We start from the raw sequence: 282,266 nt of genomic DNA on the forward strand, positions 1-282,266 counted from the left end.
ATGGTGCTGTTTGAATGCTGGAGCGTGCTTTTTTTTCTTGTTCTTCCTACCACTGTCTAAAATGTGCTTGGGACCACTTTGCAAATCTGCTTTTCCACCTGCGCACATGCAGTGTACTATGAAGCAATACTTGCTATGAGTTTCTTATGGTTTCTTCTGCAACCTGGAAAACCTAACAAGTCATCATATAAACCCAACAGATCAGTAATTCCAAAGTTCAAAACAAACTCTTGGGAGCTGTTGATGTAGATGATGCATGTTTACATGCACAATAAAATTCCACTATACATCCTGAAGGTTAAGCCAATCCTTGTAAAGCCTTAAGATAGTATGTAATCTCATATACAGGATTATTCCATTTGTTTTTATACCAGAGCATCACATCTGACTCATGTAACATTTTCCATTTTTGTACAATAGATAAATGCACAGCAACTAGTAAAAATTTACAAGTTATTTACATGCATGTGTATATGTGTAATTAGATTTATATATTGTATCTAATAGATCACACAAGATAAAGGCACAAATAAATAGTTAAAACCGAAACAACAAAGCAATAACCGCCTCCCACGAACACATTTAAAGGCTGTAGAATACTAATCAGTCAGCAGTGTAGAACAAGATTTCATATTATTGAGATCTGAACTGGGGGTCCTATATCATCTATGTTAAATATTTAAGTTTTCCTAATATTTGCCAATATAGATACTACTGGCTGCTCCAACCTGATTCCCCCCCCCTCTAATCTAGCTTTCAAATTTGTCTTTGAAATAGTTTCCAATCCTGTCCTTGGGCCCAAAATAACATTAAATAATTCTGCATAAAGTTCAGCAACCAATCCTTTCCCAGAATAAACCCTATTCAATATAATACCCTCTGAACTTGTGTAAGAAGCCAGGGAGTCTGGGCACGGATCTGAGAGTCTGACAACAAATGAGATACTTGACGTAAATGCAACCCACCCATGCCCAGGTCTCCAGTCTTCACAAGGAGTTGTTCCTGAGTAACAGGCTTGGGGTTTTTTTATATAAAAATCCCTCATTGTAAAAGACCATTTAACCTCCCATTTCAATACCACTTCCATTACATTTATGACTCATTCCTAAAACATCTTGAAGTGATTTAACAATAAAAACAATTGTGTGTGCGTGTTTGTGTGTGTGAAGAGGCTGGAGCCAGATAGCAGTTGGGAATGAGGGCTTTAGGGATTAAAGTATATTCTGAAGGGAAATATCCCTTTCCCAGCTGGCTTCTGTGCCAGGGCTGGGGGTGGGGAAGGGCTGAGATGCCTGCCTCTCAGAGGCTGGCCGGCTTGCTCAGATCTGAGAGCAAGTGGGGTGCGGGCTAGCAAAGAAGGGCAATTCTCTCATGCATCCGTCTTCCTTATTGAGGCAAGCCCCATCAATCGCAAGCTGTCCTCTTCCAGCCCACACCTGCCTGCTTGCCTGCTCACTTGCATCCTCCGGTCCATGGGGCGGCACTCACGGTCAGCTTCCTCTCCCTCAATCTCAGTGTTGCCATTGGATAGGACAGTAGGGAAACAGGTGTAGACAAAACTAGGATGAGTTGGCTCTGCCTAAGAACAAGGAAGAGTCTGCTAGATAAGGCCAATGGCCCATCTAGTCCAGCATCCTGTTCACACAGTGGTTGAATAGTTGCCTCTGGGAACCAAGCAAGCATAATTTGAACCCAAGAGCACTCTACCCGCCTGTGGTTTCAAGCAACTGGTATTCAGAAGCATTGCTACAGCTGCAGCTAGTAGCCACGGACAGCTCTCTCCTCTGTTAATTTCCATTCCCGCTGGCTGCCATCACTGCCTCCTGTGGAAACCAGTTCCATATGTGCTGCCTGAGGGAGTGCTTTCTTTTATCTGTCCAGAACATCTTCCAACATTCAGCTTTGCTGCATGTCTACAAGTTCTAATTTTGTGAGAGGGAGAAAAGCTTTTCTCTATCCGCTTTCTCCATGCCAGGCATCATTTTATCCATTTCTATCATGTCACCTCTTACCTTTTCTTCAAACTAAACACGGCAACCGTTCTTCACAGGAGAGTCACACCATTTGATCATTTTGGTTGCCCTGTTTGGAAACTTTGCCAACTCTTTTGAGGTGAGGTGACCAGCACTGTATACTGTATTCCAAATGTTGTTGCACCATAGATTTGTATAATGGCATCAGTTTTATTTTCAGTTCCTTTCCTAAGGATGCCTAGCATGGAATTTGCATTTTCCATGGCTGCCACAAGCTGGGGCGACATCTTCATCGAGCTATTTACTATGACCTCAAGGTCTCACTTGTGGTCTATGGACTAGGAGTGGGCACACTTTTGCACAGATCATGTGGCTCTGGTTGTCATTGGCTCTGGTTTCACATACTGTTTAGGCCAAGTTCAAGTAACTTATTGCACTAGCGGGAGCCAGCACAGTGATTCCTGATAGAGCAATGGGAATTCCCTCTCTCCTCCCCCAAGTTCCCTCCTGACTATACCCTGCTCTGGAGGGTTGGGAGGATACCCAAAAATAGATTTGGGGGGCACGCTGGGGGTGGCGGTGGGGAAAGAGGTTCCAAGGGAAATCCTTGTGTTGATGGAACTCCATGGCCTTAGCGCTACATTGAAGGCAACCTATTGTCTCCCTGCCTTCCTCTGCACTTGTCGGTCCCCCTGCCTAAATCTACCTAAATCATCCTACTGTGATTTAGCCTACTGCCTAAATCACCCTACTGTGTAGGGTGGCTGCCTAGGCAACTAATTGTTAGCTATTTTATTTGTTATTAATGGTTGTAACCAACTAAGTTCTACTCACTCAGAGGAATACATTGAAGTTAATAGACACGACTAATTCAGACCGATTAATTTCAACAGGTCTACTCAGAGTAGAACCTAAAACCGGTTTTTATGGCCAAGAAGGGGAGAGGTGCTTGCAGGGTTTTCTGCTCCAAGTGTTAAAATAGGTTGGCTGGATGTGGCCGTTATTTTGGTGGTGCTAGGTCGTCGGGCTATTTGCTGCTTCCTGATCTAAGCACCGCCAGCGCCCTAGTTGTTGCTGCCGCCGCCGCCGCCGCCGCCGCCTTCTCCTCCATCTGCGGCCAGCCGCTTCGCGGGTTGAGGGAAGAGCAACTTTTTACAAGCTTGCCGCCCGGGCAGCCACCGCACTGCGGATCCGGCGGGGCTACAGACGCTAAGATGAGACAAGAGAGAGCGAAAACTTCAGTTCCTTACGAGCTGCAGTGCAGGACGGCGACGCCAGGAACTTACACGGATCCTGTGCCTTTTGAGAACAGTTTGCTCCAGGTCTCCGCGCGCGCGCTCGGAGTGGGCGCTCGGCAAAAGGCAGGTGCGCAGATCAGTGCCACCTCGGCCCGCTCCTAGAGGCCGCGAGGCGAAGCTCCGCGGGCCGGATCCGAGGGGCGGGGCGCGGGGGCGGGGCCGAGAGGGGAGGCGCTTGGCGCCGCTCGGCTTCTTGCTCTCCCGCCTGGCTCCGCACTGAGCCGCTGCTGCCGCTGGAACTGGGCGCCGGCACCACCATGGGTTGCGGGGCGCTGCTGGGGTCCTTGGCGCTGTTGCTCCCGCTGCACCTGGGTGAGTATCAGAGATGTGTGCTCGGGTCTAAGCAGGGCGGCGAGTGTGCAACGGGAGTGCAAGAGGCAAGGCGAGGGACTTGAGTGTGCAAGCTGCCAGCCGCGTAAGGGGTGGGGAGAGAGGGCAGCCCGGCGCTTGGAGGAGCGTGCAAAGGGGACAGACGAGAGGCGTGCAAAGTCTTTCGAGCAAAGGAAGACCGCGAGCATCGCTGCGCCTGCTTGGTAGCTCGGGAGCGGGGCTCGTGTCCCAGTGGGCGCGGATCGGCTTGGGCTGCACGTGTGTGTGTGATGCTCGCGATGAAAGAACGGGGCCAAAACGAGCAAAATTATTTTCCATAGGGACAAATGTCAGGTTCTACACTTAGGCAGGAAGAACCAGTTGCACAGTTATAAGGCGGCGGACACCTGGATTGGCAGTAGGACATGCGGAAAGGAACTAGGGGTCTTAGTAGACCACAAGCTGAGCATGAGTCCTCAGTGTGGTGCAGCAGCAGAAAAGGCTAATGCTATTCTAGGCTGTATCAACAGAAGTATAGTGTCCCGAACAAGGGAAGTCATAGGACCGCTCTATTCTGCCTTGGTCAGTCCACACCTGGAATACTGTGTTCAGTTCTGGGCACCACAATTTAAGAAGATTGACAAGCTGGAACATGTGCAAGGGAGGGTGACCAAGATGATAATGGGCCTGGAAACCAAGCCTTATGAGGAACGGTTGAGGGAGTTGGGTATGTTTAGCCTGGAGAAGAGGAGTTTGAAAGGAGATAAGATAGCCATTTTCAAATACTTAAAGGGCTGCCACAAGGAGGATGGAGCAAGCTTGTTTTCTGCTGCTCCGGAGGCTAGGACCCAAACTAATGGATTCAAGTTACAAGAAAGGGAATTCCAACTAAACATCAGGAAGAACTTCCTGACAGTATGAGCTGTTTGACAGTGGAGCAGACTCCCATGAGAGGCGGCAGACTCTCCTTCCTCGGGGGTTTCTAAGCAGAGATTGGATGGCCACCTGTCTTGTATGGTTTTGTTGAGATTCCTGCATTGCAGGGGGTTGGACTAGGTGGCCCTTGGAGTCCCTTCCAACTCTACAATTCTGTGACAAGTGTTCGTGAAGATGCCGCTGCTTGGTTCTGCAGCCTCGCGCCGGTGCATCTATTTTTGCTGTCTAATGGCAAAAGTGCATTACTTAAGGATGTAAGCCCCGCTGCGTTTGGGGGGGGGACCCTTAGCTCATCCTGATAAATAGGACCCAGAACATCGGCCTCCAAGTCCTGCCCTGCAAAGCTCGGAGCGCTTTAGACTGCCTCTCCCCGCCCCCCCCCCCGCCCGCCCAGGCTCCGCGCCAGGAGGATCTCCCCGCTTCCTGTCTGCGGTCTGCCTGCTATGAATGGAGGCGCCGTGCGCGCCTTCTCCTAAGTGTGTGAACACCGGAGACCAGCGTTCCGATCCTCCCCTCAAACCCCGGCTGCGTTGCCAGGCCAGCAGGGGAGACCTCTGGCTCGCCAGTTTGTTCTCCTGCACTTTAGCAACCCTGCGCGCTCGTATGGAAGGAAGCCCTCTCCCGGGGTGCCTTTTCTTCAGCACCACGATCTCCAACAACCGGTCCGTTTTCTGGTGGTATGGCTCAGCCTTCTCCAACCTAGTGCCTTTCAGATGTTGTTAGACTACCACTCCCATCATCTCTGACCATGCGGCATGTAGGGGCAGGTGGGAGTTGCAGTCCCATGAACATCTGGGGGAGCACCAGGTTGGAGAAGTTTGGCACAGCTGCATCCTCTGTCACGCTGGCAAACAAAGGATGTGGAATCCTACATTGTGGGTTCTATCCAGTGTTACCCCTACGCAGAGTAGACTTACTGGAATTAACTGACATGACTTAGGTCCATCAATCTCAATGTGTCTACTAGGAGTATAACTTGCTTGGGTACAATCCAATATTTCTAACAGATTGCTTCATATGTTGAAAGCACTCTTCTCCCCCCCTTTTTTTTTTTGCATGATCAAGGTGGAGAAAAAGGGGTTGAATTTATGGGTGGACTGCTATTTTGAATTTGTTCTGGGGTGGGGTGGGGGTGGTAGCTGTGCCAGTCTGCTACAGCAAGCATAACAGAAAGTCTAATGGCCCCTTAAAAGACTAACAGGTTTGTTGTGGCAGCTCTTTTAATGAGTGTGTGTGTGTGAGAGAAGCAGGGTGTCCTTGTTAATCTGGAATCTGGAGCAAGAGGGCACCACATTGCCATGCAGTTGCCCAGAATGGATCCCCTGGGGGTTTACTGGTGGAGTTGGAGCTGTCTTTAGCTCAGCTTGGCAAAGTCTTTTCAGACGGATGGAGTTTTCATTGTGGCTTGAATCGTGGCGTTTCAGTTGAGCTTGGCATAACTGGCATAGAGTTATTTCCTGACGCTGAAAAGACGGTCAGTGACCCCAATGTGCCCTCAGCTGCAGTGATGTATCTGTGGATGGGGGGGGGAGGCAACAATTCCAGCAATTGTTGCTTCTGATTGTATTGCAAAGTATGTTGCATTCCACCCGTCTAGACCTGTTAAAATTAATGAACATTACTGATGTAGGACTGTTTGTTTCAGTGCATCTACCCTGAGCAAAAGTTAGTTAATTACAATCCTTTGTTTGTTCCTCTAGCCTAGCATGAATTATTTATCATTAGGCTGTAGCTCAGTGGTTAGAGCATCTGCTTTGCATCTAGAAGGTCTCAGGCTGACTCCTTGGCATCACCAGGTGGGGCTGAGAGAGACCTCAGAGTGAAACCCTGAGTGTAGTTCAGGGGTTCCCAAGCTGGTCCATGGACTACCAGTTGTATTCAGACTTCAGCACAGCACATTATAGTTGCTACAATTGTCAGAAAAACCCTTAAGTGGTCTGCCAAGGTCCTCTGTAGTTTTCAGGTGGTCCATGTGGGGAAGAGATTGGGAATCCCTGGTGCACAAAATTCTGAGTTAGATGGACTGATGGACTTACTTGGAATACAGGAAGCTGCCATATTATAATGTGCTATTTTTGTTCCATCCTTTCTTCCCATTTTATCATCACAACAACCCTGTGAGGTGGGCTAAACTGAGAGTGTGGCTAGTTCAACATCACCCAGGAGACTTCATGACTGAGCAAGGGTTTGAACCTGGATCTCCTGGCTTCCAGTCTGTTAATCTAGCTGCTTTGTTGTGTATTCTGGTAGCTGATCTTCAGGATCCCAGGCTGGTGGTCTGTTCTACCTGACCCTTTTACCTGGAGATCTGCTAAGGTATTGAATGTCAGGCCTTCAGCATGCAAAGCGTGTGATATGCCCCTGAGCTGTGATCCCTCACATTCAAGCATAAATTGCAAGATCATCTCTAGAACATCTGTTGTAGTTGGTTATTTGTAATAATCAGAAATAGTTGGCACAAACTGGCATAACAATTCATGGAATATTTCACACCTTGTTTTGGTTATCCTCTTAGGCTGTGATCCTATAGACATTTACCTGAGTTCAACAGTACTTACTTCTGAGTATACATGCCTAGGGTTGTGCTGTCAATCTATCTTCTGGCCCTGCCATAGTGGCACGCTCTGGTTTTTGCCCAGCCTGGGGTGTGGCAGTGTCAGTTTGGAAAGGACAAGAATGAATGAGGATTTGCAGTGCAGCTGACATTTGAGACTGAGTACACTCTTGTTCTGCCCCCTCTCCAACGTCAGAGCAATGTTCCCAGTGACGGACAGGCAGTGAGGTAATTAGGAAGCTTTACAAATCTGTGATTTGTTGACTCACCTTGTTCCAGTTGGTTAATATGTGGGCATATAACACATAACACAGGTTCTGAAAGACCTACATTGGCTCCCAAGATGTTTCCGAGCACAACTCAAAGTGTTGGTGGTGCTGACCTTTAAAGCCCTAAACAGCCTCGGCCCAGTATACTTGAAGGAGCGTCTCCACCCGCATCGTTCTGTGCGGACACTGAGATCCAGCACCGAGGGCCTTCTGGCAGTTCCACACTGTGAGAAGTGAGGTTACAGGTAACCAGGAAGAGGGCCTTCTTGGTAGTGGCGCCCACCCTGTGGAATGCCCTCCCATCAGATATTAAGGAGATGAGTAATTATATAACATTTAGGAAACATCTGAAGGCAGCCCTGTGTAGGGAAGCTTTTTAAGGTTTAATGTTTTACTATGTGTAAGCCGCCCAGAGTGGCTGGGGCAACCCAGTCAGATGGGCAGGGTACAAATAATAAATTAGTAGTAGTAGCAGTACACATTGGAAGGCGGAGAAATTTGCTTGGCATTTTCACTTGAATCTACTTAATTCACACTTTCTGAAATAATACACAAACTGAAACGTAGTCATCCTTCTAAAATTGCACTTCTCCAAATCTTGTGATGCAGCTGTCCGGCCAAGTAGTGTCCACAGAAATCTATATTCTAGAGTAAAATGTGCATAAAATGTATAAACAAGTGAAAAACAAATACAAACGGGAAAATTGCTTGCAAAAATGTGTTTCTAGGGGAAATTGTATACACAAATGAGGATAATGTGCACTAAAATACTGGTGACTTTTAATGAGGGCTTAAACAAAATTCACAAACTGATGCCGAAGTACGGAGAGTTGAATTTAAGATTAGGAAAAAAGGAGAAATTAAGAAAAACAAAAAATTGACAGATCTGTCCACCTCTATCTGGATCTACACCTCAAGTATCTCTTTCTCTGTAAGTGTGTATGTGTATATGTGTACACATCAGATTTAAATGTGATGGTTCCCTTCAAAATCCTGGGAACTGTAGTTTTGGTGAGAGCACAGAAAATTCCCAGGTTGAGATACCTAGCCTCTCTCCTCCCAGAAGTTAAAAATTCAGTGTTCTCTCAGGAGAGGAAATGACAATTAAATCAGTGTCAAGTCTGTGCTGTAGCTATGCCATAATTGTGTGTGTGTGTGTGTGTGTGTGTGTGTGTGTGTGTGTGTGTGTGTTAGAGAAGGAGTATTCTGTAGTTCCATCCTCCCTTTTTAAAAAAGACATTTTAATATTACGCTCGTGAGCATGAAGTATCTATTCTATTATGGGGCCACTGGGTCATCTTTTCTTTCATTATTCCACCTAATAAGATCTGGACAAGCCATGAAGGAGCTCTCTCAGCCCTTTATAGAGTCAGCAGCCTCTGAGATATCTAATAAGGGACTTTTCTTCCAAGTGTTGCTCAGGAACTGGTTTTAATAAATCGGTGGCAACAAAGAAAGAAGGAGACATGAATGCAATCTCAGCAACAATTGTCTTCTTCCACCTTTGGCTATTTACGTTTTTTCTGCCCCCCTTTCTATGCCTGTCTCTTGCTTGGAAAGGGACCTATATTTTAAGGGGGGAATTTGTACAGCTTTGTCTTTTTCCTGTTGCCCACAGAGGGGTCCCATCTCTTTCTTCTATCCATACGCTTCAGACCACAAAGGTAACACACACTTCAAGCTCATCCTTCCTTTCCATATACAATTAATGTGGTACAATGCTAAGGAACCATCATGTTTGGGATTTGCTGTGCAGACAGACACCCTAGAAGTCAGTGCATGGTCCATAGAAGGTAAGCCCATATAGAAGAAGATGCTCATGCACTGCACTATACCAACAAGTTTTGAAACAGGGGATGGGGAGCCTGTGGCTCTCCAGATGTTGTTGGACTTCAACAGCGCCTGGAGGGCCACAGACTCCCATCCTACAAGCTGACATTGTTTGTGGTATGTGTGTTAGAGAGAGAGAGAGATGGAATATTTATTCACCAGTCTTGACTGTAGGGACCTTCTGACCCTGTGATTCTGAGACAGGGGTGGGCAACCTGACCAGAGGTCATGCTAGCTCGCTGGGTCTTGCAGGAGGTGCAGTCTCCATAATCTCTGGAAGGCCATGGATTTCCCAACCCTGGTGTCAGTTGAGAAGAGCCAGGTCCTCTCTAGAAGAATTCAGGGCATTTATTATGATTGAATGATTGCTGAAGCAGAAGTTCTCATTGCTGTGAAGCATATGAAAGTTGCAATTTGTTTAAAAAAGATTTCTTCAGAAAGTGTTTGGTAGAAATTTTTGTGGCTTCAGGAAGCTGCAGCCACTCATCCTGATTGAAATACACATTTGGGGAAATTATTGGATAAAACACAATGTTTTCGGAAGTTAAATGGCAGAATTCAGCCATTAAGCACCAGAACATTTGGGTATGGAAACATAGAGTATTCCTTCATGTAAAGTGCCTTCTTTGGCTGGATTTGGTATAGTTCTAAATTCCTGTTGTGTATTTGTATGCCCACAGAATGTTCTATGGATGGCATCTCCCGCCCCACAGCAAACTTTTCTTTGGATGCTAATGGTTGGGAGGGAGTTCATTTTCTTTAATCTCCAACCCCCTCCCCCCACTAGGGGTTGGAGCAGTGTGTTTACATTTGCAACCTATACTTGTAGCACCAAGTTCAGATCCATATATATATATATATATATATATATATATATATATATATATTACTTTTATTTTGCTTTAAACAAATACATATAAATATAGACAACCAAAATTACAAAAGAAAATTCCTTAATAATAATAATAATAATAATAATAATGAAAAAGACTACAAAAAATATCGAAGTACATGGCACAGAACATATTAGTTCTCATATTGAACCTCTTCCTGATTTAGAGTGAGAAGCATCAATTAGCTAGTTTTATTACTGAATTTCAGTCACTGAAATTTGGCTTCCAGATTTGGTGCAAAAGGTTTAAATTGTGTCAAATGAATCTCCTTCCCACCCCCAGATGCTTGCAGGATCAAGCATAATAATCCTGTACTAAATTTCAACCAGAATCCCAAGTTCTGTAACTGGAATTCCATTATGCATTTATGCCCATCTGTGTTATGTGTTTAAATATGCTTCTGTTGCTTTTTATTTTTATGTTTTATCCTGTTTACCATCCTTTTGGTTGATTCTAGACTTTGTTTGAAATTTTCCAGTACAGAATCCTGGTGCTAGAAATAGGTTTCAATAGGCTGTTAATTATAGCTAATGGATACAGCCTAGCTTCATTCATTTCAATGAGATATTGACAGTGGATTGCTGAGTAAATAACAGTGCAGGCCTATACTCAAAAGTTAATCCTATGGGGCTTATATCGAAGTATGTGGGTGTAGGATTTTAGCCTAAGTCCCAAAGTCAGTCGTCCTTTTCGTTGCTTGGAAAGCAGAAAACTCAGTCCACATGTTAGGTATCAAAATATCTGATGCTGGCTCTTTTGGGATCTCTTGTGAAACTCAAGTAACATGCCAACACTTATCTGTATCAAGTTGCTACTGAAACTGTTGGCATGTTACTTGAGTTTCACAAGAGATCCCAAAAGAGCCAGCATCAGATATTTTGATACCTAACATGAATAATCCCATGACAAGCCCCACTCTCTTTCTTTAATTCACATGGGCCACAACCTACTTAGATGTTCCCCTGTACAACCATCATTGGTTTAAATGGGACCTGTGCATTCATCCACAACTGTGCCCTTACTCAGCTCCTGTTTGTCTATATGTGGCTCAATTGAGAGAATATAACAGCAGACTCTGCCACAAATCAGATTTCCCTCCCCTCTACCCCCAAGCGGCATCCAAAATCTGCCACCTAAAGCAGCAGCCTCTACTTGCTTCAGGGCACTGCCCATCTGTGGGTTCCAAATAATTATTTTATTGCTTTGAATATTATGGGCACTGGAATATTTAGGCTTTCAGTTCTTCACAGAGAAGAACAGTAAAAGTAGCTTATGGCACTGCCTTCTACCATGAGGCCACTGAGTCTTCTAGCCAATGAGTCATAACTCAGTGGCAAACCACATGCTTTACAAGCAGAGGGTAGTTCTGTTACCTGAAAGGCTTTGAACTAAAGATGCTTAGATTGACCTTGGGACCTTCTGCATTCACAGTATATGCTCTGAACTCCCTCCCCCCCCCCCACTTTTTTTTAAAGTTACAAGCTTCATGCAAAGGTTGGGGATGGAGAGGGAGAGAAATCAGGATTAGAATTTAGATCTCTGCACTTCCTATCAACACAGCCACAAAACAGGCTAAAACTAGGTGTTACCATTTATAATCATCAGAATCATCATCTGCCGTATTATGAAGGCTCAAGGGGTGGTATAAAGAAGAATTCCTGGATGCCAAGATCCAAGTTTGGGGCAAGTACTTTTTATGAGAGAACACCAGCAGAGATTTAAAATCACAAAATATGCAGCAAAGTAAAGTATGGAAGTATAGGTTGTTAGACCTTTAAAATATGCCTTTCTGAGTTTCAGAATTTCCCTCTTCTCCCAGCATAGGAAAAGACCACACATTTGGTAAGTTTAAAATTGGTTTACTTACAGACTCTTCAAAAGTCAGGTTCATGTTCTTTTTCCATACATCAATCAGAAAAGTTGCACAGGCAGTAAGACTTAGTTTAGTTCCAAGATGGTAGAAGTTCATAAATTATTGGTATAGGAACCCAAGGTGGCTTGTGAGAGCCATGCAGCTAATCTGGAACAGCCATCTTGGCCTCTGCACATGCTGAGTTCATCCAGTAGACTGAAGAGGAACAAAGTCTTGATAGTCCCTCCCAAGATGAGTTAAGCCTGGCAGGACAGCTTACTCTATGGTCTTAACCCCTTCATGCATTAATTAGACTTAAAAATGTTAGTTATATGAGGCTGCTTATCCCACATTTGACTAATCCCTAGAGTAGAGATGGGCAGAGGTATACCTAGGCTCCCTTGAGCCCTTGTCAGGGAGCTATATCAGTGCGCATGTACCTGTTCCCTTGCACAGTTGGCAAGGAGATGTATCAGTGCCTCCGAATCTGGGTGAGACCATGGAACGGAAACTTTAAAAGATTGCTATTCGTCATCTTTCACGCTCCACCAGTGACTTCCTCTGCAACCATTGGGGTTTGGACTGTTCTGTTCCACCTTCTCTCCTCCTCCTTGCCTTGCCCTCTCTTTCTGGACAAGGGTATGGGCAGGCAAATGACAGAATTGACAGCAGCAAAGTGATGGGCTCACAGAGAGTATCTCGCCCAAGGGACCCTAAAAATCTGGAGTGACACTGGTAACTCTGTGCCAACCTCATGGACGTAGAGGTTAAAACATCTTTAAATAAATAATTAGAGTCCTTGAGTTGCAATGTGACTTTCATTTGATTAATGCTAATCTCATGGTGGGACTATGGGCTCAAGCTGACATATGGCTTGCCACCTGCGGGTGTGACAGACTTCCCATCCTGAATTGGCGGGTTGCCCTGGGTGACCAGCAAAGGTTGTTGCTCAGCCTCTTGCAAGGTTACTCTACAGTAAACGTGTGTGGCAAATGTGCTATCATCTGCATGCAGTGATAGCCACGATGGCAATGTTTCCCTTAGTGGGGAGAGTGCTATTGCACTCAGGTTCTGCTTTTGGGCTTTTCATAGGCATCTGGTTGGCCACTGGGAGATGAGCTGTTGTCCTGACCCAGCAGGCTCTTTTTATGTTCTAATGTGCAATCTGAGGAAGTTTGGATTCTTACAGCAGCATCTTTTAAGAATCATGACATGAGCATCTTGCATTTAAAACGATGACATGGGTTACTAGCCCTTGAGGTTTCTATCACTCTGTACAAGTGATATAACGTAGCATGTGAATTGCTTTTTGTCCCAAATATGCTCTTCACCTACATCCCTGTGCTTGGTCCCATCTCCTTGGGCAGCATGGGAAGATGCCTGGCTGCTGTTTGGCTGAGATGTGCCTGAAGTTGTTGCACTACTAGTGACATAGCGGTCATGGCAGGAGGGCAAGAATGTATGCAGGGCACTAGATCCCAGTTCTTTGTTATTGCAAATACAGGTTGGCTTGCTTTACTTTTTGGCTTTTCAGGTATTTTCCTGGGCATAACTCAACAACTTAAGGACTAGAAACTTCTTTTGTGGCTGTTGAAATGAAAGTGGAGATCCTTGGGGTGCTGAACCTTCTATTGATTTTCTGCACTTTGCCCCCAAACAACTGCCCTCTGTCCTTTAACCTACTGCCCTTCGATAGGCAGATAGCACACTCCTAGTACTTGCACACAAACAAAAAAATAAAGTTCTGAATAATTCTCAGGGTGGTTTAACAATCGGTCCCTCTTCCCAAGGAACTCTGGGAATTATAGCTCTGTAAGGGGAATATATGTCTCCTAACCACTCTCAGCACCCTTAACAAACTACAGTTCCCAGGATTCCTTTGGGGAAGCCACAACTGTTCAAAGTGGTATGATACTGCTTAAAAATGCATAGTGCAGATGGGGACTGGAGGCCTTTGTCATTCTGGACCTGATTCAGCCTGTTCCCATTATGTCTGCCTAGGCCATCAGAGATGAGAGCAGTTTCAGAGTTTGCTAATCATCTTCTTGGGGGCTCCCCTGCCGGTTCCGAAGGGAATCCCATCTTCGTCAGCTTTGCTGTTCAAATCTTCTGGCTGTTCCTTTTCCTGCTTGTGTGTTCAGAGGAGTGAGGCAGCCTACGGATGTGTTTTGATCAGACTGAAGTAGGCCAGCTCACTTAAAATATTAATCATTTTTCTACTTTGCAGACATCTTACTGTGTTTTCTCTGTAAGCCTTGAGTAGGTAAGTGTCTCCCAGCCAAGACTGGTCCAAGTCAGCTTTAATGGAAGGTGTCTGTGTGGGTGCAGTCAGACTAGCATCTTAACAAGAGGTCCCGACGGCAGCAAGGTCAGAATTACTGTGACTGCTGGTACTGGCACCTATATATATATTAAACCAGTATGGGTGCACTATGAGGGCTGTCTAGTGATTTAAAGAAGGTTTTTAAAGCTGATTGACTGTCATCTGGCTTTGAATCAATTTGATCAGACCAATTTAATTTGATTTGCCTGTTTTTCAGACTTTCCATATTTAGGAGGTTTTCTAAGATGAGCATTTGCTGACTAATTTGTAAAGTTAACCAATCCTTGTTATAACAGGTAGTCTTCAGCATTTTTTTTATTCTTATTACAAGAACTCCTCTCTGACTTTAGTGCTATATGTAAAATGCACAGAAATGCACACTTAACATGACTAAAGTCTGCAAATTTGTTTTCTCACAGTTTGGGGGGAAAACAATGAAACTGAGGGGCAGAATCCAAAACAAAATGCCTAATTATTTTGCACTAAGGAACATGGCACCCTTTCCACTTGTTCCAAAAGTACATAGAAATATAGGGAAATGTTTTTAAAAGCCAGAAAAAATAAGGAGGAAATGCATAGCAAGGAAGGGAGGAAGCCTAGTGAGATGGAACAAGGTGGCTTCAGGCTATGCTGAAGGCCACATGAACCGAAGTACGAGCCGTATGTGACCCTTGGGGACACAGGTTGCCCATCTGTGTTGGAGATGATACAAGCTGAGTGTTGCTTGTTTCCCTCTGCAGTTCTGTCCGAGGAGCCGGTGAGTGTGGCCGGCAGTAAGTGCAACACCATCTACAAAGGTTTTGCTGAGTGCCTCATCAGCCTTGGGGACAGCATGGCTCAAAGTGCACAGCAGGAGCAGCAGCCGGATGATGATAGCATCCAGGAGCAGCAGGAGCTGGACATCATCTGCAAGTGAGTACAGGATCCTTCTTCCAAATACCTGTAGATAAAAATGCCCATAGTGGGTCATGACAGACAGCTGCCTTATAGAACACAACACTATGGCCACATCTACACAATTCATTTAAAGCTGTATCATGCCGCCTTTAAGAGTCATGGTTCCCCCCCCCCCCCGCCGCAAAGAATCCTGGGAACGATAGTTTGCTAAGGGTGCTGAGAGTTGATAGGAGACCCTCTGTTCTCCTCTCAGAGCTACAATTCCCAGAGTTCCCAGGGAAGAAGGATGGATTGTTAAGCCATCTGGGAATTGTAGCTCTCTGAGGCTGGATGCCACACTGCAGCCACTTGATATCACAGCTAGGCTATGGTTGTGGGGATATAGAACCTCTGAGGAAGAACACCAGTTACTGGGAAACAACAGCAGGAGACAACTGTTGCCCTCTTGCCCTGCTTGTGGGCTTCTCATAGGCATCTGGTTGCCTGCTGGACCAGGTAGGCCTTTGCTTTGATCCATTATGGCTCTTCTTATGTTCTTACATCTTTGCCTTGCTCTTTCTCCAAAGAGTTCATAGCACTGGACAAAGTCCCCTTACGTTCCCTTCCCTGCCCACCCCATTTTATTCTCAGAACAACCCTCTGAGCTACATTGGGCTAAGAGAATGGGACTGATTTAGGATAAGAACATGAGAAGACCCCTGCTGGATCAGACCAAAGACCCATCTAGTTCAGCATCCTGTTCCTACAGTAGCCAGCTAGATGCCCATTGGAAATACGCAAGCAGGACCACCCAATCAACATCATGGCTCAGTGGAGTTTGAACCTGGCTCCTCTCAGTCTTAGCTCAGCAGTCTAATCACTACCCCACACAGACTCTCAGTGGTTCTTAAAGATTGCTGCAGAGCGACTGTAGTCATAGGGGCAGGTCTGTAGCCATCAGCTATGTGGTTAAGCCAACCAGGTGCCCAACAGCCAGGCTGGGCTGATGAGAGTTGTCATCCAGAACACCTGGAGTCCACCAGGTTGGCAAAGGCTGCCATTCACCATTCAGGCTGGGGCTGATTGGGGTTGGAGTCCCAGCCACATCCGGAGGCCTACCACTTCCCCACCTCAGGCCTAGCTGAAGCTCCCCTGCTGCTGCTGCTTCTGTGGGGCGCCTTGCTTGCTCCTCATACAGATTCCTCTTCTTGCAGGTCCTGGGATGACTTCCACACCTGTGCCACTCAGGTTCTGTCCAGGTGCCCGGAGGAGGCAGCGAAAATCTGGGAGTCTCTTCGGCAGGAGTCCCGGAAGATCCAGTTCCAAGGCAACCTTCACGACCTCTGCAGCTCACGGGCCCAGCTGGCCGGCAGCGGGAGGGCTTCGGATATGGATGAGACCAACAAGGAGACCTTGCGGGGGGAAGCCTGGCTGCCTCGGCCCAGCTTTGTGGGCAGCCTGACTCTTGTGGCTCTCTTGGCTTTGGTGCCCTTTGCCTAGCCAGGGAGCAGTGGGAGGCCTCCCTCCCTCCTGTCCACCACAGTGCAGACCAGTGGCCCAGCACCGCTGCCTGCCAGGGAAATTGGGATCAGGCCTGGCAGTCGGCAGCGGTGCTCAGCGTGTCCTGATGACGGTGGCACAAGGCCCACTGGGTGGAAGAGGCAGGATGCCATGGCTTGCCTGCCTTGTGTCTTGCCCTGCTCAAAGAGGCTGGGTTGGGCTAATGGTGCTCTTCCTGTCCCTGTGTGCCCTACTTTTACCAGCCGGCACTTTGCGGCAGCTCTAGTGCCCTGTCCTCCTGCCTACACTGCCCCTTGTGTCCGTCTCCATTGCTCCCCAGCCTCATGCTAGGAACATAGGAAGCTGCCTTGTACTATTGGTCCATCTAGCTCATTATTGCCCGCACTGACTGGCAGCAGCTCTCCGGGGTTTCTGCTAGGAAGTCTCCCTCAGCCCTCACTGGAGATGCTGAGGATGGAACCTGGGACCTTCTGCATGCAAAGCAGATGTTCGCCCTCTGATGGAATCTGGGTCCTTCCCCATCCTGTACCACCCAAGAAACTCTGCCTAGGGGTAATATCTCAAAGCCACTGCCTCCCAGCTTCCTTATTCCAGTAAGAAAGGCATCAGTACATCCAGCTGCTTACAGCATCCTTGCTGAGTGACTAGTGTCCCCAAGAGTGCCAAAGGTAGTGTGTGTGGATGTGACATGACATCAGCACTCTTGTCCTAGCCTTCCCCCGTCCTGCAGCATTCTGTGTACCTGATCGAGTGGGAGCACAGCTGTCGCCTGTGAGCTGGGACACCTTAGGGATCTATACTGGCTGCAGGTGGGTGCTGCAGTATATTTATCTGGCAATTATATAATTCTCTGCCCTAGAAGTTCAAGCCCTCCAGGTTACCCTTTGCATTGGATAACAGCAGTCACTTAAGTTTCATCTGCTGTCTACTTCTCTGCAGGGTTTTTGACATCTTAAGCCTCCAAAGTACAGCATTTCCCTATGGGTAGGTCATTTCCCAGCCCAGTGCCCTTCCAGACATGCTTTCCACCCACCAGGATCAGCTGGCAGGGGAGCTGGTTTGGACGTGATGATAAACGGAGCACCCTCCACCAACTATTTTGCCAGTGAGAGGGGGTTTGTGGCAGCCTTCCTCAACCTGGTGCTCTCCAGATGTTTAGGGGTGATGATGCCACCAGCCCTGATGGGAGTTGTGGTCCAAAACAGCCAGAGGACACCAGGATGGGGAAGGGGTGGTATATGCTCTTACCATTCACAAGGTCATATCCTGAATATACTTCTGCACTATTCTTTTCCTTGTGGATATGGGCTTTTTGGAGGTAGCACTTTCCTAAAGGGGGTGTCCAGGGCTGCCTTGCCTGTGCAGCCCAGTCTCAGTTCAGAGATCCCCTCTGTTCCCAGCACACAGGTATCTGTTGGCCAAGACGTGGAATGACAAATGTGTAAGCAATGGAAGTCCTGGGCCTCCCTTTTTGCTGGTGTCAGCTGTTCAAATGTATCTATATATTTATATTAAAAGGCACTTTTACATTTCTCTTGCCTTGTCCTGTGTGGTGGCTTTTGCCGTTCCTGCAGGGTGCTGCTGCTGGGAGCCTTTCTGCCAGTCGTGTCTTGTGATCCAGATCGCACTTAACCTGGAAGAAGTCAGCGTTTAGGGCTCAGAGAACTGCAACATAAGCGGATCCCATGCCTCCTGGAGTGAGAGCTGTCTTCCTTGGCATTTTTTTAAAAATACATTTTTGTTACAAGGATATCAAACCTCCAAAAGTTTTTATTGTTCAGGCACACCATCCTCTTTATACATGCTAGTAGCAATCTTGCTTCTGAGTGCCAGTCCTTTATAAAGTACGCGGCTTCTTCCCAAGAGTCCTGGGAACCGTAGTGTACCCTTCACAGTTTACCTGCAATTTCCAGCGCCCTTTAACAAACTCCAGTGCCCAGGGTTGTTGGAGCCAGGTGTGTGCTTTAACTCTGTGGTGTGTCTGCAGCTATAGGACACTGGATATATGCATTCTGGTGTTGGATGGGGAGAGTGGGAGAGGAGGAGAGAGGGTGTGCTAACTGGCACATGTTTCCCCCCATTAAGGGTATTAACGGCTTTGCTTGGATTTCAGCTCTGTGTTCCCAGCGCTGCTTGCCCATAATGTAATTAATCTGCCTTTTTGCTTAAAGCCTCTCCTGAGCCCTCGACACCCACCTCTGTTTCTAGCCCAATTAAGCCCTTCCATAGCGTGGCTGCAGTTCTGATACATCTCCTGGCACCCTCTACACATTTGCCACATGCCCAGGGCATGAAGATACAATGGCTGCTTCCAACCTTGGGGTAAACATCCGCCGCTATGGCACAGATCTTGCTCATTATTCAGTTTTCAAATGTCTCTTTCTTTTGGTATTTTTCTTGAATGGGCCAAATCCTAGCTGAATTGGACAGTCAGCTTCTGCTCAGGCCAGATCCTCTAAACTACTTTAATCACTTGAGGCACAGATTCTGTATGGGAAATTGTTGCTGTTTTACCCCCCTGGGCCTTTCTCCTGTTGATGATACCTAAAGATGGTTGGGCTATGTTGAGGAGGTGGGAAACAGAAGTTAAACATTATGGTTAGAATGATGGAGGAAACTGTTGAATCAAGCCTTGTCTTCAGAGGAATTTGGCCACTCTCCAGGTGCCCGGCTTGATTCCATGTTGACCCCCCCGTCAACGACTCCCGGCAAGACAAGGCGAGGTCTTTATCGGCCGATCCTTCTTCAAACATGAGAAGAACACAGCCACTCTCCTCCTCCCTCACTCCCTGCCATCCCCAGGGAGGGGAAAGAGACAGACAGAAATGTATTTACATTCCTTTATTTCTGCCTTTCCTCAGTGCAGAGAACAACATGTCTGCACTCTCTGATACCCAGCTGCAGAGAGAGAATAACTCCACCCATGTACTTCCAGTACAGGGTCATGTGACACTCTGAGCTAACATCCGGTGCTCAGAGCACATAATAGACTGTTCCTTGTTCCCACGGTACAGTCCCAAAACATAAACATCCTGTTTGGCTTTCCAGCCATCTGGAGCACTCAGCAACATTGCTCCTTTTTCGTAACAGAAACTTCAGTCCACGTCAGACGCTTCCACTACTTGGTTCCTGCATTTCAGATACAGGACTGTGCACTGAAATAAAGTCCAGTAGCCCATGACAGAAGAGGAGAAAGGTATGCATGGCAGTGAAGAGAGGCAAGTTTTTCTCCCTCTCCCCTAACGCTAGAACTTATGGACATCAAATGAAGCTGAAGATTAAGGCAGACAAAAGAAAGTAACAGCACATAGTTAAACTGGAAGTGGCTCCTACAGGAAGCAACGTTGGTCGCCAATGTAATTGCTGTGGGTGACTTTAAAAAAGGATTGGGCATATTAATGTCAATGGCTATTGGCTACTAGCCATGATGACTGTGTTTTACCTCCACTGTCGGAGGCAAGGTGCCTGTGATTGTCACAAGTGAGGAAAGTGCTGTTGCATTTTGTCCTGCTTTAAGGTTTCCCAAAGGCATCAGATTGGTCAGTGCAAGAACAGGATGCAGGACAAGATGGGCCTTTGGCCTGATCCAGCAGGGCTCTTATATTCTGCTAGATAAATGGGTTGCATAACGTCAAGCCTCCAAAGCTTCATCCCTGTGCTTTCCACAATGTTGGTTGAAGGTTTTTAAGAGCTGCAGTGGTTGCTGAGTTGTAGCAGGAGTGTGCCAATGCAGTGCTTGCCCCGACACTTGTCAAGGTGTTCCGTGTGCCAGAAGTGGTTTAGTCATGCTGGCCACATGACCTGGAAAAACTGCAGACAAATGCCAGCTCCTTCGGCCTGAAAGCAGAGATGAGCACCGTTCCTCATAGTCCAATTCAACTGGACTTAACTGTCCAGGGATCCTTTACCTTTACCTGGTACTCAGGGATAGGTGGGGAGTGACCTGGGGGTGGTTGTTGGCCTGTACAAAGCAGCCCTAAATCTTTGGCTTTCTTTAGCCTGTGCTTGTTGTACCTGAACATGACAGAAATCTGGGCTTGCGAGCTGCTGTCTCTGGGGCAATGAGCTCAGCATTTTCTGAAAGGCACAAACAAGAGTCTGGTGCCTCCAGGGAGCCTCTGCCCCCAAAGGCCCCCTGCTTATTTCCATTCCACGCTCTGTGCTGGCACGCTTCAGGGAGAAACGGTCTCTTCCCTGTTAAGGCCTAATATAGCAGCAGGTGTGCACTGGGACAAGCAGGGGAGGAAAGATACTCTGTTCACCAGGCTAATATCTCACTGAATGGAAAAATGGGTTAAGGCAGGCAAAGTGTCTTCTTCTAATCTCCTATGTCCCTTCACCAGGTATCCCACTTGAAATTCCACACTCCACTTAAATCCTGCAGCAATTTCTCCAGGTCCTTTGATGCAAACTAGATGCTGGAAGCTGCTTTATACCTGAGCAGCCTATTCATCCATCTAGTCTGTATTGTTTAGTCTGAATGACTGTAGCTGTCCAGGATCTCAGATAGCAGCTCTCCCCATCTCCTGCTAGGGATGTTTGAGTATTCCAGTGGAAATGGGAAGGCAAATTGCCAGTTTCCCTTACCCCAAATTGCCCTTATCTGTTCCATGTCCAGAGCAGGACTCCGGCAAATGGGAATCTAGAAGCATAAAACACCCTGGTTCAGTGCAGCAATCTAGGTAAAAAATTATCAGACAAACCAGCAACAATTTAAAACCCAGCACAACATCTTTAAGTGGATCTATATATCAGGTCTAACTTATTTAAATCTAAGTAAAAAGGCCTTTAAGGCTCATGGGCAGCTGGTTGGCCACTGAGAGAACAGAGTGTTGAACTAGATGGGACTGAGGCTTGATGCAGCAGCGTGCTCTTAAAATCAGAGAGAAAGAGGAGCCAAACAGGATGAAGTACCACAAATGTGGGGCTACCACTGAAAAGACCTTATCACTTGTGCCTCATCTGACTTTGGTTGTACGAGCAGGACCTCTGCAACCATCCTTAAGGCCCAGGCATAGGCTGCTTTGTTGCTATATGCCCAGACAAACAGGGACATTGTCTTGGTATCACAATCATGCTAGATCACATTAGAGGGGAAAAGCAACTTTTGATTGTGGTGCTTGATTCTTTTTCTTCTTCCGCATTCCACTGCCTTGCACCCATCTTTTCCCAAGCAGCATACAAGGCACTGAGATGTAAAGAAACCAAGTGCAGAGACCAGGAGATACATAGCAATAACAAGATGATCTGGTTATTTTAAGGGTCCTCCCTTTGCAACCAGGATCAAATGTATATCCTCAGTTTTTACTTTTACTTTTAAACTGTCTTTTTGGTCAGGAGAGGGAGCACACAAAGTCCTACTGATCCAAAATCCACAACTGGTGTGATGAAATCTGTTGAGAAGGGGAAAAGGCCAAAATCAAAATCAAGCAATTTGACCAACAAATTTTTAAACTGTGCGTAGCAAGGGGGTGGGACAGGAAGAGGGCTGCCCTTTGTAAATGTGCACATTCAGCAGTTCTCTGCAAGGTCCCTCAGCATTTAAAAGCAGCCAGCAGGGCAGATAATCTGCCTATTCTTCATTTAGAATTTCAACAAGCCTGTGTTTAAGGGTGAATTAGTGCTGGATATCTGCAGGATTCAGCTAAGAGGATAAGCCAGGCTGATAGTATGTGTGAACAACAGAGGATACCCAGCTCAGCCTGAGTAGTTACTAGATGAATCACTTATCCAGGGCACACTCTAGATCACTTAACATGAATTAACCACAAGTTTATTCATAGTCAAGCATGTAGTTTTGCTGTATTTTTTTTTAATCTTTCTATATGCCAGAGCCAGCCCTAACACTAGGCAGAATGGGGTGACTCCTTCAGGTGGCAGATGCTGGGGAGACAGCAGTAGCATCCCTCTGAGCCTCCCAGCCATTACCCTCTGACGGAGGACAGAGCTGTGCATGCCATACAGTCTGTCCTGGCCCTCCTAAATTAGCCTCCTGCCCTCAGGTGCAATGGAAGATATTATCCTGTCCTCAGTATTGAAGAAAGGTTCAGCTTATGCCTTAATAAATGTGTTACTTTTTGATGCAACAGCCTAACACGGCTCTGGAAGTTACAACTGTATACTGGCAGTTATGTTTATGATGCTGGGTGGAACTAAAGACTTGGTTATCAGAAAATTATACCTGTATCCAAAACTGACAGGTATGCATTATGTGTCAAAAACCCTTTTTTCTTTGATCAGAAAACAGAAAATATTATCTATCTTGATATAGCAGGTGTAGGTTTCTAATGCTACACAGGCCCTAGGAAACACTGGTGACTTTCTCGGGTGCCTGAATTTTGTTCTGATAAATTTCTGGACTATACTGGTAATGCTTTAAGCATGTAAACAGAAAAGTGTTTTACATTTATTATAGTTGTTGTTATTATTAGACTGGGATCCAAAATCCCAGGAGCTGAACTACTGCTACAAACCAATTAGCTGACCCTGTTTTTGCCTATAATAGACAAACCAAATTTTCTTTTGGAGCTGTGGCAACCTACACAAATTGCACTCTCTGCTGCTCATTCTTCGACCTGTTTGGCTGCACTCTCTGCATCCCCATCAGTCACTATTCATAGGTGAACCAAGAGCCCTCTCACATTAGCTCTTCTTGTTTTATTTCATTTGGGTTTGATTTTATATTGACATAGTGAGAATGCACTGCGTAGGAGGTAAGAGGGACTGTGCTGGAAAGAGGCTGCGGCTGGGTGTGGACAATGGATCCTGCCCCTAGATGGTGCTTGATTGAACAATACAAAGAAATACGAGCCTGGTGCACTGAATACCAACTACACTTCTGAAGGAAGAAGTTGGGAATTCATAAAGGCAGCAAGATGGAACAAATACAGTACAAGGTTCCCGCCAACATTCAGATAACAAGCAAGCAAGCAAGCAATGAAGCAGCTAACCAAACTATCAGTATTAGAAACTTGTTGTGAAAGGGAAGTTCAGGTACATGGAAGCGTGACTCTGATAACAGTCCAGAGCTATGTGTGTACTAATACTCTAAATTACATACTTCTGTGTTCAGTGGGGCTTGCTCCCAGCTAAGTGTGCATAGGATCGCAGCCTTAATTGTAGATTTGGGAAGCACCTCAACTGTCATCTAGTCAGTAGTGACTGGTGCCTATTGAGACTGGAGAGGCAGAAGGCAGGGCCCATCAGTCGGTGGCACCAGAGACAGTGACAGACAGAGCCAAGTACTTCCACCATCCTCTTCTCTGCTGAGGAATCTGACATCCAGTGTCACCCCTAGACAAGATGTAACTAAGAAAGCAGGCAAGTGGGAGGAAACTGAAGTTGGTGGGGCAATGCCCCATTTATCCTTATGGACCATCCATCACTGCATCTAGTCCAATCTGTTGTCGGTGTAGGAGATCCACTACTCTATCCCCAGTGTAGCAATTATACAATTTTAGACTTTGAACTACTGTATTTGATCTTACATGGGTTGATGGGAGGCTGTTGTTTAGATGGTAATGTATGTTATCACTTCAAAATGTAGTAAGCCGCCCCTGCTATGTTTGTGGTGGGGGCTCCTCCTGCTCATTCTACTGAATGGGGCCCTGGGCTTCTTGCCCCAAAGTCCAACCATGATGACAACACTGTATAACATCCCTGATAGGGTAGAAGGGCGTTTTGTAAAAGTCTCCTGAGATGTCAATAAAGTTCTTCCTAATGTTCAGTCAAAATATCCTTTCTTGTCATTTGAACCCCTTGGTTCAGGTTCAGCTCTCTGGAGCTACTGAAAACAACTCACTATTACCTCACTAACATGCAGAAGAACTGAAGAAGAGCCTGCTGGATCAGGCCAATGGTCCATTTAGTCCAACATCCTGTGGTCACAGGTGCCTAGGAGAAGCCCACAAGCAGAACCCAAGCACAAGAGCACTCTCCCTCCTGCGGTTTCCCACAAATGGTGATCAGAAGCATAGAACCTTGGAAACAGAGTGTGACCATCATGGCCAGCAGCCATTGATAACACTTGCCTCCAAATCCTCTTTTAAAGGCATCCAAGCTGGTGCCCATCACTGCCTCCTGTTGGAGTGAGTTCCACAGTGTAATTTTGCACTGTGGGAAGAAGCATTTTCTTTCAACTGCCCTGAGTACTTCAGCATTCAGCTTCATTGCATGTCCACAATTTCAAGGGTTGCGAGAGAGGAAGGAAAACTTTTCGCTGCCCACTTTCTCCATGCCACACATCATTTTATACACCTCTATTGTTTTGCCTCTTCCTCGCTTTTTCTCTAAATGGGTTCAGACACTGCAACCTTTCCTCACAGGGAAGTTACTCCACTCCCTTGATCATTCTTACTTGCCCCTTTCTAGCTGTGCAATATCTTTTCTGAGGTGAGGAGACCAGAACAACACAGAATATTCCAAGTGCAGTTGCATCATAGTTTTGTATAACAGCATTAGGCTATTGGCAGTTTTGTTTTCAATTCCTTTCCTTATGATCTCCAGCAAGAAAGTTGCCTCTTTTTTACAGTGGTTTCTCGGGTTAAGAACTTAATTCGTTCCGGAGGTCCGTTCTTAACCTGAAACTGTTCTTAACCTGAAGCACCACTTTAGCTAATGGGGCCTCCTGCTGCTGCCACACCGCCGGAGCATGATTTCTGTTCTCATCCTGAAGCAAAGTTCTTAACCCGAGGTAATATTTCTGGGTCAGCGGAGTCTGTAACCTGAAGCGTCTGTAATCTGAAGCATATGTAACCCGAGGTACCACTGTATATAGCTGGGTTAACGTCTTCATTGCGCTATCCACTACAAGCTCATTTCTGGTCAGCCACCATCAATTCAGACTCCATTTTTTTTTTGTCTGGATGAGCCTTCAGACACAGGATCCTCCTCTCTTCCGTGAGCCATGGTACAGTCCAGGCACAGGCTGACCAGCGAGAGAGAACTAAGCTTAAGAGGCTAGGCTGCAAACCAGGAGAGTCCTTGAGTTCTGCCAGAATTAAGATTCTGGGTCAATATGAAAAGTTGTAAACTCTGGGTTTCATTTAACACTTTATGTACAATTTAAAAATTGCATTATATTATTGTCTTGTGAACCACCCTGTAACTGGAAGAAGGGCAATCCATAAATTAAATTAATCAAATAAAAAAATAAATGCCGTTTATCTTGGTGGGCAGATGATCATTTTAAGGTTGACCCTCATTTTTATAATGTTCCTATCTGCTGAGTCTATTTCTATTTATATGCTCTTGTTTTATTGTGTTCATGGGATTGCTTCATTTTTAATTGCTATAAGCAATTTAGATGCATTGGGAAGGGTATATGATTTTTAAACAATAAATAAATAAATAAATAAATAAATAAAGTCAAAGACCTGGAAGGAGCAAGTTTCTGGCTTGGAGCTGACCAAGGTCCTGTGATTTGAGCCCTACCTGGGCTGACTATTCCAGAGGTGGACAGAAGGTACATCAGCTTTTGCTTGTAGATCTCTGGGTGATTTGCAACTAGACTATAGCAAGGGTTTCTGAGTTTCAGTTGCTGCTAACAAAATTGTTCTCAACAAAATGACTTTTCCCACTTAAATTAGGTGGTTGAAATTAAAAGGTGTGTGAGTAACCAGGAATAGACTGCTGTGTAAAAGGACTGTGGTTTGTAGCCAACTTTTAGTTAGAGTAGACACATTAACATTCATAAATGTAAGTTAGTTACATAATAAATGTAAGTTAGTGGGCACAATGACTACAATCTTGTGAGCTCAATTCAGTTATGATACTGGGGAAAAACTTTTAGGCTCAGAATACTCTGGCTGACAGACCTCTGGTCTTCTCCCGTGGAAGCATGTGCTCTGCCGCTGAGCTATGGCCTTTCTGCTTTCAGACACAAATTCAAGCTGCAAGTTCTCCATCCTTAACTAAAAGCATGAAAACCACCCATTTGCCCTTGATCTTAAAGTAGACCTGCCAAATCTGAAGTCTGCCCACCTCTGGACTATTGCCAGTCTTAGCCACCTCTCATGCCCTGTCCCACCTGTAGCCAGGACAGAATAGTTCACACGGACTAGCAGAATTAGCACAGGAGGAAACTTCAGGGCGAGGGTGTTGTGGGGCTCAAGCAGGGTTTTGTGCTCAAGCCTGTTTGCTTTGGCCTGTGCCACTCACAGTAATCCTCATATTGCCCAGTCAACTATGTGGACTAGCACAGGTTTGAACAGCCCCCTTGCGGCTTGTGGGAAATACTATTCTCCCACTCTCTCCTTTTCTTCTGACACTTAGGCTGTGTGCATGGTATATTTTTAAAGCACACTTTGAACACATTATTTCCCTCAAAGAATTCTGGGCACTGTGGCATGTTAAGGATTGCTGGGAACTGTAATTCTGTGAGGGTAAGCTTGAGCGCCCATAATTCTTTGAGGGAAAGAATGCATTTCAAATGTGCTTTAAAGGTATAGTGAGGACATCCTCCTCCATCTGAAATTACCCTTCTAGAGACACCATCAGGGGGGTGGAAGAGAATGTGGTGGAGGCAACTGGGCTAAGAGGGCAGCAAAAGCAATATAGACAGAGGCTCAAGCTTAGGAAATTCCCAGCCTGGATTTAGCTTCCATTCTCAGCCATCATTTGTTACCTGTGTCCGCACACAAATGAATCCACCCAATAGAGGCTCTTGAATGCATTCACTTGTCTCCCAGTTGCAGGTGAGACTCAGCCTGCAATTTGTACAGCTATTTGAAAGCTAGTTTGAATTGGTGGGTGATTGATTCCTCCGTCAAGGGAAATGGGCACAGAGCACCCCTCTTGTCCATTACAAAACTCTCCAGCGACCTACTTTACCCTCCCTGCCTTTGTTCTTAATTCCTAGAAATGGCTGCGCTCCAGATTTTGCCCATCAAGGCAAATTAATTGGAGTCAATCCTAATTTGCTCTCTGCTGTTCTTTGGCCAGAAGATTAAATGCTTTGCAGACATTATCCTCCTCCTCTTCCTCTCTCTCTCTCTCTCTCTCTCTCTCTCTCTCTCTCTCTCTCTCTTTGCTAAGGGACAAACCTCCCTGAATTGGGAGGGACAGGCGGGTGGGGGAAAAGGATAAAAGAAGGGAGAGTTAAAAGGAGATGATGTTTAAATTCACTCTTTGTAATTGTGAAGCGGGGGTGGGGGGAAGATGCTGCGCTGCAGCCATTGTTGAGAAGCCGGGCACCAGATGGTGAGACTATTCTGGGCAGCTGTGTGACAGCAGTGGGCACACGTGGAATAGAGCTGTGGGGGCCAAGACCATTCCTATGACAGTGCCCTCTTAAGATCATGCTGGAATATTGATGATCCTTACAGGGCCTGCACTGAGAGGATAGCTTGACTGAAAGTCAGTGTTGGCTTAGAGCGGTATGGCTCTATGTGAAACATTACATCCTCTCTCACTTTAGCATACTGGGGCCACATCCATACCATACATTTAAAGCACTATTATACCACTTTAAACAGTCATGACTTCCCCCAAAGAATCATGGGAACTGTAGTTTGTTAAGGGTGCTGAGAGCTGTTAGGAGACTTCCATTCTCACAGGGCTACAATACCTAGTGTGGTTTAACAACCAACTCAATGAACTCTGTGAAACTGTAGTACATACATCACAGTTTTTTTTTTCTTTTAAACAACAACAACACAGAGGTCTTGCACAAAGAGTCCAAGATCTGAGCAGGTGTTGTTACAAGGTGGAATCACTGCTTGGCCAACACCATCTTAAGCAATATTTGAATCTTTACAAATCCCTTGAGCCAAGGAGAGCCTTACTCTGTTTTGTCCTGCTAATGGTTACCAGGTAATTCATTCTCCAAGGGCTAGGACTTCCTGCAATTAGTTTCCTGCAATGTCCCTGGATGTGTTACCTCAATGAGAAAAAATAACCTTCTTTCTCAGGACACTGGGGAGAAAAAGGAATGGGATGTTATGGTTACACCGCCATAGGTCCCATCATCATCATCATAGTTTCTGGCATTTCAGTTTGGTAAATAACTAACTTTTTTCAAAACCAGATGTACTTCCCTCCATCATGTCATATGATTTAAGCAAGTCGTAATCCAGGAAAACCTCCAGGAAGCGGTAGTTTTCCATGTGATTCATATATCTCTTTATAGCAGTGGTAGTTCCTACTTTTGAATACTAAAGGTAAAGGTAAAGGGACCCCTGCCCATTAGGTCCAGTCGTGACCGACTCTGGGGTTGCGGCGCTCATCTCGCTTTATTGGCCGAGGGAGCCGGCGTACAGCTTCCGGGTCATGTGGCCAGCATGCCTAAGCCGCTTCTGGCGAACCAGAGCAGCACACGGAAACGCCGTTTACCTTCCCACCGGAGCGGTACCTATTTATCTACTTGCACTTTGATGTGCTTTCGAACTGCTAGGTTGGCAGGAGCAGGGACCAAGCAATGGGAGCTCACCCCATCACGGGGATTCGAACTGCCGACCTTCTGATCGGCAAGTCCTAGGCTCTGTGGTTTAACCCACAGCGCCACCCGCGTCCCTTACTTTTGAATACTAGTCCCTGGTAAAATAGGATTCCTATTTTGTTTTTAGGAGAGAAACTGTGTCAATGTACATTTGTGTACGTCCATGTGCATGTGAATCCTGGGAACTATAGTTTGTTAAGGCTGCTGGCAATAGTTCTATGAGGGGCAAACTGCAGTTCCCATGTATCGTGTGCATTGAGGTTTTATATAAAACATAACAGCAAGCAGTAGGGTGCAGATTGGTGAGGGGCCACAGCTGATCTAGAGTCATCTTTCCTCACACAGAAGTTCTGGTTGCAGGTCTGATCCTAACTCAATGTAGGCACACCACTCAAGCTTTTGATTTCAATGTGCTTCAGTGCACCTAACTCTGCAAGGGATCAAGCTGTTATTTCCTCAAGCTGTTACCAAAATAAGCTCAGTTCTAGAAGACCCCTGCCCCCATTCAGTGTGAAGCTGGATTTAAATAGAATTAACTGAACATGAATCCATTCCTTTTGGCCTCCATCCAGATTTGCAGATACTGATAGTGGCCTTTTTTGCACTCTGAGAAGGGCATCTTTTTTGCCACATGTTCTCCTTGCCCCAGGCATCTGGAAAAATCAGATGCCTCGTGTAGCCTGCCCTTATTACTGGCAGAGAACTAAGTTCTGGTGAGGGAAAGCAGCTCCATTTGTATTATGTCAGTAGTTAAAACACAGAATACTAGCAGCTTCATATGTGGTGTTACTCAGGAATTCTAAAAAACATGCTCACTGGGCAACAGTCATTCGTTCCCCTTACCTTGGGATTCCCTGGAATAATAGTATGTGACTAAGTAGTAGACTCTGAGCACTTCCAGAGTTTTGCTATTTTGGGGTGGGATTCATTCACATATTGGTAAATTCAGGTCACATAACTAAAACTGATTTGGAGCTCTTGCATAATGAATTCACTCCCATAATTTGACTTTTTGTGACAAGGAAAGTGATGGGGAAATGCCCTGGGAATCTTGGGGTAACATTTGCTTGACACAGCATCTTTTAACCTCCCTGCAAACTTTGTGCGAATAAATCAGGATGAATGCTCAATAAGCAGTTTGTCTTGAAGTGACCTGAGTCCCCATCCCAATACAGTAATAGATCTGAACAGGGGGAGGGAACTGATTTTCCAAATGAGAGTTTTCAAAAACTGAAAAATACCCAAACACTATTTGTTTGACATAAAGTTTTTTATAACTAACCATTTAATAAATGCAGACAACAAAATATCTCTGCAGCACACAGAAACATTATCACACAATATTTAGTATTGACCTAGTATCAATGGGATAATGAACTGGATTGTATTTGTTTTCAAAAGAATGGTGTTTGCAGACAGGATTATTTTTCTACTGATGTCACACAATAGACAATTTTTTCCACAAGAAAACAAGTGGTTTTGTTAAGAGAAGTATCCAAAGAATCGGGGAGTACAGATGAGAAAAGCTTGCTTTTGAGTCAAGTAGAGGCTTAATCCAGGAGTGGGGCCAACTCTTGCCTCCACATCACACAACATGATGTCAGTATCTGTTTACAATTTCCAAAGGACAAACAGGATGGTATTTCTGCAAAAGAATTAATGAATACTAATTGGGTCTTAGAAATGACAATTCATAGAAACCAGAGTGAACATTCCTGTCTCTGAGGTGGTCTTTTTCTGAATTTAAAGACTTTATACTAAACACACACAAAAACCCTGAATGTTTTCAAGGCTAGTAGAGCTGCTGACCTGGAGTTTGTTGATTGATTTGACACAATTTCTTTTGACCTGTATTGTGATTTTTAGGTTGGTTCAGTTGGCACAAACAGTGAGCAGCTCTCACATATGACAACAGACAAATTGAGCACAAACTTCCTAGGTAGTCCGGACCTATCTCCATCTTTGGGTTTATTGAATGCATGTGACTCAGTCTCATTTGCTGCAATTAATTTGATAAATGTAGTGCAGCCGGCTCCAGTTTTGCGGGTCAGTCAGGTGCTCTCAGCAGGCCTCAACCTTAGCACTCCTATTCTGCAATGCACATCTGCAAACTTGTTTGCTTTTCTCTTCTGGAACCAATCCATGCAACCATTCAGATAAAGAGAGAGAGAGAGAGAGAGAGAGAGAGAGAGAGAGAGAGAGAGAGAATAAAGCAGGCAGAGGATGTTGCTGTATCACCTCACTCTTCTGATTGTTTGCATGCTAGAAATGACAAGTGAACACAGGCATTGACAGCAGTGAGGATGAGGAGCAAGACCAGCAGTCTCCAGGGAATGGCAATGGGCCCTTTGCAGGGGTATTGGCCACAAGAGGTGCCCAACAATTTTTGTAAATAGCCCTGTGATCTTCAGATGAAGGACAGTATAATAATTTAATTAATAAAATAATATGTAAATAATACTGCTGCCGCTAGCCCTGACTGGCACTTTCAAGCATCTGTTGAAGTAGGCGCTTGCCTCCAAGGCCCAGCTGCTGCACATGGTTTCTCTCTCTTTGCCTTTGAACAATGAAGAATCCTGCATTCCTTGAAAGGAGAGAGGACATGCTACCCTTGTAGGATATCATGTGTCAGAAGGGAAATAAACAGATATTATTATTGCAAAAGGCAAATGCAGTTGGAGCAAACTTTATTGCTTGTGCATCCAGTTAACCTCATCTCTGATTTAAATATTGTCCCATGCCGTTCCACTTTCAGCTTTGTTAAATTGGAAGAGAATGTGTTAATCCAGACATAAAGCCACAATCCTCTTATACTAAAGTAGCCCCATTAAAATAAACTGTACCAATTTTGAGCAATAAGAGGATAGTAACTCTGGGAACAAACTTCAGTGAGTTAATAGTCCTAGAACTGGCCACTCAAGAAGCAGTCTAGTATGTTTCTTTCATATCCAATCTCATGTATTTATTAGTTGTCACAGAAGTCTCCATGGTGAACCCTGACTTCTTTGCCATGCTAGGATCTGGATTACGGCTATTTATTATTTATTGTTCTTTCTAATAGCAAACTCAGGTGGTAAGTGCCGACAGAGCCTGAGCTAAAACAAGGGCATTAGAAAATAAGATGGAGTGGTATGAGCATCCTCAGGGGAATCCGAAGTACAAAACATTAAAGGGGAACCCACAAAAACCAGCTGAGTGAGGATCGTACCAAAGAATGTTGAGTGTTAATGGAAGGAGGAAACCAGAAAACTGGGGGTTATGGGAAATTGATTACTCTGCTTGAACTCTTTATGCTCTCATACAGGAGGGCATAGCTTGCTGACAGAAACTCTAGAAAAGAAGAGCAATACTGCCAAAAGGTGAGATTACACTGTAACACCAAAATCCATATTAGGGAAATAATTTTATCATCAAATAGAATCATAGAATTGTAGTATTGGAAGGGACTAAGAGGGTCATCTAGTACAACTGGCTGTTTGCAACTCTTTGTCAGGCTAGATGGTAAATAAGAAATTTAGATGCGTGTGCAACTAAATTTACAAGCTAAAGCAAAAATGCAGCAGTAGGCAACACATGAAAAAATCCCTAAAGAGCCCGCTTAAATAAAACCAACTGCTGCATCCCATGTTGAGTTGTCAGGGAGCTTTCTGTCATTTTTCTGCACAATCCTATACACATCTATTCAGATATATAGCTTCAGTCAATAGGATCTACACTCAGGTAAACCTGTATAGGATTGCAGCCTTTAAGCTGTACTTATTTTGATGAGTGTGGATATGCTTTATTTAGTATTTTTTAGGCAGAGGCGGTTAGTTTTGGGTGGCATGGAAGGGCAGTAAATAGTTATTGGATTTATTATTACTGTATTTTTAGTGCCAGGGAAGGGCAGAAAAAGTGCTTAGAATTTCTGCTATAGGTGCCTTGATTTGGTGGGGGTGGGGAGCAAATTGTCTCGATTCGGCTGTGTTTTTGTACTCTTACTGCTATTCATTATTCCTTATTGCTCGGACCTCCAGATGTGGCAAGGGACGTCTCAGCTGCTGGTCTTTTTTGCTGGTTGGTAATTCTAACACACCCAGCTTGGAAAAAATGCAAGTATTTCCAAAAAGTCACGGAATATGGAGGGGTTTTGTGTTGTTCTTATAATTTACGTGCCCTGCGTTTGCTGTAAGCCTCGAATATAAACCTCAAAGAACTTAAACGGTGATGGTTTTTTTGGTTTTTTTAACTGTCACGGTTTGGTGAGACGAGATTTTAAAAACGCATTAAGCAAACAAACGCATATTAAAAGAGGCGCATGTGTACAATGTATTCGTATGAAGGCAAGCAAAAACAGAGAAGAAAACAACCGTGAGGGGAGAGAGACCAAGGGGCGCGCCAGTCGCCGCCTCCTGTTCTCAAAGGCAGCCCGCACGGGCCTGTAAAGGGCTCCAGCTCCGCTCTTGGCACCCGCTTCCTTCCTTCCTGGCCTCGCCTCGGTTTCTATGACAACCACGGCCACCTCTTTCCCCCCGCTCCCGCCCCTCTGCGTTAAGCGCGGCCCACGACTCGCCTCCGCCAATCACAGCCGGGGAAAGCGGCCGCGCGCCATGTGTGTTGTTATCCCGAGCGCTCACTGATGACGCAATGACGCGAGCGCCAGGCCATAACCCCCCATTTGGGCTTGGGCTGGACCCGGCGCCCACCCCGCCGCGGGCTGAGGTGAGTCGGTGTGGGGCGACTTGGCCGCAGAAGGCACTGAGCTCGACATGGTCTTCTTGCTATTCGGCGTGGTCTTGGCGGGGCCTTGACTGGGGGGGGGATGTCTTGGGCGCACCAGACCATAGAGGGGCCTGCATTTCTCCCTTGCTCGTGCTGTATCCGAGGCCTGCTTTGCAGGTCCGTCCCCCCCGCCCCGGCCTGGCGTGGAGCTTGAGGGCTTTCGCAGTGAGCCTCTGTAGTCCTTCTGTTTGCCCAAAGTAGCACTTCAGGCTGCTCCTCTTTGGCATTCGTAGCTCTTTCCCCCGTCAGCCTCAAAGCTCTAGTAGGGCAGCGCCTGTCCTTAGAATTCGAGTAAGCAAAGAAGGAAGATGCTTTGGTGCTGGCTGTGCTTAGTCCCGTTAAGTTGGTGTCACCATAAGGTCAAGGAAAGGGAATTGTTTATCTCTTAAATAAAGGACGCTGTGTTGTGCCAGGTAAGACCATTTGTCCGTTTAGTCCAGCATTGGCTACTCCAGCATTTCCCAACCTAGTGTCCTCTTAACTGTTTTGAGCTCCCAGTTCAACACCCACAACCAGCTTAGCCAATGGTCAGAGATGATGGGAGTTGCCCTACAGCATGCGTAAGCCACACATGTTCTCCATCGCTTGTAGCAGTTGTTCTTCAGGATGTGAGGCATAGGTCTTTCAAATCACCTGCTCCCTGATCCTTTTACCTGAAGATTTCAAGTACTCCGTCTTGGATCACCTTCCTGCAAAGCATGTGCTGGAGTTTTGGTTCCTCTCTGATTGGTCTGCCATTAAGTAATTTGGGAGTATTATTCACTTCTATAGCTTGATGCTGGTAGAATTTAGCTCTGGTTGACTGTTACCTGAAAACTCTTGAGTGCAGTGAGAGAGAATGAATGGGAGTAAATATGGCTTGCTACTGTTTCTTAACATATCTGGCCCTCACAGGAAATCAAGTGAGCTTCCATACATGCATCGTATACAGAATTGCTGCCCTGTTTATGCTTGTAGAAAAAAAGGTGGAGGAGGATTAAGTATAGGCTTCAGTGTTGTGTGGGTGCACATCGGTTTTCTTCAACATGCAAGAGGAAGAATAGGTTGTCAATGTATAAAACAGAAAAACAAGGGTGAAAAACAGCTTGTTACTTGTGACTGAAGTTTTCTTCCTACATGATCACTCCTTGTCTAATCTTGTCTTGAAAGCTTTAAAAATATGTGCCGTGGAATAAAACTCGTTAAGACTGTTTACAGAGAACAAGGGTTTTAATGGGCACTTCATTTTCTTGTGTTCTCATAGCAGTTTGAAACATGCTAAAATTTCATGGTACACATGGTCAACCCCTGACTCCTGTGGTACTCTTGTAAACTGCCCTTTCAAAAATAGTCTCTCTCAGAGGAGCAGGGCAGTGGCCATCTCTAAGACTGTCCTGTGGCAAGCAAGATTTGGGAGGCACATGTGCTGAATAAATATGAAGGGTGTTATCTGCATGGTTACGGTATAGTAAAGTTGCACTGGTAAAGTAATTGTACACCTGATCTTTAAACCTTAAAATTATGCATTATTGGCTTTTGTAATAAGTGCTGACGCACAAGAATTACCTGCACTTGAAGAAGTAAGAGAGGCCTGGACAAAGCCTGGTTTCCATGGAATTTGAGTGAAATTGATCCAGGGTCTGTGAGTGACGTTATACAGTTTTAAAACCACGGGACCTCTTTACAGAAAGAACCACTGCTTCAATCAGCTTACTAGGGAGACAACCTTTTTGCTTATATACGCACTAGTTTTCTCCTTGAAGTCAGTAGAATATCAGAAGCCTACTCCACAATAGCTTAAAGCTGGGCTTTCAGCATGGATGCTCCTCTTCTGTGGAACAGCATTCCTGTTGAGATATGAAAAGTGCCTATTATTTCATTTTTCCGTGATCGACTGCAGACCATTTTGTTTTGACAGGCATTTCCAACTGGGTGAAAAGGTATCTGCCTTAGTTTTAGTAACACTACAGAATAAACACCTATAGTTTTCATCGTTTGTACTATTTTAAAAGCTATTTTAAGTAGGGTGTTGTTGTTTTTGTAAATTACCTTGGGATACATATGGAAGGTGATTAATAAATTAACAAAATAAGTGTAGTATTGCTAGTTCCCCCCACCCCAAGATGGTGACTGCCCCTTTCAAAGCTCTGATTTACTAAGAGGATGCAGTTGTTACTCTACCAGTCTGTTACCTACCTTCATTCCTGCCTGCAGTAGCAAGGTTGACTTTAGATATGAGAGATGGTGGCTAATGGTGCAGCTACTGCAATATCTCTCAGTGCCTTGATAGTTTTAATAGGAGAGGCATCAACTCCAGATGAAGACCAGGCTATTCTGTTTGCATTCCAATCACTTCCTTATAACGGCCTTCTAGGCGAATATTGAGAAATATTTTACTTCCTTGGTAGGTTCTGGGACAATATCTGATTGCACTGACGAGCATTGTTTCCCCCCGCTTCCACCCTTGAGATTTGTGTAGGATCGGAAGGAAGTACATCTGAACTCTTCTGAAAGTACAGTTCTCAAAACATTTTCTTGTTGAAATTCTATGGCAGTCTGTGAAGGGTTTGCACAATAAATCTTTTTTTTATAATATCGTAGATTTTTTAAAAAGACATTTGAAGGAGGAATAAAAATTAAATATGATGACAGGTACCTTTAAGATGAAAACAGGAAAACTTGAGGTGCTAACTTTTCTCACAGCATTCATTAGGAAGAAAAGTGTGTGTGTGTGTGTGTGTGTGTGTGTTTGTATGTGTATGTACACCAGCCTTTCCCAAGCTGGTGGCCACCTGATAATTTGGATTGCAACTCCTGTCCTCCCAGACCATTGTCCACATTGACTGGAGTTGTTGGAGCTGGAGTCCAAAATGTCTGGAGGGCATTAAATTAGGGAAGGTTAGTCGCTTTGACATTGCAGTGTGAAGAAAATGTGCTCATCATTTTTTAAAGATTATTTTGAAAGGCATGTTTCTAACACACTGAGTAATGCCACACTTCGGATAATTTTCCTGATACTTTTGAATGCCAGTTGTGCATGATTGATGTTTGTTACAGGTGCTTTAAATTGACAAAGACACGTGGTAAGCCATCAGGAGAGGGTGGAATGTCCTCTACTCTGCTGTTGGCTTCCCCTTCTACTTCTTGAGCCTTAAGATCATTCCCGTCCTGTGAATGGAGGTTTAGGTTTAGCTTTAAAGAGATTTTTAGGATTAAATGTTAACCTTTGAACACTGACTTCCTTAAGCTTTTTGTTTTTTCAAAAGTGGAATGCTGCATTTCTTTCTGACATGCCTTTAAAATTCTGTTGTTTAGCTGCTCTTAGTAGATGGTATTCTCTTACGGTTGCTCAGGTTTCATGTACGTTTGAGGAAAGGTAAAATATACAATGGCAAAAGATGTTTGAGAAGATCCAGCAGCTTTCTAGTACTTTCCATTGAGTAGCTTGAGTTTAGACATCTTTTCCTCTCTCGTGGACCAGAATGGGAAAACTCAGACTGAGAAAGTGACATAATGTAGGCAACTTACCAAACTCCTGTCCAGCATTTTTTTTTTTTTAAATAATAATCTTCAAACACTGTAAAATCAAGCAACCTTCTGTGGTGTGTTGGGATATAGGGGTGCTTTTCTCTTTTGATAAAATGAATGGAAGGTCCTCATTTTCCAAAAAGCGAGTCAATTCAAAGATCTGTCTGAAAAAATGATGAGACTGGTAAAATGTAATTCTGGCACCTAAGAATTTATTATTCTATTTGAAACATTTGATGCTTAATTCCTAGGAATCTGAAATATTTTAAAACCCTGATAAGGAAGGTTATTTGGCAATTTAATATTAGCCCAGCAGCAGAAAATGCTAAAGCTTGTAATGGAATTGTGTACCTGTGTAATCTGTATGATAATGTTGATAGTATTGTTTGAGAGTCAACAGTTTCAGCATTCAGCATCTGCAACCCTAGCTCCAGCTGCTAGAAGGAACAATAGAGAAAAGAAGGTGCCAAACCGAACTGTAGGTCAATATGCTGATCAGCCAAACAAATAGACAAATACTGAGTTCACTTGGAAGTCTCTTGACTTCTGTGAAATTTACTTTTAGTAACTATGCTAAGCTAGAAGCCTTAATGCCTTCTAGTTATACAGCTGCTAGACTCCATTGCATTCCCATCTTCTTTTTGCAGAAAACATTCGCTGTTCCAGCATCAATTTCCTGTCTTCAGCTTCATAGGTAACCTATAATTTGGGTGCAGATGCTCATGAAATGTGAGCACTTCATACCTGTGAAGTGATTCTGGTGACTTTCTCCCTTTCTCCCAATATCTCTGCACATTTTTGGATGCAATTAATTAACTTACAGGTTTTCCTCTACTGGAGATTGTATTAAGGAAGCTCTAGCCAACTGGTTTTGGGAGGACTTGGGTTAATATATTGAAACAGTTTGAACTGTATATGTACTAAAAGCTATCTTGAGATGCTCAGAATTGTTGGATCATTTTATTTTTAACTTGATGGAGTTAGCACAGAACTAAGAATGTCCGAGTCTTGGCTTATCAGTGGAAGTACTGATGTTGTGGCATTTCTTCCTTTGGTTTCATGACAGAGCTGTGGTTTAAAGCACACTTACACTCCCCCTTCCTAATTATATTTTCTGGGAAGCCAAGTCTCCTGAGTCATAGTAGAGATAATTTCCAAGTGATTGAATAAGCAGGAGAAAGAATTGAGGTTATTAATATGGTTCAGCTCAGACATCACACAGAGGTATGGTTTGTGTCAGTCTTCCTCCAAGCTGGTGTCTTCCAGATGTTTTGGACTGCAATTCCCATCAACTCCAGGGATGGTGGAAGTTGTATTCTAATGGGTGCCAGGCTGTGCAAACCGTGGTTTGCAAATCTACTTCAAACTGTAGTTATTGATTCTGATTTGTTGGTGATCACAAACTGTGGTTTAAGAATTCAAATATTGCACTAAAACCTGAATTAAGCTTATGTGCAGAAAGGAAGGGGGCATTTATTGAATAAATATAGTATGCTCATCTCTCTCTCTCTCTCTTTCCGCTCCAGCTTCCTGGGATGTCGTGGAGATTGGAATTGTTCCAGACATGCTTGCTCTGGTGTTGCTCTGGGAGAACACCTTGATGGATGATTAGTACCATTCAGTGATGGGCTGTGGGACTAGCAAAGTACTTCCTGAGCCTCCCAAGGATGTTCATTTGGATCTCGTTAAAAAGGTGGAGCCATATACTGGTTATAAAACTGACATATATAAGCACTTCATCAAGGGTGATGGAGATGCCATCAAATCTGCTATCCCTTCTCCTCCTCGTCACACTAACCCACATGTGGAACAGGCAGAGCCTCGCAAGAACAGAGTGGCAAAGTACCGTGCAAAATTTGATCCCAGAGTGACAGCCAAGTATGATATCAAAGCCCTGATTGGCCGAGGCAGCTTTAGTCGTGTAGTACGGGTGGAGCACAAGGCTACCAAGCAGCCGTATGCAATCAAGTTAATAGAGACTAAGTACCGTGAAGGAAGGGAAGTGTGTGAGTCAGAGCTGTGTGTGTTGCGTCGTGTTCGGCACACCAATATCATCCAGCTCATTGAAGTGTTTGAGACTCAGGAGCGTGTCTACATGGTGATGGAATTGGCCACTGGAGGGGAGTTGTTTGACCGAATCATTGCCAAAGGTTCCTTCACGGAAAGGGATGCTACCCGAGTGCTGCAAATGGTGTTGGATGGAGTTAAATACTTACATACATTGGGCATAACTCACAGAGACTTAAAGCCAGAGAACTTGCTCTATTACCACCCAGGCATGGATTCTAAAATAATGATCACAGACTTTGGGCTGGCGAGTGCTCGAAAGAAGGGAGACGACTGCTTAATGAAGACTACCTGTGGGACACCAGAGTATATTGCCCCAGAGATCTTGGTCAGAAAGCCCTACACAAACTCAGTAGACATGTGGGCACTGGGCGTGATCTCATACATCCTACTAAGTGGGACGATGCCTTTTGAAGATGACAACCGCACCCGCTTGTATCGGCAAATTCTGAAAGGAAAGTACAGTTACTCAGGGGAGGTGAGTGTGTCAAGGTTCCAGCAAGGGAGTGCCTGTTGTGCCAGTGTATTCTGTGATGGTCTGAAATCTCTGGTCTCTACAGGAAACACCCTCATCCTTAAATCTTGAAGCCTACTGCAACCCTGGTCCTTTAAAAGCTACTGCTTTCAGAATATATAGTGTATGTTTTTTTGTTTCAGAAATTAGGCCCCCTTTTGCACAAAATGTCTTACAAGAAACAACAACAATGAGGTTGTCTGGGTGAAAGCAAAAGTAACAAGTGATTTCCAAGCAGTGGGAATCTCTGCCCCTGCTAATGGGAGGTGGTAAGGCCAGGCTTTTTCAGAAATGGAATTGAGAGTCATTTATCCATTTTTTGGAGATGTATTGCATTTCCTCTAAAGAAAAAAACCCCCTCTCAAAATGGTTTGCAAAGAAGAAAAATGTAAAAGAAGTATTAAACTAATACAAAAATTCTTATTTTTCTTACATAAATTAACATTATTTAACATTTTAGCATTGGAATGGTTGGCTTTTAAGCAGTTTGGGAGGCCTCACTCCTCTGGAAGATAGAAGAATGCATGGGAGCTCTGCCAAGTCTTTACAACAGCTTCAGATGGGATGAGTTGAAAAGCCAATCCCCTCTAGGAGTCTGCCTGCCCTCAGGAAAGATGGAGCTAAATTTAACTTCTGAGTCTTGTCTGGTGCTGTTCAAAAGACCAGTGGACCCTCCAGAAGTTGTTGGACACCAGCTTCCATCAGCTCTGGCTAGCATGGCCAATGGCCAGGGCGAATGGGAGCTGTTGTTTAGTAATATTTGGAGAGGCACACATTCTCTGGAGAGGCAATGCTTTAGAGGCTATTTCTAGGGGGTGCTGGCATGTATCAATTAAATCTGCCATTGTACTGCTTTGGTCTGCTTCATTGTGTGTCTTATGGTTATAGAAAGAAGAATATATGAATGTGGAGATAAGTTCTATACTTCCTTCAATAAGTTACACTCATAAATAGAAATAATTCAACTATTGCCCCTAGTGGCATCTCAGCAAGAACTGAGCCAAATGTTTTATATGTATAAGAGAGCAATTTTTCAGTCGGGGGTTGAGAAGTGACAGTAAAATAACTGACTGAAAAACAAACGAGGTACTTGCTAGTTCTCAGGCTGTGATGACATTTCAGTAATGGATGAAGAGTCCTTTTTATATTATTTGGGGTGTAATGTTCTAGATGCTAAATCAGGATATAAGTTGCTTTTGAAAACATGGAGGCAATTTTCATGGCTGTGCAGGTTTTGATAAGTCTTCCAAATAATGTGCAGTTGGTCACTCTTTGATTTGACTTGTAGCTTCTGTATGTTTGTGGCTGGGTTGTGTCAGGCAGTCAGATTTCACAAGCAAGTAGGTAACCTACAGTAAGTAGGCACCCCATTTATATTCTGTAGAGTAGTAGTAGTAGTTGTTGTTGTTGGTTATTTTGCCATGCCTGTTTTGCTTCCTGTAGACCACAGCCAGTGAATCCAGATGATCCAACTAGTTTCCCTATTTGTGAATTGTGAATGAATCTGGCAGCTGCTATGTCCTGGCACTGATTTAAGCAACATGTTTCACAGTGTTTAGGAATGAGTGATAATCAATGGAGAAGTAGGTCAAAGAGCTGATAGCGGGTGGTAGGCTCCCAAGCTCCCACAACACCCCCCCCCCCAATAATGGGTGTCTTGAAGAAACCATGCTTCTGCTAACCTGATAAATCTTGGAGAATCAGTTTTCTTCTTCTTATCTTTTCTGGTGTAATGGGAAGAAATCAGCCATAAGCTTGTTTTAACACTGGCCTTCCAAAAACAAATTAAGAGAACTTTTATTACACAGAAATCCTTTAAAACTGCACTGGATGCAGCTGTGGCAAACTGAGTGTAAGATTGAGAATGCGGGAGAAAAAGGCTGCTACAGAAAGGCCCCTACCCCCCTTTTTTAGCTTTAACTCTGTGAAATGAACACACTTTTATCTGACAGTGGCACTCCCAAGAGGCATGTCTGTGGAGATCCGATCATAGAGTTATAGATTCGCCTGCAGTGACCCTCTGGGCTAAAGCATAAGAAATGTGCTTTTGAACCAGGGAGGAGAGTGTCTGCTAACATAGGCTCTCATAGAATTTCACAGGCAGAGAACTTGCATCATAGAAGAATCCAAAAAAGGTTAGATGTTTTTCCTTCTCTTCCTATCCCCAAAAGAAAAGGTGTACTTTCCAAGACGAGGCTTGCCTCAAATGCTGAACTGAGATTGTGGAGTCCTATTGAGAGAGAGAGATGTGAAAGCTGATATTCAGGCTGACTTGTGAAGTATTTCCATTTTCTTGATGAGAAATGAAGAAAGCTTACAATTTGGGTTCCTTTCCTGGAGCAGTGTCTGTTTTCAAGAGGCTAGTAGGCAATTGATGGGAAAGCTATACCTTAATAGCTCATTTAGGTCCTGCTGACCTCAACTACTGTAATTATCATTCTCTGGCTCCTGATGGTATAGAGTTGATGGCAAAGGCATGGCGTTTAAGGCAGTCTGGGGATAAGTGACTTGGCAAGCCCTTTTGATGATGTTAGCTCCCTGGGTAAGGGTTACAATGCTTATCGAAGCTGGATCAGTACAGCCTATCCATCAGGAACTAATTGTGTTCTCCCCTGCCACCCTGCTCCCTGCTGCTCTTTCTTTGCTTTATCAGGGCTTTGCTAAATAAGCTGAAGGGGCTAGTTTTACTGTAAAAAATCCTACAGGTAACATAGCAGAAAACTTATTCTACTGTTCTAGTGTTTCCATTAGAGAGGAGAGTTCACATGCTTTTCAGAAATGTATCCTGTCACTCTTTTGCATTTCTGATTTGATGCTAACAAACTAGAAGGCTTCCAACTACTTAAAAGTTGGAATTCAAGGGAGAAGTAGCTATTTGCAACTTCGCATAATATGTGGAGTACAGGTACTGGAGGCTGTTGGCCTGTGGGGAAACTTAGTGCTTGGGAGCTGGTGTAGTGTAGAGGCTGATGTATAAATCAGGAAGTCCCAGCTTCAAATATCACCTCTACCTTGAACTCATTAAGCTGCTTTAGGCAAGTTACTTTCTCACGGCCCTGGTTCTCCCATCTACAGTATGGGGGATAAAAATGCAGACTTAGGATTGTTGTAAAAATTACTGGAAAATATACATGGAACCAAGGACCTTATACCAAGTCAGGTGGTTGTTTTACTCAGTATTGTTCACAATGATTGGCAGGCAGTCTCAGGCAGGATTTGTTCCCAGCTCGACCTGGAGATGCTGGGTATTGAACCTGGGACCCTTCTGTATGCAAAACAAATGATCTACCTCTGAGTTATGCCTACTTCTTCTTGAAAGCACTTTGCCAATGTTAAAGTACTAAGACTTGCAACAAAATGTTGCAGTGTATCATCACCTTTGTAGAGGAGTGCTCCTCTTCAAGGTTCCAATCAGCCATGTCTTCCACCTTGATTTTCCATCTTTTTGGGCAGGAGGTTATCTCCGCAGAATCTTTGCTGCTGTTATTGCCCCTGCTGAGTCAAGATCAATATGTCCTTTGGTCACAACAGTGGCAGTGCTCAGGCCAGAGTCTGTTTCTGTTTCTAGTTGAATGCTACCATGTCATGCATCACCACAGTTCCCCATACCACTGCCATCCTGTTCCCCAAGCTCAGGTCACTATTCATATCATCCGGAATTATTCCCTCTCTTCCTACCGTTTGTCTTGAAACAGACAGTGTAGTGCTGTAGAGAGTTACAGTCCTGGCAAGCTCTGAGTAATATTTGCAATAGTGCATGGAGCCTACGTTTGACAGAGTGGCAGGCAAACAGTTAGTTGTTTTACTATTATGTTCACCCATAATGGAAGCCACTAGCTGCATGTCATAAGAAGAGGAAAGAGTCCTGTTGGATAAGGCCAAAGGCTCATTTAGTCTAGCATCCTATTATCCCAGAAGCAGGATATGAGTGCAGCATCACTCTCCCTACTTGTGACCTAGCAAGCTGTATTTAGAGCCTTCAACAATGAAGACAGAACATACCTATCATGGCCAATAGTCACTTATTAATTTATCTAATCTTGTTTTAAAGCCATGAAAGTTGATGGCCACCAATACATAATTGTGGGAGTGAATTCCATAGTTGAACTATGCCCAGTGTGAAGAAGTACATTGCTTTTCCTGTGCTGAATCATACAACATTCAGCTTCCATTATGAGAGAGGGAGAAAAAGTTATCTCTATCCAATTTCTCCAACTATGCTGCCATGCATCTTAAATGCTGTCAGTCTGGCCTCAGTGGCTCAGCCTTTCAGCAGCCCCTCCTAGAAGGCATCATAAGAGTTGACTGGTACTCCGGCAAATAATTTTTGCATAGAACAACTTGGAAGTTCGTCGAAATAAATTGCATCATTTTTGTATCTTCATTTCTACTTGCCCCCACGTTCTTTGGTGCCTTTCGCTTGAACTGCTGCATTCTCAAATTCTTCCGTATATTGTTTGTGTTTCCTGGCTGCTCTGTCTCTGTGCTTGTTGTCTTAGATCCAGAACATTGTAGTGGTTAGAGTGTCAGGCTCGGAGTGGGGAGAATGGAGTTGAAATTCTCACTGAGCCATGAAGCTCACTGAGTGCCCTTGAGCCAGTCAGTTACTACCGCATTTTTTGCTCTATAAGACTCACTTTTTCCCTCCTAAAAAGTAAGGGGAAATGTGTGTGCGTCTTATGGAGCGAATGCAGGCTGCGCAGCTATCACAGAAGCCAGAACAGCAAGAGGGATTGCTGCCTTCACTGCGCAGCTATCCCTCTTGCTGTTCTGGCTTCTGAGATTCAGAATATTTTTTTTCTTGTTTTCCTCCCCCAAAAACTAGGTGCGTCTTGTGGTCTGGTGCATCTTATAGAGCGAAAAATACGGTATTTCTTTTGAACCTAGCTGACATCTGAAGAGCATTACAAAGATTATTATTAAATTTTTATACTGCCCTTCATCTGAATATCACAGGGCAGTTTACATTATAAAAACACAAAAACACATACCATAAAAAGAAAATAAAACAATGCCTGCCATCGATGGTTTAAAAGACCCTAGATTGTTTAGGAGAAGAGGGATGTTTTGCCTGACACCTAAAGATAGTAACAAAGGTGCCAGGCAAGGCTCCCTGGAGAGAGCATTCCACAAGAGGGAAGATAAAGGGTCGGGGAGAAAACCAGTGTGGTGCAGTGATTAAAAGTGTTGGACTATGACAGTGCAGTTCACTGAGTAAATGTGGGCCAGTCGGTCTGTCAGCCTAACCTACCTCACAGGGGAAGGGGAGAACCATACATGCCAAGCTGAGCAACATGGAGGAAGGCAGGATAAAAATTTAACAAATCCTCTTTGCCTTGGCTTTTACTTCAAGATCTACTTTTACTTACTAAAGAAGCCCAGTGGAATCTGCGGGGAATGTTTTAGAGGACATGTCTAGAGTTACTGGAAGCAAAGTAAGAATCCTGAAAACATACTTTGTAAACTTTCCTGATCATAATTTAAAAAGTGTAGGCTGCATTATCTGTCTTGAAAGAGTGGCTGAAATCTATTGTCATGGATATTTGTTGACTCGCTTGAGTAAATGGTCCACCAGCGTCACACACCCCCTTCCTTTTGCTTTGTGACTCACACCAGCTTTTATTCTCTGATGAATACCACCTTCAGATGGGATGAGGCTTAAACACCTTGACGCACAATGCACTTTGAAGGGTCGTGTTGCATATTTAGCCTGGAACACGATGTGGTGCATAACAGTTTCTGGTTGACATTAGCTTGGGTTAGTGTGAAATGGAGGCATACAGAATTATAAAAGGGAAAGGGAAAGGAACATAACATAAATATTCAAAGACTGCCTTTGTATTTAAGCTCCTCCTAACACCATAGCATCTGCCTTCTTCCCATTTGACACTCAAGCTTAGCTTTTTGTTATGACTTCACCAAGTCAGCTTCACGGGACACAGTCCAAATAAAATTGGGATATCGTAAATATGTGTGATTTTTCCTCCACTCCTCAATGCAAAAACATGTTTACTCATGGGAATTGGTATCCCAAACATGTAAGGGCTGTGTGCCATGTGGGGATGCAGGAGGAGCAGTGCAAATAAAGGGACAGTTTTTGCTGATGCCAGTGGGAGAGCATCTGCTTTGCATGCAGAAGGCCTCAGTTTCAGTTTCCAGTATCTCCATGTAGGACTAGGAGAAACCCCTTTCTGAAGCCCTGGAGATCTGGTCCATACATGCAATATTCAGCTGGATGGACCAATGGTATATCAGTGTATGGCAGCTTCCTGTGTTCTTGTGCACAGCCCTAAAAGAAAACTAAACATTCCCGAGTCTCATCTAAAAGCAAGCAGGAATTCAGTGCATGTGCATTGATCTCAATGGAAATTTGGCTTGCCTTTACTAGCAGGGATGTGTGTTTATGATGTTATGGTATTATTATTATTATTACCACTATTTTATATATATATATATATATATATATATATATATATATATATATATATATATATATTTACACTCTGTTTTTCCCCTGACAGGGATTCAAGGCAGCTTACAGATAAAATATCGTGCAGTCAGATATTTTGGTGCTAAAAATATTTATACTTTAAACATCAACTTTAGGCAGGCAGTTTGCCACTTTAACTTTTGTACCCACTTGTCAATCCATAACTCCCTGGATGGCTTACTACAACATATTCATAGCATATAACAAGAAAATATAGCCATAATAATAAAGTGCTGCAATCCTGCATTGACTTACCTGGCAATAAGCTCCACTGAACTCCACTGCGTTTTCTTTTGAGTAGGATTGAACTATCAATGCCAGTAAGAGCCCAGAAAATTGAAAGTGATTTTTCTTTGACCCCCTCCATCACATTTGGCACTGTTACAAAAACGGTCCTGACTTTGGTAGACTTCCACCACACTTTGATAGTAGGGGCATTCAAGAAGTGGCTGATTGTAACAGCGAGGGAGCAGGAGGTCTTTTGGTTAATGCTTTTTCTCCATACATCCCTATAAATGACTGCACAGTTCTTCTGAGGATGTGACTTTCCTGCAATAGTTACAGAAGAATGTTCCCAGCAGGAAACTAACCCAACTGAGAGTGTAAGGTTGTTTCTTTCTTTCCATTGACTGATATACAGTATTTGATTTTCTTTTTGAAATTTGAAAGGTCTGAATGCCTGTTTCAAAGGATTATTCATTCCAACCCCCTCCTTACCTGTAGAAAGGGTGCTCGGAAGGTAAAATTCAATCTGATGTTTTCCATGCTTGGCCACACTGGCCAACATAACATGATGAATGAAATACATTCAAAGACAGCACAAATTAGAGGGCGCTTTGAAAGAGGTGTTTCACTTTCCTTGGTCCACTTTGTGCTTTTTTGGCTGGATGTGAAGATTTGGCTGTCTCCTTGGATGGTGCTTTGGAAGCAACTTTTGGATTTTTAAGATTGTCTTCCTAGTGGTCTTATTAGAACCACCCCCACCCCCACCATGTGTGAGATGCATTAAATGTTGCACGTAGTTCCCACAGAGGCCTAAAATTGTGCGTATGTACAAGAATGAACAAACAAATCAATGAAAATTCTGACTGGAATAAATAGAGGCTAGAAAATTCAGCTTTTACTGAGAAGAGGAACTGTTTTTAAGTGCACCTGAGAGTTCTGTCTCCTGGAAGAGAAGAGAAATCCATTTACAGAGGAATGTGCTCTTGCGTCCCAGATGAAGAGAGCATTGAGCGAGTATGGGTGAAGGCTGCATGTGACCTGAGGGGCCTCTACTTAAGAGACAGAGTGTTCTGGTCTCTCTCTCTCCCCCCTTTCTTTCTTTCATTTTTTTTCTTTCAAGACGGAGGAACATTGAAAAGAGCCTGAAATAGGCTGTCTCCATGCCTGAGGTGGAACGTTGAGGTCAGCCTGACAAATGCACACTCTATGATGAGGCTCAGAAGCCTTTTTTGCTCTGCCTCTTTTTCTTATCTCCTACACCTGACCTTAATGCAACTGTTCATCTCAGGCAGAGGTAGCCAACGTGGTGCCCTTCAGTTGCTGTTGGGTTACAACTGCCGTTATCCCTGACCATTGGCCATGCTGGCTGGGGCTGATGGGAGTTGGGGATCCAGCAACATCTGAAGGGCATCCTATTGTCTATCTGCAGTGCTGATGTAGTTGACGTGGTTTTGTGCTGAGCTGTGTGGCTAACTAACTGGAACAGTGGTAGAAACGTTTGCAGAATTAGGAACTCATGTAGCAATGCCAACATCCTGCTTGGTTACCTAGGGTGAGTGCAAATCTGCTCGAAGTAACCAGATATCCTGTAGTAAAGATGTTTCTTTAGGGAAGGGGAGAATGGACCTATATTTGGACCTGTATTGCAAGCTGAATTTGACACTTCTCATTGTCAGTTTCTATGAATTACTAAGCATCTGTATTGTTTTCTGTAAAATGTCCACTTTCCATTATGGTGCATTAATTATAAACTTCTTTGAGTCTCCAGGAGAGTATTTTTCTCAAAAAACATTGGTACCTCGGGTTAAGCACTTAATTTGTTCTGGAGTTCCGTTCCTAACCTGAAACTGTTCTTAACCTGAAGCACCACTTTAGCTAATGGGGCCTCCTGCTGCTGCTGCGCCGCTAGTGCGATTTCTGTTCTCATCCTGAAACAAAGTTCTTAACCCAAGGTACTATTTCTGGGTTAGCGGAGTCTGTAACCTGAAGAATCTGTAGCCCGAGGTACCACTGTAAAGTGAAATAGTTTGAAAATCACACATCAAACACTTGTTTGAGATGGAAGTGAGTTCCTTGAATAATACTGGGACAAAACTAGTATTGCATTTGTTAAAATAAATGTGATTATTTAGAGAACGTGGAGAATATCAAATCAAGCATACAAATGCACACACTCACAAAGCTTCTAGCTCTGATTTAAATGTGACAGAATGCACAGTACGCATTGTAGTTTATTTGCCTTCTGAAGGTGCTCAGTCCATTTAATAAAATGAGAGGGATAGTCTTCTCCCATCAGAATAGAGTGAAGACTTCTTCTGCAGCATGAATCCCCTGAAGAGTAAAGAGGCTATCTCAGTTGTTGCATCCCTTTTAGACTTATTTGTTCACCGTCTTGACATCATAAATACATAGTTTCAACAGACCGTTAAAATATTTTGGGCTTGGGTCCCTTTTGACACAAGCCTGATTTGCCATGCTTAAAGAGAGAGCAAAATATGTTGGCCTTACGTCACAACTGACTGGCAAGTTGTATAAGTAGAGGACAGCAAAGTTGGGCTATAATGCAAATAATTCCACCCCCCCACCCCCCGTCACAGGGCGTTGCAAAACCTTGTGAATAACCCAAGTAAACATTCCTGGAAAACTAAAAAAAGAAAGAAACCAAACTAGTTTAACTAATAATGCATGTTTCTTTTGGTCACAATGGGAACCCACTGAACCACCAGGCAATATAGTGAATCTATTCCGCTGCATATGGAGCCAGCAGAAGAGCCTGTTCTTTCTGCCATACTAAGTCCACACATACAATGCAATTCTTTGGTGACCTAGAGGCTTTTTCTTGCCATTTACACCAGAAGGAAAATTTCTTCCTTTTCTAATACAATATTTTTATCTTATAAAATACACAAAATCTTATCATAAATAAGTAAATATACAATAGATTGTCTTGATACATTTGTCATGAATATAAACTGATGGAAGTATCCAAAAGACTCAACATCTGTAAATTATTACAAATATTCTGCTCCTCAGAAAATCATGTATAAAACTGTTGTTACATTAATATTAAAATTTCTAAAGATTTATACATTCTCAGAAAAATGTTGCAACTGTACCTTCTATTTCTGGGAGCCAACATGGTGTATTGGTTAAGAGCGGTGGACTCATAATCTGGTGAACCAGGTTTGCTTCCCCGCTCCTCCACATGCAGCTGCTGGGTGACCTTGGGCTAGTCACACTTCTCTGAAGTCTCTCAGCCTCACTCACCCCACAGAGTGTTTGTTGTGGGGCGAGGAAGGGAAAGGAGATTGTTAGCCACTTTGAGACTCCTTAAGGGGAGTGAAAGGCGAGATATCAAGTCCAAACTCTTCTTCTTCTCTCCTCAGCTTTTGATATCATCAATCATGGCATCCACCTGGGAGATGGGCTTCAGGGGCAGTGTTCCGCCATGCTTTCAATCTTATCTCCACGGCTGGTTCCAGAAGGTAGCATTGGATGAGTGCTCCTTAGCCCCTTGGATTTTGAGCTATAGGGTGCCACAGGACATAATAATGTCTCCGGTGCTATTTAACATCTACATTAAACCATTGGGAGCATTCATTAGGAGTTTTAGAGTAGGGGTAGGCAACCTAAGGCCCAGGGGCCGGATGCAGCCCAATTGCCTTCTAAATCTGGCCCGTGGACGGTCCAGGAATCAGTGTGTTTTTACATGAGTAGAATGTGGTGGGCTAGATGAAGGCTGCTCCTTTTCTGTGGAATAGCATTCCTTGTCAAGATATGGCAGGTGCCCATTATCTGCCCTTCCCAGAAACAACTGAAGACTTTTTTGTTCTGACAAGCTATCCCAGCTGGAGAAATCCAACTCTTCTGAAAGCTACTAAAAGCAAAGCCATTTTCAACAAATCTATTAGTCTTTGTATTGATATAGACATAACAAACCCAATTAGTTTATTTTTCAACTCTTTTATAGTTGAAACCTTATTTAATCTCCAGCATTCATCATAATTTATTGTAGCTGCCATAACTATATGCACTGTAAGTTGAGAACCTACATTTTACTACATTTAACACAAACTAAGAGCAACTGTTACTGTAAAGACAAGAAGGTTTATTGAACTCTTCCAAAAACCAAGCAGACCTTCCCATCCTGCTTGCTCAAATATGTCTCTTATCATTCTGTCCAAGCTCTGGTTTATGTTTACTTTATTCCCACCACCCCTTGTGTGGTCCAGTCTTTCTGAGAATTGGTAGCTTTGTCTGTCCCTCTCCTCCTTTCCCTCCTGCAGTTCTGGGAGAGTGCCAGTCTGGAGTCCCCAAACATGCTTCCCAATTAGTTATTTGTTTGGACCTAAATTCTTTTCTGGAAGAATTGTGTGGTTCTGCTAAAACCTGAGAATCAGCTCAAGCAACCAATCAAGCATTGATTGGTTAAATGGTAAGCTGTTCAGACAGTTGGTTATGGGGAGGAAGCTTCCCGCTGTCAGCTGTTTGTAGCACCTGCTGATACTGGATTTGCCGGCCCAGCTATATAGATTCATGCCCAGTGGCTTGTAGCTTGCAGAGTTCCCATACTGTGGCATGCTGCACATGAGGAACGTCTCTCCTGGGGGAGCCTTTATTTTGAGATATTTCAGGAGATTGATTTCCAGAGTGATTGGGAAACTAACTTACAGCTGTATTATCCTAGACCAAAGGGGGTTCAAATCTTGTAGAGATTGCATGATGAGTACAATTCAAGAGATTTGTCTAGTTACGTGTCTGTCATCTTGAACTTTCTGAGATATATGGGGTGACATTCCTAGTGACATCCAGATCTGATAATGGCTTAACTGCTTGCCAGTACCCACTTAAAACAAGGCAGCACAAAATTTCCTTTATATTGTTCATTTATCAAGGAACATCAGTGGATACATCTGGAGCCCTTCATGGTCTATTTTTGCATGATGTGTCAAGTCACCAGACTCTTCCTGTAGACCTGGATTTGCCAACCTCTTTGAGCCTGTGGGCACATTAGCAAACCAGAAAAATGCTTGAGGGCACCACACACATGCCACAACTCTTCCTCCCCGACTGTAGGGCCTCTAAAATTGTCCAAATGTCACAATTAGGTTTCAAAAAAGGAGTCTTATTAGCCAGATGTAATTTCAGTGGGAGGATGGGACCTTACCATGCACCAGGGAAACCCTCTGTGCCATCGAGCAGTAGTTGTTAGCAGTGATATGTTGCTCTCCTGGCTTCCCAACACTGCATGTCACTGCCAGTTACTGAGAGGGAGAGGGGCAAGGCATTGGGAGCTTTGATGCAGTGCAGGCACAGTGGTGGAACCAACCTGATGCTACTTCAGGGGAGCAATACTATTAATAGCAGAGCAAGTGACTATGTGTAGGCAGTCAGCTGAATAAACCCATTAGGGCTAGGGCCAACCTAGCCAAGGGCAGTGTTTCTCTTCCCCTTCTTCCCTTGTGGTTCTGTACTCCCCACCCCATCCCATTCCTTGCTATATTGCTGTTTTCACTATTTATGATATTGGTGTTGCTTAATAACCGCTTCAGAAACCAAACGTTTAGTTTGGCTGAGCCAGTCCAGTCTCTGGCAAATTTAGTTATCCTTGCCCTGATTTTAGAAATGGGCCACTCTGGTACTCTTGCAGCGGAGCATTTTAGGGAGGTGTACGTTTGTGTCTCCACAAATTTTGATTGCATGACTTAGAATCCTGAGAATCTCCCCTCCCTTTTTCTTTAAATGCCTGTTTCCAGCCCTCAAGGTAGCAAACAGAAGCTTGAAAGTGTGTTGGCAATGCCTGTATACTATCAAAAGAAATTGTGGGGAGCAAATGGAAGAGGATTTGCTGTCAGCAGGGTTTCTGTGGCCTACATAACTTCTTGCCTTTCCCCATGACTAGCTGAATAACTTCTTTAAATCTTCTAAATTTGCATAGTCTATGCATATTGCAGTATCCAGTATTTCTTGGTGCTGAATTTGATCTACCTTAGACAAGAATTATACCTGCTTTTGGGTTGGTATAACCATGGGTCCTTCTAGCTCAGTTTTGTCAATGCTGGCTGGCAGAGGCTCTCCAGGGCTTCACAGTTTCCCAGCCTTATCTGGAGACATCGGGTATTGAATCCTATGGCACTCAAAGCCAGTGCTCTGCCACTGATCTACAGCCCTTCAAGAGTACAGGGCTGCCATCTGTTTCTGTACTTCTGTGTTGTTAAGAAACGCAAGTAACCCAGACAGTACAAAATAAGGGTGGTGCCTGTTGAGGATGGTACCAACCGAAGATGCAGCAATTGTTTACGGCGGCTTTACTTTTTCATTTGAGCAGTGTTTTACAGGGTTTCTGACTGCTTGGCTTGCTCAGGCTTTTGCTGACTACCACCAACTGCCTGGCAATCTGTTTCTCAGGATTCATTAACTTCTTTTCTCTGGTGTGTAGGAAAAAAGTATTTCTTGCTTGAGTGGGTTGATGCATTTAAGCTTGCCTAGTGCTTGGTCTTAAATGTGGCTGCCTTTAGTTGTGCATAGTGTATGCCTGTGTCTTAAGACTCTGTTTCTTAGGATGATGTGTGTCTGTTGTATGTTATCCAATGACCTCTTTTTAACAAGGTGTTTGTGCAAGGGAGACCACGTTGGCTATTTTCATTTGAGAAAACTAGGTTATAGGAGATGATGGCACCAGATGGCCGCATATCCTTAGAGTGCTGTGGATTATTAAAGGGTTTGTCATGCTCTTATCCTTTTTTCCTCCCTCCCGATACTGTCAAGTGCCCATTGCTTAAGATCTGTCATGAGTTGTGTCATCTAAGAGCAGGGGTGGGCCTAATTTCAAAAGCTCTCTGGAAGTGATCAGATCTCTGGCAAGAGTGATCCTATAGGAGAAAAGAAGAAGGGGTGGCAGAAATTAAAAAGCCCAACTCTACCATGTGTGCCTGGACGGATTATCCCCAAGCGAATGCAACTTTAAACAGAAGACAGGTTCCCCATTCCTGTTTTAGAGGCTGTATAGTTCAGGGCCTCAACACACCCTGGTCTGATTTAGAACTCCTAGGTACCCATACTTTCCTGTTAGATGTTGGTAGGCCCCTCATCAGTGGCACAAGAATCTATTGGAAGGAGTGCTGGCAATTCTTCTCAATGTCTTATTCATCTTGCTATGTATACAGCTGATCCCACAGTTTTGGTGAGGAAGGCTTATAATTGTGGAAGGGAAAAACCTCTACATTGCTGTCCCTGTTGAAAGCCTGGAGCACACATCATCATAAGATGATAGAGTTGTGCTTCTTCTAGGCTGGGAAATGTCTGTTTGTTGCACAGGCAGTCCTGATTCATCTAGCCGATCAGCTCCTGATCCCAGTTTTATTCTTCTTGTTCAGGAATTAGAAGCATGTCCTTGGAAGCCTGCCCTAAGGTCACTGTTGTTGGGGGCTGACACTGTGAGGCCAGAAGTACTGTGATATAATTCTTTCCAGCCCAGATTACATCTGAAAGAATTTTTAAGCTGAACATTGAAATAAGCAATACTTCTGAGTATGGGGACGGGTCAGAGAGGGGCAGTGGTAGTTTCTACTTTTTTCTCTTAAGAGGCCCAGATAAAGGATAAAGTATTCAAGCTTCTCCTGCTATTAGTGCTGGCTACAGGGAAAATATTGTCCTAGTTCACACAGGAGCCTGTAAACAAGGCTCTGGGTGACTGTAGCAGCAACTAAGGATTCCAACAGCTACTACAGCCAGTTGCAGAGAGCCCCCCTCAGTCCTCTCTCATTGTGGCTGCTCACCCTTCCTATGGCAGTAATGCTTGTTTTCTTGCTTCTGCTGATCCAAGAGGGTGAAGGAAGTAATTGCTTGCTGCAATTCATTGGGAATCCAGTAGCTCTATTTTTATTTTTGCTTCTTTGAATTCTTTGCTTGGAAACCTTTAAGGTGCACCACAGACAGAAGTCACCTGGATCCCCAACTCTTTAATGGATCGCCTCATCTCAGATCAAAATAAACATACCCACTCCAAATGTCTGCCCTTGCCATGAGAAGAGTTTATGAGGAAGTGTGGCCATTTCTTTTGACTTGGGGTTTTGGACTAACACCCTAAACTGCACTAAAATGCAAATGTCAGCACAGTTTGCAGTGCCCATTTTGTCACCTACTTTGAAAAGGCCGACAGCAGTATGCCTAGCTCTGATTTGTGATTGAGATGAACATTCTAGATAATTTTCTTTTCGTGAGTAAAGTTCAGATTTTAATTTATCTTATATTAAGTTGCTGGTCAGCCCATTACGTGCACAGTAGCTATGTATTGAAATGGCCTCTATGATTTATTTATTTTTAAGCAAGGAGAGTAACTGCTTGCTTGGCGCTGAAAGCTCCTTATGGACCAAGAACCTTTGGTCATGTTTTTAAGCTAGATGAGTGGTTCAGATTTTATTTAATCTTTCTTAATGTAAGATTAAAAACAAGATTAGAAAGTTCTGGTGGCAAGACCAGCTCCTTGGAAGCTTATTGCAGGATTAGAAGTGTATTTCTTCTTGCTATCCAGAAAGCTCCCTTGTGCTACAACAGACATTAACTCATTTGTCTCACTGTGGAAGATTATAATCCACTTTCCAGTAAAGTAACCCTAGCATTTAGTTCACAGCAGGGCTTAGTGATGAATCGAACTGCCTCCTCAAGAAATCCGAGAGAGTGCGGCATTACAAAAGTTTCCTTCCTCACAAGCTTTCACTCTATACTAGGCTGTGGTTATGTCTGCACTACAGACTTGGTGTTGCACAATAAAGCCTTTAATACTGAGCCAAAGGAAATAGACATGTTTCACAACAGCATACAATTAAACTATGGGATTCACTCCAACGAAGGCAGTGATGGCCACCAACTTGGATGGCTTTAAAAGAGGATTAGACAAATACACAGCGGATAAGGCTATCAATGGCTGCTAACCACAGTGGCTTTGCTGGGGGACAGTATGCCTCTGAATTCCAGTTGCTGGAAACTGCAGGAGGGGAGAATGTTCTTGTGCTGAGGTTATTAATGCAGGCTTCCCATTGGCATCTGATAGGGTAACGAGACTGGTGCAGCCACACTGGGTACCATGCTGCAGGGGGCACCACAACAATCCTGTAGAGCAGAGCATGAGAGGCAGGGTGCCACTGAAATTGGAGAGCCCGAAGTTCACCACTGACCGTAAGAACAGAGTGCTACATTAGATGGCCTGTTGGTCTGATTCAGCAGGCTCTTCTTATGTTCTTACTTCAAAAGTTATCAGTAACTAGAGGACTTGTAGTTCAGTCTCGCTCCTGGGAGCTTGCTGTTGGCCCCAAATAACAATGTATTATAGGAGAAAGGAAATACAGGAGGAAGACACAGACTGGCTTTGTTCAATGAAATGCAGATACGCAGAATCCATGTGCTCATCTAAACATGTACTTGAGGGCAGCTTTGAGCTGTTATAGGAACATAGGATACAGTAATACCTCCACGAACGTCCACCTCGTCTAGCGTCCATTCCGGTGAACGTCCACGGCAAACCCGGAAGTGCCGGAACAAGTTACTTCTGGGCTTGCCGCATGCGCAGAAGTGTTAAATTGCTCTTTGCACATGCGCAGAAGCTCAAACCGCTCTGCTTGCGTGTGCAGACATGGCACTTTGCCCTGCATCCTTTTCAGCTAGCGGCCGGGGCTCCGGAACAGATCCCGGTCACAAAACAAGGTACAACTGTACATCTAGCTCAGTATCAGCTAGACCAGGAGTTGTCTTATGTAGATTTTTCAATTTCGTTGTTCTCTATGGGACAATGACAATAAAGATGTATTGTATTGTATCGTATCGTATCGTCAACCTGGTCCCTACCGCCCACTAGTGGGCGTTTCAGGATTCTAGGTGAGCGGTAGGGGGTTCTATGGCACAAGCTCCTTCCATTGAGCATTGGTGGGCGGTAGGAAAATTTTACCATCAAGAAAGATGTATTAGTGGGCAGTAGGTATAAAAAGGTTGGCTACCCTTGAGCTAGACTGACTAGTAACAAGTAGCTCTTTGTAGTTTCAGGCAAGAGTCTTTCCCCAGCTCTCCCTGGAGATGTTAGGGGATGAATCTCAGAATTTCAGTATGCCAAGCTTATGCTTTTCATTTGAGCTATAGTCCTTCCCTTAATACTGGTTTACCTATAAGAAGGACTCACGTGATTAGCTCTTAAGGTGAGCATAAGAAAGCATGTCATACAGCCTTGTTACTTAACTCCCAGAATTATCTTAACTTGCACAAAATAAATAAATACCAAGTGGCTAGTAGAATTTGCAGACTGGAAGAATTTCCCCACCACCACCCTCCAGCAGCATAGAAAATGGGTCCTTTTTGTCCCTTCTGTTAATATTTACTGAAATACTGTGCTACATGGAAATGCTTCCTCCGATTTATTAATACAGGTGAAACTCGGAAAATTAGAATATCGTGGAAAAGTTCATTTATTTCAGTAATTCAACTTAAAATGTGAAACTAATATATGAGATAGACTCATGACATGCAAAGTGAGAAATGTCAAGCCTTTATTTGTTATAATTGTGATGATCATGGCGTACAGGCTGATGAAAATCCCAAATTAACAATCTCAGAAAATTAGAATATTAAATGAAATCAGCAAAACAAGGATTGCAAATAGAGCAATATTGGACGTCTGAGAAGTAGAAGCAGATTTCAAATATAATTTCAGTGAAAGTTCATGCTGGGAAAGTAACCACTGATCCTATATGAGAATGGTTTGTAATTTTACCAAACTGCTCTCTTCTAGCACTCTTTGTGTCTTATCATACACATATATAGTAAAGAGTGATGTCAGTTGACTCACATAAGCGGCCACAAGTTACAAACCAAACACAGTAATGGGCACCTTGATCAGCTAAACCCTTTTCACGCTGTAGTGTTTTCCAGGCTGATGGAGGAAGACACTTAATGTTCAGGAGCTCCAGATATACATTCTTGCATTCTCTCTGCATCAACAAGCAGCCTTTACTTGCTGCCTGATTAAAAAAAATGTGGATGAAACGCACAGTAGCCCTGCGTTGTTTGCTACGTTAATGCTGTATCATCATTTGTTTCTGGAATATATGATATTGAAATATGACTTTCTTCTATAAGCATTAACATATCCTAGTTGATTATTTGAAATTTGGAAGGAAAAAAATATTATTTGAATTCTCTGCTTGGGATTTTCCTTTCATATACTGTAATTACAGAATTGGAGGGGTTTCCAAGGGTAATCTAGTTCAACCCTCTGCTATGTGCTCAACCAACCTCTGCTTAAAAACCTCCAATGAAAGGAAGTCCACCACATTCTGAGCTAGTCTGCCTCTCTGCCAAATAGCTTTTACCATCAGAAAGTTCTTCCTAATGTTTAGTTGGAATCTCCTTGCTTGTAGAATCATAGAATCATAGAGTTGGAAGAGACCACAAGGGCCATCGAGTCCAACCCCCTGCCAAGCAGGAAACACCATCAGAGCACTCCTGACATATGGTTGTCAAGCCTCTGCTTAAAGACCTCCAAAGAAGGAGACTCCACCACACTCCTTGGCAACAAATTCCACTGTCGAACAGCTCTTACTGTCAGGAAGTTCTTCCTAATGATTAGGTGGAATCTTCTTTCTTGTAGTTTGGATCCATTGCTCCGTGTCCGCTTCTCTGGAGCAGCAGAAAACAACCTTTCTCCCTCCTCTATGTGACATCCTTTTATATATTTGAACATGGCTATCATATCACCCCTTAACCTCCTCTTCTCCAGGCTAAACATGCCCAGCTCCCTTAGCCGTTCCTCATAAGGCATCGTTTCCAGGCCTTTGACCATTTTGGTTGCCCTCCTCTGGACACGTTCCAGTTTGTCAGTGTCCTTCTTGAACTGTGGTGCCCAGAACTGGACACAGTACTCCAGGTGAGGTCTGACCAGAGCAGAATACAGTGGCACTATTACTTCCCTTGATCTAGATGCTATACTCCTATTGATGCAGCCCAGAATTGCATTGGCTTTTTTAGCTGCCGCGTCACACTGTTGGCTCATGTCAAGTTTGTGGTCAACCAAGACTCCTAGATCCTTTTCACATGTACTGCTCTCAAGCCAGGTGTCACCCATCTTGTATTTGTGCCTCTCATTTTTTTTGCCCAAGTGCAATCTTGTTTGTTTTGGCCCAGTTCTCTAATCTGTCAAGGTCGTTTTGAAGTGTGATCCTGTCCTCTGGGGTGTTAGCCACCCCTCCCAGTTTGGTGTCATCTGCAAATTTGATCAGGATGCCCTTGAGTCCATCATCCAAGTCGTTGATAAAGATGTTGAATAAGACCGGGCCCAAGACAGAACCCTGTGGCACCCCACTAGTCACTCTTCTCCAGAATGAAGAGGAACCATTGATGAGCACCCTTTGGGTTCGGTCAGTCAGCCAGTTACAAATCCACTGAGTGGTAGCATAGTCAAGACCGCATTTTACCAGCTTCTTTACAAGAATATCATGGGGCACCTTGTCAAATGCCTTGCTGAAATCAAGGTAGGCTACATCCACTGCGTTCCCTTCATCTACCAGGCTTGTAATTCTGTCAAAAAACGAGATCAGGTTAGTCTGACATGACTTATTTTTCAGAAATCCATGCTGACTATTGGTGATCACAGCATTCCTTTCTAGGTGCTCACAGACTGTTTGCTTAATGATCTGCTCCAGAATCTTCCCTGGTATTGATGTCAGACTGACTGGGCGGTAATTATTTGGGTCCTCTCTTTTCCCCTTTTTGAAAATAGGGACAACATTTGCCCTCCTCCAGTCTGCCGGGACTTCGCCTGTTCTCCAGGAATTCTCAAAGATGACTGCCAGTGGTTCTGAGATCACATCTGCCAGTTCTTTTAATACTCTTGGATGCAGTTCATCTGGCCCTGGAGACTTGAATACATCTAAACTAGCCAAGTATTCTTGTACTATCTCCTTGGTTATTCTGGGCTGGAATCCATTGAGGGCCTACCCTTTGGAGCAACAGAAAACAAGCTTGCACTATCTTCTTTGTGACAGCCCTTAAGATATTTGAAAATGGCTGTCTTATCTCCTCCCAGTCTCCTATACTAAAGACTAAACATACCCAACAACACCCTCAATCATTCCTCATGAGGTTTGCAGAACAGCAAGAGTCTTGGTCCAGGTTGGGACTTCGGTTGGGGGAGGATTACCGTAACATTTTCTCCATCACTGTTTCGTGTTGAAAATCCCTCACACACCCCTCGGAATCTGCTATTTACTGTTTTGATTTTTTTGTTTGTTTGTTTTTTAAGTGGCAGAGAATCTCAATCATAGGGCTTCAGAGATGTGGTGAATATCATGTATACTTTCACCCTCTTTGGGCAAGTTACTTTAAGGCTCAATTTCTATTAATCTGAAAGTGAGAAGTGAAAGATTATACTGTAAAAATGATTTCTCCCCTACCCCCCGCTTCCATTGATGCCGTTCTTCCATCAAAGTTCAACCCTGCTGATGTGGTACTGTGAAATGGATCAACTTTGTCAGGAACTTGACAAAGAAGCTGGTAAACTCATCTTGGCTATAACCTCAGCAGGATATACTCTTTTTTCCTTTTTTTCTTCAGGAGGGTAGCTTAATTAAATCAAGCCAAAGATACATACAGTACGGCAGGTGAAACCTGCAGCAGCATAAACAGATCAATAAACCGATTTGTGTTTGCTGACCAGAAGAGATTTCTAATTACTAGTGCTCTGTACTCCCCATTTCTGATGGCGTGGGAGTAATTGAAAGCATAAGAAATCCAATTCCCTCTTGTTTGGGAGTTTGTTTCTGTTTAGCTCCACTTAACTGGACTGGTAATGCTGACTCGTCTGTCGAGGCTGAAGGTGGTAATTTATTTCCAGTTGTCTACTTGGGATCCTAGTTCCTTATTCAAGAGTTGCTTAAATTTTTTAGTAGGAGTTTATTTTTAGAGGTTTCAATACACTGTGCACTAGCACATTAAAGTACATATGTGTGTGTATTTATTTATATCTGCCTAAAAGCACACATGTGTCCCAGACTTCCTGCTTCCATTCTGTCTGAATCCTGTATCAAAAAGAGAACGAAAACTTTGCTGATAAATAACTGTAAGCAGCACCAAAGGGAGAATTATCCTCCAATTTGTGAACCTATGGAAATACTGTATATTCTGTATTGTTGTATAATATCTAGGATTTATTGCATGGAGAATCAAATAATATTATTATTACTGTTGTTTTTGTTGTTATTTAATCTATACGCTGCTTACATGCCAAAATGGCTTCTAAGTGGTTTGCAGCTATAAAATCAGAATCAAAACACATAATAACATTAAAAGATCCATAATTAAAATATGCAATAAAACAAACAATTAAAAAAGCATAATGAAAACCGTGAAAACCCATTTCAGGAGATATGGGAGATAGTCCAGCAAGATTCTTAATATATGTGAAAGTGTTCACACACACCAAAACTGATTTTTAAAACTATTGATTTAGCATGTTTAGAACCTTTCTGAAGTTCTGTCAGAGTGCAAATACTGAAAACCCAAGTATTAGTAAATGCCTTTTGACTTTTCACACAAAACTTAATTAAGAGATGTAGCAGTATGGTTGCTCATTAATCATACATTTGCTGCCCCTGTAGTTCTGCTGCCCTGCAATCCATTAGTCTCCAGCCATGTACGTGCCAATGTACATCAGCATCTGTGGCTTCTTTCACTGCTCTGGGTGAAGGAATAACAAGGGCAAGGCAAGTTATGTGGTTCCTTCTACTTGCCAGAGCAAGTGTGGTAGGAATGCACACTTATTTAAAACAAGACTGCTTGCACATTGACATTCTTACTCCAGTGAGGGATGGTCTGTTTGTTACCAACATTAGAATTAATGCTTTCTTCTCTCCCCACCCCCTGTTTCTTTATAATTTTCAGCCATGGCCCAGCGTGTCCAATCTTGCTAAGGATTTCATTGACCGTCTGCTCACAGTGGATCCTAGTGACCGGATGACAGCTCTTCAAGCCTTAAAGCACCCCTGGGTGGTCAGCATGGCTGCCTCTTCTTCCATGAAGAACCTGCACCGCTCCATATCTCAGAACCTCCTCAAGAGGGCATCATCTCGTTGCCAAAGCACCAAGTCAGCCCAGTCCACCCGCTCCAGCCGCTCCACTAAGTCCAATAAGTCCCGGCGGGTACGGGAGCGGGAACTGCGAGAGCTGAACTTGCGCTACCAGCAGCAGTACAATGGCTGACAACTCAGCAGGAGGCTGCCTGGCTTGTTCTTTCTTTGTCATTGGGACATGTTCTGCACTGTGTTCACTAAAGTGAGGGGGCCCCAAGTTCCAGCCCTCTTCTCTCAAAGCCCAACTTCCTATGTCCATCTTCCTGCCTTGGGAGATGGAACTTTAGGGATGCTGCCGCCCCTGGGAGCACATCTCACCTGTGTAGGGTCAGGGGATTAGAAAATCCTGCTTCTTGGCCCAGCCCTGGAAAAAAAGTCTACAGTTAGTTGCCTGAAATACTGGAGCCACGCAGAAGAGTCCTTCCCTAGCCAAGAATCTTTGCTACTCCTATTTATTGACGCCCAAGTTTTATCTAGCCGGCCTCTGTTGCTACAGGGTCTGGGAGGGGGTGATTTAGGCCAGGGTAGCTAACATGGTACCACCCAAACGTTGTACTACAGCTCGTCATCCCTGTTGACTGACCATGCTGACTGGGGCTTATGGGAGTTGGAGTCCAGCAATAACTGAAAGGCACCACATTGGCTATTGCTGACTTAGGCTGTTGGTTAAAATCAGGATCATGGAACCCCATGGGTCCACAGGTGCAGAAGGAGATTACTGAGTTCCTCTTCTGGCTGCAGCCTTTTGCACTGCATCAGACATTGCCCCAGAAGTTTTTGTGACATCAGTTGGGGGTTTTCTGCACCCAAAAGAGAGGGTAGGGGAGCCTATAAGTCCCAGTACATGTATGGAACACTGCACAGCTCTCTGAATCTTGGGCTATGCACTTTCACAGTTTCAGTTTTCACTTGGTTTTGCACTTAAATGGCTGTTTTCCATCCATGCAGCTGTGAAATGGGGACCAAATTCTCCTTTGATACTTGTTGGAGGAAATCAGAATTAGTGCTGCTCCTCTCACTGTCCTGTGTGTTGAAGGCCGGAGAAATGGTTGTGCCTTAACTACACTCATTTTGTTGGCTGGGAATGGCTTTTCCTCCCACTATTTTGGAGCCTTATCTTGCTCTCTGTTGTATCTTTCCACTTAACGCTGGAATGAATTATAGGAAACCCGGTCATCATTCTGACTCAATCAGTGCTTAGATGTGTGACTCAGTACTGCAACATTGCAAGTGACTGAGGAGACATCAGGCAGCTTTCTTCCCTCTTCTGACCTCCTGTACACACACCAGGGGGGGTCTCTCATCACAGGGGTGACATCAAAAGTCTGTTTCTCTCATTAAAGGCTTGAGTGGGTTCAAACAACTGCTGTGGTTGCCTCTACAGCTGGCACACTGGGGTGCAGGCAATGCAGCTTAGAATCATAAAATCACATAGCTTAAAGGGACCCAAAGATAATCTATGCTGCATGCCCCCCCCGGATTAACCCACTTTCCCTTGGTTTTAGTGTGCTGCAAATAAAGAGCCAGAGAGCAAATCAGGTGCTCACACCAGAGCTGCCTCTTGAATTAAGTAATATGAAAAAAATTTAGACAGCAAGCTTGGTGCTTATTACAGCAGCAAATTGCCAGAGTCAGTAGCCAGTCTGAGCAGAGAGACAACATGTTTCTGTAGGGATTTTTTGCCTCCAGTTAGACTTTTATCTAAAAGTGCAGCAAAATGATGTAATGAGGTACTAGAGTCCTGAAATAATACGATGGCCTGGGGTGGGATAAATTTATTTGGGATATAGGAGCAGGTCTTGATGTTCTGCCCTTTCATTCACCCCAGTAGAAAAAAGGTCAAGAAAAAAGGGCAGCTATTGGAGTTTCCAACCTTAAATCAATATTTCTTTGTCCTATTCGTGATTGGCATTGTGCCCTCACATCAGCTGCTCTGTTTCACAGAAACCAGCTACTTCCAGCCTCTGGTGGCACATTTTGTTTCCGAGAGCAACTCTCTTGTGCTGGTTAATGTGTCAGGATACATTGTCAGACATCAGCTTAAGGACATTGCGTCAGTCATGGTAGGCAGGTGGCCATATCATTTTGGGCAGTTAAATTTTATTGACGTCTACAAAGGCATTTCCTGTCCCAATGAAAGGTGACTCAGTGGAGGTGTTAAGAGTAGAGGTATACGAAGTGTCTGGGAGGGATACCATTGCAGTGGGGTAGCCCTTGGGTGCTCCCAAGTGTGCATTTCCCCCTGACAGAGAGGGAGGGAGTGATGGTGCAGCAGTAGCTGTGATGTTGAATCGCTCATTAGTAAGGATGTGAGTCTGCCTTGTCCTCACCTTGTTGAGACATCAGCATTACATAGGAAAAGTAATGTAACACACAGCTTGTGTGCTTAAGAAGCTTTAATCCACTACAGTGGGATTGATTCATGTCCATGTGTTCCTGCAGTAGTTCTAGAGGTACATTATGCAGAACCAGTTTCTCAGCCCAGGGTGACATCTAGTGGTCCAACATACTCTCTCTGTCAGTAACCAGGCTCCTATTGATGCTTGGCTTTATCTCACACAGTGGTTTCACTTAGGTTACTTTGCAGTTGGAGATGCACCTGCTATTTATGTGTCACCAATGAGTATTGCCCACTACTGGTGGCACACTGGTCTTTCCATTGACCTTTGTGGTGTGTATGTGACTGCTTCAGGAGACACCCCAGCATGTGTGGTAGTGGTAAAGGTCTCTGCCTTGTCTCTCTATTTCCAGTTGTCTATTCTGGACAGGACACCAATTTTATAGAGGGTTATTCCTTTAGACTCACTCACACTTTCCCCCACAGTTATTTCTGTTACACGGTGGGGAAATTGCCAAATGTGAGGTGCCTATGTTCAACAGCCCTGGTGGTGAGAAATCTCTGTGTTAAGGAATTATTAAGTTTGTAGGTCAAAAGAAAATGACCACATGACCTCTCACTGTTGTTCCGTCCTGGATTGCAGAACTCTTAGTCCATGCTTTTGCTTCTCCTGCTCAGAGTTCATGCCAGTGAACCGGATTCATTGTGTCATTTGCTTAAAAACAAAAAGCAACAAGATGGCAACACTTGGGTACTGAATTGTCTCTAGATGTTGAAGTTGGTTTCTATCTTATATCACCCCTTCCCTCCCTGTTGGAACACTAAATATTGTAAATATATTGGAACTTAGCAATACTGTGTAAAAAACAAACCAACCCATACAGCATCTCGGATCTAGTGGTGCAAAACCCACCTATCCACTGTGGAATGGGATAAGGTCAATGATTGCCACTTCAGAGAATGCCAGCTTCAGATTATGTGACGTTTTTGTTAATAAGAGAGGACTCACCCCAGAGACATAACTGGGAATGGGGATAGGGGGTATCATGGACAAGAGGCAGCTTCTAACTGGGTTGTGCCATTTGAAATGTCTCACGTTTTTGAGCCTGGAGATTCTTCATGATTACTTCCTCCTACTGGTTTCCAAGTACTCCGTGTACAGGAGTTCCCCTTCTGTATCAGCAGATTCTTCATGATGACTTCCTTCTACTGGTTTCCAAAATTCCCCTTGCCCCTTTGGATAGTACCTTGAAGTGTAATTGTGCCTTAACACCAGCCAGCAGGGATAAGGAGGTGTATTCTGCTGGGACAAAGGGCCTTGGGGTAGTTTAATCAGAAAGGGGACAGGCTAGCATCTGCTATGTCTCTTCTCTTAGTGTTCGGAAAGTTAGTTTCTCTTGCTATAAAGGCAGTGCCCCAATCATTAATGCCTAGTTCTTTGAAGTCCCCCACTCCATATGGGACCAAGCCCACACTCACAGTGGATAGAGGCTTCCTCGCCCTCATAGCCTTACTAAGCAAACTCTGATGGCCAGCTGTAACAATCTGGAAGAGCTGGGTCTTCCAAGGGAACCTTTTGGCTTGGTCCTTCCAAGCTACGGTGCTTCTGTTTTGAGGTGCATTGGGATGCTTCCAAATGGAGTTTTTTCCCTTTTCTTTTTCTGGACTCATGTATGCTCCTACATGAGTGGAATTCAAGAGGTCCTTAGGCTTACAAAACCATTTCCACATGCATGTCAGATGGTGTTCCCTCCCTCTTCAATTTTTCCTGTCTTCCACTCCTTGTACAGCATTGAAGACTATCCCCAAGAATTTTGGGGAGTAGTTTGTTGAGCCAGCACAGAGGTCTTCAGTCATAAAGGTGAGCCTCCCAAAGTTTGCACGATAATTCATTGCACGGTCATTTTGGGTCCTAGCCAGTGCTTTTTTCCCTAAAAAAATGTTTTGGGGTACTCGCATTCTGTCTGAGACTCAGGAAACACCATGACAGGAAATGAGGCCGCCATCGGGGGTAGCAACCGAACTGACGATTCACTGTGCTAGAGAAGAAACTAATTTTTTTTTTTAGTTTTTTCTCCTGTTAGATTCACAAAATGTTTAGGGGTATGCATACCCCTACATCCCCCCAGAAAAAACCCCCACTGGTCCTGGCCATGGAGCATGCCTGAAACTGGTAAGCCAGATGGAAGATATGTCAACCCTGTGCTGATACGAGCTTGGGGAGATAGCAACATGTGTAATGCAGCCACTTTGAGGTTTTCCCCCCTACAATTGAGTGATTTATAAATTTTATGAAATAATAATGGAGTTGCTACAGGTAGCACAATCTGCAGGAATAAATGTCTCCCCCCCCCCATTCCACGTCCTCCTTTCTTCCTTCTCTGATGCTGTGGAGCAGTTTTAAACCCCCATCTGGAAGCTCCCTTGGTCTTTATTTCTGATGTGCTGATTACTTTATTCATCTGTTGAAGAGTTATATGGTCCCTTTCTTAGAGTGCAGATGCCACTGCTACTGAAATATACTGTGACTGAAGCACAGACTTCTGCATGAGCTGTCCTTTGTCCTCATCCAATTGCTACTTTATAAGGAAAGAAGTCTGGTGGGGAAGTCCCTGATGTGATGGCATGTGAGGGAGATAGTGAAGGCAATATGGCACCTTTTAGCTGCCATAATGTGCATTTTGGCCCTCGGCTAACCAGACAGACAGCTGAACCTGCCATTACATGAGTCTCTGGTTTGGTGGCCAAGCAGTGGCCTGGGATGCCCTGGCTGAGGCTGCATTCTTCTCTGACACACACTAACACCACAAGTATGGGATTGTCTTCATTGCAGTTGAGTGAAACGTGTTTGTCAACCATGTTGTTTAATCCAAATATGAATGAGACAGCTGAGATGGTACTCTGAAAAATCTGTCAGTAGCAAATGCCCAGGGGGAGCACTAGAAAAAGGTGTGTGTGGAGAGAGGAAGGAAGGAAGAAAGGAGGATGGCTCGGTTGCATCATTCTGCCTATGCAGCTTTTCCATACCTTTTGAAAAGTTGCCTGTTCTGAATGCCTTATACAATTTTCATGCTGCATTTGCCAACCAGTGCCTTATCTAAAGCAATCAGTCTCTGCCCTCAGAAATCCAGGGTTCACTTGCAGCCCTGAGTCAAGATCCAAAGAACTGCACAATTAGTAATGCACATCAACTAGTCTTCATGTTTGTGTTTGTCGTACTCCTGTTTCCCCCTTTCCCCCATGCTCTGCTACAGACAGCTTTTGAACTTGGGAGTACAAGGGCCTCCGGTTCAAAGGGAGGAGCAATAAAATAAAAAAATCTCCCACTGGGCACTTTCTAGCCTGACACTATTCTGTGGATCTCAGCTGTAGCATTTGTCCCCCACTAGCAGAGACATAGCAAAGAATGTGAAGTGCATTAATTGACTGAGGGTGGCTATCTGAAACAACCAGGTGCCCTGCTTTCTGGTTGGGCAGCCTCTGTGTTGAAAAATCCATTTGTCTCTGCTTTTCCATCACTCAGTCTTCTCTTCTGCTTAATCTTTGCTCATCTGCCTCTGTGGCATGTAATGAAAGGTTGTTTATAAAGTTGTGGATTTCAAGCTTTCCACTTGCAGTGTACCTTCTAGCCCAACTCGTCTGCAAAGGAACCCTTCCCTGCTTGCCCATGAGAGAACCCCAGCACACTGCAGAGGATTCTGGGGCTTGTAGGGCATGCCCTGAGCAATGGCTGCTGGTTAGGCCTTGTTGGGTGTTGCCATTTAACCTGTACTAAAGTAGAATGCCTTAGAAGACAACACACCTACTACTGGCTATGCATTGCTGGGAAAGATTGGTAGTGATGGGCAAGCTGCCTATTGGGAAAGCTTGTTTGCCGCTACTGATTTTTCTCACTAATAAGTATTCAAAGAACCTCTGGGTTCTTGGAGTACACTTTGAAAACCACTGTTTTAAATAAACAAGGCTGCGGTTCTATAGCCACTTACCTGGGAGTCAGCACCATTGAACTCAGTGGGACTTATTTCTGAGTAGACATGCACAGGACTGCACTGTGTAAGACACTCTGTCTCTGGCTAGTAGCAGGCTACTTTCCAAGCCGCCTGCAGTCTGGTGGCCTTTGGACTGGGGGGCGCCACCTCTTGGCCTCCACCTGCCCTTATCTTCTCCCCTGTCCTGTGAATGGTTCACTTTTGACCCTGCAGTGCTTCTTGGGAGTCCTCCACTGCAGGTCTTAAGGAACTCACTTTCACTTTTCAGGCGTTCTCCCCCACCCCCTGCTCATCACACTCAAGTTGCCAAAAAAGATTGTTCCTAATCTCTCTCTTCCTGTTCTCAGTGGGACAGTGAGATTTTACTTTTTGTCTCAAGTATTCATGTCTGTGATTTTTGCCTTAGGTGCCTCTTTTATTTTTTACACTATGGAATCTCTACTTTTTTAGAGTGTGATTTGATACATGGCAATTAACCTGTAATGTTGAAATTAGTGTATAGAATTATTTATTTTGTGTATTCAGTCTGTTTTTAAATTTGTAAAAGTATTCTGTTTATTCAGTAAAGTGTTGATCCTCACTTAGTGGTCAGTGTATTTCATTTGGGGGGTGGGGGTGGGGTGGTGACTGCTTTATTGAATACATTGTCAATGTCTTCATATTGGTTCCTTTATGTGCATTTTAGTGGATGCTCAGGCATGCTTTATGAAGGGAGCCCTCTCAGGATAGCAAACGTTCCTAATCTTTCCTCTGCTTTTCTTCCACCTGCATCTGTCTGATATTTCTCTTGGGATATCAATTACTTGCTGAGCACAGGATGGAGCACTGTATATGCCCGCCCGCCCGCCCCCCCCCCCTGGATGGAGACTGGAGCAAAGTGGTTTGTATGATGTGTATTTCAGAGGTATTTTTAATGACAATGAAAGACTGGAGAGTTATTATTACTGTTATTATTTATTAAATTGGTCTGCTTCCCAGCAGCATCTACCTAACTCATTGTTGAAAATGGAACCTTGGTTCAATCCAGCAGAAATCACATGAGCTTACCACTCCCCAGTAGAGTTCCAATACATAGCCACAAACTGAAAGTGTGAGAAGTTATGCCTGAGAAAATAGATGTTGTAATCCAAGATTTCTTGTGTCCTCATCACATTTTCATGTGAATCTATGCCACCAGAGTTCAGACTGTTGTATTCCGTATCTGCACATGGAGGCAATTAGGATCTTTGTAGGTGCTGTGTAGCGTGAGAAGCTAAGCTACATGGATGGGTGCTTCATCTGAAAAAAAATGCTTAACACATGCTTTTGGAGAAAGACACTTTCAGCATAGTGCTTCCTTAGTATCTCTGACTCTCTTTGAGTTAGCACTCTTACCTGGCAGGAGGAAGCGCCAGTCCCTGCAGAATATAGATCATAGATGTGGCGATACGGTTGCCCCAGTATTGCTGGCACTAGCTTACTATCACCAGGGGTAGATCCACCTGCTGTAGATTGGCAGCTGAGCCACTTGCTACTGAAACAAGTCAACCTCAGGTAGGGAAAGGTTAGGCAAAGTGGTGACTGGTGCCTATTCAGACTGATAGGGTGGAGAGCAGGAAGACTCAACCGTAGGTGGAGCCAGAGCTAATGGCAAGCAGAGACAACTCACTGGCTTTGTCCATATTCTCCTGCCTGCTGAATTCTACAAGAACAATACAAAGAGTGCCATCCACTCTTATGTAGGGCGGGGCTCACCCCCCCATTTTATTCATGTTGGCACCCCTGGAAGCAGGGCCATTCCACTGGCTCTGCTCCAAAACAAGCTCCCTCAGGCACCTTTCTCTTGCAACTGTGACCTGACTGCAGCTTCTTATCTTGTCTCTCCATCAGTCACTACCCAAGGAGAGGAAGGAAGCAAAAAACACAGGTGGCACAGACCTGATTTGGTGATAGGTACACTGGCATTACTCACCACAGATAGTGCCAAGCAGGTCTAGGTAGGCAGCAGCTGTCCACAGGAAAGCCATTTCAGTTAGTGCCCCAAGGGAACATCAGATCTCCTGGTACCCCTCATTCTATATGGGCTCCTCATCTGCAGTAAGCAGCTTATTGGCAGCTGCACTTCTCTGTGTGTCCTTGAGCTGATAATAGCAAAAGGCACAATTTAGCCTTGTGTTAGGTGCAGGTGCTGGACCAAAACGCTTCCTCACCAGGACCCACAAAGCCTCCAACAGTATCTATTCCTCATAACTGTCTCTTTATGAATGGGAAACACAACATTCAGAATTAGGTGTGTGGTTTTTAATTCCCGTGCTTAATGGCTCAGCTGTAGAACTATCTGAAGAAACATGGTGTTCTGTGCTCCACACGTGTCCAAGTGGTGAGAGTTTGCAAGCACTGGGAAGAGAGATTGATTATTAAAACACTTTTAAGACTGCAGTTAAGTGGAAAAAAGGGGTTCTTCTAACAAGTCAGTACCCTTAACAAATGACAGTTCCCAGGAGTTTTTGCTGAGAGCCATGGCTGTTGATATATCACTTGCTTTAAATGTAAGGTGAAGGTGTAGCCAAAGGTGTCACTCCAAAGCAGCTCTTTTCACCCTAAAAAGCCATTGCATGTAATAGTGCAGTGTGACCACGACCAGGACATCAAAGCATACTGTAGTTCCTTCTCAACACTTTAGCAATTGAGTGTAATAGGCATGCATTCTCTGTTGGCGTGTGACTTGGAATAACAGAGTTTTTCCATATTTGTCTATTGCAAAACAGTTGGGAAGTCCTAGTTTAAGCAAAAGAGAGAGAAAAGAGGAAGCCACCTCAAAAGAAATGTTGGGTTCTTACCATTTTTGAAAATGTGGTAATTTATGTACAAACTGCATCAGTTTCAGTCATTTCCCTTTTGCACTAGAGCTCTACTTACACTCGTTCTCTGACACCTATTTGCAAAGGCTGAGCTCTGCAGGAGGCACAGGATGGCTCTTCTCAACATCACAGACACACACTTGAACAACGCAGTGGCAGAGGTGTCATGGGTAAAGGCCAGCTTGCTTCCAAGCCTCTTCCTCGGGGCTTGCTTCCTGGTTGGCATGCCTGGGAATTGTCTTGTAGTCTGGACAGTTCTTACCAAGTTCCCCCAGCGCTCCTTCACCATTATGCTCATCTTGAACTTGGCCTTGGCTGACTTAATGGTCATGTTGACAGCACCATTCTGGATCTACTATTTTCTCAACAGCTGGGTCTTTGGAGATGTCATGTGCAGACTTCTCCTCTACCTCGTCTACTTAACTGTGTATGCCAGCATCTTCTTCATCACCCTGATGAGCCTGCACCGCTTTGCTGTTGTGGTCTTTCCGTTCACCTCCCAAATGTGGCGGAGGCCACATGTGGTGTGCAGGATTTTGCTGGCAGTTTGGTTGCTGGCAGGTGTCTTTGCATGCCCAACATTGATATCTGCATCAAGCCTGAACAAGGTTGGAGAGTGTACGGATGAAATATATTTCTCAGATGAGCATCGCCTTGCAGTCAACATTCTGGAGACCTTATTTGCCTTCGTGATCCCGTTTTCTATTCTCTCCATCTGCTACTCCTGCATGATGAGAAGAATTCGGACACTGAGACGCTGCAAGGAAATGAAAACTGGGAAGCTGGTTGCAGCTGTGGTGGGTGCCTTCTTTGTGTGCTGTCTTCCTTACCACATCTTAAATCTCATCATAATCTCTGCATTGTTGCTGAAATATTCTCAACCGGAGAAGGCAAAGGCCTTGCTAGAGACAGCTGAAGCTCTAACAAACCTTCATGGGTCTGTAGCTTTTTTAAGCAGCTGCCTGAACCCCATCCTCTATGCTTTTGCTGCCCGGAGCTTCCGTGGGGGACTACGAGAGACCAATTTTGCCAAGTTATTTGGCAAAATGCATGAAGACACAGAGGAGAAATCTACTAAGGACATTACTGCTTCAATGCAGGCTCTGTAACTCCAGGGGAGTAAGGGAGTAACTTTAGAATAAAATATTCCTCCTCTGATATGAGCATTTTCTGTATATATTAATAAACAAAGGAAGAACCTCAGAGGTTGCTGGGGTAAAATAAATGGATGTAAGACCAACACAATGCTGTTGTGGCACCTGGCAATCTGAGGGAGACCCAGAGAGTTTTTGTGTGCAGCAACAACCTTATCTGTGATTCATTAGCTACTTTCCAATGTGGAGAACTCTTTATGTCTATCCTAGCCAAGCAACTTTCCTCCTTGTACCCAGATAAACATATTCCGGGAGAATGTAGGTTGCAATGACAGAGCTTCCGTACTTAGCATAAACATATGTTGCAAACCAGTTGAGTAGTCCTAGTTTGAGTACAAGAACAGAAAGGGGAAGCCCCCCTTCAAAAGCAATGTTTGGCTTTTACCAACATTTTGAGAAAATGTGGTAATGTACCTACATCATGTGCATCAGCCCCAGTCATTTCCTTTCTGCACTGGTGTTGTAGTTTCACTCATTTTCTGACACCTATTTGCAAAGGCTGAGCTCTGCATTGGCTCCCCCCAATATTACAATAATGTATGGGAACAACACGGTGACAGAGGTGTCATGGGTGAAGGCCAGCTTGCTTCCAAGCCTCTTCCTTGGGGCTTGCTTCCTGGTTGGCATGCCTGGGAATGGTCTTGTGGTCTGGACGGTTCTTACCAAGTTCCCCCAGCGCTCCTTCACCATTAATGTCATCTTGAACTTGGCCTTGGCTGACTTAATGGTCATGTTGACAGCACCATTCTGGATCTACTATTTTCTCAACAGCTGGGTCTTTGGAAATGTCATGTGCAGACTTCTCATCTACCTCGTCTACTTAACTGTGTATGCCAGCATCTTCTTCATCACCCTGATGAGCCTGCACCGCTTTGCTGTTGTGGTCTTTCCGTTCGCCTCCCAAATGTGGCGGAGGCCACATGTGGTGTGCAGGATTTTGCTGGCAGTTTGGTTGCTGGCAGGTGTCTTTGCATGCCCAACTTTGATATCTGCATCGACCAAGAACAAGGTTGGAGAGTGTACAGATGACATGTATTTCTCGGATGAGCACCGCCTTGCAGTCAATGTTCTGGAGATCTTGTTTGCCTTCGTGATCCCGTTGTCTATTCTCTCCATCTGCTACTCCTGCATGATGAGAAGGATTCGGACACTGAGACGCTGCAAGGAAATGAAAACTGGGAAGCTGGTTGCAGCTGTGGTGGGTGCCTTCTTTGTGTGCTGGCTGCCTTACCACATCTTAAATCTCGTCATAATCTCTGCATTGTTGCTGAAATATGCTCAACCGGAGAAGGCAAAGGCCTTGCTAGAGACAACTGAAGCGCTAAACAACCTTCATGGTTCCATATGCTTTTTAAGCAGCTGCCTGAACCCTATCCTCTATGCTTTTGCTGCCCGGAGCTTCCGTGGGGGACTACGAGAGACCAATTTTGCCAAGTTATTTGCCAAAATGCAGGAAGACACAGAGCAGAAACTTACTAGAGAAGGTACTGCTTCAGTGCAGGCTCTGTAACTCCAGGGGAGTAAGGGGGTAACTTTAGACTAAAATATTCCTCCTCTGATACGAGCATTTTCTGTATATATTAATAAACAAAGAAAGAACCTCAGAGGTTGCTGGGGTAAAATAATGGATGTGAGACCAACACAATGCTGTTGTGGCACCTGGCAATCTGAGGGAGACCCAGAGAGTTTTTGTGTGCAGCAACAACCTTATCTGTGGTTCATTAGCAACTTTGGAATGTGGAGAACTCTTGACGTCTATTCTATCCAAAAAACTTTCCTACCTGTATCCAGGCTATTACCTGCTTACATTTTTGCTCTGCGCAGGACACCTCACAATATCTCCATGAAAGAACCGTGAGCCCTGGCTGCATTAAGATGTGCTACCTCTACTCAGTCCTTCTTAGGGATGGACAAATCTATCAATTTCAGTTTCTCCCAGTTTCCCATTTTTTCAATCTTAAGTTCAGTTCTTCACATTTCCACATCAGTTTTTTTTTTTAAGTCCTCAGGAATATTCATCAGCATTTTAGCGTGGATTTCTTTTAGTAACTACATTTTTGTATGCATTTTAACCTGATATACACATTTTTGCAAAGCTATTTTCACCAATAAAATGCAGACTGGTGTTTTATTTTCACAAATATAAGCCATGTTATGCACATTTTCATCTAGCACTTGCATTTTTGTACCTATTACATGGCTGAAGAACTGCATTGCAAAACTGGAAGAAGTGCAGATTTAAATGGCTGTGTTTCACTTCATGTATTTTTTAAGAAAAATACAAATTAGGTAGGTTCATCTTTAAATATGAATGAATTGAATTTACCCCCCATCCCTAGTTCTGCTGGCTTACTTGGGTACCCAAGATAGAAGATGCTCATGGCAGGTTCTTTCCCGAAGTTTTCCAGTGCTTACAATAATCAAGTCAACCTTTTACCTGCAGAAATTGCTGCAGAACTGAAATTGCTGACCAGAGATATCACCTTGAAATATTATTGTGTCTGGTGGGAATCTGTTTTGGCTATCCTGCTATCCCAGCATTCCTTTGCTAAAGCCCAAACTTTTAAAGTATTTTGAATAAGGGCACAGCTAGCAGCAATACTCTTACAATACTTATGTTGAGTTAATTCATCATTTTTTTATTTTTTAAAATTTATTTTCAAACTGAAAAGACAAACACCAACTTTCTGGTTATCGTGCTAATTTATCATTGTTGATTGCAACAAGAATTTGAATGCCCCAGCAGGGGGTGGGGATGGAATGGGAACTAATGCATGATAAAGTTATCATTCAGAAGTTAAATGGTTGGTGTTAAAATGTTTGCAGTTTGTGTCTATCTATCCATATGTCACATAGATACACAAATACATGGTACAGGGAGGGCAGCATGAGACACCTAGTTTATAACTAACTAATTATGTGACCCCTGAGCATCAAAGGCTTCTGCTGCTGCCGAAAGTCCTCCAGATGTGGTATTATTGCTTGGTGATTGTTGCTAGGGTCAAGATTTAATTTTGAAGATGTATTATTTTGGGTGTTATTAGTCCTCATTAAAAATTATCAGTGGATTGTTTCATCTTATTGTATATTTATTAATAAGAGATGTTTTCATTAGCCTATATAACTATTTACATGTTGTTCTGTCTTGTAAATGCTCGTGAATTATGTAAACTTTTTGAAGTTGTAAGCTGCTTTGAGCATGATCTATGATGAAAAAACAGCATACAAATAAACAATGATGACACATGGGAATGGCTGGCAACTTATTTTCTCATCTTGGGTAGACCTCTGGATATAGGGTGGTATATAAATTATAATGATGATGATGATAGCAGCTGAGATGATATGATGCCATGTTCAGGTAAATTCCACTTTATTTTGCACTAGCTGGGCCCTACCTGGAATACTATGTCTAGTTTTGGATGCTTTAAGAAGTATTTATTTAAAAAACAGAATAGGTTTAGAGGAGGGCAGTGCAGATTATCTATGAGACGGGAAACAGGTTGTTTGAGTAAAAGTTGAAGGAACTTGGTATATTTAGCATGGAAAAGACCTACCAGCAGTGCTTTCCCCCCTGAAGGTTCTCAAGGGTACTGTAATGGTTTTAGGGGTTGCTCGTGCATAAGTTACCGCCACTCTAGGCTAGGTTGCCTGGTTAAACCTTTTCTGTCTGGACAGCCATTCACTTCGTGGCTGTTCAGTCGCTAGCAGAATCCGTCAGTGGGCGTTTCTTGAACTTCTTCCAGCAAAGAAGTTCTTTGACGCCAAGTCTACGCCTACTTTCCCTGCGCGGAAGTCTTCTGCGCAGGGTGGGTGTGGGTAGCGGAGGACCCGTGCTCTCCCCGCTGGTCTCCGGCGAGGAGTCCTGGAGCCCCCTCGCCGATTCCCCCATCTGCCCCCCTTTATCCCTGGTGTTACGCTGATTTCCTTCCCCAGCTGATGAGCTGCCTCTCTCCCTGCTGGGCCCTTCTCCAGCATCGCTTGGGAGCCTTGCCTCCGCCTCTGGCTCCGATGTCAGTTCCCTGACAGGTACACAGCACTGGCACTTTTTTTTTTAGAAGAAAAGCACTACCTACCAGAGACATACTAGCTGTCTTAAAATACTTGAAGATCTGACATTTCTTTGCTACCCCAGATTAGGGCTATGTACACATTAGTGCCTTAAAGTGCAGCGAGGGCATTTCCTCCCCCCCCCTCCGCTGTGTTTCAAGTTGCATTTGTACTTTCTGTACCCACCAGAAAGTAAATGGGATGTCTTCACCCAATGTGCTTTACCTGCTTTGTTTCCCCATCCCTGAAACCCCCACAACTCCTATTCAAGGAAGCTGTTATCTGTGCATGCTGCACTTGGGGGCACTTTTCCTTATCATTTTTCATGAGGCTGGTAGTGCTAAATCCATGAAGAGAAGGGACCACATGGAGATAATTAAGGGAACACTTTGGCCGAAAAAGGCACTGTGAGGAAGTGTGGTTTGTGTGACAATTTTTGGAAATGCAAGTTCCTGTTTTTGTTGAAGCTGGCGAAAGAGCATAATTTCCTCTTACATTTTCAGACATGGAATCAGGGTGGTTGCCTTGTGTGTGTGTGTTTGTGTGTGTGAATGAATGAGGGAAGACTTCCAGTTGTGTATGATATTTGTAGTTAACAATTTGGAATGAGTTGCTTTGTTTCCTATCCCTCCTTCTGAAAATAAAACAAAACTAGGTTTCGGATTTGCACAGCAAATCCTGAACCAAGGAGTTAAGGAATTTCCAGTGTCACCAAAGTGTTTACACTTTTGACATTTCCTCACCTCAGGGTCAGCCCAGGGAAGAAATTAGTTCAATTCATAATTCAAACCTACAAAATTTGCACTTCTAAAACCTATACAAACTAAAGCAGATCTCTTTCAGATGTCACACTTCTCCATATTTTGCAATGCAATTTTGCAACTCCAGAATGCATACAAAAATGTGTATATTGGTCAAAACAAGATGCAAAAATGTGTTCTATTAGGACAAAATAACTTGCAAAAATGCAAATACCAGTACTTGGCACAACAGTATATAAGTTTGTTTATTGGGAGAAATGCACATAAAAATGCCTAATAAATTTCCTGCCGACTTGCTTTTTAAAAACATTATAGACATATCTGGAAATGAAGCAAATAGCCTCAAGTTCAGAGACTGGAAACAAACTTCATGTGACTGGCTGGTACAGCCTTCCGACAATGAGGAGAGCATGACTCTAAGCTCTACCTGGGTAAAATTAGGTTGCTTTGGTTCCTGAGCACATGTTTGCTTAAATAGGGCCCTCTCACTTCATCTGTGTTAGGTAAGAAGAGAGTGGCCTCAGCCAAACAGAACCTTCAACTGTGGTTTAATGTTCTAGGAACATTAAACCACAGTTATAGGAACAAAGTAGTGAGGTTATGTGGTTTCTTTCCCCCCTTCTCTCCTCCATTGCTTCTGCTCTTGACTTGTCATGCCATCTGAACATGACAAACTGGTCAGTGTTAACTATGGGTAAGTGAATGTTGTAACACCATTATGACTTCGAACCATTGTTCGTTACATACAAGTTCCTGCCTATTTATCATTTCGTTTACTCTGACGAGTTTGAAGTTGAAGGGACATAGCCCTAGTTAGAAATGCCCTAGTTAGACATAGCCCTAGTTAGAAATGGCTTTCTGTATGTTTCTGAATCATGAGTTTACTCCTAGAATAAGATTTTATTGTACAGAGTCTGAAGCTTTCTTACAGGAATTGATAACTGAACTTTGCTGGTAACACATGATTAGTATGCTGATCTTTGCATGAAGTAATAGGAAGTCAGGATATTTACTCATCCCTTCCAGGACCAGTTTGTCGTCAAGAGATGGAGGAGTGCACCTTTGGGAGTGGAGTCTATGGGGTGCAAGCCTGGGCAGTGTGTATGGAGGTCCTGGGCTGCCCAGACAACAAGAACCACCCTGCTCTTGGCCCCACTGATGTAGTCTAGAGGAAAGGAAAGCAAGACAAGACATTTGGCATCAGCTTGGCAGCAGGAGTTGCCGGAAGGAGGCATACAAGATGCTATCCAACCGCCTTAGAAACTCCACTCTGGATTTGTGTAGGAAGAGTTTAATTATGTGATGTGTGAAAGAAGTACTTCCTTTTGTCTGACTTCACTACCACTGAATGTGGTGATGGCCATTAGCTTGGAAGGCTTTAAAAGGAGATTAGATAAATTTGCAGAGGATAAAGCTATCAAAGGCCGTAACTAATCATTATTTAAATAACTAGGTTAATAGGCATGGGAATTTGTGTATGAAAGTGAAGTTCGACATCATAAGAATTCAGGATTTTTGGTGATTGTCTTTGCATTCCAACTCTGATATTCACATAGAGCCAGAAGGTGAAAGCTGAAGGATATGATGGATTGCATGAATTTCTTGAGAAGCTGTGTTACTGCATCACCCACGGCCATTTCCTCTGCATTTACCATGAACCTCTATATAAGATGGTGCTCACTCACTCTTTGCAACTGCTAATCCCCGAATGAGATCCACAATGGCTCTCAGTAGTTCTACAGAGACTGGATTGAACAACACAGGGATGGACACTTTGTGGGTGCAGCACACTTTGCTTCCAAACCTGGTTCTTAGTGCTTGCTTCCTGACTGGCATACCTGGGAATAGCTTTGTGCTCTGGATCATCCTAACCAAGTTTCCCCGGAGATCATTCACCATTGCACTCATCCTGAACTTAGCCATGGCTGACTTAATGGCATTGCTCACAGTGCCATTTTGGATTTATGACTTTGCAACCAGCTGGAACTTGGGAGAGGCTTCTTGCAAGCTCCCTGTGTACTTTAACTATTTAACTATGTACGCCAGTATCTTTTTAATCACCCTGATGAGCCTGCATCGCTTTGCTGTGGTGGTTCTTCCAGTTGCTTCCAAAAGGTGGCAGAGACCGCATGTGGTATACATAACATTAGTGGCAGTTTGGTTGTTAGTAGTTGCCTTTGCATCTCCAACTCTGATATTCACATCGAGCCAGAATGCGGAAGGAGATTGCTCAGATGACGTGTATGGGGCCCAATGGCAGTAGATTGTGGATAACGTGGTGGAGACTTTGTTCAAAGGGGGCTTTGTGATCCCCTTTGCTGTGATTGCCATCTGCTATTCCTGCGTGGCAAGGAAGGTTGGGACTCTGAAATTCCATCAGAAGATGAAGACCAAGAAGCTGATTATTGCTGTGGTTGGGGGCTTCTTTGTGTGCTGGCTCCCTTACCACATCTTCAGCCTCCTCACAGTCTGTGCACTGTTGCTGCAAAGCACCTTCCCAGGTGTGGCAAAAACTCTGGATCATGCCGACAAGGTTGTCTCAAACATTCACTGGGCTGTAGCCTTTTTAAGCAGCACTGTCAGCCCCATCCTGTATGCCTTTGCTGCACAGAGTTTCCGTGGGGAGCTACAGGGGACCAGTTTTGCCAAGTTATTTTTCAAGCTGCATGAAGACACTGATGAAACATCTGCTAACACTACAACCACCAAGAGGTAGGGCAGATTCATAACAAAAACTTCTTGGTTTGAACTGAGTTTCATCCATGTAAGCACATGATCATGGATTTCAACAGCTCTGGGGGTAATAGGAGTAGTAGCAGCAGCAGGGAAAGATTCCCTCGGGGTCTTGTCTTGGACCTGTCAAGTTTCTATGTCCATAGCAACCACATTTCTGGTTTGCTCACAACTATCCCATGTGGAAAACTCCGCCTGTCTACTGCAGCCCATAAACTCTCCTGCCTGCCCCCAGTCTGTTACCTGCTTCTTATTAAAGTCTGTAAAATATTCATTTTGTCCCAGTCCCTTCCAGCCCTCCTCAGAACATGCATCTGTAAAGAGCAATGTGCCTTAGCAGGCCTGAGGTGTCTTTCCTTTACTCCATCCTGCTTGGCACTTGGGTACCAAGGGCAGAAGGTGAATGCAGCAGCCCTTTTGTCAATGCTAAACAGAAAAATGGAAGCCTCTAGTTTCCAATGGTTCTGATATTCATTTCCAGTGACAACGGTATATCTGAAGCTAAACTGCCTTGGCCCAATATACTTGAAGGAGCGTCTCCACTCCCATCATTCAGCCTGGACACTGAGGTCCAGCGCCGAGGGCCTTCTGGCGATTCCCTCCCTGCAAGAAGTGAAGTTACAGAGTACCAGGCAGAGGGCCTTCTCGCTAGTGGCACCTGCCCTGTGAAACGCCCTCCCATCAGATGTTAAGGAAACAAACAACTATCTGACTTTTAGAAGACATCTGAAGGCAGCCCTGTTTAGGGAAGTTTTTAATGTTTGATGTTTTATTGTATTTTTATTATTCTGTTGGGAGCCGCCCAGAGTGTCTGGGGAAACCCAGCCAGATGGGTGGGGTATAAATAAATTATTATTATTATTATTATTATTATTATTATTATTATTACCAGTGCTTTTTTCAGGGGAGACACACGCAGGGGTACGCATACCCCTAAACATTTTGTGAATCTAAGTTTGGCCTCATCGAAGGGCAGTATTTCAATATGAGTAGGAAAATGAGAGTACCCCTAAACATTTTTTTTTAATAAAAGCACTGATTATTATTATTACTACTACTAAAAGAGCAGGTGGGTGGGGGATGGAACCTGGTATAATATAATACTGTATTTTATAAGATATGTAAGATAATATGAATATAAGATATTAAAAGCCCTTGTTTTGATATTAGCCTTATAGGTATGACGTTGGTTTGATGTATTCTTGTTGAGAGTAGGACTTATTAAACTATCTGATGTAGTTATCCAGCAATTCCTGCCCACCCAATGTGCCAGGCATCAGTACATTTGATCTCTGAAGTGTCCCACCCAACCTGGGCTGTGGTGGAGTTCAGCATGGACTAGCAATGGCTTATGGATGGCACCAGTCTGTGGACCACCACTTTGAGATAGCACTGGTCTAAGATGTTGTTGTTGTAATACCCCGCCCCTCAGCGTGGGTTGCCCCAGTCACTCTGGGTGGCTTCTTGCAGGCTTGCTTATAAATAGTCTATTTATTGTTCACTCATTGTGAGGCTTTTAAATGTTATAAACCGCTTTCAATAGGCTTCTCCAGAAAAGTGCCTTTAAAATATTGTGAAATAAAATAAATGGACCCAGTATCTGTTGTGTGGTATTATGTTTGCAGGTGGAACATCCCAGCTGGGGAAACTCCTGTTGATTGTAGGAGAGCCAGTGTGGTGTAGTGGTTAAGAGTGGTAGTCTTGTAATCTGGGGAACCGGGTTCGCGTCCCCACTCCTCCACATGCAGCTGCTGGGTGACCTTGGGCCAGTCACACTTCTTTGAAGTCTCTCAGCCCCACTCACCTCACAGAGTGTTTGTTGTGGGGGAGGAAGGGAAAGGAGAATGTTAGCCACTTTGAGACTCCTTCGGGTAGTGATAAAGCGGGATATCAAATCCAAACTCTTCTCTTATAGGCATGAAGTCACCCAAGATGAAACATGAAACAGCATTGCCTTGTGCATGAACTCTCATCATTTGCATATGGCATATAAAATCAAGGTGGGAATAACTAGTGCTTGTGGTTGCTTGGTATTATATGAAGTATACTCTGTGCATGTTCAGAGGCAAACTTTTCTTTCTTATAACTTCTCTTAAGCCTGGCAGTGCTACATTCCTGGAAGAAGAAAACAGTAGTTGTCATGAGGGGGCAACTGCCACCAAGCCCATTTGGGGGAATAACTTTTTGGCAGGATTGTTTCTGAAGTTCCAGGCCAGAGTTTGATATTTATTCTGCTGCCAGGTATGTTCCAGAGGACAGGTGCTCTCAAAAGCAGGCTTTGTCAGTCAGAGACAACCAGAAGCCAAGCTTTAAATCAATTTTTTTGTTAGCCACCTTGCACTATATAATCCACTCAGAACTTTTAATTGAACAACATCATACTAAGAATGCATAAACAGATGTTACCTCACTTTAAGGGAACATAGGAAATAAAAGTCAACAGTAAACTTATTGAAAGCTGGACATATCTTTCAAGAATTAAAATATAAGAAGATGATCCTCGCTGGATATGAAGAAATAATATCATTTGAATCACATTTCTTGAGACAGTTACACCATTTTCTTTTTCCTCTTTTGGGACTTGGGTTTGTTCCTTTTGCATCTGTCCAGTGTAAATAAAACTATGTATTGTGTATGATCAAAAAAATCTTATTAAAAATACAGCAGGTTATTAAATGACATAACATAAGAAACATTTCTGGTTGAAAAAGTCTCCAATATTAATATGCGATGTTTTCTAGAAAGAGAATCCAAAGGCTTTATTAGAAATCAGTGTGCTTATAACAGACATTCAAGGGACCGTAGCCTTTTTAAGCAGCTCTCTGAAGTGCTATGTGGCACTTCCATGGGGGACTACAAAAGGCCAATTTTGCCAAGTTATTTGTGGATGATAAATCTGCTAAGGATACTACTGGTGCAATGTAGCATTTGTAATTCCAGATTTAGGCATCATATGTGCAATACATTTGAAGTGGCATTATGCCACTTTTTAAAAGTCATGTCATCCCCCAAAGAATCCTGGGAACTGTGATTTGTTAAAGCTGCTGAAAGTTGTTAGGAGAGCCCTATTCTCCTCACAGAGCTATTCTTTCCCTATTCTTTCCACAGTGGTTGAACAATACTTTTTCTTAGGGAACTCTGAGAATTGTAGCTTTGTGACAGGAATAGTGGGCCTCTTAACAATCCTTAGCACCCACATGGGAACTATTTAAGGGTGCTGGGAGTTGTGAGGAGACCCTTAACAAACTACAGGTCCCCAATTTTTTTGGGAGAAGTCATGTGTGTATATGGGAGCTTTAAATGGATGGTGTGACTATAACTTAAAGCAACACATCAGCTCTATTTTCTTCTTGACAGCCCTTCAGGAATTTGAAGACAACTATCATGTCACCCTGTCATCTTTTATTCTCCAATCTAAACACACTTATCTCCTTCAAACATTTCTTATAGGATTTTGTTTCCAGAGCCCTCACCATACTGGTCATATACCAGTGGTGAAAGGAGAAACGGGTCGACCAAGGATGGGGCTTTCATTTTGCTGCATTCTATTGTTTTTGGAGTGGCATTGTTCTGTGACGTTCACATGGTGCACATGGAACATGGCAGGCAATTGTGGTTAGCTGGGGTTAAGGGAAATGCACTCTGTAGATGCTCAGAGGCAAACCTTTATTTCTTATTATTGCTCATGAATCTGGTAGTGGTAAATCCCTGAAGAGCAGGTGTTGTGAGCAGGTAGTTGATGAAACCCTTTGCTTGAAAAAGGCCCCATGAGAAAGTGTGTTTTTGAGAAAAGAAATGCGAGTTTATGTTTTATACCTGTTAAGGAAGGGGAAAGAACATCACTTCCTGTTGTAGTTTTGAAAATGTGTGGCTTGTGGTGGGGGAAAGAACTTCTGTTTTTCCCTGCAGGGACAGCAGAAATGATTTCTAGATGCGTACTCAACAGATTTTGAAATGAATTGTTTTGCATCCACACTTACCCCACCATGCAACCAGCCCTTACACCAGGGTTGGGTTGGGTAACCATGTGTACTACCTTACAGAGAACAATCTTCTATTTGAAGAAAGACTCTATCTCTATCCTTGCAGGGGACTAGAGATGGGTGAATCTGTTAATTTTGGTTTTCCACAGTTTTGCATTCCAGTCTTAAGTTCAGCTGTCCAGATTTCCATATCAGTTTTGCAATTTAAAAAGATAAAAAAGGTTCTCATGAAAATTCACCAGCATTTTAGTGTGAATTTCTCTTGCATGAAGTTTTGCCAAATACACACATTTTTGCAAAACAATTTCCGCTAATATATTGCACTTTGGTATGTTATTTTCACCAGCATATGTATTTATTTATGCACACTTTACCTCAGTATATGCATTTTTGACACATTACTTGGCTGGAGAAATGCAGTGCAAGATTCAGAGAAGTGCTAATTTTGATGAATGGTTGTGTTTTGGTTCCCATATTGATAGCGAAGGGGCGAATTAGGTAGATTCACCTTTAAATGTGAACTGATTCAAATCCCTCCCCCCCCCCCACAATTCCCACAGCGAACCTAACATGCAAAGAGATGGCAGCTTATCTCTTCCCTTCCTGATTGGCCAGGAGTTTAGGGCCCAAGATATGCTGGAGTGGTTGGTTCCCATTGCACTGGGAAGAAAAAAAAGGATAAGCCTGTCTTCCCTAAGTGCCGTGTTCCCCATAAGGGCTACATGCCTTTAATTTAGAAAAGAAAAACTGAATGCTATTTATCTAGAAAACATTATCTAGCAAGCCTATTCGATTCTTAAGTATTAATTGATAAATATGTTGTTCTTGTGCTCCATGATTGTGCCCCATGATTTGCATAGTTCTAGGATAATAGCACATTACCCTGTCTGCATAATTTGTAATGATAATGCAATAAGCAGTGCTCTTTTGGGAATACAGGCCGGAACTGGCTTTGGTGCCATTTGGCAATCATATTCATCTTTTCTAAACGCTACAAGATACGGGCTTCAGTGTACTAGTTGGTCTGCACAAGTGTTGCACTCATATACTGTGTAGAATTTATAAGCGGGTTTGGGCGTGGATGTGATCTGAGCATATATTAATACCCAAAACCACACAACCCACAGAAAACTAGTGCAACTGGTGCGTAATAGACAACCATTCCTGTGTATAATCTTGCATAGAATATAGAGCAGGTGTGGAGAGCCTTTGGCCCTGCAGATGCTGCTGAACTCCCAACCATCATAGCAAACATGGCCAATGGCTAGGGATGATGGAAATTGTAGTTCAGCAACATCTGGAGGGCCAAAGGTTCCTCACACATGATAAGGAGACTGCATGTGGTTGTGCCTGGCTGTGAATCTGGGAGAGAGCACACAAAACTGACTAAATTTTGCCCTGCCCCTGCTCCCACTGCCCCGCCTCCACAAAATGGCACCATGTGTTTTGGATCACTGGAATGTAAAAAAAAACAAAACAAAACATCAACAGGCTCAATCCCCACTTAAGTTCCATGTTGCCAGAGGTCACCAGCTACCATCCTGGCAAAGTCAGCAATGCAGCTGTAGAGATGAGCAGCCTAGCAGCATCTGTGGATGTATCAGGCACATTTGGACTTCCCAAGGCAGAAGGGTGGCTCCGGAGCTGGAACAAAAATGTTGCTAAAAACTGGGCGATAGTTCTCAGGCAGTACTTGAGGATTCTGCACCATGATCTCCATCACGTTGTTGTGGATTTCTTTAGAGATGTCGCCACGCAAGTGGAGGAGCATGGAAACGTGGTCTTCGCTGGTGAAACAACAGGCACAAAATGTGTTACCTCTCCCCTGGCCTCCTGCTGCCAACCAGGACTGGCCCTACGTTTAGAAAGAGTGAGGCAGCCACTCCACAAGCAGATGGAGTGGAGAGTTGGAGAACAGAGCTGTATGTTCTCCAATGTGGCCTACCCTCCAATCCCTTAGCTAGGCTGCTGTTCTCAGGTACACTGGAGGAAAGGTACCTGATGCCAGTGCTGAAGGAAGATTGCTTTGGTGGAAATGGCCTTGTGGGCCAACGTGAACCCCCTGGCAAGCCAAGATTAGCCTGCAGGTTGGAGATATATTACCCTTGCATCATTGCTGGGGCGACTGCCAGAAAATGTTTTTGGCCTTGAATTTGGAGAACGGAAGGGATGCCTAAGGCCTCAGATCCAAGACCTGGCATCTCCAAGCAAAAGAATTGCAGCTCTCACAGTGCTGCAAAAGAACAATGATACTCTCTGTGTTGTATTTCCCGTGCTTCCTGTTTAGGGGCAAAATGCAAATCCAGTGCTGGGGGAAATGCAAATCCAGTGCTTTGAGTGCCCTACCTGATATCAGGATATTTTGTCATGAATCCCAGTACTTCCAGGCTCAGCATGGAGGGGTCCTTGAGACTGACGAGCTCCTGCAGGTCAGCAATCACTCTGAGAGTCTGTTCATTCTCCTCCAGGCCCTGGGAAAGGAAGCAGGAGACAAACTATATCATACCACGAGGACAGAACGGATGGACCGATGTGGAGGCTGCAAGATGAGTTATGATTGTCGAGTGACTATTACTACTGTTAGCAGTTGCAGTTATACTGCATGTGGGTTTTGCATTTTTATACATTGATTTTTGTTGAGATGGGTAAACCTCTTGGAGATTTTTAAAAATAAATATAACATGGTATACAAGTTCAATAGATAAAAGAATACCGTATCATACTGTACCTGAAGAAGTGTGCATGCACACAAAAGCTTATACCAGAACAAACTTAGTTGGTCTATAAGGTGCTACTAGACAATATTTTTATTTTTTTATTCTGATTGTGTCAGACCAACACAGCTACCTACCTAATACTGTACCATAGACATTAAAGCAGAGAGCAGCCCAGTCATTGCTAGACTACCTTCCACAGCATCCTTGAACGAAGTTCAACTAGGTAACAACCAGCAGCTGTTGGCAGAGCCAGCCTCATTACTAGGTGTTCTGCACAGTTGTTTATTCCCCAACCCCAACCCACCTTGCTGCACCAAACTGGCTTGGGTTGCCACCTCCTGACCAAAAGGATGATTGCCTGATGTGACATTTTCATGCGGGTACTGAAATGCAAAGACATCTCAGGAGTAAGCAGCAACTCTAGCTGGTATTATCGGCCAGACTTGCTATCCAACAAAGTTGATCTCCCAATAGTTCGGCCCTAGTAGAAACCTGCACAGGTTTCTTTGGAAGCCGGAAGTCGTGCAACTAGATGCTAGGGATGTTGAAAATTTTGCTCAGTTCACATTTTAAGTGAATTTATTCCATTCTTACTTCCCAGACTAATACAGGAACTAGAATGCAGTTATCCTTCAGTTGTTGAATATCTTAAAATTTTGCAATATAGTTCATGGCTCAAAAATATGCAAAAATGTGTACTTCGGGTTAAACTGCATATAAAAAATGTGAATTCCCCCCAGTTTAAAATGAAACAAATAGCTGGTGGATGTGGAAATAGGAAATAACTAACTTATGAATGAACACATGCAAAACTGACACGATCTGGAAATAGAATGATCTATTCATCCCTATTGGATGCATATTTGATCTTTGCTGGCCACGCACACAACTCTGTATTCAGCTTGGTGAGCAAAGTCAATCTCCCTTTCCTCTGTGATCACCAGCAGCTGCCAGCCCCATCCTTGGAATGTGTTTGGCAAAACATGATAGCTGTTAGCTGTTCCTTTCTCTCACCAGGCTGCAAAAGAGCTCCGTCAGCTGAGAGGCATCTTGCACCATCTGCCTGGCCATCCGGCTTCTCTCCTCAGCGTTCCGGCAGACTAGCCTTTTCTGCAAGAGAGCCCTCACGTACTGGCTCATGACCAAGCGCTCAGTCTCTGACAGGAGGTGCTGGACATCAAAGGGGGAAAATTGCCATGGTCATTCTAGTTAATGGGAGCTGCACTGAGACAAAAGGCTGAAATGCAGTGTGTGTGTTTCCTGCAGCGGTGGCTGGTGCCCACTGGGCCTGGTAGGGCAGGAGGCAGGGAGGTCAACAGTAGGGGGAGCCAGAGCCAATGGCAGGCAGAGATAACTAATTCTAGGTTTGTCCCCATCTTGCTGGTGATAGGTGGCGCTGAAGCTGGCAATGGGCATGGCCAGAGCAAAAAGTGGGAAGGACCTCCCTTTGACACACACTCTCTCTCTTTCTCTCTCTCCCCTCCCCCCCCGTCTCTTTCTTCCACCCTATTTTCTTTCTCTTTCTGCTAAGTCTGCAAAGAGCTTACCCTCGCTTTCTGTCATTCCATCAGTCTTGGCTCCCTGCCCCTTTCTTGCCAGGCCCCCCTCACCCACTTGAAATCCAAAGCCCAAAGGCCACATGTAAACCTCAGGCTGCAGATCCCCCACTTCTAGAATCTAGAGGCAATACTCAAATGGTAGACCACCCTCCCTGAAGCTAGCCAACCAGCAGTGCACAGATCTCACCGCTGTCAGCCCCCAGCTATGGAGGGATCTTACCGTGCTGATTGGCCTGTGAGTTCTGCAGAAGAATTTCATGTGCATTTCTACCACCTCGCATATGCTGCTCAGCACCTGGGATTCACCAGACAGCCATTGACGGGAGGGCATCTGAGCAAACGGAGACTGGGACAGAACAAGGGACGTACCAAGTTGTTTTAAAAAGGTCTCTCTCTCTCTCTCTCTCTCTCTCTCTCTCTCTCTCTCTCACACACACACACACACACACACACACACCACCTTCCAGAAGGAAGTCCAGAGTGACTTACAGCAACAAAAAATACAGGCAAACCTACAAAATGGCATAGAACTCCTCTGCAAATACTACATGTTACGTTGCCTTTAAAAGACCCACTCAAGGAAGTATGCTTTGGGTTGCCTCTTGCAGGGTCAAGCTCTGGTGTATCTCCTTTGAGCAGAAGATCTATAGCTGTGAAGGCAGAGCTGATAGTTAGCCTGGCTTCCACCAATTCACCCTCATCAGGAGCTTGGCTGCTGCAAACTAGGGCTCCACAAGCTTCTTTGTGCTTGCTTGCAAGCGCAGGCACTCAGGACCCCTCCAGACATCTTTTTAAAAAACTGCATTCATCATTATTTGTGCTCATGGTGGTATTAGGGCAGTTGTAAGTGGGAATCTCTAATCCGTTTACTATGTGTCAGAGGCGGGGAACCTTTTTCAGTCCGAGGGCCACATTCCCTTCTGGGCAAGCTTTTGAGGGCCACATGCCACTGGTGGGCAGGGCCAGAGGCAAAAGTGGGCAGAGCAATGCATGTTGACTTTACCTTCACACAGTAGGTTAGTTTTCACAATCTCACACAACACTCTCTTATCTTCCATCCAGGCAAGCAGGAAGCATTGTCAAAGTTCGGGGGTATATTCTAGCCTGGGAAAAACTCGTGTGTGGGTGTGAAACAGGGTCAGCAAGGGACATGGCCTTGGGAGAGTTCCAAGGGCCAGACAGAGAGGCCTGCAGGGCCACATTTGGCCCCTAGGGCTGCGGGTCCCCACCTCTACCATAGGCTTTCTTGATAACAATGGGTACCTGCAGATCTTTCAGCATCTCCTCCAGCAGCAGCTGGCATGCCTTCTTCTGGGCTTTCTCCAGGGCAACGTGAAGGGTTGATGACATCTTGCTGGTCTCTGAGGATGTTGATCTGCCTTCACACAGGGCTGCAATGGAGGTGCTGCCAGTGGAGGGAAGAGGAACAGCTGGGAAGCGGGCTTGCATGTAGCCTGCTAGCAAGAGAAGCCCAGATACAGCAGGCATGTGGAAGGAATCAATCACAGGAGTTGGGAATACCTGAGAGCCTGGCAGTTGTTGAGGGTTGATAGCAAGTAAGGCACATAGCACTTGGAGGTTGCAGGTTCTCGTTGATGCTCCTTGCCAAATCCCACCAGGTCTTCATACAGGCTGCAGAGAGCACAGCAGTTGTCATGGCATCTTGCACACCAGTAGCCAACCCCCCCATCCCATGTGTCTTGAGAGCGAAACAGTGCAGAGTTCCACATATGATGAAGAATAAGCAGACCTATGCCCCATCTTCAGTATACATTTAAAGCACTTTTGCCACTTTAACAGCGGTTTTTCCCACAGAATCCTGAGAATTGTAGTTTGTTAAGGGTGCTGAGAGTTGTTAGGAAACTGTTATTCCCCTCACAGAGCTACAGTTCTCAGCATGGCTTAACAGTCAGTGCCTCTTCGCAGGAATCATAGATCTGTAAGGAAAACATGTCTTTAACAAACTACAGTTTGGGATGAATGAACTTGTAATCTTGAAGCGCCCTCTGATGGCTTTAGAAGAATTACACAAATTCATGAAGCGACAATGGCTACTAACCACTATTGTTAAATACTGCCTCCAGGATCGGAGGCAGACAACTTGTTTACTGAGCTTATGAGGAGGTTAGACTACATCTGGTCTTTATTGAGCTTTTTTCTGATTTGTTTGTGGGGTGATTATACAACAATGAGGATTCATCCTGATTTGCTTGCGAGTTGATTTTACCTCTTTCTATTAGTCATTTGCCCATCCTACACTTTTTAGTGCATTTCTCTATCACTTTCCTAACTGCAAAAAGTCAGGAATTTATTTTAAACTGGATTTGTTGTGCTAGGTCAACACAGAGCTTTCATCCACCTTCATTTCTGGTATGGGCTTAAATTCTTTTTGCATAATACTGACAGATCTGGAAGTAATGCCTCTTCTGGGGAAGAGCAGAGGAAGAGAGAGAGAGCTATTGCACTCATGTCCTGTTTGCAGGATCTCCACAGAGCTATGTATGGGAAGCAAGATGCTGGACTAGGCAGGCCTTTGGTCTGATCCCTCAGGGGTGTTCTTGTGGCGCAGAAATAACATACCTCATTTCAAGCCCACTAAAGGTTTTCTGTAAGGAAAAAGGAGCCTCAGTTGGAGCAGGATTAGGGAAATGAGCCTCCACAGCCTCCAGTGAAAGAAAGGGGAAAGGAGCAGGGATCCTTAGCAGGAATGATAACCAAACTCAAGTAAGAACCCAAGATGTCTCATTGGGCTGGGCCTGAAGGTCCTATTGCTAGTGAATTAATGTTAGGGACATGGGAAGCTACCTTATACTGAGTCAGATCATTGGTCCGTCAATGTATTGTCATCACTGATGGGCAGCAATTCTCAAGGGTTTAAGACAGCAGTCTCTCCCAGTCCTCCCTGCAGATGCCCTACTTGGGACCTTTGGCATGCAAAGCAGGTGAGTCACGATGCTTTCCCTACTGAGCTGTGCTGTGATGAGCATCCTTTTCTTGCCTCTCAGTCCCTACTCTGCATCAGCAGCATGGAGAGAGAACTGACCTGCCCAGAAAGACCTCAAGCTCCTCCAGGGCCATGTTGCACAACTTCTGCTGCAGAGTATCTGAGATGAGGGATGCCACTCGGATATTTTCATCCAGCATCTGGGGCAGGCAAAGAAAGAGAGGAAGGTGATTGGATGAGTGGGGATCAAACACATGGCTTTGCTTCCGCAGCCAATAGGACACGCTGTACAGGAATCAGGTAGGCTTCCCTGCAGTGCATTGTCTTTATTCTCTGACCTTCATGACAATCATGGGAAGGCTGGTCTGGAAGCAGCCTTGATAGTCTGATTCGGGCTCCTCTTCACTGAACCACTCTTTAAACTCCATCTCCAGCGTCTTCTGCATCCACTGAGCAAAGCTGGCCTAGAAGAACAAGCGGAGATGGTTTATGGCAACAGAGGTTGAGGAACCTTATTCACCCCGAGGCCCACATTTTTGTCTGGATAACCTTCTGAGGGCCAAGTGCCTATAGTGGGCGTGGCTGGAGACAAAAGCAGGCGGAGCAACAAATGCGAATGTCACCTTTGCATATGGGCTAATTTCTCCACATGAAGCTCTCTATCTTCCATCCAGACACATTCCAGCCAAGAAAAAGCACTCATGGGTATAGCCTGGGAAAAGTTCCCAGGGCCAGATAGAGAGGCCTGGGTGGGGTGGACAAATTTGGCTCTCAGACCTGAGTAACTATTCTCTTTTTAAGTGAAGACCAGGGACCCTCCACTGCACACAAGCCACTCACAACCCCAGCAGTGTTCATATTCATTTGCCTAGCTCCTTTCTCCTGCGGATGAGAAACATCTCTTTAGTGGGGCAGCTGATATACAGTACATACGGCTCAGATCCACACCACACATTCACAGTACATTTAATGCACATTGCTTCCTCCGAAGAATCCAGAGAGCTACAGTTTGTTAAGGGTGCTGGGAAATATAGCTCTGTGTGGATATGACCTGCAGTATGTGTTCGACCTCCACCTCTGGTCTTCCTGAAAACCTGCCACCTCCTATTTTTATCCCTATTTCTCTCCACTGCTGTGAAACAATGGATGCTTCCAGACTGTCACTATTTTCAGGTGGAATTCAGCCACAGGCCAGCAGATTCAGGTTTGCTCAATTATAGTTGATTAGAAGGTCTTGCACAACAAACCTGTTTCCCTGAAAGGTAGCACTTTCTGTGCTATTTTTGGGTGGGATTCGATCTCATGCAGCAAACCTGTCTCCCAAATCAGGATGAATGTTCGTTAAATAGCCAACACCTTCCAACCTCCCCAGCAAACAAATCAGGATGAATGCTCAATAAACAGGTGATCTGGAAGTGCCCAATGAAAACTCCAGAGACTAGAGGGGCTTAAGAGGCAAACTGCACAGAAGTAACACGTTTTGGCTGAAGGCTACTTATTCAGAATAAAAACAGTTTGGGGTAGAGACCTATTTTGAACAGAGAAGTAGCAGACAGAGGAGGAATGCTTAGCCCTTTCTTCACCAGCCATTTCCCCATCTGCTCCAAATCGCCCTCTTGGCCCTCAGAGTCCCATGTGCGTGGTTGCCTGAGTTTGGAACCCTGAGCAGGGCCAAATCAGTTGGGGAGACAATCTGGACCAGGAAAATGGGTGGTGGGAAAAGGGTGAAGCACCACTGCCTCATCTACCCCCTACCTGTTCAAAATGGGCGTCTCCTGAAGGTGCTTTTCTTCAGAAAGAGGAGACAACAAGGACGCTTTATACAACTTTGTGTGTAGCATAGCATGGCATCCAGTAATATGCCACTTGTCCCTTATTCACAGGAATATGCTGGATACTGAGTTAGACAACTGGTTCCTCTAGCTCAGTAGTGGTCCATCCAGCCCACAGCAGCTCTCTAGACTTTCAGATGGAATATTTCCACATTCACTGGTAAGAAAAGATCTCTGCCTGAATATTTGGAGAACTTCATATTAACACTCTCCATCACCCAGGTTTCTAGGCCAACCAGCAAATCTAAATATATTAGTGCTTCAATATCCACAGTCATTTTGTTCCCCATAGTCTTCACGACTCACCTGTACTTTCCCTACATAGGTGTCCTCCAAGTAGTCTACTGTATCCACAGGAAGCAGAGGACCCAAGACTGTGATGTCCACTTCAGGTAGAAGGCTTGGGTGGGTCATCATTTCTGAGCTGTGGAACACAAGAAGGGTCAGGAGCGAAAGGTACCTAAGTTCAACTTTCCACTTTCAGGCTGTTCAGTACACCTGAAGCAGGATTATATATGCATATTTCTAGTATTCTTGTACGGGGAAATGCAGCCCATTGCCAAATCTGCTTCTTTGCAAATGCCACCTGACGGTTGCCTGCTGGTACAACAGAGAACATGACTGGATAAACACCCACCTGTTTAAAGCATTATCCTACCACTTTAACAGTCACAGCTTCCCCAAAGCATCCTGGGAACTCTGCTTCGTCAAGAGTGGTGAGAGTTCTCAGTAGACCGGTGGTGGCCAAACTTGGCCCTCCAGCTGTTTTGGGACTACAATTCCAATCATCCCTGACCACTGGTCCTGTTAGCTAGGGATGACGGGAGTTGTAGTCCAAAAACAGCTGGGGGGCCAGGTTTGGCCACCACTGAAGTAGACCTTTCACAAACGACAGTTCCCAGAATTCTTTGGGGGGGAGCCATGACTGTTAAAGTGGCCCACAAGTGCTTCAGATGGATGGTGTTTGGGATTCCAAGTCAGAGTTATGGGCGGTAGGCAAATGTAAGCCCCAGCACTTCTTTTTCTAAAAAAATTAATGACCCCTCACTTCCCCTATGAACCCCAACACCTGCCATTAGGAGCACTGACCTTGGGTAGACATGGAGTGCCCACTGGAGAAGAGTAAAGACCTCCTGCTTCTCCAGCTCCCGAGTGAGGATGTGATGCAGGTGTTTGGCAAGGCTTTGATGATACATGGCAGCAAAGGCTGCGACGATATTGTAGTGAGGCGGGCAGCACTGGGCCATCAGGTCTTTCACAACACACAGTTCAGCCAGGATGCTGTTCTGCAAGGACGCCAAATGCTGAGCAAGGTGCTGTCCTTGGGCATTGCTTGGCATGGCCTGGAAGTGGGAAGCGACTATGGTGTCCTGTATAACCTGGAAGAACTTCTGCCTCCAGCACTTGGGGCGCCCTGGTGGGAGGAAGCCAGAAGGAAGCTGAGTTCTCAGCAGCAAGGCAGCATCAATGCTCTCCTCACGCTCAATAATGCGTAGCGTGGACACAAAGAGGGAGGGGTCCTCAGACACCAGTCTTGTGCTGTGGGCCACAACGTGCCACAGGTGCTGGGCAAGGGCATCGTTCAGTTCCAGGAGGCCCCTGAAGTAGGACTCCACACTGGCCAGGTGCGAGGAGCTGAGCAGGTTGTGGTGATGCAGCTGGAACAGGATGCTGTCCCGTAAACTCTCTAGCTCCATGATTCCTGCATGGGCTTCCAGCAGGTGGTGATTCTGCAGGAGGTCAAAGGTCTCGGAAAGGAGTTTGTGTACTGTGTAGGAAAGAAGAAAGGGAGAAAGGGCTTCAAAAGCATAACCTGGGGAAGAAAGAGGAATGATATCCAGTGTGGTTAGAGCAGTGGTTAGAGCAGGTGTTTGGAACCCTCTGTCCAAGGGCTGGGCAGATGAGGGGGAAAGGGGTGCTGTACAAAGTATGCAGCTCCTCTACAAGATTATCTGCTGCAAGACGATCAAGCCAGAGAGGGAAATGTCTCAGCTGAAAGGTAGGTGCGTTGCTTGCAGATATATAGAAGGTCATCCCATGTGTTTTGGAATTGCATGCATGCAGTTTTCCGGATGCAATGGCATTTAGATATTTGAGGTTATGAATAGCCTCTTTACCCAAGCCCTTGGCTGAGTGCTCTGTGCTGGTGTTTTGTTATTCTGATATGATTGTTTTGCAGTTTAATTTCATAATTTTAGTTGTTCATTGCACTCATTCTAATTGTGTGGTTTTTGTAACCCACTCTGGGACCATTTGGTGAAGAGTGAGGCACAGATGTAACAAGTGGATATAATAATAAATAACACATATTACAAACTGAGGCTCACCTGAGAAAAGTTGGGGCAATGTCTTGGCAACTGAACCCAGCTGGGCATGTTCCACTGCCACCTCCCGTAGTCTCTGCAGGCTCTGAAAAGAGTCGGTGCTGGATGCCAAGGACTGGCATATGTTTCTCAATGCTTGCCGCACATGTTGAACATCTGCAGTGGCTGAGTGCAACTGCTCCAGGCCTGTGCTCACACCCTCTAGGTAGGACTGCACAGTTGACTAGGGACAGAGAGAATCAAGTGGCAAAGAGGACACAGAGACTTCACAGGCAGGACAAAGGGCCGTGGCTCAGTGATAAAACATCTGCTGTCCATGCTGAAAGTCCTAAATTCAATCCCCAGCATCTCCAACTAAGGCTGGGATGGACCCCTGCTTGAAACCTGGAGAGCCGCTGCCAGTCAGTGTAGACAATACTGTGCTAGCTAGCTCTGACTCAGTATAATGCAGCTTCCAGTGTGAAAAGCTCATATCTGGATCTCCAAACCCTTGTTCTATTAAATTCATAATCAAGGCTGCTTAAACCAGTGAGATTTCAGGATCAAGCTGCATTAATACTTGAAAGAGTGGCTCTCCTAGTATATGCCAACCTGACAACCGAGGTTTTGGGCAATGCCCAACAGACAGTGACCCAGGATAGGGTCTTTTCTGTTGTGGTGTCCTGGATGTGGCATCACCTGCCTCTGTAGGTGTGCCAGGCATCATCAGTATATCAGCTGTCATAAAGACACACCTCTCCACTTGGACCTTTGGGACCCCACTGGCATTGGTGTTGGGTGATTTTGGATTTAAATCCTTTTTTGCCAAGGTTATTCAAGGCTACTAGTGTTAATCTAGTTTTATCCTGGGACAGAGCAACGGGAACTCACCCTATCGTGGGAATTCAAACTGCAGACCTTACGATCGGCAAGCCCAGGAGGCTCAGTGGTTTAGACCACAGCACCACCCACGTCCCTAGAACCTTGGTTATTGGGTGGTTTATAAATAAATCTAGGCATAGCCAAGGCCTGGCATCTGGGATTGCTACTGATGGGCACTTGCCAAGGCCCATAACTCAGCATCAAGCCCTGAAACTCCCTGATCCTGCTGGTTCTCTTTTTTACAAACAACAACAGCCCTTGCCCGCTTTGAGCACGCCGCAAGTGATAGGGGTAGGGAGAAGGTGCAGCTGCCTTTGGTCACATGACCCTTCTGGTGAACCCATCCAATGGCCATCCAAAAGCTGGAAGAGCCAACCCAGGTGTTCAGGGAACAGTCAGTGGAGGCTGGTACATTAGGGCGAGTGGGGCACTGCCCCACCAGCCTCAGTCTGCTGTCACCCATCCCCCAACTGCCTGCCTCCATACTTACAATGGGTTCAGGAGGTGGCATTGCCTGTCCCCTTCCTCTTCCTTACTCAGTGTGGCCACTGCAGAACTCAACAAGGAGGAGGATGGTGACAAAGCTAGAATCAGTTGTGTCTGCTTGTCATTGGCATTTGGCTGCACTTCATGTTGGGTTCCCTGACTTCCGCCCTCCCAATCCCAATGGGCACTGGCCAGCACTGGTTCCAGCGCTGCAACTACCAACCTTTATGCGGGATTGGATGGAACTGTTGCGTTGTATCTCTCGGATCCGATACTCCTCAAGGCCCTCTAATTTGTCAGGTCGGTAAAAGACCCCAGATGCCCATTTTAAGGCAGCTCCTCTGGCTAATTTTTCAGCCTTCTCCACTTCTGGCCATTCCTGGTCTAAAACAGAGAAGGAAGAGGGAGAAGAAGGAAATCCACACATACAGCTGCGAGTCTTTGCAAGACAGGAATTGCTCTTCCATCCCCAGCTGCTCCCCTGGAATGCAGGAAGGAAACAGGATGTGACCGCCTACCCACGATCTGGATAGCCTAGGGGGAGAGGTGGAATATCGGTGGAGGAGAAGCTTCTGGGGCTTGGAGACACAATGACCTGGGAAAAGGAGGCACACTTGTATTGTCAGACGTCTGGCTTCAGAGACAAGAGACGAGGCGGGAGAGGGGGCGTTAGAAGGGCGTATGGAGTCTGATAACTAATTCCCTCTACTGTATCTGAAGAAGTGTGCATGCACACGAAAACTCATACCAATAACAAACTTAGTTGGTCTCTAAGGTGCTACTGGAAGGAATTTTTTTTATTTTGTTCCCTCTACTAAAGAATAGCTGTTCTATTTATAATAGGCATAAGGGCAATTATGAGGCTGCTAGCATGCTACCAGAGTTAGTTCAAGCTTTTGCTTTTAGCATTCAAAGCCCTGTACAACTTGGGGTCAGGTTACCTGAGGGATCGTCCAGCAACTTTGCAGTGGAGGCTGGAAGATAGGAAATTTCGCAAAGGCAAATGGATTATTGCACTATAAACAGCCACAGCTTCCCCCAAAGAATTCTGGGAACTGTAGTTTGCTAAGGGTGCTGAGAGTTGTTAGGAATGCTCTAGTGCCCTCACAGTCCTGCAGTTCCCAGAGCTCCAATAGCCAGGGCCACCCCTTGAACTGGTTATTAGTAAGGAGTTGGCAAGTGGCTGCGGGGAGATTTAACTTGGTGGGGCCGTGCCCCATTTGCCCTGATGGACCAGCCTCCACTGCAATTGTGTTCCTCGGGGGGGGGGCATTGTTAAGAGTTCTGCATGCTGCAGATGTATGCATGAGGTCAACTAAAACCCAGGTCTTAAGTGTTGTTGTGGCTTCAGCTCTATGGAATCTGCTCCCTGGTGAAATTAGACAAGCACTTGGGCTTTTAGGCAGCTATTGAAAGCTTTCAAAGAGGACTTACCCTGAGGAGTGACTCAGCCGTTTTATACTCAGGAGTGACTCAGCCATTTTTTAATGGCATCTTGTAATTTAAGACTTTCAAGATCTGCTTTTTTAAATGTTACAGACAGTGGTACCTCGGTTTATGAACTTAATCCATTCCAGAAGCCCGTTCTTAAACTGAAGCGCTTTCCCTAATGAGGCCTCCTGCCACCGGTGCCCTTCTACCATTTGGCTTCCATTCCTGGACTGAGGTAAAGTTCGCAAACTGGGACACTACTTCCAGTTTTGTGGAGTTCGTAAACCAAATAGTTCATAAACAGGGCTGTTCTTAAACCGAGGTACCACATATTTCTGTTGAACACTGCTTTGGAAACTTTAGTTTGGAAGTGGTTTGAAACTCATTAAAGAAATAAATAAAGGGTGAATTCAAATGACTGGGCAAATCTGTACCATGTAGGATCAATCTTCCCCAATATGATGCCCTCCAGATGTTTTGAAATACACTGCCCATTAGTTGTGCTGGGTGGGTCCACTGGGAGTTGCAATCCAAAACGTCTGGAAGGCTAATATAAAGAAACCCAACATTGCCACTTCTCTCCATCCAAAGCATGAAGGTGTTGTAACACCAGGCTTCACCTTGTGATAAGAGGCCTGCAGACCAGAAGTAGCCCACTGTGTCCCCTCCAGATATTGTTGGACTACAACTCCTATTATCCTTGACTATTGCCCAGCTGGCTTGTGGCTGATGGGAGTTAGAGTCCAACAACATCTAGAGGCACCATGTTGTCTAATCCTGCACTACTTTATTTATTTCTTTTATATCCCACCTTTTTCTCCAAGGAGCTCAAGCTGACATATGGTTCTTCCACGCCCCACATGTAATGCCAACAACAACCCTGTGAAGTAGATTAGGCTGAGAGCCAGTGATTGGTCCACGGTTACCCAGTAAACATCATGGCTGAGTGGGATTTGAACCCTGGCCCCCCAGAGCCTACTCTGACACTCTAACCACTGCTCCACATTGACTCTAGACTCTAGACTGACAGCACCCGACATAGCGGCAAACACTAGAGTGGCCGTGTGTCCTGCTTTCAGAGGACACTTCTCTACTTGAAGGGCTGCCAGGGGCCAGTCCTTTATTTAAAAGTGTCCTCTATCAGAGCACCACACAGTAAGGTTTTAAAGCATCTATGGTATTGCTCCCAGTGAGGACAGACAGTGGACAGACAAACCAATCTCTGGCTCTGATTTTTCTAGCCCATTTATTTCCAAAAAGGACAGTTACTATGACATGTAAGTATCTCTCTGAGACCTCTCCCTTCCTGCATGACCCCAAGAATGCAATATTATCTAGGAAAAAGTATCTGTGACATCTCACAGCACAGGTGGATAAAGTTTAAGTGCTTTTCTTAAAGTGGAAGGTGCCTGGAACCCATATACTGATGGTTAGGCTAAAATTGTCTGGCACCTTCCTCCTTAAGGAAAGCACTTTAAAATCATAACCTCATTCATTGTACGTGTGCCGAGATGTCAGGTACAGTATTTTTCCCCCCTCATCAATTGCAAGAACAGGGAGTTCTTTCTCAAGCAGGGAGAGAGAGAGAAATCAACACAGCTAGGAGACTTGCTTTACCCAAAGCCCATCTAGGAAGGGCCCCATATGCCTCACCCCATCCCACTGAATGGTACGGTCACTGGGATCCTGTAGCTGCATTTCCCGTTACCTTTGGATCTGGTGGAATCGTCCTCCTCTGCAGACATGCCCATAGATTCAGCTGCAGTGCACAGGTCCAGAGCTTAGGGCTGGGCTGAGCAGAGGAAGCAGAGCCAGCAATAGCAGTTTCCGTCAGTGATACGACTTCCAGCTCCTCAGGGGCTTGTTCTGTAACACTGCAGATAGACTCAGGATGTAGGAACAGGAGGGCGGAGGAAACAGAAAATGCACTCGAAAGTTTAATTCTTAGGGAATGCAGATTAAGCAGCACAGAACAACTCTGGTATATATGCATGCCTGGGTTGTGGTCACCAGGATTCTTGCATGTCCCTCTGCCTTCAGCGGTAGCTACTGGTCTTTGGGACTAGTAAGGAAGGCAGGGAGATCAGCAATAGGTGGAGACAGGCAGGCAGAATGACAAGCAGAATCAACCTCTAGCTGCTTGTAAGTAAGGAGGAAGACAGGTCCACAAGGGTCATTTAGTCCAACCCCCGCAATGCAGGAATCTTTTGCCCAATGTGGAACTCGAACCCACAACCCTAAGATTAAGACTTTCATGTTCTACCAACTGAGGACATGTTCTTTCAGATATTTGGGGCCCAAGTCATACAGGGATTTAAACACTAATGCACCTTGAATTGGGGCCATAAGTAAACTGACAACCAATATACTGAGTTCCTTTTTTGGAACCTAACACAGCATGTTAAAACACACACATATAATGTTGCTGAATAGACAAATAATATGAAGTGCTTCTTTTCTCAATGAAAGGGTTATCTAATCAATTGCTTGAGTTAGTCAGTGTGCCCCATCCTGGATAGTTATTGCGTATTTGTTTATTTTACATTATTTCCTTTCCTCTGAAAGGGCTCAAGGTGGCTTACAGGTAAAACAAGAACCACTAGAAACATAGAAAAATCAATCATTAAAATACAACGAAACACTGATAGAATTAAAAATATATAATATATAAAATATGTTTAAAACATACCAATAATTACAATAAAAACAGCACAGCACCAGGTCACATGACTGAAATGAATGGAGATAGTATTCAGCTAAAGTCCTGGCCTGCAGCCCCAGCAAGCTTTTGCTCATCCAGCCAAGCCCTGTGTGAGCTGGGGGGAGCCAACTATGCCAGCGTATTCCTAGCTGAACTTGCATTCAGACTTACACTGGGGTAGCTGAGCTCAGAGTTAAATAACACCGAGGAAAACTTTTGCCTGACAGCTATTAGTGTGGTTTTCACTGGGTGTGCATTAATGTGGTGGCACAGCTTATAGGGGGATCTCAAGCTGTAAGAAATACAGTTCCCACCCCTGCACTGCAAGACCAGATATTTCTAAAGTGGGTTGCTACACCCACCATTCAGCTGTGATCTACATGCCAAAGAAGTATTTCAATGTAAGTGCTATCTGGTAAGATAACCCATCCATCCAACCAGCTGCAACCATAGATTATCAAATCAGTAGGAAACAGTTTGTGTCTGAGGACAGTGATAACTGGGACACACAACAAGGGCTAAGAGAGGCGAGAAGGACATATATACAGATGTTGAGAAAGGTGAAAAGCAAGAGACTTTGGAATAAGGGGGTGTCATAAGTGCCTTATGGCAGTAAGGTCCTAGATTTGAAAGTTATTGCTGTACTTTATAAATCTTTTTGGGACATTGATGACTATTATGGAATAACACTTTGCGCATAATTCTTATTTCGTTTGCTCTCACAACTACCCTGAGATAGATCATCACCGTTTACACTTTGCAAATGGGAAAGGAGTGACTTGTTTCAAGCTTAGGCCATCAGTGGGCAGGAATCCAAAACCAGGAGCTGAAGATCAGCTCTCTACCCATTATGGGGCAGTGGCTCCCGCATGAAAGGTGTGTGGATTTGTATGGATTAAATCGCTAAACACAAGTCCCTAAATTGGATGTTTCTAGTCATGTGATTTCTTTCAGTTCTGCAAAAGATTTGACTTAAATAAAAAAAAAAGCTTCTGTCCTGTAGTAGCAAACTACTGTAGTTTGCTATTTACAGTACGGCAGCCTACAAGTGGAACCCGCAACAAAACGTTGCATCATTGAGTGTGCACTGATTTAACCATTTGGCAACAGAAGTCCACCACTCATAAAGAGGAGATCATAACAAGCCCACCCGACAGAGCTATATTCTGCTCTTGTGGACAAGAAGACAACGGAGAGGGGGGGGGAAACGTTCATTTTCCGAACACCCCACAGGCGCAACCCTTGGGAATCCTCAAGGCGCCACCAGTGTTTACACGCCATTGGCCAGCAGGGGACGCTACAACGGCACGAGAGGGGAAGCCGGTGGTAGTGGTGGTGGGCGGAGCCGAGCAGAAGGAGGCGGGAGGGAGCGTGGCGGCGCTCCGCCCTCTCTCCCAAGATGGAGCCTTCCCTCCGCCTCCCTCCTCCCGTCGTGCCCTGCGGCGGCCGGAAGCGGCACAGGGGTCAGCGCGCGGGGGCCGTACCGGAGACCCGGGATCTGCACCGGCCTCGGCGGCGGAGGGCCTGAGCCGGACGTGGATGGCGGAGTCCGCGGCGCAGCCACCGGGGGGCGCCCCGAGCCGGCACGAGAAGAGCCTGGGGCTGCTCACGACCAAGTTCGTGTCTCTGCTGCAGGAGGCCAAGGACGGCGTGCTCGACCTCAAGCTGGTGAGGAGGAGGAGGAGGAGAAGAGAGCGGGGGAAACGGGGTGGCCGGGGGGCGGCGGTCCTGCTTCCACAACATGGCTGGGGGTGGGCTATGGCTGGCTCCCATCAGGGCAAGAAGCACTCCGGCTGGGCAGACTTAGGGCTTCTTGGATCTACTTTGTTCCCCCTCCTCCCCCAAAAATCCCCCCTTCACCAGCCAGAGGGAGCTGAACACACACACACACACACGCGTGTCACTCAGCTAGTAAGAACAAGGTGCAAGGATCTGGGATGGGTTCCCTTGTACCACAACGGTATTGATATCACAACCGTTTCACGCTTAGATTAGCTTTCTTCATTTCAACAACAGCCCCATTAGTGATTTTTTTTGGGGGGGTGGGTTGTGTTGCTGCTATGAAAACAGTTAAGAAACCCTTGCCGGTAGATCCCAATTGCTTTCTGCCCACCCGATGGTATAGACAAGGGAAAGGAGGCAGCGTGGAGTGGCGGTGGCAGGATTTGCCTCTTGGGGCCGGATCGGGCTTACGGAAAGTAAGGATCGGGCCCTATTAGGTATCTGTTCCGACCACCTCCTTTTGTCTGGAGCTTTGGTCTGTTGCTGTGTGTCCACATTTGGGATCTCTTGACTCCGTTCCATCTTCCCATGCAGGGTTGGATGTGTGTGTGCGTGTGTGTGTTAGGAAAAATCCCAGTTAATAGATCCTGCCTTGAAATGGGCTTTTCTCTCTCTCTCTGTCCTCAGACCAAATGAGCAAACTTTGGGGGCCAACTGCTTCCCCACCTGTTTGCTAGCTCTTCCTCTGACCTCCCTCACCTCATATCAAGGAAGCATGACCGTTAAGGTGCAGCATCCGCCAAAAGGGGAGATAATGCTGAGTTGCATGTTGGGTATGGACTGCAGGAGTGCATGAAGGGATCTCTGCGGGTGGGGGTGTTACACTGAGCTGGTTGCATATGTATAACTTAGTCACAGGTGTGATCAGTCTGTTGCCAGTGCAGAACTCCAGCAGTTGCCGGAGCTTCTGCTTTACCGCAACAGTGGCTTCTGTGTGAAAGGGACTGCAGGTGTTCGCAACCTTGCCTGAAGTGCTTAACCTTAACTGAAATCTGCTTTTGGTTCCACTGCAATGCAGGCAGATGGGGAAACAGGCAGACGCCTCTGCAGTTCAAAACGGTTTAGGACCAAACACGGGAAATCTAGAGTAGAAAAAGTGGGCAGGAAGAAGCTTTTAATGCTATGAACCACAAACTGTTTAAACAACAACAAAAAGCATTAGTATAGTGTTACTGAATCCAGATGTGGCTTCTTATGTGAACTAGGCCAGTAAGCTGCATGGCCATCTAAGGGCCTTTGGTTTGGAACGGAACAGCAGTGGGAAGGAGCCCTGCTGGAGCCCTGTCTAAGGTGATTGATGATGGCTTTGACAGCATAGGTCTGTGTATCTTTGCACCAAAGCAAACCCCCCTCTGTTCAGGTGGTGCTTACTCCTACGGAAGTGCAAGGAGGGTTGCAGCTTGAGACTTTTCATCAAGGCAGCTCTTGTATTTTGCTAACTCCAGAGGAGCAGACATAAGAAGCTGCCTTGTTCCCCCTAGCTCAATATTATCTAAACTTTAAATTACTGGCAAAAGCTTGCCAGGGTTTAAGATCGGAGGGTTGCATACAGTTTAGCGCCACTCAGAGTAGATCCATTGAAATTAATGGGCATTATTAATATAGGTCCATTAATTTCAGTGGGTCTACTCTGAGTAGAACTTGTGTACAATCCAGGGTCCTTCCTATCCCTACTTAGAGATGCTAAGGATTGAACCTGACTTCTTTTTCATGCAGGGTCTGTTAGCAGCAGCATCTGTCCATGGGCACTTTAAAGACTTATTTACTGTGTTAGAAGCTTTTCTGAGGCAGAGTCTATTAGAAGTAAGAAATAGTCAGGTAAATGGGTGGATATGCATACCCTGAGTAAGGAGAAAACAATGTTTCTATGAAGTTGAGAAATGGAAGAGATTGTGGTAAGTGTCATAATATGCACAACACAAGTGAAAACAGGCTCTGGTCAACAAAGATCAGGTACAAGAAGCATCCTTGTAACCCACTCTTAGCTAGAAGTTACTTGTGATGAATAGGCATAGCTAAATTGATAGTCTCGGTAAACACTGAAAGGGACAGTGGCTTTCTCTTCCCAAGTGGTTTATTGAGGTCAAGTTCCCTAGTGTCAAGTCTGGCAGTGAAATCTAATTTGGCAACTTCATGCCAGAGTCATCCGTTCCAACTTCTTGAAGGCTTTAAGGTCTGCTGCAGAATGTATGGGAAGATTTAGCTGGACCTGTAATCCAGATGGTTAAGCAAGATGGATACCCTGGGGAAGTTCATAAGAAAGGTGTAATGATTATATCTGTCTCTGGCTTATTCCTGGCATGCGCCAATCAATGGCTATTAGTCATGATGGATGTGTACTACCTCCAGTATTGAAGAATTGTATCTCTCTGAATACCAGTTGCTGGGGAACAGAGTGTTATTGCACTCATGGCCTCCTTGCAGGCTTCCCATGACCATCTGGCTGGCTGCTGTGAGAACAGGATGGTGGGCTTTTGGTCTTACCCAGCAGTGTTGTTCTTATGTAGTAGTCATACTGTTCTTGTGAATGACAAAGTTGCACTTATATATTTAACAAACATGAACTGTGTTGCATGTTGCTGACCATAGCTCAGTGGTAGAGCACATGTTTTGTGTGCAGAAGGTTCAGAATTCAGTCGCTGGCATTTGAAGATTAAAATAAAATCTAACGGCAGGTAATGTGAGCTGCTGCCAATGAGAGCAGACAATACCACGTTACACACATAGCGTAAGCTGCTCTTACACAACTCCCTTTGATCCATTTGTGCTCCCAGCATTGTGTGACTGAAAGACATCTGAATATTTTTATATCTGGGTGAAGTTACGAGTCCTCTTAATTTCTCTAGAACCTGCTTTCTAATAGTAAGCGCTCTAATCTACCTACCTTTTCACCTTTACCTTGAGAAAAGGGCATCTTGGATCTACAAAATCTACAAAATCTTTGTTAACACATCAGGCATTTGTTAACACATTGCATTTTATGCAGCAATGATATGGGGGATTTTGATTTTTTTCCTCTATTGCATCTTACTGCTGGATATGCTTCCAGGCATTACCTGTTTATGCATGCTATACATTTGGTGAAGCTGAGGATCCAGAAAAGTCACAGAATACAACCCAGCTGCCCTGCAGCGATACTGCCTAAACAGGATATAGAGAGTTTGGTTCTTACACTGGGTACTGATAATCCACATCACTGTTCATTGATGTTCTGAACAGTGGATATATAATAGTAATAAATAGGAAATCATATTTTATATGTTATAGATTTTGGGATTGCAATATTATCATCATGATGATTATGATATTACATTATCCTGTTCTTCCTGCAGGGAGCCCAAGACAATTTACATATTTCCCTCTCCTGTCTCCCATTCACAATAACTTGGCTAGATAGGATTAGGCTGAGAGAGTGACTGCTCCAAGCAAGGCTTTATGGCTGAGTGCAGATTTGGATTCCTCACCCAGTTCTCTAGCCACTACACCATGTTGTCTCTGTGTGTGGCAGTGTAGCAGAGAAAGCAATGCCACACACTTAACACTTTTCTGCCATGAAAGGTGGGATTTGTGCCCTCATCTGCCATGACATCAGGCAGTCTTTGGGGCCACTTGGAAGGAACCCCAGGATGGCAGATGGGTTGCATCTTCTCAGGCTGAACTTCTGCTTTGTTTATAAACTAACCCCCTGAAATGGAACATGTGGGAGGCAAAGAGATTTAATTGATGGTTCCTCTCCCAAACCCAAGACAGAAAAAACTGAGTCCAGGCATGTTCCTATGTATAACTGACAAAGTGGCTGGAGGTGGTTTTTTGTTTTGTCAGCTTCCTGCTGTTCTCTGAGTGGCTCAGGCCTTCGTGAGCAGGGCATGATAATGTTTTGGGTTTCCTACACAGGCAGCAGATACCTTGGCAGTGCGGCAGAAGCGGCGCATTTATGACATCACAAATGTCCTTGAGGGCATAGGGCTGATTGAGAAGAAGTCCAAGAACAGCATACAGTGGAAGTAAGTGCCCGTGAATTGGAGCAAGGATTGGTGATCCTGAAACTAGGCTCTGTTCTCAGTGATGCATGGGGGGCAGTTGCATTTGAGGAGTGTGGCACAGTCACAGCTTGCATTTGAGTGGTTGACTGTGTCCTGAGTGCAGCTTTTAAGGCAGTTTTGAATAAGCTTCACCAGTGGTCATGCTGTACTCCTGTTTGCTGAGTGGTTACAAATTGTAGGGAAATAGCTTATGAAACTGAGTTGTAATGGGAGTTGCAGGCACCCACAGTATTGGGATTTAGGTGCCTGCTTAAACTCATCTGTTTGCATTCACTTTTCCTGAGCAGTGATCTAGTTATGTTTGATGTATTAAGCAGATATACTAATTTGGAATGTGTTTTATAATTTTTGTGTGAATATAAGTTTATTTTATGCTGTTTGCCGCCATGATATTTTCCCCTTGATGTTGGCAGTATAGCATTTATAGGTGAATTATAGGTGTATTTTCCCCTTGATGTTGGCAGTATAGCATTTATATGTTCAAACTTATAAAAAATGTACCTCACCTAAAACCTAATGACATGATATACTATTTGGGAGTAAAAACATGACTGAAGTTTGGAGGAACTCTCTTCCAAGGGAACTGTGTTGGTGGAAGGAGATCTTTGAATATTTTATTTTTATTATTTATTGCATTTATAGCCCACCTTTTTCTCCAAGGAGCTTAAGATGGTGCACAAGGTTTCTCCCCATTCTTCATTTAATCCCCACAACAACCCTGTGAGGTTGGTTAGGCTGAGAGGCAGTGACTGGCCCCAGGTCACACAGTGAGATTCATGGCCCAGTGGTGATTTGAACCCTGGTCTCCCAGATCCTAGTCCTGCACACTAACCACCGCCCCATACTGGATAGAGACATAATATCTAAAGGGCTTTCAATTCCTCTCTGGAAGGTTTGGGCTTGGAAACAAAAGGAGGAATAGTTTGTGCTCAGCGCAACTGAACAATCCTATGGGTTTGGGGAGGTATTTTGCAGTTGCGATGGCAATGTCTCTGATAGCTCATGCCATCTAGGGAAGCTCTGCAAGAGGTGGCCTCTCTCATTTTTCTTGCTTCCAATTCTCCTTCCCTCCAGAGGAGTAGGTCCTGGCTGCAACACTCGTGAAATTGCCCACAAGCTGATAGAGCTGAAGGCAGAGATTGAGGACCTGGAGCAGCGGGAGCGGGAGCTGGAGCAGCAAAAGATGTGGGTGCAGCAAAGCATCAAAAATGTGACGGACGATGTACAAAACAGCCGATATCCTTCTGAGTGCACCGTAGTCCTTTTTCCTCCTTCCCCTTCCCCCTTTCACTTCAAGTTTCCAATGCTCGTTCCAAGATGATCCTTCTAGGATGGCGGAAGGAAAACATTACTTTCCAGGGCTTGAAGGCAGTGACACCAATCCTGTAGTGCTGGCACAACTCTTTAATTTCAAATCTCTTGCCACCCTGTCCAGGATACAGAAATTTCAGTCTTCTTGCTGGGTCAGGTCCACAGCATTGGCCAGCGAGATATCTATGGTGAGATAGTGACACTCTCTCTCTCTCTCTCTCTCTCTCTCTCTCTCTCTCTCTGTGTGTGTGTGTGCGCGCGCATCTATCTGTCCCTGGATGAAATGCTAAGAATACCAAAACAGCACCAACAACTCAACTGCCTCATCCCAGATCTCTTTTTGAGAAAATGGAAAGAATTTCTCTCTCCATATCATTCATCCCCACTCCCCTGCCATCATCGTGTTGATGTCACTTTTCTTTAATCTATCATATTCCTTTCTTGGGAGTGGTTTGTTTTGTTTTGTTCTTTTTGCAGAAATGCAGCTGCAAAAGCAACAATCTTTTGGCTCCTTGAAACTTATTGTGTCATAAACTTTCATGAAGTCCACTTAATGAAGTAGACTATGGTCCACAAAGGCTCGTGTGCCACAGTTCATTTGTTAAGTCTTTAAGCTGCCACAAGACTCTACTAAGGCTCCACCTGCACTACACATTTAAAGCAGTTTCATACCCCTTCTAACAGTCATGGGTTTTCCAAAAGAATCTTGGAACTGTATTTTGTAAAGGGTGCTGAGAATTATTAAGAGACCCCTTTCCCCCCTACAGAGCTATAATTTCCAGAGTGGTTTAGCAGTCAGTCCCTCTTCCCTGGGACCTCTGGGAACTGTAGCTGTGTGAGGGGAATATGGGTTCCCTTGCAGTTCTAAGCACCCTTAACAAACTACAGTGCCCAGGATTCTTTGGGGGAAAGCCATAACTATTCACTGTTGTGTGAAACTACTTTATAGTACAGGTGGGTGGGTGGAGCTTAAAAAGTGTCCTCCTCTGCCGCTGCTTTTGTAGAGATACACCTAGTAGGTGGGGCACATAGGACACATTCTGGCCAGCGTGTTCTGCAGCACCGACTGATCACTAGATCTGTTGTTCACTTGTTTCTTCCAATTCCCCTAAACATCTTGAAGTGTTCCTTTGTCCAATGATCTCATTGTTTCTGGGTGCATCTGGTTTGTTCCCTTAACTTCAGGAACGTTAGCCTATGTGACTGATGAGGACCTCTGCAAGTGCTTTCCAGGTGAGGATGTGGTGGTGTATCCTAGCTAGGTTCCCCTCCTATATGCCGTACCTTTTCCTTGGCATGGTGCTCTCCAGGTGTTATTAGGCTACAACTCCGATCGTCTCTGATCATTGACTATGCCAGTGGGTGGGGGAGCTCAGCAACATTGGGGACCCCACTCCTTGCTCTAGGAACAAATGAACTGAGTTGGGCAAGAGTTCCAGAGTTTAGAGCCTGTTTTTCTTAGAAATCAGGCAAACCTTCCAATTCTTCACAGCTCTCAGAAAGTGCAGTAGCCCTTGTCTTACTACCCAGGCTGGATTCCCTTCATGTATACTCTGTTTTGCCATCACCTTGCTTTAGTCACTTAGGTCTACTAGCATTAGCCAGATAAATATTGTGAATGAAATGGCCTTTTGCTCTGAAAAAATACAAGCAGCCTTAAAAAAAAAAAACCACAAAAATATTCGCACTGCCCTTCTGTATCTGAGAACTGTACACAAGTCTGGGAGATGTCCTTTTTTCCTGCCAATGTTACTGGCCGTGTTAAAAGTTTGCAGACCAGGTAAAGCATGGGTGGGGAAGTGTTGTCCCTGCTGATGTGGCTGAACTATGACTTCCATCAACCCTGGCCATTGGCCAACCTTGTGAGGCTGATGGGAGCTGGCATCTAGCAACATCTGGAGGGCCACAGGTCTCCCATCTTTTGAGGGAAGAGGTGAAAAAGGAGGAAAGAGAAAGAAAAAGTGTGCGCCTTGGCTTGCAACAACCTGCTGCTCCATTCTGCACCTAGATCAGATTAGTAAATGCTGCATTTGCTCTCTTGTTCCAGGTGACACACTGCTAGCCATCCGAGCCCCATCGGGTACTCAGTTAGAGGTTCCTGTCCCTGAGGTAGGTGGCACGTGGGTAACAAAGGAATGGTCCCTGGTTGCAAAGAGGCAATGGTGGAAGCCTTATATGAGGGATTGCTAGCCTTTGGCCCTCCTGGTGTTGTTGGGCTCCTGTTGGTGCCACCGTAGCTCATGTTTTGCCTGCAGGAGGTCCCAGGTTTAATCCCGAGCATTTCCAGTTAAAATGTTGTTGGGCAGGAGAAAACCTGTGGCTGAAACCTCAAGGAGCTGGTGGCCCTTGGAATAGTCAGCAGCATCGCACATTGCAGGTTGATGCTGGCTACAAGTTGTGAAGGCGCTTTCATTTTGCATTTTCTTGCGCAACAACATTCATCTGGCACAAAACATTTTGCCAGTGGAACAAGTATCCTGCTAAGATTGTTGAGATTCCTGCGCTGCAGGGGGTTGAACTAGATGACCCCCGGAGTCCCTTCCACCTACAGTTCTATGAGTCTAAGTAACTTAATGCTATATTGGATACAGTCCTTTACACACATAGATGCATCACTGTGCTGGCTTGGGTGCCTTACCTTGCAGCAATCTCTCTCCCTTTCTTTAGGGCTTAAATGGTCAGAAGAAATACCAGATCCACCTGAAAAGTACAAGCGGTCCAATTGATGTCCTGCTCGTAAATAAAGACGCCTGGAGCTCTCCTCCAGTGGTACTACCTGTCCCTCCCCCGGAAGACCTCATTCAGTGTCAGCCAGTCACACTCTCTAAGGCACAGAGACCACCTGTTGCCCACTTCCAAGAAGCATCTCTTCCCAGTGGTACCCACCCTTCTGCGCCCGTTCCCAACAGCACACAGGACCAGGTCTCTGCTGTGCAGAAAGCAGCCAGCGCCACAGGTGAGTCTCAGAGGAGCTTTCCCTTCCTGTAACCTCTCTCGAATATGACACTGAAGTCGAGTCACTTGGCCTTGCTGTCAGCCTCTTCCAGATGAAAGGCGTGGGCAGACATGGCCAGAGGCCTGCCTTCTTCAGCAGCCACCTGAGAACTTTGGAACCTGGCCTAGGCAAGGTTAGGAAGCCTCCAACATCACTGTCCCTTTTCAAAACGGCACCCAAACTGGACTGGGGATCCTGTAGCCCTCCAGATACAGTCAGGCTGCAGCTCTCATCTTCCCTAACCATGGGCCACACTGGTTGGAGCTGATAGGAGCTGGAGTTCAGCAACATTTGGAGGGCCACAGGTTTCCCACAAATGCTGTAAAACCTTCCTATTTCATCAAACCTTAAAGGAGAATTTAAATTTTCTGAGTCTTTTCCGTCATATGTATAGCCTCCTTGTGATTTTATAATTGTTTGGCTTTTTGTTTATTTGCTTTAGTGTAAATTAGTTTGAACTCTGGAAAGCAGTACAGCCAGTCAGCTGCAAAGTGCTTGGGTCTCAAACTGGAATAATATATTTACAGTGGACTGGACCAGCTTTTCCCATCATGTTTAAAAATTATAGTTGTATGTAAATTATCTTACATAATTTTCAGTACATACAATTATTGTAAGCCAATAACACATACATTCCTTTTTTCTAGTTCTGAAGCAGCACTTTCTTTCATATATGTAGTTACTATATTTCTTATCCCAAATTAAGATATGGAAAGCATATAACATCCATTCGTTGTAATCATCACTAGTCTTAATGTATTTATTTCATTAAACAAATTATTAAATAGGCCGCCATTAAAGTGGTGTACACTGAGAATGAAACACAGAAACACAAGCTCAAAAATCAATTTAGCAAACTCAAACAATAAAACCATCCATACAGACTCTTAAAAACAACAGTACTATTTTATCAAATATAAAATTGATCTTCCATAAACGTCTGGCTTACACCTTGGGGTAAGATTTCCTTTAAAAAAGCCCGTATTCAGTAGGCGACTAAACATCCTCATGTTAGGTGCCTGGCGCGTAATTGGTTCAGGAGAACTGGAGCTACAATACTTCTTACACATTCAGAAACCCAATCAAGTATTGACAGCTGTTTTCTCTACTATTCCATTGTTGGGAAAGAGAGAAAATCAGTCCTTCCCCCCACTACACTCCCAAGTTTCCCTTCTACACATCCTTCCTTCCTTAAACTTGATATTGTGCGTGTACATACTCCATGTATCAGGGATGGGGAACCTGTGGCCCTCCAAAAGAGAAGTTGTTGGATGCGGCCACAGCCAGCATGCCCGATAGTACTACAAAAACACCTGAAAGGCCACAGGTTCCCCATATATGGCTTACATACCAGTTTAACAATCTGCCTCCTGCAAGTGCATCAGAAAAGGGCAAGTTTTTTCTGTGGCAGGTCTGCCTGAGACAAATATTTGCTTTGCCTTGTGCATTTGTTTGTGTGTATGTGTGTTCTGTCTCGAGGATTAAATTGCGGTCTACCACTCCTCACTCCTGGAATGTGTGTTGAATTGTTAAGGCAGTGGCTTGGGTTTTTTTGTCTAAAATTCTAACCTCGCACCTAACTTTGATAACTGTTTACAGGTTGACTCTTTGGGAAAGCTGTATCTTCCCAGTTAGGTTTTAATAAAAAGTATAGCTGTTTTGTTTTTTTAAAAAGTTGCATAATAGGTTGTTACTGTGGTAAGAATTTACTTCTACACCACCTTGCTCTCAGCCAGGCGAGGGTAAATAAAACACAGAACCAAGGAAATAATTCAAGTCCAGCACCCAGTTAGGAAGTCAGCATTTACTGTAGCAATAAGACAGAGCTCAACTTAAGTGGTTGTTCTCTAGCTGAACCACTAGTTAAGAAGTCACCTGCCACTAAGAGAATTAGAACAAGGGTTTTATACACACAGGACACAAAAGGGTCATAAAACATCTAAACGTTCTTAAAACATCAACATCCTTCTACATACATCAGGAAAAGTTACAGGTCATGAGAAGCAAAACACGGATGGCTCCATACCGGTACCTTGACCCCCACAATCAGCTTGGGGTGCCCCAAGAGTGCCCAGGCCATATGGTCTCAAATGTAGCATTTCTATCACTGTTCCCCTGGCAAGCAGCCCTTCATCAGGTTGTTGACATTCCTTCCTTTATCTCACTTTCCTTGGGGAAGCTTCAAGGATAGCTGATTTTACATTCTGGTCCTAACTCATGATAGATTTAGAATAACATCCTGGAGGGCCATTTGTGCCACTTTCAGGGTCAGATAGAAAAGGAATGCAGCATGGGAGTCATAAAATGCAAACACAGAGAATCAAGTCTAATACATGCTAGCCAAAGCTTCAATACAATTAATATTGGAATGTTTTAAAAATCTACACCCTGGGCCTTTAATTCTTACATCATTGCGATACTGTTCATGTTGGCTAAGTTGCATCTGGCCTGTAGTGCATGTGTCTGGAGAATGGCGGATGGCGTAACAGAAAGCTTTTGGATATATGAAAATTCATCCCCTTCATGTGGGAAAAGGCATGTTGAGGAGAAAAGTTCTAATCAATGACCTATGAAGGCTAGTAACTTTTCTGTGGCGTATTTATAAGGCTTAGGGGGTGCCTGCGGGCATTTAATGCAACACCATACTGCCCTGGAGTTTGGTGGATGAGTGTCATGTCCTATTCAGTGTGCAATCCATGAAATGTTGCAAAATTGTCGCCATCTATGTCTTACACCTTTGCAGATAGTGGTGTCTCAACGGCAGAATCGAGAAGCAGCGGGGAGCTGGACCCACTTGCCCCCTCGACAGCACCAGCCAGCCCACCTGCTGGGCTGGACACGCAGCCCCTCCAATCCTCCGCCTTGCTGGACAGCAGCTCCATCCTGCCCAGTCCCTCCACCTCCTTTGAGCCAATCAAGCCAGACCCCACAGAAAGTGAGAATTCTTTGGTTGCTGCCTTTTGGGTTGGGGGTTCCTGGATTCCCAAATGGGCATGGCGCCAAGTCCCTCTTTTTCCAGAAACTGGAGCAGCTTTGTAATGGTTGCTATGGTTAAAAGTCTGCCGTGGAGCAATGTTTGTGTGCCTGTGGTTTGTTTTGGGTTTTTTTGAATAGCAAAGCATCTGCTTTGCCATGTGCAACAAGGGTGGAGAACTGGATGTGGTCAGTAGATTGGCCTCACCTCCCCCTGTCACAGGCCACTTTTGCAAGGTGGGTGGAACTCCTCACCTTTCAATCAGCTGATGCCACAAGTCTCTCTTTGGGGGCATGCAGTGCATATTAAAGAAAACCCCAACGTAATGCTGTATTGGAGAGGGCAATGAAATGGGATTTCTAAAATACCAGTAGGCAGGGTTGTAGGCAGGATATTTATGTCAGTTTTTGTACTGTTTTCATGTTCGTGGCTTCCTACAAGGAATCCTAGGATCTTTAGTTGTGTGGGAATGAGTGTTTCCAGACATTACTAGCTACTCTCAGAACTACAGTTCCCATGATTCTTTGAGGCCCGGTTCACAGACAAGGCTCAACTGGAGTAGTGGCGAAAGGCAAATGGGAAGCATCAGCTTTCTGGCTGAAGCTAACTTGAAGTTGCTGCATCCAGCAAAGACAAACTGTGGCTGGTTTAAAATATTGTTTATTTAAATGAGCAAAGCCCTAGCTTCTGATCCTGGCTTTTACTGTACAAATAAAACCATAGCTTAAATTAACCATTGTTCGTGGGTTGGAAGTAGCAACATACTCTGGATAAGTAAGATCTGGTGCTTCTGAGCCCCTCATCCTGGTGTGTGTTGCAGGAGATCATGAGCCTGAGGCTTGAGCAGATGGATTTGCATAGGGAGCCCTTTGCTTCCAAACTGAGCCCTCTTTAAGACCACAGTGTAGATGTACCATCAAGCTTCACAACCATCTATAGCGGAACTGTCTAGCAACAGTGGGCTTCCGCCAAGTATTATGGCAGGCGTCGGTGGTGGTGGTGGGGACTCAATGTGAACAGAGGCTACCAAACAGGGGAGAGCACCCTGTATAGGTTACCACACTTTGGATATTATTGGAGCAGCATGGAAACCAGAGCCGTCTCTTCTGTTTTTCAGTACCGGAACTTCCCAAAGAGCTTTCGGAGATGTTTGATCCAACAAGAGGTGCGTTGCTTCAGCAGAACCTTATTTGTTTCACTTTTCTGGGGCAACGTGAGGGATCTTTGAACCTGCTTGATCTCACATTTTCTCCCATGTTTCCAGAGGCCCTTACTATACAGTGGTACCTCGGGTTAAGTACTTAATTCATTCCAGAGGTCTGTACTTAACCTGAAACTGTTCTTAACCTGAAGCACCACTTTAGCTAATGGGGCCTTCTGCTGCCGCGCCGCCGGAGCACGATTTCTGTTTTCATCCTGAAGCAAAGTTCTTAACCTGAAGCACTATTTCTGGGTTAGCAGAGTCTGTAACCTGAAGTGTATGTAACCTGAAGCATATGTAACCCGAGGTACCACTGTATTCAGTTTGGAGAAAGCAAATATCATGGCAGAGTGGCCCTCTGCTGGATACATGTGAAATAACAGTTAGCTCAGGGATACTCATGCTGTGGTGGTGACACTGCCCTTGCTGTGAAACTAGGGTTCCTGTGGCTATCGCTTTATCTTGTACAGTATTACTTGTTGCATTGCAAGCCGGCATCTGTTAATAAGCAGTTCCTTTAGGCCTCATTGATTCTGTTTTGGGTCATCTGGAATGTAACACTTCTCCCTGGGCGTCCAACACTTACCCCAAGAATAATGGGAATTGTAGATCTGTAGGGGTAAACTACAGTTCCCAGGATTCTTTGGGAGGAAAGTCATGTGTTGACTGTATTATAAATACACAGTTGGGGTGTGCAACTGAGTGCTTCTGTTTACAGTTAACATCCAGGTAGTTAACATCCATCAAAGCCAAAGCTGGCTTCTTTATCATGGGAGTGTATTCGAAACTGACATACCTGAGCCTTTGTTTGAAATGATACAGAATATTCTCCTGTAGAATCCCAAAGCAGAGTTTGTGGTTGTAATGCAACTCTTTCTTCACACAGAATACATGAATTCTGAGCTGCTTGAAGAACTAATGTCATCTGATGGTAAGGATTAAGCCTTTTGCTATTTCCCAGTTTTGGGGTGGAGATGGGTTTGGGTAAGGCTAGAAAATTAGGGTATAGGAAATTGAGTTGGTCCAGTTGAACTGTAAGCAAATGGTAAAGCTCAGCTGAACTGTAATCAACTGAGTAGGCTAATGCACACTGGTCTTGAACTAACATGGGTGTGGGGGGTCTTTATTTACAAGCAGGACATCATTTGGACCCCTTGTACTCCTGATGTTGCTGAATTACAACTCCCATCATCACTGGCCATTGGCCTTGCTTACTGGGGCTGATGGGAGTTGTAGTACAACAACATCTAGAGGGCCAAAGGTTCTCCATATCTGGACTAACTGGTTAGGATCCACAAGCTAAGTGGTTAGGATCCACAAGAAGTGACCTAAAGTTGCACTTCTTATTTTTGTTTTAACTGTCCCCTCAGCCTGCCACAAAACATAAAGCATATGTTTATCTTTGCTGCCCCCTTTTTGAAAAACAACAGCACACATGTTGGTTCTGTAGTAATTTAATTGCCATGGTTCCTCCATCCCCCAAAATCCGGGGATTTGTAGATGGGTGAAGATACTAAGCACTTCCTGTTGTGGGTCCTTAACCCCTCCAGTTGCTCTTCTTTCCCCACCCTGCAGCTACACTTCCTCAGAGAGAAGGAGTAAATGTGGCATTGGTTTATCTGCAGTTTATTTGTGTGCACTAAAAGAGGCATAGAAGAGCAAAGGAGCTTATAGGTTCTAAAGTTAAGGCAGGGTCCCATGTTTGAAGGTTGGGTTTAATGGTGAGTCCTGAGGGTCAAGCTACAAGTTGACATGGGCAATCTGTTCCTTGGGTCTCCTAAGATCTTCTACTTTTGGTAAAGCATGCAGGGCAGGGAGGCATGTGGGTCGGGTGTTGCAGCATGTGGGAGGGGCCTTACCCTGGTTTTTGATGCCAAAGGGCCAGCGTACAGGCACAGTGAGCCAGACACAGCCTGACTGTACTCCTTTCCCTTCAACAGTATTTGCTCCTTTGCTCCGTCTCTCCCCGCCTCCTGGTGACCACGACTACATCTACAACCTGGATGAGAGCGAAGGGGTGTGCGACCTTTTCGATGTGCCTATCCTCAACCTCTGACTCCTGGCATATGGATGGACTTTAGGATACGTGTTTTTTAAAAAACAAACAAACCAGTCTTTGGAAAAACCTGGTGTTTTTTTGGATTCCTTTTCTGCTATTGTGCTTGAGTGACACACTTGGCTGCTCTGGTCTTGACTGAAGATCAACAGGAATGGACTTGCGGACCAAGCAGCAGGAGCAGCAGCTCCCTTTCCTGGCTTTCTTCTTCCTTTCCTATGTTGCACAAGGCAGTCCCCTGGTTTCCCTCTTGCTCCATTTTTGGCTGTCCTTTCACTAGATCCGAGGCCTCCTTCCCAGCGGCCTGCGGTCAATTCTTCCTGAACAGCAGAAGAGCTTCCTTGGGTCTGCAAGCCTGGCTTGGCTCCCCTACACTCCTGGTGGCACTTTCTGGAGAGAAAAGGAGGGCTGAACAACAGGGGCAGGGGAGGCTCGTGCTGTCTTGTCTTTATAGCTTGTGTCTATGTATTTCAGAGGTGCTCGTTTCCTTTTCTCTCTCTGGCAATTGCACACTTGACACAAGGAACGAGAGGGAGAGGGGGAAGCGACGCCTCGTCAACCCTGCCTTGGATCCATTTTATGTATGGAAGGTGCTCAGAAGCTTCTTCCCGAGTTTCAGCCGCTTCTGTTTCACTTTGAGAGCGCGACGATCACTCGGTCTTGCAAGCCGAAACATGTCCAGTTCTTCTCCTTTAGCCGTGTAGAGGTGCCACTTTTGCACAGTCACTTTTCCTCCAAAGAGTCAGGATGGAGAAACAAATTGCCCCCTCCCCAGCAGCCAAGTTGTTTAGGGATGAGGAAGCTTGGCTGGGATTGCCTGCAATGCAAGGCCCTGAGCTCGACAGTGAGAGCCCAAGATGGAGGGGTTTGGATTGAGGGAAGGGGCCAAGTCTGGGTGATTTATTTCAATATCCTCGGTCAAAGCTGAAGGTGGGCTTTTTTTGAGTGCATTCGAGCTACTGCATCTTTCCATTTCCAAATTGCTGGTTTCATTTGGATGCCCGTCGGTGCAGCTTACCTTCTCTCGCACAGTCTGTATGCGACACATCTTCCCCACCTTCCAACACTGAGTATTGCTCACCTCCCCACCTGCACCCGTGAGGATCTGGATTGATGAACCTCCTCCTATGACTCCTTTGCACTTCTCGACCTCTTTCCCGTAACCGCAGTGCTGCTCTCCAGTCTGCAGTTGTGCCAGCCCCTAACTCACACTCCCTGGCCCATAACCTTTGCACAGTTCTCGGCCGCAGTCACTGAATATGAAGGTAGTGCTACCTTGCACCCTAACCTTAAAAACTGCTGCTTGGGTGAAGAGTTTGATTTCAGTGGGATTTAGACCTGCAGCCCTAAGCACACTCACCACTAAGCCGCCCATATTAAATCAGGGAATGTTTGTGTTGTCATGTGGTAGCTTTTGGCCAGCAAGAGCTAGTTTAAGCTGGCTGCCCTGTCCTGCTTCCTAAGAGTGGCCACAAGGGTGTAAGTGGTGCAGCCGATACTTCCCTCTGTATGGAATATACAGCCCTACAATTCCTCGGCATCCTTTCCAGAGTGGAAACTTGTTAATACTCTGCTTCCAGATGCTTAGTGTTTAGAGAAGCCTCTGGTGTCCTGTTTAGCAGGGATGGGCAACGTGGTGTCCTCCAGATGTTGTACTCCAACTCCCATCAGCCCCAGCCCACATGGTCAGGGAGCTTTGGGAGTTCTAGTCTAGCCACACCTGGAGGGCTACCCATGTGCTTAGGCACCTGTGAGGACACCTTCCTGGCCTGCATGTCTCTGTTTCCAGAGCGGTTCCTGCATTATACAGATGCTCTAGGAAGCCCAGAGGTGTGTTCCATTTCTTCCTCCCCAATAGGCTCACGGGCTTCTCTGTGTCTTTGGGAGGGATCTGTTTAGCAGCTGAACCGTCACTTCCCTTCGCTATAAATTTCTTGCCTTCTCTTTAGATGACGTCCTGGAAAAGATACCTAAAGAAAATGTACAATGGGAAGGGGGGTGGAAATGAACTTTGATTCATATATAAAGATTATTTTTATACTTTTTGCAGCAAGAGACTTGCCTGTAATATTTGTACAGTTTTTGTTTTTTTGAGTGAATAAACAAAACCTTTCCAAAGCTGTTTCCTGTCAGCATGTTGGAACAAGCCCTTTCATGTCCTTTGCAGCCTGGCTGATTCTGCGAGGCAATCAAATTGCAAGGCAGAGTTTAAAGAGATTCTAATGCTAAAGAAGGATTTCCATTGCATGGAGCGTCTGTAAAAGAAGCAACAACTGCCTCTTTTGGTTTCTTTTTCAAATAGTCTCCTCCAGTCTCAAATTAGGCTATAAATCAGGTGTGGCTAATATTTGCCCCTCCAGATGTTGGATTACACCTCCCATCAACCCTAGTCATCAGCCATGCTCTCTGGAGCTCATGAGAGGTGAAGCCCATTAGCATCTGAGGGCACCATGCTGGCTCTGGTTGCATCTGTCAGTCTAGGCAGTCAAACTGCTGGAAGGTTGCAGTGCCTTCTGTGGCTGTAGAGACTGATACAGGAGAGATGTTTAGTTGCAGCTGGGGCAGATGAAGGCCTCTGGTTGTGCTGCTGCTGCAGATGCACTGTGGCATTTCTTCTCTCTGTGCTCCTCCCAGCAGCCATTCCTCCTCCGGTCACTGCTATGGATGCACAACCTAACTGATGGTCTCCGGGTGCTGCGGTTGCCTGCATCATGGGGTTGGGGTTGCCAGCCTTCATGCCACCTTTGCAGACATCTTTGTAACACAGAGTTGATCTGCCAATGGGTCTGGTACCGGGAGCCAGCTCCCCTACAGCACATCCTTGAGCATTCTGCTATTTTCCATTTTGTGGACTCACGTCAGTGTAGACGTCGCTGAGACAAGAGAGTGAACATGCTGGCTACCCAGTGGTGGAACTTATCAAATAGCAGCCATGTGGGGTGTGCCCCCGAAGATGGCATGGCACAGAGGGAGCCCACTGTGGCAGTGACACACTCATGCGCCCCAGTCCAGGAGAGTGGGTGGCAGCATTGCTGCCTACTCTCCTCTGCCAGAGCTGCTGGTTGATTGCCCACACCGGCAGGGTGTGAGAGGGGACGCTGTGGGGTGTGTGTGTGCTTGGTTCATGTCCCCTCCATGGTGTGCCCAGGGCCACCCCGCCCCGCCCCCCGCTACTCCACTGTGACTACCCCAAAGGTATTGTGCATTGACTTGCTCAGTGGGTTTGGGGACTCTTGCCCGGAGGCTCCTGTCACTCACAGAGCCTTATCCTGATGGCAGATTGCTGCTCAGGAGAGACCAAAGGGTTAGGGAGCATCTTGCTCTAGGTACCGCCCATCCCAAACCATACTGACTTTTAGAAATCCCGGACCACAAAGCCCGGCAGGAGAGGAATCATTGCCACTTAACCACTGATGGAGGCTGGGATTATGGCCACCACCTTTTTGATTTTGCCAAGCCCCGCTCCCCTTTCGACGGCAACCTCTTCACGCCCGCACCCTCGACGTGCAAAAATGTGGCACCCTGGAACCTTTTGCTGGAAACGGGGAGAAGCTTCCCCACTTTTACACGAAGCCGGTGCCGCGACGGCATTTGCCGGAGAGGGGCCGGGAAGCGAGGCGTCTGGGGGCCTGAGGATCCGGCGATGGGCTGCGCGCCGCCGGCCGGGGGCGCCCCGGCGTGTTGGACGGTACTGGAGGGATCCGGACTTCCTAGCCCTCCCCAGGGGCGGGGACGCTCGCCTTCCTCCTCCGCACCCGTGGTTGGGGGGGAGCCCAGCCACCGCCCCGGAACTACCGAGAGTTGAGCAGGAGGAGGCCGGGCCAGCGCGTTCTGGCGGCGAAGATCGGAAGACGAGGCGGGAGGAGGAGGCGAAGGAGACGGCGAGCGCCCGGACGAGCCCTCCTTGGCGCGTCCTCCGGGGACCCCATCAAGGGCACCTGCTTGCAGAGGTGCGCGCCGGTCCCTTGCAGGAGCCGGGCTGGGGCTGCTCTCTGCAGGGCGCCTTCTTTTCCCGGAGGAGGCGGGCGGCGTGGTTCATCCGGGCCGCCGTCCCTTTCCACTCTCCCGCGGCGGGTATGTCTCCACCCCTCGTTTGGGGACGCAGGGAGGCAGCCACAGTTTGGAGGGCAGAGGCTGAAAGCGAAGCAGGGGGGAGAATCCATCGTACCCCCGCAGGGATCGACGGACGTGGGGGAGAACTGGGGGATCTGCAGGCGGCGGGACGGTGCGAGGGAAGCTTTGCAAAATCCTGCCAGATCAGAGTAGCTGCATGTCGTGTTCAAAGTTCCAGAGAGAGGAATTTTGACTTTGGGATAAAAAGGGTTAAGCGGCTAATTACTGGTTTCCGGAGTCAGGGGTGATTTGGTTCCATTTCGTAATTTATTTCTCCTTATGATATCCGCTCCAAAAAAAGTTATATTTCAGGGATAGCTTGAGAGCTGGGGTATTTTTCTGGAGCTTGAACAAGTGCAAAGTGCCTTGTGGTTTTACTTCACCATCTTTAAAATGTGGGAAGACAACCTTGCTGTGTTTGGAGGTCCTCTTGTTCATTGGGGAAGGGCCTTAGCTCAATGGTGGAGCATCTGCTTTGCATGCAGAAGGTTCCAAGCTCAATCCTTGGCATCTCAGGTGGGGCTGGGAGAGACTGCCTGCCTGAAACTCTGGAGAGCTGCTACCAATCAGTGTAGACAATACTAAGCTGGATGGACGAAGAGTCCAACTCATTTTTAGGCAGCTCCGTGTTCCTGTTGTGCTCAGTGGATCCCTGGACATCTGCCTCGAAGTTCTGCCCTGGGTGTTATAAACCAGGGGTTGGAAACTTCCTTCAGTCCAAGGGATGCATTTCCTTCCAAGCCACCTTTGGTAGGTGGAGCTACAGGCAAAAGTGGGTGGAGCAATTGATGTGAATTTTTGCCTTTGTGAAGTAGGCTAGTATCTACACCTATTAACCCACCTGTCTCTATCCTCCATCCAGGCAAGCAAGAGCCATTATCAGAGTTCAAGGACGCATTTCAGCCAAGTGCTGGCTCACACACTCAAGGAGGGTGTGAACAAAACCGGTGAGGGTTTGTGGCCTGGGGAGAGTCCCATAGGTCAGACTGAAAGGTGTGGATCTGGGCCTGCAATTCCCCTCCCCTGTTACAAAGCTTTGAGAACCTAGCAGCAAGTACGCAAAACGAGCTTCTGGTTCCTAAATGGGTTTCCTCGCTCTCAGTGGCAGGGGATTGCAGAGGATTCCTCTTGTGGCTACTTCTCTAAAGGCCTTCTTAACTCCTGTGTTCTTCTCTCAGGTGGGAGCAGGTGAGGCAGCACCATGCCGCCCTCCAAAGATGTTGTGAAAATTGCTGTCCAGATGATGGGCGCCATCCCCCAGCTCATTGAGCTTAATCAGGTGAATGCCTTGCTGCCTTACCATTCTGTGCTTTGTCCTAGGAAGGGGTTCCTGGCTTAACTGTTACCCTAAGTGCTCTACAAAGCAGGACCACGTCCAGGTTGGGATCCTTCTGGTCATATTTTATCTAGAATGGAAATGGTTTTGTTTCTCCTGTGTATGGAATCTGGTCTCCATGTGCCGTGTGCTTTTAATTGCAGGCCAAGCCACTGTCGGCAGTTGTGAAAGAGGTCTGCGACGCGTGAGTAGCCTCTGCTTTCCACCTTCACCTTGAATTAGAGCAGCTTAGAGGGCAAGGAGTGAACTGCCGACTGTTACGCAGACCTTTTCCAGCTAGAAAGCCATACTCCATAAATTTCTGCAAAAATCTACCATAGTTTTCTATGAACATGTTGAGCTTTAACTTTGTTTACTCTTTCCAGCTTTATGCATGAGTAATATCTTCAACTCTGTTGTTATACACCCAAGACTGCATGTATGCACATGCACCACAATTCTGTCTAAGCCCAAAATGTGACGTTGGCTGCAGGATTTGGTTTCCTCAAACTCTGGCTGCAGGCATTCCCTTTTACTTTTAAATAACTTATTGTGCTAGAGATGGTTGCAAAGATATGCTTGAAAGTGTGTTTGTGAACAAAGCCTGGTTAGATGTCTGTTGCTGGAGTGGTAACTGAATAAGATTTTCAGAGTCCAATGATGGAGCTTCTGTGTCCTGTGTAAGCAAAACAGAATCTTGTTGCTCCTTAAAGGCTGCCAAACTTATGATGGAGTCAGTTTGGACTCTAGTTTGCAAAACGTATGCCATAATAAATCTGCTAAGGTGCCACAAGACAGATGATTTTTGCTACCACACAGGGAGTGGTGCTTTACAAAGCTCTTTGGCTTTGTTCATGATTAGCAAAACCAGAATATATGTATAAACATTGCAGAATAAATGGAGCAAAACATATATTTTACAAAATTGCACAATGAGTTTTCATGTGCATGATTTATGGAAGCTTCAGAATTCAACTGATTTTGGCATAGAATTTAATTCATTTTAGGGCAGTTCACACACAGCCCTAAACACTTCTTAAAGGTGTGAATAAATAGAGGTAGTTTTCTTTTTCTTTTAAAGGGCTTTTCTCTGTTTAATGGTTTGAGTATTAGTCTATCAATCTAACTTTTCATCCATTTGCATATAGGTAAAAACAGTACTACCTTCGTTGTTAGAGATAGTATGCCTCTGGATGTCAGTGGCTTGGGAATTGTAAGTGAGGAGAGCAGTGGGGCACTCAGGTTCCCTCTTTGGGGCTTCCCATAGGCACCAGGTTGGCCATCGTGAGAACAGGGTGTTGGACCTGATGAGCCCTTGGCCTGACCCAGCAGGGCTCTTCTTATGAAGTCTGAAGCAAGAAGCTTACATTTTTAGGTTTTTGGTGATGCCTGCATTTGTCCTAGGTGGCATCCACTTGGAAGAGTCGTTCCCTCTTCTTTGTGGTGGCTCCTGAAATGGTGATTGACAACTGCATTTTTAAAAAGTATTTAAATTAAAAAGAATCAGGGACCATTCTTATTGACATTCAAAAAAGCAAACAGTGTTGCTGCTCTTAAAAAAACAAAACAAGCTTAGGTCATTCTGCCCCCCCCCCCATGTTGAACTGAATACTGTAGAAATTGATCTGCCCATCAGAAGCATTCTGCCTCCTTGTGGGATGGGAATATGTCCTTTAGAGCTGGTCGCATTTGCCTGAGGAGATGCAGATGCTTTTGTGATCCCTGCTGTGGCAGAACTCTGATGGGCGGTCTCTAATACAGGTGGAACTTGAATAATTCGGAGCGCTACGCTCTGCAGTATGTGGATGGGCAGCAAGCGTACATCACAGAATCGGTGAGTACATTTGGCTTATATCATTGGTCTTCTTTCCTAGCGGTTGCCCCCTGCTTGATTCTGTATTCTGTGCCAAATTTTGATTGTGCAACCATTTTCTTTTCTTGTTTTTGCCAGAATCGCGGGGAGATTAAGAATGGGAGCATTCTGCAACTGACCACCGCTCCGGTAGGCTCACTTATGCAATTGTTAAGAGGAAAAATGCACAATGAGATAACTGTGGTCCCTCGATAACTGTGTCATGCCCACTTTGATGGGCAGCTCTCAGAGGGTTGACCGTGCATCCATGTGGCCCTTGACCAGAAAAGGGTTAACTGCTCCTTTACGCCAACTCTGGTATAAAGAAGGAAGTGCAATACTTCCATCTGTTTCTGATGTTCAGGCTGTGAGTGATGTTGCTTACACAATAACCAAGTGTCACCATCCAGCCACCCACACCCAAGGGAGGTGTCACTTAGATTTGCAGAAGGACCAAAGATCTGTAGGAGGAATAGCTCCAAGCAAGAGGTGAGGGTGGGGACACAGGAAACAGTCTAGTCAGGATTGAGCCCTAGAATGCTGATGGACTGAATTGCTGGTTGGTGGCATGTGAGAATGGAAGCACAAGTGAAAAGGGAAATATAACAGCATACTCTAGAGTAGGGCATGGATATCTGGCTGGCACGCTCCACAGGAGTGTTCCATACTTCAACATTTTGTTGCAGTTCTCACTTGTTCTGCGTATCTACTTTTATCTTGCATGATTTTTTAAAGCATTTTTCAGATGTACCCTCCTTGCCTGAGTTGTGTTTTTCACCCTTTCCTAAATCTATTTTGTTCATTTGTTCTATTTAAAAACATTTTTATACTGCCATTATAACAGAAGAAAACTCCTCCCGGTGAGATTTAGAATTAAAATATGATCAGAATGCAATAAAATATTTAAAGTTCAGCAGAAAAGCTCCACAAACATCCAGCCCTAGAAATACAAAAATATAGTATGTAACTGCGACAAAAGGCAAAAATATTTGTGGTCCTTGCTATTGTCTTGTTTTTATTGACTTGTGTTCTTCAATAAAAACTTTTATTGACTTGTGTTCTTCAATAAAAACAAGACAATAGCAAGGACCACAAATATTTTTGCCTTTTCTGTAAGGAAAGCCCTTTAATAGTTTGCTGTCTCCGTTTTTCGTTCTTCTTCCACACTGAGATGGGGGACCTGGAATGGTGCATGGTATTCCAAATGTGTCTGCTGCTTGGATTTGTCTAAAATTAAAAAGCCAAAAATTCTGCTTGGCAGGACCAAGAGGCAGCAAAGTTACATGGCGGGATTCAAAGCAACAATGTGGACGTGAAGTCTGAGTCTCTGAAGAAGCTGGCAGGCCTCTCCCGAGACGTCGCCTTTGCCCAGGAGTTCATTAGCAGAAACGGCCTCAACCAGCTCTTCCTCATTGTGGAAGAAGATAACAAGTGAGTATCCCAGGTGGGGAAAGGAAGCTTCAGAGACCCCAAAACTTCAGAGGGGAACACAGGAAGCTGCCTTGTACCAAGTCAGACTGTTGGTCCAACTAACTCATTACAGTGGTACCTCGGGTTAAGTACTTAATTTGTTCCGGAGGTCTGTACTTAACCTGAAACTGTTCTTAACCTGAAGCACCACTTTAGCTAATGGGGCCTCCTGCTGCTGCCGGAGCACGATTTCTGTTCTCATCCTGAAACAAAGTTCTTAACCTGAAGCACTATTTCTGGGTTAGCGGAGTCTGTAACCTGAAGCGTATGTAATTCGAGGTACCACTGTGTTTGGGGAAGGGTTAAAGTAGCATTCCTTCAACTGCAGTCGGAATCAGGATTCCCCAACGCCCCAGCCAGCTGCAGTTTGGGGCATTGGAGGAATAAAAGAACAGACCTAGGGAGGCGATGCAGTTTGGAAACAGGAAAGATTAAAGCCATAGAGTTGACAGACACAAATGGCTAGTGAAATCTGTACAGGCTGCAGCTAGTCAAGATAGCTGTGTGATAGGCCATCTACACCTGGAGAAGTTATGTTAAAAACAAAAAAGGAAGCCTACCATGGAAAACAGAGGGGGAGCATGTTAGGATTAAGATGTGACACAGGATTCCCCATAAAAAGTGGCTAAAGGCAGTGTTTCTATTCCATAGTAACCGCCCATTGTAGAACCAGCCCCCAACACCAGACCTGGGGTTTTTCATTCCTCCCGTTGTACATGGTTCTCCCCCCATTTTCTTTTTTCTCCATAGCCATGTTATCCTTCCAACAACCTTACAAATAACTGCTTTGACAGGGTGTTTTTTTGAAAACACACACAGATGACAACAACAACATCCAAAAATCAAGTGTTATATAAATGTTATGAAAGAAATAAATAAAACCTGTGAGGTAGGATAGGTCGAGAAAGAGAAACTATAGTAAGGGAGTGGGCGGAAGGCAGCAACTGTACAGAGTAGTACTCAGTGAAGTTTTATTCAGAGCAGATCTTATTGAAATTAATGGACCTAGTCATGTTTGTTCATTGCACTGTGTCTACCCTTAGTAAAACTTTGTTGACTCTCACCCATAAACGCTCCAGAATTAATCAAAGATTTTTTTTTAATGTTTGAAGTAAATTTTCTTTCCATATTCCATTTGCCAGATTTGGGGTTTCTGGGGGCAGAAGTTGAGGTTTTCTGAACTCTTCACCACCTGCTTGTGGTTTCTGAAGTTCTCCCTTGGCCTTTTCTAGGAATTTGAGCTTATACAGAACTTCCTTCTCGTCACCTCTCGCTCTCCTTCTCTCTCTTTTTCTCCTTTGTCTTCCTTTCTCTTTCTCCCCCTCTCTCTTCCTTTCTAGGTGTCTCTAATGCATCCTTCCTGTCGTTTCTGGGTGTCTCTGTTCCAGCTGCACTTTGGCCCTCCTGGGTGGCCTCTCTGGGGCTCTCTTACCCTGTTTGCTGTCTGTTGCTCCAGTATAGGGGAGATTCTAGCCTATGCTCTGAAGGCCTTCGTGGAGCTGATGGAGCACGATTTCGTTTCCTGGGAGACTCTCAGTCCGGCATTCATCAAAAAGGCAAGGTTACCTATCCGTTAATGGCAGTTCTCTTGTTTTTGCAACCTATTGGAAACAAGCTCAAAGGCTTTGGGCATATCCACACCATACTTTTAAAGCACACCCAACATGCATTTGAAGCACATGACTTCTGCCAAAGAATCCTGGGAACTGTAGTTCCCCACTCACAGAGCTATAACTCACAGTATCCTTAACTGTAGTCGAGGTGGCAAGCCAAGGATCTGTGCACATCTGGAGCTGGCTCTGATGTTAAGGACTGAACCTAGGGTGTTCTGCTCTATAGCACCTCTATGCAAGTTCCCACACAGGATACCATATTTTCCGCTCCATAAGACACACTTTTCCCCTCCTACAAAGTAAGGGGGAATGTGTGTGCGTCTTATGGAGTGAATGCAGGGGGGAGGCAGGCAGGAAAAGCCCCCAAGAGCCACATACAAGCTCCATGCGGCTTTTATGGGCTTTTCCCCAGGAGGGAGAAGGGACTGACGCGGCCAGTCAGTCCCTTCTCCCTCCTCGTAGAAAAGCCCGGAGGGCTTAAAGGGTGCGCAGCTCTTGTGGGCTTTTGCAGGAGGTGGGGGTATTGCCATAGCCACGTGCAGCCCCTCCGGCTGGGAGAGGCTGTGCACGGCTATGGCTTCTTTAGCTGCGCGCAGCCTCTCCCGGCTGGAGAGGTTGCGCACGGCTAAAGAGGAAGCCAAGACAGCAAGCGGGATGGATCCATCCCGCTTGCTGTCTTGGCTTCTCCCATAGCCGCGCGCAGCCTCTCCTGGTTGAAGAGGTTGCGCGCCACTAAAGAGGAAGCCAAGACAGCGAGCTTTTTTTTCTTGATTTCCCCCTCTAGGTGCGCCTTATGGTCTGGTGTGCCTTATGGAGCGAAAAATACGGAAGAGTGCCTTCAATGCAGGGGTGGTGCATCCCATTTTCCACTTGAGACGAAATGAGAAGTGCTGCCTTGCCCTGCTGCTGCACCACTCACACCAAAGCATTCCTTATCTAGGTTGCGTGGTGCAAAGTGGTGGTGGTGATGATGGTGGCAGGTTCTGGCGAGATCTCATGAGATTTCGTTGAGATCTCGTGAGATCTCACAGGAAGTCAGCGCTGATGCTGCCATTGTTTCTGCACTGTCAGTGGAGGTGGTGGGGTGCTGCCTTGGGGAGTGGGTTGGCCCGGCTCCAATACATCCTAGGAACTGTGAATCTTACCAGGATATTGTCAGCTGTCTTGAGTCCTGGTTCTGGAAATAATTGGGATCTAAATAAATAAATAAAATCAATTATCTTCACCCTTGGAAAACTTCAGTTTCCAGGATTCAATGGGAGACGCCAGGAAAAACGTAGGTGAGGCTGGGGCTTTGGCTCCTCCCAGACTTATGATTCTGTCCATTCCTGTTCCTTGGCTGCAGATCGTGAGCTATGTCAACATAGTCCCGATGGATGCCTCAATCCAGCAGATTTCACTGGCCATCTTGGAGAACATGGTGCCGACCAGCCATTCTCTCTTTGAGCTGGTCAAGCAACAAGTGACTCTGGATCGTCTCATTGGCCTTTTGCAAGTGTAAGCCCAGAACAAACCACTGCCAATTTAGTTTTCCTCCCTACAGGTGCCATTTTTTCCTTCTATTTCTACTCTACTCGGTTTTATTGCTTAGATGTCAGTATAAAAGCATTCTTCCCATCAAGGCCTCCATTGTCCGCTCTTTAAGCGCAGCCTTCCCCAACCTGGTTATCCTCCAGATGTTTCGGACTCCCATACAAGCTGTGCTGGCTGGGACTGATGGGAGTTGGAGTCCAGATTGCCAGAGGAAGCTTTAGGAAGTCTGTCCTTGTGTGCCTAGTTAACAGCATGACAAGCATTCATCTGTAGGTTTTAGTACCTGCGTCTTGCAACTAACTAAATTTTTCATGCATTCAGCATGAATATACATGGGGGACCTTTGGTACGGCACACAGGGGGTGTGGGTGAGATCCACTCTCCTCCAGCATTTGAACAATACTAATCTTTTGCTTTTCCTCTAGAACGAACCAGCAGCTGCAGCTGAAAGCGATGGCTCTTCTTATTGCTCTGCTCCTCAATGCCAAAGAGCCCGACAGGAGGGTAAGGGAGATCTGTTGGCCCCAGAAGGGCAAGAGGAGGAGCAGGTAGTCCTTAGCCAGTAGTGTTGGTGTAGGAGATTCACTTCCTGTAGGAGATGGTAGAGCCCCCTCTAGCGGTGACAACAAATATTGGGGTGGGGGTGGAAAGGTAACACCCTCATTCCCAGTGTCTCCCAGTCTCTCCCAAGCAGACCTTTAGCCAGTGCATGTGTGCTTTCTTCTAGGTGTACAGCTATTGTGGATGTGCTAAATTCTGGACCATTAGTGGGGAGGGAGGGGAGGCGGTTAGAGCAGGTGTGACTAACCTTTTGAAACCCAAGGGCCTCACTGAAGATTGTCCATCGCCCTGTGAGATTTGCATGCCCGTGGTGGGCTTGGCCAAAGTGACTGATGCTCGCTCACTTATTTGTTCATCTGTGCATGCATACACACAACAGACATGCTACTTTCCATACATACACAGACATTCAGACAGGCAGAGACAGCCCGTTGTTCTTTAGCTGATCAGCAGAGAGTGGGGGGCGATGTTACCTTCCACATCATTTTACTTCCCTGTGGCATCACTGGTCTTGGAGGAAAGGAGCCTCTCTTAGCCCAGCACGGGTGTTAGATGGAAAAAAGGAGAGGAAAGGGCCTATTCTCCCTTTGGTGCAGCACTATTTCAAGAAGGTCTCCAAGGTTCAGGAAAGAGAGCTCCTCCTTTCCTGAGCCTCTTAGAACCTCTTTGCATTGGTGTCAGGCTGGAGAGCAAAGAGGTGCCTGGTCTTGGCAGAGGGCTAGCAGGCCATGAGTCACCACCCTTGTCCTGCAGTCTGCTTAGGGCATGCATGGGGAGCTTGTGAATTGTCAAGGGTGCCAAGTAATCTGTGGGTGGGGAACTTTGCCACCTGATGCAAGAAATTGGAACTTGGATGCTTGCACAGATGTGCTGGGGACCTGTGCACATGGCTGAAAGAAAGGTGGAGTGGGAGGTTTGTTTTGGGGCTGACTCCCCGACTCCTTTCTCCTTCCAGGGCATGATGGAGTATCTGGGGAGGAAGAACCTCCGGCAATTTATCCACAAGGTGAAAGCATGCAAGTGGCCTGCGGTGGGGTGTGTGGCATAGATTTCCTTGTCATAAGCGTTGCGCTTTCTCACCTGTGTGCCCACTTCTCAGGCACAGGGATGGAGAAGCTTTTTCGGCCTGAGGGCTGCAATCTCCCAGGGGCCGCGTGCCAGTGGTGGCCAGGGCCAGAGGCAAAAGTGGGTGGGGCAACAAACGGGAATTGTTACCTTTGTACAACAGGCTGCTTTCTATGCACACCCCTCTCTAGCCCCCACCCCAGGCAAGCAAGAGCTTGAAGACATAGTTTAGCCAGATAAGGAGGGTTAGGAGCTGGGCCTGTGATGGTGCAGCTGGGAAAGCCCGGGAGAGTCCTAAGGGCTGGATAGAGAGGATAGAGAGGCCCCTAGGCATGAGGCTTCCCATCCCTGCTCTTACATTTTGACTGACTGGCCTGATTTCTCTGGGTCCTCACTCTAGCTTCCTCCCCTTCTTCTGTGGCTTCTCTTCTGCCCATTTCGCCTTGGTGGGTGGTACCCCTTGTCCCCACTGAGCTCTGCTGTGAGGAGTTGGAATATCGCATCAGGGGATAAGGGGTGGGGGTTGGAGGGAAGGAAGGAGGACAATGCAAGTGACTCTGCTGTGCTCCGTCCTTAGAACATCATCCATGCCTCTGAGCCCATTGGGGATGAGATGGCCCACTACCTCTATGTGCTGCAGTCTCTCACGCTGAACCTCCTGGAGCAGAAGATGAGGACCCCTATGGACCCCTATTTACAGGTCGGCTCCCTTTTCCTCACTTTCATGGCTTGCCTCTCAACTTCATTGTATTGGCCCAAAGTTTGATGGCCTAGGATATTTGGTCCCAGATTGCTGCGATCATCTGGAGTAGACCTCCTGACTGACCTCGTATTTAGTTTAGTTTTCCATGCCTTTTCCATGCCTTTTAGCTTAGCAACCACAGAACTTTGGAACACTCTTCGTGTTGAAATCTGTCAGTTCTGATATTTTGTTGCCTGCTGAAAACATGCTTGTTGTGCAAACCTGGATCAGCACTCCAGCACCTTCCCACTAGCCACCTCCCCCACCCCCCACCCCCACCCCAGATTGGAAATTTGTAGGAGGGAAAAACTGTTCCACAGCAGAACTACACCTTCATTGTCTCACAAACAGTTCAACTCTCAGTGGAGTGGAGTGGAGTTTTAGCACCTTGTAAATAAGTCCCTCGAGGGGACGCGGGTGGCGCTGTGGGTAAAACCTCAGTGCCTAGGACTCGTAAGGTCGGCGGTTCAAATCCCCGCGGCGGGGTGAGCTCCCGTCGTTCGGTCCCAGCTCCTGCCCACCTTGCAGTTCGAAAGCACCCCTAAGTGCAAGTAGATAAATAGGTACCGCTTTATAGCGGGAAGGTAAACGGCATTTCCGTGTGCGGCACTGGTTCTGGCTCGCCAGTTGCAGCTTCGTCACGCTGGCCACGTGACCCGGAAGTGTCTTCGGACGGCGCTGGCTCCTGGCCTCTTGAGCGAGATGAGCACACAACCCTAGAGTCAGTCACGACTGGCCCGTACGGGCAGGGGTACCTTTACCTTTAAATAAGTCCCACAGAAATTGTAACCCTTTTGGGGGCTGGCTGAGAAGGGGTGGAGAGCTCCGTTCTCCTGCATGCCTCTGTCACCTTGTCACCTATGCCTGCCAGGCCAGTGTTTAAATGGAAGCTTGCAGAAGGTGCCAGGCTCATTCCCCAGCCTCTCCAGCTCATAAGGCAAACCCTGCTGATATTCTCTGTGCAGGATCAGAGGGAGCTCCTCCAGTCCCTGCGACATGCGGCCTTTGTCTCCGAGAACGAATCCTATGCCAGCAGCTCTAACACTGAGCGCCGGCACTCCCTGTGTGCCAAGGAGTTCCGGAAGCTGGGCTTTGTGGTAAGTTCCTCATAGACTGGGGTGGAGGACCCTTTTCAGCTCAAGGGTCGCATTGCCTCTTTGGGCCTCATGCCAGGGGTTGACGGGGCCAGAGGCAAATATGTACGGGGGGGGGGGGGCAGCAGCTGTGGCTCTTACTTCAGGACAGCTGACTACACGCCAGCTTTGCAGAAATCAGAGGTTTCTAGACACTCCTTTGAGGCAAGCAGGAGGCATTGTCACAGTTCAGAAACACATTTCAGCTTGGCAAAAGGGCTCAAGGAGGGCCAGGGAAGGGCTGTGGCCTGGGTGATGGGTAACAGTTCAGATGTCCTGACAGAGAGGCCCAGAGGGTCACATTGAGCCTCTATGCCCGGTATAGATTATATGCCACAAGAAGAGAGCACAGCAAGTATTCAAAGTAACTGCAGGGCGAGTTTTGTTGAGAGGGTGGCATCGCCTGTGTCGGCACCTAACGGCTGCCAGGGTTCCAGAACCAAAGCAGGGCCCACCGCTGACCCAGCAAGCCAGTCAAAGAGACCAAATTTCATGTCTTCGTCAGACTCTTCAGACACCTTCTTGACTTCCACCTTGGCTGGGACTGCTGACACCTGCATTGCCCTCCGCGGCCCCTGCTTTTATAAATATTTGGCCCAGCTCTTCAGGCAACCCTCGGCAGCTGGGTCACGCCGGCATTTTATTTTCTGCCATGGTGGCTAGGCCCAGCCAGACTTGTAGTACTGCTACTCATCCCTAAGTCAGCTTGTCAGGGCCTGGCAGTGAAGGAGAGCCCTCTACCCCTCAGTATTTTGAGACACTGCCTCTTTATTGTGTCTTTTGTGTTGTTTTGTGTGTGTCTCCTCCCCTCCCTCACCAATCTAAGCAGCCCTAATATTGTGTTATGTCTTTCTTTTTCAGAATAACACTAACCCTGCCCTGGATTTGCAGCGCAGCCCTCCAGGGCTCCTTGCTCTAGACAGCATGGTCTATTTCTCCAGACACTTCCCAAGTGCCTACAGCAGGGTAATGGAAGAGCTTGTTTGCTTTGTGACGCTGGTCCTTTCCCTCCCTCTTAACTTATAGCAGAACTTCAGGAATCAGTAGCAGCCATGTGCTTTGGATAGGGCTGGCTCCAGGTTTGAGATGCCCCCACCCTGGGCAGAGTGTCCCTCTGGTGGGCTTTCCTCTGCGATGGGGAATAAATCCGGTTTGATTCAGAACTTAACAGAAACCTACCTGATTTGCACTTTCTAAAACAATAGGCAAACTGAAGCACAGCTATCCTTCCAAATTTGCCCCCTCTGAATTTCATGACACTGTTCTCCAACTAATATAATATAATATAATATAATATAATATAATATAATATAATATAATAACATAATATATAATACTGCCTCCCTGAGCTTGCTTTTCAGACTCTTGGAGGCCTGAGGAGGTTGTGACATTCTCCCTTTTCCTCTCAGTTCATTCTTGAGAACAGCAGCCGAGAAGATAAACACGAGTGCCCATTTGCCCGGAGTAGCATCCAGCTCTGCTTCATGCTCTGTGAGATCCTTCACGTGGGGGAGCCTTGTGAGTATTAGTACTTCCCTTCTCTCTCTGAACCCAGGATGCCTTGGTACTCTGGTCCCTCTGCCGGCATTCACACACTGCCATTGAGGCCTTCTTTATGAGCCGGCAGGGCTGGTAGTAAGGTTTCTTTCTCCCAGTTCCAGTGCATTCACAGCTTTTCATAGGAAAAAGTTTCTCCACTGCTATAGGGCTGGTACCATAGACAGGAGGTAGATTGGCATCTACGTGCAGTATTTGGAGCATTTTGTGGCAAATTGGCAAGGCTTTCTGATTCGCAGTTGTCTAACAGCCCTTTACAAAGTGCTTTCTCTTCCTAAACTAGATTGCTGAAAAAGAATATGGTGTGGGAAAAAGGAGTGGATTTGTGTGGAAGGATGTGTGAGTGTGGTTCTGGTTCTGGTCACATATTTCTGGACTTGGAGGTGTGTCCTGTTCCTTAGTTCTTAGCCTATGTCCACCAACATGAGACAGTATTTTGCCCTGGTTCTGGTTGGTGGATCCTAGAGTTACAGTAAAAAAGCAAAGTAGATCCCACAAGTCTAAAGTCTGCCACATCCCCTCCACATGTGCTGTGGAAGAGCTGAGAAGGAAACAACAAAAGGAACGATCAAGGCCTAAAAAATGGGAGGGGAGGGGGAACCAAGTTGCATAGCTGTAACCAACAAGTCCCCCTGGATGGAAAAGGGATTTATAGTGGTGTCCAGCTGTAGAGAATGAACGTAGGCATTTAAAAATATGGTGCTCTGGGAAGACAGAGGGAGCTCTCCTCCCCCACCCCCCCCAGCCCTTCGGGAAGCAGTGATGAACTTCTGGCCTTTCAGATGTTGTCAGACTTCAGCTCCTATCATCCCTGACCATTGGGCCATGCTGGCAAGGGCTGATGGGAGTTGGAGTTCAGTAGTATCTAGAGAGCACCAGACTTCCCACCCATGCTTTAGGACAGAGCTTTCCAAACTGTCTGTTGCGACATGTTAGTGTGTCAGCTGCTGTGTGTGTGCGTCATGCAAATGCTCTCCATGCTCCTTCCAGGGCTGGAAAGGAGTTAGTTCAATCTCCGGTTTGCTAGTTAAACTGAATTACTTTGTCACGAAATGATGCTTGATCTAAAAAGTGTGTCACCAATATGAAAAGTTTGGAAAGCTCTGCTTTAGGACACTCACATCTTGTTCTGTGAGACCTCTGAGAGAAATGGGAAGATGGTATTATGGGGAGAGAAGCTCTCCATGGAAGTTCTTAGATGGTTATCGAATTAGGCGGAACAGAAAGGAGAGAGGAGGAGATTATTTATAAAAACAGACCCAGGGATTGTGTTTCTCTTTTACGACAGGCTCTGAGACAGCCCAGGCCTTCTACCCCATGTTTTTTGGCCAAGAAAGCTTTTTTGAGGAACTCTTCTGCATCTGCATCCAGCTGTTGAACAAGACCTGGAAGGAAATGCGTGCGACACAGGAAGACTTTGACAAGGTGAGGCCTAACAGCAGGGACTTTGGGGCATAGGCTCAGGATGCAAATGTGCATGTGCTAATTTATATGTATAGGTGAATACCCATTTTATTCTCCCATGTACCCATTTTATCTTCCTCACAACAACTCTATGAGGCTAGTTAGGTTGATAGAGAGCAACTGGCTTGCTGTCACCCAATAAGCTTCACCGTCAGTCCCACGCATACCCATTGGCATCGTATGACAAGATGAAAACCAAAACTAATTGAACTAGAATACCATTTTTAAAATCTTACATAAAATCCAGTAATTGACCAAACAACAACAACAAAAATGAATTCATATATCCTGCTCTATCAGATACATACCTAAATTTTAAAATCCCATTAAACAAATTTCCAGTTTTAGTTTTCGTAGGTGACTGTTAACCAGGACAAAATATTGGTCTTGAGCTATTGGATACTGAATTGAAATACTCCATCCTGTGCTGTGCTTACATGGAGGCCAGAGGGGGCTGGCTTCCTTATCTATAGTTTTTAGATAGCTACTATTCATTTATTTCAATTTGTATGCTGCTTTTCCACATAAATGTGCCGAAAGCCGCTCACTATGCCACAGCAGTCGTGCACATAGATACATTTGGCATGATTTTTGTCGCAAACTAGATGGGAGTCGGGGAACAAAAGTGTGTCTTGATTCTGTTTACATCTCCCCCAGCCTTTCTTTTGTAATTTGAGCACTTGCTGTATGAACATGCTTGAGGGGGCTTTCAAGAGTTTAAGGGAGAGAGGAATTTGGTAGTGATGGGGATAGGGCATCATATCCATTTGTTTGCCCATTGCATGAATCTCTGGCCCTGCAGGTGATGCAGGTGGTTCGGGAGCAGATCACCAGAATCCTCACCCTAAGGCCTACTTCAATGGAGCTCTTCAAGAGTCGAGTGAATAGCTTAAACTACAGCGAGATCCTGCGTCTTCGGCAGACGGAGCGGATGCACCAGGAGGAGATCCTAGCTGCGCCTGTCCTGTGAGTAAGGAGGCTTTGATATATGTTTGTGTGAGGTGTCTGTAGAGCCTTGTATCAATATTTTTAGTATATCTGGTGCCTGAAGAGATACCTCAAGGTATCAATCCCTGCTCTAGCTTTGGATTTCCTGCTCAAAATGGATGTTGGGCTATGTGGCTTACAGGCTTTGTGATTCTAATTCTTACAGCCCTAAATCAAAGGGTGGAGAAACTGTGACTCTCCAGATGTTGTGGACCACAATTCCCACCACCCTTAACCATTGGCTGTGCTAGTAGGGGCTGATGGGAGTTGTAGTCCAACAACTCCCATCAGCCTCTAGGGGAAGGGCCATAGCTCAATGGGCTTTGCTTGCAGTTCAGTGCTGGAACAGAATGGGAGGATGTTCTGCTCACTGGGAATGCCAAAACAGAGAGAATGTTCTCGTTCCGGCAGTAGGGATGAGGCTGGAGGACTGTTGAAAGGTCATGGGGCCTTGTGATATTAGGCAGTGTTACTCTTCCTTCCACTGTGCTTTGCCCCAGGGAATTGAGAGAGCGCCTGAAACCTGAGCTTCTCAAGCTGATCCAACAGCAGAGACTCCTCCACCTCTGCGAAGGGACGCTCTTCCGCAAAATTAGCAGCCGGCGGAGACAGGGTAAGTGGCTGGAGGCTATGTTCTCCACTGAGGGCAGCTGGAGCTTGTGTGTCTTGGGCTTTTGATGGGAGAGGAAACAAGTGAGTTAGGAAGTTGGAAGGCAAGGAGCTCATACTGGATCTACTGCAGGAAGGGCTCTTGCAGCCATAATCTCCATGCTGTGACTTGTTTTCTCTTTGCTAGATAAGCTCTGGTTCTGCCGCCTTTCTCCCAACCACAAATTTCTGCACTACGGAGATGTTGAAGAGGGCATAGAAAGTCTGCCAATTGAGAGCCTGCCAGAGAAAGGTATGCAGACCTGTCCCATGTGCCGCATCTGACCTTCAATATTCCTGCTCCCACTATGGCTTCTGAGGCTGCTTTGCTTCCTCTGTTGTGCCACTCGCAAGACCAAAGGTGGGAAGCCACCAAAGCAAGAATGAGAACCGAGAATCCCTAAAGTGGGTATCTCAGAAATATGGGGCCACCACTGAAAAGAAGCTGTCTTTCTTTTCTTTTCTTTCTTTCTTTCTTTCTTTCTTTCTTTCTTTCTTTCTTTCTTTCTTTAATTTATATCCTGCCCTTGCTACCAAAGGGCAGCAAACATGAAGAGATAAAAACAACATAAAAACAATTCCAATACAGATGCAGGCTAGGAAACATCTCAACTTAAAAGCCTTGTTGAACAAGGTCTTCAGTAGATTCCTGTCTAATATTCAAAGGCGGGAGGGATTCCAAAGGGCAGGTGATACAACACTAAAGGTCCAATTCCTATATTGTGTGGAATAGACTCCCTGATCAGATGGCATCTGCAGGAGGACCTCACCTGCAGAGCACAGTGCTCAATTGAGTATATAAGGGCTGAGATGATAGTTCATTTATCTGAAAGTGCCCATCAACCTAATACATCTTGATGGTGGGCCCATACGCAGGGTCTCATCAAGGTTGATCTTAAAGGAGTATATAAAAGCAGCTCTCCTGGAGGTGGAAGGAGAGGCTGCCACCCTCGCAGAGGAGCAGCAAGTCTTCCCTTGGGGCATCTGGTCAAGGACATTCTGCCAAGATCCATCTAGTTAAGCATCCTCCCCAAGTGCTCATCCAGGTGCCTGCAAACCAGGGGTGGGGAACCTGTGGCTCTCCAAATGTTGCTGGACTCCAGTTCCTATCATTCTTGACCACTGGCCATGCTGGCTGGAGCTGATGGGAATTGGAGTCCAACGACAACTGGAGCACCACCACTGCTGCACCCTTGGCTTGAAGAAACTCATGTGGGAGGGTATGGATTGAGCATATTCTTATCCCTGCTCCTGAATCCTGTGGTTCTCCTGGTTTGAGCTCTGCACATCTGTCCTTGTTGCCTGGTGGTGTATTAATCTGTGTGTGCTTCTTTGCCCAAAGTTCCTGTGGCAGATATGAAAGCATTGCTTACTGGCCGGGAATGCCCACAAACCAAGGAGAAGAGCTCTGGCAAACAAAACAAGGTCAGTTTGCATTCTGTTCTTCTTCTCCTCTCACACATATAAATAGGGGAATTGTGCACATGTATGCAAGCTACCTTCTCCCCCCTACTGTTACTTAAGAGTCCTGCTGGATCAGGCCAGTGGCCCATCTAGTCCAGCATCCTGTTCTCAGTGGCCAGCCAGATGCCTGTGGCAAACCCACAAGCAGGACCTGAACAGAAAAGCATCAGTGCTTCACCAGCTTCATTCAGGCATGTTAGCATTAAATACACATATTGAATTTTTAATGGAGTTCAAATTGTAATATAATAAAATACAACAAAATATAATAAAATAAAAAAGCAGTAACAATACATTGAAAAAGCATACAGCATCTAGCATAGTGCATTATAGTTGCTACACTAGGCAGAAAAATGGTCCAAGACCCTCAGAAATTTTCAAGTGGCCTATGGCCACTTCTGATGGTTTTCAAATTGTTTTGAAATGTTTTAAAGTTGTTTTTATTTTAACCTTTAAAACTGCATTGTGTTAACTTTTTGAAGTTTCATATCTGTCTTGTTGTCTTGGGCTCCTTTGGTTGGAAGGCCAGAATAGAAATTTAGTAAGTAATTCTGCTGAGTGGGGACCTGGACTTCTGCCCCAAGGTCTGATGGAACCACATCATTGAAAATGCCTGGCATCTCTTCCCACTTTCCTCCCTGCAGGATCTGCTAGACCTTGCCTTTTCCATCAGCTATGATGTTGGGGAACATTTGAATTTCATTGCTCCTACGCGCTATGAGGTGAGTAGCTATGTGCTGCAGAGGATCTCCTGTATCTTAACACAATGGGGTATTTGTCTCTCTCTACAATAGAGCAGGGTTCAAGTGGAACCTGCAAGAAAATGCTGATGCATGAAGTGCTCTTGTTCACAGTTCCCCTCAAGTGTGCTCTATGCAATATCCCTTTCCACTTCCCCTCCCATCTACCCAGCTCCTCTCCATGACAGCCAGACAGCATTTTGTAGCTGCATAGCATCCTCATAGGGACATAGGAAGTTGCCTTGTACTGGGCCATCTAGCTTATTATTATTGTCTACTGACTGGCATTGGCTCTCCTGGATTTCAGGCAGCGTTTTCTCCCAGCCTTACCTGGAGATGCTAGGGATTGAACAGAGGACCTTCTGCGTGCAAGGCGATGCTCTACCACTGAGCTAGGACCCTTCTCCCCTTAAGTGGCTACTCAGTCCTCAACAGGCTGTTTCGGGGTTCTCTCCACTTGAGCCCCCCACCAAAGGCTTTGTCTACTCATGCAAACTTTGGGGATTTCCCCATGCCTGCTGCAAGGAGGGTGTTGTTTTGGTTACAAAAGCAATGGCAGGCACACCTGAACAGTTGGAAAGAGAGGAAATGCTTAGGCGCAGAGAAGGGACAGCAGTAGTAGTCAGACCCAGCACGAGTTCTGAAGTGGTCTACGGTGTTACCCACCGTAACTCAGTGGGTTGTATCCAACTAAGCTTTACTCAGAGTACACCCATTAAAGTGAATGAACCTAAGCCAGTCATACCCATGGGTTTACTCTGAGAAGGGCTAGCATTGGCTACAACCCTCTGATCCTTGCTTTGCCCTTTTGCAGCAACGTTAAAATAGCACAGTGAGAATATTAGTGCTCTGCTGGATCACACCAGCTTCCTGTCAGAAAGTGCTTGTGTGAACCCGTCCTTCAGCGCACAGGCTGGAGCTTAGGAGTTAATGGATGATGGGACGAGCAAACCCCCTTTTCCTTGTTCTTCAGTTCTGCTTATGGACCGATGGGTTGAACGTGCTCCTGGGCCGAGAGATGGCGAGCGAACGGACGCAGAGCGACCTGGACATCTTGCTGTCTATGGAGCTCAAACTGCGGTTGCTGGATCTGGAGAATATCCCCATCCCAGATGCTCCACCAGCCATCCCAAAGCCCCCCAGCAACTTAAACTTCTGCTATGATTTCACCCATATAGAACAGTAAAGGCTACCTCTTTCTAGCATGCTCTGCTTCTCATAGCCGCTGGCTCGTTTTGGATGATCCTCCAAACCAGATCAGGAACACACTGCAGATTTTCCCTCCCCCCCAACCCTTGCTTAGATACCAGTTCACTTCCCCATGTCATGTTTGCTGTAACCATTGTTTCCCATGATGCTGAAAATGAAAAAAACACACACTAAGCTTAGTGCTAGCTGGTAAGTCACGTTTGAGCGACAGTTTCAAATAATTTTGTTTGGAGAGTAGTGCTGACCCACGGATTGCTTTATTCAGTTATCACAGCAAACGAAATTGCAATGAATCAACATTATCACAAGCAAGGGAGAAAGAGTGTGCCAGTCTGCGGCATGTTCTCAATCCTCCAAACTAAGCCCATGTATCTAGAATCTTAATTCTGAGTTCAAAAAACCCAATAGACACATTTGCAGATATATATGTATGTATATAAACCTGACCTAACTTGCTTTCTTTCAGCTACAGCATTTGAGACCTCTCAGAATCTTGAATAATTTCCTCCAGGTTGTTTTGCCAGGGACTTGGGAACGTATTGGAGGACGAAACAGGTCTTAAATATCAAAAACTGAACACTATGAAAGGGAAACGGGGATGAGCCACTGATTCCCACCCACGGGGCTCTCTTGTATTTATAGCCAACACCTGCAACAATGAGTGCTAGAAAGTTGCTTTAAAAGAAAGAAGAGGGAGGCTTGCCTTCTGTGGATCCTGGGTTGTATTTTTAGATACCCTATTTTAGACTTTCCCATGTGATAATCCACTGCACAGAGACGTTGATTCTGTCAGCAAAACTGCTGCTTTACCAATGGATTGTATTTCACATTTAGCCTTGCTATACAGTGAGGTTGCCTCAATTATGCAGGTGACCTATATTATGCAAAATTAAAGGAGTTGGGGAAATATGATCGGGGGAGGACAGAGTCCTCCTCTCCCTCGCTTTTCCGAGGAATACATAAATAGATCTCCCACCTTAAGAAACTTTGACTCCTTCCACAGAGAGAATGGCAATGCCACCTCTTTCCTAGTTCTGTTTAGCTAAATACTGTCTACGGGATCTCTCTTTGCCACATTTTGAAAGGCAGAAACAAGCACTTTACAAAACTGGCTCCTTTGCTCTATGAGAACAGCATCAGGTATGTTTTGTCACCTGCCTGAGCAACAGGAGAGCTGTGACAGGGTGAGGCACTCTGCCTAAAACTGTAGCATAACTATCTTTCAGGGACCTTTTTCCCATAGCTGTAGCAAGGGAGGAACATATGGAGAGAGGTGTTTCTTCTTTCTTTATCCCCTCTTTCCAGAATGCTTCCTTTCTTCATAGGCTCCTGAATCAGTGCCTACTTCAGAGAAAAGCTCTTAAAATGCATCCAAAGTTTTCTTGAAAATATTTTCAGGATGTGACATGGTACTTGTTAAGCCAGGGGTGTGTGTGTATCTGCTGCTTTTGAACTATCTCCCTCAATTATGCACTGACAAAAGATGGATTCAATGGCCAATGTCAATCATGCAAATTAAGCAGCTTTAAGTAACTTCTTATTTTGCGCTTCTTACCATTCCACATACTTTTTTCTTTCTTTTGCTTTTGCTAGCCTCCCAGGGGCGGTGGGGTAAAGGGAGATACCTATGCAGACACTAAAGTCCCATGGTGGGGAAATTTTGGCCCTCCAGATGTTGCTGAACTACATATCCCATGAGCCCCAGGCATTCATCGAAAATGGCAGGGATTATGGGAAGTTGTAGTTCAGGAACATGTGGAGAGCCAAAGTTTCCCCATAGGTTGGCTAAGGCCAGGAAGCTGACACTCAGGTGGCATTCCCATGGGCAGCCAATTCCTTTGTTCTTCTGTTAAGTCATTTTGTAAGTAAATGTGATTTTGGTTTTCTTGTGAAATTTTCTAGATGTAACACACACACACACATATACACATATATATGTATTTTCACAGCACCATGCCTCTTTAGAAACACTGAGTCCAATTGCACTGGAGCGGCTATTTCCTAGCCTCCTACCGCCTTGCCTGTCTGTGTTATTCATCAATCTTGCAGCACTGTAGCTGCCCACTATCATAGGAAACATTTCCACCTTCAGTATCTCCTGTAAAGGACTTCCCAGACTCCTTGAATTCCTTCCTGCTCAGGTGCTTCTACTGTAACATGTTCACTGTGGTACTGCCTCTGGCACAGAGGCCTTAATATTATTATTAATAATAAAGGGAATTATCTTTATGGAGTTTTTTTTGGTAACTGCTGTGAGTGGTTGAAGCTTTGCAATGACTGTGCACAAACCAGAGGAATCGGTTTCTCTGCTTGCCATTGAGAAAGCAGGCAGTTCCTCTTCATGTGTGATGCTTTGGAGGTTGTGACTGGGATTAAAAAAAGCCCAGTGAACGGATGGCCCAACCTGTGGCCCTCATGTTGTTGTTGGACTCCAGCTCCCATCAGCCCCAGCTATTATGGCCCATGGTCAGGGATTATGAGACCTGTAGTCCAGCAACATCTAGAGGACCATAGATTCCCTGTCTCCCTTTTAAAACAAGTGAGCTGCACTCTTCTGGCCACACCAGCAGCTGCTTTTCTGAAGTACTCTGCAGAGGAGCCCCTGCATGAGAAGCCCAACGGCGTACGTGGAAGTAAGTGAACATTATGCAGCTGCCTTATGGTGGGCCTGGTTGTGGGTTCTCTTCAGGCCTGGTATCAGTATGGTGGCATCCCTGGGCAGCAGCCACAGCCCAGTAGGGCTCTAACTGGGATGAGCCCTGAGCGTGACTTAGCTTTCTCTGGTTTGGGGCTCACAGTCTCTGAAGCTCAAAATAGGAGGGCTCGGCCCTGAAAGGAAACTGCAGCCGTGGCTGTCTGCACAAAAGAATGAAGTGGTTTTCAAGAGGTCAGAGGGCCTAGATTTAAATCTTTCAAAAATATATTATTCAACACTTGCACATGTGTAGAACAGAGAACAGCTTTGCTCGCTGTGGAGGTGCAGGAAATGCCTTGTGGGCAAGGTGTGTGTGACTGTATCGCAGAACATTGTCACACAACGCTTAGCTGGAGGTGCAACCTATTAAAAGGAGCACCCAATAGGTTTTAGAGTCCTGATTGGAACCCAGTGCCATTATAGATCCTAAACTGTGTGCTGGCAATGGAGATTGATCCATTAGAGCAAATGACCCACCAAACTGAGTTTGACCTCTGTGAGCCCCTGCCTGCCTGCCTTCCAGGGGGTGGCACTGTCTTGGCAGCTTCTTCCTTCTCCGTCTCAGTCAAGGAGGGCAAGTCAAAGTTTTACAGGCTGCCGTCTCCATTCATTTAAAATCCAAAGTATGTAAAACAGATATTAAAGTCCTTTATTAGTGCAGTGGCTTTGGTGATGTTTATGGAAATCCCTGGTGCACAAGCATAGTGCATTTTTCGAAAAGATGAGTGGGAGGCTGGCAGTGCACTGGCTTTCTCACCTTTATATTGTTTGCAGGAATGCGCAAGAGGAAAAGTTTTGGTTATGGACTCATCTCTTCATTGCTGCCTGAATATGCCATGGACTGCTTTTGTGGGAGTGACCTCCCCCTGTCTCCATGTGTGCCTCTAAAACTGGCAGCTGTGTACCAGGGGGATCTGGAAAGAAGAAGCCTCCCTAGGTGCAATTTCCCAGCTGATTTTTTTTTTAATCCCTTTCACTGAAAGGGGTGGTGCAGCTGCTGAAAGCAGGGTGCAAAGTAAGTGCTTGGCACTGGCTGTGCCAAAGATTACATCAGCAGCCATTACCGTCTTGCCTTATGGCTGCTGGTTACTGTTCCTGCTAGCGTGGGATCTGCTGTGCTCCAGGCAATCCCTCCCAAAGCCCAAGATGCACTTCCCCATTCTGCTTGCGGAATGGGGGTGACGGGAGACTTGCGCAACAGCCAGCTCCTCCATTGAGGCAGGCTTGGGTGAGGATGCACCATCTATAGTAAGAATCGGTCCATTTTATGGACCCACTCAGTGGCAGTGGCACAGCTGCATTTAACAGCAGGCCAGTGGGACTACCAAGACAGGAACTGTTTCCCAAGACAAGTCCCCTATTGCCACTGAGACAGCGTGGGGAGGGAGAGCCAGCTTGACCGCCATTTATCTCTGGGAACTCAACCTACAAAACTTCCATCAGAGAGTGATGGAAAGGTCTGCTCCACCCACAAACCGTGACTGGATGCTAGTCTGACTCTGCAGCGGGAGTTGCGACTGGAAATGCTCAACGTCTGTCATGCTGATCTTGCTGCACATGGAGACGTCCAAGCTCTTCAGTTGCTGGCACTCCTGCCCAATGGCCTTCAATGTCCTGCAAGGGAGAGTTCATCAGTTGTTGATTTGCCTCTGCCTCTCTTTTGGTTCCTCCCAGTCAGCCAGCCAGCCTGGCCTTGAAGGAGCTTTCAAAGGCCTGCCTCTGGCTTGCCTTTACCTCTCCTCTCCACCTGCCAGTGATCTTTGCACTCTGCAGCACTACTCACCGGGGAGTCAGCTGGTTGCAACCAGAAAGGATGAGATGCTGAAGTCGGTGCAGGGAGCCAGCTGCTTCCATGAAACCTTTGTCGGTAAGGTTTGTGCAGTGACTTAGCGTGAGGTGCTCCAAGCTCCGGCAGTTCTGAGCAATGGCTGTGAGGCTGGTGTCTGTGATGTTGGTCACAAGGCTGAGGGACAGGCGCTGCAGCTCGGGAAAGCCAATGACCTGAGGAGGAATAACAGAACAAGGACAGGAAGTTGGGTGGCTCTGCCTGGGCACTGTGATGAAGGGTGCCCAAAAGAGCATCCTTGCCAATGGCTGTAAAAGCTTTTGCTCTGCCATTGGCCATGCCCAAAACCATTCAGGGTGGAGCTCCACACCAAGAAAGTGAACATGTGGACTCCAGTGTGTAGCAACTGAGGAAGAGAACTTCTTTCAGAGCCATTCTGGGGGCTGAACAAGATGCTTAGAAAGATAGCGAGTTGCAGGCTTCTTGGAGTGTACCGCTTCAAAGTGCAGTTGCAGATGGGACCACATGTGTACAAATGCTCTCCCAGGTCAAAGCCTCTCTATGTGTAGAAAACAACCACATCAGAAAGATGACGACTGCTTAGAATCGTTCTCCCTGACACGCTAGCTTTTAATGGGCAGGGAGTTTTGGGTAGCTTGGTCAGGTCTCATATAAGAGAAGGAAGTAGGAGCTTGGACTTTAAAGCTCTCCCTCCAACCAAACTGATTACATACCTGCGACGTTCCTTGCATTCCTTTTTGGATTTTCTGCAGAATGTGACCTGTTGCCAACCCGTTTAATCCTCCCACTTTTTTAATGCCTTGACAAGTTTCTCTCCATCTGTGTATCAAACCACTTCCTCTTCCTCCGTGACCCACTTTTCTAAACCCTCTTCTCTAAAGCCTCTCATTCTCTCCATGGTTGTGTGGCCGGTCCCTCTACTCACTGACGTCTCACTACCCACACATTCTGCTCTTGCTTGTCTAATGTCAGTCTACCTGGAAGCATTATATCCCTCCCATGGCCTGTACTGTTGGTGCTCCATAGATGTTTAATTTGAACAGGTGCCACTGAAAGGGCAGGGCACACAGCTCAGTATTACTAGGGCATCTGTTTTGCATTCCAAAGGTCCCAGATGCAATCATTGACAATCTTATGTCAGATAAGAAAGACTCTCGAGATGGGAAAGACTCATGCCTGAAATCTTGGAGAGCTGCTGCCAGTCAGTGTGGACCAGGGATGGGAACCTGTGGCCCTCCAAATGGTGTGCTGGCTGGAGCTGATGGGAATTCATAGCCCAAGAACATCTGAAGAACCACAAGTTCCCCACCCCACACTGACCGAGAGGGACAAATGGTCTGACTCTGAGTAAGGCGGCTTTTGACGTTCTTATGGTGGTACTCCTGCTACCCTGAAGCCAAGGCTGTAGATGGTTTCTTTTGCAAGAACACTCTAGTTCATAGGAATTTGTCTATGGCCGGATCACGTGTCCCATCTAGCAAAGCACCTACTCTCCCACTAAGCGATGGTCTCCCCATAGCTGTCTGTATTTGCAAGCTGCCGTGTCCAAACCTTAGCTATGCTTGCATCTGTGAGTTTCGTGCAGGCTGTCAGGTCAAGCTCCTGAAGACGAGTCAGGGCATTCAAGGAGGCTTTGTGCTTCTGCTGAACATCCTGCTTGCTGAGGTCAATAAGAATCTGGGTGTCCTGCTCCAAATCCTGTGGAGGTGGTTGGAAAAATCCCATGTTGCCAAAGTTCCTGCTGAACTTTGGGCCAGCATCCTTCTGTCAAGGCAACAGAATGAGGGATTAAAAGGAAGCTGGGACCATCTTGAGACTCTCTGTTTCCTATCTGGGTGACACAGGTGAGGACCAATGCTGTGGATTTGAGTAAACCAAGATGCAACAGATGTTACACAGTGAAGACTAAGGCTGTGGTGTGAAAGTAGCTCCTGACCCCTCTGTTTAAACAGCCTCCCAAGGCTCATGCCGCCTGTAGTTTCTTGTGTGCTGTACTTCACAATAAGCAGCAGGGGGCCACGAGACAACAGGAACCAAAGAGCCAACTAATCCCAGCGTTCTGCTTACGATAATTCACCAAGGAGGCTCACAAGCTTGATATGAATCTGAAGGTCATTTCCTGTTTGTCTAAGAATAAAAGGCAAACTACTTTCAAACCTGGGGGAATCCATTTCTACTGACCTAGTTAATAGCCCTTGTAGTGTGGCTGGTTGGGAGGAAGGCAGAAAGGCCAACACCACTTAGAAATGCTAATGAATAATAAGTGGTATAGAAATGCCTTAAATAAAAATAAACAAACTATAGGTGGAGGCAGAGCCATGTAATTCTAGTTTTGCTTGCAAAGCTCTACAACGGCAACAATGAGACTAAGGAGGAGAAGGCTGACAAACCTGAACTGAAGGCTGAGAGCAGATTGAGTTTGGGGGGGGCAGTGTCCCATTTGCCCTGATGAACCAGCCTCCACTGAATCCTTGGCAGATAAACTCACCCCACCCCAATGCAATCTATCATTGTGGGCATCACTGTAAATAGTTTCACTGAACACTTTATATTTTGCATTCTGTGAAATGCTTCCTTCTCTTTGCCTTGAATTGCCCCTGAGACAGCAAAGCACAAGGGAAGAACTACCTGGCCACTGGGAGGTTATATCCCCTGCTCTGCAGAAACAGGATCCTGGCCATCTGGAAGATCAGTCTGGCCCCACCCATTGGCCAGAGAAGTGGCAGCAGCAGGAATCTCTATCTGCCCTCCCTGCCAGAAAGAACACTCTGCTTCAGTTGCCGTGGGACCATAAAAAAGATTCAAAATGAATAATAGATCACAGACTTTTGATTAATCTTGGGTGAGTGAGTGTTACTTGTCACCTCTGCAAACCAGACACTGAGTACCCAGTGGCCGCCTAACTAGCCAGCATGCCAGAATCGCTGTTCTTAGGATTAAACCAAAATAGTGTCAATACTAGGAACAGCTGAGTACTACAACTTAGAAAACTGATATACAGCCACCAGTACTTTCTGGTACTGGACTGAACTGGGCAAAGTTTTCCACGCTGGTTCTGAGAAAGCAGGTACCTTTTCCTTTGGAAGGCTCCTGCCGTGATGACAGGAAGATAAAACTGCGGTTGTTTCTAGTCGCTGCAAGCTGTGCAGTTCAGCACGGGGCAGGGTATGTAGACTGCAGCATCTGGACTGTGGCAAAGGATGCATCTTGGAAAGGAGCAACTTCTGGACAAGCTACCAGTCTCTTCTCTGAAGCCCTGTTCACCACAGACAATGTGCTCCCCTATTCCAGGACAGAAGGTTGCCCCTGCCAGTATGTCAAACCTCAGCTATCTCTTTATTAGTCCAGTAAAGACAAGAGAGTTACAAGTTGGGCTCCTGGCCTCCAGAGAGGCAGCAAGAAGCAGATCTGACCAGTTTCCCTGCCCTTCTCCCAGCTAAAAGAACAAATTAAGCACTGGATTAAGAGGAAACAGCTTCTTATTATGGGCCTCTTTGGGGAAAAAAGGGAGGGAAACAACATCAACAATAATCAGAGTATCAAAGATACTGTCATTGCACAATATTTCTCCTTTCCCCTACTCGCAGGTCACATAACTAGAAAAATGTCTACTCAAACCTCTCTGGCACGTTCACGCTCCTCTCTGGACTCCTCAACCCCCAGCAAGCCCCAATCCGTCAGCTCCTTGCACCAAGCCAAACGCAGGACTCTCAAGAGCAAGAGGTGTGAAGCGATTGCTTGGATGCTTCTGTTAGTGATGGACACACAGGAAGAGAGATCCAAAACCCGAAGGCTCTTTAGGCTTTCAGCCAGTGAAAGGACCAAGTTGTCCTGCAGAAGAGGGGGGGAAATGTTTAGTTGAAGGCTGCATGCACACCACATGTTTAAAGCACATCCCCACTTCCAGCCAGGAATTCTGGGAACTAGTTTACCCCTCACAGAGGCTCCATCTGCACTATACTCTTAAAGCAGTATCATACCACTTTAAACAGTCATGGCTTCCCCCAAAGAATTCTGGGAACTGTAGTTTGTTAAAGGTACTGAGAGTTGTTAGGCAACCCCTCATTCCCATCCCAGAGTTCCCCGGAAGAGGAATTGATTGTGAAACCCCTGAGAATCATAGAGAATTGAGCAACGTCTGGTAAAAGGCTGCTAAATAACAAACCAACGCCTTAGAACTTACCCGTAGTAAAGAGCAGAAGGCAACGTTCAGCGAGACCAGTTTGGGCTGTCCTTTCATAGTCCCAAATGCTCTCACCAGCTCACTGCACCTCATGAGGCTGCATTCAGAAACATCCAGGCTTTGGAGCTGCTTCAGGTGTGAAATGCCCTGGAAGCCGGCATCGGTGACACGTGGCAGCTTTCCCAGACACAAGTGCTGAAGGGACAGGAGCCGGGAGGTGATGACAAGGACAGCCCGGTCAGACAGCTCAGAGCAGCCACTCAGGTCCAGCACGGTCAGGTGGGGCTGGTGCTGACACAGGATGCTCACAGCCTCATTGGTTAGATCCCGGCAGGCCTGCAGCACCATCTCCTGCAGGCAAAGGTTCTCTACCTGCACCAGGGACTTCATAGCCTGGCTCGAGATACTGGTGCCACTCAAGTTCAAGGCCTTCATGGTGCTGGCTCGCTCCCGGACGAAGTGCAGGAGGTTGCGGAAAGACAGCAAAGCCGAGGAGTTGTAGTTACTAGAGCCGTAGTAAGTGTCCACCTCGAAGGTAATGTGGCAGCGGGCGAGGGAGAGCTTGGCCAGGGATGGACAGCAGCTGGCCAAGCGGTTGAAGGTGAGGTCAGACAAGTATCGCACACCGGACAGGTTCAGCTCCTGCAGGTTGATCAATGTTTCTTGGGCTTGCAGGAAGGTCTCCTCTTTGGAGAGCAGGGTCCCGGACATGAAAAGGCTGTTGCAGCCGCTCAGATCCAAGGCTGTGAGGCAGGGGCAAGCAAGAAGGAGCTCACTGAAGTTGGCCTCCGTAAGGCTGCTCCCGTGCAGGCACAAGCTGCGCAGGTGAGGCCCAAGGAAGCTGGCAACGGACTTGATGATGTCCCGGGAAGTGGTGGAGCCGTCCAAGTTGGTCATCCTGACGTTGCACACGTGCCTTCGGGACAGATTCTGGATTGTCCGGAGCGAGGCAGAGGTAGCCGGGATGTTATAAAATATGCTTTCCTGGAATTTGAGAGGGACTACATGGTGAGGAGTTTTTAGATATGGACCAAGAGACATGGCTTCAGTTTTTTTTTCAGTTAGCAAAAGAAGTACCCTGGGATGGCCAGGGCAAGACACACCTGCTCTCTTTTGGCCTAATCTACTTTGCAGGACTATTGTGAGGTTAAAAAAAACCCAACATTCACTGCCCTGAGCTCCTTAGAGGAAGGGTCAGAGGAAAGAAAGTATGACAAATCTCTCTCAAGCTATTTTTGTTTGTGCTCTTTTGTTGTAGCAGCTCCAGTGTAGCCTGTGTTGTGTATATTGCTCTTGAGGGGACTTGTGGATGGATGAGCCTGCCTTTGAGGAAGGACCATGGCTTAGTGGCAGAGCACCTGCTTTGCATATAGAAGGTCCCAATGTCCTAAGAACATAAGAAGAGCCCTGCTGGATTAGGCCTGTGGTCCATCTGGTCCAGCATCCTGTTCTTACAGAGGCCAATCAGATTCCTCCAGGAAGTCTGAAAACAGAACCTGAGCACAACAGCATCCTCCCCAGCGTGTATTATTTGTTTACCCTACTCTTTTCCGTGCAATTCTCCATCACTTCCTAACTACAAAAGTCTACTGCCATTGTTTTTTAAAAGTGGATCAGTTACAGTACAGTGACAGAATGCTTGAATCCACTTTAATGACGCAAACCTAAATTTCCGGTATTGTGCTTGAATCCTTCCCGCAAAATACCGACAGTCTGGAGGTGACCTGTGGCTTAGCATTATGTCTGAAATGGGGCTATGACTCTCCAGCAGGGCAGCCCTGTAAGAACAGAGGAAGTATGGGTAAGACACCAAAGCAAGAAGCTGTTACCTGGCGTAAGGTGTCCTGGGCTGCGAAATACCATGTTTGATTCACTAGAGAGGCTTCTTTCCTATCTGCGATGGGCAGGAAGCTCAGGATATAAGTGATAATCTGCAAGGAAGAAAGAGAAGAGCCTTGACAATGAGTGCAAGCTTGTTTTTCAGCAAAAGGGCATGCCAATTTTAAAAAGGCAATTTAAATTGCAAGGAATAAGACATGCCAATTTTAATCAAGATTCCCATGTGTTTTTGTGGACATGAGAGGATACTAATACAACTACTGAAACGGTTAAGATGGGTTTGCAGCCTTTGGCCTCCCCAGTACCTTAATCAAAAATATCTGGCCATCCAGCTCATATCCTTTCTGTGCAACATAATTATATCTGATTAGAGAGAAGAAATGGGGATGTAATTGTGAAATTAATGGAGCAAGATCTGGCAAATTACTGGGCGGAACAAAAACATTTCTACAATATGTGGGAAGAAAATATCTGTGCTGTTTGGCTGATAGAATCATAGAATCATAGAATTGTAGAGTTGGAAGGGATCCCAAGGGTCATCTAGTCCAACCCTCTGCAGTGTAGGAATCTCAGCTAAAACATCCATGACAGATGGCCATCCAACCTCCAAGGAAGGAGAGTCCACAACCTCCTGGGGAAGGCTGTTCCATTGTCAAACAGCTCATACTGTCCGAAAGTTCTTCCTGGTGTTTAGTCAGAATCTCCTTTCTTGTAACTTCAGTTTGAGTCCTACCCTCCAGAGTAGGAGAAAACAAGCTTACTCCTTCTTCCAATATGCAAGATAAATGAGCAGTGTTTTTACCACAGAAAAGGAAGCATTACATCATTTCATTGGCTTAAGGAATATGGGAAGTCTGAGGTAAACTGAGTTGAGGAAGAGGTTGGAAGAGAGGTAAAGTTAGTAGGTAAAGTCAAATGTTTATGTATCACTTGGGAAGACGGGTAAACTAATGTCAGTGGAAGAAGCAAAGATCACCAGTGTCAAAGCAAGGATTCTTCAACATCAACTTTGTTGGACTGGTCATGTTGTTCAGATGCCTGATTATCGTCTTCCAAAGCAACTACTCTATTCTCAACTTAAGAATGGAAAGTGGAATGCCAGTGGACAAGAAAAGAGGTTTAAAGACGCTCTCAAGCTAAATCTTAAAAAATGAAGTATAAGCACTGATAAGTGGGAAACACTGGCCTGCGAGTGCTCCAATTTGAAAATAGCCTTTAGCAAAGCCGACATGGACTTTGAAGATGCAAAAGGGAGAAACGAGCTAAGAGGAAGGCACATTTGGCAAATCCTCACCGTGATCAACTCTCCTCCGTAAACCTATTTCCCCACTGTGGAAGGACATGTGGATCCAGAATTGGCCTCCACGGTCACTTACAGACACTCTGTTAAGGGCTACAAGTGATCGCCAAAGAAGAAGGGAGGGAGGGCAGGTATTCATCATGAAAGAGCAGACTCTTTTGCCTGCTTGGGTGAAGGAAGTATTCTGCAAGTGGCAATGTCTGCTTTTTCAGTTCAACTCGTCTATAAAAACCCAGGCATTACTGACCCTTGTCAAGGTTGCATATTATAAGGCTATTAAAGCAGTCAATGATTGACTTGGAGTTGATCGTACAAAATTGAAACAGGAAAACTTGTAATTGCCATCCCTGAAGAAGGCATTTTGACTGGATGCATTGGGCTTTTTGAGTCTATAAATTCTCTTTTATGTACCAGTGAGAAGCCAACATATATTTTGCCCTTCTCTGGATGTTGCTGTGGTTGCCCTCCTTTTCTTTTTAGAAAAGATTAATAATTTTCAGACCAGGGAGTAAAATCTCTTTAATGAGGTGGAAATTGAAAAATCAATTTCTGAGACATGGTGGCTTCTCTGATAAACAGAGATGTTAAAGCAGCCAAAATATTCTGTGTTTTTATCAGTCTGTCTTTTTGTCTCTCGTTCATGCCCCTCTTCTCCCTCCTACCACAAGATTTGTTTGGACCCAAAAGGATTCCTAGGTGGAAACAACAACAAACTGAAAAACCACCCAAGCTATAATCTGTGTTTTAAAAACCTGTTCCACCTTGAAACTGTGTTGTTGGTATGGTTTTGTCTACAGAGATTATGTTTTTTAAACAATTGTAATTGCCCTCTAGACAGCATTTAAAAAACAAAACTTTATTATGAAGTTAAAATAATAGTCCAGTAAAAAATGTAAAATAAAGTAAAATAACAAAAAGAGTAAAAAGAAAAACTGTACCTAAGAACCCCTGTGTTCATAGCCGTAATAATATAAAATAATGTACATTCTCAAAAGACTACACAATATATTAAATGTTAAAACAAAAACTGGCCTGATGCAAAGATAATACAAAATGAAAGTTATGGATACTAAATAAAACCATATTTCATCTGGACTTACCTTCCCCTAACTGACTTGTCATATAAATACCAATTGGCCACCAAATGGAGGTGAAATCAATAGGCTTAGTTGCATCCTGAAATACCCTTAATCTATGAGCTAATTTTCCAGAAATAAAGGTAAATATTACTTTACTATACCAAATATTTAATGAAAAACGTGAGGATTCCTTCCAGCCCTGGGATATGGTCAAATGAGAAGTTACAAACAGAAAAAATGCAAGTAGTTCCCATATTAAGTCCGTATTCAACTCATCAAAAATTGATAAAAGACACCATTTGGGGTCTTTACATATTATTTGAGCTATTTTCTTCATCATCTCTTTCTATCCCCTTTAGAGTGACTTCCACCATTCAAAATTTTTACCACACTGGAAAAGTGAACTCCCACTGAAGTCAGTTTTTAAAGGAAACCATACAGGCCAGCCCTTCAAACATCATCGTTGTGTTTTGTTATAAGAAAAACTGCTCCTTTTCCCTTATGGGGTACCCAAGAGTCCATATAGAGTCCTTATGTAGGTTCTCTATTGGTAGGAGAAAATAACAGAGGCCAACCAGAGAATATTGAGAAGCAAAGCAGCTAGTAAGCATGATCTTTATTAAACGGTTGCAACAGGGTGCTCACCCTCAATGCAGGAGGGAGGAGGAACCCAGAACAATGGTGTGTAAGCCCTGTAGCTCAAGACCACCCCCCTCAATACATCATACATACATCACAGAAGGGGCAGCCTATCACAGAAGGGGCGGTCTACAGCAGAATCCTGTCTGGCAGGAAACCTCTTAATGGGTTTACCTGGATAGCCTGGCCATTATTTTGTGATGATACTGTAAATACTTAATTCCTGAGTCCAGGTCACAGACTCACCCTATTCATACACAAATGTGCCCTTAAAGCAGGATTTGTGAGTACAGAGACAATGGGGAGGCTTTTCCCATTTCCATCCAAACTGCAGAGGAATATTTGAGGTCACTGAAAGAGACAAAATGGCTTTAGGACTGTTTTCCTGTATTGTTTCAGACATGTGGTTTATATATTTATGTATGTGTTTGCCTGGTACATTTATGAACATTTATTTTATATCTTAGACCTTATAATTCTCGTAACAGTTTCATGGAGCATTTGACAATATGGAAGGAACCCTTGAATGCATGCCGTGACATGTTTGCCAAACATTTAAAGGAAAAAAATTCTCATAAATTTCTCACATTCATTTCTACTTGAGCACAGCTAATTCTGTAGTAGAATCTGGGGAAGCTGGTCATGTTTTATTGGATGAGTTTTGGTTACTAAGACCTCAGGCTGTGGACATGGTGTTGGGAGACATACAGCAGCTGCTGGTTGGCTGGTTCCTTGCCCATTATGGCTAATAACATCTAGTGATGAATTGCTTTTTACAAGAAAGGGCAGCCCCAGTCACCTTGAAATAAGTGACTGTGAGGATATTACTGCAAAAGTCATCCTTGGGTCCTCAGGGCTGCAGTAACTATAAGCCAGTCCCTAATACGAACCTCCTTCTTGGGCAAGGTACCCAATACTCAAATACCGTATTTTTCGCTCTATAACAGGCACCCGACCATAACACGCACATAGTTTTTAGAGGAGGAAAACAAGAAAAAAAATATTCTAAACGAAACAGTGGATGTATGATTTTTGTGGTTCATGCTGTGGCCACAGACATGTGATCTGACGGTGAGTTTCGGGTAGCCCAATGCAAAAATCCTGAGGATCCATGTGGATCCATGCTTTGTAACCACGTTTTTGCACCACTGCGGCCCCAGGCAACAGTGGGTGCGTGATTTTTTTGGTGCAAGCTGTAGCCATGGACATGCTATGTGATCTGATGGTGAATTTGGGGTGACCCAGTGCAAAAATCCTGAGGATCCATGTGGATCCGTGCTTTGCTCCTTTAAAGCAAGCAGGCTCTCTGTCCCTCTCTCCTCCCCACTCAGCGGCTCTTCTCCCGCTTTGCTGTTTCAAAGCGAGCCACGGAGGAGGGAAGGAAGGGGAACCATGAATCCTCTGCTCACGACTGCAGCAGATCCCCCCGCCATCCGTAGGCATTCGCTCCATAACACGCACAGACATTTCCCCTTACTTTCTAGGAGGAAAAAAGTGAGTGTTATGGTGCAAAAAATACGGTAGGTGGTGAGTATTCGACACCAGGTATCCTTGAGATTGCTGATATAGACCTCTTTTAATCTTGTTCCAGAACTGGCACAGAAATACACCTTTTTGTGCTTCTAGCAGAATAGTATTACTACCCCTCTGGAATTTATCCCAGAAATGGCTCCTTGATATTGAGAGCTATATCTACATACAATCTGTATCTTCTTGTGCAGGCTTTTCCAAACAAGTTCACATGCAGGAGGGAGTGCGGATAAGAAATAAGTGACTTCCTCAAATGCATGAACTTGCCCTAAGTTAGGTTTGCTGTCCCTTACTCTTAGAGTCTATCCCCCTCTCTACTGATCCGACAACCTTTTCCCTGATCTAAGCTCAGTTCACTACAATTTATTTCCTTAAAACCAAGGTTCCCTACAAAACTGACTCTGGCAATCATTCGCCTCCCCTTTCCAACCACACTGATTTAATAGGCATTTAATAAGTTTAGGTACTAGTTTTTCACTGTGAATACCAACTGCTGGAGCACGTCTAATTTGCATAAGTGATAAGGGCTTCTGCTTTTTACTATCGCTGGCAAACCCAGTCTACTAAAAGTATGTACAGTACATTGAATTTGAGAAGGGGTGTGTGTTAAAACAGTCAGTCTTTCTTGCAGACACACCTATGAATAAAGGACTGGGGGGTGGGGGTGGGGGGTATTCCCTATCATGCACTTCCACAACCATGATCTATCTGTAGGAAATACTGGAGCATCAAGCCTCGTCCAAAGCTTTGCTTGCACACATTGTGTTATTAATATATGGTGTCTCCATGCCAAGTAAATTATTTTCTTGCCACTACAAATGAAGTGGGATTTGTACCCCAAAATAACCATGGGGCGACCCTAGGCCTTAGATCTCCTGTGATAGACATGAAAAGGAGCATCATAGTTGAGAGTACTGTACTGCAATTTGTGGCCCAGGCAGAATACTAGTATCCCAGAGGTAATAGTCTCCAAGTGGGATGTATGACTCAGGATGGTTCAAATCTCACTTTGGGGTAATTTTGGTTCCTTATTCAGGCTGCTTCTCACGCACACAGAACCACATTATTTGAATACTGTTCAAGTGGAAAATTCAGGGGGGAAACAAATTCTTTCGTTTTTCAGCACCCTTCACAGCACTGAGTGGCTGGTACTTGTGACCATCCTGAAACCACTTCCCTGGAACAGCTTTTCTACGTTAATTAAAAATCAGTCAATCATGTGGTATCTTTTAAAGCTTCTGAACCAAGGTTTACAACAGATAAGCTGCGGGCTAGGTACCTGAAGAGCAACAAGAACAACCTGCAGAAGATGCCAGATTAAAGTCCAGGCATCATCAGAGAGGGCTGGGAAAGATCCGCCTCTGCTCCTAGGGAACTACTGCCAGTCTGTGCAGACAATACTGAGCTACATGGAGAGCAGTTCTCTGACTCGGCGTAAGGCAGCCTCCCAAATTACTAATAAATAAAACCGCAGGGCAAAGGGGAAGCTATTAAAGAGGCAAGTATTCCATATGACAAATGAGAGGGCGTGTGTGAAGCAGAGTACCAGGCAGGAGGAAAACAATTACGCGCCGACACGTGTTTGTAGACATGTCTACGCGCACCAACGCGTGTTGAGTTAAGACTTGCGCCCCCCTCCAATCCCCTTGCAAAGCTGGTGCGATCATTAGTAGCAGCCTCTTTTCTTCCCCTGCTCCTTACCTCCATAGGCAGCTCGCATGCCTCCATAGCTCCCCGGAGCTCGACCTTGCGGGAAAAGCAAAAAACAAAAGTACAGTAAAGCCGGCAGGTCAACGGCCAGGCCACGCCCCCATCCCTTCTCTCAGCCCCGCCCCTTTCCCTCCTCAGCTTCCTCGTCTCTCCATGACGACGGCGCGATGCTTTTCGGGAGTTGTAGTCCTCCAAGGACAGACGTTTGTTGTCCGCGTCTGGCCCGAGCGATGACGTAGTGATCCCTGTGCCGGAAGTCTTGCTGTGCTGACTTGGTGGGTTTTCTGCCTGCCTGTCGTTGGGACTCGCCGTAGAGCCACCATGGCGGTGAGTGAAGGGGCCCGAGCGTGGAGAGCTTTCGAGCGTGTGGGGTGGGGATTATTGTGTGCGGGGGCCAAGCCTGGCACGGATTGGGGTCGGAAGAAGGTTGTGGGTTCTCTATGGCTAAATCATACTTAGAGGAGATCCGTTGGAATCAATGGAGTTGACTCCATTTATGTCAGCTGGTGTATGTCATGTGCGACGTATTCGGATGCAGCCCTCGATATTTTTACACCCCCGTTTCAGGATCAGCTTTCATCTCTGCATATTTCTCCCTTTTCTGTGCAGTTTTATTTTATTTTTATTTTTTAACGTGGTGCCGTCTATGTGGCACTTCACAAAGAACTGGCGTGACAGGCCAGCCCCCAAATTTGCATGCAATTTTAAAAGACACATGGAAACAAGCGGAGACGGGGTGGGGGGGGGGAATAGAGGTATAAGTAGAAAGAGGAGGAATATGTGATTACTCCTGTTATATGTACAGTACTTTAATGGGCTTAAGGTTGTAACTGGGCAGCAAGATGTAGTAAATAATGCGGCTGAGAAACCGTTTGGAATTGTTGGAACCTAGACTACTTAAGGTAAATACTCTCTCCCACTTTAATATTACAGTTCTGTAATTGTAATAATTGCATATTCTTCATCTGTTTACCCTGTCTCCATTTCGGAACACTTCCACTTCAGTTTTAGTTTTTTTGCTGGTTCTACTCTCCTCTGCAATTCAGAAGTCTAGAGTGTTGGGTTTGGGTAGGAGTCACCTGGATCCAAATCTCACAGCCTTGAACTATTTCACAACCTTGTTGTGCAAGAGAGCAAATAACTCACCCAGGCTCTTGTGAAAGATCAGAAAATAAGGGTAATTCTTTTTTATTATTATTCAATCCCTCTATCATTTGATTCAATCCCTATTTTTCAATTTTTTCAGCCAAAGGGAAAGGTGGGAACCAAAGGTAAAAAGCAGATATTTGAAGAAAACAAGGATACCCTCAAGTTCTATCTGCGGATCATCTTGGGAGCTAATGTAAGTGTGTGATGCTCTGTGTGTATAGATTCTATACAGTGGACAAGGCCAGCCTGGATATTTTGGGCAGAAAGTATTTGCAGTTCTAAAAAACAAACAAACAACCTTTAGTTCTGAATAGCTTACTTGCTGGGTGTCTTTCCCTCCCTTTTTACTTTGTGCAAGGCCCAAAGGAGTAAGAACTGATACCTCACATGCTGCAAGCTGTCAGATACCACTTCTAAGACTAAAATGTCAGGGTGGGAGAGATAGGGGAACAGATATTATATGGGTGAGCACTGGATTTGGACTACTGCCCATCCCTGCCCTATGTAACATGGAGTTCAAGGGCCTGCATAGCTGCTGGAAAGCCAGTCTCTTCTTTTTGATTGACAGTTCAGTTTCTTCATGGAAAGAATTATCAGCCTTCCCCTGCCCCCCCCTCCAAAATCCTTCTAGTCTGAGTGTGAGCCATTCGTTAGTGAAGCTTGCATGTGGCAGATCCTGCCTACCTGGGGTGCTTGAGACTAGGTGATGGTTGGAGGCAATGTGATTTAGTGATAATCAGGGCCAGAACCTAGGAAATTCAGAATTCAAATCCCTGAACTGAGCCAAGCAACATGTTCAGCATGCACTTTTTTATTACTGCAAAAAGCAGTCAGAGGGCAGGGCATGTGCATGATCAGAACTGTGGGGCAATGGGGTTTAACTATTCTGTCGTAGGCTCCAGTCCAAACAAACCAGCCTCCTGTCACTGCCTCTCTGCCCCCCACCTTACCCTGTGCGCTGAAGCTGCTGTTTGCCATGGGAGGGAAGCTGTTGATGATTTGATTTGCTGCATTTCTGTGCTGCTTTTCATTCAGATGAATCTCAAAGCGCCTTACAAACAATAAATAACAACATAATAGAACATGGGTAGGCAAACTAAGGCCCGGGGGCTGGATCTGGCCCAATCACCTTCTAAATCTGGCCTGTGGATGGTCCAGGAATCAGCGTGTTTTTACATGAGTAGAATGTGTGCTTTTATTTAAAATGCATCTCTGGGTTATTTGTGGAGCATAGGAATTTGTTCAGTTTCCCCCCCCAAAATATAGTCTGGCCCCCCACAAAGTCTGAGGGACAGTGGACCGGCCCCCTGCTGAAAAAGTTTGCTGACCCCTGTAATAGAACATCACAAATACAGCATAAATCATATTAATTAGCAAATCATTAATAAAATAATTACCACCTGTAAAACACTATTAACCAAACAGAAATAAAAAGTAAGATAAATGTCATGATTGCAGCAAAAGTCATGTTATATGATTACCAAATCAATATGGCATTTAGAATCTATAAAACAATATTAACAACATTAACAAAATAGCAACTAAAAAATAATAAGCTAGGCATTGTTAACTTCATATACACATACTGCACTCCCCATGACTCGTAATCTTTCCCTCTATTCAGTTCATTAAAATACACATGTTGTTGGTGCCAATAGGAGATCTCCTGCCAGGGCAAAGGACAGCATTGGAAGGGTGGCTTGTGGTGGGACTATGGCACAAGGGTAAATAATAAAAGCAAAGCAGAAACCAAAAGCTTGTTTATGCCACAGTCCCAATCATGCAGCTGCTGTTTACATTATTGTTTTTAAAATGCACATTATATCCAAACCATTTGTTTTTAACACACAGTCAATCACTGGGCTGATCAGAGGGGAGGTTGGAGATGATGCTTTGCCCATCTCACAGGGTTGGTTTGCTTTTTATTGGAATAACCAGGGAGAGGAAGGTGGAATGGATATACTCTGTCCTGAGCCCTTTCAGATCCTATCTTAACTATTCTGTTCTTCTAAAGTAGCTACTCCATAGGCCTTTGCTCATCATTCTTTCTAAAAAAAACCAAAAACAACCCTTAGCTATCAATAGCATCAAGACAGCCTGTGTCCATATTTGTCTGGGAGGGAAGGAACTTAGTATGAAGTTGTCACTTCATAAACTGCTGTGCCTGAAGATGGAACGGTGGGTTTGGGTTTCACCAGTGTGGCTTCATTCAGATTTAGATCAGACTAGTGGAACCTGCAATAAAACTTTGTAGTGTGGAGTGTTCCCAGTTCATTCCCCCTCCTTTCCCACTCCCCCACCCCAGTTTTTCCCTCCCTGTCCCAAACAGTCAGAAAGTATTCCATAGCTCACACAGCACTCATTGGGCTGTTCTGTGGGTTTCTCTTCCACCCCAGCTTTTTTTTCTAATGGTTTTTTGTTTGCTTTTGAAAAAGTTGGGGTTCCCCCTAGTCTGTTGCCTCTTCTCTCTTGTGTGTCCACAGTGTTGTTTGGGCTGCAATGGTACTCACCTCCAGAACTTATTTATACTACATTCATGTTTTTGATGCAAGAAGATTCAAAACTATCCTTTGTGTCTTCCCTTTTATGTGATTTCTGACTTTTGCTTCCCTTAATTTTAGGCAATTTATGGAATTGTTAACTTTGTGGTCTTCTATGCAACAGCCACTGCCTGGAGTTGGGTGAGTCCAAAATGTCTGGAGGGAACTACGTTGGGGAAGGTGGTATACTCTGATAGCATAAATTGTCATCTCCTGAGGGAAGTGCAATCCAAAACCATGTTGTCTCCCAGCCCCTTCATTTATCCCTGAAAATAATGGAATTTATACCGACTTAGTAAAAATACTGTATCATTACCATATGAAGCCATATACTGAGTTAGAAGATTGAGCCCATCTAGCTCAGTATTGTGTTAGCAGCACTTATGTAACCTCTCTGAGGTACAAGCCTGGTCAGTGTGTATTGAGGTCTTCGGCTGCCCAGATGACAAGACCCTCCTCTCAGCCTTGCTGATGTGGTCCAAAGGAAAGCAGAGCAATGCATTTGGTGCCAGCTTGGCTGCAAGAGTTGCCAGAAGGAGGCATACAAGGCACCATCCAACCATCTTAGGGACTTCATTCTGGATTTGTGTAGTATTTACTCCTTAGCCTTTTCTTCTCCCAAAGATACCCCACAAGGCAGCAGAAATTTAGGATCAGTTTTCCTTCACTTAGATGGACTACCTTCCCAGGTTGACGAGCCCCATCTGCCCCCTTCTTTCCCTCTACTACAGCATGTGCACAAACCACCTTCTTGACCGTAAAAAGCCATTTAAGCCAGTGGCAATCACCGCATCTTCTGACACTGATGCAAGTTAAGTGTGCATGTGTGAGGAGGCAGTGTGAGTGTGCATGTGTGAGGAGGCAGTTTGTCCAGAATCTTCTGCCATTCAGTTTTTTCACTTCCTCAATGCTGTGTATAATTTTATAAAGTTTTTATCATGTCCTCCTCTTCTCCTCACCCCACCATGGCCTTCATTCCTAAGTTGAGCAAAAGCTGGACAGATGCTATAGTTGAAAGAGTGCTACAATGTCCATTTTGTCTCTACAGTTCTGTGATTTTGGACTCCCAATTCCCAGCAATCACACCAAGCATAGCCAGTGGTGTCAGGGATGATGAGAGTTGGAGCCCAATACCATCTGGGTAACTTTACCTTGCTGATTTTTGTCTTCTCCTTGTAGATTGCATTTGTGTTCAGTTTGATGATCTATGGGGCCAGTTACCGCTCAATGAGCTCCATGGCAAAGCCTTCTTTTGCGGATGACGGCAGCCTTGCGGATGGTGGAATTGACCTGAATATGGAGCAGGGGATGGCAGAGTGAGTGTCTACACTACACAAGTCCAGGTGAGCAGGATCTGCTGCCTGAGTGCATACACAGATCTCCTTCACCCCTGAGCAGGAATCATATAAAGGTACTGGTGTCTTTGGGGAGCCATTGGCTGCTTCTCAGAGCTTTGTTCTCCAGCTCCTTCACTGAGAAACTGCGGGGGGACGGGACCCTTCCTCCTTGTGTACACCCAGTGGTTAAGAAGAATGAAGTTCCTAAGTCCTTCCTTCTCACTGTCCCCTAAAACACGTTGCTGTTCTCACTCCTTGTCCTTTCTGCCGTTTGTCATCCCAGTTGGTGCAAACAAATTACAAATAACTTTAGAAATCTGAATGGACTTGATGATTCCTATTATAGATTAAAAAGTATATGATGGTCATTGATTGTAACAATGAAGATTTGAATTTCCTCCAAGGAGCTCAGTTATGTTTTGGAACTGGGATTTATGAGCTGTGGGATAATAGATTTATTCAGATTCAAAGTTCACATTTTCCTTGGCTGTTCTCAGAAAATATTATACCTTATGCCTTTGTTGCCCCGGTACTTCCAGCATCAGTGGCATTGCTAGAGGCAACTGAGAAAGACAGCAAAGCAGAGTGGCCGCTTAAGGGATCTTGCTGTGTTTAGGGAGGTGAAGCCAAGAGGAGCAGCATTTTGCTCCCTAGTGAGCAATATGATTTTTGAATTGTTATCCCTATAGATTAGGTGAGTGAACCTTATGCGCCAGCATCAACTAGCAGTCATATTTCTTGTTGTTTTTAACCAGGCTATTTCTGGAACACACACACACAGAGACCACCACCACTCCCATGCCATCCCTGCCTGCAGCCCCTCTCCTTCAGTCTCCAGACTCTATGGCAGAGATGGTTTTCTGTAGCTCTTCCTGCGAGTGAAAGGTTTTGGGACCACAGGGCTAGGCAAGGCTTTTATGCTCTGAACTAGTAAACACCAGCTTCTTCTTGTTTATCCTCAGGCATCTGAAGGATGTGATCTTGCTTACAGCCATAATCCAAGTCCTCAGCTGTTTTTCCCTCTATGTGTGGTACTTCTGGCTCTTGGTGAGTCTTTCTAGCTCCATTGTTTGGTACATAATGAACCTCTTAACTTTCCTTTTCCACTGTGTCTGCAGATCCCAGCCGCTACCTGCCTGGATCAACCTTATACTCTTAGCTGTGTTCAAAACAATGTTTTCTTCTTTTTTTTAGAAATGAATAATTGGGAGAGGACTGTAAAAGGTCATTTCTGCAAAGAGGTAGTCTGTAAATACCATGTCTGCTGTTGGAGGCACTAAAGCTCAGAATACCAGTTTGCTGGGAATTTTTGGTGCAGAGGTCTGGTTCACCTGTGAGAGCAGCATGCTGGACTAGATGGGCCTTTGGCTTGATCCAACATCTTACGATGTTTGAATAAAAGTCATAGTTTTTCTCCAGATTCCAGGTGCAAGGAGAAATGTTGAATCAACTGCCCTTCTAATGCTGTCCTATAGAGATTAAGGGGTAGCTTTGAGAAATGAGAATTAATATCAGGCTGCTCAATCTTGTTAAAGAAGTTCAGGCCTGGAAGTTCACATTTATGGAAAAATTGGTTTATGAAATAAGAGTGAGAAGAAAAAACACGATGATAAATAACTTTTACTTTGTTTGGTCAGACTTCATTTTGCATGCAGTAACAAAGGAACATGGCTTCAGACCACCTATTATTTATAGCAACTAATAGAATACCATGCTGGTATGAAAATAGTTATTGGTATATATATATATATTGTAACTTGGGTTGCTGCATACCTGAAGGATCTGTAAAAAAATAAAATCTTTTCCTCTCTCTTTTTTTGCAGGCTCCGGGTCGAGCACTCTATCTCCTCTGGGTTAACATCCTGGGGCCTTGGCTCACTGCAGATTCTTCAGCCGCCAACCAGGAGCCCAACGAAAAGAAGCAGCGTCGGCAGGAACGCCGTCAGATGAAGCGTTTTTAGCTGTGCTCATGGAAATAGATATCATGCCACCTGTTGTCTCCATGTGGCTGCTTATCAGGGATGTGATTTCTTTTTAACCAGTCAGAAATGTCAGGGGTTTCTTCTCTCTGCTGACCCTCCCCTTCTGTGACAGCAGTTCACTATAAGGCAGGGCTGTGGAATCTGTGTCCCCCCCCCCAGTTGCTGCCAAACTCGATCTCCCCATATTCCTGACCATCAGCCATGCTCCCTGGGGTTGATGGGATTTGGAGTCTCGCAGCACCTGGAGGGTCACAGGTTCTCCATCTGCGCTATAAGGCTCAATTGTTTCAGGGGAAGTGTCGCCAGGCAGATACATGGCCTTCATCTGCTTTGTGGCAAGTGGGGAGGGGACCTCTTGGATGTTGGAGGTGTGTAAATATCTTTATAAAGTGATGCTGTAATATGAATCTAAGGGCGGAGGCACTGCAGAGTTTTAAGAAATGGTTCATTAAAAAAACCCAAAAGGCTATAAGAGTCTATGAGAGTGCTTGTGGCTGAAGTTGATTTTATATCATGACAACTTGTACCTTTCACATTTGTTGACCCATTTCTAAGTGGGCACAGTAAATAAAACCAAAATACAAAACAAGCAATAAACTTCAACAGTCAAAACAATAATTAAAGCCAGAGTTCACAAAAGATCGCATCCCATTTTAGGCAAAGAGAATAAGAGGCTAGTTGAGGTGTTCGAAAGAAGTTCTCATTTAAATCCTGGTGTATTTTTATTTTTAAACTGGCAGGTAGGAACCTCTGGCCGAAAGGTGGTATGTGTGTATTTCATACACAACTGTACACCTCCCTGTCCTCTATAACAACAAAGCTAAATTGATGAGGTTAGATGGGCCTCCCTTTGCAGTGAATTTCAGAAACCTAGCACCACTACCCAAAAGACCCTGCACTGGCTTCTTGTGAATCTGATGTCCTTTGATGAAGGAGCTGGAAATCCCTTTTTCAAATCTTTGTATGTTGTGGATTTGTAGCACTCCTGGAAATGTATTTATTCTTTGGCACAAGGCTATTAGAGCCTCCTTGGAAGCAGGGACAGGGGGGCAAGTTAAACTAATGGCAAGGACCAGCAGTATCGCCAAGCAAGGAGGAGGAAGGATGGTTGGAGGGAAGACAGGGAACAAGAATGAGACTGGGGTTGAAGCTGCTTCCTGCAGTGGGAGGGGACAGAGGGCCTGACAGCCTCCCCCTTAAAATAAACCAGCAACAACAGAAGGTGGAGGTGACCTCCTGCTGGTTCTCCACTTCGGCTTCATAGGAATGTCTTCAGGGGGCTTTGCTTAGGGAGAGGCGCTTAGTATACCTTACTGGTGGCATCTAGCCCCCAGTTCAGGGCAGAGTGGTGAGGGGAGCTGTTTTGAAGAGGACATGGGCAGGATGGGTGAAAGCCTCACAGAAGTAGCACCCCACCTTCCTACAGCAGAAATATTAGCACATAGCCCTGCATCTGGAAGACAACAACTGGAAGCAACCATGCTAGGGCATGTTGACCCACTACCCCCAGCTCGCTGCTCCAGCCCCAGCTGACTGGAGTGTGAGGCCAAGTTGCTTGAGGGCATTGGAGACATCAGACGCTTCCTGCGCTCAGCCAAACTGCTGCACATTCCCCAAGGTGATCTCCATCAGCTGTCCTGCAGGAAGGATTTCAGGAGAGGCAGCAAAGACCACCTCATGGCCTGCTCTTACTGAACTTTTTCCATCCTTGGCCAAATAAGATCTATGATCAACTGCCCTGTGAGAAATATCCTGGTGACATTTTAATATTCCTTGGCCTTGTACAGATTTGTATCCCAAAGGGCAGGATGCAATTTAGTTAATTAGTTAAATAAATAAATAAGAAAGAAAGAAAGAAAGAAAGAAAGAAAGAAAGAAAGAAAGAAAGATGCTGAGAACAGGAGGGAGAAAAGCATTGAGGTGCACCATTACAGTGGTACCTCAGGTTATAGACGCTTCAGGTTACATACGCTTCAGGTTACAGACTCTGCTAACCCAGAAATATTACCTCAGGTTAAGAACTTTGCTTCAGGATGAGAACAGAAATCGTGCTCCGGCAGCGCGGCAGCAGCGGGAGGCCCCATTAGCTAAAGTGGTGCTTCAGGTTAAGAACAGTTTCAGGTTAAGTACGGGCCTCCAGAACAAATTAAGTACTTAATGTGAGGTACCACTGTACCCTGAAAATACAATCAGAAGGAACAGGAAGTAGAGATTTGGGGAGGGTGCATTCTCACATTATGGGGGTCTGCAGGAATTTTTCTGGGGTTGTGGTGGAGCAGAAGTAAAACAATGAAAAGGGGAGAGGCCTGATTTCTCACAAAACGTGAGAATACTGCCTGAACGTTTTGTCTCGTATCTTACATATGCTAGAAACACTCTTTAAAAAAAAGAGAGCTAGGAATAGGGGGGTTCATCCCCCCCATGACCCAAAGTGGAGCATCTGGTTAGAGAAGGAAAGGGGAACATTGAAGATAAAGAAGAAAGGAAGGATGATGTCTGTTCCTTAAAATACAACTTCTCTTGTCTGTTGTCTGATTAAAGCTTGCTAGCCCCGTTCAATGTCTTCCCTTCAGTACCCTCCCCTTCTTCAAGGAAAATACGTACTCCATTATTTCTCTCTGTATATTTCAACTTTTAAATGGGGTTTTTATTTTGAAGGCTGGATAGGGTGTGGTCTTGCACAGCTTCCACATCGTCATAGGCCAGAAAGGGAGTGGCAACCCACTTGTTTTTAAATATTTTGCACATTAGGTTTCTTCCAGTGTTTTGGATTTACTCCAGTAGCTCTATTTAGAGATTTCTTCACGTTTCCCAGCCAGTCAGTTTCCATCAGTGGTGCTGCCTCAAGAGAGAGAATGGAGTCCAGTACAGCCTAAGTGAAAGAAATGCAGTAATCCAAGAGGGAAGTTGTTGTGTTTTTTCTTCATTTGGGGCCTTTTCTGGTGAAGGTATGCAAGCTTTTGCATTTGACAGAGTGTCCTGGTTTTCAGGCAAAAACGAAGCGTCTGTGTGTATAACCTTACTGGAGCCACAATGGAAGCTTTTTAGTCATTTATTGTAAGTACAACCTTCAGAATAAACTGTTGAGATAATATGGAACTCTAAAAACCACTTTTATTGCCTAGGGAAATTGCTCTTTAAAAAAGAAGTTTAAATTCAACATGTTTGTAGATACCAGGTTTTTGAACTCATTTTCTGATTTTGTACAAAAGGAACAGAAACAAGTATTTTGAGACAGTATTCACATGTGTTGTGTACATGTGGAGAACATATATTTACTCTTACCAAATAAGTATTCAGTTTGTAAGAAAAGAAGTGCTAGAGCACAGATCAGCAACCAGCACTCCAAGGGGCTAGAAACAGCCCCCAATCTCATTTTATGCAGCGTCCATCACCTGAAACTACCCTATTCTTCTGCTTCATCAGAGTTCCTCCCTGTTCTGTTCCTCATTTTTCTTGTTTAAGTGAGTTCCCTCTCCATTTTTTTCTATGTAGTTTGAGAACAATTGCATCATTATTTTATTTGATAAACATAAATTGATTTTTTAACAACTTTCCCCCTGGTTGTAGGGAAAGGATGATTTTCCGTAGCTATCTGAAAACAAGCTGGTATGCTTCTACCATACCTGTTTGTATAGCACACTAAAGTAAAGAAGAATTAGCTTTCACTTTCTTTCCAGAGCAATAGCTGTAACAAACAAACAAACAAATAAATTCTGTATATCTATTTGAGAGTAATACCATCAAACCCAGTGTGGCTTACATCTGAGTAGACTAGCACAGGACTGGGACTTTAATCTGGTGAAAGCTGAATCAGGAGTCTCTATTCCAGATTACTTAATCCAGAACACTCTTTGTCTCTGGCTTTGCCCACTGCCACTGCAACCCCCTTAGGGAGTTACTCTAAAGTTGACCACCCCTGTGCTAGACCACAGAAGTCCTGTCATTTAATTTCAGGTGGGTGGGTGGGTGGGGGGTTGTAGGGGGTGCAAGACTTTCTGCATAAATTCAGAGGCAACTGTGTCTTTGATATTCTGAGATACACGAGTGACATGGAAGAAAAAGTGCCACTTTAAGAACATAACATGAGTCCTGCCGGATCAGGCCAATGGGCCCTCTACTCCAGCATCTTGTTCTCACAGTGGCTAACTAGTTCCTTATGGGAAACCATAAGCAGGACATAAGCAAGTCTGCTTGTGATTCCCAGCAACTGATATCTCCAACAAAATACTGCCTCCAATATTATGGAGGTAGACCACAACCATTATGTGGCTATTATCCATTATTCTCTAGAAATTTGACTTATCTTCTAAAGCCAACCAAGTTGGAGACCATCACTACAACTTGTGCTAGTGAATTCCATTTATTTAATCAATTTCTATACTAGCTAAACAAAATAAACGGTTTTCAACATGAGTTAAAACATCTTTAATAAACAGCAAATACAAAAAATAATACTATTGAGACCATTTTCTGTAAAACACCATTAACAACTGAATAGCGTATCCTTTTTAGTATCAAAATAAACATTACGCATAAAAGCAGCAACAAAAGTGCAAGGAGAATTCGCAGCCAACGCAGAAAGCAAATAAAGTATTCTTAAAAGATGAGGAAATGAAATATTACAAATGGAAGTTCCCTTGTAAACAGTCAGTGCAGTATTGTGGTTAGAGCAGACATCCCCAAACTCGGCCCTCCAGATGTTTGGGACTACAGTTCCCATCATCCCTGACCACTGGTCCTGTTAGGGATGATGGGAGTTGTAGTCCCAAAACAGCTGGAGGGCCGAGTTTGGGGATGCCTGGGTTAGAGTGTCAGAGTAGGACCTGGGAGACCAAATCCGTCCTTGACCATGAAGCTCACTGAGTGACCTTGAGCCAGTCACTCACTCTCATCCTCACCTACCCCACGGGGTTGCGGGAATTGGAGGACGAAAGCTATTCCACCTTGAGCTCCTTGAAGGAAGACGTGGGAAACAAATGCAATAAATAATAACACAAAATATAAACAAACTACTAAAAAGTATATATTCCAACTTAAAAAAAACACACCCCACAGCCATATGACTGACGTGCTGTGTGAGGAAGCGTTTTCTTTGGGGTCTCCTGAATCTTCAGACACTGCCTTCATTGCATGTCCAGGAGTTCCAGTACTGTATTATGAGCAGGAGAAGAAACTTTTCTCTTTTGGCACTTTTGGTCTGGAGTTGGTGTGCCTTTTGCTTCAAGCTGGAGGCGTTGGTCCCCTCTGTATTTGAAACGAGATTTGTGTGGGGCTGTGAGGAACGAACGAGTCTTCTTTCGAAGTGAGAAGCCTGATAAGGAGCCCGTTGTCCTTCGAGGAGCATTTCGGGTGCCAAAAAAATGAAGCCGCCGGATACGCCCGTGTTTTCGCGGCGAGAGCTGCAGTACCCTGTGCCTGCCAGGAGGGGGCGGGCTACCTGGGGAAACTGTGAGAGGCAGGGAGAGAGAGGCGGGGCGGGGCTTGGAAGGATGGGGGAGGAGTCGGGCCGCTGCCCTTGCTGTCGCCATGGAGACGGGCCCCGCGGCCTGACCCGCGCCGAGGAGCCTTTGGTCCAGCAGGGCCTGCCCTGAGGAAGGGGGCCCCTCAGCGCCCTCCCGATCCCGGGCATGAGGCGGGTGTGTGGCCGCCCGGAACCGCCACTGAGCTGGGGGGGGAAGGTGAGGAGGACGGATTCGGGCCCCCCTTCCCCCGGTGGGTGGGGGTTGGATTTATACAGCCGCCGGAGTGAGGCCTTTCCCGTCGGGGGGAGAGGGGGGACCGTGGACTTATGGGGTGCTCGTGGTTTTCCACGAACCTCTATGGAAGTATTTTTTGGGATGGAGGAAGGGACTCTGCCATCACCGGCGTCTTGGCTTGAGAAGAGCTGGTCTCTCTCTCTCTGGCTGTCGAGTTGAAATCTATTTTAATTTTTTTTTAATCTACTTCTGTTTAATTACTGCTAGAATTATAATAAAAGTTCTACGGAAGTGAATAGCAAGCACGATCCTGTACACGTTTACTCGGAAGTTATGCAGGCAGTTATCTGTGCACACTTTCCTAGGAGTGAGCCCCTTTGATTGGGACCCACAGTAGTATTAAGTATTTTTTTTAAATGCTTGTGGGACTTTGAAGGCTGAACAAATTTATTATGGCCATAAGCCTTCATCAGATGCATGAAGTCTTAGTTATCCAGCGTTACAGGTATAGTTATACACTGGGTGCTTCCAGACAACCTGGTTATTATTCAGTGTTCAGACATCCAGATTTATTTTCAGGGAGGCTAGACACTTTCGACCAGAGGTTTTCAACCTTTTTGAGTCCACGGCTCTCTTGATGTTTAACTGAGCTTCCTGGGCATGGCTGGACCGTAGCATGTTGAGAACTGAAAATGCAAGTTTTCCATTATTTGTGCTTTCCTTCCGCTGACTGGCTTTTTCCTAAATCCTATTTGAGGCATTTGGACAGTTGTGATTTATGAACTGGCACTTTAATTTCTCCATACTAGTAGCCTCTGAACGTCTCTTCATATACTACACCTAATTTTCTAAAGCGTGGGCCGCTGTTTCTCTGAAAGGTACCTCAGTTTTCACTTTTCAGAACTCGGAAAGGCATGTGGAAAAATAACTCCCCTTCTTCCCAGCTTGGAGACAATATGTTTGCTTCCAGTTCTAACCAACCAGATCACTATATTTCCTTCCTCAATTAGCCTTTGATAATTCTGATAACTTTTAAACACCCACTCACCAGCTAGTTCTTACTGAGGTGGTAGACAGTGTTTGAAACTCTCATTGTTTTAGGTGCATTTTGCAACTTGGAATTTCATTAGCATGAGCAGTTTCTGAGTTCTGGGCGCAGTACTGCACCTAAAATTTCAGAATAAGACTGCAGTGTGGAAGCAAAGGAGGACTTTTTTCTGCCTCCCCATTTCCAGCTACTCTCTGAAGACTGGAGAAGAGACCCTCTTAAGAATATTAGGGTGGTGGACAGGGGAAAGACTAGACTATGTGAAAAAATGGAACATAATATTTTAGCTGTAGCACATTCATTTTCAGCAGTGTATTCTTGTTATTAAAAAAGCGCACCTAGACATTCCGTTGTTGTTCCCATAACCTAGGTTTAAGGTGCCATTTAGCTCCTAGCTTTCATATCTCAGTTTCTAACACTAGTGGTAGACCTGTGTCTGGGCTGTACCACTGCAGACTGTGGGGATGCTCACATAACTGAATGGTCTTTTGTACAAAAAGTGTTCTCTATGTAGTAAACTAGCTTGTCTAGGAGAAGATTTCTCCTAGAATCATTTTGCTTGACATAAAGGGTAATAGTGATAGTTGGAGTAGACCCATTGAGATTAATGGTTCTCTTCTGATTTAGCTGGACTCCATTATATGAGTGCCCCCCTACTTGGACAGACTGAAGTTGTGCAGCCTAGACAAAGGTTTACCATTTCAGTGAGAACTAGATTGTAGTATTGTTCATTGCCACCCCAATCTCTGAGCAGTATGAGATTCCAGAGGTTCCAGTTGCTTACTCAGGGTTCATGTTTCCTTTGGAATAAGGTTTGGCAGAGACTGTGGTGTCTTTATGATATATGGTTTGGCTGACATCCATCTGTCTCAGGAGACAATGGAAGAGTATGCTTTCGGGGGTGAAGTCAAACTATTGGAGAGTTACAGTGCCTGCTGTGGCTGTAGAGACCAATAGGGGAGAGACATGTTTTGTTGCAGCTGGGGCAGATGAAGGCATCTGGTTGTGCTGATGCAAGTGTACCAAGGCATTTCTTCTTTCTGCACTCCTCCCAGTGGTCATTTGTCCTCTGGTCACTGCTGTGAATATACAACATGACTGACTGATATATGGTTTATTTACACATATATACAACCTGGGTGCATGATGAGGGTGGTCACAGCATTAACAACCCAGTTTGGTCTTGCTTCTCCTATAGCATTGGATTCAAATGAAAATCAGGCACTCCCCACCTCTCTCTGACTTAACAGCCTACTGCTTTTACACATCTAGCTCATATCACTCAACTATCAACTCTGGCGTTTGTCTTTCTAACTACCAGCAAGTTGAGGGAAATCATAGTGTGATTGATGCTGTGTAAATTCCTGAACCCTCAGGTACAATATAAGACTTGACTAGGTACGGGAGCTTCTGTTAAGTGCTGTCTAGCAGAGCTATAGATTTATATATAGTTGTCTCCTTAATCATCTGCTGTGATTCATAATAATATGAGTGTTTACAACACTTTTTTTTAATCCTCACAACATCCTGTAAAACAGTCTAATATTACTATCCCTGTTTTCCAAATGAAGAAGTCTGGATCAGAAAAAATAGTGGCTTCCCTAAACCCGTGTGGTGCGTACATGATAGAGATCAGATTTTAACTAGAGACATCCAGACTACACAAGCTTTCTGTGGTTGCCATTTGTGGTTGCTCTTTCAAAAAATGTTTGCAATCCCTGACTACGAAAATTTGTGTGTTGTGTATTTGAGTAGTGTGAGCACATGTGTGCAGTCCTTGTGTTGTAGTGTGTGTTTATAAGAAAAGTGTCTAGGAGACCTGGCAATACACTAGTGTTGTGTTTCCTAGGGAGTGGCATCAAAAGTCACTCTGCCAATGCATAAAATCAGTTGCTTTAGCCTCTGCTTAAAAAACAAAAACAACCTCTGTTAAAGGAGAATCATGAATTTTCACCTCTTATAGAAGTGTCTGTTGTGTTCCAGTTTCACCAGCCAAAGCAGACAGTGGATAGCTTGCCTCTTTTAGCTTTTGTAGTTCAGCTAGTTTCATATACTGGAGAATGAAGTGGGCTTTGCTTTGCAATAAAGGATGACCTATTTGGTGGGCTTTTCCATCACACCTGTCTTCACTGGATAGAGATGAAATGGGTCAAAAAGTACCCAGCAAAAGATACAAAATTGTTTTTTAAAATAGTATTACTTAAAATGTAAAATATCACTTTTGTATTGAAGGCTTTGGCACAGAAGCCTTTATGTATTTTTTCAAAAGATTGTTTTTGATATGATTTAATCCTTCTAATTTACTCTGACTATCTACAGAGAAAAGGACTGTGGGCCTTATGAGAACATTTTAAGAGCTACATGATCAGATTAAAGGAGCCTGCACTGAGAAACTGAGGCCACCATCTTGCGGCTGGGGTAAGGGAAGCCTCCATGACTTCTGCAACTTTTATAGTCTTCCATGGCCTTGGGCTACTCCAGGTTACACACACCTTGTGAAGCTTAGAGTTTTCATGTGACGTCTTTGCTTGTTTGTAATAAATATCAAGTAAGGGTACTTGTATTAGATTTGTGCAGAAGACAAAGTAGCTGAATTTGTGGAGATAATCCAGTCCTCCTCTTCCCTATGTTTGCTTGTCAAAGTACTTAGACATACATACCGGTTAAAGGCAGACATATGGACAGAGGAGGGAAAACTTTGCTTCAGAACTACTTATGTTTGGTGAGGTATGTTTCCACAGTGCACTAGAACACACATACCCATTCAGCTACAGGGGTTGGGATGCAAAGCATTACACAGTTCTCACCTAGAGCAATAGCACACTTGGCAACATTGCACCTATCTCAACACCTAACAGTATAACAGATGTAAAGTTTAGATCTGGTCTAAGCAAACCTCCAAAAAGACAAGGCAAGCTGCAGTATTGTCTTATGGGGTGGTCTTTTTATTATTTATTTATTTCATAATTTTGATACACTGCTTGCTTTTTAAAAACCTCCAAGTGGTTTACAGAACAATAACATTATCAATAGAAGCAACTGTTTGAAATGTGTTTTTTTAAAAAAAAATCAGCAATAAACTAAACAGATTAAAACACACACAAACATTCTACAAATCAGGTTGGGCTTGTCTGAAGAAAACTGTGTTTAGCAGGCACTGAAAAGAGGACAGTGAAGGTGTCTGCCTGATGTCAATAGGCAGGAGGTTCCAAAGTGTGGGTGCTGCCATACTTAAAGATCCATTTCCTACAAATGTAGAACAAATTATATTATGTGGCACCTGTAACAGTGCCAGTTCCACAGATCAAAGTAGTCAAGTGGGTATATTTGGGCAATGCAATTGATCTTTCAGATAAATAAAGCTACACAAGCTGTGGTACATTATGCTGCCATCTCTCTGGTGTTTAGACAGGCCTTTTCTGCACGGAAAGCTTTGACTGAGAGAGGTTTTATCCCTGTAAAATTTGTCTTCTGGGCCTCTTTCAAGAAAGCATTTTCTCATTTTTCTCTTCTGCTTCTGGTAGATGAACATCTGCAATAAACCACCTAATAAGACAGCACCAGAGAAGAGTGATGAAGCAGCTCATGAGGTCCAGTCCCAGCATGCCCGGAGAAATGGCTGGAGCTGGCCTCCACATCCATTCCAGTTTGTTGCTTGGCTGCTCTACCTCTTCTTTGCAGTGGTTGGCTTTGGTGTCCTTGTGCCACTCCTGCCTGCGCACTGGGTTCCTGCTGGGTATATTGTATCCTTGCATATTGATGTTTCAGCATAGTATTGCAAATACAGCTGTCACAATTACTGGTGAGGGTAATTTAGGAATGGTAGAAAACCTTTGGTGAGCAAAATCACTGAGTGTTCCTGCTGTTCAGACTGTACCCTTACTTTACTGTAATTTGTAGGATTGTTGCATTTGAGCAGTATCTTACGCTTTCTAGAAGAAGAATTGCAATTTTCTGTACACTAATGGCTCATGCCATTTTGCTGTGTCCGTTTGCTCTCAACGCTGCCCACATCCCTTGTTAATTTTACTTTTCCTGTGCCTTTGTGAATGAATGGTAATTTGAATCCTTTGACTCACTTGGTAACAAAAGATACCTTTTTCTTAACTGAAGAGATTAAAAACTGATATTTTGCCCGATTAAATGGGACCTTGAAAATGAGAAGTCAGTATATTTGTAGAGACAACCCTTAACTGTGTTCACTTCAGTGTCCCGGAGTGTTTTTTCTCTGCCATCTAGTAGTTCATCTTACAGCAGTTTCTATTGACCCAGCTGACGACGGTGTGCGAGAGAAGAATTACCAGGGGCCACTCACTACTTTCAATCGAAGCCAGCATGCTCACGTCATTGAAAACCGCCACTGTCACATCTGTGATGTCAATGTGTAAGTAATAGTCTTGCTCTTCCTTGTGTTTTCTGTAAGTTTATTGCATTGAATCCTCTCACAGACAGCAGTCAAGTATTGGAAATATCAGATGAAGCATGTGTGTAATAGTTGTGGAGTTATATTCTACCTTCATTAGAGAACTGGAGATTTATTGAGCACAAGGCTGTCAACTAAATACCCATTTGTGGTTCCAGAAGCAGTCCAGTCCTTAATTTTTCCTCAGTTCAAGTTATGGAAACAAATACTGCCAGGGCAATGATTTTTCCTGTTGGTAGGGTCCTGTGTTTTTGTTGTTGCTTCATTTCACTGGAAGCCAGTGGCTCTGCTACATTGGTGACAGGAAGTCATGGACAGTGCAATAACCACCAGCACCATTGTGTTTGTGCATTGGACACAGTGGTTAGGTAGGGATTTTGGCTTGCCCGACATACTCGTCTTTCAGTATTTTTATTGTAGCATTAAGAGAGAGGCTAGAATGATCTTGCTCAGGTGTGCTGGCAGGAAGCATAAAAGTCAGCAGCAATTAAGAAAAGAGCAATGGTCTCATGCTGCTTCATTGCATTTAAGTGGGAGTTGCATTGTTGCAAAACATATAAGTAGGCTCAATTGGGTTTGTAGCCTGAGAGAAAGAAACAGGGGAAGAAAGAGAGTGTATAATGTTGGTCTTTAGTAGACTTAGGTGTGCTATACTTCCCCTTTTCTTTGTGTTTTAGGCATCTAACGTAGCATCCCAGACTGTGAGAGGCATGAGCAACAAACTATAATTAGTTCTGTTTTGCAGGTTTTATCCACTCTAACATGAACATTCCTTTCTTATTGTTAGGAGCTCCAGATCAAAGCACTGTGGGACCTGCAACAAGTGTGTGTGTGGATTTGATCATCACTGCATGTGGCTTAACAACTGTGTGGGAGAGAGGAACTATTGGTATGGGTCATGTCTTTCACAGCATTAATCCACACAAGCAAAGCTACTGTGCAGGACTGTTGAATCATCCCTGTGCCTTGTGCTTCAGCCACTATTGTCCAAATACCTAGTTTCTCTCCTTTTCAAAATTATAGCATACTCCATACAAATCAGAGAGCACCCTTAAGTTTGCAGGCAGAATTGTATGCCTACTTCTTCAGTAGCTTTTAAAAGGGAGCACAGAGTAGAACTTATTTAGCCAAATATTAGGGATCTCTGTCCAAATGCTTATTTTGAACCCTAACTCAAACAGCTGGACATAGAGCTCACTTTCTTGCTCTGTTCCTTCTGGCTACTGAAGGTTAAGCTTTGTCCTCTTTTAGTAGCTCTGAAGTAGGTGATGCCTACCTTTTTTGGCATGTGTGTCACAAGTCAAACTTAAATTAGCTTAGAGTTCTGTAGTGTGTGCCACAGTACATGCACATCCCTCTGGCCTTTGAGGCAAAAAAAAAAATATCCCAACTTCGCTTATACACGGATGTGGTCTGAGCAGACAACGATTGACCAGGAAAGGGATCCAAGGGTCATGGTGAATAGTTTAAAAAAACCCACAAACCCAGTGTGCATTAGTTATAAAAATATGAATTCCATGTTCAGGGTCATTAGGAACAGAATTGAAAACAAAACTGCCAATATCATAATGCTGTTATACAAATCTATGGTGTGACCTCTCGGAGTGCCATGTTCTGGGAGTGAACTTTCAAAAGGATGTTGTAGAGCAGGAAAAAGTTGCAGAAAAGGGCATGAGCAACTCTCTTATGAGGAAAGACCATAACGTTGGGGGCTTTTTGGTTTAGAAAGAAAAGCAAGTTGCATAAAATTATGAATAGTATGGAGAAAGTGGATGGGAAGAACCGGGATCATTCAACAGACAGTGTAGTGCTAACTGACCTTCTATTTCCTTGGCAGGCTTTTTCTGAACAGTGTGATATCTGCCATCCTAGGCCTTCTCCTAATCCTACTCATTGCTTGCTACATTTTTGTGGAGTTCTTCCTTAACCCCATGAGACTGCGCACAGACCAGCACTTTGAAGGTATCAACCCACACTCTGCATGAGGAACTGTCTCAATGTGAACACTTTGTTCAACTAGGTTCCCTGAGGGAGCACCTCTAGTGATAAGTATCCCAATTATCATACACTATTACAGCATACTATGATCAAGAGTGGCATGATGCAGTTTCTTAAATAGTTAACATCTATAAAGAGGTGTTCAAGCTCAAAGCTTCTTAGAAATTGTTCCCTTTGACCTGAGCAGCAAACGTATTTTGCACCTTCTCAGTATCACTCCCCTTCAGATGTTCCATGGCTCCAGACTTGGCTTCAATTTCCTTATTTGTATAATTCTGTTTTCTAGGCCTGAAGAACCAGACGGATGTGTGGTTTGTGTTCCTTCCTGCTGCTCCCATTGAGACACAAGGACCTGCCATTTTGGGTTTGACTGGGGTTCTGATTCTCCTGGGGCTGCTGACTCTGTTCCTGTTGGGTCACCTGCTGATCTTCCACATTTACCTCAGTAGGTATCACTTTTTATCCTGCAGTTCATGTTAATTGGGAACCCCCGCTGTGCACATGCTGTGTAAGGAGCAACTGGGATATGTTTTCTATTGTCTATATAAATACTCTGTAGAGACTATAAAAAGAAGTAAGTATTTGCACACAGGCTTCCAATCTAAGGCACAATACAAAAGGAAAAGGAAATGAGAGAAGAGAAAAGACAAGCAAATTCAGATACTAAGTCTTAAAGTTACATAATTCCCCTTATAAGTGACCAGCTGAACCGGCCACTGAGGAGGCAGTTTTGGGAGAAGAGAGGCCAAATAGCAGTTGGTCCCAGCTAAGCTGATGTAGTTGGTCTCTCTTCTCTCTGCTCAGATTCGTCTTACTCTTCTTAGCATTTTTATTCCAACAGTTGTCTGCTTCCGTTTCCCAGTGGTTGAGTGTGTGTCTATCCTGACTTTCAAATGGTGGGGTAGTAATAAGCAGAATGGCAATTGTACCTTCCCATTAAAATATCTTTCTAAAGTGTGAATGAAGGTGAAGGTGGCTGGGGCATACATTCACTTATGGCCTGGATAGACAGTGGAGTTCATAGTACTCTCCCATCACAGTTCTCCAAGGACCACCCATGACTGTTTTGTTTGGATTGGAGTATTTTGCATGCACTGTTTACTTAACTCTTTGATTTAACAATGAAAAATATATTATTTATTGAGAACCCAGAAGGAGGATGTTAGTTAATAATTTTGAGCTTTTCCACCTTTATTCATGCAGTGTTTGAGCTGGCAGATTTTCTATCATTTAATTCTTCTCTTTTCTGTTTCATTAGTGTGGCATCGATTGACCACCTACGAATACATTGTGCAGCAACGCCCACCTCAGGAGATGAAAGATCCTGTCAAGCAGCTAGAATCCTGCCCTCCTCAAGTGAGGCCTATTCAGGTATTGCAGGGGTGACCAACCTGTGACCTATGGGCTGGATCTGACCTGACAAGGCACACAGAGTAGTTTGCTGGCTCCTGCAGCTTATCTTCCAGTCTCAGCATGGTAGCACCCATTACTGAGATTGAGAGTCAGAGTACTCTGCCTGCTCTTTAGAGATGAAGTGTAAAAGGCAGCACTGTGGTGGTGGTTTTTTAAAACCTACATTGGGAATGTATTTAAAATCTTACCATAAAAGGTCTTTCTCTCGAGAGCTGGCAAAGCTGCTTTCTGCAGGGATTGGGGAACTCAGTCGGGCAGCTGATCCAATTGTGCCTCTCCCTGCCCCACACCTGGCATCAGGTTTGGATGAAATGACCTTGTGGGCCCAATTGGGACCCATGTCAAGCCAAGTTGCACCCACAGTCCTGGGATTTCCCAACCCTGATATAGATAGAAAAATCTCCTTTAACTCAATGTTTCTAGCAGAGGGCATTGATTTGGTTTATATAAATGACCCTTATATTTGGATCATTTAATACTGACCAAAGTATTCTTTTAAGAGAAACACAGCATTTACAACTTCTTTAAAAAGAAGAATTTTAAAAGGAATTTTAAAAAGAATAATAAAAAAAATTGATTCTCATGCAGCATATGTCTTGGAATGTATAGACAGTATTCACATTGACAATAAATTCAGTTGTACAATTTAAAGAAATCATCCATTCCAAGTGGATTTTGTGCACTTTGGGTACAAAGTGATCTTCCATAGTCTCTCAGCACTGCATGGTGAGAGACAGTTTAGCTTGTATACTTGAATCTAGCTTTGAGCTGAATTTCAAATATGTAAGAAACTTGTGCAGACTAAAACCAAGCTGTCAAAGGGAGGTGTAAGCCATGACTTGAACATGGCATTAATAGGGAGCTGGTGACTTTTAAAATGAAGTGACTGATAGTGTTGGTGCTCAACTAAACACAGCAAAATTTTATATAGTTCATAAACAATTGCCCAAGCCTTTCATGTTTTTATCATCTAAAATACAACTAGAAAAAGTGAACTATATGCAAGTGTCTCTCATTTTTATTTTGGTTGAGATTTTTTAAGATGCTGCAATCTATGCATGTTTACTTGGGAACAACCCCCATGGAACATACTAGGACCTCCTTCTGGGAAAATATATTATAGGACCAGGCTTTTAAAAAGTAACGATGATGTTGAAATCTACAGGTACCTGAGCTAAATTTTACAGTAATTTTGACTTACAATAAAGAGAAGGAAACTAACTTGTCAGGATGTCTGGGTTGTTCACTTGCCTCTGTTTTAAAATAACTCTTGCACATTTCAGGAAATGCAGTTTTATGTAGGAAGCCTTGGATATACCAATCCTGAGATCCAGGTGGAAGACTCTACAGGATTAGCATCTGGGGAAGAGTGAGTAAAGCTGATGTCAAGTTTCTTTTCATATAACTGAGCTTACCTAGAAGCTGTTCTAGAGTCACAGCAGGTAGTTTAATGAAGTCACTCTGAGGGGAGGAAAAATTAGCACTTCCAGTTTTTCCAGGCATCTGAGGTGTCATAACACCATTCTCAATGTACATAATCTCATAGGTACAAGTAGAGAGGTTAGCTGTTTGTGTGAATGGGCTATAAGAGAAGTTTCCCTGTGTATATATGTTATTAAAGGGACACATGGAGCAACTTTTATCAAAGCATTTCCTCAAATCATGGAAAAGAGATTAAATACAAATTATAATATTAAGATGAAATATACAGAAATTCTCCACATTGCAAATGGATTTCACATGAAGAAGAAAATTATGTTAAACTATTATAATTTACATGGTGTGACATTTTTATTTTGTTACTTCTTGTTTTTGTATTTTAAAAAAGCAAAAACTGAAGGCATTTCTTCTTTCTGAAGAAATTCTGGGAGTTCAGACTAGAACTCCAGTAGCAAAGGCTTGATGGGCCGACAAAGGAGGTGAAGCTTTTATTTATTGCATTGTAGATGGATTGGTATGTAAGAAATCAGCACTGCCTGTTCTGTTTTCAGCCTAACCAAGTTCTGCATTCGCAGTGATGGCTCAGACACCAAGCTCATCCTCACCCCTGAGCAATCAGAGGTGCAAGATGGAGACCAGCCACAGGTGAGAGATAGAGCTGTGAGTTGTAGTCTTTTGTGCTGGGGCTGTGCTGCTGCGCCTGATCTTGGGGCATAAGTCATCATGCCACACTTCCTCTTTCATCTGCAGCTGTTATCATTTACAGCTGAATTTGTATCCCTTCTGTGGTTAGTAGCCCTTTATCTGCTTGTATCCTTCCATTGAAGCAAAATTACAAAGTTCATACTTTGATGGCAGTGTGAGGAATGGGGTTCTGAATGCTCTTAAACTGAAAGCATTGTTGTACTGAGGCTAAATATGAAAAGGGTCAGATGTGCACTTTCTCCTTCTTTTCCATGTTTTCATGGAAAATCATCTCTCTCATTCTGAGGGTATTTATTACTTTTTTTTAAAAAAATTGTATACCACTTAACTGTAAAAAACAATAACCCTCCTCTAGGCAGTTCACACACACACACACACACACACACAGAGAGAGAGAGAGAGAGAGAGAGAGAGAGAGAGAGAGAGAGAGAGAGGCTGAAAAATAGTGACTGGCCCAAGATTACCGAGTGTGCATCATGGCTGAGAAGAGATTTGAACCTGAATCTCCCAAGCCCCAGACCAACATTCTAATGTCTACATCACACTGACTCTCAATCATCAGTTATAAAACTATTTTAAAATGGAAGGAAGTGGTGCTAGTTTGATACCTACCAACTTGCTCATTGTTTTACTTTTTATCTCTCCTCCCTCCTTTCTTAAAGGGGCTCAGTCGGACCACATTGTTCTTTGCCCTTGCTCACTGCCTCCCCTCCCCATCCTCAGAATGACTGCTCCTAGGTCACCCTGCAAGCTTCAAGGCTCAGTGGGAATTTTAACTCTGGTCATCCAGGTCCTTCTTTGTCACTCTAATCCAGGATTGGCTAACCACCCAAAGCATTTTTCCCTGCCTCCAAGTCCCCATCTGTTGTGGCAGTTGCAAAGCCATTGTTGTTTTTTGTTTCTCTCTGCTCAGCCCACTCCCTATTGGAAACACAACTCACTTTCTCCCTGGTCATCAGATTAATCATTTTATGAACAGGAAGGGAGTGATAACACTCCCTCTTCAGTTGATCGGCACAGATCAGCTGAAGCAGGAGGCTGTGTGATTATTCCCATGAGTGTAGCATGAGAGTGTATTTTGGCCACACCACTGGCATTCAACCCCAGTGGGCTGGCCAAGGGTGAATCTGGGCTTCAGGCCACTAAAAGGTTAGCCACCCCTCCTCTAACCATTAAAATTGCAATGATTTTAAGCAGATTTGTCTTGTTGTGTAACTTCAGAAAAAGAAGAAGAAGAAAAGGAGAAAGAAGTTGCATAAGCTCCCCTCTTCTGTGTCAGAAGAAAGATCCAAGATGGCTGATGGCCCATGGTCCTCTCTTCCAGCTTTACAACCAGGTAAAAGAAAAAGGTGGAGAGAGTCAGAAGTAGAAAGTATTCGAATAGAGTTTCTGGGGTCATGAATGGTGTATGAAGGCAGGCATTTTCTCTTCCTTCATCATTGCACAGCCTCTAAACATTGGAGCATTTCTTCTCAGCAGCAGAAACCATATAACTCTTACTGTATTATCACATGTGACCACTAGCTGACCAATCAGTAGATTCCAGATTTAACTGCAGAGCTGCCACCTCTTCTTTCTCTAGATCACTTCTTTCTACGTGCTCTAAACATACATGTTTGCCTCTTGGCCTTTCTTGTGGAACAGGGGTGGTGGATAGGATCCAGCTGCTGGGCCTGATCCTGAGTTCCCCTGAGTATGCTAGGTGGGCAAGGTGGCCTACCTGTCAGTTCCTGTCAGTCATCAGGTGATGCAACAGAACTTACTAGTGTAAATGCTGGTCAGTACTTAAAGCAAACCCCTCTTTGTGTGGGGATTGGCTGCACTGTAGAGTTCCTAATTGAAACATGCCAGTTGGGAATTCAGAAGCACAGGCAATCCCTGCAAGGCTTGTTGTCACCACCAATCAGGTGATTGATGCTGATGGCAAGCCTTACTTGCCAAGGAACAATCAGGGGCACACTTTAAGGTTTCCAGTTATTGATTTGCAGCCACATCTCTACCTGCCCACATTTGATACCACATATAAGGTCATGTGTGGTTTGTGGAAGATGTCTTCACAGGGCATATTACGAGCCCTTCCAGACTTAATTTGGTCTGTGGTCTGGAGGTTCCCCGCCGTTGCTGCTGAAGGAGGGAAATATCATTTCCTAACACCCTCTTCCTCCTCTTATGTTTGCAGAACTTTCCATCACAGGTGCCACCACCTCAACATCCTCGTCCTCCAGCCTTCGCCTTCCCATGCCGGCTGCCCCTCCCAAAATAGTCACACCCACAGGCAGCAACGGTCCCGTCCAGGCCGCAGGTCCTCCAGCTGACTACCATTCCGAGTCAGCCGAGTCCATGGATGAGATCCCTGTGGCTCAGACGCGTCTGGGGAGCAGTGCCCCAAATGCAGCTTCCCAGAGCAACGCTCGGCATCTCCCCTTCCCCACTGTCCACTCCAGAGGGGGAGGAGAGAAGCACCAGAACACCACGCACAACCCAAAAGACAAGAACTGTCAGCCACCTGCAGGGCAGCGGGTGGAAGAGCTGGAACTGTCTCCTAAGATCCCAACCATCTTTGTGAGCAAAAGCAGTGGGGAGCCACCTGTCCCCAAACCCTGGTCCGGTGAAACATCATTTGAACCCCCCCACAGAAAATGCTCCAGTAAACGGCACGTGGATGATCAGGACTGCCACGTATGGGACTCAACCACCAGTTCAACTGCAGCTTAGACATCCTAAGAGCCAAGGCAGAAGAAGGGATGTGTGGGCTGCTCACTCTCCAAATATATTCCTGTTCAAGGATTTAATCTTGAGTCATCTGTCTTGCTCTCTGGAGCTGGCTGTTCATGGCTCCTTGTTAACCTGCCTTTTGTGGATGGGGGAGAGGGCTTATTCCATCATCTTTGTAGCTTTTGCAGGGAAGTCATTTTGCCTTTGAAGGCCAACGGAATTGTAGAAATCTGCTCCTGGGCAACAGTCTTTCCTCACTGATGGGTACCAGGAGGTTTGAAGGTTTAAGGCTAAGCCTTATAGGTGGTTGGAATCTTATTTCAAGCTCTCTTACAGATCCCACAGAAGCAAGCCTGTGCCCTTTGCTTAACGCAGTGCATTCCTATGGGGTGCCAAAAGCAGCTACCACAACAGTGCAAGGGGCAGGGTGGGAAAGTCACTCGTCCTACAGTAGCATGGATTACACTCTCCTCTGGAAACAACTCCCTGTTTTTCTATCTCTCTGTCTGAAAGGGTTTTCTCTTTTTCGTGATGGCTTATTCTTGTCTTGTAATGCAGATTCACTGGCCTCCCAGTGGAGGACTTGCATTGATGGCCAGGGGCCAGAACCAGGGACATTGAGTGGGTGGCTTCCCTTGAAAATGCTGTCTGGGGAAAATAAGGCTCTTTGCAAGCTGTGCAAGGAGATAAGGTCCTAGGACGAGGCTCCTGGGTGCTTGTGAACCTCCTCAGTGTTTCACTGCTTGCTATGGAGAGGGACCATGTGATGGAGCACATGCTCTGCAGTTCGAGCAGGGCGGGGAACCTGTCATCCCTTCCAGGTGGCGGGCCGCAGTTTCCCCACTTCTGCCCTAGAAGTCTCGTGTTCCATCCCTGGCATCTTTAGTTTATAAAGGCACAGGTAAACAGTACGCGAGACTGTGCCTGCGACCCTGGAGAACCACTGCCAGTCAGGGAAGACAACACTGGTCTAGACTGACGAATAGGTTGGCCTCTTGCAAAGCAGCTTCTGATGTTCACGCAGCAATATTCTCGGGCTCCTTGAACAGCTCTGTTTACAATAAAAAAACATTTCTATGCTCTTTGCTAAACATTTTTCTCCACCACCACCCCGACTTTTGTGCCTTTGGTGAGGATGAGCAGCAGTTTTACCTCTTTAGAGGCCCAAAATGTTTCAGTGCAGATTCGCTTGGATCCTGAATGCAGCACCCCTCCGCTCTGAAAATGTTGTAACCTTTTTTTGGGTGGGGGTGCGGTCAGCCCTTTAGTACCTCTTCAAATAACTGCACTTTTCAACTGGTTAAATACTCAGAGGACAAATCTGATTTTATCTCTACTGGAACATTTGGGAATCATTATCAGTAGAAATAAAATCAGATTAGTCTTCTGAAAGGACAGCTCAAGTAGGAGAGCACATTTGTTTCAATTCACAAGCTCTTGGGGGTCAATTCCTGGCATCTTGAATAAAAGGATATCAATGTCAGGGATGGGAGTGATTCTGCTTTGCCTGAATTTCTGGAGAACTGCCAGTCAGAGTTAGTGCTGAGCTAGATGGATTAATGGTCTGTGTTGGTATAAGGCATCTTTCTATGTTCAGCATATTAGAAATGACTCATAATACAACATTCAACCTAAGTCCTGGTTCTAGATGTGTTGAAGAATAACCAGTCTTCAAAATCTGCAAATTAAAGTAATCTACAGAGTAGGCTTGTAAGTCCTACAGCAGCCAATACTTGCAGCAGTCAAAACTGAGGGATTACGAATCTAGAGTAATCTTTACCAATGCTCTCTAATCAGGTGGTCTCTAAAGACCAAACAGCAGCTTTAAAGTGATTTGGGTGATGATTTTCATCTGGAAAATGGAAGGGAAGGGAACTTTTAACCTCCTCCCACAATGCCTTAGTCCCAGCCAGATTCCCTTTCCCTCACAATCCCAGATCTCCCACTGTTAGATCTAGTTGTGCATCATTGGCTCTTACAAAAATAAACCTCTAATGGCCTCTAGAGGGCAGACTCTGAACAGAAGTGCACCAGAGTCCTGAACTCTACTTGCATCTGCTGCTGCTGTGTGCTGGGTTGCTTGATGTATTAAACCTGACAGACACAGCACTCTTCCCTTTCTCTAATCCCCTAAGAGGCATCTGGAAGACATTTAAGACAAAAGCAAGTGGTCCTTTCTGGGTTTGGAATGAAAAACTATGCATGTTGCTGCTGCCAGATTGTGTAGGGTGTGGATTGCTTGGCCAATCTCTCCCTGAGATGTGCTGTGTGCAGGTGGCTTCATAGGAACATCTACAGCCAAGACCAGAGCAGAGATGGTTTCCCGTCCACCTTTCAGTGTGTTACGACATCTTGTTCTCCAGACTCCTCCTTTCCCCCTCCCTTTGGAGAAATCCGTTTGAGGCTGTGTCCTTCCTCTTGTTCTGATGCTGGAGGTGGTGGCAGCACCTATATTTCTGCCAACATCGCTACAGGGCAGCCTTTGCGAAGCTGGTGCCTCCAGATGTTTTGGACTGCACAGCCACTGTAGTTGTAGTTCAAAACCTGGAAGGCACCAGCTTCACAAAGGCTGCACACTGCAGCAGGCTTAGCCATGCTGATGAGTGCAATGGGAGTGAGGTGTCCTATCCCTTGCAGCAAGGGGAAAGAGAGCTTGTTTGAAGCCTGTAAAATGTGCTGTGTGGATGAAACAGCAGGGCAAATGCCCACTGAAAGCCAGGGGCCTAGCTAGAATTTGCTGGTTGCCCTCCTGCTGTGTGCCCTTGGTTTGCCCCTGGAGAGCAGTTGCTCTCAGCCAGCCAGCTCAGTGTCTCATTTCCTTCCCCCTGCTGTGCTCAGCTGCCAAGAGGAATCCAGCAGCTGCCCCACAAGGTTGCAGGATGCCTGCCGTCTAACTTGTATCGGCTCATTTCCTTTCAGATCTCCCTAGGGTGCCCCCCTCCACCTTGGCTCCAGTGACTCTCTTCCGTGACACTTAACCGGGGCTTATGCTCCCTCTTTGGCTGTTGTGGGTGCTTGCAGAAACTACCTGCTGGCCTCCTGCCATCCTTAGGAAGATATTGGCAGTTACTTGCTCCTGTGGCCTTTCAAGACCACCCACCCCACTACACAGGCACAATTGTAGGTCTCCACGGGGCAACTGAGCTTAATGGAAACTACAGCAAGTTGTTGAGTAATGGACATTTACCGTATTTTTCGCTCTATAAGACGCACCAGACCACAAGACGCACCTAGTTTTTGGAGGAAGAAAACAAGAAAAAAAATATTCTGAATCTCAGATGCCAGAACAGCAAGAGGGATCACTGTGCAGTGAAAGCAGCAATCCCTCTTGCTGTTCTGGCTTTTGGGATAGCTGCGCAGCCTGCATTCGCTCCATAAGACGCACACACATTTCCCCTTACTTTTTAGGAGGGAAAAAGTGAGTCTTATAGAGCAAAAAATACGGTAAATGTGGAACAGCCTTGGGAACTCCATGGCCATTTTTTTTAAAGGCTGAAAAGGAAGTAGAAGTCTCTTTATTCTTAATTCCCATGGAACAATGAGAATATTTAGTTATTAATGGTGTTGTTTTGTGTTCCACTTTACACTCCTCTGTTTGAAGGGCTGCTGTTTAGTTTAAAGATGAATCCTAAGAAGGGAGATCAGGGGCCTTGAATTTGCCCATCCATATTTAGTGTCTGGACAGCACACTGTGCATGCATGTAGGTCGCCTAGTCACAATCTCTATGGTGGTGAGAGGTATAGTATTAAATTATACTAATTATTTTTCATTTTACATGTCTAAAATAGCACATGCACTTCTGTTTCTCCTTTCATCCTCTTTTTGTGTGTGTGATGCATTTCCTCTTTCTCTGTGATATGTAGCGGTAAGTTTGCCACCCTAATCAGTGCACCCCTATCATTTTCCTGCTGAGGAGTTCAAGGCAGCCATCATGGCTCCTTTCCACTTTCATTTTTATCCTCAGAATAACCCTTTGAGGTCAATTAGACTGAGAGATGGTGACTGCTCCAAAGTTACTCAGTGAGCTGCTACTCCTGGGTTGAAACTAACCACTGTACTGTACTGATTCTCTTCTGAGCTGGGGTAGAACAGAATTCACAAGTGGGATTGCCAAGAAATTCTTGTAGGACAAAGCATTTCCCGTTCAGAATTCCAACCATAGCTACCACCACTTCCTCCCCATTTCCTCCCCAACAGTCAGCCATCATTTTGTGTTCTGGGTTTTTCACCAGCTTATTTGTGCAAATCTTGGGATCCTTTCCCAAGTCTGCTACCAGCTCTCTCTTCTACATGGGCAGTGCTGTTTTGGCAATTTAAGCAACAGCACTCGTAGCCTGAACATTGGAAATAAAAGGAATGATACCACTGTGTGTTGAAGGGAACTGCATGCTCAGCTATGGTTGCAGGAAGATGCTGCTTCTGTACCACTCCCTTTTCACCATTCCATCACGACGGTGAACCTGGCTTCAGGTAATGACTAGGTTTAGCCAAGCAATGTTATGTTGCCTCCTGGTGGTGGGGTGCAGCTCTTCCCCCATATATGTTGCAATGTTACATGTGGAGTTGCTGTGGATACCAGGTATATATATTACATAAGAGCCCAGTAGACAGTGCTAGTGTTTTGTAGCAACTGGTGTTATAGAAGGCGTGCTGTGTAATAATCATCTCCCTCTGGGCTTCCTGCACAAATTCATGTCTTCCCTCCCCTGCAAAATAAGGTTCCCTACTGGTACTACAAGCAGAACTTGCTTGAATGCCAGAGGAAGCATCTGAGCATGTGCAGAACGCCCTTCCTTTACCATTGAATAATTTCAACCAGTTCTAGAACCAGCTGCCCTGTGAGCTAGAGAGGAACAGGGAGCCAGCTGTCACCGACTGTCTCTAAATGGCCTGTTTTTACTAATTTAATTATACATTATTCATAATACTATTCATTTTTCATATATCTTGTGCAAGTTGCTCTGGAAGATTGTTGTTTCAAGAGGGGGCTAAAAATGCAATGGAGAAATGCATACCTATATTAAAATGGGGGAAGTGCTTCCAGAAAAAGAGATTAAATGTTGTTTACACGCTTGTAAATTCCAAAGGTCCCTATTTACTCAGGTAAAAGTCCGTTTTCTGGCCTCTGGCCTTATTTTGTTTCCTTGGTGGTTCCTCGTTCCTATTTTCTCAATGTGAATTGCTAAATTTGCCATTATTTAAGTTGCAGGCTCTCCCACAGGGCTGTAGATGTTAAGGCTGCAATCCTACAAAACACTTAGATTCTGAATCATTGAGTGAGAATACAACTTCAGGGTCATTGAGTCTAACACCTGCTCAATCCAGGATCTGCAATGGAAGATACGTACAACTTCACCACCGAAGATGACATAGCATCCTCCGCTACATCTGTGGCAGCAGGCTAGTTACAGAGTGTGGGGCTGGGGGTAGGACAGGCCATGTAACATACACAGCTTAGGAGGAACACCAAGGGGTCTGCTGCCCCCAGCATCTGTAACCTCAGGCCATTGCCTCACTTTGCCTAATGATAGAGCTGGCCCTGCTTGCAGTGTTATGCAGTTGTGCATGCATGCAAACGGGATGCATTTCAGCTGCTCTGATAGCGTTTTGCACCCTTGAAAACCTATGCACAGAAAAATCTCCTCTCTTTTAAATCTGCGCAGGAGGGACCACTGCAAAGAGCAAGGACATACAGCGAGGAGTCCTTTGACAAGGTGTAACAGCAGTGGGTGGGGTGAGCCTGCAAAGCGATCCTCGGCATGAGAAGCAGGGTGTTTACAAGCATGGCCCTATTTCCATCCCACAAATGTTGCAGGGCATGCTCTCCAGATGGCTTCTGGCATTAGCCCCCCTTTGCCACTGCTGAAACAAAAGTCGTGGTGTTCCAGTGTGATAAATAGGATCAGAGCTGCATAATAATAGAATCTCCATTAGCCCAGATATAACATGATGCTAGCTGACAGACCACACCCAAGGACTGCAGACCTCTCTTGGATTTTGTGCTGAGCAAGCCAGGAGGAAGGGAGTGACTTGGCCACACGACACCAAGCACCAGAGAACAGGGTGTGGAAGGACAGATGTGCACCCCATGGATCAGCCTTTGTCAACCAGGTGCCCTCCAGATGTCTGGGCTACAGCTCCCATCAGCCCCAGCCAGCTATGCTGCCATGGTTGTTGATCTGATCATCAGTATGTCCACCTTTTGAGTGCAGCTCCTAAGATCTGGCTGTTTCCGGCCTCCCCTGCCAACAGATCGATCGACGCAGGCTGGCTCAAAGCCCAAGGCATTGCTGGGAAATCTAATTAAGGAAATTGGTTTGTAGGGTGGTGTAAAGCAGCAAGCTTTGCTTTAGAGTGCTATACTGTCAGCCAACGACAGAAGTGGAAGATCTGCCCAGCTCCCTGAAAGTGAGCTTGGCTTAGCTACCCACCAGTTCGGGAGGAGGCAAGCTTGAGGGATATGGGGGCTGCCTCTGATTATATGTGGATGTGCAGTTAGGATAGAGGCGCAGTTAGGTAACTTCAGGTTTAAGATTCTATGCTCTTACAAGGGGGCTCTGTAATGTGTATTATTCCAAAATGTGGTGTGCAAGCCTTACTGTGTCTGCCCAACCCTCTTGCTCCTTCTGGTGTGGAGTGGGACTCTGGACTTCTGCTTGAAAGTATGGACTTGATGGCACCGCTGAGTTAGGGTACAGAATCTGAGTCCTGGATGGGTGGTTTGCGTAAGGCTGCATTTACTAAGGTCTCTGGGCAGCTAGCAAATCTTCCCTAGACTTGCACAACCAGTTCTTTTCAGGCAAGAGAGGTGTGGGAGGTTCATTCTGGTAGGTGCAGCAAGGAAGGTAGACATTTATGCACTGCCAAAAAAAGAGGGAATATAGTGTCACAAAAGAGAGCATGGATTTGCATAAAATGTGCACATGCTAATTTATCTGTATAGATGCATTTTTTTTTAAAAGGTCACCATTTTAAAGACAAATGCAACACATCTCACCACAGTGGGAGAAGACCTGTGTGGCAGCACAGATAGCTGTCTAGGTGCTAACTTTTGATGGGCACCTTCAAGGACCCCTGATCTCCCTTCATAGGGTTGTTCATCTTTAAACTGGAGCTGGGCTGGACAGCCCTTCAAATAGAACAGGGGTGGGAACATGATGCACTCCCAGTATTGTTGGCCTACAGCTCACATCATCCCTGACCATTTTCCTGGCTGCCTGAGGCTGATGGGACATAGAATCTGACAATATCTGGAGGGCCACAGGTCCCCCACTCCTGAAACAGAGCACTCTTTCAAATAGGATGCTGCCAACTTACAGACCTTTAAATTTCCCTCTGTAAAACAAATACCATAGGTCTTGCTGATTTGAGAATCTCAGCATCCTTTATTTACCTGCCACTCCTTCCACGTTTGAAAAATCAGGGTCTGAGAGGGGTGAACAGTGACTTGAACCTCAAAAATGGTTAAACAAAGTTGTTGCTGTCTGCCAATCATATGGCAAATGCCTTGGAGAGTCTGTGTCTTTGTGGATTTCTAGTGCTAAAGTTGGCAACCTGACCCTCTCAACTTTTCTTTATTCAAAAGCTAGTGACTAGTCCACATCTTTAGACGTATTTTTGGCAGCAACTAGTGAAAAGCTCAGAAAGCTAGTTGATGTGGGCAGTCCAAATGAAAGGGGCATTAGCGCAGCTCCCATTTTCCTTACTTGGTGAAAACTTCCTCTCTGTCTCTATCAGCTTCAATCTTTAGGAAAACTCTTCCTCTTTTGCTCTAAATGAATGACATACAGTAACTGGTATAAATGACGTGAAGCTAAACAAGCAACATGGAGTTCGTTTGCATCACTTCTTAATCTGATGGTGGGGGTTCACAGGAGACCCTACAGCCCCGCTCAGAACTAGGCAGTTAGAAAACCTTCAGTCCTGCAGAGATGGATCTGCCTTAGGGAGTTCACCTAAGGGTCAGAGCCAACCCTTTTCTAAGCTGGGAATGAGCTTGGAGAGTCATTTCCCAAGGGAGCCCTTTTGCATGGGGAATGCCTGCTTTCCCTTCCTGCTGAGAGTCATAGGTGACACCTCTGGGACCCTGGGATGCAGCTGATGGGCTGGGGCGGGCTGGCTCAGCCCTGCCCGGTTGCTAGCTGCACAGGGCCTGCTGCCGTGGAGACGCCTTTGCTTTCACTACAGCCGAAAACATTTCTCCTCTCCTCTGTTGTGCAGCCTGTTTGTTCTGTTCTTGGCATCTTCTCCATTCAGAGTGAAACAATACCGCATGTGAAAGGCAGTGACGGCTTGTACCGTCCATTGACCTCTCCCACCCCATCCCCAGCTTACTGCCTGCTTCCCTCCCCCACAGTCCAAGAGGCGAGGCCACGGCGGAAGCAGCAGCAGCAGCGCTTTGATCTAGATGTTCCCTGACACCATGGAGATCCCTTCTATGGGGGCCAAACAGATATCTCTGGTCCCCTTTGGTCTCCCGCTGCAGGAGCCTCTGGATTCCTGATGGTGTGTGTCACACAAACGACCTGCCCTGCTCCCACAACTGCTTGGAGGCCTGGCTGGGAGGGCGGGCAGCTTCTTCCCTTGCATGGCTGAATAAGCAAGGGAGAGAAGGCAAGGAGAAAGAAGAAGTTGTGTTGTAAGTCCCAGAGTAGTAGAGAACCACAGGTGGGAATTGTTCAGCTGCCTTCATGCGACACCATCAGACTTTAAGCTCAAGCTGAATCCCATTCGCTGGAATTGAGGAGGAGGTCACAGAACTGGGAGTTCCGGCCACATCAGCTCAGCCTTTGCCTGACTGTGGGAACAGAAGAATGAGCCAATGTGCATTTTGCTCCTTGCTGACATCAGCCACTAACACAAAGGGTCCCAACGCCTCTGGTCAATGTTCCAGTCCTCTGGGTCTTGGGTGCTCATTTAGAAGGGAACAGGGTTATAAAACGTGCTGAACTCCTTTATTAGGTTGTTTGTGAAGGAGAAACATAAAAGTTTGCCAGGCACAATTATTTTTTCCAGGCAGAAAGAGCAAATTATGACACATGCCGTGCCCTCAGGTTCACAACAGCAGAAGAGAAAAAGAGGGTGAGGAGGGAAGAGGAAAATCAGAACATTCAGGTACCCAAAAATGTTCTGCTTGCAGAATGACTGGGTCAAACAGCCCTGGAGGAGACAGTTCCAAGTGAGCAGCCAAATGGCAATAAGTCCTATCGATTGGTGGTTGGTCACCATTTGGACTAGTGGGTCAGGAGACAGAGAGCCTAACAGCAGATGAAGTAAGCGCCAAGGTTAGGCAAAGCCAGCTCTTTCTAGTTTTGTCCCCATCCACCTCCCTGCTGAGTTCTACAAGGGGCAACACTGAGGAAGAGGAAGCTGATAGGCTGGGCCACCCCCTGGACTAGATGCAAGTGTAAAAGGCAGGCAGGCAGGCAGGTGGAGGCAGACTGAGGGCAGAGCCCCATATGCCCAATGGAACAGCCTCCATTGGTCCTAGCTGACCTGATGGAGAGGTCTGTGTCCTCATCTCCCTCTGCCTCAGCCTCAGTTGCTGATTGTTGTGCAGGTTTTGCCTAACAACGGTGTCCTGCCCTAAACAAAACAGTTACACAATGGGTAGCCAGAGGCATAACACCTAAGCACAGCCCCTTGCGAACTTAGCCACAGCCTTGACTTCAGTTAGGGTGTTTCTGTGGATAGGATAGAAGCTGTAAAAACTCTCACATGGTTATGGAAACCAGGCCACCACTCCCGGTGGTCAACCAGCCATGGCAATGGCAGTGTGCAGCCTTTGACTTCTGTTCGCTTTCTCAGCTCATCTGAGCTTTGCAGTGTGAGAACCGTCTGTGCTATTTTCAACTAGACTCCTCCCTTAGTTTTCAAACTGCATCGCAAAAGAGCCCAGCTGGATCAGACCAAAGGCCCATCAGGCCAGCATCCTGCTCCCACACAGGTCAACCAGGTCTCTCTCTCATAATACAGTGGAACCTCGGTTCCCAAATGCCTCTGTTGTCGTACGTTTCGGTTCTTGAACGCCGAAAACCCGGAAGTAAATGCTTCTGTTTTCAAACGTTTTTTGGAACCTGAACGTGTGATGCAGCTTCCACTGAGTGCAAGAAGCTCTTGCAACCAATGGGAAGCTGTGCCTTGGTTTTCAAACATTTTGGAAGTTGAACGGGCTTCCGGAGTGATTTCATTCGAGAACCGAGGTACCACTATACTAGAATTCAGGGCCTTCCAATATTAGAAGATTCAGGAGAGACAAAAAGAAAGCACATCTTTACATTTAAAACTATGGAACTTGCAGTGATGGCCAACAAAGAGGCAGTGATGGCCAACAAACTGGATGGCTTTAAAAGAGCAACAGCTACCTCTTGACAACCTTGTGTTTACCATGGGAAATCAGCTATGTCCTGCCAGTCCTGATTATGGAAATCACACACACAACACACTTCATGGGTGCTATAGCACCTGAGGGTGCTGGTTGGTGACCCCGTCATACAACGCCCCCAGGCTGCTTAATTAGAGCTGATTTGGAGCTCTTGCGAAACAAGCCCACTTTCCCTAAAGATTGTGCTTTTTACAATAAGGAAATATAGGAAAATGCAATGAAAAGTGTGGATAACACTTACTTGACACAACTTCATCTAATTTTCCGCAAACAAATAAAGATCAAAGTTCAATAAACAGGTTGTATGGAAGTGACCATTATAAAAGGCAGTATTTGTAAAAAAAGGAAATGTGTTTTGATTGAAAACAACCTTCTTCAGAAACACTGATTGAAAATAAAGATCATATTGGCTTGAGGAGAGAACCTAACTTGCAATCAGTGCCCTTGAAAGTAGTTTTGAACCAAATGCACTGGAGTATATGTTTCTTGGTATTTTACAAGCCCGCCGTTTGATTTTTAGAACCACTTGGAGGCCAAAATCTTCCTTCTTTTGCTTCTCTCAGTTCTAGTTGTACCCCATTATTTTTCTTTGCAAAATCCAAAATCACACAATAAGTGTGACACCCTTAGATCCTCTACTACTCTGAACAAGCTTCTCTTTCTCTGGGATGCAAAGGCAAACCTCTTAAGGGGTGAACGCTAGGCATCCTCTTTTAGTGCTTTCTTTCTCTGTATTATATGTGGGGGGGACTGGAACTTCTGCTTTGCATAGGCAAATGGGAATTGGATCCCAGTGTGTTTGGGGAACAGGCATATAGTCAGTGGTTTGACTGCCGAGTCCCAGGCAGGTAACTGCGACACTAGAAATCCTATTCAAAATACCCCTACATTTCTGATGTGAAAAATGTGCAGGTAATCTTCAGAACCTTTAGGACTAGAAGACTGCTTTTTGTTATGTTTAGGAACCTAAAGTTATTCATATTCTGAATTGCCTGCAGTAGCAAGTTTTCTGTACTTGAGGAACAGAAACAGTCCTGGATACTATCTATAGCTTACTCACCTAATGTTTTTATTTAAGATGGCATAAATCACACATTTAAAAGCTTGATGTACAGATAAAAAATAGCCCAGCTAATCAATGGATCCTGACTGTTCAAAGAAAGTGCTCTCTCCTTGTAACACAGTGCTTTTAATTTCTGCTTGCTAGATGGCACAGTCAATTTAATAGTCTTATGTGGGATTTGTAATGGGACAAGAACACATTTTTGTGGGTGCCAAAGACAAACATCTCCTGTTGATGGAAACGTCTTCTCTTTGGCTGCAATCCTGTGCACACTTACCTGGAAATAAATCTCACCAAACTCATTTGGACATGTAAAAAGCCTTGTGCTGTTGAAGTACTTAGACTCAAAAGTACTTCAACTTTTGTTAAAGTCTTTGTTTTGAGAGCTGGTCCTACCATTAAGCAGAGTGAAGCAAACATCCCAGGGGGCAGAGGCCAGGGGGCAGCAGCAACAACCCCCCACCAGTTCCTCTGGAGTTCCCTCTGTTCTCTTCTGCTGCCGCAGGGTCTGTCCTGAAGGAGCATCTCCACCCCCATCGTTCAGCCCGGACACTGAGGTCCAGCGCCGAAAGCCTTCTGGCGGTTCCCTCACTGCAAGAAGTGAGGTTACAGGGAACGAGGCAGAGGGCCTTCTCAGTAGTGGCGCCTGCCCTGTGGAATGCCCTCCCATCAGATGTCAAGGAAATAAACAACTATCTGACTTTTAGAAGACATCTGAAGGCAGCCCTGTTTAGGGAAGTTTTCAATGTTTGGTGTTTTATTGTGTTTTTAATATTTTACTGGGAGCTGCCCAGAGTGGCTGGGGAAACCCAGCCAGATGGCTGGTGTATAAATAATAAATTATAATTATTAAATGTGACCTGTTGAACAAAGAAGCCACACTCGTTGCTCTACCTGGCCCCACCCACCCACCACTGGTATATGGTTGCTTACTGGGGAATGTGGCCCTTGGGTTGAAAAAGGTCTCCTGCCTCTAATGGCAAATGAGTCGAAGTCTCATCAAAGTCGAATGGACGCTCACCCACTACCAGGGCAAACGTGGCCTGCCCCCTTACAACTAGTCACATGGGGGGGGGCTCTGTCACTGGAAGCCATGGGCTTTAATTGTATGTCATAGAAAGTTGTCCTCTGCTCAGCCAGGCCTTTGGTCTATCTAGCTCAGTATTGTCCACTCAGACCGGTAGTGTGACCGGGTCATCAACCAGCACCCTCAGGTGCTATAGCACCCATGAAGTGTGTTGTGTGTGTGATCTCCATAATCAGGACCAGCAAGATGTCCTCTGCTCAGCCAGGCCTTTGGTCTATCTAGCTCAGTATTGTCCACTCGGACTGGTAGTGGCTCTTCATGATTTCAAGCTGGGAACTATCTCAGCCTTACCTGGGATGAAACCTCAGACCTTCTGCCTGCAAAGGAGATGCTCTACCACTGCATTATAAACCTTGCCCTGTGACTTCTAAGCACCGAAATGGCTGGGGGAGGGGGCAGGATATGCATGCAATCACTTGCTTTCCTTAGAGGAGCTTAGAGCTCCTAAGAGCTCAGTGGCAGAGCATGCAGGTGGCTTCTAGGTTCAAACCCAGGCATCGCCAGACAGGCCTGTGAATGTCTCTCCCACCTGAAACCCTGGAGGGCCACTGTCAGTCACTGAGTCAGATGACCAATAATCTGGAAACCAAGCCATATGAGAAATGGTTGAGGGAGTTGGGTATGTTTCCCCTGGTAAAGAGGAGACTGAGAGGAGATACAACAGCCATCTTCAAATACCTTAAAGGGCTGTCACATGGAAGATGGAGCAAACTTGATTTCTCCTGCTCTGGAATCTAAGACCCAAACCAATGGATTCAACTTACTAGAAATGAGGAAGAACTAACTACCAAGAACTAACTTAGTTGGTCTTTAAGGTGCTACTGGAAGGAAAATTTTTTTTTGTTTAGAAATGAGGAAGAAATTTCTGGCAGTAGGAGCTGTTTGACAGTGGAACAGACTCCCACAAGAAGTGGTGAACTCTCCTTCCTTGGAGGATTTCGAGCAGAGGTTGGGTGGCTGTCTGTCCTGGATGTTTTAGTTGAAATTCCTGCATTGCAGGGGGTTGGACTAGATGACCCTAGGAATCCCTTCCAACTCTACAATTCAAGGGCTCAGAGTCTTGGCACCGGTCTTTGGGCTAAGCCTCTAGCTTTGGGGAAAGAGAAGGGCGCGCAGGAAAAGGTTGCTGAGAACTTCAGGATGACACAAGCATCTCTCTCTCTCCTGCTGCCCCTCCCCCCCCCGCGATGCCATCCATTTATTCCCCGCTAATGTTCCGGAGGCAGCAGCAGCAGCAGCAATCCCAGGCTCTCAGCATCCTCCACCGTCGCACTAATGGCCCATTTGGCGCCAGGCCCACGTTGGGGCGGGCGGAGGGGCTGCCCAGCGCGCCTGCGCCTCCCTCTTCCCCGGAGGGAGGTGTCTTGGCTCTTCCTCGCTTTTGCACGCCCCCCCCCCCCCCGCCGCCGCTTCCTATTCCCTCCCCGCGCTGTGTCACTGGGGTCTCTATGGAGACGGGAATCAACAGCCGAGCCTCGCCCCGCCGGCAGCGGCGCGTCTCCAAGAGCCAGAGGGGTGGTTTTCTCCCCCTTTTTTTGCAAGGCGCAGCGTAGTGGAAGGCAAGCAGGGTAAGGAGCGCGCGCGGGGGGTAAGGCGTAGCCAGGCGAGGGGGATCCGGAGTGGGGTAAGGAGGAACCGGGGTATCCCCATCCCCGTGGACAATGCAGGCTTCTTGCAGCCGGAGGCTTGGGGAACCCCCGTCTCTCCGTTCCTCCTGCATCCACCCACTAGGCATGCTGACCAAACCTTTGCATTCCGCTCCTTCCCTTCCTCTCAGTCAATGTACCTCCGACGATCTCTTCGTTTATTCCCATCACTATGCTAAGGTTGCAATCCCGATTCTCTACATGCATATTCGGGAGGGAGTCCCAGTGACTTCAATGGGATTTATTTACTTCCACGTAAACAATAGCCGCGAGGCTGTTGCTTGATGTTTGCGGTCGCAGGGTCATCAGGGGGTGCCGCTTCCAGGCGGGTGTTTGTGGCGGGGTCTCCCTCTGCTTTTCAGCATTGCACCCAAGGCGATGGCGTCACTTGGCTCCAGACTAACTAATTCGGAATAATTCCTTCTCTTCCCTAGTTCCCTATGCATGTATAATATAAATACCGGGTACACCCTCCTTCCCCTGCTTGTTTAACTAACCAGATTGTGAGAATGGGCAGCTTGTCAACCGGCGCAATCTCTGGTAGGAATCCCTGTGTTGTGTCTGCAAACCTGGAAATGGAGGAATTAGCTTGGCATCAGATGTGCTTTGATGAATATTTGACTCACTAGATCTGCACCAGGTACCTTGAGTCGGCAGATCCACCCATGACTCTCTATAAAGCTTCTTTTAGGTGCTCTTTAGTTGTTCCAGGGTATGCATGTTGTTAATAGCATTGTGGAATAGAAAGCAGAAGATAGCGCTCTCTGTTTATTTCCCCCCAGTTGAATTTATTTATTTTCATAACATAATTTTGCATGTCAGAAATAAGCTGCACAGAGTTCAGTGGGACTTATTCCTGGAAAAGTGTGTTTGAACTGCAGCCTTTTTTTCTTTTTGATTTTTTTTTTTGCACCTGATGCCTTAAATTGATTCCCCCCCCATCTCTTTTTGCATAGAACATGGGTGAGTTGACATTGCTTTGTCAACCTTTTGCTCTGTTCTTTTCTAGAATCTCCGCCCATCATCTGCTGATGAATTTTAAAATTTGCAACCCGGGACCTCTTAACTGTTGAAACATAACTAACCTGTGGTAAGGAATCTTGTGTGTGCATTCTTGCTTAGAAATGCAGAGTTGGATCCAGACTTGGTTGTGCTTAGAGCAGACACATCAAAATCAATGGGTCTCCTTTAAGCATGATTAAAACTGGATCCTCATCTAGTTCAGTAACCTCTGGGAGAATCCCAGCACAGACCAATAGGCACAAAATGGCAAGTTAGGGCTTTCCTCTTGTCCATCTTGGACTGTAATGTCTGTGCAGTTTAAACGTTAGTGATAACCCCAAATGGATGCATGCAGCAGCTTCCCAGGATCAATCCCTGGCGTCTCCATTTAAAGGTTCAGGTTGCATGGATTTCATTTATTTATTTAAAAACATTTCTATAACGCTTGATTGTACAAAAACCTCTAGGTGGTTTACCAAAAAAATACAAAACATTCAAATTATGAATTAAACATACTTATAAACAGCTCTTGAGACCCTGCAGAGCCACTGCCAGTCAAAGTGGTAAACAATAGTGGGCGGGATGGACAAATTGTCTGACTTGGTATACAGCTTCTAAGTGCGACTCTTCTGATTTTTGTTTCGGATGTTGAGAATGCACATATGCACGCAAAAAGCCTGAGAGATGTTTTACAGAGGTGCTTTTGGCATCATGCACAACCGTGCCTTTAGCCCTCTGGTCTTGCGTATGTCTGGATTTACGTGCCTGCAGAAAAGCGGCCAGCGAGATGCTCTCCTTTGAGTGCCGCTGGCATTGTTCTGGCTTGGTGATATCATTTCTCAGGCTTCTGCTTCTAGCAGTTCAGCTGAACTGGCAGAATAGAAAACTGCACCAGGCAAGCTGGCTGTAGTTCAGTGATAGAACCTTGCATGCAGAAGGTCTTTGGGTCATTTGCTGGCATCTCCAGGTAGGACAGGGAGTGACTGGTCTGAAGCCAAAGAGAGTCACTGCCAGTCAGTGTAGACAGCACTGAGATGGATGGATCCCAGCAAAGGAGAGCCTATCACCTCCCAAGGCAGCCTGTCCCATTGCTGGACAGCTCTTTCTCGGAGGTTTATCTGGAATATGCTTTCCTGCAATTTCCACCCATTAGTTTGTGCTCTGCACTCTGAAGCAACAGTGCACAAGGCTGCTCCATCTTCTGTGTGAAAGCGCTTTGGGAAGACCCCCGAGAGATGGGTGAATTTGTCAGTTTCTGTTTTTCTTGGTTTCTCATTTTTCCAGTCAAGTTTTCCACGTTTCCACAACAGCTTATCAGCATTTTAGTGCAAATTTATTCTAATATGCTCATTTTTGTTCGTAATTTTGCCTAACATGCCTTTATGATTGTTATTTCCACTGATCTTTGCATTTATATGCATGCTTCCTACAGTATATGCATTTTTGTACACATTACATAGGTGGAGAATTGCATTGCGAAATTCGTAGAAGTGTGAATTTTGAAGGATAGCTGTGTTCACGTAGTGCTTTGAAGTGACTTGGTAAGTATGCTTTAAATACAGTCTAAATCAAATTTCTCCCCAATCCCCACCAATGGACAAGGATTGTAGTCCAAAACATCTGAAGGGCACCAGGTTGGGGATGGCTGCTTTACACTAAGTAGCCAATGTGGGGTCGGAGCAGAGGGAGCCAAATCAGAACCACGGTGTGGAGGGAAGTGAGTTTTAACCCTCTGTCTGTATCCCCTGTTGTTTGGAATGAGAGGAAAACTCCAGTCAGTGGGAGCTTTCTCCCTATTGCAAATAGCAGTTGCCGGGGGTCTGATTCCAGCTGGGACCACAGCAGGGGTTAAAGGGTGCATGGGGAATCTTTTTCAGACAAAGGACCACATGTTCACCTGGGCAACCTTCCATTCCAATGGTGGGAGGGGCCAGAAGCAAATGTGGGTGGAGCAATGAATGTGCATTTTACCTTTGTAAAGCTAAAGGGACCCCTGACCGTGAGGTCCAGTTGCGGACGACTCTGGGGTTGCGGCACTCATCTCGCTTTATTGGCCAAGGGAGCCGGCATATGGCTTCCGGATCATGTGGCCAGCATGATTAAGCCACTTCTGGCGAACCAGAGCAGCACACGGAAACGCCGTTTACCTTCCCGCCAGAGTGGTACCTATTTATCTACTTGCACTGGTGTGCTTTCAAACTGCTAGGTTGGCAGGAGCTGGGACCAAGCAGCAGGAGCTCACCCTGTCACGGGGATTCGAACCGCCGACCTGATCGGCAAGCCCTAGGCTCTGTGGTTTAACCCACAGTGCCATCCGCGTCCCTTTACCTTTGTACATTAGGCTAATTTTTACACACACTTACTCAGCCACCTCTAACTTCCATCCAGGCATAGAAGAGGCAGTCAAGTACACATTCCAGGCAGGCAGAAACTTAAGGAGGGTGTGAAGTAGGGCTAGTGAGGAGTGTGGCCTGGAGACAGGGGTGTGGTTGAGGAGGGGGTGCGCCCCGCAAGAGTTCCAAGGGCCCAACAGAGAGGCCCTTCAATGCACTAATGACGTGGTAACATTGGGGAATATTCACAGAGCAACTAAAAAAGAGGAACAATGCTTGGATATTCCAGTAAAAAGCCAGCACTATTTCTGCATCAATGACATGTTGCAAATACAACCTGGAAAAAACACCAGTTTGGAGGAACCCTCTGTCTAAGAAGTGCAGGCCAGGCCAATTTCTTTAAAAATGCAGCCTGGATAAAATTCTTGAGCATCCCAGCTGAGGAGTTAGATGTTCACTGGTTGAACTCTTATATACCTTTGACTTTTGCAGCCCCTGTGGGGTCCTTTCTTTAACTTGAACTGACCCTATCATGCCGACTGTTGATGCCACTTATGTTTGCAGCCATGCAGAAGAAGAATCAGTGGTGGGCTTTGCTATGACAGATATTTCCTTTTCCCCAAAGGTTGCAATTTCTTTAGGGTTTCACTTCTAGTAGTACCAGGTACTGAAGCAGAGTGTATAGCAGGGATGGGGAACCTCTTGCTTTCCAAATATTATTAGACACCAACTCCCATCATCCCTGATCCTTTGCCATGCCTTGAGAGTCTGCTGGACCTTCTGGGCAGGGTTGAATGTGTGAAATGAAAGCAGATGAGCAGCTCTAAGCCATAGTTTAATTGTTGTGGCTTTGGAAGTAGAAACGGTTGTTTAGGTTCTAAACTACAGTCAGCACAAGCTATGGATGTGATATCTTGTCTGAACTGAACCAGACTGTTGTTTAGATAGGTTCTGTGTTGCCCACGTAAGTTGTGTATGTGTGTATTTGTGTAGCTAAGATCTCTGAAGAAGACGCAACTAGCAAGCCAAGCATAATGACTGACTTAGTTAGGCGTTGGCCAAATGGTGAAAGAATCCACACATACCTTGAGCAACTGTAGAAAGGCAGGGTTGGTTTTAAATAAATACATTAAATAAATACAAGGATTAAGAGCTGCTGCCCTCTACCTGGGTGCTTCACGATTTATGTGTCAATCATGTTTGCTGTGGCTACAACTGACGTTACCCACAGTAAACATGTAGAGTGTGAAGGGCAAGTGGGTGTCCCTAAAGTGCAGCTCTTTGTGTGCTATGTCTCTGACTGTGGGGGTAGACAGATGCCCTCTGAGAGCAAACTGCAGATAGAGCATTTATCCCTAAACACACAGGGACGTGTACCAGGGAGTCCTGATAGGCTGTGACTCCCTGTCTAGCAGAAGATCCCTGATTGGCTGTGACTGTGACTCACAACCAATCAGGGCTCCTATGTGAGTAAGGGAGTGTCAGCCAATCTGAGGTGCATGCGTCTCAATTTTTGTGTGAAAAGTGAGAAAACCTGCAGTTTGCTGTGCAAACATCTTACCTCTGCATGCCAGGGAGACAAATCGTGGGGCCCACAGGTTGCTGTTAACCTAAATCTCAGTCAAAGGGGCATCTATTATAGAACATGTCGCAAGTTTGTCAGTCAGTTTTATTGTATATAGCCAAAGCCTTTACAAAGGACAACAGAGAATAAAAGGAAAACTTTCGATCATACAATGTAGCCATTTACAACATAAAATAAATTTACAACATTAAAATGTAAGACATGCACAAAGCTTCTGCTGGAGAGGGAGCCTTCAAACCAGCCTTTTGGGGAGTGTAAGGTTCAATGTAAGTAAAGTATAAAATGATGCACATTTGGGGAAAACACATACAGGTTTGAGCTTCAAGCTTCTTGGATGAGGGCTGCGGCAAATAATTTTAAAAAGCTAAATTATGAGTGGCTATTCACATGGGTTACCACGTGTGTGCCTCAGGGGTAAAGCACACTGACCAAGGTACACTAACTGAGTTTAGTTCTCCAGATTTGCAAAGTCAAGGATTCTGCAATTGGATAAGTACACAGCTGTACATTATTATCATTCTTTAATTTATTATTTATTAAATGTCTATACTGCCCTTCATCCGAGGCTCACAGGGCAGTTTGCAATATAAAAACACAAAATACATAACATAGTTACAAACAAACAGAAATAACCCCCCCTCCCACAATTTAAAATGCCATAGTTTAATATGCCTGCATGTTATTGCAGTTTTCCAAATGGCCAAACCTGTGTAATTTGTGCCCATTATTTTTTTTTGCAGTTGTGCACCCAGTACACCTGCTGCTGTGTACAGTGGTACCTTGGGTTACATACGCTTCAGGTTACATACACTTCAGGTTACACACTCCGTTAACCCAGAAATAGTGCTTCAGGTTAAGAACTTTGCTTCAGGATAAGAACAGAAATAGGGCTCTGGCGGCGCGGCAGCAGCAGGAGGCCCCATTAGCTAAAGTGGTGCTTCAGGTTAAGTATGGACCTCCAGAACGAATTAAGTACTTAACCCGAGGTACCACTGAATTTCTGTGCATGCAGATTCATGTACATCCAAGTGTGGCTGTGACTTCTGCTGGGTAGGGCCTGCAGCTCCACTGCTCCTTTCCAGGAGATACCTTCATCCAGCAGAGGAGAAATTTTAAGGCGAGAGAGAAAGGGAAAAAAGTTCACACGCATGTCTATGTCTGTTAGTGTGGAGTTAAGTACATATGCTAATCCACACTATCCTCCCCAGAGCAACCACGTCCAAGTAGCACAACCCGCCCTTAGCAACCGTCGCCAGGCAACACAAACTGTGGCCGCCCCAGCAGCCAAGCCCACATGCCTGTTTTTGTTTAATGTCAGGCCGTAACTAAGATCCTGGACCTGGCAGGCCCCCCAGGCTGGCTAGTGCCCTAATAGCCTGCCCCGGGCATGGGTGGATCTTGGCAGAGAGCCCGAGCAAGGGGATAGCTGAGGGTAAATGTCCGTGAGAAATGGACAGCGTTTCCCCAAAGTAGCAGTGGATTGAGTTAATAATTGTGCAGGGAAATTCCAGTTAGTGCTGGCATTGACACGGGGCAAGCCAGGGCGTTTGCTGAGAAGATAGGTCTGCTCTTGCTAGGCTTGGGCAAATCTGTCCATTTTGGTTTCCCTTGTTTCCTCATTTTTCTAATCTTCAGTTTAGTTCTCCACATTTGCATAGATGATTGCAAAAATAAATTTAAAAACTTGGGGAAAAAATCTCATGAAAATCCATCAGTGTTTTTGTGAAGATCTCTGCTAATAGACACCTTTTTGCCTACAACACACAACTTTTGCAAAGCAATTTTCCTTAACATACTGCACTTTCCTCTTGTCCATGTGCTGGTTTTTTTGATTATGACAACAATGGTGCTCGCATACTGAACTTTAGAAGTAGGGGGAAAGTTTATGATAAATCTGAAAAAGTCAGTAGCTTCTACAGAAGGTTTGAGAAGAGTGCTCTATCTATGATGCCCTGACTTATCTCAGGAACCAAGAAATCTGTTCAAACAGTGCACTAAGACCAACAATGGAGCTCAGGGAGAAATCCAATTTACTTTGCATTTAAATGTGGATTTTTCTCATTCACACTTTCTAAAACAATTTGTGAGCTGAAACGCAGCCAATCCTTTGGAAATTTGCAGTTCCCCAGATTTTGCAATGCAGTTCTCTAGCCAAGTGGTTGGCATCTGTCTGTCTGGAGAGACAATGGATCATGCCTCCAGGGATGAAGGCAAACCGCTGAGTTAGCAGCACTGAAATGACCTCCTTGGGGCACAAGCCTGAGCAGTGTATATGGAGGTCCTGGGCTGCCCAGATGACAAGACCCGCCTCTCAGCCTCACTGATATGGTCCAAAGGAAAGCAGAACAATATGTTTGGCACCAGCTTGGCTGCAGCAGTTTCCAGAAGGAGGCGTACATGGTGCCATCCAACCGTATTAGAGACTCCACTCTGGATTTGTGTAGGGTTTATTCCTTAGCTTTTTCTTCTCCCAAAGATATCCCACAAGGAAGCGGAGGTTTAGGACCAGGATTTTCCTTCTCCTAGAAAGGTTATCTTCCTAGGTTGACAAGCCCCATCTGCTCCCCCTCTTCCTTCTACAGCATGTGCAGAAACTGGCTTCGTAACTGTTTGACCCAGTATTAGTTTCGTCTACTCAATCTACCGGAGTCTGTCTTCATGTGGAGGGAAAGTCCCTAACTCACCAAGGGATAGAGATACATTGGCTACCCTCACTTAATTTAGCTAGCCAGTCAAAGTCATTTCCTGGGGTGTGGCCGCTGTTGCATGCTGACAGTTTTTAGGAGCCACAGGTTAGAGCTGAGTGCAGATAGGGGACCAAAAATGAACAAACTACTTCAAAAGGAGTGCAATATATCCCCCACCAGAGGCACTTCCCCACCCCTAGCACCCCATACATCTCTCTAGTCAAGTAATGTGTACTATAATACATATACTAAAGTGTTCATATAAATACATACATTACTGAAAGTAAGATATAAAAAGGCATTATATATGGGGAATTTGCTTTGCAAAAATGTGTATAAGGAGAAAGTTGACCTAAGATGCTGATGAATTTTCCTAAGGACTCTCCCCCCTCCACTTTTAACAAAAATTGCAAATTGTTGCTGTGAAAATGTGGAGAACTGAATTCCAGTTTGGAAAAAAAATGATAAATGAGGGGGAAATGAAACTGACAGATTCCACCATCCCCAGGTGGGGGGAAATGTCCATTGCTGTCAACTTACAGGTTTGAAAATAAGGGACCAGCAGCCTTGAAAATAAGGGATCAGCAGCCAAAATAAGGGATCAACAATTACTTTTATAAAATACATATTTTGTTGCGTGCAAATGGCTTTAGATACCTATTAGGTCCATAAATTACTATATAGGATATATTCAACACAAAAAACAGCAACAATTTGTTGTTGACAAAGCAAGCTGGACATAGAAAGGGCCCCATTACCTTCAGTAGCTTATTTAAGAGACATCATCAATAAGGGACAGCCCCGGGACATGGCGCTGGAATAAGGGACTGTCCCACCAAATAAGGGACATTTGACAGCTATGGAAATGTCTAGAGGAGCTTTAGGAAATGTGTACATGATGGCACACGTAATGCCTGTTGCTTGGATCTGAACAGCCCCGTGTCCTTTACAGAACATCATGGCTGAGAGCACAGACATGGCTTCATTGGAGGAGAGCTTCCGAAAGTTTGCCATCTACGGCGACACCAAAGCTACAGGGCAAGAAATGAATGGCAAGAACTGGGCCAAACTGTGTAAGGATTGCAAAGTAACCGATGGCAAAGGGGTCACCAGCACAGATGTGGACATTGTCTTCAGCAAGGTGAAGTAAGTGCCTGCTTCCATCTCACTTCCTTCTGGTTCTGCTTCATGTTGGTTCTTAATTTACAAAAAACGAGGAGACTCGGGTGGGACGGAAACCCGTGGGCAAGTCTTTGCCACAGTGGTGAAGCCCTGACCCTGGAAGCAAGAGCCCAATGAACTAATTCATAGGAACATTATACTAAATCAGATCCTTGGTACCCTAACAGGCAGGTTTCCCTCCCACACCTGCCTCAGATGTTGGGGATTGAACCTGCGACCTTCTGCATGCAAAGCAGATGCTCTTCCATAGAGCTACAGCCCTTCCCCAGACTTCCATTCATATTTTCTGTTTTAATATAGGGCACAAAAAATGCCTACCAAGTAAGGCTTCATTAAGACATGCTGAGGCCCTAAGCTATGTCAATTTCAATTTTATTTGCTGTTACAACCATCGTGGTCATTTCAGCCATCTCCAGAAAGAAATATACATCCTATGCATACTATACAGAATGTGCATAGATATACCAGTTTGTTTGTTTGTTTGTTTGTTTGTTTGTTTTGTGTGTGTGTATCTATATAAGCTTTGCCAAGTTGAAGAGGTCCCATAGCATTACCACCCCCACACCACAAAATTCATAGACAACACTGAGCTAGGTGTACCAATAGTCTAACTTGATATAAAGCAACTTCTTATGCCCTGTTGAACCCTGCTCCCCTCAAGTCAAATACTTACTGCACAATGTTATGCATGTTGACTAGGAAGGAAATCCCATTATGCTCAATGGTGCTTATTCCCTAGGGGTAACATGCTTAGATTTACAACTTTAACCAAATACCTTCCTAATCTATTTTTTGTCTTCTGGAAAAAATGTTTGAGATATTTTTATAACACACTTGTAAAAATAACACAGCACATGTTTATCTGTTTACTAAATATAAGTAAAATAGATAAACCAGATCTCAACTGATTAAGGGCAGTGAATTTTTTTCTTTACTCCAATACATAATTTTCCAGATGACTTGCATTACTGGCGACAAGGGACAGAAACTCTGCACATGTTCAAAAACCATGTCTGTAGCCAGACTACAAACCTAGCAGAAAACAGCCCAACCCACAAAAAAGAGGCTTAGCTTTCTGTGTCAATGCCAAGCACCAGCTTAAAAAGATACACACACACAGCTTCTTTGGCTCAATGCCAGCTTCAGTTTGGCATTGTTGTATTTCACATCTGTGCTTCTGGGGAGACTGAGCAGGCATTGCTCAATGGTGCTGTCCCGGTTTGATTCAGCAATATTGGCAGGAACACTTTTGTTTGTACTGTTGAACTGCTCCATGTCAGCTGCTGTTTGAGAAATTAAGCCTTTGGTCCTGGCAAAAATAAAAAAACAAACAGCTATTGACTGCTGCTAGTGTAACTCTCTTGTAATGGAAAGCACTTTGGCTGCAGCAGCGACAGCTACAGTTTAATGTGGGGCGGGGGGAGAGAAAGAGAGAGATGAGCTGGGCCAGCCCACCAGGTATATCTTTTCCCTCTTCAGCTGTGACCCCTCCACCTTCCCAATATCCCTCCTGCAGAGAGACTTATGCCTTACTAAAAAGTTTCCATTGCCACCAGCTGGATTTTTTTTAAAGCTTTGTAGCAATGACGGGAAGGGGATTTTAATTTTTTTTTATTGGTGGGATCACAGTTGGGGAGAGAAGTGATAGACCTAACTTCTGGGCTTGCAGTGATCTCAACAGCAAGTAAGGCCCTCTGCAGCTATAAATTAATTTAACAAAAAAACAACAGTCATAGTGGCACACAAGTGTAATATGTAGACTTGTGACCCCAGGGCAGCCCAGCTTCTGAAGGAAACTGAGACATAGATGCCTGGCTGTGCATTAAGCTTAACATGTGACTTAACCACCAGAAGCCCCATTTCTCAGAGGTGTGTGGAATGGTTGCAGTTAGTGGTTTGGGGAAAGCTCTTGGCATGTTCTCAACTTGAGTCTGGTCAAAACTCAGGGACAGCTTATACCAGGGATGGGGAAGCTGAATGTGGCCTCCAAGTCTCTCTGGCTCACAGGACTCTCCTCAGGCCACAACCCTCTCCAGCCTTGCTTTGCGCCCTCCTGGACTGCTTTTGCTTGGCTAGAATGTGTCCTGCAGCTCAGATGACGACTCGTGCTTGTCTGGATGGGGGATGGAGGCAGGGAACTGTGTGTGTGAGTCTGTGTAGAAACAAGCCTGTTGTACAAAAAGTAAAATCAGTCTCCATTGCTCCACCCTCTTTTGCTTCTGGCTCTGGCCACCACTGGCATGTGGCACCCAAAAGGTTGCCTGGGAGGGAATGTAGACTTCCAGCTTGAAAAAGTTCCCCTGCCTCTGGTTTATGCAGGCAACAGAATCAATAAGTAAAGCTATTTTCTGGATGGCGTCACCTAAAGCCACAAATTAGGAATTGCATATCTGAGTGCTCTCTCACATACCCAATATTTCCCTGCATGTAGAAAATCAGATTGAAGACTGGTACTTGTAGGATAGTGGGCCTGGTCTGGAAGCACCTTTGTTGTGGTCCTTCCAAACATACCTTTCCTCTCTGGGGGTTGAGGCCTCAAAAAGACAATTTCTGCCAGTTTGCTGCAGAAGCTGTCAGCGTTCAGCACTGAAAGGTGTTGCCACCAGCTACCCAGTCTCTAGGACTTTTAAACAAATGTTTCAGTTATTCTAGCTAGTTAGCTGGTATATATCAAGATTTTCAGAGATGTAGCCATGTTAAGTTGCATACACACTCCAAAGCAACTTCAGTCTGAATTGAGAATGACCTCGCTGTGTTTTAAGCTGGTAATGTGTACACAGTCTCTTTCTTTAAAAGCAACAAAGATTCTTGTGGCACCTTAAAGACGAACAGTTTCATTATGGCATAAGCTTCTGTGGACTACAGTCTGGTCTGGCCTGACTACATCGGATGAAGTGGACTCTAGTCTGCAATGGTCACAGCACATCTGGAGTACCATGTCCACTTCTGTATGGCACAACTTAAGAAGGATGTTGACAAGCTAGAGCTTGTCCAGAAGTTGACACCCAGGATAGAGCTGGGTATGTTTAGCCCAGATAAGAGGAGATTAAGAGGAGACATGATAGCAGTCTTCAAATATCTGAAGGGAGGTCATGTAAAAGATGAAGCGGACTGGTGCTCTGTTGCTCCAGAGAGCAGGAATAGATTGAGTGGTAGAAATTGCCCGGAACCAAATCCCAGCTAAACAATGGGAGGAACTTGCAAGTTCTTGTCCTTCTACAACTGGGAGCCAGGATACCCTCCTTGCATGCTTTTGCTTGGCAGGAATGTATTCTTGAACTCTGATAATGGTTCGGGGTTGCCTGGAAGGAGGTGGTTAAGGGGTGTGAATGTGTATTGAAACAAGCCTACTGTACGAAGGTAGAATTTGTATTCATTCCCTACCCTCTTTTGCGTCTGGCCCCACTTATCACTGACCTATGGCCCCTTAGAAGTTGCCTAGAAGGAAATGTGGCCCTCAGACTGAAGAAGGTTCCCCACCCCCCGGTGTATGAGTCAGAGGGGCAATGGTGGTTGCGATTTGGCTCCTGAGTCCCTTGTGCCTATTCTGTTCCAGAGGGAAGACGGCCAGAGTCATAAACTATGAGGAGTTCAAGAAGGCCTTGGAGGAGCTGGCCCCAAAGAGGTTTAAGGACAAAAGCAAAGAGGAAGCGTATGAATCCATCTGCCAGCTGGTGGCAGGCAAAGAACCGACTAACGTGGGCGTCACTGTGAGTAACTGCTGCCAGTGCTGGAGGAAGAAGCAGAACAGACTCCTGGTGGGAATCCAAAAGCAGGCCAGGTTGGGTCTAGGACAGGGATGGGGAGCCGATGGCCTTCCAGGTGTTGCTGAACTCCAACTCCCATCAGCGCCAGCCAGCATGGCCTGGGATGGTGTGTGTTGTAAACTAGTAACATCTGGAGACCGCAGGTTCCCCACCTGAACTCCACTGAAAAGCAGCAGCTCTCCAGGGTTTCTGACCGAGGAGTTTCCCAGCCTTACCTGGAGATTCTGTGAATTGGACCAGGAATTGTCTGTATGCAAAGTGTGCATTCTAGTAGTGAATTGCAGCTTTCTTGTATGGTAGGGCTTAACTCACTCTCAGTACTTTTCCAATTCCACAAGTGATCGTTTATGAACCTCTTCTATCCCATTAACTAGCAAAAAAGAAAGCAGTATGGAATTTTGTGTATAAATAATATTTCAATACACAATTTATCATAAAATGTACATTTACAGTGGTACCTTGGGTTAAGTATTTAATTTGTTCCGGAGGTCCTTAACCTGAAACTGTTCTTAACCTGAGGTACCACTTTAGCTAATGGGGCCTCCTGCTGCTGCCACGCCACCAGAGCACAATTTCTGTTCTCATCCTGAAGCAAAGTTCTTAACCTGAGGTACTATTTCTGGGTTAGCGGAGTCTGTAACCTGAAGTGTCTGTAACCTGAAGCATATGTAACCCGAGGTACCACTGTATATAAATCTTTTATCTCATTGTATGTATTTATGTATAGTCCAGTGCTTTTTTCTGAGGGGTACTCAAGGGAATGCAGTACCAGCACCTTTTTTCTAGAAGAAAAGTACTGTACACATTTTAATATGCATTTTAATGCATTTTGTTTCATTTTCTGAGCTGGGAACTTTATCACAAAATTCAGAGAAGTGTAAAATAGGGTGGATAACTATGTTCCAGTCTTTATGATAGTACAGCAGGTATGGATCAGGTCAGTCTGCTTTGGAACTCATGGAAACTGAATTCCTTAAACACCCCCAACCAATACAGCTCCTGCTTTTTCCTATGGGAGACCCCAGGTTTAATACCTGCAGCCCTCATGAAGGATTGACAAAATCATTGAGAATAAGACTTATTGATCATGATGGCTATGTTCCCTCAGGTATCAGAGCCTGTGTGCCTCTGAAGGCCAGTCTCCAGCAGAGCACTACTGGGCTTATGTCCTGCTTGTGGGCTTCCTACAGAAATAACGTTGGCCATTGTGCGTAGAGGGCGCTGAGCTGGATAGGCCTTTGGTCTGATCCAGGAGGGCTCTTATGTGCCACTTGAAGGAGCCTCCAAATTGCAAGACTGGGGAAGACCGCTACCTGCAATGCTGGAGAGCTGTTGGTAAAGCCAGTGGTACTCTATGTGCCAGGGATGCGGGTGGTGCTGTGGGTTAAACCACAGAGCCTAGAACTTGCCGATCAGAAGGTCGGTGGTTCGAATCCCCGCGACGGGGTGAGCTCCCGTTGCTCAGTCCCTGCTCCTGCTAACCTAGCAGTTCAAAAGCATGTCAAAGTGCAAGTAGATAAATAGGTACCGCTCCGGCGGGAAGGTAAATGGCGTTTCCGTGCGCTGCTCTGGTTCGCCAGAAGCGGCTTAGTCATGCTGGCCACATGACCTGGAAGCTGTACGCCGGCTCCCTCGGCCAGTAAAGCAAGATGAGCGCCGCAACCCCAGAGTTGGCCACGACTGGACCTAACGGCCAGGGGTCCCTTTACCTTTACTCTATGTGCCAGTGGTTGGACTTGGTACAAAGCAGCTCCTCATATTATTGCCTAGAAGATAGTAAAGGAGGTGGAGGTGATGTGAAGGCCATGTTCCGAAGTAGGGGCGATGGTAGTCGTTGCTGAACAAAGAATGGTTCTGACCCCCCTCCTTTGTTTTTGTGATTGGCAGAAAGCCAAGGCTGTGGGCGCGGTGGAGAGGCTCACCGACACGTCCAAGTACACAGGCTCCCACAAGGAACGTTTCGACGAGAGTGGGAAGGGCAAAGGCAAGAGCGGACGGGAGAACATTGTGGACAACAGCGGCTACGTGTCGGCCTACAAGCACGCCGGCACTTACGATGCCAAAGTGAAGAAATAGGAGCGGCTGCCGCACCCGTTTGAAGGAAGGGCCACCCTAATGACACGCCCCCTTGCCCTCGTGGGGGTTCGGCTCTGCCCGGCCTCACTCCAGCCCCAGAGCAATAGCTGGAAGGGGTGCCTGTCCTTGAATGGTTGACCCGGCCACGCACCTCGCTTCCCAAAGTTACACAAACTCAGACTTTTATCTGTGGCACCCACCTGCGCAGCTCACCAAAGGCCTCTACACCTCAAATGTCTCCCTTACCTCACTCTAACCAGCCCCCTCCACACTGCTTTCCTCACTAGTGCTAATAATGGGAGTCTCCTGCACCGTAGAGAAAATAAAAGGAAAGCTTCATTTGTTGTGCTGCTTCTAGGGCCACAAAGCTTCTGTCAGGGCAACAAGATGGCAGTCCCTGCCACACAGTTCCCAGGCTTCTAACAGCATTTCCTCATAGCTCTTGCTCTTCCAACCCACGATGATGTCTACTTCCTGTTTGCAGGGGACCCCAGTGCTTCCGACTGCATCATTTCACCGCTTTTGATTGTATCAGAAAAGCAGTGTATAAAATAAAAGTACTACTCACAACCATCTTGCTCCTCAACTGACAAGGTAGCTGATCCCTTTTAAACACTGCATGCAGGTGTGGGGAAACTCCTCACCCCGTGGAGGATCACATTCCTTCAGGGGGATATCTGCTGGGGGCACCATGCCATTGGTGGGCACAGCTAAACCCAGGAGGAAAGGGCAGGAAGGACAGGGAGGAAATTTGATTCATTTCACATGTAAAGGCAAATCTGTTTAATACCACACTGAATAGTGACCGTCCTTCAAACTTCACACCTGTTCTGAATTTTGCAGTTCTCCAGCCAAGAAATACATACACTGCTGTGAAGTATGTCTATAAATGCATATATTCATGAAAATAATGTTAAAAACGCATTGTAGTAAAGAAAACTGCCCAGCAGAAATTCGCATATTAGGATAAACGGCATACAAACATGCATTATATTAGGAGAAATTTGCACTAATGGGAAAATGCATGTATTTGCCTCCAACGAAGTTAGTTAATGGTCCTTAATTTCAATAGGTCTACTCTGAGTAGAATTAACATTGGCTACAAGCTTTCATAAGTGCTTGCAAACATGTATCAGGAGAAATGTCCACTAAAATGTTAATGCATTTTCATGTGGACTTTAAAAAAAAATCACAAACTGATGTGGTGGTATGAGATCTTCTTGGTCTGGGCAAAGAGACTACTGAGTCCTGAGAAGCCCTGGCTTCTCAACATAAAATAATGCCCTTGGGATCCCAACTGGGTTGGAATACTGTTGCATGTGATCCAGACCTCAATAGAACAATTTTTGTTGTCTTCTCCTGCAGTTGAAGCAAGGATGGCAAGCGGCTGAAGGAGGCCGCCTCATGCCTGACTCTCTGTTAGGGATGGGCGAATCTGTCAATTCTGATTTCTCCTATTTTCTCCTTTTTCCAAGTTTCGCCACATTCCTGCATCCCTTTGTGATTTTTTTAAAAAAGCCACCTTAATAATTCTTAAGCATTTTAGTGCACATTTTTCTTAATTTGTCCACAATTCAGCCTAATATACATGCATCCTTTGCAAGCGATTTTTTCTTAAGAGAATGCGTTTTTGTAAGTTGCCTCATACAGTACATGCATTTTTGTGCGTAAATTCCTCAAATATATGAATTTTCCTTCCCGTTCTTTGGTTGGAGACCTGAGAATGTCACTGGAGAGCTGTATTTCGGTTTGTGCTTCACTTCAGGAAATGCGAATTAGGTCGGTGCACGTTACAGTGTGAACCCCATCCCTATCCCTCCTTTTGAGTTTGCATCTGGGGAGGGGCTTCCCAGCTGCTGTAGGCTAGACCAGGTATGTGTTCAGTGGCTCCTTTTCCCTCGGGTGCCAAAGCCCCCAGCCCCACCTGTTAGAGAGTTGGGGGTCGTGTAAGGGTGGGGCAGGAAAGTGGCACGAAGGCCAGAGATTCTGCATCTTTACTCAATGGTGGAACACATTCTTTGGCTATGCAGAAAGTCCCAGGTTCCATCTCCTCATGGGGGCTAGGAAGAACCTGTGCCTAAAACCCTGGAGAGCTGCTGCCAGTCAGTGCAGACAATATTGAGCCAGATGAACCAATTATCTGAACTGGTAAAAGCCACCTTCCTATGTTCTTCCTATGCTGGGTTCCAGAATGTAGCTCCACTATGTGTATCCTTTAACCCAGTCTGACTGGGCTCAGTGCTGGAGCATCTGCTCTGCACAATGCAGAAGGCCTTGAGTTCAATCTGCAGCATCTCAAGAGAGGCCTGTGAATGTCCCTTGGTCTGAAATTCTGGAGAACTTCTGCCAACCACTATAGTAGACAATATGGAGCCAGATGGACCAGTGGTCCCAGTGCTCTCACCTTGAGGCGGGGGAGAAAGCAAACAGCCCCCCTAAGTGTCCTGTCTCTTCAGGAAGAGTGTTGCAGGCACCCACTCTCCCAGAGTCAGATATTTCTGTGGGCTGGGAGAGTCGCACCAGCTGAGTAGCGATGTTGTTTTACAGCCAGCATGGAATTCTCTGCCTGCGACGGAAATGGCTTCCTGCCAGGCCTCTTGGAGCCTGTGTGGGCCAATATCTCAGCCGCTGATTTTTATGGCCTTGCTGCTATTTTCTCCCTCACATTTGTCTCTCTTTATCAGTTTTCCCAGCGCAGGCTCCTGAGAGGAATGTCAGGCGATGGCTGACCCACCATCCCTGCTCAGTTCAACAGGAAATAAGAAGCTGTCAGACCATTCATGGTACATTGAGTTCAGTGTTGTCTGCACAGACTGGCAGCAGCTCTCTAGGGTTCCAGGAAGGGAATCTTTCCAAGACATACTTGGGGGTGATGGGGATTGAATGCAGGAGCTTTGGTGTGCCAAGCTGGTCTTCTTCCGCAGAGCTATGGCTCCACCTCAAGCATCCCAAGCCCCCTTTCCCAGAGGGAATTAAGTTGTTTCCTAGCTGCTGCCTCCCTTCCAGAAGCAAATTTGGACACAGAATTTGAATAAGAGTTTGCTGCAAACTTGGGAACTACCATCTGAATGTAGACCTCCTGGCTACCTATGACTGCCCACCAGGGAATACATAGGCTGCCTGCCTGGAATTGCAGAAACAAAACGGGTGGGTTTGTTTCAGGCACTCGATAGTACACAATTCAGGACAGGCTCAAGACACATGACTGCCTGGGGTGGCCTAGATGGCATTCTGCCATTCCATGTACAGAGCTAATCAGATTTGAGTCCTACTTCTGGTAACAAAAGTAGTGTTTACCAACACATATGAGGGCAATAGGGTAGCTTCTGAGCCATGTTGCAGCCAGATAAGGGGGCCAGTTGCATTGCTAAAAAAGAGGATTTGCATCACCAAAAAAGATACCAGTTTGCACAAAGTTTGCATGGGGGAGGTACCAGTTGACTGGTGGGTTCAGTCTGCTGGCCAGGTGCTATTAACTGCTGGCCAGGTGTTCCTGCTGTCCTTTTCTTACCTTTAAACCAGACTTGGGCTGGAGAGCCCTCAAACAGAAAACAGCTTCAAACAGAGGACTGCCCCCTGATGACGCTTGAAAACAGAAGACTGTTCTCTGTGAAGTAGGACACATGGCCATCCTACACACCCACACCCACCCCTCCATCATCCAACATCTGCCTCCATTCCCATCTTCGCCTGATGTCTCAGCTGCACTCTATACCTAACAGTAGGGCTGGTGCTGCCACTATTCGTGGCTGGTTGGGAGAGATGCCCTTTGGTCAGCAAGCGCTTGCATACAAGGTTGCTGACCTTCAAGACAGCAAAAGGAAGCCTGCTCTGCATTTCTAAGGGTCCTGTGTGAAAAGGGTCATTGTCTGAGGATGGCAGGTTTGGGACAGTGTATCAAAGAAGACTGGATGCTGCCAAATACAATTCTGTGTTTTAATGTCCTGCGTCTTCCTGGCTGACGGGGGCCCTGAGGATATTAAGGATACTACATCAGAGCACCCTTCTTCAATATCCTGCAGCCGGCATTATATGGGAGAGGCAGCTATTGGCAGTTCCAGTTCGGTGGGAGCTATCCTGCCTCTTTTTTACAGGCAGCCTGGAAAACATGCTTTTTAAATTGCATAAGCACAGAGGCTGAAAAAGGGAGAATAGCACTTTCATCTGTTAGAGAAAAAGTGTGATGCAGATTGAGGATACAGCCAAAGGAGCAGAACAGACAACAGCACCATCTGCTGGGTTAAAGGTTTAATGCCCCATGAACATTGGGACAAACTACTCCAGAAAGGGACGCGGGTGGCGCTGTGGGTAAAACCACAGAGCCTAGGACTTGCCGATCAGAAGGTCGGTGGTTCGAATCCCCTCGACGGGGTGAGCTCCCGTTGCTCGGTCCCTGCTCCTGCCAACCTAGCAGTTCGAAAGCACGTCAAAGTGCAAGTAGATAAATAGGTACCGCTCTGGCAGGAAGGTAAACGGCGTTTCCGCACACTGCTCTGGTTCACCAGAAGTGGCTTAGTCATGCTGGCCACATGACCCGGAAGCTGTACACCGGCTCCCTCGGCAAATAACAGCTTTGGAAAGGCAATCTCTGCCTTTGCTCTGGCCTAGAATGGCTCCCTCTCCTGTAATTGCTGTTTCAGTGAACCATGAGATCCTGGCGTCTCATGCAGTTTGGCACAAGAGGGGACAGCTTCTTGTTCACAGGAAGCAAAACCAGTCTGAGCCTTTCCAAGTTTATTCAAGAGAAAGGCAAACTACCTGACCAAGGTGAGTAGCCTTCACACTGGTCAGCTGGACCCAGCAGGATGCACGTCAGTGGGCAAAAGAGGCTGGTGATCAAACTCTAAATGAAGGGAAGCCTGGTGGTGGAATCTTAGGCACGGAGAGGTCCACCCCAAATGTGACTTTTTTGTGATCAGAAAAGTGATGGGGAAATGCACTGGAAGGTGTGGGTTAACACTGGCTTGATGAAACAGCATCTGACCTCCCTCTAAGCAAACCAGAATAAATGCTCAGTAAATAGTTGCTGTTGTCTGTGCTCCCTGCAGACTTTGCGCAGGGATAAGCTGGTCATGTAGAAAGAAACCTACCATTCCTATCAGATTCTCCCACCAGCAGATGGTGCTGGAGGTTTATGTGAATCAGAATTAATGCTCATTTCTGTCATTATGCACAACAGAGACTGTGAAAGAATCTAAAGGGGCCAGGGGAAAAATAAGCCTTTCTGCTTATAGAGGGAGAAAAACAGAACAATGCAAGTCCAGATCTGTGAATGGGGATGGACAAAGCCATCAGTTGTGTTCCTCTCAGTTTCTCATTTTTCCAATCTTCAGTTCTCCACATTTTCACATCAGCTTGTGATTTATTTTTAAAAAAGATGTGAAAATTCACCAGCTTTTAAATACAAACTTCCCCAGACATATACATTTTTGCCTAATTCACACATTTTTGAAAAGCAATTTACCCAAATATAATGCAGTGTGTGTGTGTGCGCGCGCACGCTTATATATAAAAATATATCCATGTCTACGAACACTTTACCCTAGTATATCCATTTTTGTACATATTACTTGGCTAGAGAACTGCACTGCAAAATATAGAGAAGTCTGAATTTTGAAGGACTGTTTTCCATTTGTGTATTGTTTGGAAAGTATGAATTAGGTAGATCACTCCCAAGTGCTACGGAGGTTGCATGCTATTTGGCACTCTTGAAAAGAACTCTAAAAGCTCAGTCAGGCACCTTCAGCCTGAAATGGTATGGTCCAGAACTCAACCATTAAAATGAACCATCTCTTCCAAAGGCAATGTGAAGACAAATGTTGTCATTCTGATATCTTCGTTTTTCCGTGAGCATGCTCTTATATGGGCAAAGGCATGTCCTCTGTGTGTGAGCATGATCAATTCAAACAGCCTTGTCTGGCAAAAGCTGCCATTATTTGTTGTTGCCTAGATACTGACATCCATCACCCTTAGAAGGCTAGAAAATCAGGTGACATGTTGCTCAGCTGTTAATTGTCTTGAATACAAGGGGGGCGGGGAAGGCACAGAATTCAATAGCCGCTCTTGCCTCTGAATAACTTTTACTCATAAATTTCACAGCAGGAGCAAATACGTAAAATGTGAGCAGTCACATTAATATAAAATTTAAAAAATCTGTGCTTATTTTGTATGCAGTTATTTAGACATTGATGACTAAAGTAGCTGCTGCACACTCCCTGCACATAGATCCTAAAACTACAAACTAGAGCATTGCTTTATGACAGTAGCTGGGAACCTGCTCCAGCCCAAGGGCTGCATTGCCTTCTGGGCAACCTCCTGGGGTCCACATGACAGTGGTGGGCGGAGCTAGCGGCAAAAGTAGGGGGAACAATACATGTGAATTTTAACTTTCTGCAGTTGGCTAGTTTCTATAGGCACTCTATGCTCCAGCCAGTTAAACGAGAAGCAGGATCAGGGTTCAAGGACACATTCCAGCTAGGAGAAAGCAGGGCCAAGAAGGGCTATGACCTGGGGAGACTTCAAAGTCCAGAGAAAGAGGCCCAGAGGGCCACATTTTGCCTCTGGGCCTGACATTCTCACCCCTGCTTGATGATATTCAGTCCAAACCACACCAACTGGAACACCCCTGAAGGCACTGTTGCCCCATTTGGTGGTTCTTTGCCAAATCTGGCGTGGTGGTTCTAACCTGCGCCAATTTGGATGCTTCTGGAGATATGGCTGCCAAACTCGACACAAGGTTCCCCACTGTGGGGAAGGCAGTCTTCATCTATGTTTGCATGTTGGGTGCCATTTTTAATCGAGATGGTGGACCAAATTAACCCTAATTAGCTGCCTCCCCCACAAATTGTTCCCCAGGTCAGGTCAGAGCCCTGAGTTGGTGTTTGTGCATGTGTACATATGTGCGCAGAGCCCTAAAACCCACAGATTACAATATCTATTTAAAAATCACAATATTTTGGGCGTTCGTTTTATGTTTTAAATTCCTGCTAATATAAATATAAACATTAATATAGGCAATCCAGATGTCCCGATAGATATCTAAGCTTGATTGACAACAATACGATATACATTCAAATTGCATAATGGATGGTGGCTGCTTATCCTTCCAATCTAGAAGTGTAATTCTTTTTGCAACCATAAAGTGCTCTCATGCCCCACTTGCAACCACCTCATTTCCCCCCTAAAACTCTGTATAAATATCTAGGCGCTTACATGTTGCTGTATTTTTAAAAATGCGGGCAGCAGCTGGAAAGCCCCTCTCATCAAGCTGGACAACAAATGGAGGGAGCGCATGAGAATGCCGAACAAGAATTTCCTGCGGCACCCACCTGACCGAGGATAATAAAAACCTCCACGGGAAAGATTCCATTGGATCATAATGGCATATGCCTCTGGAATCTGGGAAGCATTTTTGATTGACAGCACATAAGGCTGATTGGAAAAAGAATATCAGTCCCCCTGGGCTGACTCACGGCGATGCCTTGTTTCTGGAGGTTGACATAAGCTGTGACACCCCAAACTTAACATTTTGTTTAAAGCTTGAGAACTCAAGTTTTGGTTCTGCATTGACCATGAACTTTGCTGAATGGGATTTGAGATCCTTGCTGGGATTTGTGGGGAACCATAGCTGGGTGGTAGAGCATTGTCCTTGCTTCAAGATTCAGTCCCTGGTATCTCCAGGTAGGGCTGGGAATAGCTCCCACCTGAAACTCTGGAGGGCTACTGCCAGTCAGTGTAGACAGTACTGAGTTACATCAGCAACTGGTCTCGCTTTGTCTAAGGCAGCTTCCTCATGTTCATTATGAGGTCTAGAAATTGTTTAGCTGGGCCGATGCACAAATAAATAAACATATTTGTTACAAATCTGTATCTAGAGCATCTCTAGCTGGAATTGTTTTAAGTTGATTTTATTGTTGATGCTTTTACAGCGAAATTGCTTTGAGACATTTTATAGGAAGGCATAAATGGAATCATTCACACACACACAGAGAAAGAGAGAGAGAGAGAGAGAGAGGAGGATTTGATATTTTAAATTTGGAAATTTATTTTATTTTATTTTTTAGAAGCTGCCCTGTGTTAGGCAACTAATAAAACAATAAATAAATCATTGTGGCTGTAGCTTCTGCCCCAATCTATGTGTTCACAGAACATGTCTACAGAGAGTTTTATTTTAAACCACTGGACAATCTGAAAAAGAACTGTTGCTAAGACCTCCCTGGATTAGCTAGTTAAAAAGGTCAGAGAGGATAATTATTCCAATAAATATAATAAAATAATGGTTGGGACCAAAAGGACTCCAAAAGGCAGAACTAAAGATTTGGGCTTGCTCATTGGCAATCCTGCCTTTTTCTTTATTTGAACAGCAGACACCACCAAACTACTGTCACAGATCCCTTCCTTTTCAGAAAGTGGAGCAGGAGCAGCTACAGTTTGAGAAAACGGAGCCCAATGCTCCCTTGACGGCACAGAACCAATTATGTGAGTTTAAGCTAAGAGAAATAAGGTCCAGGAGTGCCAGTTTGGCCCCGCAACCGTGTGTGCCTGGGGCCGTGGGTGCCATGCCCTGGCGCCAAAATTTGTGGGCGCCTGGCCCCATCACAGGGGATTTTGTGGGTGCTCGGACACCCAGGGCCCCAGGGAGTTGGCACCTATGATAAGGTCCCAGGTCCCATCACCTGCATTTCCATCTAGGTCTGAGTAAAACCCCTCTCTGAGACCCTGAAGAGCTGCTTCCTGGTCATGTAGATCATCAGTGGGAGCCTCACGCCTGGAGGCCAAAGGTTGCCCTTCAGGCATTTCTTTCTGGCCCTGAAGACCCTCCGCAGACCACATGGCTCCTTAGCCCTGCTCCACACCCTCCTGAAGTGCTTTTGCATGGCTGCAAAGTGTCCTTGAACTGTGACGCCACCTCCTCCTTGCCTGGATGGACAATGTGTGCATGTGGTGGATGTAAGTGTGTAGAAAGCTCTACCTTTGTACAGCTGAAATTTATCTGACTGTACAAAGTTAAGAGTTGCATCCATTGCTCTGTCCACCTTTATCCCTGGCCCCCCACACCATTGGCATGTCATCCCTCTGAGGTTGCGCACAAGGGGATGTGCAATGGGGCTCCCCTTGGACTGGAAGTGCTGAGCTAGATGGCCAAAAGGGTCTGACTCAGTATGAAGCAGAATCCCATGATTTTCTCAAGCAGGCCTCTAAGGTACAATTCCGATTCACATCCCCTAACACAGTCTTCACACCCAGTCCACGTAATCCAGAATGCAACACTTACGTAACTGCAACAATATTCTTAGCATGCCACCCATACGTAAAGTACTGATGAGGAACGCTGCACTCTTTGCCCTGACACTGAAATGGTATAAGAGAAAGTAATGGAGGAGGGGGCGGGGAGAAAAACCACCCCAACCCTGAGCTCATGCTCTGAATTTATTCCAAACGTGAAATCCAATAGGAACAGATGGGTGACCACATCCAGTATTGCTCATGAATCAGCTGCTCAAATTCCACGGCACCAAGAGGCTTCCCAAATTCTGACACCACGGCATCTCATCAGGATCAATGTGCCAGAATAAACAAATAGAAATAAATCAAACTAAAGGCTAAAAATAACAGATATCTGAAATTAGATTATGACACACTCGCCTCTTAAACACTTTGGCAGCCAAGCAATTTGCCAATTGCTTGCATCCAGTTCCCACCACCACCACCACTGCCCCCCAAGGCAAGTGTTTGAGTAGTAAATAGATAGAAGGAGAAGGAGCAGCAACAGAATGTTGGAAGATCATCACCTCCTAATAAGAGGGCTCCTGTTTAAAGTTCCAGTCTGCCGCCTTCTTCTTCTTCTTCTTCTTCTTCTTCTTCTTCTTCTTCTTCTTCTTCTTCTTCTTCTTCTGGATACTCCCTTCTCTCTCCAACCTATCCTAATTTTTCTTTTCTAACAGACATTCAACATTCCATGGCTACTAGGCATACAAAGTTCTGTCAGTTACAGTTCTCTTGGTTTCTAATTTTTCCAATCTTAAATTCAGTTTTCCAATTTCTGCAGCAATTTCTGCAGCAATTTCTGCAGCAATTTCTTTTAAAAATAAAATCCTCATGAAAATTCATCAGCCTTTTAGTATGAAAGTCTCCTAAATAAACACATTTTTGTGTGGATTTTTGAGTAATCTACATATTTTTTGGAAGCAGTTTCCCCAAGTTTAATGCATGCTTGTAAGTTATTTTCACTAAAGTATGTATTTTTATCCACACTTTATTATGGTTGGGGAACCAAATTGCAAAATTCAAACAAGTGAAAATTTCAAAGGGTGGCTGTGTTTCAGTTTTCATATCATTCCGTGAAATGTAAATATGATGGATTTTCTTTTAAATGTGAACTGAACAGAATTTCTTCCACATCCCTAATAGGTACAGAGTGTGTTCAATCCTTATTTGGGAGTGGGGAGGCAGCTTCTGCAAGTTTATTTTTTGAATGATTTCCGTAATGTTATTTTCTGCTAGCAAATGGATTATTAAAAAACTGGTGTCTTGTCAAAACAGAGTCAGCCTAGCCTGCCTCACAGGATTGAGTTTAGTTAGATGATAAGCAATTGTTCTCTGACAATGCCCATGGTACCTAACAAGACAAGAAAAGCTTATTGGATCAAACCAATGGGCCCATTTAGTCCAGCTCCTGTTCTCACAGTGGCCAACTAGATACCCCAATAAAAAACCTTCAAGCAGGAAACAAGCATTAGAGCAATTCTGTGATTTCTAGTCACTGATATTCAGAAGCATTACTGCCTCCATAGGCAGAACATAGCCACCAGTACCTTCACAAGGGAAGAGGATGGGGATAAAACCAGAACAAATTGGCCTCTCCTCTGGTGGCCCCTGTGGTCCTGCCTCCAGTGACCCCCTCTTGGCTCTCCCACCAGGGGCAGTGACCAGCCACCACTGCTTGAAGTGCAAGTCCAACTGAACTGAAAATGATATGGTGCTACATCATAGTGGTTCAAGATGCAGGATCCATCTATCGAAACAAACAGTTATATAGCTCTTGGTTTCCAAGGAAATGTGTAACCAATAGCTTATGTTAAATCTCACAATGGGGCCGATGCACAAACAAGCAATTAATAAAGAAAATACTAGGCCAATTCATGCTAGAGGAACAGAAATGGTAAATAAGTGCCTTTGGGGGAGCTTAATAACAACTGCATAATTGCCACCCTTAAAGCAGAAGGTCCATGCAGATGTATTCCAGGCGGTGAGTCTGTTGCAAGGCATTGCTTGTTCTGAGTACACAATAGAGGGTGGCCACTGGCATATCACAGTGAAGAGCTGCTGGGATTGCTTGTTAAGTGTAAGTGATTTAATTGAGACTGAAGTGGGAATGGCTAAAAGTGTTGGTGAAAAGGGTTAACTCAGGGAGATTCCATTGAAGCTAAAGAACGGCAAAAAGAGCTCTCTCTGAGCTTTAACTAGGTGATAATTAACTGGTTGTTGTTCTCTAGCAGCTAGATAAGGTGACAAGGTATTTGGTTGCAAATCTCCCTTTTGAAGGGAGTTGTCTAAATTCTCTTGCTTTCAAAGCTTTCTGAGAGTGAATGAAGTTCTCCTAGAAGCTGCAAGGCCTTAGGCAGGCTAAGGAAGGTTGAAATGGGGGAGACACCGTTTTGATTTTGGGAGTTATCTTTTATTTCTAAGATGCTGAGCCTGTGCTGGACTGCACAAGACATTGTCTGGATGTTTGTATGTACTTTGTATGTACATTTGATGTACTTTGTTATGTTATTGAAGAAAGCTCTGCATTTAACTTTGCGTAATTTTTTTATGGGTCTGGACAATGGTTTCTTCCAAAAGGAGTCAGTTCCTATGCTTCCAGTCACTTCAAACTGTGCAGTAATATCACTTTGGGCAGGACAGTTTTTGCTGTGACTTTCCCTTTAAGGCAGCCTCAATCTCCCTTTGCAGGAGCCATGACTGCTGCTACTCAACCAGGACAGGCTGCAGCAAGGTGAGGCAGGTAGCAGTTGCTACCACCAGAGCTCAGGAGTCTAGACTCTGCCTCCATGGTCAGAGGCTTCTGAATACCAATTGCAGGAGGCGAGTGTGCCGTTCTGCTCCTTGTTGTGGGCGTCTCATGGGCATCTGGTTGGCTAACGATAAAAGAGGACATGCCTGTGCATATGCTCATTTCTATATATAGATGCAGGCTTAGACATTATTAGTGTGATTTGAATGAAAATATAATAAAACTCAGTATGGTGGAGAAGATTGTGACCAGGCAATGAGTGTGCCTGCTCAATTTGCTGTCCGGGTGCTAACTGCAGATGGGCAACTGCGAGATCTCTGCTCTTCCTTCTTATGGTCCTTCATCTGTAAAACAAGTCTTGAAGAGAACAGCTGTTCAAACCGAAGACTCCTTCAAATTTTAGTTTCTCCCACTCCTTGTTAGTGCATCCATTGTTAAAGCAGAGCACCCTGACTGCAGTCTTAAGCACATTGACTTGGGACAGAGATCATAACATGCAGGCTATGTACAGATACAGAAGTGGAAGTGCACTCTTAAGTTTAGATATACAGTTTCTCCGCTGCCTGAAATGGCATATTTATAGTAGATGATGGTTGTGCACAGCACTGATTTGCTTGAAGTGATGCTGCCGCTAACCTGCACCCCCCTTCTTCTCAAAAGCAGCATTTCAACATATTTTAAGATGGGATACTAAGTTGCACATACATGAATCACTTTTAAAAAACAAAAAACTGGATAACCTGCATACTTCATGTGCAATGAGTGACATAGACTACTGAATGAATGTTTGATTCACTTATCAGTCTGCTAAATGTATTGCGAATTCAGGGAGAAGCTAATTTTAATTCATGGAAAAAAGATCTTCAACAAATCCTGATTTGTTTGCATGTATATTTTTATGCAACCTGAATGTGATTTACTTCTGAATAATGATGCATATGATTGAACTTCATGCGTCTTTTTTTTTTTTAATGTAGAACATTAGGAATTTGAAAAACTGGGAACCAATTATTGACTTCTTGTTGGTTGACTCATTCACTTCTTTTTAACTGAAGGTATAAGTCATTGACTAAATGTAATAAATTTGCACATTCGTAAAAATGTAACAAATGTGCCTTTTAGGAGACATTCAAAAAATACAATTTAATAATCAAAAGCAGTAATTGCTAAAAAGAAAGACTAATTTATGCTTTTCTGTTTTCATGTTCCCCATTTTACCAATAATTCCAGCCTTTATTGTCTCAGCTCTTGCCTTGATACAGTTCCCCCTCCCCCACAAATGGCAACCTCCTAATTTAATGCCATTTTAAAAATTACTTTTTAAAAAACCTCCACCCACAAGCTGTAGTTGCTTAATCAACTGCGGTGAGAGGGCAGGGATTTGAACCCTCAGTGCTGCATGTTATGATAGATTTCTGGTGCTGACTCATAAGTTCTGATGTCTATATAGACAAACTGCATTGCCTGCACGTAAGAATCAGCTAGGCCTGAAGCTTGCATAAGTACCCCAAAAAAGGGTGGGGATAAATGACCCTAATGGAGTGGGGGAGAACATCTGCAAGGCAGCCCAATTCGGAATGAGCATGCTCAGTGGGCCCAGAATGCTAATTGTTAAAAATAAAAACAGAAAAACAGGAAGGTGGAAGAATGTAAGAGAGTAGCTCAATGGAGGGCATGACAGGCTGACTTGCACCGTAAACAAGAAATGTTGCCATATTTTCTTCCAAGTCCCACTTCTTCTACACATTCCTGAAGTTGCTGCCCATGAAGCTATACTTGAATTTGTAAGTGGTAATCTCATGAGGCAGGGCGGTTCTTTGGTAAGAGGCATTGCCTAAGGAACCTAAGCCCCACCCCCTCCACCAATCCAGCGCCTTGAATCGCGCTTGGCAACCTACTGGAAATCCTGGGTATGTTTAGAAGCCAGGGCTGGGTATGTTTATGCGGCGCCAGGGTGCAAAGATCCGCCTGGTGCCCCCCCCAGGTTGCCCAGTCCTAGGTGTGCAGGAGGGCAGAGCTGGCTGGCTGGCTGGCCGCCTCAGAGTCTCGCTGGCTCCGTCGCCCCCGAACTCGCGGCACAGAGCTGCCTGCAGCAGAAGAGCCTGCCGTGGTGCTCCGACCGACAGGTGGGCTCTTCCCTAGACTCAACTCTTGGGACCTGGACTCTCGGCCTGGCGCCCCTGAGAGCCCGGCACCCGGGTGCCCCACACCCCTAGCGCCTATGGGTAAGACGGCCCTGTTAGAAGCACATGTGGAGGTATGCTGGTTCATGCGAAATTTACCCTGCCTGTTAAAAGTGAACAGCTTGGCAGGGTGACATCCCTGGTTGATTCAGTGGAGCGAATGCCGTCTTCACCTACTTTACCAGTGGCTCCGACTAATTCTAACTGACAAGACCATCTCTTTGTTGAGAGATAGGCCGAGGGGCTCTTGCTGAGAGCAGCCTGTGACCTTTCCTTGTCACATTAACACTCCTTGCAGTAATCAGTCAGGCGAACGGGACTGAAATGATCCCACCGTGGCACACTGGGCCAATTTATAATCTCCTCGTAGGAGTGTTTGCGATAAGGCAGCTAAGGAGCAAAGCAATAAATACTAGTAAATAGCAACATGCCCACCAAATGGTGAAAAGGTAGCCTAGAGGTGGGTGAGTCCTTGAAAAATGAGAAGCGTTCGTCTGCCCCAGGCCTAGCAGAGTGTGTCCTTGCCCTCATAATCCAGCGCTCAGCTGTTTCCCCAGACAGTAGCTGTGGCAAGATGGCTACTTGTGCACTGCCAAACAAGAGGAAATGCATTGCCAGCAACGAGAACAAAAGGGTGTGTGTATTTGCATAAAAATTTGCATATGTTAATGTATATGCAGCTTTCAGATCGTCTCTCCCTTCCATGCCAGTAAAGACACTGGGCAATCAGACAGTCTCTCAAGCAGCTGGGATCTTATTATAGATCTGTGGTGAGGAACCTCTGGCCCACAGGCTTAGTTAGGCCTCCTAGGCCTAGAAGGTTGGCCCACCAGGCTATTTTTGTGAGCCATGCCCACCTTTCCCATGCCTGTTTTAGCTGCAGCTGCTGTGAAGAAAGAATCAGGCAGGGTCAGCGCATCACATTTCCCTGCTTGAGGCGGAACAAAGTGCCATCCCACTGCGCCATCTCTGCCACCAGCGGAGGCATCAGAGGTGGGCATGAAGCTGCTTCAGGGCTTCCGCTGACCAAGGTGGCAGCTTCACCTTGCCTCATGGGTGGGCTGGGCTGGGAATCGAGAGTGCACTTGCAGCCAGAGACTGAAGTTACGTTCACCTGGTGTCATATGTCTGCCCACCTGTCAAAGGGGCTTGTGGAAGGTTACCAAGGTCTAGTCCTCCACTCCACTTCTATAGCTAGAAGATACCATACTGTAAATATGTGAGCATGTAGGTTTGGATCCAGATCTAGTCATTCTTTTAAGGCTGGGGGAACTAGAGGTGCCATCAAGGCCCCCAAAGACAGCAGGGCTGTGCATGAAGTGTATGAAGGAAGTGCATGAAAGAGTCCCCGTCTCCCCATGAAACATTAAAATCACCCACCTGTCCCATTGCTGCTATCCTAGTTCCACTCTGTGTCAAAGAGCAGTGGAGTGCCAGCATTTGGGTTGGCACAGGGCTGCTTTGTCCTAATGCAGGGGTCAGGAACCTTTGACCCACAGGCCTCCCTATTTGGCCCACAAGGCCATTTTGGCCAGGCTGCCCACCTGTCCTACACCTGACATCAGGAGCAGGTTCAGATGCAGTCGGGCCAAAGGGGGTGGTGCTATGCAAGCACTGTTGATCAGCTGATGGGTGGCAGCTACAAGTGCCAACAACCAGCTGATTGCAAAGCCCTGACATAGGGACATAGGAAGCTGCCTTATATGGAGTCAAGCCTATTGGTCCATCTTCCTCAGTACTGTCTATGCCAGCTGGCAGTGGCTTTCCAGGGTTTCAGACAGGAAGTCTCTCCCAGCCGTACCTGGAAATGCCGGGGATTGAACCTGGTTCCTTCTGCAAGCCAAGCAGGTGCTGTGCCCCTGAGCAATGTCCCCGACAACAGCTCCAGCCTGATGTATTGTGGAATCAACAGCACCAGGGATGAGTCAATGACTTCAGCAACAGCAGCTAGCTGTCAAGTTGTAAAAAGATGGTGACGTTGCAAGCTGTCAAGGAAATCGGAACGCTTTTTCCTAGAGTTTCCTTAAAGGTAAACTGCTCCATCAGATTCTTTCTATGTCCCTGACCAAGTCTCTAGCTCTTACCCTGCATTGAGATGGGAATAAGACTGACTCTCCTAATCAATTCAAAAGTGCCCTATGATGATTAAAAAATAACTATGAAGCTCAAGTCATGCCCCGTATGTGAAGAGCTCTGCTGGGTCAAGGCCAAAGGCCCGTCCAGTCCAGCGTCCTGCTCTCACACTGGGAAACCAGATGCATTTGGGAAGGCCACAAGCAGGACTTATGTCCTTTCTCTACATGATTCCCAGCAGATGATATTCAGAAGCCCTTCAACACTGCCTTCCACAGTGGAGGGAGAACATCACCATCACGACTAGCAGCCACTGATAGGCTTAATCTCAATGAATGTGTATTATCCCAACTGGGAAGGGCCATTGCTCAGTGGCAGAGCATGCCGGTCCCAGGCCCAATTCTCAACTTTGCAGGGGAGGGGCAGCTAGGAGAGAATCCTGTCTGAAATTCTGGAGAGCCACTGTTGACAGGGTAGACAATATTGAGATAGATGGACCAATGGTCTGGCTCAGTATAAAATAGCACCCTTTGCTCCTCTGTTCCTCTTTTAAAGTCATCCAATTTGGTTTCCATCACTACATCTTGTGGGAGCAAATTCCATAGTTTATCTATGCACTGTATGTGAAGAAGTACCTTATTGTCTGTCCTGAATCTTCCAAAATTCAGCTGAGTTTGAGTATTATGAGTGGGGAAGAAAAATTGAGCTGTAAAAGCTCAGGCTGCCATCCTATGCACAGACTCCCCTTGCTTGGACACAGTGGGACTTACTTCTGAGTAAACTCGCAGGGGATTGCACTGGCATCTGAGAAACATGACTGTGTGTGTGTGCAAGGCAACTTGTATCCTCTCATTCTGGGGTCAATCTGCAGCAGCAGGACAGGTACAAATCAAGGGCCAGCCTTCCTTCCTCTCCTGCAGCTTCCCCCAAATCGAGTGCCCTCCAGCTGCTTTGGACTACAACTACCATCAACCCCAATGCTTGCTAGGACTGATGGGAGTTGGAGTCCTAAACAGTTGCTGGGCACCAGGGTGAAGCAGTTATATATTCTTAACCTGGTTTGCATCTTGTGATCTGTCTATGCTGACTAAAGACTTCTAGTCACCTTATAAATATGAAATGGTGATTAAGACTTATGATTTCATCAGCCTTTTAAAGCTACCTCATTCTCAGTTATTGCAATTATAATGAAATTAAGGGAATATCGGAAATATTATCTGGTATAAATGGTTAAGTGGCAGAATTCCTAACATGTTGTTTAGAAGCTGTTTGTCATGGAATTCGACACACTTTGTTGCATTCCTTAGATTTTATACTTGTTTTCCAATTAAAAAAACTAAAAAATATTGTCATTTATATCTGCTTGCCAATGGGCTCTGTGCAGTTAAACATAGCAACAAAAGAATTACAGAGTTGCAAGGGACCTCGTAGGTACCTTCTCTGTCTGCCAAACAACCTCTGTCACTCAGAAAGCTTGTATATTCAATAATAATAATAATAATAATAGTTCGTTGTCGCTTGCTGCCGGCTTATGGTTGGGCATATGCTTCTTTCCATCCCTTTTTTAAAAATAGCAGGGACGATCCCCAATTCCGCTGGGGGTAAAAACGGCGGTGACTCACCCAGCTCCCGTCTGGCACCTCTGCGCGCCCCCTCCGGGCCGAGGGGGGCGGGGAGGAGACGCCCCGCTGGAATTCTAATTCAGAACCTGGTTGGGTTCTAGCTCGTGGCGACGTCACCAGCGGGGCGGGGCTGAGCTCTCGGGAGCTGCATAAATGGGCGCCAAGAAGCCCCGAAAGGGAACAGAAGCGGAGCATCGCTCAGTGCTGGGAAGGACTGAGGGGACGCAGCGGCAAGTGGGGACAGGGAGCACGAGAGAAAGGCGCTTTTCCGGACCCAGTTCCCTTAGCTACATCACTTCCAAGGTAAGTCGACTCTCTTTGATGCGAGGCTGTTAAGGCGGGGTAGCTTTTGGCGTTGGGGGGGGTCGGGGGGCGGTTGTTCGACGGCAGAGTCCCGCTGCAGGTGGGGGGGGGGCATCCCGCGATCCGGCTCGCCAGGATCTTTCGGAAGGGGTCGAGCGAGGACTTGGTGGGGGCGGAATCCGCTTTGCTGCTTCTGTCCCGGGCCGGACATGGCAGAGACACCCACCCAGTTGTGCGTTCGAGAGTCGAGCACACCAGGCAGTGGCGAGAGTCGTGGAAGAACTTATTTCTCCTCGTTTCTTTGCTCTGCGTCTCTGTCATGCATGGATCCGTAACTCTGCTCCGGATTAGGGATGGAACCCCGCGAGGAACTGCTTGATCAGGAGCAGGAAGGGGCGTTCATTCTCCTGTGGATAAGGAGCGCTTGCTGGATCAGGATAACATGGCCCGTCTAGTCCAGCATCCTGATCTCAAAGTGGGCAGCCAGACACCTCTGAGAAGCCCGCAAGGAGAGCAGGAGCGCAGCCCTTCCCTCGCCCCCTTCCAGCATTCAGAGGCATCGCCTCGGGCCACCGACGGCGAGGCGGAACATAGCCGTCGTGACTAGTAGCCCTTGATATCCTTTGGGGGAGAGCGAGAAGTCGCTTCTTTCACTCTCTCTCAACGCATTGTTAGCGACTGAGTGTGTGGATTTGGAGTGTCTCACTTACTCCGGATTGAGTTCGGAGCTAGAGAGAGTGTTGCTGTGATGTCCGCCCCTGCCTCTTTCCTGTTAAAAGCGTGCCTCTCGCCCAGTGTGGAAGGGAGGCGCACCATAGCCAAGAAGGGGTGCGGGCACGCGCTTATTCCGGATTAGTGAAAGTGCCGTGTAAACGTCCTGGAACGTCTTTCTCCCCAGGCGCCCCCATGACCCTGAACCGCGGCGACAAGCTGAGGTACCTGGACAAGCGGCGGGGCAGCACGCCCTTCGCGGCGCACCACCTGCAGCAGCAGCACCTGCACCGGCGCAGCATGCCCGTGGACGAGCGCGAGCTGCAGGCGTCGCTGCCGCCGTCCCCTCGAGGCGAGCTCTCGCAGCTGATGCGCTGCACCTCCTACAGCCCTGCCGACGACGACGAGGCGCACCGCCAGGGCTGGGCGTCCGACTCGTCCGACTCCGTCATCTCCTCCGGCAGCGACTCGGACAGCAACCTCTACAAAGTCATCTTGCTGGGCGAGCACGGCGTGGGCAAGACCAGCCTGGCCAGGATCTTCGGAGGGGTGGAGGACTGCCCGGATGCCGAGGAGGCTGGTGAGTGTGGCGGAAAGGGGCAGACTCCGGGGTGGGGCGCAGACGGGGGGGGGGCAGCGTGGTGCAATGGCTGGACTAGGAGTCCTGGACTAGGACCCAAGAGAGCAGGGTTCAAATCCCCAGCCATGGAGCTCCCCGGGTCACCTTGGGCCAGCCTCACCTACCTCACAGGGTTGTTGTGATGACAAAATCAAAAGTGAGTGGAGAATCCTGTGTGCCAGGTCCAGCTCGTTGGGGGAAAGGCAGGATAGAAATGGATTAATAATAAATAAATTCAAAAGGTAGCAGGAGATCTGGAGATCTGCTGGGGAAATGGATCTGCAGAGGGCTGTATGGCTGAGCAATGTATGGATCAGTCCACCACCACCTGTCCACGAATCAAGGAACACAGGAAGCTGCTTTATACTGAGCCTGACCATAGGTCCACCTACTGGCTTATTATTGTCCACACTGACTGACAGCAGCTCTCCAGGGTTTTCATGCAGGGAGTCTTCCCCAGCCCTCCCAGGAGATGCTGAGCATCAATGCTGGGATGGAACTTCCTCAAAGAATTAGGAGCATGGGGAATGGCAGCATACAGAATCATCAGAGCTATAGGTCCATTTAGCTCAGTATTGTCTGCACTGACTGGCAGTGCTTCCTGAGAGTTTCAGATAGTGCGTCTCTCCCAGCCCTACCAGGAGATGCCAGAGACTGAACCTGGGACCTTCTGCATGCAGAGCACTCCTGGATCAGCCCAATAGTCCACAGAGCTCAGCAGCCTTTTCCCCACAGTGGCTAACCAGATTGTGCCTCTGGAGCTGATAGGCTTTCTTTAAAGCCATCTCTGCTGGTGGCCACTTCCCCTTTTGTAGTAGCAAATTCCCCATTGTAATACTGTACTATGTGTGGGGGTGGATTAAGATCTTTAGAGACCCAAAGCACTGCAAAGATTATGGTTCCCCCATATGTAATTCAGAAGAAAAAGAGTATTAAACTAAAATTAAAAAAAATGTTTTTCAAAATGACACAAAGTTTACAAGTATGCTGAAATGTCCATACATGTGTGTCATGTGAAACACCTGATCTTATTCTCTTGCTTTATTCTGATATGCACCAGTGGGGTTTCTCCCTAGTTTAGCTGGGGAGAAGTAATAAAAAGAGAACAGAAAAATGGGGGAAGCATGTGTAGTGTAAAGAAGTCAAATGTCAAATTCCTGCCCCCATTCTCTTTGTGTGTAAAACAGAGTTGCGTTCAGGCCAACTCTGTTTCATTTGACAACACAGAACTCTAGCATTGACAAAATCAGACATCCGTACAATACTTGTGGGCTTCCCTAGCAATGGTGCTGAGGACACTGAAGGGGCACAGCTTCTAGGAAGCTTTGACCCCCCCCAAGATTTTATGATATTTCAGTTCCTTTCAACCCTGACCATTGGCCATGCTGGCTGTGGCTGATGGCAACTGAAGGCCAGCAACTTTTGGAGGGTCACTGATCCCCCACGCCTGCTGTAGAATAAGTCAAAATGATTCTTTGGTGGGGAGGGGGAACTTGTTGGAGAATATTCAGGGGGTTGGATTAATGTATAATTACTTGGAAAGTAACTTGGAATTACTTAGAAAGTTTTGTATTAAAACTGTTGCCTTTTTGAAATTTATTTTTATTAGTTTTCAAATTATTATGGAACCGCAGAGACAAGTAACCAACCAAACCAAACTACTGTATCCACTAAAGACAAAACATACAAAACCTAAGCATGTTAACTAACAACACCCAGTCTAAAATAATGACTACCATATTTCTCTGAATGGCATGGGCAGAGATGCTTGTAAACCTGAAATTAAACTTTATGAAATAAAATCCCACTTTACTGAAGAGAAATGATCTGGATCTTCCTGTCCCTTGAGTGTTATTTTTGTTCTGCATTGACTAAATTCCAGAGGCTTTTTTAAATTAACACCATAAGGATATAGTCAGATTTAAAAAAAAAAATCACACCTGTGGATATGGCAGATGTGTCTGTTGTTTGACTGAAAAAAAGTGGATTGAAGGAAGCTCAAATTCTGCCTGCTTCATTTTGTTATTTGAAAAATATGCCTTGTGTGTGTTTTATCTTCCATACTTTGGTTGTTGTTGCTTGAATAGTTGAATAGCCACCTCCACCACTTCTTCCCATTGAAATCTGAATAAAGCAAAATAAATGTTAAAGCATGAAACCATTCATTCCATGTCCTTTTCCCATCAAGTGCTGTGCTGGAACTGTTTGTACAACAATAAATTTAGAAGGGATGATAATTGGAAGCAGTACAAGGATGGCAGAGGCTGCTTTGTTTATGCACCAGATAAGGAGTTGTATCACCATCTAGTTTGTTCAGGTGCTTAAGCTTAACTGCACAGTTAAGCTACTGTTTTATATTTCAACTGATTTGGCACCTCAGTCTTAAAACACATCTGCTTTGACTAGAGTCCCAGGATTTTCAAATGGAGTTAAATTCCCAAATCCTACCACCCTATGGCTACTCTCCTGGTAGTCTTACTTTGCAGTAAACATGCGCAATGTTGCACTAGATGTAATATTAAGCATGTTTGCTGAAAAGCATTTTAAGAGTTACAGTCCCATGGAGTTGTCTTAACTGGATTTTGGATCTGACTCTCTGATGCTCTTAATCCAACAAATATCTTACAATAAACATTTTGTGGTCCCTTCCAACTCTACAATTCTATGAATCTTGAGGGGGGGATTATGTTATCCTAATGTCTTTTTAATTTCCTTTATAGGAAACACATATGACAGATCTATCATAGTTGATGGTGAGGAAGCTTCTCTGGTGGTGTTCGACATTTGGGAGCAGGTAAGGCATTATTTTCTTTAAATGTTACATAAATTCAGTGCTTTTTTCTGGGGGGATGCATACCCCTAAACATTTTGTGAATCTAAGTTTGTCCTCATTGAGGGGCAGTATTTCAATATGAGTAGGAAAATGAGAGTACCCCTAAACATTTTTGAAGAAAAAAAGCACTGCATAGTTTGTATCCCATTTTGTGGCCCAAATTATTTTCATGTGTTCTAGTGCTTGCTTGCAACAAGTTAAGCAGCATTCTGTGTAAATTAGTAATATCTTTAAACAGATAACCAGTTCATAAAGCAGTAAAGCACAAAGATCTGGATGTAGCAAACTTAAGTCTGTGTGTACACTACTGTATATCTTTAAAGCACATTCAAAACACACTTTCTCTCAACAAATTATGGGCACTGTAGTTTATCCCTCAGAGTTACAATTCCCAGCAACTCAAAGCAAACTAGAGCGTCCAGAATTATTTGGGGAGGGAATATGTTTTGAATGTACTTTAAAAGCACAGTGTGTACCCAGCCATACTACAGTACTATAAATGCTTGCATTGCTGCGCCTTCTTACCCCTTCTTGGTCCCTTCCATATCTTGCCGCCAGTGCAGGTCTGGGGAATCTCTGAGCTGCTGCATATTGCTGAACTATAACACCATCACCATTTGCTATGCTTGCTGGGGCTGATGGGAGTAGTAGTTCAGCAACATATGGAGGGCCAAAAACTCTCCACCCATATTCTGCTGGCTTGTTCTTTAAATCCAAGTAACCATTCTTACTTAGAGCTTTAACATGATAGCATATGCAGGGGTCAGCAACCTTTTTCAGCTGTGGGCTCGTCCACCGTCCCTCAGACCATGTGGTGGGCCGGACTATATTTTGAAAAAGAATATGAACAAATTCCTATGCCCCACAAATAACCCAGAGATGCATTTTAAATAAAAGCACACATTCTACTCATGTAAAAACACGCTGATTCCTGGACCGTCCACGGGCTGGAGTGAGAAGGCAATTGGGCTGTATCCGGCCCGTGGGCCTTAGGTTGCCTCCCCCTGGCATATAGCCACCTTGGTTTGACCAAGGCTCATATATACCAGGCAGGTATAGGAGTGCCCTTTTGTGAGGATTTTCTGGAAGAAGTTTAATTTTTTTAAAGTGTTTTGATTGTACAATATTCATTTCCCCAGCCATGAGGTCTAGTGGCTTACTTTAAAAATTCGACCCACAGTGGGATGATTCCTCCCCCAACTCAAGTTGCTAAAATAGTTACCAAGTAAAAAATGTCTAACCTAATGTTTACTTTGTTCAGTACAAACCTCTCTGTTCCTATTTTTAACTGTAGGATGATAGTCAATGGCTCCAGAACCACTGTATGAAAATGGGGGATGCTTACATTATCGTCTACTCAGTGACGGACAAAGTTAGCTTTGAGAAGGCCTCTGAGCTGAGAATTCAGCTACGAAGAGCGAGACAGACGGAGGACATTCCGATAATTCTTGTAGGAAACAAAAGTGACCTGGTCCGATCACGAGAAGTTTCCGTAGATGGTAAGTTGCCTTCTCCTAATATAAATCAAGTGTTGGGCACTTTGCTGTTGGGAGTTGGTGGGGTTGTAACAGTGATTCTTGGGAAGAGTTTCCTAAATCGCTGAGCTCACCAAGAATTCAACCTGCACTGCTGCAGAGAGGTGGGGGGCAGAATGCAGGAGATGTGAAAGCCCCAACACTGCGTTTGTGGGGGCTGGTTTCACATATGCATGTTTACTGTTTGATTGCAAGATACAAATGATGACTTCCATGTGCCAATGGACCACTGTAGATCTAATCCCAAGCAGGATCCTTGAAAACATAGCAATATATAGCAAATATAGCAATATAGATATAGGAAATGGAGCCGGTTCACATACTCTGGAGCCAATCCAGTGTAAAGAAGTCAAATGATGCTTGTGTTTGTGTGTGAACCAGCCATTTGTCACTGAAGTAAGTTGTCTAAACCTAGGCACTGTAATCCTGGCAGCCTGACCCTATAGAGGTTGGCTACAAGTTTGAACATACTGACTCAGTCCATTGGTCCATCTGTCTCAGTACAATCTACACTGAATGGCAGAGGCTCTCAATATTTCAGATGGGGGACATCCCCAGCCCTATATGGAGACGTTGGGGATTGAACCTGGGACCTTCTGCATGCAAAGCAAATGCTCTATCACTGAGCTACAGACCATACCCATGTATCTAACCAAGCAGATTCCTGAAACACTACAAGACATGCTTACCAGTACTGAGCTAGATGGCTAAATTGTCTGATTCAGTATAAGGCAGTTTCCTATGTATGTCTGTGCCCACACTTGCACCAACATTTGACACTTGAGATAAGTGTTTCTAGTATCTTATTCCTGTGAGTGACTGTAATTCGTTTTAACTGTGTTTAATATTGAATTTTAGTTTGCTATAACCTAGGACTGGTGGATAACAAATTGAATAATGATAATCTCCCACCCTATGATTTTCAACCCTTGTATAATCTCTTTCCACCAATATTTGGGAGGAGAGCATGTGCTTTGCTGGCATGTCACAGTTTTAAATAATTCGGTGTCCTCCTCCTGCCCTCCAGAGGGACGTGCCTGCGCTGTTGTGTTTGACTGCAAATTCATCGAGACTTCAGCTGCTTTGCATCACAACGTCAAGGACCTGTTTGAGGGGATCATCCGGCAAATCCGGCTACGTAAAGACAGCAAAGAAGACAATGCCAGGCGGATGGCTAACACCAAAAGGCGGGAGAGCATCAGCAAGAAGGCCAAGCGATTCCTTGGGAGAATTGTAGCCAAGAATAACAAGAAGATGGCATTCAAGGCCAAATCCAAATCCTGCCACGACTTGTCAGTCCTTTAAAAAATGGCTTTCAGCAGGACCAGATGCTGTGTGTGTTTAGCGTGGGTTGTGAACATGCCTTTGACTGTTGAAAGTGTGTGTGGGGGAAAGGACTTTGAAAACACAAAGCTGCACAGTTGGGAGGAAAAATATGCTCCTTGATGCCTTACAGTTCCGAAGCAAGACTTGGAAGTAAGAATACTGTGTCTTCATGGGTAAAACGGTTTATAAGCTTCAGTGTGTGCAAGCTACTGAACTAATTTTCATTCAGCGGCTTTGTATGCCTGCATTCTCACTGTGTATATTTGCCAGCTGTCCTGTGGACATCAGGGATGCAAAGATAAGAATGGACAATGGTACACACACACAAAATGCAAAATGTATCACCATCAACTTGTCTCCTTTGCAGAGCAAAACTTGAATACATGTACGCAGGCTCGTACACTCTTCTCTTTGGTAAATATATTAAAAAGCAATCATCTTTTAAAAACTAAATGTGGGCTGGTATAAGGCCATTCAAAGCGCATTTGGATGAGTGAAAGGGGAAAAATGCAGAATAAATATAGTTTTTTGAAGTTTTAATTTGCACTTTCATTAACTGTTTAATTTGTTAAATTGTTTACATGCAGATTTTATAATAAAGTATTTCTGGTTATAATCTGTTATCATGTTTCTTTTTTCTTATAGTAAAGGTGGGAGAGCTACTGGTATTTTAAAAGTGTCCGAAAAGCATATCATAGCATTCAAATCTTTATGCAGTAGCTTGCCCCCTAAATTAGGGGAGCTCCAGCAGTTGTATGCAAATACATGTAAGCCTCAGAGGGATTATTGTTGATTTTAAACAAAGCACACCTTGATAAATTGCTATTTTGAACAGAGGATTCCCCTCCCTCTCTCTCCATTGCACTCTTTCCCTGCTGATTTTCTTCATACTCCATTGGTTTCCCAAGCTGCCTTCCTCCCATAATAAGGCTATGGATAGATATGATTGCAAACAAGGCTGACTCCAAGTTTGAGTGAGCAGGCACCAGCACTGTCGTGGAAACTGCTGTGGTGCTGGGCCTCAGATGCTCTATGGTGATGCTGGGCCTGATATTCAATACTCAAGCTTTGGAACTCTGAGGTAGCAAGGGAAGAGCCTGAAAATTAACAGCAAGTTGGCAAGGCATGGGTTGCACTCTCATTTCTTTCTCCCACTCTTCCATTCAAAACTGCAGCTTCCTAAGGATGCTTTCCTCTTTAAACCAGGGCTGAGTAGAAACAGAGTAGTACTGGTTTTTCCCCACGTAGTTCACGAACAGTCTAGAAGATCTATTGCACCTATTTTTTTTTGCCCATGAAAAGCGCATCTTGAGAAAGTAGTTTCATTCTGAAAATGAACACTCATTGCAGATTGAGTCTGTGTTATCCTGAAATGTGTCCATTTGCAAACAGACCTAAGTGATCCTGGTGATGTAGGAGGGATCCTAGATCACATACCAAGATCACAACCGCCACTTCCTTCATTCACTTGGGGCATGTACAAGGTGGGAGAAGCGTGGATTACATATGAACATAAGATCCTGCTGGATCAGACCAACGCTCCATCTAGTCCAGCATCCTGCCAACAGAGGCCAACCAGATGCCTGTGGGAAAGCTGTAAGCCCAAGAGCACACTCTCCTCCTGTGGGTCCAGCAAGGTATTCAGAAGCCTCTGACTGGAGGCAGAGCACAGCCATCATGGCCAGTAGCCAGTCGATAGCCCTCTCCTCCATGAATTTGTCTAATCCTCTAGTGGGAACGAGTTCCATATTTTCACTATGTGCTGCATGAAGAAGTCCTTTCTTTTCCCTGCCCTGAATCTTCCAACACTCGGCTTCAATGGGTGCCCATGAGCTCTAGCATTATGAGAGAAGGAGAAATGCTTTTCTCTATCATTTTCTCCATATCATGCAGATTTTTTTTTTACTTGCCTTTTCTCTAACCTAACCTAATCTAACCTAGTGAGGGTTTCTAAAAGTTTTCCAAGTAACCACACCCACCCCTGCAGGCAGCAAGAACTAGAATCAATCTCGATTGAAAGCAGCATGTTGAGGGTGAACACGAATAATTCCAGGTGGAGAAAAACTACACTTTTGTTATCCAAACAGGTTAGTGCGTATGCAGCCTCCATTTACAATTCTAGTCCAGTTATGTGGCTTACGTCTGACTTGGCATGTATAGAATGGCTCTGTAAAATACAGCAGTGGCAGAGAGGCCTTCTGAATTTAGCCCTACACAGGTAGCCTAATGGCCATTGTGGATGTTCAAATGAATTCAGGCAAAAGGAACAAGTTAGCCCGCCTCATCCACGTAGCAAAGACTCTCAATGGATTGTACAGAAATGATACTCCTGACATATTTTTGGACATTCACTCTTATTTGTTACGCACAATTTCAACCTGTTCTTTCATTTCAGCTATTGGTAGGATTAGAAAATAAAGTTTCAGCTGCTATAACCCTCTCTCTTTTACATTCCCGTTAAGCTTTTGGGAGCAAAATGGGGAGGCCATGATTATGTTCTTCTTGGAGAGACAGCCAGCTCCAGCTGCTCCCACCACCTCCAAAGTGATAAGTTGAAAATGCTTTTTAAAAATAAGTATAAGGCAGCATATGCTGCAAAGCCACTATTTAAAGCTCAGCTGTTCTCATGGTGCAATATATTACAATGCGTCAGTTGCAATAATGCAGCAGAGCAAGTGTGACCGTAGGATCTCCTCAAGGACACAGTTAATGGTTGTGCTCATGAATACATCTCATTGTAAATCACACTCGGCTTTTATGGATAGGCCTCTTGAAAAATTCTCTTGAGCTGAAAATATTTGTCAGGAACAGAGGCTGTCATCAGCTAAATATTCCTATGGAAATCAAACAATACAAGTGTTTAGGTTGTACCTTTCAGGTGGTCAAAGTACTTTACAACTGATTATAGAATCATAGGATTGGAAGGAACCCCAAAAGCCATCTAGTCTAATCCTCTGCCAGTGCAGGAGACCTGCTGCCACACCAGCCCTGAGAGGTGGCCATTTTCCCTCCGCTTAGGAATCTCTAATGAAAGACGACTCACCACCTTCCAAGACAATCTGTTTGACCCTCAAAGCAGGAAGTTCTTCCTAAATCAGAAGGGGTAGTTGAAATCCCCTTTCTTCACATCCTACCTTCTGGAGTGGCAGAAAACAAATTTGTTTCATCATTTACGAGACAGCCCTTCAAACACTGGAAGATTGCTATCATGTCATCTCTCCATCATCTCCTCTCCAGGCAAAGTAATCTGTCCACCTTCAACATTTCCTGCTGGGACCATCTCCTTCAGGCTCCTCACCATTTTTGTTGCCCTGCTCTTTATTTCTCTGGAGCCAAGTGAGGATTCCCAGGTAAGATCCTCCCTCTATTGTGTGGGCAGGTAACCCCTCCCCTACCTGGCCTGGTCTCCTTGGCAATGCTTCCCCCAGGTGGGATTGGACAACTGACTGAGGTAGGCGGAGACCTCCAGGTATCCCACCTGAGGGAAGGCAAAGCCAAGCCTATGCTGATGGAGCCGCTCCAGATCCAGGGGCTGCGTGTGTCCACACAAAGGGCGCCCCCCGTTTTAAGCGGAGAGCGGTCATTCTCAGAGCAGACTCATTGAAATTAATGGACACGACTAAGTTATGTCCATTAATTTCTACTTAGTTGAATGCCACCCTGTGTTGTTGTTGTGGTGGTGGTGGTTGTTTATATATGGCTATCACTGTACATGGCACTTTATAGCATGTCAGATTCAGGAAAGCTTATTTATATCTAGTCAGTTTGTCATACTAAGTAGCTGCTGCCAGAACTTTTTTTTTTTGCAAGAAAGTAGACACTGTCTACAATACCATCTATTCAAGAATGGGCTGACAAATTATGGAAATTTGTTATAATGACTCAGCTAAGACATTTTCTCAAATTCAGGGAGCAAAACAAAGACATTACAAATATATGACAGGGTGGATTAATGTTACTGCATATAGCAAAAAAGGGGGGAGCTAGTTTCAAAGGCAAGCTATAGCTTCACAACACTTCAGTACTAATAAAGTAAAATATTTAAAAAACAGGCTGATTACACAAAGTATTGTACAGTGGCATCACACTTACAATTAAAAATAAGAAATCAGGGTAATTTATATGGGAAAATCTCATTTGGGAAATGGGATAAAGACAATCAAGCTTCTTCCTCCTCCATTGTTTTCCTTTTCTTTTTATGGTGCAGAAAATTGAAGACCTCTTCTCGTATGCAGATTCATAATCTCCTTCATGGCAAAAAAAGTTACAGAAGTGAGGTGCAATAAGGTAAGATAAAACTGAAAGGAGTACATACACAGTGAATTAAAGAAAGGAGAACCAGTTCTATAGTTATGCCAGGGGTGCCACCTCATCCTCAGGATTGTGGGTGCCTGCCGCCGCAACACAGACATGCCACATCACATGCACACACCTGTATGTCATGCGTGGGACGTCACACGCACCACATGCAGGCGTGTACGTGTGACGTCGCATGTCTGTGTTACAACGGTCGGTAGCAGCTCCTCTTCCTCCTCTCCGCAGCCAGTGAGGCACCCTTGTCTGTGGGAGGGGCTTGGACTTGAGGCAGAGAGACTATGCCTCCACATCCAAGCCCCACCCCCCAGGGTGCCTCCCTTGCTGGCTGTTATATACTGCAGTTCTCACCCTGGGCCAGCAGGGGGATACTGTAGATAGTTATGCAAATGAAGGATCGAAAGTGATGTTCAGTGATTGGATAGTTTGTATGCAAATGAAGGATTGAAAGTGACGTTCAGTGATTGGATAGTTTTAGAAAGTTGCTACAGTTACGTTGTTCTGGAGCTCTATATAAGCAGGCTGACTGAGCTCTTCAGTTCAGTTCTGTTCTGGCCTCTGAATAAACAAGAGCTGTTTGAAGAATCGCTGTGTCATCTGATATGTTCGCCCACAACTTAACACTGGCTACAGAGGGTGGAGCTGAACTGCTTCTCTCTTGGAGGCAGCGCTGCTGCTACCTGTTGAATTTTTTCATGGACTTTGTGGGTGCCCAGTCCCCACAATTATATTATTGTGGGTGCCTAAGCACCCACAGCACCCTGGAGTTGGCTTCTGTGAGTTATGCAATTATTATCCTGTCACTGTCGTTGTCATTTATTCAGGGAAAGCCTTCTTCAACAAAAAAAAGTCTTCAAAAGCATGTTCAAAGCACGTTTCCAGGATCCGCGTGCTGCTCTGTCCAGCCAGTCTGCAACAATGAGGCCAGAACACTCCTCTGTTCCCAAGCACAGCTTATTTATATCACTGTTGGTGCTGCACATGCAAGTTCCATGTGTGACAGGTAGGCATGTGACACTGCTGGTTTAGCACATCTGTGCCCTTAGGGGAAGCCAGTATGATGTCTCCTGGGGCCCCTGAAAATGACCCCAAAGCCTCAGGGCCAAAACCATAGCCCTGGCAGATAGAAATACAACAATATATTGGAAACGGACTGCTTAAAATCCCTTTCCAAGTAAAAGTGACAAAGCAAGCAGGTAACTTAGTAGGAAGTTATTGATTACAATCTTATGAAGTGTATATTGTGGGGGGGGGATCTTTCTCCCACATACACCCACCCAGGAACACTTGAACACTCTTACAAAACACCAGCCTACACATGTTGACACATGCAGGGCTCTCCGATGATAGCACAGGCACACACAGTCAGAACTCTCACTCCTTCCTCCCCAGTGAAAGAACAGTCATTAAATCACTATTGTATTCCATTGACCCACTTAGAGGGGTGTGTGTTTTTGCTCACAGGTTATAATGATTAAAACCTTTGTTTCAACAACAGACATTGCAACTACTTCTGCCACTTCTTCTTTGCCTCCTATTAGTTAAAAACCTAAATGAGTGGCTTTTGTTGTGTGTACGGCTGATGCTGTTCTGTGAATCACCTTCAATGCTTCTTGTGGTTTTGATTCAGGTTTCAACAAGATGCTGCTCATTAAAAAAGAACTTTACTTAATCTTGGGGAAGGGTCGTAGCTCAGTAGCGGAGCTTCTGCTTTGCATGCAGAAGGTCCCAAGTTCAGTCCATTAAGAAGAAGAAGAAGAAGAAGAAGAAGAAGAAGAAGAAGAAGAAGAAGAGGAGGAGGAGGAGGAGGAGGAGGAGGAGGAGGAGGAGGAGGAGGAGGAGGAGTAGTAGTTTGGATTTGATATCCCGCTTTATCATTACCCGAAGGAGTCTCAAAGCGGCTACCATTCTCCTTTCCCTTCCTCCCCCACAACAAACACTCTGTGAGGTGAGTGGGGCTGAGAGACTTCAGAGAAGTGTGACTGGCCCAAGGTCACCCAGTAGCTGCATGTGGAGGAGCGGAGATGCGAACCCGGTTCCCCAGATTACGAGACTACCGCTCTTAACCACTACACCACACCATGAGACCTCTAGACCTCAGCTTGAAACCCTAGAGAGCTGCTACCACTCAGTGCTGCCACTCAGTGTGGACAATACTGAGCTAGCCTGACCATTGGTCTGACTCAGTACAAGGTAGCTTCTTATACACCACTGCATGGAGGAGCATTATACTCACCTTGTGGCAGATCACCATGGGGACTTTGGGGAGGATGGCTGTAGCTCATGTGTCGAGCGTGTGCTCTCCCTGCAAAAGGTCTCAGGTTCTGCCAGCTCTGTCATCCAGAGGGTATAACTCCAGAGGGTATTCCTCAGAAGGAATAACTGAGGGCAGGGAGAAGCTATCAACCCAATTCTCCAGAAACTGCTGCTTGAGGCGGTCGCCTCACTTTGCCTAATGGTAGGGCAGGTCCTGCAATTGTATTCTGAATAGCTACAGAGAAATATTGCTGGTATGCAGCACTTAGAAGAAACAATAAACAAATAAATGTTTAAAATGTTCTGTTCCCTGCCAAGAGAGTATATTGCATAAGGCACACTCCTGGTAAAAATAAAAATAAAAAATGAATTCAGTTCCTAATAACCAAATAGACTTCATTGTTTTCCGTTAAAATGACAAATATTTCCCCCCATTGGCAGTTGCAGTTGCCATCTGTTACTTAATAAGTATTTTCTGTGACTCATGAGTCAATTTCCAGCATGGGCTTAGAACATTGCCATTATATGGCTTCCATTCTCTCTCTGGCACCCCCACCCCAGTAACTAACTAGGCTTTTATAACGTCAATACAGACAGCTGTAAAGATAAAAGAAGACTGATAGTGAAGTATTGGCTGTTTCCATTGCTGGTATACTGGTGCTTTAATTAACTGCTGCATGTAGCTGTTCTCTTCAAGATGGAGTCTTTCCCATCACAACCTGAAAAAGCCAGGAAAGGGATCTGGGGCCTTCTGCATCTAATCAGGTACTCTACCACTAGGGATGGGGAGAAATTTGGCTTTGTTAGGATTTTAATGCGAACCTACCTAATTTGAACTTTCTGAAACTATCTGAACTGAAACACAGCCATGTATCAAAATTTTCCAGATTTTGTGATATAGTTCTCTGGACAAATAATACGTATACAAATGCATATTTTAGAGGAACTAAGGCATGCATATGTATTAGTGCAAATAACATACCATGCAAATATCAGGCAAAATTGTATGTAAGCATGTGTATATTGGGACAAAGGTGCACTAAAATGTTGATGAACTCTGATTGGGACAATAATAATAATAATAATAATAATAATAATAATAATAATATCAACACAGAAATGTGAGAACTAAACTTAAGATTAGGAAAATGAGAAACTGAGAAAAACTCAAAACCACAAGAAGATTTGTCTATTCCTATCTATCACTGAGCTGTGGCCGTAGAGGCAATAAAATCACATATTTATTTGTTTATTGCAATTTATATTCTATACAGTCATACCTTGGGTTACAGACGCTTCAGGTTGCGTTTTTTCGGGTTGCGGACTGCCGAAACCCAGAAGTACTGGAACGGGTTACCTCCAGGTTTTGGCAGCTGAGCATGCGCAGAAGCACTAAATTGTGCTTTGCGCATGTGCAGACGCACCAAATCGCAACCTGAGCATGCGCAGACGCGCCGCTGCAGGTTGCAGATGCTGTGGGTTGCGAACGTGCATCCCGCATGGATCACGTTCGCAACCTGAACATCCAAGGCAGTTCACAATCAAATACAACCAACCAAAACATGGCAAGGTCACAAGCTCCTCCAAGCAGATGGAAGTTCCAAGGGCAGGGTTTTGCCAGCCTGGAGCCCACAGGTGCCAGTGCACTCACCAGTGCCTCTAGTGGGGCCCACAAAAAGCCTCAGTAATTGTTCCCTCAAAAATAAACTATACATGGACACCCAAAGATGTGCAAAGAGCTTTCCCTTGTGACTGTGGCAGTGGCTCATGTAGGGGCCTTTTCCCCTTGGGGACAGGCAAAGACACACCATTTTGTTTTCCTTGTCTCTTTGTCTGCTCTGTTTGAAGACGTGAAGCCATTTTGTGTTATGTCATGTGCTACAGCAGGCATTTTTAATTGTGCCGCATACTCCACGGCGGCCATTTTGTGACTGGCGCCCTTCCTGAAAACTCCAAATGTGTCCACTGGCCCAAAAAACTCCAAATGTGTCCACTGTTTTTATTTACAAATATAACAGTAGTAGAGCATAAGTAGAGGCACGTAGTGTATGCATTCCTACCAGGCAGCGGATCAACCATCTGATATCAGATTGCCAGAGAGAGGAACTCCAAGCCCTACCAGGCTGGTTGCCTCCAACCTTTACCATGAGACCGAGATAATCGTGATGCTTTGAATCCCTGGGAATGGGGTGTTGTTGCGCTGGCAATCCCAGCCATCCAGCTGCACTGTCCAAGAGCTTTTAAAAGAGCTTGAAAGGCATGTACTTTTTATGCAATGCTTTCTCTCCCTCCCTCTCCTCTCCCCAGCTCTTTAAGGACATTGCTTTAATACAAATGATACCGTGTTTGCATAAGAAGCAAGAACTTAAGAGATTATCTTTTGCCTGGGTGGAATGGGGGGCAGGCAAGGGAGGAATCAACAGCAGACAGAAAGGAATTGGAACCCTACCAGCAAAGACAATAGTGCACAATGGTGCTCTCTGAGCATTGCTTCCCCCCTTCCCTTCCCATGCAGAACAGTACGTGTGGATGTGAGAAGTTGAGTGCCTTGTTCTCTGGGATTAGCACCTTGCTTTTTAACTGGCTGTTAGATGAGATCTGGGCAGTAAACAAGAGAGGAAAATATAGAAACCATGTGACAGATTGTTCCATTGCTGTAGATGGCGGTTCGGTCGGTTCTGGCTTACTGATGTTTGGTGGCGAAATGTCAGGCAGAAGATAAGCAGGCTAAAAGAAGGTTTCTCTCTCTCTCAAGCTGCTCTGTTCTATCATTAGTTTGACAGATAAACTTCACAGTATATTTTTAAACATCAAAAGTTTTTTGGCTTTTTATAACAAACTGGGGCTAGAGTAGTTTCAGGGCATTTGTTTAACGGCCACTGCGAGCTGATTTGTAAATCTGAACCATGGTACTGAATTACAATATTTTTGCTGAGGGTCCTAGCTTTGCTTGTTTCAATTAGGAAGTGTCCCTCTTCCACCACCACCACACTGTAAATATTAGAGAGTGGGACTCTGCAATCTGCATAGTTGCCTATGTCTAATTCATGTTTCAAATGGTACATTAGCCAGTGTTTTGCTTGATTTAAGGGAAAAAAAGAAGGAAAGAAGTGTACGTCAGCCACACATCAAGAGCCTATCAGAGAACCCACTTGAATTCAGTGTTACGCCAGTAGATTTCAGGCTGTTCTGTATTTCTGGCATTCAGCTATGTCTATAAAAGTATCAGGAAACAACTTAAACGGACAATGCCAAGGGTATGCTTTCTAGTTATTAGGTAGCTAATTTTGGAAATGAGGGCTACTTACAGAAAAATAATGGGGTACAGCCCTTGCAGGGCAGTAGTGTTTTAGAATGCATATGAGACTCATATATTTCAATGATATCTCAGGTCCTTCATAGGAAAATACCAGAATATAGGCTGGAGTAGCAAGCACAATGCCTTTCAGATGCTGCTGGAGTCAGATACAATGCCCATTATCTTTAACCATTGATAATGCTGGCTGAGGCTGATGGGAGTTGTAGTCCAACAACACAAGAAGAACACTGTGTTGGCTACCATTGTTATCGACCTTCTCCCTAACACACATTTCCATTGGTGGGTCAATCTGTCAAGACTGAAAAAATCAGAAACTGAGAGTAATCCAAATGGATGGCAGATCCACCCATCCTTATCCACGGAAACCTTGTGTGTTAGAAAGAAGGTTTTATAGCAGTGGTAGCCAAGGTGGTGCTTCCTGATGTTGGACTACAACTTCCATCAGCATAAGCCAACCCAACTGAGTTCTCCACATTTCCACATTGTTTGTGATTTTTTTAAAAGAAGCCCTTGTGAAAATTCACCAATTTTTTGCCTGATATACATCATTTTTGCATGCATGTTTTCCTAATTCACACATTTGTGCAAAGGCATTTCCCCTAATATAATGCATTTTTGTGTATTATTTTCACTAAGATATGCATCTTTATTCACACTTTACCCAAGTATATGCATTTTAGTACACATTTATTGCCTCGAGGAGTACACTTCAAAATTTGGATTTTGGATTTGGATTTTTTGAAGTCTGGATTTTGAAGGATGGCTGTGTTTCAGTTTATATATTGTTTCAGAAATTGTGGATTCAGCAAGTTTGCCTTTAAATGTGAATGGAATCAAAGTTATCCCACATCCCGACTAAAGAATTCTGAATATGAGGAACATTCAAGTATGTTTCCCCTCCGATTTCTGAAATTGCTATAGTTGCTATATGGAGGGCTGTACGGTTTCCGTGAACTCTACAAATGATCCAAGGGCACCTAAATAAGAACAGTTCTGTCCTCCATTTCCCACTGCTAGGCATTTGTTTCTGTTCCCTCACTATGACATAGTTTATTGTAATTAAGTAGCTGCTGACTACAATAGTGAATGTGTACTAGCACCTTCTAGAATTCTGCAGATAAGGAACTACAGACTTTGCCATGAGCCAGCTCGTCAAAACTAGCTGTGGCAGAGGACGGCCTAAGGTTCTCTTAGTTAAAATTCATAACAATGATGCTTATGCATTTTTAATATGCCGGGCCAATACATTTAGCTGTGGCGAAAGACAAAATGGTGACCATCCCCATTCCACATACAGACGTGGCTGGATTGGAATCTTAGGTCACATCCATACCATACATTTAAAGTGCTTTTATACCACTTTAACAGTCACGGAGAACCCTAGAAACTATATTTTGTTAAGGGTGCTTGAAATTGTAGCTCTGTGAGGTCAGTAGGGCCAGTCCTGTGTTATGGTTATTCTATGCACCTGATGCCACCAAAGTCTCTGTAATCTTTTCTTACTTTCCTCAGGATTCAGACTAAAAGCATGGAAGCAGACTCAGAGGCATCTAGATCAAATAAATACATTTATATTACACTGGGCAACAATTTCTTACTTTTTGAATGTTGTCTAGATTTCTACAACTGATTTAGGGTATTTTTGCACTGCTGAATCAGGAAATGGCATCCGTTTCACTCCATCAGGTCAGGTTTTTATGCTATGTTGATTTGAAAAAATCAGATCTTGTGACAAAATCGATTACATTTTTGTGGCATTATCAGCTGATTTTTGTCAACACATATCATCCTAAATATGTTTTTAAGAGAAAAAAATGTTTTTCCAACAACATATATTGATTACCTGATAGAAACATCAATTACTGTAAACTGAATGGTGGGCATTGATAAAGGTAAGTACACGTAAATTGCATGTTGCTTCACCATTTTTCAAACTTCAGGGCTTGAACTTCCGTTTCTTGGAACTCCTGGAATGCTCAGCGGCAGGGAGGTCTCTCTTCAGAGTCCAACAGTAGTCAGCCATCATGACTGCGTCCCAGCGACCCTGATACCTGGTCTCCATCTCTTTCATGTCCTGATGGAATCTCTCCCCCTGCTCGTCACTCATTGAACCCAGGTTCTCAGGAAACCGGTCCATATGTGAAAATAGGTAGTGCATCTTGACGCTCATGTTGCAGCCCAGGTTTCTGAAAGCAGTCAGCATGTTGTTGACAAGTTCTGTGTAGTTTCTGGCCTTATTGTTGCCAATGAAGCTCTTCACTACCAGAACAAATGCCTTCCACGCTTCCAGTTCCACTTCGTTCATTGAGTTTCCGAACTCTGGATCTCTGATGAGCTGACGCATCTGAGGACCGTCAAAGATGCCAGCTTTCAACTTCTCCATGGTCAATCCTGGAAAAGCCTGGCACAAGTAAGTGAAGCAGTCACCATCCTTGTCCGAGCTTGATGTGCAGCGGTGGGAAGAGTATTCTGTCTCTGTCCACCAGAGAGTCGTTGATGACGTTCCTTTTTCTGCAAGGCACCAATTCCTCCCGCACAGGCCAGTCCTTCTTCGTGTAATGCTGAGCACGGTCCCTACTATCCCACATGCACAGAAAAATGGGTACTTGGTGAAGCCAGACTGTTGTTCCAACAAAAAGTTCACCATCTTCAGGTCAACACAAATAAACCACTTATGCTGATCATAACCAACTTTCTCCAGCACATACTTCACCCCTTCATAGTTCTCCTTCAGTGTACTCGAGTGAGCCAGGGGTTTTGATCCCCCAACTTTATGCTTTGCCGCACCAATTTATGGAAGATTTCGAGGTTTTATAACTTCAAACTGATCCCTTTTCGACATAATCACCCAGAACTATCAAACCTGAATACTTCTTGTCATTAAAATAATCATTTCCAATCAAAACAATTATTCGACATGGCATTTTACCCCCACCAACTTCTTCTAAAATGCTCCATACAAGCGTACATGTGAACAAAAACATAAAAAAACGACATGGGGCCATAGCTCAAAAACTTGACCTGATTGAGCAAAACCAATGTGATTTTTGGATTCAGTGCATCAGATTCATCCTAAATCAGCTGAAAAAAATGCAGACAACAAATTTGTTGTTGACCAGTGTTATCCATCAATAAAACAGTTTGATTGAGGGCCTAAGATTGGAGGACCGCAATGGGAATAATACCATGGAAATTAAAAAGAGTATTGTTTGACTTGAAATTTCCAAATGACTCAACGCTTAATAACTTAATTAAGTTATTGTTGCATAATTTCTGGAGGGAAAATGTGCCCACTGAACTCAACGGGAGAGACAACCACTTAAGAAAAGGGATTGTGAGCTTACACCTCCTTCTTATGAAAGGATTATTGTTGTGGTCAGAATACTGGAAAAAGTACTCTGAAAAATTCCACCACCGTCATCCAGCTTTCATTAAAGGGGTGCTGAAAAGGACATTAGTCACATACGAGCTCAAAAGCAAAGAACAAGAAAGCTGGACTGCAAATAATGGAGTGGCCTTAAGAGCAAAGCTGGAGCACACCAAACAGCCATCTTGTAGGCCAGCATCCTGACCTTCACAGATGTCTCCAGGAAGGCCACAAGCAGGGCTGCTCCCAGTTTGTCTCACTCCTCCAGCATCTGGTATTCAGAGGAATTCTGCTTCTTAATATGAAGGTCCCACTTAATATTCATGAACAAATGTGACCAGCAATGAACTGTTCAGGTTTTCCATCCTTCTGCTGACCGCTCCACCAGTTAGTCAGCATTCCACAGCCACTAAGAATGCTATCTTCATTAGTGATGGAGGAGAAATTCAATTTAGTCCACATTTAAAGGTGAATCTATTCAATTCATGTTTCCCGAAACAGCACAAGAACCAAAGCATAGCCTACGGCCTAGGCCCCTCGTACCTACAGGACCGTCTCTCCCGGCATGCCCCACGGAGAGCCTCAAGGTCCATAAATATCAACACCCTTTTCCCATAAGCCTTTTAAGTGGAGCTCTTATGTTTTTATTATTTTATCTCTTATTGTTTACTGCCCAGGATTCCTTTAGGAAGAAGAGGATAGAAATTTAATAATAAAGAAAAAAAATACAAACAAACATTTTAAAAATGTTTTTAAGCATGGTCTGCCTCTATGCTGCTGCCTCATGCTCTTGATGCACATTTGTCGACCTGCAGATGTTGCAAAACGCTACAGATTTCTGGTGTTCTCTCTCATCCCATGGAAAGTGACCCTATAAAAAAAACAACTCTCCTGGAATTTCCTATCACTTAAGTGGGAAGCACCAGGGCTGGTGTCTGCGGCCAGCATTCTTGGACAACTGCCAGGGCCACAGCACACTGGCATGGCCCACTGCTTTTGTTGCCTGCCTTGAGGCCCCTTTCAGATCCCCCCACTTCCCGGATCTCTGAGCAACACTAGGCTGATGGAACTAGGCACCATTTTAATTTGCCGCTTCTCCATTATGCTAGTCTGGGGCATTGTGGAAAATTAGAATGGAAGCAGCCCAGCACTGTTTGTAGCACTGCTACCTGTCACCTCCAGTAGGACCCACCAATGGGTGAGGGGGGCAAGAGGGCATTTTACCCAGGAGGGCCTGAGCCATAGCATGGTTGGGTGGCATATCAGGTGATTAAGCCACTGGCTGCAGGCCCTGGTAAGCTGGAAATCAGGGTTTACCAAGACCCCCACAGGCCATGAACTGGCCTCTGAAAGCACACAAACATTGCAGAGCGCATTGCAGACGATCCGTCGATTGGGAAGAGTTCAGATTGTATGCTCAATCTCTTTACTCGAGGAAGACAGTTCTCAGTGCTACACAGCTGTTCTATGCAAATCCCGTCACTGCTGTTTTTAGAGTGTGATGGGCTTTGTGTCTGTAAAGGCGCTTCAGCACAGTAATCTCTCGACCGCCATTGCTTCAACATTCCTGTCGCTTTAGCAAATGCTGCCTGTAAAGCTCTCCAGTTTCCATCCATCACAGGACAGTTTACACAGGCAGCATCTGAAGGTTGTTTCTGTTTACTAGAACTCCGAAGGGATTCCCTTAGGAATGAGAATACTTAGGAACGAGAATGGGAGGGGGTAATGGGTGATTACTCAAAATAAATTTCTTATTTTAAACATCTCTTTGCGATTGCGTTCTCTGCTCGTTCCACGGACAGAAGAAAGGCACCATCCCAAGAAGGGAACACAAGTACATCAACATAGTTTAGGAATACAGTCACCCAGTAAAAGGCACTCCATTTAAACAAAGGCAGCCAAGACATACATTAGTGGTCATAAAAATATGTATCAATGTTTAAATTAGGCCCCATCAGCACTATACATTCAAAGCACTATGTCTGATACCACTTTAAACAGTTATGGTTTCCCCCAAAGAATCATGGGAACTGTGGTTTGTTAAGGGTGGTGAGAGTTGTTGGCAGATGCCTCTTCCCCTCACAGAGCTACAAATGCCAGAGTGACTGTTAAAGTTGTATGATAGCTTTCTATATGTATGGTGCAGAGGGAGCCTCAGACTGAGGGAATTTGTATCAATGAGGTGCTGTTAGGGACAGCTGGCACCCGACTTTCTCCCAGGGCCTGTGGTTGGCCCACAGCATTTTGCTGCCTGAGGTGAAGGATAAGATGGTGGTCCCTCACTTGAAGTCAAATGATGGCAGACAGACACTCAATCTTACTTCAACGCTAGTGATTGGACAGGGTCTATCTCCACAGTTGTGGCAGCAGACTAGCTAAATTTTCAGTTTCCAAAACAATGCATGAATTAAAATGCAACCATTCTTTGAAATTTGCAGGTCTTCGAATTTTGCAGTGCGGTTATCCAGTCAGGTAATGTGTACACAAATGCATGTACTAGGGTAAAGTGTGCCTACAAATGTATATATTAATGAAAATAGCATACATAATGCATATTTGGGGAAATTGCTTTGCAAAAATGTATACGCTTGGCAAAACTGCATACAAAAATGAATATAGGAAGAGAAATATGCACAAAAATCCTGATGAATTTTTGCAATGATTTAAAAACAAAACCTGCAATCTATCATGGAAATGTGTAAAACTGAACTTAAGACTGGAAAAAAAAGAGAAACTGAAATGGACAAATTTGCCCATTGCTACTGTTTACTCCTCAGGATCTGTCACCTGATTGTTTCACAGTGCCCAATGGAAGGGCTGGCCTTGTTATGCACTCCTTTGGAAACCCAGAGATGAAATGACTTATTTCTGCCTAGTCAAGTGTCAGGGTGTATTTCACCAAGGTTGCAGCTGAAAAAACAAGAGCTGTTTGTAGCTTGCTTTGTCATTAAATAAATAAATAAATAAATAAATAAATAAATAAATAAATAAATAAAGCAGTTTATTCTTGGCCTGATTCATCATCTCTCATGCTATCTCACTGCTTATGGTCTCTCCCTTTTCACGCTGCTGGTATATTTAGCTTGCTGTTATTCCATTTGGGATTTAAATCAATCTGCAAAAACGATTTGGCTTTTCGCCTGCTAAATGGATGCCAGGCAAAATGCTGCTCCTGGTTTGATATTTTTTTCTTTGCCTGTGTGGGCATCAAGAATATTCCATGCAGCCCCCACAAAGGAAACCAGCAAAGCAATTGCTGGACATGGACCTGTCAATGTTAAGCATATTTAGGTCCTGTTATTTTCAAAGGGCACTTCCACACAGCAGCTTATTGTGGCCCTAGTGCTACTCATATATGTACATTTTTGGCAGCATCCACACAATGTGGCCTTCATCAAAACGCCAGACTCTCTAATTTGAAATGTCCTGTACACCCATTGCAAGGAAAGGAGTTGTGAAGTGTACTTAACAGCGTAAGCAAAGGCTATCACTTCCCCATACAACACACGTACCACCAAAGAGGTAATGATGATGGTTATGCTGTCTTCCACACAAATTTCAAGATGATGTACAACAAAACAGCTTAAAAACAGAGAAAAGCAACACAGAAAATAAGAGCAGATAAATTTTAAAACAATACAAAAAAGACCGCACACAGCTCCACACCATATATTTATGCAAATTCCATGGATATTTAAGGCCCAAAGCTTTTCCTAAAGCATCCTAGGAATGGTAGTTTGGCAAGGGTGCTAGAAAGTGTAGCACTGTGAGGGGAAAACTAAAATTCTCAGGTTTCTTCAGGGGAAGTCATGCACTTTAAATGTGCATTGAATGTGCTTAAAATGTATGGTGCGGATTTGTCCAAGGTACAAAGTTGGCAGGTAAGAATTATCAAGTACCATGCAATTCAATAAACACCTGCAGTTTTAAAAGGCAGCAATAAAACTGGGTGCTAGAGGTCACCTGCAAGAAAAGATGTGTGTGTGTAAGCAACACCTTTTGTTTAAAACAGAGCTTTCCAAACAGTGTGTCGCGATATGTTAGTGTGTCAGCTGCAGTGTAGGTGTGTTGTGTGAATGCTCCCCACACTCCTCCTGGGTCTGGAAAGAGGTCAGGTTAACCTCCAGTTTGCTAGTAAAACTGTATTACTGTGCTGCGAAATGATGCATGTCTGAAAGGTGTGTCACCAATATGAAACGTTTGGAAAGCTCTGTTTTAAAAGAATGGGAAGTCTCCCTTGCAGAATCTTTGCATGTGTCTCACATTACGTCACACATTAGCTCTGCACTGGGAGCTATTTGTGTAAGGTTCTTCCTTCCCTCATCTACACACTATACCATTCTTCGCCAATGCACCTCCATTAAAAGGATTTCAGCTTGCAAAGCTCAGAGCAATTGTGAGACCTTAAAGAGTTGCTTCTAATCGGAATAGAGAGAACTAGAGTGGATGGAAAAGAGGTCTGTCTAAGTATAGCTATGACCCCATCCGCACTACACATTTAAAGTAGTATCGAGCCTGGCTCCCCCCGCCCCACAAAGAATCCAAGGAGCTGTCATTCATTGAGGTTGCTGAGAGTTGCTAGGACACCCCTAGTTCTCTCACAGAGCTACAATTCCCAGAGTTTCCAGGGAAGAGGGATTGGTTGTTAAACCACTCTGGGAACTGCAATCCTGTGATGGGAATGGGGTGATTCTCTGAGCACCCTTAACAAATTACAGTTCCCAGGATTCTTTGGGGGAAGCCATGACTGTTTAAAGTGGTGTGAGCCTGCTTAAAATGTACTGTGCAGATAGATCCTCTAAAGGACATAAGAGCAGCTCTGCTGGATAGGGTCAATGGTCCAGCTAATCTAGCATTTTTATTCCTAATCAGGAGCGGCCCACAAAATGTCCCCCACCCGTTCCCCACCAGGGAAGAAGGGGGTGAGTCAAGATCTACATCAGGAACAAGAGGGGAATAAATATCTCTTTGTGGATCTTGCCACCTGAGGCATTTGCTCAGCTTGCCTCGTGGGTGGGGTGGCCCTGTTCTCAGCAGTATCCAGCCATGTGTTTTTGACTGGGCTGGCATCAAGACTCAGCATGGCTGGGCATCTGCCAAGGGCCACCAAACCAGCAAAGCTAATTGACAAGAGTCTCCCTGGACCTGCTCCTCTTCTTCACCACTGCAACTTGCCTGTTCATATGCCTCTGGCTCAGCCCACAGTGGTGGTGAGAAGGAGAAGTAACTGTGCCGCTGCCTGCTTGCTCAATGGTTCTCTGCCAGGCAGTCAAGGAGCAATAGGAATGAGAACAAGGAGGTGGCGATAATGGCAGCAGAAGTAGCTCTCCAGATGGGGCAGAGCTAGCTTCCCGACAGGTGGGTCACTGTTGCTTAATGGGAGGGAGAGGGGCAAGGCAGCAGAAGGAGGCTGGTGCAGTGCAAACACTGCTGGTGCAGTGCAGGAGCACTGGACTGGCCCCACTGGTGTGTTTGCACCACACCAAACTTCCTTCCGCCTCCCCCCCCCTCCAACTCTCCCACTTGCTAGGAAACTAGTGTAGCAGATCTGCCTCACCCAGTGTGCCCCGTCTGAATGTCAGCAAGGGAGATTGGACCACGAAGGCAATCTTGCACAAGGACCTGCATCCAGCACCATCTCCTGAAAAGTTTGCAAGTGGTCCCCAACCTCATTCTGGAACAGCATTTAAGCTTCCTGAATAATTCCATATATACATGACCCTGATTCCCTGCAACCCGCTGTGCATTGTCATCTCTGGACTCACACACTGTGGTCCCTCTTAGTACAGAAGGTGCAGTGCTTGTGGACAGAATGTGAAGATTATCATCCAGGCCCAGAATCTCTCTGCTTTCACAGGGAGCTCTGCTACAAGGGTGCTGACATCTCGCAGTTTTGCACTTGGCAAGCTGACAGTACATTGCAAAAGTTATCCTGGAGTTCAGTTGCTCTCATATGCAGGCAACTATAATCAGGATCAAGGGTGGATTTTCCCCAAGCTCTCATTATTGGCCTCTGACGTCCAAGTAAGTCAGTGAGGAACCTGCTACTCATTTCAATCAGGGCATAACTATTGCAAAAACAACACACCATTTCCAGTGTTCAGTTCCTGGCATCTCCAGTCAGCTCCTCTCTCTGAAATCTGGAGAGCCACTGCCAATCAGTGTAGACAGCACTGAGCTTGATGGGCCAGTGGCTTGAATCAGTATAAAGCAGCACCCGCCCCATGAGAGAAGCCAACAAGACTATATCATTCTAATGAGTTGCTGAAGGAATGGGCATTAAGTAATGCCTCCTGATTCAGCCTGAGACCCTCAAGTTACTCATAATTTCAAACTGCAAATACTGTAAAATTCCTATGCTTCCATCCCTCATGAGGCACTAATCATGGCAGCTAGGCGTTAGCACTTGAGGCTGTGAATCATCACCCACCTTCCATTTTAAAAAACATTTGCTGAAAGCTTGAACAGCTCTTCAGTGAGTAACTCCAAACTCTGAATCCCCATGTGCAAATCTAAGGAAGTGGGCAATTGGTACTGTGAAAACATAGGGCCCAATCTACATAGGATTTGTTTGGACTGTGGATGGTTACCATGAAGACACTGGAAGGATGATCTGGATAGAGAAGAATGGGAGGCCTTTACACTTTTATGCACACCATCAAATGGTGCTAAGCGTTGAGGGAACAGCTAGTTGGACATCCATGGTTATTGTCAGGGACTAGACTGAGGAGGAATGGAGGGAACCGCCCCCACCCTCTTCCTGCACCTTCCCGAGAAGAGGAGGACAGTATAGATTTAGAACAGTGGTTTGCAGAAGGTCATAGGGTTCAGAAGCTGCAGAGAGGAGAAGCTGGGAAATATTGGGAGAGCAGCAGGAAGCAGCAGCAGCAGCAGCAGCAGGGGAGAGACAGTTGATGACTCAGTGTCTCTAGAAAGCATTCCTGACCCCCTAGAACCAGGCGTTGAGAGTAGTAGAACATAAAGCTCAGAGGCAGAAAGCACAGGTCAGCCAGTGCAGGGGTGATGTAGAATAGAAGAGACTGAGGAGGTGAGACTTTACTTGGAGCAATGCCGTTATCAAAAGGAGACCACATTCCTTCGTCTCTCTCTCTGTGAATAGCGAATAAACAACTTTGGTAAGAACTCTTCTTGTTTATCTGCTTCCTGGCTGCCACCATGGGAGGGATAGGATTCCCTGAAGTTATTTATGGAAACAATCCTCTTCTGCTTTACAGAGATGGGAACAATTACCCTGAGGTTCCAGCAATAAATGGTGTACTTGGCATGCCAGCAGAAGTACTTTCAGTGTTCTTGATTATGATGGTGCATACACAGGTAAGAGAGCCAATGGGAAAGCATTAGTTAGTTAATGGGAGCAGATCCAAGTCGTGCAAGGCTCACTGTAGGGCAAGGTCCAAGGTCCATGTGTTCCTTTATAAAGCCCTGAAACGCTGACACAAAACCCCACACATACACTAAGTAGAAGAATAGAAGCTTTGCCACGCCGACCCACCCCCTCTTTCCCCCTTTTCTTCCCAACCTTATAGTGCAGGCAACACTAATGTCTCACAACAAATGAAACTTATCTGTAGAAAACACAACCTGAAAAAAGAGACAATGCATGTACTTTTGTAAACTAAGAAATCTTTAATAAAATTATTTTAAAATAAATAAACAACCAAACATATAAAGCCCTGAGCAACTAAGGGCCAGGGTACAATTCTGAGAGTGGTTGAAGATTCAGTCCCACTTCCTGAGGAACTCAGGGAATTGTGAGGGGAATTGGGGGGTCTCCAACAAACCCTCGGCACCCTTAACAAACTAGAGTTCCCATGATTCTTTGTTTAGTGTTGTATCATGGTGCTTTAAATTTATAGTGCAGAGGGAGCTAAGCCTCTCCTACAGAACATTCACCCCCTTAAACATGCCCACATTTCACTGGGCGAAACTAAATAAAAATACAGTTAAATAAAGAAAGAAGAAGGTGAAATAAATAGAAAAGCAAGACTGTGAACTACGTTACAGTTCTGCTGCTTAAAAAAAAGAGAGAAGAGTGTATTTTGTTTTGTTTTATTTTAGTTCCTGGCACAAGGCTGGTAGCTGCAGCCAGATAAACAGAACAGTCCTTCCTTGAAAATATATTGGCACATACAGCAATGTGAATCAAAGCAGCAAAAATAGCCACTTGTCCTGGGAATGCACTGAACCGGCTCAGTTCTATGCCATCAAGGACCTGGTGCTAATGTAAGGCTTACCTTCCTGGATCAGATTGGCTCTGTTGCCAACCAGATTCCCCTAAGAAGCTCATGAGCCGTTCTCTGTCATCTGCCGCAAGGACCTGCTGACTGGAGATATGCAGCTTCTAGTCATGAACGTTCCCTTCAGCCCTCCCTGGCTGGTAGCCTTGGGTAGATCTATTTTCCAGGAATTTGATGAATTTTTTTCTGTAAAGCCATTGAGGTCAGCATTCATTGACACATCTTATGCCAATGCATGCCATAATCTAATGGCACATTGTTTCGCAAAGAACTGCTTATGTTTGTAGTGGGCCTACTGTGTTAAGCAAAGTCATTGACAGACCTTGAGTTTTTGGCTTGGCTGTCACTAAGGTGGAAAGCCAGCCTTCTCCAACCTGGTACCCTCTAGATTTTGCTGAGCTACAACCCTGACCATTGGACATGCTTATTGGGATTGATGGGAGCTGTAGTCCAATGACATCCAGAGGGCACCAGGTTGGGGAAGGCTATGGTAGGCCCTGCCTGTTGTTGGTTCTGGCTCCACCTACTCTTGGCTTCTTTCCCTTCTGCCCTACCAGTTCCAGTGGGCCCCAGTCACCACTGAGTGAGGGACTTTGTCAAAAGCTTTTGGAAAGATCAAGTACACATACTGACATTCTCCACAAACTCTAAAAAGCTAGAGAGATAGGAGACTTTGGAGAACTTCTAACAGGCAAAAAGCAGGGATGAGTGAATTTATCGATTCCTCTTTCAGTTTCTCAGTCTGAAGTGCACATTTCTGGTTCAGTTTGCAATTATTATTTTTTAAGTCATTGTGAAAATTTGTTAGCATTTTAGTATACTAATATATACTTACCTGAATGCAATTTTGCCCAACACAGATATTTGCAAGCAAATGTTGTTAATATAATGCACCTTTGCATGTTGTTTTCATTAATATACTGTATGCCTTTTTGTACACAGTATTTGGTTGGAGAACCACACCACAAAATTCAGAGAAGTGAGAATTTAAAAGGATAACTTTACTTTGGTTCATCTGTTGTTTCAGAAAGTGTGAATTAGGTAGGTTGTCATCAAAGTTAGAACTGAACCAAATTTCTTTGCCGTCCTTTGTTACAAGTTGGGCAGGCCTATTCAATCATCTTCCTCATTTTGTCCTCTTTTTCCTAATGTTGCACGGTTCAGGGCTAACCATTTTCTGCTGAACACTAATGTACCATCACACACATTCCTCCTCTTACATCCTTAATAGGATGAATGCTTTTATAGGAAGTAAGGGACGAGGAGAGTAAGATGAGTAAGGATTCATTCCATAACAGGATCAAACCAATCATGAAGTGGGCAGTCCACAGCTGGGTCTCCTGATTCCTCCCCCTGCCCTTAAAACAGTGTGTGTGTTGTGGGGGGTGGGAATCAGAGAAGCAGCAGTGGTCCTGCATTTTATTCCTAATAAATAGCTTGGGACGGGGGCAATTTGGATCAGGAAATGGAGGAAAGCATTCAGCAACTCTGCCACCAGTGCCTCTGCTCTTATCAAAATCAGAGCACATCCGCAACTGCTTTAAGAAAGAAATTCTCATGAAATCACAGCTCTTCTATGTCCTGTGAAGTTTGGCCCCGGATCTCTGGGTTAGATTATAGCACATCGAGGATGGAGAATTTACAGCAGGCCCCCAGGCTAGGGCTGGACGATATCTGGTTTTCAACATTGCAATATATCACCAGCTAAACATCACAATATACTGCTATATAACAATGTCTGAAATAAGCATGGAGCTATGTAGGGGCATTGGCTGGCTTCACGGTTTTTCCCACATTGTGATTTTTGGCATAGCACACACACATATATCATGATTCGCGATATATTGCCAGGTCAAAAACTATGAAACCAATAGTATGATATGGACTTCGAACCGGTTTGGGGTGGTATATCGATACATCACCCAGCCCTACTCCAGGTCTCTCTGGCTGGTCCTTGTGACTCTCCTGAGTTCATACCTCCTCCACAGCCAAATCCCTCCTCCTTAGGCTATGCCCATCACTGGCCTTCCTTCACACCCTTCTCTAGCATTTTTGCCTTACTAAAATGTGTCCTTGACTCTGCTTATGTACCTTGCTTGCCTGGGTGGATGAGAGAAAGAGAGAGGGGTGTGTGAACACATGTGGAAACTAGGCTATTCTACAAAGTTTACATTAGTTGCTCTGCCCACTTTTGCCTCTGGCCCCGCCCACCACTGTCATGTGGCCCCCAGAAGGTTGTTCAGAAGGGGATGTGGCCCTTGGGATAAAGAAGATTCCCCGCCTTCGTAGTACACCATTTCTGCTGTGAGGCATCGGTTCCCTCCTTCCTCCTTGTTCCAATCAACCCAGCACTGGGTACATACTAACCTCTTTGATTAAATCACAGAATGACTCATTATATCTCCCAGTCAAGCTACTACCCACCTGCGCCCAAGACAATCCGTTCTCAAGGTGTGTCATCACCATCATCTTTAGCCTCTTCAAGATTTCCCATTTATAGGAAGCAACGCCAGCTTCAGAAAATGCAAAAGCCGAGCGTTCCATCCAGACACACGCTGCCAGCCAAATGACTGAGACTTGATATGACACAAGCAATTTATTGCAAATTGCCCACATTTTTTTTGCTGCTACACTTCTTTTGACAGCGACAATAGTAAACCCTGTGTCAGACACAGGTGTGAATCAGACAGGGGCTGAAAAGGGAGAACGTTCTAGTCTGAATTAGCTGGAGCACATCCGACGGTGACGTCACGGGAGGATGAATCACTGGAGTGTTTATGGGAATAAATTGTTGTGATCTAACCTGCTAATGTGCCTGATGCTGCGCTGCTCCGTTCCTTGGAAATAGCCGATCTATTGCAGATGATGTCATTTCCCATATAATAAAGGTTTAAGCCAGGACAAGGGTCTCTGATTTTAAGGTAGCCATTGCAACAGAATTTGCAAAACAAATGTATAGAAATATAAGAACATATGAGGGAGGGGTTTTAAATTGGGTTGTTTTTTGTTTTATTATGTGTTTTGTGTTTTTATATTGTGGTTTTATGTTGTAACTGCAGGTATAGGGCGGTATACAAATATAGTTGACAACAACAACAACAGAAGAGCTTTGCTGGAGGCGACAGATGTCCATATAACCCAGTATCCTGCTTCCAGCCTGCTCTGCATCAATAAAATACGGTAGATCACCATATAATATCAAACTTTATTTTGACTTCTAAATCAATCCTTTCCAGTACCTCTGTCAAGTCTTGAAGAAATCTAAATATCTCTGATTTGTGGAAAAGAGGGACTGGAAAGGAATATAATGCTATACTAAGGAAACAGAGGCTCTGAGCATATGCAAAGCACCGTTCCCTCAATAGTAACTTGAATGGGACCCTCTCACTTGCAGTTTTAGGAAAGAACTTTAATCTTGAAGGCAACATTTCAAGACAGACTCAGGCTAATATGGCATGGCTCAGAAAAACAGAACTAAATGGTTACTATTTTGGGGGAAAGGTCTATTTCTGCCAGTTACTTGTGGATGGCCAAAAGCCTGCCGTGAAAATGTTTGCTTGCCGAAGTAGTTATTGTGGTTATTATTAACTAGCATTAGAAACATAATGGCATTTTTTTTCTGCTTCCTTTCCAACATCACAGTATATGTGCAGTATATAAAATACTGATATGGGATTGTCATTGTTCGAATATGCACACTGGTATCTGTTTACCTGTAAGACCCCCCCCCAAATACAAGTTTCTCAATCTACCAGATTTGCACAAAACAGCAGTTGTGTGTGTGTTTGTTGCTCCAAGCCAAGAAACCTGATGTCCATGGGTATTTGTTTACATGTGCACCTACACCTTTCATGATCTAGCATGCTTGCACAAAAGAGTAGTCCAAAATAAATAAATAAGTGATGCCTCACTCGAAACTAGAGCCAGAATGCTGACCTGACCAGACGCAGGTTTACCATTCTGCATAAACTGCTTACATCTGATTAGGAGCAAAGCTGTCCTTTTACAGCCCAATTGCAGTCCCATTTAATAGTGACAGGCTGCACTTAAGAGTTACATTCAAAGCCATTTTCAACTGTTATGCTTTCATACCAGCCTTCCCCCCCCTTAGAAGTCAAGAAAGGCCGCCAAGTCACATCTTTGGGCTGCAGCCAATCCAACTAAGGAAATTAAAGGCTTGGGGAGTTGTTTTCCAGCAGAATTCCACAGTAACAAAAAGTAAGAAGGCAAATACTGTACAATTGAATGGAAGCTGATTTCAAAATTTCAGCACCTGACAGATTATTCAGATGGCCATCTTGATGTTGACTGTCCTTACATTTAGCAGAGTTTCTTGTTTAATGAAACAAGAATGGGCAACTCTCACTCCCCACAAAAAACTGCTGCAGGGGACTTTTACATGGATTGGAAGTGTGATTAATGTGGTGAGTGTTAACCCTTTACCCCCCAAGTGTGGGGAGGAGGTGATTTTTGGTGGGGACATTGTTGTTGTTGGAGCTAGGTAAGGAAATGCAGCTTCCCTTATAGTCACTTTCTGTGTACAGGTACCAAAAGATCCTCTTCACATTACAACCCACTGGAGTTGCTGCTCAGGGCAACTTCCAAACAAAGGAGCTTCTCATGCAATCAAGTGTTTTATGACATCTACACAACATTGTCACAAAAATGCTAACCACGTTCCCCCTATTTAATAACAATTTACCCTGGGGGGGGTCCAATAGGCTTTTAAAAAACCAACCAAATCCTGCTCCCAATGACCCATTTGGGATACCTCACTGACATATTTACAATATTAAGTCCCCATTTGGAAGTCCCCTCAGTTACTCAGAGAGGGAGAACTAGTTGTATTGTAAACTGCCCTGTGATGAAGAGTGGTATAGAAATGTAATATATGTAAAGAAATGGTTTAATTTAGTTTTAAATCTTGTCATTCTGAGTGAGTATAGAATTGGCACCTTTAATATTCTGATTTGGCTCTTGTGCAGGAGATTGTGGAAATTATTCAGTGAAGCTTTTTATGGCATGAAAATAAAGTAATGGTGCAGCTGGCAGAGCAGATGGACATCCTTTGTGTGTTCAGTCTGCTGCTGCTAAACACATGAGAGAAAGCCCAAGAAAAGGTGGCAACTCTAAGCACCCACTATTAAGTTCTACTTGTAGCACAAAACTCACTTTTAATTTTATATTTTTACCATATAGCAGGGATGAGGAACCTGTGGTCCCCCAGATGTTGTTCGACTTCAGTTTCCACCACCCCTGACCATTGGCCATGCTAGCTGGCGCTGATGGGAGTTGGAGTCCAACAACATCTGGAGGGCTGCAGGTTCCCTGCCCCAGCTGTAGAGATTAGGGCCTGAGTGAGAAATGCTTTCCATCTATTTTGCTAAAATAGCAATTAGCAGTTAAACAAATGAACCTAACTGTGAGAGGTAAAAAGAACAACCATTAATGGAGAAGATATATAAGCACAGTGTGTATTTTTAAACTTTTTCCATCCTCAGATTTATTGTAACACCTTAAATAAGGCAAATATTTTTTCTGGACTCCTTTCTCAACATGTAAAAGTTTACAAGTTTTAGCAAGGTCTTTCAGATTTGTGAACAAAGTTTCGTCTCTGCCTTGGCCCACACAAGTTGACTTCTTGTTCCAAGACTTGATAGGTATATGTTTTAAGAAGGAATTCAGCAAGCTTTTGGGCAAGTTCGGAGTTTCCATATTACTTAAATGAACATGCTTAAGGCTGTATATTAACAAATATACATTACATTTCAGGGCTTGGGAACCTGTGTTCATCCCGATGTGCTAAACTACTGGCTTTAGGCCATCTTGGTGGGGCTGATGAAAGTTGTAGTTCAGCACAGCTCGATGAACACAGGTTCCCAACCCCTGAAATAGATTGCCTTTTGTCCAGTAGGATACCTGGCCACTCAAAGCCACCTCTGCCATTGGCTTTGATTAGCGAAGGATGTGTGACAGGTCCCAAGGCTTTCAAAGTGGACTGGAAGTTAGCCATTGGCCCCAAGGCCTCATGAGGTCCTGCACTATCGCCCCTGCCAAAGCATGGTCCTTGCTTCATTCCCCAGTGCTGAGCAAGCTGGCTGTGAATGAGGCAATGGCACAAGAGTATGAAAGCAGAAAAGCAAATAGAAAGGGGTTTCTGCTATGAGGAAGGCATTTCTGAAACACTGGAGGGTATGATATGTCATAATATGCCTACTAAGCATCCTCTGCTGAACTGTTTTGGCTTATCTAGTTGACACCTCCACCTCTCTTATTTATCAGTGGGAGATCTTTAGATGAACAGCTCAGAGCAGGTTCGCTGGCACACTGTTGTGCTGCCTGAATTTCTCCTACCTGCAGTGCTTGTCAAAATGAGCAATCCCTGCTCAGTTCTACTATGCAAAGTCTGAAGGTGCTTACTCAACAAACTCAACATCCCTTTCTGGAGCAGCAGTCAAAGTGCATTGTAAGGAACAGTTCCCATGGCCAAAGAGACAAACCATTTTATAACTGATCAGTGGCTTGTCTCTTTGGCACTGAGAACTACCATAACAAAAAGGCATGCACAGTTTCAGCTACGTGCATGCAAGCCTGCGTCTATATTGTTGTGAGTTGAGGGGTGGTTAGGCTGTATGGCTGAGTCTCTTCTAATTCCTGGATCCAGCAAAGGTTCAACTGCCAGAATAGCCTGGCCAGTTTCTTGGTAATGGCCCTAAGAATGGGTTGTTAAGGTAAGAAAGGAAGTGGCTCTGTGCCAGAGGGCAAATGGATGGGTCCCCTTCTTTACCTGGCTGTTCATGAGAAGGACAAAGCCCAGAGTTGTGTGTGTAAGCAGGCTGCAGGCTGCAGGTCACATGCCAGCCAAAGTTAAAAGTGAGCGGAGCAATAAATGTTCATTTCACCTTAGTGCAGGAAGCTTGTTTCTACACCCACTCGCTCCCACTTCCATATTCTCCATCCAGGCAAGCAAGAAGCATGGACAGAGTTCAAGGCCATATTCCAGCTAGGCAAAAATGCTGAAGGAGAACACGAAGCAGGGCTGGGGAGGAGTGTGATCTGAGGTGAGTCCCGAGGGCTGGAGAGAGATGCTCGGAGCCTGAGGCTCCCAATGCAGTCTCTGCCCTGGTCCGTGTGGGTGACACTTTATGCGTAGGTGTTATCTGATTTCATCAAATTGGCTTATTCTCTGTACTTGCATTATCAATCCATTTGTCTCTAACAGCTATAGCACGCAATTAGTGTGCACTTTCAGTATGCACTTCTATTCAATAGAATAGGTATCTAAAGTACAAGTGGATTTTTAAAAAATTCAGATCAATGACTTGCAGCGACTTATTTTCGGTTCTGGCTTATTTAAATTGCCTTGATTTAAATCCATCCATCCTGACACAAAGGACTGCTGTGAGATCAAAGCATATGTCCACGAGTTTAATTTTTGGCATCACTGAATGCAGGGGGGCAGGCTTAGGCTGGATTTACCTCATTGTGTCCCATTGAGAGAATCTGTTTATCCTGAGCTGTTAGAAAGCCATTCGAAAGCTTCTGTCAGTGTTTGCAGCTGGTAATTTGGAAGCACAATGCAATTAATGAGGAGTTCAGTCATGGGCACTTGGCAAATGAGTGTGAATGGAAGTGGAGGGGAGTGAGAAAAGCAAATGTTTTGGCACAGCACTTGCTAAGCATCTTTCAGACAATGACTCAAAGCATGTGAAACACTATGGTCCAGTTGTAAGTAAAAGCCACGTTGCCATGCAGCCAGGTGTCTTACATACCAGGAAAGTAACCCGTTCGGGGATCCAGAACAGCTAGTAAGCTTCACAGTTTGCCTGGTTTGGCAACAGAAGTAACCTGTGTGGTGCACTCCAGAAGGGACAAAACAAACCAGTGTACAACTTCAGCAGAAAGGAACTGGTTTTTTTTTTTGCCTTCAGGTCAGGGTTAGACTCAACGAAGCATGCCAAATATAGTAAAATAGATAATAGCAATTAAACTCAGCTTTCACAATAAGCCAGGCTTGCTGGCTTATCTTGGTTTATTAGAATGCTACTCCTGATTCAGTCTCACCTGCCATTCCACTTTTTTTCCTGCTTCCACCACTGCCTGCCACCTTGTCCCCTTTGTGGTGGTAGCAATGGCATCATCTGCTTTGCTCCTGATGCCTCCCCCCCATTCCTTTTTTTTTAAAGTTACTTGCAACTTTAATTTACTTCTACTTCTAAGTTTAAGCATCCTTTCTGGCCACTGCAGCCAACCATAGCAGAGGCACAGGCACCCTCCAGGCCAACTCACCCAGAATGCCTCACTCTGAGAAAGGAGCCCCTTGGCATTTTCCCAGAGCAAGGATTAGGCAAGCAGGAAGACTTAGGAGCAAAAAGTTGAGCCCTGGCCTCACTGGCTGGCTGGGGAGGTGATTGGTTGGCTAGCCCACCCAGGAAGGAGGTGAGCAGGATGCCAGAGCGTGCCATTTGCAGCTCCCCAAGAAACAATTGACTCATTTCATCTCAGCGTTGGGCTGGCTAGCCTTGCTTCTATGATCTTCTGTTTAAAGGATTGAAAATGAAGTGGGGGTGGGGGAGTGTATCTGAATTATGACAGCAATAAATGCATAGTCCAAGCCTGGGGGGAAAAGGCCTTGGAGATATCTGCTTGGAAAGAAAAAGGAAATGGAAAAACCCCACGCATAGTACACCAACATCCATACAAATTAGATAAGGAAATGCTCGTTCTTAATAGAAGCCTAGCAGCAGTGGCAATGTTCTAGGACTTTAATGAATGACACATTCCCCCAAGTGGTGAAACTTTGGGCTAAATGTTGAGAGGAGAAAGAGAGTCGTGACTGGCCCTCTTCATCATGTCTTCTGAAGAGGCAGACACCACCCCCTGTAGCAAAAGGAAGGAGCTTCACTATAGAGCCCCCCCTCCAACCCAGTAAGCTCCAAAGTTATTTGATTTCCAAATGCAAATTTATTGCTCATTGACACATCAGACCAGACACATGCACACAATAAAATAAAAAGTAAGATAACACCAAAATAAGTGCATGCAAAATACATTACCATAATGAGATCTGAGAATTATTTGTTTTTATGAACCAGGTACCCCAAAGTTCTGACAGCTGCAACACAATTTTTAAAAATAAGAAAGGATGCATGTTTTGCTATTACAAACGGAACAGTTTTAACTGGTGGAACACGAGGTCTGTGAACAGTTAACAGCAGCTACAAGGGGTGTGGGCAGGGGTGTACAAAGTGGTGGGTGGAGGGGGCAGGCACACCTGGGGGTGTGTGTGACAAGATGGCCCCTTGCCTCCCCCCAGCTGTAGAGCGGCGTCCATATGGGCTGCCGCTCTCACGCACCGTCCGTACGGGCTGCCGCGCGTGCACACTCCATATGTGATGCCACACATGTGCAGTCCATAGGGGATGCCACACATGCACAGTCTGTACGGCCCTTGCGTGTGCATCACCACACGCGGTTTGCCCTGCCCCTCGGCGTCTGGCTCCAGGTGCTGGAGAGGGTTCCTCCACTGCTGGGTGTGGGGAAGTGTTTGAATCAGGACCATGACTCTAGAGACCAGGGAGAGGGGGTTAACCCTTCTCCCCCCCCCCCAACATATTCCTAATTTGAAATCACCTCACCAATGCTTCTCTTTCCCCAGCTAGGGAAAATTGGCATCCATATATTTATCCATACATCCCATGCCCCCTGATTTCAGCATTGGGTTTTAATAAGGAAAATGGTATGTTTGGAGGGGGAGGGTTAAGCCCTCCTCAGTGCTTTACTGTGAAGCTCTCTGATTGGCTGTGGAGTAAATCACTCAGTAGCAAGTGTTGAGAACCTTTGGCCCTCCAGATGTTACTGACCTACAACTCATATCATCCCTGTCCATCGGCCATCCTTGCTGGGGCTGGTGGGAGTTGTAATTGTTGTGAGAATTAAAACGGCTAAGGTTGCATGCTTAACCCCGCTTCCCTGAGAGTAAGCGACACTGAATTCAAAAGAGGGTACTTCAAAATAAGCATGATTAGGATTGCACCATGATTCTGCATGTGTTGCCCTGAGCAATTTGTAGAGAAGAGCAGGATGCAAATTTGATGAATAATTAATGGAACTTTTAATTGTAAAATCACAGTTGGTCATCTTTACGTGTGTCGTCCCCCCCTCCCGAATCATCAGTGTTGTTTTTGTGAAGGGGTGTAAAACTGAATGGGGAATGAAGGATTATTTCAGTACAAACGGATGCTGTTTGCAATTATGTATGAATAATGCTGTAAATGTCTAGATTCATCTGATGATAAAATGTGGGGCTGTTGAGAAGATGAATCTGAATAGTCTCAGATGCAGCCCATGCCATTTGACCAGCTATTATATAACCACTAGAACAGATTGTACTTCTGTAATCTTACGTCGCAGTTCACTCACAATGGTTAGCTCCTGTTGCCAAGAGAACCAGGCAGAGAGAGAATCAAACAGATTTGCAGGGCGAGCCCAGAAATGGATAATCAATGAAGGATTAAGTTTATCAACACAGCTCCAGCTCACTGGAAACTTTTGCCAGGAATCCCTTAAACCAGCGGAAGCCCCTTCATGTGGGACACAGAATTCCAATAGTGGAGAATGCAACATTCCAGGGAGGGCCAGGATCCATGGGGGGCTTTTTTCCTGTCACCAGCCAAGAAATAGGTGGGTTGAATGCCCCCTTACTCAAGATGCATAAGCCTTCCAAAACCCGTTCTAGACTTGAGGTGGGTAAATACAGCAGTCAGTGTTGGTTTTTCTCATTTTTCATTTTTCCAATCTTATGATTAGTTCTCCAGTTTTCAGTTTGCAATTGTTTAAGGCCTTTTGAAAATTTATCAACAGTTTTGTGCACATTTCTCCTAACAGATACATTTAAAACACAATTTTGCCCAATACACTCATTTTTGCAAAGCGATTTCCCCTTTTGCGATGCATTTCTGTATGTTATCTTCAGTAACATGTGCAATTTGTTTTATCCTAGCAATTGCAGCTTAGTTCATGTTACTGGGCTGAAGAGCTACACTGCAAAATTCACAGGAGTGCAAATTTCAAAGGATGGCTGTGTTTCAGTTCATTTATTGTTTCAGAAAGTGCAAATCAGGTAGGTTCACCTTTAAATCAAATTTCTATTCCATCCCTACTGCCTACGGCCTTGAGTTCTGTGATGGGATTTCTATGTTGACATATACATGTAAATTAATATATATCTGAGTTCATTTTTTTATTGATAGCTACAACGATTTATGTGTATCAAACAGAAATACCAATACCAGGCCTGCCAACTGTGATAGCATGACAGCTGAGCTAACATAGTATTATTTTGTGTTTTGGAAGGAAGACGACAAATAATGTTCTTATATTAATCAGTCAGAGGGACTTCAGGCATCATACACAAAATTGATCAAAAATTTCTCACTTAAATCATTATGTTCCCCCCCCCAAAAAAACACCCTGTTGCGGACTTCCGGGTTAGCGCCAACGACGAATGGCGGAGTTCCTCCGATCGGAGGAATGGGCTCTGTGGAAATTGGGTCTTCCCGCCACGGCGAAGGCGGGGCCCGCTAGAAATCCCAGGCGGAGAAGCCTGGGAACGTGGGGTTCGGCAGAGCACCAAGAGCACCTCCCCTACTCACGAGGAAACCCCTTTTCGGGGCTCCGGAGTGAAGTGGGATGAGCAGCGCGGTGCTGCGAACCGATCGCTATTTCCATGGAGGGAAGCCGCACAGCCATCGCCGGAGAGTGCTGACTTTTTCCTGATGACATTTGGACTCTAAATCAAGTACCCGTGAGTAAAAACGGAGAATTGGATTAAGAAATTTGCAAAATTTATGAATTAGGCACGAAGCGGGAAGGTTTAAACAGGAAGTCCGCCTTCCGCTTTTTGTATATAGACTGAAGCAAAGACCTTGCAACCTAATAGCCTGGAAAACTGCTTTAAAGTTGGAAATTTCCTGCATCCACAACCAATAAAGCCCCCTTGGAAGCAGGAGAAAAGGGGGGGGGGGTTGACTGTTTAATCCTGCAGGAGAGTAAAGGAATTTAAGTTTCCATCGTCCCAAACCTGGGGACGGGGTGTCGGGACAGAAATTGTTTGAGACGTCCATTGATTGAAAGTGGAGTATTTTGACAGATAGTTAAAAAAAAAGAGAGAGAAACAAATTAACTTCAATGCTACTTTCTGCATTTTTAAAGAAACAAAGTATCTGAAAATCGAAAGGATTTGAATTCGAAAGTAATCTCCTTTGTTGGATACATTTTAAAAATGGATACAAATAGAAATTGTGTCCCCTAGAGGGAGCCTGTCAGTTTGTTGTTGCAGCTTACTTGGAGACTCTACAGCTGCGAGATTTGGATCGTGGGACCAGCCGTTTGACCTTGAACAGAAATGTGTTGGAAGGAAGGTTTGGTGTCTGCCCTTGGCATGACAAATGCTTTGCTGGAGCAGCTGCATGAGAAAATGAACTTAATGCATGAAAAATTGGACTTGATGAGTGCTGTGGCCAGTGAGTATGATTTAACAGGGAATAAGGATAAAGAAGTTATACAGCGACCAATTCAGGAATCTGGTTTGACAAGGCAAGTCCAAGGGCAGATGAAGAAGGAAGAGGCAGTGATTACTCCTCAAACAACACAAATGGAGAGATCCAAAGTCCTCCAGGAACAAAAGCCACTGCGTTGGAAGATTGAACTTGGAGAGTGCTGGGAAGTGCTTGAAGTCAAGGAAGTTTTTAACTCTAGTGGGACTATGAAACAGGTGAACAACTATCTTTTGGATAAATATTTTTTGGATTACAAAGATGACGACGGGGAGTGGGACTGGGGGGAAGGGGCCAGTCTGATGAAGGAAAATGGAAATTATTACCGGATGGAACCCTCTGGAGACCCACTCCCCAAGAAACCAACAATAGACAAAGAAGTGCGTAAGCATAAACAAGAACAAGAAAATCTGCAGAAGGGACCTAGAAGAGACTTAAGGGCCTCGGACATAAGAACACCAGATTGATGGACTGGATGTAATGGACAGAAAGGACTGACATGACCCGAAACCAGGAAGAAGGGACGTTGGATAAAAATTAGAGATATCAAGGGAAATTCTTTTGTTAATTTTGGAATTAGTGCAACATTAATGAAATATCAGGGAATATGCTGGAAAGGAACTAAATTGGCTTTAGCAGAAATGATTTAAGGAGATATGTATGAATATGATGTAAACTTTGAAATTTTAAGATTTTTAAGATGAGATAAGGTTAAAGAGATTAAGGTAAATTGAATAACAGATTATATTAAAAGATGGAAAGGTTATGTTGAATTAATAAATAAGATAGATTGTGAAGATTAATCATTTAAATTAAAATTGAGAAACATGGGAAGAATTTGCTGGAATAACGAATTAAACTAGAATACAAAAAGGGAGGTGTGAGGAGGTTTAAGAAATAAGCAAATGAAAAGTTGTAATCTGAGATTTGTATTTTTCTTCTTTCTTTTTTGGATTTTTTCTTTTTATTTTATTTTTTGCTGTATTTTTCTGTTTTCTTGTTTCTTTTTTCGTGTTTATGTATTGATGAAATTTTGAATAAATATCATTTTTTAAAAAAAAACAAAAAAAACCCCTGTTGCATATTGAGCTGGTATTGTCAGTCTATTGGTATGAAAAATAAAATTAATCCATGCTGCAAAAGAAAGAAAGAAAGAAAGAAAGAAAGAAAGAAAGAAAGAAAGACAGACAGACATTTGGGGTTTTTTTGCCCAGTTTTGGTGTTTGGTTCCTCAAAGTTCACTACCTGTAGGCGCTCCCACCACAGAGGGATATAAATGTCTTGTTTTGCGAAATCCCCTCCACAACAGTTTGATGCACATTCTGGGTACAGTACAATGTTTCCAATCACAGTTGGGTATAATGCCCTCTATGGATTACTTAGAATTTGAATTTTCGGAGGCAGCTATTTCCCAAATTGCCTAATCAGTCTGGTATGTTTTGGAAGAGCTGTGGAGAACTAGTGAGAAGGTTTAGGCCTACTTTGTGGAAGAGGTTTAGACCAGATGGCTTAATGGTGTCATCCAATGAATCTCATTTTAGACTCAGCAAAAAATAAATAAATTTCACCTTATTTTTGAATCCTGTTTCCTGGTTCACAGATTCATTTTTTAAGTATGCATTGGCCTAATTACCCAAGGCGCGAAGCAAGACCATTTTTAGCTATCTACTGTAAAGTAAGCATTGTTACTATTCTTACTCAGAATCAGCACCATGTGTCATCTATTCCCACACTAGGCTAATATTTAGTAAGGTCACAGGGTTGGCTAGCCCTTATCAAACACATTCCCTGGAAACTTGGCAGGAGCTCCACTTTGAAAAGACCTCTGCAGTGTAGTGTTGGTTACCGTTGTTAGGCTTTCTTTGCTTTATTATGCGTGTCCCTCCCCCCCCCCCCGCCACTGCCGCTTTCTACTCAGTGAATTCTGATAAATGCAGTTTTTAGAAGAGCAGGTTAATGAAAAGCTGGTCAAGAACTATATGTTAACCTGTAGATTTGCCACCTTTTAAATGAGCTCTGCTCTTGATATGTGGATAATTTAGCAGGGAAAGCTTTCCCCACTACTTTTCATGCATATCAGCCTGCCTTTAAAAGCCAGCAAAAGAAGGAGGAAAGTAGCATCCCAAGTAAAATGCCCACAGGTGAATAAAGTGTATGGTGCAGTCAAACTTCTTTTGCATGGGTACAACATACATAATCAACATCAGTAGAGTTATTTTAGCATCACAAATTTTGAAGGAGGAAAAGGAGTGGAGAAAGAGAGAGAGAGAGAGAGAGAACGAGAGAGAGAGAGAGAGAGAGAGAGAGAGAGTCTAGGGCAAAAGTAACAGAGGCTGAGAACTTGGGTAACTTGCAGGGGCAAAACAGATGCAATCAGGCAGCCATGCTTCTTTTTCATGTATCTGCCTTGTTCGAATATAAAGATGGGGTTGAATGCCTGATTTTCTACATCAAGGGGAGTGCAGATGAGGGGAGCTGAACCTTCCATGCCTTACCTTACTTCAGACCAGGAATGACTCCAAGGGATACTGAGGAGAAAAGCAGGAGAAAAGCCCCTATATGAGCTAACCAGTAGGTGGGATGCTGATGCTTAATGTATGGGGTGAGATGCTGGGAAGGTTGACACAGTTCATTTGCACCAGCGGAGCCAGTTCAGCACTCCTGCTGGAGTGTTTGCACTGCGCCACACCAACCCACCCTGCCTTGTCTTGCCTTGCCTCTCCCTGCCTCTGCCTCCTTGTAAGCTACAGTAGCCAAGAAGCTAGTGTGAGCTAGCTCATCCAAAAATAGTTCCCTCCAGCCCATTTAGTCTTTCAGCTTTTAGTCCTATATAAAGGTAAAGGGACCCCTGACCATTAGGTCCCGTCGCAGATGACTCTGGGGTTGCGGCGCTCATCTCGCTTTACTGGCCAGGTCATGTGGCCAGCATGACTAAGCTGCTTCTGGCGAACCAGAGCAACGCACGGAAACGCCGTTTACCTTCCTGCTGGAGCGGTACCTATTTATCTACTTGCACTTTGAGGTGCTTTTGAACTGCTAGGTTGGCAGGAGCTGGGACCGAGCAACGGGAGCTCACCCTGTCATGGGGATTCGAACCGCCGACCTTCTGATTGGCAAACCCTAGGCTCTGTGGTTTAGACCACAGCACTGCCCGTGTCCCTTAGTCCTATATAGCATGGATTAAATCATGGCTGGGGAGCCTGTGGCCATCCTGCTGATGTCAGATAAAGGATGGTGAGAGTTGTAGACCAACAACATATGGGGGGGGGCACAGGATCCCAAGCCCTGAATTAACATTTTCCTCCCTTATAATGGTCTTTGCTGCCATCACCACCCCACTAGGTTCCTTCTCCCCAGCACTGATCCCTGATTTAGAAAGTTTCCTTCCTTCCTTCCTTCCTTCCTTCCTTCCTTTCTTCCTTCCTTCCTTCCTTCCTTCCTTCCCTTCTTCACTTGTTATATACCACATGATTTGAATCGTAGGGCGCAGAAGAGCAGAGCTGCACCCTTGGGCCCTCACCTCTGCTGCCATCATGTCCAGCTACCCGCTCCCCTTCATCCATGCACTGCAGGGTGCATCTGATATTGGAAGGTGGGAGATGAAAATGCCTGAAGCAATGGGGCATGGGAAAGCTCAGTGAGGAGGGTTTAGACTCTCTCACCCATATGTCCCTTCTGATCTAGCCCAGGAGTAGGGAACCTATGATGCTCCAGATCATCCCGTAGGCCACTGGCCATGCTTTCTGGGACCCAAGTTTCCCCACCCTTGATCTGGTTCCTCTGCTTTATAGGAGGCTGAGACATACACATCAAGAAACAAGCAGGGTTGCCCACCCCCCATGGATGTATAGATTTGCTCAAAGCTCTTAGTGGTTGCCTAGAAAGTGCAGCCAGGCAGCCATCTTGCCATTCCCGCAGGAAATTAAACAGGAGACTCTTACTGATTGGCTAACAGATGCTAGGCTGCTTCCAAGCCATTTTTTGCACATCTCCCCTCTCATCCAGGTAAACAAACTGGCACCAAAGTGTGCAAAGTAAGAGGGATGAATGTTGTGTCATTTGAAAGACATTAATACTATGAAGAATCAGGACAGCTTCAGGGACTCACGTGGAAGTCACTGTGTCCTTTGTACTGTTTATCTTTGGTGTTTGCAGGCTGCTGATTGCCTTTCTATCTGCCTCCCTGCGAAGTGCTGGTGTCAACACTCCCAACCAAAATAAACTGTCCTGACTAACAAAACGGGATAGACACTCTTCTGGCTTAGCGGGGAAGGCTTTTAATAGCAACCCTTTGATTTCAGATATAAAAACAGTGAGCTATTTTTGGTGCAAAGAGCCCAGGAGACTTTCGTGAACGTTGGCCTGTGACCACTTTCACATATATCGCTCGGGACTGTCTGTCAAAGTTAACTGTGGTCAAGAATGCATTTACTCTGGCCCAGCAGCCTACAACCTTTCCAGGCACAGGGCACCTTCTCAGTAGGAGCGGCAAGGTCCAAAGGCCCCACTCTTGGGAGCATTCAATGTGAAAATAAAACACCACAATGTTTGTTATGGTTGTTTCTTTTTATGTCTCTCTCACAACAGTAACGTGAAGACAAATCCATCACTACCAGCAGTTTTGGTTAGGGTATGGACTAGGGGCTCAAAGTATGTAAGAGCCTTCTAGTTGCTGGCAACAACAAGATCTCTGGCTCCTTGTTCTCTGAAATTGACAGATTCACCCACCCCTAATTCAAACTGATGAATTTTAGTCATAGGTATAATATGTACACCGGTCAGCTGTTGCAGAGTTTTCTGGAAAATCTCTAGCAAGCAAAAGCACATGGCTTCCCCCTTACTTACTGCATGAAGGGGAATCCCCAGTTCTCTTTCCAATTACCAGCATAAATAGATCTCTTAGCAGAGCTATTATGTATCAGATTACCAGGACATTCCACTTACAAACATGCTCCTTTTGCTCACTGCATTTAACAGACACCAAGTCATTCTTGGTTTGTCTATATTCTTAATACTTTCTGAATAATCTGAATTTCAAAAGTATGGTCCAAAGCAAAAATATGTTTGAAGTCAAAAGAACCAGGGCAGGCACTAACTGTTTTTGTAGCAAACTGTATCCTCATTTATTGAGTAGTGTCAAGTGCTTTTTGGTAAAATTCATCATCATCATAATAGTATGTTTAACTATATCTTCACAGACAACAGAACATTGCTGCTAGCGTCAGCACTGTGTCAAACATACCAGGTCATCCTGTGAGCAAGAACGGCTGGCTTCATGTATCAGTGTTACTGTTAACAATTTTGCAATGCTCTCCTATTTTCCAAGTGCTTTTACAATAAACTCACTTTATATCTTCTTCAAGCGGGGAAGTGCATTGGCACATAGGGAATTGGGAAACAGATCAGGGCCGACACCTCTGCTGCCAGAAGGAAAGAAAGAAAAAGAAACAGTGTCCCATGTGCTATAAAGATTATAGGAATGTGCCCTCTGCCTGGAAGTCCTGACTTCATGTTTCTTTCTTTGACCGTCGCTGATGAAGTGAGCAGCCACAAGGAAGCTCTAAGGAAGGGGTGGGGGATCTGTAGCCCTCCAGATGTTTCTGAACTTCAATTCCCATCAGCCTGTACCATTCACCATGTTTACTGAGGCTGATGGGAGATGCAGTTCAACAACATCTGGAAGGCCAAAGGTTCCCCATCCCTGCTGTAAGGCCAGATAAAGAGTGTCCTAGGGTTATATACATTGTTCCACTGCTGAGCCTATTGTGGAAGCCACCCTCTCCCCCAAACCAAGTTTAAGAGAAGCCTGCTCTTGGGTTTTGCAGCAGAAGCCAGCTTTGCACAGAGCAGAGACCCTGTGTCCATCACAAAACCGCATTCCCTCCTCAAGCGAGATTGTGCACCGCACTAATTGGCGGGTCTTCACATCCGTCTTGAAGACACAACCTCCCCCTTTTCTTGCAGCTGGTTTCAAAGTGTTAAAAAGAAAAGTTTGATGAGATAAACATGAAAAGTGCTTAAATCAAGTATGGGACAGCGTAAGACCGGGAAGCTGTATATGTGCCGTGACAGATGTGAAGACAAGGGAGCAGAGTTTGAACTGGAAAACCTGACAGCCGCTCCTGTCTACAAGTACATCTGTAGGCAGCTCAAGGGAATAACGTTGCTGTCATTTGAAGCCTCTCTTTAGAACTGGCATAACTTGGCCCGGAACAGTGGATCATAATTCTCTGGAGCAGATCACTTTGGCTTACCCGGTAGTTGGCTCACACACTACCTTTAGGGTGGGAAGAGATGGCTGTGACACTGACTTCTGCAGCTTGAGATGTGAGCTAAAACAAGTGTCTAGGAAATAAAATAATTTTAATCCGGCCACACTTTCAGAGTGTTGTCACAGAAAACCACGGCAAGGCTGCCAGCCTAAGCATGTTGAAGCCTCTCCAAGTTCAATGGGGCTTACCTCTGAGTTAACATGCATAGGTTCACTTCATGCATTCTGATCAGTTCTGAGATCTGCCAAAGGCTCCTTCACTCAAGATGAACTCCTAAACTGAAGCCCCTTAAAAACTAGTGTTGCAATGGAATTTGTGAATGACAAGCTTTTTGACAATATTATTCTATCATGAACTGGAATTTCTTTTTGGTTCTATCTATAGAAACACACACAGCCAGCAACTACTCACTGCAGAATGCAGAAAACAAGATCTTTTGTGCACCAAAATAAATTATGGAGTTCCGTCAGAAAATATGAGATGATAGTAGTGCTGAAAGAGGGAAATGAATATTTCTGGCTCATTTATGATTTATGACCAAATTGTTAAAATGGAAATGGCAGCTAGCAAAGCCTTATCGAAATAACTATTCCTTTGAGCTCATAGCCAAGCAGAAATGTAAGCTTTGCTTCCATCCATAATTTATCCAATTACTCTTTAAATGGGAAGCCTGGAAATAGGCCTGCATACCCACAAACTTGTAAATAGGCGAAGGAATAATGAAGTCTAGAAATTATGCTGGCATTAACACAAATTGGCACATGCCAATTTAAGGACGTTGTTCCATTTGCTTGATGACTTGATTAATATAGTGGGAGATAGCGGGAGCCTTCCCATCCCATTTGCAGCTGTGTCTCTCATACAATCTGATGGAGTGGTGAAATTGATTAGACCATATTGCATGCAGCTTCTGGTCTAGTTAATTTAATTCCTAAGGGAAACTAAGGAAAGAATATTGAATGACAGTGCTTTGAATTATTTGTGTGGTTTGATTTTTTTCCTTTTTAGAGACTTACATAGGTGAATATGTAAATGAGCATAATCTTTCACAAGAAAGTGTTTCAGGAACAATTCAGACAAATTTTAAAATGTCATTCATTCCCAGGGAGAAGATACTGGTACATAACTGTGGCTGAATCATGCTCCAGGCAGCGGGTGATTGACTATAGTGGAACAATAGGCATTGTTTGTATTCATTTATTTATTACAGAACATATTTCCCATGGATGAAGAGTTCTGGAGAACTTAACAACATGTCACATTTTTGTGACATTTTGGTTGGTTCTATTCTATGGAAACAAAAAGAATAGTCATACTTCTCCAAACTGCACAACCCATTTCTCCATCAAATAATTTGTTCAGAAATGTGTAAATTAGAGCAAAGTATGCATAAACATTTCTATATTGTTGAAGTGAGATATAAAATGCATTATAAGAGGGGAATTTCTTGCAAAAATGTGCATTTTAGGTGAAATTTGTACTAAAAGGCTGGTGTATTTTTATGAGAACTAAAAAAAAAAAACCTGATACAAAATGTAGAGAACTGGATTTAAGACTGGAAAAAATGAGAAACAGAGAGACCAAACTCAACAGATTGGTCTATCCCTTGGCATAATACATAATCATCACCAAAGTTCTGAGCTTAAACTCTACATCAGGTATTAAAACAGCCTTAGCATTTCCAACCATATCTGGAATTATATGAAATATAATTACATGAAATTTGATGTGACATTTCAGCGCCTTAGAAACCCCTGCCCCAAATTTAAATAGCAGAAAATTGTTAAACATGCTGGAAACTAAAGTTGTTAATCTTGAAATGACACATTATTTTTTTACCTCTTTCTTCGAAACATTATTTTTCTTCTGCTTGTCTTTGTGAGCAGGATGAATAAAAGATGAATTGACAAGTGGAGCCCTCTTAAGTATTTATTACTAGCCGGCAATGAAGATGGCAGGAGAATGTTTCTAAAAGCCTATGCAGAGATACAACTAAAAAATTTATCATATTAACCATCCCATCTAAAAAAGGAAATGAAAGTAACTAGAAACATTCCTTCCAGCTCAATATTAAGGCTATTACAAGTGGCTCCCGCAACAAAATTTTACAGCATGGTGTGCCTGTTCATGCTTCAAGTCAGTCAGCCTAGCTGTCTTCCAGGATGCAGTGGTACCTTGGTACTTGAACGGCTTGGCTCCCAATCAAATCAGCACCTAAACGCCGCTAACCCAGAAGTAATTGTTCTGATTTGCAAACTTTTTTGGAAGCCGAACATCTGACGCAGCTTCCGCTTGAGTGCAGGAAGCTCCTGCAGCCAATCGGAAGCCGCGCCTTGGTTTTCGAACGGTTTCGGGAGTCGAACAGACTCCCAGAATGGATTAAGTTTGAGAACCAAGGTACCACTGTACTCCATTCCATCCTCCTCCCTCTGCAACGTTCAGCAGAATTCTGCAGCTGCTGAGTCTGTTGTGTCTTCACTGGGCTGTGCTTGGGGTCTACCTCCTCAGAGTTTTCTACATTAAAAAATAATAATTCTGAAAATGCTGGGGTTCCCCTGAGTCTGCTGATACACCCTTTTGTGTATGGGTGGCACTCTTTGGGCTGCATAAGAGATGGCTCCATATTGAAAATGGAGCGAAAGGTAGAACAGGCCCATCCTCTGTTACATAAGGAACAAAAGCACCACAAGTTTAGCCTGGGACCACACAGCCGCTGAGTGACTCTAACTTGCTATCAGCTGTAGCCTGCCAGGTGCTGGATGGCAGCGCTTGCAATCCCAGGCAGGGAGCATGAGCAGGACATTTAGTGCAGGATTTATAAATACACAGAGCCAGAGGGAGCTTTTATTTGACAGGATTTATATACCACTTCATCATGAAACCTCTGACCCTTACTCACATGTAGATGCTTAGGCTTCCTCTTGGAATTTCAGCAACAGTTAACACCAGCATACCTTCCAAGCGTCCCATTTTAAGTGGGATGCTCATGGTTCCTTTGAAGGAACCCCAGGCTCTGTCTTTGCCCTGGGGTGCCCCGATTTCATGCAGCCTGCGGACAGGGGCTGCAGAAGCAGCTTATGCGGTAGCAGCGGGAAGGAGGCAGGAGAGCTTCTTCCCTTCCACACCAACACAGCACCCTTCTTCTCTACAGCAACACCCATCAGCCCTGGAGAGAGGGAGGGTGTTGCTTGCACTTGCACTTGCACTCCCACCCAGTATGCCCTCCTGCGGCTGCCGCAGCGTGGGCTTTCTAAGGATGCCTCAGGTTAGCGTGACACAAGGTGAGGCGGCAGTGGCGGAGGAGGCAAGATGGTGTGGGGGTGTGGGTGTCCCAGTTTGCCTTCCTGAGATGTTGGAGGATCTGCACCGTGACAGCGGACTGAGCAGACACACAGGTCACCTTGTCACAGCCCCCCAACTATGGAGGGATGTATCTATTTCTTTAAATTATAGCAATTACTTCTTAATGTGTGTATATGTATATATATATATAAATCAGCATATGCAAATGTTGGCCTTTTTGGAAGGGGTGGGTCAAAAGATTTCCTCTTTTTGGGTGAAAGGTAAGTGGCCACCTAGACAGAGTTTGTTTGGTTCAGTACCATTAGCTCTGATGGGACTTAATCTGCACATGTTTCAGCCATATTTAAAGCAAGCATCATTCCCCAAAGAATCCGGGGAGCTATAGTTCACCCCTTGCAGAGCTGCAATTTGCAGCACCCACAACAAACGACAGTTCCCAGGATTCTTTGTGGGGTGTTGTGTGTTTTAAATGCATGGCGTGGACGTGACCAATGTGTGCAGGATGTCTCGTTCCCAAACTCCAGACTCCAGACATCCAATGCTGTATAGCAAGCAGCTTAAAAACTCCCCTGTGTTTAAGAAATCATGTTAGGGTGTAGCATTGGGGAGCTGCGGTTCAGGAATAACAGTGAAAAAGCTCCTTTCTGGGTGGGTTAAAATAAGCACACAAATAAAATGAAACAAAATCTGTAGCGAAGGCTGTGGCCCAAAATAAAACAAAATATTTTAAAACTCTGCGTGCAGAGAACATTTTGCTTCTAAAGCTGGCCTTCTGTTGCCTACCCCCTGCGGTAGAATATTTAGCCTATAAACTAATCCAGCCCCAGGAAAAGGACAGGAAACTGTCAGGGTGCCATAGGACTATCCCTAATGCTTGGTATTCTCACAAGTCACTAGCCTCCCCTTGCTGTCTACACATTTTCAAGCTTCCTTGCACAGCCAGGAGAATCCCACCCCCATTTTAAAAAGAACTATTCATTTACAAGTTGTGAAATTATGCAGCAGATACCAGATTACAGTACGTTATTACATAGTGAACACACATCAGTAAACATAAGCGGAGCCCCGTTGGATCAGACT

The 282,266-nt window shown here is 45.0% G+C and overlaps 12 protein-coding genes and 3 long non-coding RNA genes across 32 annotated transcripts; 12 read left to right on the forward strand and 3 right to left on the reverse strand.

Annotated features, from left to right (window-relative positions):
- The first annotated feature begins 3,495 nt into the window (after window positions 1-3,495).
- Window positions 3,496-18,167, forward strand: NRN1L (neuritin 1 like). Its single transcript, XM_083626569.1, has 3 exons — window positions 3,496-3,583; window positions 14,978-15,149; window positions 16,328-18,167. Exons 1-3 carry the CDS (start codon window positions 3,529-3,531, stop codon window positions 16,611-16,613), a joined length of 513 nt encoding a protein of 170 aa, XP_083482695.1. The 5' UTR covers window positions 3,496-3,528; the 3' UTR covers window positions 16,614-18,167.
- Window positions 18,168-33,644: 15,477 nt separating this feature from the next.
- On the forward strand, window positions 33,645-68,651 carry PSKH1 (protein serine kinase H1). Of its 2 annotated transcripts, none has more exons than XM_083626523.1 (3): window positions 33,645-33,771; window positions 38,865-39,883; window positions 61,557-68,651. In XM_083626523.1, exons 2-3 carry the CDS (start codon window positions 38,963-38,965, stop codon window positions 61,872-61,874), a joined length of 1,239 nt encoding a protein of 412 aa, XP_083482649.1. In that variant the 5' UTR covers window positions 33,645-33,771; window positions 38,865-38,962; the 3' UTR covers window positions 61,875-68,651. The 2 variants fall into 2 exon arrangements, with proteins under 2 accessions (XP_083482649.1, XP_083482650.1); XM_083626524.1 differs by lacking the exon at window positions 33,645-33,771 and adding an exon at window positions 33,905-34,244.
- Window positions 68,652-69,203: 552 nt separating this feature from the next.
- On the forward strand, window positions 69,204-72,037 carry LOC310768435 (leukotriene B4 receptor 1-like). Its single transcript, XM_083626540.1, has one exon. The coding sequence runs from the start codon at window positions 71,022-71,024 to the stop codon at window positions 72,018-72,020; it is 999 nt and encodes a 332-aa protein (XP_083482666.1). The 5' UTR covers window positions 69,204-71,021; the 3' UTR covers window positions 72,021-72,037.
- Window positions 72,038-72,585: 548 nt separating this feature from the next.
- Window positions 72,586-75,300, forward strand: LOC310768436 (leukotriene B4 receptor 1-like). Its single transcript, XM_083626541.1, has one exon. The coding sequence runs from the start codon at window positions 72,601-72,603 to the stop codon at window positions 73,573-73,575; it is 975 nt and encodes a 324-aa protein (XP_083482667.1). The 5' UTR covers window positions 72,586-72,600; the 3' UTR covers window positions 73,576-75,300.
- Window positions 75,301-77,733: 2,433 nt separating this feature from the next.
- LOC310768464 lies at window positions 77,734-81,619 on the forward strand. The gene is made up of 3 exons (XR_014551336.1): window positions 77,734-79,588; window positions 81,235-81,281; window positions 81,533-81,619. It is a non-coding gene; the product is annotated as an uncharacterized lncRNA (long non-coding RNA).
- Window positions 81,620-81,957: 338 nt separating this feature from the next.
- On the reverse strand, window positions 81,958-101,665 carry EXOC3L1 (exocyst complex component 3 like 1). Of its 4 annotated transcripts, none has more exons than XM_083626448.1 (13): window positions 99,455-101,665; window positions 96,539-96,694; window positions 94,972-95,191; window positions 93,734-94,412; window positions 92,951-93,068; window positions 91,151-91,276; window positions 90,912-91,012; window positions 89,390-89,500; window positions 89,132-89,273; window positions 88,089-88,214; window positions 87,324-87,479; window positions 85,939-86,063; window positions 81,958-85,379 (listed from the first exon to the last, which is right to left on the reverse strand). In XM_083626448.1, exons 1-13 carry the CDS (start codon window positions 99,737-99,739, stop codon window positions 85,193-85,195), a joined length of 2,532 nt encoding a protein of 843 aa, XP_083482574.1. In that variant the 5' UTR covers window positions 99,740-101,665; the 3' UTR covers window positions 81,958-85,192. The 4 variants fall into 4 exon arrangements, with proteins under 4 accessions (XP_083482574.1, XP_083482575.1, XP_083482573.1 ...); XM_083626449.1 differs by having other exon boundaries at window positions 96,539-96,699; XM_083626447.1 differs by having other exon boundaries at window positions 81,958-85,236; window positions 96,539-96,796.
- Window positions 101,666-101,776: 111 nt separating this feature from the next.
- On the forward strand, window positions 101,777-118,927 carry E2F4 (E2F transcription factor 4). 3 transcript variants are annotated; one of them, XM_083626526.1, is made up of 10 exons: window positions 101,777-102,115; window positions 106,124-106,233; window positions 107,347-107,508; window positions 108,773-108,816; window positions 109,631-109,692; window positions 110,251-110,539; window positions 113,322-113,513; window positions 114,670-114,717; window positions 115,640-115,684; window positions 116,694-118,927. In XM_083626526.1, the coding sequence occupies exons 1-10, from the start codon at window positions 101,987-101,989 to the stop codon at window positions 116,807-116,809; spliced, it is 1,197 nt and encodes a 398-aa protein (XP_083482652.1). In that variant the 5' UTR covers window positions 101,777-101,986; the 3' UTR covers window positions 116,810-118,927. The 3 variants fall into 3 exon arrangements, with proteins under 3 accessions (XP_083482652.1, XP_083482653.1, XP_083482651.1); XM_083626527.1 differs by lacking the exon at window positions 108,773-108,816 and having other exon boundaries at window positions 107,347-107,520; window positions 109,602-109,692; XM_083626525.1 differs by lacking the exons at window positions 115,640-115,684; window positions 116,694-118,927 and adding an exon at window positions 115,077-115,546 and having other exon boundaries at window positions 114,670-114,835.
- A 1,588-nt stretch (window positions 118,928-120,515) lies between these two features.
- On the forward strand, window positions 120,516-142,504 carry ELMO3 (engulfment and cell motility 3). Of its 7 annotated transcripts, none has more exons than XM_083626479.1 (22): window positions 120,516-121,672; window positions 121,785-121,869; window positions 122,101-122,201; window positions 122,402-122,442; window positions 123,999-124,071; window positions 124,189-124,239; window positions 125,351-125,520; window positions 127,016-127,115; window positions 128,518-128,669; window positions 129,131-129,209; window positions 130,222-130,272; window positions 130,909-131,031; window positions 132,039-132,170; window positions 133,068-133,172; window positions 133,616-133,724; window positions 135,052-135,188; window positions 136,030-136,193; window positions 136,715-136,827; window positions 137,011-137,115; window positions 138,205-138,287; window positions 138,971-139,048; window positions 140,040-142,504. In XM_083626479.1, exons 3-22 carry the CDS (start codon window positions 122,124-122,126, stop codon window positions 140,250-140,252), a joined length of 2,157 nt encoding a protein of 718 aa, XP_083482605.1. In that variant the 5' UTR covers window positions 120,516-121,672; window positions 121,785-121,869; window positions 122,101-122,123; the 3' UTR covers window positions 140,253-142,504. The 7 variants fall into 7 exon arrangements, with proteins under 7 accessions (XP_083482605.1, XP_083482608.1, XP_083482603.1 ...); XM_083626482.1 differs by having other exon boundaries at window positions 120,516-120,883; window positions 121,785-121,915; XM_083626477.1 differs by having other exon boundaries at window positions 120,516-120,883.
- Window positions 142,505-143,598: 1,094 nt separating this feature from the next.
- LOC310768417 (uncharacterized protein) lies at window positions 143,599-157,182 on the reverse strand. Of its 3 annotated transcripts, none has more exons than XM_083626485.1 (7): window positions 157,049-157,182; window positions 150,790-150,891; window positions 148,961-149,944; window positions 148,396-148,608; window positions 146,329-146,541; window positions 144,754-144,971; window positions 143,599-144,584 (listed from the first exon to the last, which is right to left on the reverse strand). In XM_083626485.1, the coding sequence occupies exons 1-7, from the start codon at window positions 157,073-157,075 to the stop codon at window positions 144,410-144,412; spliced, it is 1,932 nt and encodes a 643-aa protein (XP_083482611.1). In that variant the 5' UTR covers window positions 157,076-157,182; the 3' UTR covers window positions 143,599-144,409. The 3 variants fall into 3 exon arrangements, with proteins under 3 accessions (XP_083482611.1, XP_083482613.1, XP_083482612.1); XM_083626487.1 differs by having other exon boundaries at window positions 146,329-146,475; window positions 157,049-157,163; XM_083626486.1 differs by having other exon boundaries at window positions 146,329-146,538; window positions 157,049-157,163.
- Window positions 157,183-157,245: 63 nt separating this feature from the next.
- On the forward strand, window positions 157,246-164,537 carry TMEM208 (transmembrane protein 208). Its single transcript, XM_083626568.1, has 6 exons — window positions 157,246-157,384; window positions 158,304-158,399; window positions 160,828-160,887; window positions 161,926-162,062; window positions 163,046-163,130; window positions 163,907-164,537. Exons 1-6 carry the CDS (start codon window positions 157,379-157,381, stop codon window positions 164,042-164,044), a joined length of 522 nt encoding a protein of 173 aa, XP_083482694.1. The 5' UTR covers window positions 157,246-157,378; the 3' UTR covers window positions 164,045-164,537.
- Window positions 164,538-166,830: 2,293 nt separating this feature from the next.
- On the forward strand, window positions 166,831-183,583 carry ZDHHC1 (zDHHC palmitoyltransferase 1). Of its 3 annotated transcripts, none has more exons than XM_083626493.1 (12): window positions 166,831-167,122; window positions 173,132-173,230; window positions 174,337-174,555; window positions 175,021-175,196; window positions 176,023-176,124; window positions 177,073-177,197; window positions 177,520-177,678; window positions 178,492-178,604; window positions 179,930-180,015; window positions 180,638-180,731; window positions 182,013-182,127; window positions 182,971-183,583. In XM_083626493.1, exons 3-12 carry the CDS (start codon window positions 174,337-174,339, stop codon window positions 183,504-183,506), a joined length of 1,725 nt encoding a protein of 574 aa, XP_083482619.1. In that variant the 5' UTR covers window positions 166,831-167,122; window positions 173,132-173,230; the 3' UTR covers window positions 183,507-183,583. The 3 variants fall into 3 exon arrangements, with proteins under 3 accessions (XP_083482619.1, XP_083482620.1, XP_083482618.1); XM_083626494.1 differs by lacking the exon at window positions 166,831-167,122 and adding an exon at window positions 169,524-169,746 and having other exon boundaries at window positions 180,662-180,731; XM_083626492.1 differs by lacking the exon at window positions 166,831-167,122 and adding an exon at window positions 169,545-169,746.
- A 13,911-nt stretch (window positions 183,584-197,494) lies between these two features.
- On the forward strand, window positions 197,495-212,889 carry TPPP3 (tubulin polymerization promoting protein family member 3). 2 transcript variants are annotated; one of them, XM_083626567.1, is made up of 5 exons: window positions 197,495-197,609; window positions 200,150-200,230; window positions 206,247-206,440; window positions 210,033-210,186; window positions 212,131-212,889. In XM_083626567.1, the coding sequence occupies exons 3-5, from the start codon at window positions 206,253-206,255 to the stop codon at window positions 212,317-212,319; spliced, it is 531 nt and encodes a 176-aa protein (XP_083482693.1). In that variant the 5' UTR covers window positions 197,495-197,609; window positions 200,150-200,230; window positions 206,247-206,252; the 3' UTR covers window positions 212,320-212,889. The 2 variants fall into 2 exon arrangements, with proteins under 2 accessions (XP_083482693.1, XP_083482692.1); XM_083626566.1 differs by lacking the exon at window positions 197,495-197,609 and adding an exon at window positions 198,720-198,777.
- Window positions 212,890-230,386: 17,497 nt separating this feature from the next.
- Window positions 230,387-238,156, forward strand: RRAD (RRAD, Ras related glycolysis inhibitor and calcium channel regulator). Its single transcript, XM_083626543.1, has 5 exons — window positions 230,387-230,516; window positions 231,415-231,807; window positions 234,567-234,640; window positions 235,974-236,178; window positions 237,242-238,156. Exons 2-5 carry the CDS (start codon window positions 231,423-231,425, stop codon window positions 237,517-237,519), a joined length of 942 nt encoding a protein of 313 aa, XP_083482669.1. The 5' UTR covers window positions 230,387-230,516; window positions 231,415-231,422; the 3' UTR covers window positions 237,520-238,156.
- On the reverse strand, window positions 232,611-235,967 carry LOC310768465. The gene is made up of 2 exons (XR_014551337.1): window positions 235,205-235,967; window positions 232,611-233,970 (listed from the first exon to the last, which is right to left on the reverse strand). It is a non-coding gene; the product is annotated as an uncharacterized lncRNA (long non-coding RNA).
- Window positions 238,157-257,817: 19,661 nt separating the features above from the next.
- Window positions 257,818-261,485, forward strand: LOC310768046. Its single transcript, XR_014551174.1, has 3 exons — window positions 257,818-257,932; window positions 258,032-258,131; window positions 261,441-261,485. It is a non-coding gene; the product is annotated as an uncharacterized lncRNA (long non-coding RNA).
- Window positions 261,486-282,266: the final 20,781 nt, after the last annotated feature.

This window comes from Podarcis filfolensis, assembly GCF_964270895.1.
Source record: "Podarcis filfolensis genome assembly, chromosome: 8".
Lineage (NCBI taxonomy): Eukaryota > Metazoa > Chordata > Lepidosauria > Squamata > Lacertidae > Podarcis > Podarcis filfolensis.

Excerpts from the sequence above, each read along its gene's own strand:
- NRN1L (XM_083626569.1), top strand. The coding sequence starts at position 3,529 with ATGGGTTGCGGGGCGCTGCTGGGGTCCTTGGCGCTGTTGCTCCCGCTG. Across the intron at positions 3,584-14,977 it reads GTTGCTCCCGCTGCACCTGG|TTCTGTCCGAGGAGCCGGTG; the intron begins GTGAGTATCAGA and ends TTCCCTCTGCAG. Across the intron at positions 15,150-16,327 it reads GAGCTGGACATCATCTGCAA|GTCCTGGGATGACTTCCACA; the intron begins GTGAGTACAGGA and ends CTCTTCTTGCAG.
- PSKH1 (XM_083626523.1), top strand. The coding sequence starts at position 38,963 with ATGGGCTGTGGGACTAGCAAAGTACTTCCTGAGCCTCCCAAGGATGTT. Across the intron at positions 39,884-61,556 it reads AGTACAGTTACTCAGGGGAG|CCATGGCCCAGCGTGTCCAA; the intron begins GTGAGTGTGTCA and ends TATAATTTTCAG.
- LOC310768435 (XM_083626540.1), top strand. The coding sequence starts at position 71,022 with ATGGCTCTTCTCAACATCACAGACACACACTTGAACAACGCAGTGGCA.
- LOC310768436 (XM_083626541.1), top strand. The coding sequence starts at position 72,601 with ATGTATGGGAACAACACGGTGACAGAGGTGTCATGGGTGAAGGCCAGC.
- EXOC3L1 (XM_083626446.1), bottom strand. The coding sequence starts at position 99,739 with ATGCATATATACCAGAGTTGTTCTGTGCTGCTTAATCTGCATTCCCTA. Across the intron at positions 86,064-87,323 it reads CGGAGCTCTTTTGCAGCCTG|GGCCTGGAGGAGAATGAACA; the intron begins GTGAGAGAAAGG and ends TTCCTTTCCCAG. Across the intron at positions 85,380-85,938 it reads ACAAAATATCCTGATATCAG|CGAAGACCACGTTTCCATGC; the intron begins GTAGGGCACTCA and ends TTGTTTCACCAG.
- E2F4 (XM_083626525.1), top strand. The coding sequence starts at position 101,987 with ATGGCGGAGTCCGCGGCGCAGCCACCGGGGGGCGCCCCGAGCCGGCAC. Across the intron at positions 102,116-106,123 it reads GCGTGCTCGACCTCAAGCTG|GCAGCAGATACCTTGGCAGT; the intron begins GTGAGGAGGAGG and ends TTTCCTACACAG. Across the intron at positions 108,817-109,630 it reads CCTCTGCAAGTGCTTTCCAG|GTGACACACTGCTAGCCATC; the intron begins GTGAGGATGTGG and ends CTCTTGTTCCAG.
- ELMO3 (XM_083626479.1), top strand. The coding sequence starts at position 122,124 with ATGCCGCCCTCCAAAGATGTTGTGAAAATTGCTGTCCAGATGATGGGC. Across the intron at positions 124,240-125,350 it reads TGCAACTGACCACCGCTCCG|GACCAAGAGGCAGCAAAGTT; the intron begins GTAGGCTCACTT and ends TCTGCTTGGCAG. Across the intron at positions 128,670-129,130 it reads CTCATTGGCCTTTTGCAAGT|AACGAACCAGCAGCTGCAGC; the intron begins GTAAGCCCAGAA and ends CTTTTCCTCTAG.
- LOC310768417 (XM_083626485.1), bottom strand. The coding sequence starts at position 157,075 with ATGGAGGCATGCGAGCTGCCTATGGAG. Across the intron at positions 144,972-146,328 it reads CAGATGCAAGCATAGCTAAG|GTCATTGGCTTTCCCGAGCT; the intron begins GTTTGGACACGG and ends ATTCCTCCTCAG. Across the intron at positions 144,585-144,753 it reads TGCAACCAGCTGACTCCCCG|GACATTGAAGGCCATTGGGC; the intron begins GTGAGTAGTGCT and ends TCTCCCTTGCAG.
- TMEM208 (XM_083626568.1), top strand. Across the intron at positions 160,888-161,925 it reads CAGCCACTGCCTGGAGTTGG|ATTGCATTTGTGTTCAGTTT; the intron begins GTGAGTCCAAAA and ends TTCTCCTTGTAG. Across the intron at positions 162,063-163,045 it reads ATGGAGCAGGGGATGGCAGA|GCATCTGAAGGATGTGATCT; the intron begins GTGAGTGTCTAC and ends GTTTATCCTCAG.
- ZDHHC1 (XM_083626493.1), top strand. The coding sequence starts at position 174,337 with ATGAACATCTGCAATAAACCACCTAATAAGACAGCACCAGAGAAGAGT. Across the intron at positions 176,125-177,072 it reads GTGGGAGAGAGGAACTATTG|GCTTTTTCTGAACAGTGTGA; the intron begins GTATGGGTCATG and ends TTTCCTTGGCAG. Across the intron at positions 180,016-180,637 it reads GGATTAGCATCTGGGGAAGA|CCTAACCAAGTTCTGCATTC; the intron begins GTGAGTAAAGCT and ends TTCTGTTTTCAG.
- TPPP3 (XM_083626567.1), top strand. The coding sequence starts at position 206,253 with ATGGCTGAGAGCACAGACATGGCTTCATTGGAGGAGAGCTTCCGAAAG. Across the intron at positions 206,441-210,032 it reads ATTGTCTTCAGCAAGGTGAA|AGGGAAGACGGCCAGAGTCA; the intron begins GTAAGTGCCTGC and ends ATTCTGTTCCAG. Across the intron at positions 210,187-212,130 it reads CGACTAACGTGGGCGTCACT|AAAGCCAAGGCTGTGGGCGC; the intron begins GTGAGTAACTGC and ends TGTGATTGGCAG.
- RRAD (XM_083626543.1), top strand. The coding sequence starts at position 231,423 with ATGACCCTGAACCGCGGCGACAAGCTGAGGTACCTGGACAAGCGGCGG. Across the intron at positions 231,808-234,566 it reads CCCGGATGCCGAGGAGGCTG|GAAACACATATGACAGATCT; the intron begins GTGAGTGTGGCG and ends TTTCCTTTATAG. Across the intron at positions 236,179-237,241 it reads ACGAGAAGTTTCCGTAGATG|AGGGACGTGCCTGCGCTGTT; the intron begins GTAAGTTGCCTT and ends CCTGCCCTCCAG.